Source organism: Stenella coeruleoalba (genome assembly GCF_951394435.1).
Source record: "Stenella coeruleoalba genome assembly, chromosome: 7".
Taxonomy (NCBI): domain Eukaryota; kingdom Metazoa; phylum Chordata; class Mammalia; order Artiodactyla; family Delphinidae; genus Stenella; species Stenella coeruleoalba.
In genome coordinates this window covers 88,798,337-89,031,595 of record NC_137153.1, presented here as the reverse complement: position 1 = coordinate 89,031,595, position 233,259 = coordinate 88,798,337, and the positions used below count along the sequence as shown (strand labels likewise).

At 43.1% G+C, this 233,259-nt stretch overlaps 4 protein-coding genes and 1 pseudogene across 14 annotated transcripts; 2 read left to right on the top strand and 3 right to left on the bottom strand.

Annotated features, from left to right (window-relative positions):
• Window positions 1-43,273: 43,273 nt before the first annotated feature.
• Window positions 43,274-77,846, top strand: XPA (XPA, DNA damage recognition and repair factor). Of its 2 annotated transcripts, XR_013828958.1 has the most exons (7): window positions 43,274-43,563; window positions 47,809-47,919; window positions 64,128-64,233; window positions 66,743-66,908; window positions 68,717-68,834; window positions 71,998-72,240; window positions 77,692-77,825. XR_013828958.1 is itself a non-coding variant. In XM_079925745.1 (6 exons), the coding sequence occupies exons 1-6, from the start codon at window positions 43,392-43,394 to the stop codon at window positions 77,838-77,840; spliced, it is 822 nt and encodes a 273-aa protein (XP_079781871.1). In that variant the 5' UTR covers window positions 43,275-43,391; the 3' UTR covers window positions 77,841-77,846. The 2 variants fall into 2 exon arrangements, 1 of the variants encoding a protein (XP_079781871.1); XM_079925745.1 differs by lacking the exon at window positions 71,998-72,240 and having other exon boundaries at window positions 43,275-43,563; window positions 77,692-77,846.
• A 3,578-nt stretch (window positions 77,847-81,424) lies between these two features.
• NCBP1 (nuclear cap binding protein subunit 1) lies at window positions 81,425-125,664 on the bottom strand. Of its 5 annotated transcripts, XM_079925734.1 has the most exons (24): window positions 125,322-125,664; window positions 118,169-118,257; window positions 117,147-117,247; window positions 115,141-115,297; window positions 107,330-107,437; window positions 106,850-106,971; window positions 105,826-105,895; window positions 105,163-105,378; window positions 99,987-100,084; window positions 99,266-99,437; window positions 98,975-99,040; window positions 97,428-97,538; window positions 96,637-96,701; window positions 95,199-95,261; window positions 94,881-94,955; window positions 92,636-92,739; window positions 90,311-90,433; window positions 89,240-89,342; window positions 88,004-88,097; window positions 87,180-87,283; window positions 85,146-85,260; window positions 83,632-83,760; window positions 82,934-83,047; window positions 81,425-81,560 (listed from the first exon to the last, which is right to left on the bottom strand). In XM_079925734.1, exons 1-24 carry the CDS (start codon window positions 125,353-125,355, stop codon window positions 81,447-81,449), a joined length of 2,547 nt encoding a protein of 848 aa, XP_079781860.1. In that variant the 5' UTR covers window positions 125,356-125,664; the 3' UTR covers window positions 81,425-81,446. The 5 variants fall into 5 exon arrangements, with proteins under 5 accessions (XP_079781860.1, XP_079781861.1, XP_079781862.1 ...); XM_079925735.1 differs by lacking the exon at window positions 99,266-99,437 and having other exon boundaries at window positions 98,975-99,038; window positions 125,322-125,661; XM_079925736.1 differs by lacking the exon at window positions 125,322-125,664 and having other exon boundaries at window positions 117,118-117,247; window positions 118,169-118,216.
• LOC307188414 (ras GTPase-activating protein-binding protein 1-like) lies at window positions 101,154-102,749 on the bottom strand (annotated as a pseudogene). Its single transcript has one exon. The product of its transcript is annotated as a ras GTPase-activating protein-binding protein 1-like (transcript).
• A 127-nt stretch (window positions 125,665-125,791) lies between the features above and the next one.
• TSTD2 (thiosulfate sulfurtransferase like domain containing 2) lies at window positions 125,792-151,704 on the top strand. 4 transcript variants are annotated; one of them, XM_079925742.1, is made up of 11 exons: window positions 125,792-125,851; window positions 129,083-129,295; window positions 133,507-133,820; window positions 136,171-136,291; window positions 141,321-141,446; window positions 142,286-142,391; window positions 145,417-145,535; window positions 146,027-146,185; window positions 146,764-146,902; window positions 148,618-148,884; window positions 150,219-151,704. In XM_079925742.1, the coding sequence occupies exons 2-11, from the start codon at window positions 129,131-129,133 to the stop codon at window positions 150,326-150,328; spliced, it is 1,626 nt and encodes a 541-aa protein (XP_079781868.1). In that variant the 5' UTR covers window positions 125,792-125,851; window positions 129,083-129,130; the 3' UTR covers window positions 150,329-151,704. The 4 variants fall into 4 exon arrangements, with proteins under 4 accessions (XP_079781868.1, XP_079781866.1, XP_079781867.1 ...); XM_079925740.1 differs by having other exon boundaries at window positions 148,618-151,704; XM_079925741.1 differs by having other exon boundaries at window positions 125,846-125,982; window positions 145,435-145,535; window positions 148,618-151,704.
• A 12-nt stretch (window positions 151,705-151,716) lies between these two features.
• Window positions 151,717-231,200, bottom strand: TMOD1 (tropomodulin 1). 2 transcript variants are annotated; one of them, XM_079925743.1, is made up of 10 exons: window positions 230,750-231,200; window positions 209,700-209,850; window positions 190,623-190,779; window positions 183,362-183,481; window positions 175,421-175,510; window positions 174,373-174,503; window positions 172,539-172,646; window positions 167,634-167,777; window positions 158,323-158,467; window positions 151,717-151,804 (listed from the first exon to the last, which is right to left on the bottom strand). In XM_079925743.1, the coding sequence occupies exons 2-10, from the start codon at window positions 209,841-209,843 to the stop codon at window positions 151,740-151,742; spliced, it is 1,104 nt and encodes a 367-aa protein (XP_079781869.1). In that variant the 5' UTR covers window positions 209,844-209,850; window positions 230,750-231,200; the 3' UTR covers window positions 151,717-151,739. The 2 variants fall into 2 exon arrangements, with proteins under 2 accessions (XP_079781869.1, XP_079781870.1); XM_079925744.1 differs by lacking the exons at window positions 190,623-190,779; window positions 209,700-209,850; window positions 230,750-231,200 and adding an exon at window positions 199,189-199,323.
• Between the last annotated feature and the right edge of the window lie 2,059 nt (window positions 231,201-233,259).

The window sequence follows — 233,259 nt, the reverse complement described above, 5'->3', positions numbered from 1 at the left end:
TAATTTCCTGGTTGGAATCCAAGCTGAAAAAGAATTCTCCTTTGAACAGAAACATTGGGAAGGTGATATCTTTTGTGCAGTGCTGGTGACCTTCCTGGCTGCCGAAGGTCAGCTGCTCTACCGTTTCTTGACTGATGTCATGTAGCCAACAATTGATAATTGAGGTGAACCCCAGGTATAATAGGTATAATAGTGGAACAAAGGAGGAGGTATTGTCACTCCTGCCTGGGACAGGAAAGGTGAGGTGTCAGGACTCTGGGTGCATGTGATAGATATTCTAATCAACTTAGGCAAATAGGGGGCATTAATTGGTTCCTGTGAGCAAACCCTGGGATGGTTAGGATATGGTTTCATGTAGGTTTGGCAGCTTCATGATTGCTGGTTGTTCTGGGCGTGTCTTCCCAGCTTCCTCAACGGAGAGGAGAGGGTTCTTTACTTCCAGCTCCAATTTAAAAATCCTAGGGAAGAATACTGAATGGCTTTTGTTGGGTCATGTGCCTGACCTTTGGGCCAATCACCATAGCCCAGGAGATGAGGTACTGTGGCTGGGGGAGGGCTTTTGATTGAAGTGAGGAGGGACTAGTTCTTCAAGAGAAAGGAGGGTGATGTTACCAGAATAAGGGGAAAACATGTACCAGGAAGACAAGGGTTTTTCACTGTAGAAAATTTCAGAAAATGCGGGATTTTATAAAAGAGCATAATTGCCTCCAATGCTAATATGCACTCCTTTTACAATATGACTTTGCTGCTCTTCCACTCTCTACCCCTTGAATCTGGCGACTTGCTTTGGCCAGTGAACATCTGCAAATGTGATGTAAACAGAGGTTTCATAAGCACTTGCACACTGGGGCTTGCCCTTTCTCTTGTTGCTGGGAACCTGAGTCCACAATGTAAACAAGTCCAAGCTAGCCTCCTGGAGGGTGAGATCATGTCCAGAGAGACTCTAGCCATCCTTGCTATCCCAGACATACCAGCTGAGGCTGCTGACATGTGAGTGAGGCCACTCCAGACCATCTGTCCCTAGCTGAGTCAGCCTAGACTAGAAGAACCATCCACCCAATCCACAGACTTATGAGAAATAATCAGTGTTTTTTGTTTTAAACCACTATGTTTTGGTTTGTTATGCAGCAGAAGCTAACTGATACAGAGAGGATGATGCAATTTAGTAAGATCCTAAATTGGCTAGACTTCTGAGGAAGAGGTGGCAGTCAGGGAAGGGGGAACATTCCTGGCAGAAGAGACAGAATCAGCAAAAGCACAGAGGCATGAAACAGCATGGCACACGTGGACACCTCAGTGTTCTGGTTTCACTGAAACACAGGGATAGAGTTGGGAAGTGACGGAAAACACAGCCAAAGGATTAGGTAGGGGCTAGATCAGAAAGAGCCTTCCATACTGGGTTACAGAGTTTCCATTTATCCTGAGGTCTATGGGGAAACCATGGAAAGCTTTTAAGCAGTAAAGAGACGTGATTAGATTTGTATTCTTAAAAAATATCATAGCTATCATTAGTGGAGTGTTTCCCGTGTTCCAGGTACTTTAATATGCATGGCCAAAAGAGTGCTCTGGCTGCAGGGTGGAGAGGGATCAGAGGCAGTCAGGAGGTACAGGCGGACCAGCCAGGAGCTACCAGGCATTCGAGTGAGAGTGGGTGAAAGCCTGAACCAAGGCAGTGGCCCTGGGGATGGGCGAGGTATTCAGGAGGCAGGACTGCCTAGCGACTGCATCGGGGGAGTCTGGAAGGACTCTTGAGGGTCTGGCTTAGGTGACTGTGGAGAATTTTGGAATCAGTGGCATTGAGGATTCTCAGTATCCTATAATCCCAGCTCCCCAAAGTTGAAGGGGGCTTAGAGACTATCCAATCTCATTCTCTCTATGTCACTTACCACTGATAATTCCCAAGCTGATTTTAGGTAGTCTAAGGACATACCATTTTTTTTTTATGTTTGGGAAATTATTTTTATTGTATTAGGAACTACTAGCATGTAAGACCCATGATTTCATAGATATGATAGCTTAGCAAAAGGCTAAAGAAGTTACTTCAATTTAAAAAGCAAGTTGATAAAAAGAAAAACATTATCAGTAATAGCGCGGGTGTACACGGATATGGCTGAAATTAGGCATGAGTGAAGTTCAGGGCACCCAGCATCACCTGGAGCGCAAATCACAGGATCCCAGATGGTGAATGCCCATGTTTTCAAGTGGCCAGGTGGGACCCACCTGCACAGAGCCTGGCTGTCCAGTCACATCTGGCCCATTGGCCCTTGGGAGCTGACAGGGACATGTCTGTGTTCGAGTCACCTTCAAAGCCAGGTCCAGGTTAAGGATTAGATGGTGGCTGTAAGAAGGTAGAGAAAATGAACATGCCTGTTCCCCAGAGGCCTTCAGGAGCCTCTGGCTCAGAGAGGTGAACTTGTCCTCACCCGCCTGCCTGTCTGCCTGCCCTCTGTGCAGGTCTCTGCATTGTGCTCAGAAAAGACTCCTGCGCGCAGGTTGAAACTTCGCGTGTGGATGCAGGGACTTTGTCTTGGGAGGCACTGTAATGGATGGCACCCATTGTACCCCTGGGAGCCCAGAACCACTCACTGTGCAGGTAAAGGGCAGCTCTGGGCACCGTGAGGGTGCAGCCTGTGGCTTGATGGAGGAGAGGATTAGCGCTGCAGCCCAGCAGCCCGCCCCAGCCATCGGGCGGTGCATACCCGCCTGGACACGGCCTTTCCTGATGGGCAGGGCCTCCCTTTGTGTGATTCCCCAGGACAATGTGTGTAATCCTGCCGACCTGCCCAGCAGAGACGGGCGGGCAAGAGCGCGCTTGGCTTCCTGTCTTGTTGAATGGCTTGAATGGGCGCTGGGCCCACTCTTAATCCCCCAGCGGCTGACTGTCCCGGCAGCAGGGCAGAGGAGGAAGGAGGGGAAGACAGCAGCTCTCCTGTCTTCTCTCCAGGCAGGAGGCTGGTTGCACCCTACCCAGCACAGTTCCACTTACGTTTGAAGGGCAGATTTGAGACCAGCCATGGGGTTGCTTGCCGGTGCCCTCTTGGAACCCTCTGCCCTTCTCCCAGCACCGTCCTTGGCCAGAGTTGGGTGAACTAGTATTACAAGCAGGGAGCTAATGGTAGAGGAGAAGAGCTTCAAGATCCCAGCACATCAGAACTGGAAGCAGCCTTAGGGATTCCACTTCCCCCTCTCTTTTTGCAGTTGGGGAAACTGAGGCCCATACAGGTCAGGAACATGTTTAAGGTCACATGAATAAGTGACAGTAACTGACTTCAGTCAGGTGGCCTTTCCATTGGACAGCAACTGTTTCCCAAACTGCTTCCTGGAGCATTCCCAACTACTGGGAGACATTTAATGCTCCTGACAAAGAGTTATACGGTCAGATGCGCTGGGAGATGCTGCATGTGAACAAAGCACATCTAGGAGCAGAGGCCATGACAGGTCCTGCAGCCTGTGAACCTGGTCGACGTTAATGCCACCCTTTCCAAATGTACTCGGCAGTGCAGTTCTTTTTTCACGTGGCACCTTTTCTCACACAGCAGTAGCACTTAACTCTAAAGGACACCATCCGGAAATTCTGCACTAGACTGTGCTATAGACTTTCTAGAAGTGATGATGAAGATGGTGAGGACACTTCTATATAAACTCTCTGTGGAGTTTAACCCACGTGAGAGCCTGTACCATGGGAGGAATCTCCTTTTAGACTCAGAGTCACCTGGTGTCTATTGAGCATCTCTTATTACCAGGTGGCTTCCACCTCGGTTATCTCTGCTGAGCCTCCCAATAGCACTGTTGGAAAGGTAATGGAACCTTGACTTTACAATCGTGGAAATTGAGGCACATGAAACTGAGTAACTCGCTTAAGGTCACACAGCCAACAGTCGGCGAAAGCAGGTTTTAAGCCGAGGTCCACCTGCCTTCAATCCAATGCTCCTGTTCTTCTGCCCTGCTCCCCTCTCCTCTTTCCCTACAGTCTGATGATGAGAAGCAAATGCATCAAACTGGAAATAAAAGGAAGAAAGCCTGGGTTCATATGCTGTTCCACTCCTGATGCATTGTGTGACCTTGGACAGACCTTGTGCCCCCAGGTCTCAGCTCCTCCCCCTGCCATGGGTGGGTTAGACGCGGAGCCCAGTCCCTGTGACTGTCTCCTGCTCCGGCATTCCATGACCCACTCCACGACTCTAGTTCTCAGGCCTGGGCATAGGTCATCCTAGGGAGAGGGTCAGTCCTGGAACGGGGTGAGATGAGGCTGGGTTCATGTGTGGCATCAGGACAGACCAGCCACCTGCCTGAGAAGGCAGAGCGTGTGCCGACTCACTCCTGACACCTTGTCAGAGCCATGGGAAACTGTCACCCAGGGCTCAGGGATGGAGTCAGCCCTGCATGGTACTGGTAGCATGACCTGTGATGCCCTCACACATAATGACCTCCTTAATGGGTGGTGGAGAAACTTGCAGGACTGGTGAGGGTGGAGCCGGGAAAGGGGCAGGCAGGCATTGTGGCATTCTAGACCTGACTTGAATTTACTTTTTATAGTCTGTATCTGTCATTATTTAGACAATCGGTCCACCCTCTTTTTTTCAAAGAAGATGATTTTCTTAGTTTGGGTGACTTAAAAGGAGGCTCTAAGACAAAGATTCAAGTGCAAGTAGTTTATTTGGGAGGGGTTCCCAGGAAATGCTGCCAGGGAGCCTGGAAGTAAAGCAGGGAAGGGGAAGAGCACGGTGAATGGCACATTATCAAGCAAGTGGCCCCTGTTAGTAACTGGAGCTTGATTATGCTGGGGGCTCTGGGAACCAGTGTGTACAGCCTTGGCATTGACCCACCTGAGGGGCCAGGCAGCTGGGGTATGTATCCCCCAACTCGTGTCAGCCACCAGTGGAAAACTGCGGCCAGGGAGGGGACTCTCAATTCCCTAGCATGTCTGGCCTGTGCTGGGAATGACCAGCAGGTAGAGCCCCCAGGCAGAGCGGCAGGGGCTGAGGGCATGTGGGTGAGCTACCAAAGTGTATGCTACAGAGGGCTGGTGAGCCAGAAGCTGAAACTCCAAAACCTGGGAAGGGGTCTAAGTGCCTCCACAATTTGCTGGAAGGGAAGGAAGGTTGAGTAAGTCACCTGCCCTCTTGGAGCTTCAGTCTTCTGATCCAGCCGATGGGAATGGAACCCCTGCCCTGCCTATCACACACAGGACCAAATCATAAATTGTAAAAAGATGATGAGTATATTCACCTTGCTCCCATCTGTTCCTCACCATCTGCCTGTCCCTAATACCACACACCACTTCTCAGTCACTTCAGCTAGGATTGTGAACATTTTGGTCATTCCTACCCTTCCTGGCCAAGGACCCATCCCCCTTAGAATGGGAAAGGACTTTAGATCTAGAAATTAAGATTTTTTAAGCTCAAGAGGAAGCAGAATGATATGGGCTTGGGAATCAGGAGGCCAGGAATATTCCTTTATTGAGGACCTACCATATCCACAGGCTGAGGGTGCTTGATGATGACACAGTTCCCCAAGGAGCTCTGTGTCCTTGGATAGGCAGGCCGCTTGTCCTCTTGTGCCTTCAGTCTCCGCACCTGTGAAATGGGCCAGTCTCCCCACCTGTGAAATGGGGTCCCTTCTAGTGCTATCATTTTTTACTTTAAGTACAGAACTCCCAGTCTCCTTGAGATCTGCAGCCCGGGATCAGTGGCAGAACCAGAGGCAAGGGTCCCACTGTCTGGAGATGAGTGAGTAGAGGCAGGGAAAGATTCACTCTGCCCTCCAGGGAGACTGCCATCATGCCTGGGCTCCATCTGCTGTGAGCACTGCATAAGCTCTGCAAACAGCAGCTGAAGATGGTGGATTTGGGTAGCATTAAGCTGTATTAAGTTGAGCTGTTTCTACAAAGAGTACATTTTAGGATAAACATGGCACCAGAGACACGCTAAGAGGATGTAGCACTTGTAAGAAGTGGCTTCATGCCATCCCCAGCAGCTGGTGCAGAGAACGGTTCGCCAACTCCACCCACACGTTGGTGTCTCTAAGGAGAAAATTGCACAGCACCCCCTTCCTCTGTTTATTCCAGGAAGAAACACCCCTTGAGGCCTTAGGCACATGACCCAAGCTGAGCCAATCAGAGGGCTCCAACCTCCTGGCTACTGTGATTGGTCCAAGGATGATCATGTGACCCAAACCAGGCCAATTGGAGTCCTTTCTTGGGGTTTCTTTTAGCTGGTGGGAAAGAATCCTCTCCTGATGTGATGGAGAGCTTGTGGAAGACAAATCCACACCCATGGAGAAGCCTGTCTGTGGCAGGATGAAATGAAGCCAACAGTTAGAGATGAGAAGCTGAGAAGAAAGTGTCTTGGTGTCCGAGTCCCTGGTACCAGACCTCCCTGAGGCCAGCTCCACCCTTGCCCTTCTTGGTTACTTAAAACAATAAAATGCCTTCTTTGCTTAAGCTTTCTTTGTTAAGAAATAAAACGACTTGAGTTTTATTTCTCTCACACCAAGGCAAGAGAATCTGAAATGAGACCAACATCTTCCATTTATTGAGCTTACTATGTGCTGGGAGCTTTCCACTGCCTCACCTTATGGAATCCTGCACACAGCCATGTGGGCCATGATTATCATGCCCATTTTACAGATGAGGAAGCTGAGATGCAGAGGGATGAGGGACTTATGTAAGGTCAATCAGCTGTTAGTAAGTGACCAAGCAGGGATTCAAACCCAGGTTTGGCTAACACCAAAAGCCACGTGCTTAGCCCTTTTACCACAGTGCTCACTCACAGCCTGAAGCCTCACCAGTTTTCACCCTCTGGGCAGCCGCCTTCAGAACAGACAGCTTCCATGACTTGATCTTTTGTGTCTTGGCTTCTTGTGTTGTGATTGAATTGCAAATAAAATTACCGTCATAAGTCATTTTTCAATAATGAGGTCTTAGGATGGCTCTTGGCAGCATAGCAGGTTAGAGTCAGTCTCCATGTTTGATTTCTCCTCACACTTTCACCAAGCTGAGCAAATGCTTTTTATCAACATCCCTGGGAGTGTGACATTTCTGATCCTATCAAATCCTAGCCTTAAGAACTGCAACCAATGTTCTCTCCAAAGGCTTAGAGAGATGAAGTGACTTGCCTAGGTCATCCAGCTTGTCAGGGCAGAGCAGAAATTGGAGCCCAACTCTTCATTTAGTTTATTCCTTTTCCAATAAATTTTTGAGTCCTTACAGCCCTCAGGGTTTCAAACCCTCTGCCACAAGACATTGGTGTCCAGGCACAGATGACGGTGATATTGATGCTATCACTGGTAGAGGGTGGAGTAGAAAGCCCCACCTTTTTGCCTTTAACCAGTGAGAGTTTGAGTTTCCCTCATTAAAACCTCCCATGGGACCTTAGACAAAGCTGTGGGCAGGGAGTTGGGGCAGAGTACCTGTCTTCCCTCCAAAAACAGAGGGTTCTCTCAAAGCCAGTGTAGAATGGAGGGAACACAGGAGAGCTCTGGGTTAGCCTTGGCACTGGCAATGAATCTCTGAGTGACCTTGAATATGTCCATCAAAAGTAGCCACTCTTATGGAACAGTTTTGAATGATAGCTAGATACTCATAGCTATCCAGTGAAATCCCACCTGACAGATGGGGAATCTGAGGCACAAGGCAGTTAATAACACGTCCGAGGCAACGTGACACAATTAGCAAGTGGCAGAACTGGGATTAGAAGCCAGGCAGTCTGATTCCAGAGTCCATTCTGTTAACCACCTCACTGTATCAGCTTCCTTTTGAATTGTGAGTCAGGGTATTCTCTGCAATCAAACCATTCCAGATTTGGCAGGAGAAGGGCACACTGGATAGTGTGATTCTGAGGTTGAAATCACCAGTTTTGTATTAAGATAAAACTAGAGTAAATTTATCTAGTCTTCTTTAAAGGCAGCTCACATGGCTTCTTTTATTATTTGAGAAAAAGGAAAAAAGTCCCATTCTCTGCCATTCACGTGGACGAGCGTTATCTCAGCAGGGTCTTTCCCAGTTCTTTACAGTTTGCGAAGTTAACTGCAATGTCTCTGAGCTCAAAGGATCCTCTGGCAAGGCAAAGAGAATTGTCTCCCATTTTACTGCTGAGAAAACTGGGACCAGAGTGGGGAAAAAAATTTGCCACCTGTGTGTGCACGCGTGCATGTTTGTGTGTGCACGTGTATGTGCGTGTATGCGTTTGTTTCTGCGCGCAGATCCGTGGATGCTCCCACAGACCTGTATCCCAGCTGTGAGAGGAACTCACAGTTGTGATGCTTGGAGGGGAGCGTTCCAGCTCACTGCCCGTGTATGGAGTCACTCAGACTTAGCTAAGTACACAGCAGTCAGGAGCCTGAGCTGCAGCAGCTGAAATCAGTGGGCAGCACAAAAATGTAGGTGTAGCTCCCTCTCCACTCCTTCCTTCTCCCCCACCTCCCACGGGGTGGAACTGCCTGGAACAGGCCTGGCCCAGCCTATGGGTCTGCACACGCAGCATCCAGGAACAACTGCAGGGCAGCTCTGGGGCACATGTGGAAACACGCACCCTGATATCCATGGATGTGTACACACATAGATTTCTAGAAGGAATACTCAGGAAAGGTCTGGGGCTCTGGGTTCTGGTCTGGCTCAGCCTCTGACTCTCTGGTGACCTCAGAGCCTTGACTCTCCATCTGTATAATGGGCATGATGATGTCTGCCTCCCAGGGTTGTTACAAGTATCCAGAAAAAGATGGCAGGGTCCCAGAACTCTGGATCTGCAGGAGCCCTGGGAGGCAATTAGCCTAATGCTCACATTTCACAGACAGAGCTGCTGAGGCCCAGAGAGGGACACAGAGCAAGTCAAGCACAGATTGGCTAGAACACAGGCCTCTGGACTCCCAGGACTCACACACCAAGAGTGGCCCTGAAAAGAGCAAAGTGCTGTTCAAGGCGAGTTCTTGCTCTTGCATCTGAACATCCATGTGGAGGTGATTTTGAGACCAAAGTGCTTTGTAAACAGTATTTATTAAAACAAATTCACGTGTACTGTGCCAAGGTAGGGGGGGAAGGGGTGCCCTCTTTCCTTCTGAAATATTAGCTCAGATAGGCATACAAAAGACTTTGTGAATCTGTTTGCTTAACATATTTGATTAGCTTTCTGCCTACAAGTTCATACTAAGCTCTTACATATCTGCTGGGCTCTTTATTGACAGTGTATCAATTCAGCTTTCCCTAAAAGATAAGCTCCAAGATAGAAGGAGAGGCAAGGCAGCCTGGTTTTAGGGCCACCAGGAGTGTTTGCCCAAGTCCCTGACCCTGCGCTTACCCATCTGTAGACTGCCAGGCTTGCATTCATCTTGGCCCCTGCCTGCCCTGGGCCCTGGGACCCGCCCCAAACTCCGCTTCCTCCCCTGGACTCTCACTTTGCCCTCTTACTGCAGCTCTCCATACACACGCCTGCCTGTCTGTCAGCTTGGGTGCTCCTCCGGGCAGGAACTGAAACTCCAGTGCCCCTCACAGGACCCAGCCCACAGTCGCTGCTCAGGAAATGGGACAGCTCCCAGGTGAACTTGGAGTTCAGGCATGCAGGTCACAAGAGGAAGGAAAAACCTAAAGACAGTAGGTGAAGCATTGGGAAAGCCAGCATTCCTTTCTCCCTCGACTCCTGCTACCCAAACTGTGTAACATTCCAGCCAGTGTGACAGGACTTCCTGGTTGATACAGAGTCTCCTGCTAATCATCACATCTGTTTATTCTGCACATACCATGTGCCAGGCACTTCATATATGTTACTTCTAATCCTAGTCAGCTCTAATCCCATTTTCAAGATTGGGACCCAAAGCTCAGAAACCTCCATTTATTTGCTTCAAGGAGAGGAGTTAGAATCTGACCTCAGGTCTGTCTGATTCCCAAGGCCATGCTTATTTTATGACCACATAGGCCCCTTCCTGAACTCTGATACTCCCAGGAGACTTGGGACTAAGGGATTTCCTTCTGCAGGGCTTTCTTCTTATTGTAGAGGTAGGGAGGACAGGCTCTTCCTGGACCCTGCCTCCTTCATCCTCTGACCTTAGTTTTCCTACGGGTACAGTGAGGAAAGGGACCAGATCACCCAAACTTATTGGTAGTTCTGACAGATCATCCACATTCTTTGCTTGGGCTTTTAGGAGCAAAGATGAGGGGACAGTGGGGCAAGGGGAGGACCCAGTTGTAACTGCTGTTCTCAGAAGGGGACAGGGAAGGACCCAGGCTGCCTGGGATGGTGATAATTCATCTCACTGGTCCATAGCCCATGGAAACATGGAATCCAGGAAGGTTTTCACATCTGATGAGGAGTAGAATCACCTGGGGATATTTGCTAATATGCAGATTCCTGGGTCCAGCTCCTGGAGGACCAGGGTGATAGGTTTGGGGCAGGGATAGGATTGTGCATTTTTTTTTTCTGATCATTTCTGTTTCTTTTTTTAAAAATTTTATTGAAGTATAGTTATTTACAATGTGGCATTAATTTTTGCTGTACAGCAAAGTGACTCAGTTATACATATATATATTCTTTTACATATTCCTTTCCATTTTGGTTTATCACAGAATATTGAATATAGCTCCCTGTGCTACACAGTAAGACCTTGTTTATCCATCCTATATATACTAGTTTGCATCTGCTGATCCCAAACTCCCAATCCTTCCCTCCCCCACCCCCTGCCCCCTTGGCAATCACAAGTCTGTTCTCTATGTCTGTGAGTCTGTTTCTGTTTCATAGATATGTTCCTTTGTGTCGTATTTTAGATTCCACATATGAGTGATATTATATGGCATTTGTCTTTCTCTTTCTGACTCACTTTGCTTAGTATGATCATCTCTAAGTGCATCCATATAGCTGCAAATGGCATTATTTCATTCTTTTTATGGCTGAGTAATATTCCATTGTGTATATATATATATATATATATATATATATATATATATATATATCACATCTTTATCCATTCCTTTGTCGATGGATATTTAGGTTGTTTCCGTGTCTTGGCTATTGTAAATAGTGCTGCTATGAACATAGGGATGCAGGTATCTTTTCCAATTACAGTTTTGTCCAGATATATGGCCAGGATTGAAATTGCTGGATCATATGGCAACTCTATTTTTAGTTTTTTGAGAAACTTCCATGCTGTTTTCGATAATGGCTGCACCAATTTACATTCCCACCAACAGTGGAGGAAGGTTCCCTTTTCGCCACACCCTCTCCAATATTTATTATTTGTAGACTTTTTAATGATGGCCATTCTGACTGGTGTGAGGTGGTACCTCATTATAGTTTTGATTTGCATTCATCTAATAATTAGCAATGTTGAGCATCTTTTCATGTACCTATTGGCCATCTGTATGTCTTCTTTGGAAAAATGTCTATTTAGGTCTTCTGCCCATCTTTCAATTGGGTTGTTTGTTTTTTTGTTATTGAGTTGTAAGAGCTGTTTGTATATTTTGGAAGTTAAGCCCTTGTCTGTTGCGTCATTTGCAAATACTTTCTCCCAGTTCGTAGGTTGTCTTTTTGTTTTGTTTATGGTTTCTTTTGCTCTTCAGAAGCTTGTAAGTTTGATTAGGTCCCATTTGTTTATTTTTGCTTTTCTTTCTATTGCCTTGGAGACTGACCTAAGAAAACATTCATATATAAAAAAAAAGAAAACATTGGTATGATTTATGTCAGAATGTTTTGCCTATGTTCTCTTCTAGGAGTTTTATGGTGTCACGTCTTATATTTAAGTCTTTAAGCCATTTTGAGTTTATTTTTGTGTATGGTGTGAGGGTATGTTCTAATAACTTCATTGATTTACATGTGGCTGTCCAACTTATCCAACACTACTTGCTGAAGAGACTGTCTTTTCCCCATTGTATATTGCCTCCTTTGTCGAAGATTAATTGTCCATTATTTTGGGGTTCTTTATTCTGTTCCATTGGTCCATATGTTTGTTTTGTGCCAATACCTTCTTGTTTTGATTACTATAGCTTTGTGGTATTGTCTGAAGTCTGGGAGGGTTATGCCTCCTGCTTTGTTCATTTTCCACAGGATTGCTTTGACAATTCTGGGTCTTTTATGGTTCCATATAACTTTTAGGATTATTTGTTCTAGTTTTGTGAAAATGTCATGGGTAATTTGATAGGAATTGCATTAAATCTGTAGATTGCCTTGGGTAGTATGGCCATTTTAACAATATTAATTCTTCCAATCCAAGAGCATGGGATACAGGATTGTGCATTTCTGACAAGCACTCCAGATGATATTCATAGCAGCACTATTTTTAATAGCCAGACATTGGCCAACCTAAGTGTCTTTCAATAGGAGAGTGGATAAATTGTAATGTATTTGTACAATGGACTACTATGCTTCAGTGAAAATGAAATAAACCATTGCTACACTCAAAAACATGATGACTCTTACAGACGTAATATAGAGTGAAAGAAACTAGACACAAAAGAATACATATTGTATGATTCAACTTATAAGGATTTTTTTTTTTTTTTTTTTTTTTTTTTTGCGTTACGCGGGCCTCTCACTGTTGTGGCCTCTCCCGTTTCGGAGCACAGGCTCCGGACGCGCAGGCTCAGTGGCCATGGCTCACGGGCCCAGCCGCTCCGCGGCATGTGGGATCTTCCCGGACCGGGGCACGAACCCGCGTCCCCTGCATCGGCAGGCGGACTGTCAACCACTGCGCCACCAGGGAAGCCCTATAAGGATTTTTAAAACTTAGAAACGAAAAAACTAATCAGGATAATATCTCTCAGGGGTATTGTGTGTGTGTGTGTGTGTGTGTGCGTGTGTGTATCTGGCTTTTTTAAAACTGAGGTATAGTTGATTTACAATATTAGTTTCAGGTGTACAACATAGTGATTCAAACTTTTTATAGACTATACTCCTTTTAAAATAATTATAAAATATTGGCTATATTCCCTGTGCTATACAATGTATCCTTGTAGCTTATTTATTTTATACATAGTAGTTTGTATCTCTTAATCCCCTCCCCCTATTTTACCCCTCCCCCTTCCCTCTCCCCATTGGTAAACGCTAGTTCTCTATGTCTGTGAGTCTGTTTCTGTTTTGTTACATTCATTCATTTGTTTTATTTTTTAGATCCTACATATAATTGATAACATACATTATTTTTCTTTCTTTGTCTGACTTATTTCACTAAACATAATACTCTCCAAGCCCATCAATGTTGTTGCAAATGGCAAAATTTCATTTTTTTTTATGGCTGAGTAGTAATCCATTATATATATATATATATATATATATATATAGGTATTTCAATAAGAGATTGATATATATGTGTGTGTGTGTGTATATACATACATATATATATATTTACACCAAGTATGATTAATTTTGTTTGTATCTAACCTAAAAACAAGATTCTGTGAGCTGATCCTTAAGCAGCCAGGTAAATCAGGAATTTTAGAACAGCTCTTTAAGAGAGGATAAAGCCAAATGAAAGAAAACACCTCAATCCTAGATATCTAAATACAAAAGAGAAAATATCAAGAAGCAAAAAGAATCGTATATATTTATATATATATTACATCTTCCTTATCCATTCATCTGTTGATGGGCACTTAGGTTGCTTCCATGTCGTGGCTGTTGTAAATCATGCTGCTGCTGCTGCTGCTGCTGTGAACAATGGGGTGCCTGTATCTTTTCAAATTAGTGTTTTCACTTTCTTTGGATATATACCCAGGAGTAGAATTGCTGGATCATATGGTAGTTCTGTTTTTAGTTTTTTGAGGAACTCTGAGGGGTATTGACTCGGAGGGGGCAAGAAGAAGTCTTCTGTGGTCTAGGTAATTTTCTTTATGTTAATCCACATGACATAGACATTATATATGTTTGTGAAAATTCATCTATGCACTTTACTGAGTGTCTATTTTACGTCAAAATTTTTTTCGTTAAACTTATTTATTTATTTACTTCTGGCTGCGTTGGATCTTCGTTGCTGCACGCGGGCTTTCTCTAGTTGCAGTGAGTGGGGGCTACTCTTCGTTGCAGTGCTCGGGCTTCTCATTGCAGTGGCTTCTCTTCTTGCGGATCACAGGCTCTAGGCACGCAGGCTTCAGTAGTTATGGCACGTGGGCTCAGTAGTTGTGGCTCGCAGGCTCTAGATCGCAGGCTCAGTAGTTGTGGTGCACGGGCTTAGTTGCTCCGTGGCATGTGGGATCTTCCTGGAACAGGGATCAAACCCGTGTCCCCTGCATTGGCAGGTGGATTCTTAACCACTGTGCCACCAGGGAAGTCCCTACAGCAATTTTTTTAATGTTAAGAAAAAATAGTAGGTAGTGGAAATCTCAATGAACTCCAAACTGCTGCCATCAAGGAACTATATTCCCTGACCAGAATGCAAAGCTAGAATTAAGTTATTGAAAGATAGCTCCCCCTTGCAATTCCATACACCTGGAAATAAAAAAACCCTTGTAAATAACTCTTGGGTTAAAGAGAAATCCAAACGGAAATTACACTATTTAGAACTGTATGATGGGAGCACCATTTCTTAGTTCTTAGTAGATAGTAGGTACTTAACAAATAGTTGTTGAATGATTGGATATCAGATCTGTGAGATGTTGCCAAAGCAATACTCAGAGGGAAAGGTATAACTTTAACTGTCCTCACTATCAAAAGAGAAAACTTTAATAATAAGGAGTGGGATCACTAAACTTTCAATCCAAAAGGCTAGAAAACAATAAAATAAACCCAGAGAAGTGTACGGAAGAAACAGGTATAGTTAAAATGAGAAATTATTGAAATAGAAACAACCGAATCAAGCAAAAAACCCAATACAAATGATCAACAAAACGAAAAGCCAGTTCTTTGAAAAGCTGATAAAATAGCCTGGTCTTAGGAATAATTAAGGGAAAAAAGAGACACAAGCAACATCAAGAACAAAAATAAGGGCAGGGGTTAAAAGAGGAATCTGACTACAGACACAGAGATTTAAAACTATAGAAGAGAAGTAAATAGTGAGGAAAGTAAGGACAGGCATACACAATGAAGGGCAGAGAGCTTCCTGGAGTTGCCTGTCTTACTAAGATTCAGAGTAATGGCAGAAGTGGGGTGGGAGGTTGGGTGAAATAGGTGAAGGGGATTAAGAGGAAAATTTCCATTTATAAAATAAATGAGTCATGGGAATGTAATGTACAACATAGGGAATTTAGTCAATAACATTGTAATTACTTTGTATGGTGCCAGATGATTACTAGACTTATTGTGGCAATCAATTTGTTTTGTATATAAACTTCCAGCCACTATGTTGTATGTCTGAAACTAATATAATTTTGTATGTCAACTATACTTCAGTTATAAAAAACAAAACACAAGCTTTGGTTTGCATTAGATGAAGTTTCGTTTATCTACCCCCAATACAAAAACAAAAACAGAACAAAGCAATGGTAGAATCAGGCCAAAACCAATGCCGTCAAGGGTTGCAGTGTGTGTCCTTGAAGGGCAGAAGCACAGGTCCCAGATTGGGTATGCAGAGTCCCCTGGAGACAGCTCAGCCAGTCTAGACCTCCCATCTCTGCCCCAACTTCCCCTACTTGCACTTGTTTCCTGTTTGACCTCAAGAGGACTGGCACTATGTGAGGAGATCTCTGGGCCCTCCCACTTCTGGCTGCTTCACCTCTAGGATGCTTTGTGCAGGGCCCCTCTCTCCAACCACCCCAAGGCATTTCCTCCTGGGGTGGTCGGGCTCAGCATACCTCCAGCCAGGCTTACTCACTGGGAAGTCGGGAGCCACCCCACGCAGAACTCCTCCTCCCTCCTGAAAGCTGTCTGGGTCAGGCACCCGGGCCAGGGGAATCTAGAGCAGTGAGAACGCTGGTCCCCTGTTGAGAGATAGCAGGCACATCATCTCCTACAGTGTCACTCTGCTACAGAACCCATTTTACAATCCCTACTGTATACCCTTCTCTACCCACACCCGCCCTGTCTTTTCCTGAGTTCTACCAGTGGTGTGTTGGTAAATGTTTAACAAAGACTCTCTTAAAAAAATATGTATGCATATATATCTGTACGTAAGTTTGCTATACATTTTCCTGATACAAAGAATGTGTGGCACACAATTTACAAATAATAATATGAAATACTCTTTATTGTAAATTCCATACACCTTTAACTTCAGTTCTGCTATTCCTTGTGAAATCCACTATTGGTTTTTATAATTCTATCAACAACAATAGCATTACAAAATCAAACTATGAACAAATGCTTGGTTATCATAGGGTTCAGCCAAGAAGTCACTCATGTCACTGAGTGAAGTTCTTTCATAAATGTTGGATGATATATTCATTTACACTAATGCGTTAAGACAAAAGTGAAATAATGAAGACATATAATGGAACTTCACTCAGTCATTAATGACAAAGACAACTTTTTTGCTGAATCAGATAATAGTTTTCAAGTATTAGAAGTATTTCCTCATATTTTGGTGCTATTCATAATATTAAAAAAAACTGTAGACATGACAGACTTTTAAATTTAATCTGCATTATTAACATTTTCTCCATCACTTTTTAAAGTCCAGAATCCAACCTCTAGACAAGCAACAAAGCATTAAACCAAGTCCTGATTTGTAGCATTTGCCCATTTCCATGGTGTAAATACTCGCACCACTGCCAGTTTCAAGCTATTGACATGATGTCACTATCAGCATGGGGTTGGGGAGAGATGCATGGGAGCAGACCATTACATATTATTCCCACCATACAGGTACAGTAGATGTGAAAAACCTCAACCTCATAGATCATAGTAAAATAATTAGGAAGTGATGAGTTTGGAGTGTTACCTTTGTTTCAAATATTATTTATGAAATTGTAAGTTCATATAATTTATTTATTTATTAAAACTGTGGACTTCTCCTATCCTCCCCTTTCCTTTTTTTTTCTTTAAATATTTATTTATTTATTTGGCCGCACCTGATTTTAGTTGAGACATGCAGGATCTTATTAGTTACGGGATGCGGGCTCTTTAGTGGTGACATGCGCGATCTAGTTCCCTGACCAGGGATTGACCCCAGGCCCCCTGCATTGGGAGTGTGGAGTCTTAACCACTGGACCACCAGGGAAGTCCCATATAATTTATTTTTATTAATGGCTATGTCTAAGCACTGACATGCGAGATTCCTGAAAATTTAGCAGTCAGCTCTCATGAGCTGGCACACACTGGCTCCAGCATGCCATGTGTTCTCCCTGATTAATCCAGGCAGAGGCCTCTCTCTCTCCCAGGTGCTTTATGAGGGCGGACACCAGGTCTGATCTGCCTCTGTCCCTGACGGCCGTGTCACTGAGGAAGCGTGTGCCAAAGCCACGCGTTGAAACAGCCTCTCCACCCCAGCCCCAGATGCCTTCCATGACCTGACCCTCCTGGTGCACGGTCACCACTCCTCCACTCTGCCCTTTCAGGTATCCCTGCGGGCCCCATGGAAGCTGTAGGAACAGGTTCTCAACAACAGGGCAGCCACTCGACCTCAGTCTCCCTATCTGTAAAGTGATAAGGAAGGAGGGGATGGAAAGAAGGAAAGCACAGTGATATTCCTTCCAGTCTTTTTTTTCTTAGGCCTGTAGTTGTGGGCTGTTCTATTCAGCTTGGACATGCTATCTAGTGTCTTGTGGTTTCTCATGTAATATCATAAGCAATTTTCTATATTCCTGTATAGTTTTCAAATTTTTCACTATTAGTGAATGCATAATGTCATATTTTGTTTAATTAAAATTCATTCGAACTTTCCTTTGAGACATTTATATAGTTTTTGGTTTTCTGGAACCAGTTTTACCTCATCATCACCAGCATTGAGTGTTTTCATTTCAGAAAATATATGCTAATGTAAACATCATAGACTTTATTATTGTTTAATGTACTTTTGTTTTAATTCCCAGTGCTATTGGACATTTTTCTGTCAACTTTTCTACTAGTTGTCCCTGCACTCTTTTTTTTGTGTCTTTGTCATTTTTTATACAATTTTTAAAGATTACAGTCCATTTATGGTTATTACAAAATCCTGCACTCTTAAATAGAGAGCACAGATCACAAAGCAACTTGATTCTTAGTGTTTTGAGTCATTACCAGCACCAGGAGCTCTGGAATGTGTAGACTTTCAATCCAGACTATGATTCTGAGTGAATACAGCTGTCATTTATACTCTTTTGGACAGTTCTCCTGTCAGGCTGTTAATTATTGCTTTTTGCTAGGGTCAGTAGGCCAACTTCTTGAGTCTTTGTTTGCTTCTACTCTAAAAAACCAGACACAATAACGAAGCTTGTTAGAACTGCCTGGAAGAGAACACACTGGGCATTGGAGCCCAGTTGCTTCATTGTGAAGAAGGTGGCTGTCACATGGTACAGCCACCCAGAGGCCTTACAGGCTTATATCCTAACTCTTGGCTGACTTCTTGATGTCTGAGGATGTTGGATCAGCGATCCCCAGAAAGGGGAGTGACTGCATTTGGTTTTGTAAAAATCATGCTGGTAGGACAAATGTGGGTAGCAATATCTATACATGTGCATTGAGCTTGACACTTCATGAAGTCCTCTAGATCTGTCATAGAGCCTCATGATACCCTTATGGGGTAGATGTGGCTTTAACCACTTTATGAACAAGGATGCTCAGACCTGACAAGATTCTACGTCTTACCCAAGATCCCTCAGCTAGTGTGTGGTGGGGCTGGTCGTGGACCTGGGGATCCGGACCATTGCTCCCCAGCTACATGCAAGGTCTCCGTGACTTGAGCTCCTGTATGTCTGCTCCTTCACATGTTCACTCATGTTCAGAACGCAGGATGTGGGGAAATTGCCCTTAAGTACAACAAGGGAGAACCAAGTGGGTGTGCTCACAAGGTCTTTTGTTTGGGATGGTACCTGTTTATCTGACTCTTCCCCGAATCACTAATAATGTCTTTGCAGCCAGGAGACGGGCCACCTGTATTTGAGACATGGGCGTCTCTTTTTGGAATTCATAAAGTCATGATTAAATCCATCCTGGTGCCTTGTGTTAGACAAATTCAAGAAGAGAGGGATGACTATGGGGAAAGAGCCACTAATGCCATCATGGTGACACCCATGGGGACTCTGGGATTTCTGAAGGCAGGGTAGTCTGTGAGATTCTGTGGAACATGAAGGATTCCCTATGGGTTGCCCTCCATAGAAAAGATATTAGTCCCAGTGTAGTGAGAACACAGCATGGAAGAAGGTGCCCGGGCTGTGGACAAACCACAGGGACTTCTCCCAGACAGCTCACGGCTGGAATCTTGCCTGCCACCTGTGTGACCCTGGGCAAGTCACTCAACTTCTCTGCTTTGCCTGCACCCAGGAGACCTGGAAGTGGTGGGAGATTGCCCACTCCTCCCCCTTTTCCTGTAACCATGGGTACAGAGGTGTAAATACTCCAGCTCCCTTGCCCCTAAACAGGATGGCTCTGAGGTGTGACTTTCACCAGAATTTCCTTGAGGGGTGAGCCAAAGGTATCTTCCGAATGACTTGTTTGATAATGTACCTTTGCTGGGCCCCCTTTCCTTTCTGATCCTACTTCCCTACTTCCTTACTAGTTTTCTTGGGAGCACTTGCTAGTAAATCACTTGCACATGACTCCTCCTACCAAGGTTGCTTCTGGGGAGCCTGATTTAAGAGGCAGCCGTAGAGATGCTGCTGCCTTGGCTCTAAGATGGAACTCAAGCAAGCTCACAGAAACTCCTAGAGGGCTTTTCTGCCACTCACTTAGAAAAGGAATCTGCTAGGGGATTGTGAGGGAGGAGGAACTGGATAAAGGCAGTCTGAAGGTACAAACTTTCAGTTATAGGATAAGTAAGTACTAGGGTTATAATGTACAACATGATTAATATAATTAGCACTGCTGTATATTATATATTTAAATTGTTAAGAGAGTAAATCCTAAGAGTTCTCATTACAAGGAAGAAAATTTTTTTTCTTTTTCTTTTATTTTGTATCTACATGAATGCTGCATATTCACTAAACTTATTGTGGTAATCATTTAATTACATATGTAAGTCAAATCATTATGCTGTATACCTTAAACTTATGTAGTGCTGTAGGTCAACTATATCTCAATAAAACTGGAAGAAAAAAATACCAAAAAAAAGGGAAACCACTAAAAATTTAACCTTTCGATAAAGCATTAAGCAGACTTTTTTTTAAGCTCTTAAAAAAAATAAACCATTTACCTTTGTAGCACTTTAAAGGAGTTTTCATACTTATGGTTTCATTTGAGCCTCATTACATTGCTGATATAGGAAGAAATTGGTATCTCCTTTTTTCAGATGAGGAAATTGAGGCCCAAATGGATGAAATGATTTTGCCTAAAGTTACCCAGACATATTATACATGGCAGAACCAGGTGTAGCAGCCCAAGTTTTCTATGTCCTAGTTCAGTACCAGTGTGTGCCACAGGGCTTTGTTTTGATAGTGTAGTTGATGAAGTGTTTTCAGTGATTTTTAATAGTGTTTGTTAACATACTTATAAATCCTTATGTAATGTCCTCAGAGCTGGCCCACTCCATTCTTCTTTTTTTTGTGTGTGGGGGGGTGCTGGGCCGCAGGGCATGTGAGAACTTAGTTCCCCAGCCCAGGGATCAGACCTGCCCCCGCTACATTGGAAGTGCAGAGTCTTAATCACTGGACTGCCAGGGAAGTCCCCTACTCCATTATTCTTAAGAAAAAAAACTTTTACATAAAATTTCCCGTTATAAATATAATTTATTCTCACCACATAAAATCTGGGATATACAGAAAAAAAGAGCAATATGAAAAAATTCTCATAATTCCAACACAGTTTCTTCTAGTTTTCTAGCATTTTCTTCTAGTCCTTTCTTTTTTCTATGCATAATTATTTCTTCGCGTGTTAAATACTTAGAATAATTATTCTTGGTTAATACCCATACTTTGATAATGCGCAGTCATCTTTATTGATATGTAAGTGCCGCTTTCTTTTTTTCTAATCTCCATGCTTTTCTTTCACAAGATGAGCTTGGTCTGTCTTGTGCTGGAAAGTAAGGTAGTGCTCAAAAAAAAAAAAAAAATGGTGGGGGCAAGTCAAAATGACACAAGAATCATCTTGAAGAGGAGCCCACCAGCCAAATCTGGGATAATTTGAACATCAAAATAATTAATAAAATAAGGAATAATAAACCATTGAAAAAATAGGAATCTATGAATCTGTACTGGTAATAAATGGGTGACTACGTAGGGAAGAGGCAAGGGCTCTTGCTTACAGTAAAATGCCAACCAATAAATGTGAAGGGAGTGCTAGGGTTGGAAGATTATCATTTTGCAACCATCATGGTAAAGCTTGGTTGTAATAAGAATCATCATGCTGATAGAGCTCTTCAAGCTGAAATGAAAGGATGCTACTTAGTAACATGAAAAACAAATGAAAGTTTAAGATACACTGGTAGTTCCCAGGAGACTACTCTGTGTTCATTCTAGACCATCTAATTTGTTATAAGTGAAAACTGATTGATTCTTTTAAATTCTACTGAGTTTGTTTGTTTATTTCTGGTGTCTCTAGATATGAGAGAAGGGAAACATAGTTTTGGATGTCTCTAATTGTTGTAGGGTAAGGTGACCAATCACCTTTCTGCCCATACCTGCTAATGCAAATAGCAGTTTCCCACACACACAATGTAAACAGCCTTGTCTCTCCAGATAGTATAGTCTGTTGTTTTATTTTTAATGATAAGTAAAAAGAAAGAAGACATTTCATGTTGGATGGTGGTAAACGTTTATTAGAAACCTCCCAACTTGTTTTCCAGTTTCATACAATTTGGAAAGAACGAAGTACAAGTCAGGGAGACAAATATTTGAGAGTTATGTGTGCGTTTAAAGAATGTTTACCCAGTCCAGGTAAGAATCATTTGCCACTAAAAGGTTCCCCGTGCCCTGTCCCCATCACCATGTCCCCCTGCAGAAGGTCAAGTGGCCTTATGCACAGGCTCATTCCCTGCATTCCTGATCAAGGGGCACACAGGGGTGGGGTCAGGAGCAGAGGCCCATAGTTGTAGGGGCAATTCAGATACCCCACACCCTTCCTTCAAAGGCTGAAAAGCAGAGGCTTGGGACTTGCATCCATTTTGGATAGAACTTTAGAAAAAGAAACAGGTAGACCAAGGTGTAGCCATCATTAAGACCAGTGACCTCAAATGACATTTATGTAGTATATGATGGTTCATCACATATGTCTCATCAGCCTGCTAAAGAGAAAAGGGGCGTTTCTTGAAGGCTGAGTTCCAGCCCCAGCTCAGCTACTGACTCCTTGGGTAATCTTGGGCTGGCAACTTGTCTTTTCTGGATCCCGATTTCCTCATTTGTAAAATAAGCGACGGAGTAGCTAATGTCTAAGCGGGTCCCTGGCTCCTCCTTTGTAACCCACATGACAACTCTGAGATAGGTAGATTAAAATGACTGAGGCTCACCGAGTGGAAGCGTGTTGGCCAAAGTTGCAGTGTAAGTGGGTTTGAATTCCCTAACTCCTGTGTTCTTTCTATTACATTGAAGACCCCAATGCAGGGCTGCCATTAGAATTTTTGTACTCCAAAAGGCATTGCAGGTGAAGGAACAGTGTGGGTGAAGGCCCAGAATCCTGTCTTTGTAACCCAGGCACATCTGCTTTCCTCTCATGCTCCTTACTTTCCCTGTATGGGTTTTAAGAATTGGCTTATTGATGTTATGTAACCTTTGTTTTCCATCAACACTGAAAGAAGAGCCCACAGACAGACAGAAATAACCCTGGAATGACAAGAATGCGGCCTTCTCTTTTAGGCTTGTCAGCAAAAGATGTGCTGGCTGATTGCAAGTGAAGTGTTGAGCTGAGAAGCGCCCCCAACAGGCCACATAAGCAGCAGCGACAGTAGTCCACAAGATGGGAACTTTCTATGCAGCCACATACCAGTCTCTGCTGAGAGCTTCACCCACGTCATCTCATTTAATCCTCACCATAGTCCTAGAGGTGGGAAACATCATCATCCCCCCTTTACAGAGGGGAACACCAAGGCCCTCTGAGGTTAGGGAGCTTGTCCAGAGAGTCTCCATATATGCGTTGGGTCTTCGTTGTTACGTGTGGGCTTTCTCTAGTCGCAGAGAGCGGGGACTCCTCTTCGTTGTGGTGCACGGGCTTCTCTTGTGGTGGCTGCTCTTGTTGCAGAGCACAGGCTCTAGGAGCGCAGGCTTCAGTAGTTGCAGCATGCAGTCTCAGTAGTTGTGGGGCATGGGCTTAGTTGCTCCACGGCATGTGGGATCTTCCCGGACCAGGGCTCGAACCCATGTCCGCTGCATTGGCAGGCGGATTCTTAACCACTGCACCACCAGGGAAGCCCAGATAAGGTCTGTTTTTGCTACCGCATGACCACTTGCTACCTTCCAGATTATTTTGGGAAAATGTGCAAATCTGTAGTTGCGCACATGCACACAGACACAGACACACACACACACACAAGATTTAATGGGAGGAAATGGTGGCTGGTGGGTGTGGAAAGGAGGAAGATTTCCTTTTCAGTATATATTCTTTACCCTTTCAAAATGTTGACCCATATGCATGCATTACCAGTTGAAATGAATTAATTAAATTTAACAAAAAGTGGCTTCATATGTTAGTTTCCTGTGGCTGCTGTAACACAGTACCACAAACTGGGTGACTTAAAACAGCAGACGTCTCTTCTCTCACAGTTCTGGAGGCCAGAAGTCTGTAATCAAGGTGTCGCAAGGCCACTCTCTTCTCCGAGGTTCTCAGGAGAATCCATGCCTTGCCTCTTCCAGCTTCTGGTGGCCTCAGGCTTTCCTTAACTTGTGGCCACATCACTGCAGTCTCTGGTCACATTGCTTCTTCCTCTTCTCTGTGTGTCTCTCTTATAAGGATGCATGTGATTGCATGTAAGGCTGTCTGAATAATCCAGAATAAGTTCCTCCTCTCAAGATCCTTAATTTAGTCACATCTCTTGCTCTACAAGGTAATATTCAGTCTTTTGCTATATGCAAGGTAATATTCACAGGTCCAGGGATTAGGATGTCTTTTAGGGGTCAGCTTTCAATACGTAGGAATTAGCAAGTAAATCTTCACCCCTTCCTGTCAGATGTTATTTTCCCCCAGTGTATCCCTCCGGATAGGACGCTGGTGTCTAAACAGTCTAAGCGGTTGTCAATTTGAAGCTCATCTAGAGTGTTTCTGTGGCCTTCTTGGAGAGTTATATGCCCAAGCTTGGGAGTTAGCCTGGGTGGGTTCTAATTTCACCTCCTCCATTTGCCACCGGGGAGGCCTTTAAGAAAACCAGTAGGCCCATTTTGCCAGATTAATATTTCTAAAGTACAATTCTGATGACATTACATCTCTTCCTTCAGGCCTTCAGTGGCTCCCCAGTACCCACCAAATGAACTGCCCACGCCTTGCCTTAGCATTCAAGGCCAGGTTCTCTACTTCTATCACTCTTTTTGCCCAGTGCATCTCGTGTACCATACACACACATACACACACACACACGCATATGTACACACACCAGGCTTGGCTTTGTATCACAAGCCTCTCCACTAGTCTCATCCCCCCCTAGTGAATAGTGGCTCTTTGTGGGCAGGAAACGAGCATCTTATGCACTGTCAGAGCCAGGAACAAGAAATGCCATAGGATAAGTGTTCAGTGGTGTTTGTTAAGTTGAATTTATATAAAAATAATAGAAACTATACTAGAGGGACCCTAAATGGTTGTGTGTTCAAAATCCTTCATTTTACAGACAGGGGAAGTAAGACCCAGACTGGGAAATTACATTTTCCGGCCCAGTCTTTCAGGAAAACTTGAAGGATTAGAATAAAAAATCGAAAGGTTCCACTTGGGGCCCTATATTTGGGAAACTGTATTTATTTGTAATGGTGTCAAATGGCAAGGAGCATACATTTCATGGTGAAGTTTATCTGTTTTAAAGAAACAAATACAGTTTTGTTCCTTTCTTACTATTCTCTGGCTGTCACCAGCAAATTCCAACCCTAGTCTCGCACATGGCCTGGTTAGAATGCTCTTTAAACTTCACTCTAATTTTTTTCTAACCCTTTCTTACTCAGTTTTGAGCCTGAACTGCCCTCCAGATTCAAAGTTTTGGAGATGTTTTTGAGTGTCCTCCTTTCCCAGGGAAAACACAGGCAGGCAAACGAAAGCTGCCCCACACAACAAATCCTCCTAGCTGTGTAAAACCTCAGAGAGGCAGGTCAGTCTTTGCCATCATCTTTGTCATCTGACCACACCTGTGGCCATTATGAGAACCAAAGCCACCTCCTAGCCCTGCGTGCTTTTTATTCGGAATGTGCAGTGTCTGTCAGCCATAGATGAATACCCAGCAACGGAGGGCCCAGAACTGTGGCTCAGACAAGCTGACTGAGGAATTAGAAGGATTTTGTAATAAGCCCATTCATTCTGTCGGATTGAAATACCTTCCAATTCCCCACAGCCAAGGACAGCTGTACTTTGGTTTGACATTTTATATGGCATTTTTATGCCTGCCTGAAAGCAGGGGTGCAGGTCTGCATAGTCTCTGCCAGAGACTGGGACTCCAGAGACCGGGGCTGGGATTCTGGAGCTATTACTTACCTGCTGAAAGGGGTCGTGGCCAAATCACTTAAGCCCCCTGAGTCTCAACTACCTCATCTGTAAAAGGCTCTCACCAGGACTACATTAGAATATGTAATATTAGAATATTTACAATTATCAGGATTTTAAACTATAAGGTATTGTGCAATTGTTCATATTACAGCCAATGTGGGAGAAAGGGAAAAGCAAAACTTGGTGGTTGAGGGAAGGTTGTTTATCTCGATTTTCTCTATAACGTAAAGTGTGAATTCACCTGTCTCTCCTGACCGTGGTCCTTTGACTTAAGTCTGAGTGAGGGAGGGGATGGTCCTAGGACCTGGGGTTGGAGGAACTTCCAGGGGGACCCAAGAGGACTTAGCTATAGGGAGGGGGCACTGCTGGGGGCCAAGATGCTACCTCACTGACACTCAGGGTCGTCTAAGCAGCCCTGCACTTCTCTGCATCCTGTGAGGAACCTCTTCATTACTCCTGGGCTCCACATAATTGAAAGCACCAATGTCTCTTGGAAGGCAGAATCTCATCTTAAATTGTTTTCTTTGTTTATACATTCATCAAATATAGAAATAAATGCTAATGCTCTTGGTATAATGTTAAGTCAATAAGTAAGAGACAACATTGCAAAGTGGGATCTCCACTATGTAAAAACTATATATGCATAGGTGAAAATGCTAATAGTGGTTGTATTTGAGAGAATAGATGACGGTCTTTTTTCTGCTTTTCTGTATTTTGTAAAAACTTAAAAGGGCTCATCAATTATTCCTGTAATAACAAAGATTCTATTCAGATATACTTTAATACCCCAAAGGGAAAATCCACTTAAATATTTTCATGAAAATTACATATACAGCTTCAATAAAAATTGACGATGATATAATATGGACAATTTTGAAAATAAGACATTTTATGAATACTAGATAGAGATATCAAGTTCAACCACTCAATAAGTACAATACAGATGAAAGTATATTATAATAAATTTCTTATACAATAAAAATATCTGCATGATCGAAAATGCATTCAGTTTCTGAAAATCGTATACTTATAAGAAGGAATATTTGATACATTTAGAAGCACAGCACAAATGTAAAAGAATTGGGGCAGCCTCTTGGGGTTTGTTGTAATAGAATTTAACCTATATTTAGCCTCAAAAAACACTGTCAGCTTGTTCAGAGTCATAGATTGAAATTAATGGAGGAATGTATTAATATTTACACAGATGTAGTAGAAACGTATGTTCTGTAGCAGCGCTATGCAAACTTAGGTTCTGTGGAACCGTTATTGGGCAAGAAGTCTTGGATGTCACCTGAGGAAAGAGCTCAGTGGTTAGAGATGCTAGGTAAACCCCAGGGTACGGAATTCAATATGCCTCATCATTGCTTGACTTCTTGGAGCCTCAAATATATTGATTTTCACTGTGAATCTCCAAGAGGGGTGTGCAATATGTGGCATTTGCTCAAAGCATTTGACCAGAAAATCTCCCCCCTCCCCCAAAGGACGCTTCACATTGGTATATGCAGTGTCACAGGCATGCAAAGACTTTATCTTTTCAACTTTTATTTTTGAACCCACGAAGCAGAGTTTGTCTCTCTGTATTGTCACAAAAGGGGTGTTTTATGAATTTGAAGCACAGGTACAGATCACAGTAAACCATGTAATGAGTCATGTCACATGGAACCGAAACCTAGTTTCCACTCATTCCGTCATTCTCTTGCAGAAGCTGGGCTCTGATGAGACACCAGAAGGCCAGAAGGGACTTGTGAACTTCATGACACGTTCCATGCTTTGATGTCCTTTATAAAATGGCTTAGGAATGACATGCAATTCTGAGACTTACCCCTCCCATCCCCCAACACACATATGCACACCCTTTGCTGGCATGCGAAGCGTGCTTAGAAAGGGGAAGAAAAACTCACACCACAAAACCCCACATTCCTTTTGAGGGCTGTATGTGTACACACCCTGGACCTTTGACCCTCTTTCCCTGCTGAACAGGGGTTTTTGAGGCTTTAAGTCAGGAGTCCTAGACTGTTAAGATGCCACTTTACCAGACCCCAGCCTTATGGTTTCAGCGTTTCCCTTCTTGGGGGCTCTGTTTCTTCATCTGTAAACTGGGGCTAATGAGCCCTGGTCCCGTCTAACCTCCTAGGATTGCAGTAAGGATAAAACACCTGGTGGCGAAGTGGTTGAGAGTCTGCCTGCCGATGCAGGGGATGTGGGTTTGTGCCCCAGTCCGGGAAGATCCCATATACTGCTGAGCGGCTAGGCCCGTGAGCCATGGGCACTGAGCCTGCGTGTCTGGAGCCTGTGCTCTGCAGCGGGAGAGGCCACAACAGTGAGAGGCCCATGTACCGCAAAAACAACAACAACAACAAAAAAAAACAATAAAAATGATATGAAAAGTTGGAAATGTGAGGCTTTGTTACACTATTACAAGTGGAAACAGTCAACTTTCTGTTTGTGAGGTGGTGGGTAGTGAGAAAAAACAGGACAGGCTGGAAAACCTAGTGAATGTTCCCCAAACTTCTCTCAGCCCCGCTAGTCCCTTCACTACTTATTCAGCCAATCTTTGTCTTCTTACCAAACACAGGGCTTCCATTCACTCTAAAGACAATGAAGCAGGGAAAGACAGGACACATGAAATAAAGTGTGTCTAGAACACCATCCATAGCCTTTTTTTTTTTTTAATTTGTTTTTGGCTGCATTGGGTCTTCGTTGCTGCGCACGGGCTTTCTCTAATTGCGGTGAGCGGGGGCTACTCTTTGTTGTGGTACGCAGGCTTCTCATTGCGGTGGCTTCTCTTGTTGCGGAGCATGGGCTGTAGGCGCGTGGGCTTCAGTAGTTGTGACTCTCGGGCTCTAGAGCACAGGCTCAGTAGTTGTGGCGCCTGGGCTCAGTAGTTGTGGCTCATGGGCTCTAGAGCGCAGGCTCAGAAGTTGTGGCGCATGGGCTTAGTTGTTCTGCGGCAAGTGAGATCTTCCCAGACCAGAGCTCGAACCCATGTCCCCTGCATTGACAGGTGGATTCTTAACCACTGCGCCACCAGGGAAGTCCCATAGCCTTTTTTTTCCCCCCAATTCTGATAAAATGTTTATACCACTGAAAAATACATTCAGCTGAGCATTTTATTTAAAAATCATATGCCAAAAAGAAAAAAGGCATATGGTTAGAAGTATCTGAAACAGCCATAAAAACTGAAGAAACAAGAAAAGAGTTCAATAGCAATTCACCACACCTCTGAATCTGGGGAAAATTGCCATTAATTATAAGGCAGACAAAAATGGATTCAGAAGTCCATCAAAATGGCAGAGAGAGTAGGAAGACCTGGCATTGCATAATGTAGATTCCAAGTGGTTGTTTAAAGTTTCTAATTACAAAAATGAAAAACATAGAAGTACATAGTGTGTGTGTGTGTGTGTATAAATATATATATATGGCTATTTCTATAATTTTGGAATGGTGAAAGCCTTTCTAAGAATGACTCAAAGACAGAAACCATAAAGAAAAACATTGATTTGATTTATTTTTCTATGTAAAGTTAAAAATTTTTATGTATTAAAAAACCATAAACTTCTCATACATGGCTAGTGGGATTTTTAAATGATGCAGCGACTTTGGAAAATAGTCTGGCAGTTCCTCAAAATGTTAAACATAGAGTTATATGACCCAGAAATTCCACTCCTAGGTATATACCCAAGATAAATGAAAATATATGTCTGCACAAAAACTTGTTACATACAAACTTGTACTTTATAATAGCTATAAAGTAGAAACAACCCACCTGGCTATCAACTGATAAATAAAAACTTGGTCTACCATACCATACAATGGAGTATTATTCCGCCATAAAAAGGAATGAAGTACTGACACCTACTACAACATGGATAAGCCCTGAAAACATGCTGATGTATACTAAAAGCCACCAAATTGTATACTTGAAAAGAGTGAGTTTTATGGTATGTGAGTTTTTTTTATCAGTAAAGCTGTTATTTAAAAAACAAACGTTGGGCTTCCCTGGGGGCGCAGTGGTTGAGAGTCCGCCTGCCAATGCAGGGGACACGGGTTCGTGCCCTGGTCCGGGAAGATCCCACATGCCGCAGAGCGGCTAGGCCCGTGAGCCATGGGCGCTGAGCCTGCGTGTCCGGAGCCTGTGCTCTGCAACGGGAGAGGCCACAACAGTGAGAGGCTCGCATACCACACACACAAAAAAAGAAATAAAAAAAACCAAAAAAAAACCCCAAATGTAATGGCAAAGCTAATGACAAATGAAAAAAATTGCAACATTTCACATAGGTGGGTAATATCTATAATACACAAGGGGTGCTTATATAAAAATTAGAAAATAAATAGGCCATTAAAAATTGGCAAAAGCTAAGATACGCATTTCACAGGAAAAGCAGCACAAAAGGGGAGTAAGCATTTTAATATTTATGCTCATTTTGAAATTTCGATGTTACTGTGATTTTAGACCTGCTGCTAGATGTTATCCTTTGGTATGTTCATAATAAAACTCACATTTTACTATGTCATATTCTGAGAAGGGGTCCTCAAGCTTTATCAGAACGCCGGTGTGTCTATGGCTCAAAAAGAGTTAGGAATCCCTGAATTACAGGAAACAGGTAAAATAAAGTATGGCATGTCTGTATAATGAAATGCTACATAGCCATTAAAGTTGATTTTGTAGGTGGGATGTAGAGCAACTCTCATACACTGCAGGAGAGAGTGTAAATTGGTGCAACCATTTTGGAGACTTTTTTTTTTTCTGCTAATGCTGAATATATGCATATCTATGACCTAGCAGTTGCACTCCTAAGCATATATGCAACAGAAATGTATACATATGTTCACCAAAAGACATCTACTGAATGCTCATAGCATCTATAACAGCTAAAACCTGAAAACAACCCCCATGTCCCTCAACAGCAGAATGGATAAATAAATTGTGATATATTTATACAAAGGGATACTATATGGCAGTTAAATGTGAATGAAATGTTGCTATATGCAATGACATGAATTAATCTCATTCATATACTGTTGAGTGAAAGCATACAGACATAAGAATAAATACTGTATAATTCTATTATCAGTACATAAATACTGTATAAAGTTCAAAAAGCAGGCAAAACTCCTTAGAAATTAGAAGTCAGGATAGTGGCTTCTTTTGCAGGAGAGGAGACAGTGACTAGGAGAAGGTCCAAAAGGTTTTCTGGAATGCTGGTAATGATCTATTGTTTTATATTTGTACTGGATATAAAAGTAGATTCAATTTATGAAAACACTTTGAACTTTACACTTATAATTTTTGCATATTTTGGTTTTTATGTTCTACTTGAATCAAAGGCTGCTTAAAAATGACACTGTAGAAAAATTTCAATAACATGGAAAGATATTCCTGTCATGTTATATTAAAATATATAGGTTAATACAGGTACAAATTGTGTATAGAGTATGCTACCATTTTTTCCCTTAAGGATCATCACACATATATGCTTGTAAACGCATAACATATCTCCAGGAGAATATACAAGTAAATGATACGAGTAATTGCTTCTAGGGAGGGGGGACTGGGAGAGAGATTTATTTTTCACTTTATGACCTTTCGTACCTTTTGAAGTTTTACTTATGTACCTATATTGCCAATTTAATGCATAAATAGATTAATGATAATGCAGATTATGATTTCATTTTTGTGAAAATAAAGGTCTGGCACTACCCATGTCAAAATGAGATAACCATGTTTACCTCTGGGTGATGGGATTATGGAAGATTTTTCTTTATTTTTCACCATATCTGTATCTTCTCAGTCTTCTAATGTGAACTTTTTTTTTTTTTTTTTTGGCTGTGCCACGTGGCTTGCAGGATCTCAGTTCCCTTACAGTGAAAGCCCGGAATCCTAACCACTAGGCTACCAGAGAACTCCCAACAAGTATTTCTTTTGAGAATGAGAAAGTCATTAAACTTGTTTTTTGGTTTGTTTGTTTTTTCGGCCGTGCCATGCGGTTTGTGGGATATTAGTTCCCCGACCAGGGGTTGAACCCAGGCCCACGGCAGTGAAAGCACTGAGTCTTAACCACTGGGCCACCAGGGAATTCCCTAAACTTGTTTTTACAGTTTAGTTTTTATCAGTGTTATTGAAACATAATTGCGTACAATAAAATGCAGTGATTTTATGTGTACAGTTCAGAGTTTCACAAAGGTGCACCCATCTCATCATCACTCAGTCAAGACAGAGTTTCTACCCCCTAGGAAGTTCCTCCCTGTCCCTTTGCAGTCAACCTTTCCCTCTCCTAAGGAAGCGGCCATTGATCTAATTTCTAGCACCTGAGCTTAGTTTTGTCTTCTACAGAAGGTCATAGAAATGGGATTATACAGTATGTAATCTCTTGTGTCTGACTTCTTTCACCCAACATAATGATTTGAGATTGATTTATGTTTTGTGTGTATCAATAATTCATTATAATTTTTTAAAATGAAGAGCGATGTCCTAAGCACTTACTGCTTTCTGATCTGTAGAGTGAGACCCCATCCACGCAGAAAATAATCCTCCACAGCCTCTCCAGGCACGTCTGCCGCTGAGTGCCTGCTGCTGGCTGAGAGATCTTACCGCCTCCACGTCCTGGGAGGAGAGGCAGCAGTCACTCCCCCTCCCCCGCAGCAGCGCCAGTCTCAGGTGAGAGCCACCCTGCTCGTCGCCATTGTTCTGCGAGTGACAGCCTCCGGGGCAAATGGAAAGCCTTCAACCTGAAGGCTGTCAACTGCAGACAAGAATTCCTTTCTTTATCAGGCTGGGTGGTCTCTGGGGCTTCGGCATCAACCTGCACAAAAGATGATAAGCATCGTGTGTGCTTGCAGAAAAACCTCGCCACCACCCAACGACTCTAACCGCACTCCTTTGTAAGGCCAGGATTAGCCCGTACGAGGCTCCCCGTGACTGTGTACAAACCATCAAATCCCAGCCGCAGGAGGGCATCCAGGGGTCGTTTAGTCCATTTCCCCCATCGCGACCCTGACCACCTGCATGCTTCATGAAATATATTTGTCCCAGAATCTTAGTCATAGACATCTAGAAGGTCCCTTAGAGATTACGGTTTGACCCTCTCGGCCTTCAAAAAGGGGTCCAGACTTTCCCAAGGTCACACAGCACAAGGACAAGAACCCACGTCCTGTAAGCCTTCCTCTCTGGGGTGCTCTTTCCATTACTCCAAGCTGCTTCTGTTATTAAATGAACCCCCTGCCCAATAGTACAATGTAAAATGTAATTTCTAACTTTCCAATGTACAAGGTGTGTGTGTGTGTGTGTGTGTGTGTGTGTGTGTGTGTGTGTGTGTGTATCTGTCTCCCGTAGCCTTCACATAGGTAAAGGCTTTCTGGCACCTGTGGTGAGTGCACCAGGCCGGGTTCATTTATGGAGTAGTTTGGTGCCCTCTACTGGTTACCAGTTATGGCAGCAACAACAGCTATCCCTTACTGTGCCTACTGTGCAGGACGTTCAACGTGTGCCATTACTGCTAATTTTGAATCCAAAGAACAGGCCTGTAGACTAGGCAGTTTTATCCGTATTTTATAGATGAGGAAGTAGGAGCTCTTAGACCTTAGATGTTCTGCCCAAAATGGCTGAGCCTGGATTCAAACCCAGCCTTGTGGGACCCCAAGTTCCTTCCACGCTTCCATGTCAATACCACTTGTCACAATCCTGATGCTGTGTGTAGGACTTTCCCCTTCAAATGACTTCTACCTACCTCAAAATCTGCCAGGAATTGGGTGTTAATGCCCCTGTTTACACAAGGGGGAGGCCTGGGCTGGGACATCAGTGACTTGCCCAGGGTCCAGATCCAGTAAACCCTGAGCTCCTGCTCAATGCCAGGCTACTGCCCAGGAGAGCCACACACAAGGTCCACAAGGGAACTTCTTCCTGGGGCGGCAGCCTTCATTCAGGAGAGGGATTGGGAGACCATGTTCCCACCCAGGGGACCTCCCTCTATTCTAGGCCCCAAGGGACTCAGAGATAAAGAAAACACGTATTCAACTTGTGGGGGACTCCCATCCACTGGATTCAACAGATGCTGTGAAGCTGGGCCCCTGGTGTATGTGTGTAAATGAGTGAATGAATGGATGGAGTGGCTGAGAGGTGAAGGTTAGGACTAATGGCAGAGGCTGTGCAGGTTGTGGGGTGGTTGGCGCAGTGTACTGTAAAGGGGTTGATTTCAGTTTAAGTTGAAGAGTCCATTCCTATCCATCACAGCAGTCCACAGGCAGAGGTGGCTGAATTCGTAGGCTTGGGCTCCAATCCCTGGATATGCAAGCAGAGTTAAGAAGACCACAGAAGAGGTGTTGTAGAGGGATTTCAAGCCTGTATGATATATTCTAAACAACAGCATCAAGATTTAGAAATTGGAAGATTTCACGTAAAAATCCCAATTTTTAGCTCTTCTTTAACAAAGTAGAAGGCCTGGCTTCACTGGGCCTGCTGCAGTCCTGTCACAGCTGTCCTCTCTGTTCCCTATTGTTGCCCCAGGAACAAGGATGACTGCACATGTGCTGTTGTTTTTCTTATTGCAAAACCAAAAATAAAAACATCTTTTAGTTCTTTCTGAAAAGAGGAAAAATTAAAAACCAAGTCATTTGTTTTAAGAAAAATAGTGTACGACATATTTATCTGTGGAAGTGAAGAAATTTCTATACATTTAAAAGGCAAGTGCTCAACTGGCTCCATTGGTTTTCATTGCTAGCTTGGACCTCATGACAACTTGAATTTGCTGCCCTATAGGGTCTTTCATGTCTTCTCATCCCTGCTGTGTGGACCTCAGGTCAGACTTTCACCGTCTTGCCACTTGAGTCTTCAGCTCCCGAGATGAGGGGCCACTGGAGCTGGCCATGAGTGTAGTACTGGGTCTTGTGGTCTGAGATAGGAAGAAATCCTGCCCAGTGAGGCTGCTATGAATTTCCAGTTAAGTGAGATGATAAAGGCCTGGCAGACCACATCGATGCCTCTGCCCAGGGAAGCCCTTTGGAGAGGTACTGCCTTGATCACAACTTTTCTGAATTGGCCTCCCTCCCAACACTTTCTTCCCAACCCTTCCCTCTCCATCCTGGCCACATGGACAGTGCTCTGATTCCTGGAGTATTGTCCAGAAGTGGGCACCAGCTTCAGATGTGGTCTGAACAGCTCAAATCAGCAGGACAAACGTCTCCCCCAGTTCAGACATCCTGCTCTTATTCTTGTCACCTCAGATCACATCATCTCTTTTCATCAGTCACATCACATGTTGGTCGCCACTGAGTTTGTGAGACACCGAGACCTTCAGATTATTTTTTCAGGAACCCTTCTCAAGAGAAGAGAGTTCTACCCCTGCCTTAACTGAAAATCATAGACAGTGAATGTTGAACATGGTCCTGGAGATCATCTAATGTCACCTCCCACATAGGCAGAAAGAGACCACTTCATCAGACACTCTGACAAAATTGTTGAACTGAAATGACGAAGTTCACACTAACACACTTAGTACTGTTTTACCCACAGCTCCACTCCTCCAGGAATGGATCTTGATTTTGTAAAACAAACAAACAAACAACCCCAAACACATTAATCACGCTTTCTAGCTTAATCTCCTTCATAAGTTTGATTAGTACAATTTCTATATGTTCGGGTAGGTTAGTATCACATATTAGATATTCTGCTTACCAGAGTAACTCATTACCATTGTAGAAGACTTAGAAAATACAAAAAGCATAAGGAAAACAATTAAAGACTCTGGAATATCTACAGTATATAAAGAACACTTACAATTCAACAATAAAAAGGCAAATAATCCAATTTTAAAACAGGCGAAGGGCTTGAATAGGCATTTCTCCAAAGAAGATAATACAAATGGCCCATATGCACATGAAAAGATACTCAACATAATTAATCTTTAAGGAAATGCAAATCAAAACCATGATGAGAAACCACTTCATATCCACTAGGATGTTATAGTAAAAAAGAAGATAATAAATATTGGCAAAGATGTGGAGAAATTGAAACCCTTATACATTGCTGGTAGGAATATGAAATAATGCAGTCACGTTGGAAAAGCAGTCTGGCAATTCCTCAGACTAGTAAACGTAGAATTACCGTAGGACTGAGCAGTTCCACTCCTAGGTGTCCGCTCAAGAGAAGTGGTAACACATAACCACACAAAAACTTGTAAACAGACATTCAGAGTATCATTATTCATAATAGCCGAAAAGTGGAAACAACTCAATGTCTATCAGCTGATGAATGGATTAAATAAAATGTGGTATATCCATAAAATGGAATGTTATTTGGCAATTAAAAAGTGAAATGTTGGTACATGCTGCAACATAGATGAACCTTGAAGACGTTATGCTAGGTGAAAGAAGCCAGACACAAAAGGTCACATGTTGTATGATTCCGTTCATGTGAAACGTCCAGAACAGTCAAATTTATGGAGACAGAAAACAAATTAGTGGTTGCTTAGGACTGAGAGGGTTTGAGAGGACATGGGGAGTGACTGCTAATGGGTATGGTGCTTGTTTCTGGGGTGATGAGAATGTTCTAAAATAGATGGTGGTGATAGTTGCATAACTGTGAATATACTGAAAATGATTTGATTGCACACTTTAAATGGGTAAATTGTATGGTATGTGACTTAAACCTTATAAAGCTGTACGACGCTGCCTTTTGTGAGTGCTTTGTGGAACCTCTCTGCGATGTGTTCTGCCTGACTCATGGTGGATACAGTGTCTCTCAGCAGCCCTGGCTGGATAGGTGTCCACCTTGGACTAGCTCCTCTGATGGTCCCTGGATGCAGAGGGATTCTGCCTTAAGAAGCTGAAGGCATCTTGTATCATCCAGGGGAGATAAGGCAGCTGCATGATTATAATACAGGATGCAAGGTTGGAAGATGGGGGTGCTTGGGAGATGGAGGTGGAGGGTAATGGAGTAGCCTCAGAGAAGGGAAGAGGTTACTTGTAGCTGAAACATTGGGAAAAGGCTTCAAGGAGAGGGGAATAGTATCCTTTCAGATAAGATTGTGACAGATGGTGATGGATGTGATCAGGAAGAATCCAGATTAGACTTGAAGCTCCTTGAGAGGAGGACCATTAATTCATTGCTGTATTCCTGGTCCTCAGCACAGGACCTGGCTTGGAACACGGTGTCATGGTGTCATAAAGTTGCTGACTGAGTGAATATACAAATGAAAGAATGAGTGAGTGAGTGTATGAACAAAAGAATTGCAGGGAGAGAAATAGTTCAGAAGCAAGAGGAATGCAGGACTGGCTTAGAAGATAGACCAGTTTGGCTAAAGCATAAAGTTCAATGAGGATTCACAGAAGGTAAGTCCCCGCAAAAGGCAGCTGAAACCAGATGATGGGGATTAGCTATAGACTTGGGTCAAATGACTTTTGAGCAAATGGTTAAACCTGTACTTTTTTTTTTGCCATGCTACACAGCTTGTGGGATCTTAGTTCCCTGATCAGAGATTGAACCCGGGCCTTCGGCAATGAAAGCGCACAGTGAAAGCGCACAGTCCAGTCCTAACCACTGGACTGCCAGGGAATTCCTTAAAGTTGTACTTTAGAAAGATGCTGTAAGGCCAAGTGGAAGATGGGTCAGAAGGGGTCAGCCTGGAGGCTGGGAGACCAGCTTAGAGGCTGGTCAGGCAAAAGATGATGGGGGCTAAACTAGGCCAGTAGTAGTGGGACCAGAGAAGGGATGGAAGCCAGAGACATTCAGCCAATTTCCAAGCATTATAAAAACTGTAAAAGCAAGTACATCTGGTGACAAACAGTTCACCTATTCAACAGAACTCCAACTATTAGAGGAAGTACTTGCCAAAAAAAAAGTTGGAATAAAAGTTTCAACCACACTTTTTATAAAGGTAATTGAAAGGAAAACAAAAACCCCAATTGGGGATAGTAAGAAAACAGGGAACCACAAAATTATGACCCCATTATGTAGATTGGAGTTCCATGTAATGAATGAGCCCTGGACCACATTCATCCTCCCTTGGCCCTATCTAAGACTGGCAATAATAACTCTCAGATCAGGTTTAAGACAAAGACAGTCCAGTCTGTTTCAAGCCACTTGGTTAGCATGTAGGGTATTAAAAGGACCTGGTTTCTGATCCCAGCTCTGCATTAACTCAGGCAGAACAAATACTAGTGGAGAAGTAAGAGGAAGACATTCTAATTTCGAGACTTAAGAGTTTAGTGGTTGAGAATATTGATACTGGGGCTGGGCTGTGCCTGGTTGAACTCAGCTCTGTCACCTTGACCTTGAACAAGTTATTTAACATCTCTGTGCCTTAGTTATCTCATCTATAAACTGGCACTAGTGAATATACTCATTGAGTAGTTATGAAAATTAGATTAATTAATAAATTTTAAATGCTTAAAAACACCTACTATATCATATACTAAGCACCATGTAAGTGTTTACTATTATTATTATTATTGCAAAAAACACTGACCAAAGCTAGACAACAATGGAGCAGGCTGTTCTGAAGTAGAGTGTTCCCTGTCACCACAGGTATATAAGCAGAGCTGAGGTGGTTGTCAGGTTCAGCTTTGGACACTGAGTTTTCGGTGCTTGTGAGACATCCGACTAGGTTTATTCAGTATTATTCATTCTGTTTATTTAATTCCACAAACATTTAATGAGCAGCTACTCTGTGCCACACATTGTGCTGGCGATACTGGGATGAACCAGACGGTCCCAGCTCTCGAGGACCTGATAATCTAGTTAAGGACGGCAGGTAGGTATCACCTCTGGTGTGGAAGAGCCACAACACCAGCACACACGAGGTTCATAGGAGCCTGAGGAAGGAGACAGGCAAGTTTCCCAGAAGAAGTAGTAAGAAGCAAGGTCCCTTGGGCCACATTCAGGGCCTGGGGAATGCAGAGTCGGGAAGATCTGCCCTTGCTGGTCAGTGGGTGACTGGATTTTGTCTTCCAGTGCTGATAATCATTTTTCCTAGGTCCTGTCCTTAGTTGAATGTTTGGACCCTCCTACTTCTTATTGCTTCTGGAAAGAAAATTTTTGTGAGTCTTTAAGATGTTTTCTAAATCCCTTTGCACACACATTTTATTGATCAAGGTTCCAATATGATGTTTTTGCCTCAATCCCTTTATCTTTTAGTTCAGGGAGGTTGAAATCTAAGTTTTTCCAGAAGGAGCGTCAATCACAGCCAAAAGAGACTGCATTTCCTGGTTACTAAATCAATACAGCTTAGGTCTACAGGATCGGGCTAATTTCTGTGTTGCTGCATCCTTGTCCCAGACAGTTTCCCCCCTTGGCATGCTCCTTACCACAGATGTTCGTTCTCCTATTGTGAATTTATGCCAACGATGTTCAAAGTAACCACATTAAGGGGGTAAAGCCCCAGGAATCAGGGGAAAAATGAAAGTAAAAAAGAAAGACACACACATGTACTATTTACTAGATAATAAAGACAAATATGTTCACATCCTGTCATCTCAGGCATGAATAACCCCAGAAATGCTCTCAGAGAGGAGGCCCTGTCAGGAAACACTGCCAAGTTTCTCATTCCCCTTCCTGGCTTCCTTTCTTACCTGCCTGCTCTTTTTCAGCCTCCATTAAGGGCTTTCAGTTCTTCCTGTGCTTTGTTACTTACCCCTCTTTCAGCCAGGATCACAGTTGGTCTGGGAGGTGAGAGGTACAAAGCAGGAAGATAGATGTAGTTGCAGGTTTCTCCCGACATTGTGAATGGGAAGAAGCAAGAACACATCCACTGGTCTATTCTCCTTGCCTGTTTTCCTTTTGTGCCCCCACCAAGATGACTCATGCCCCTGTGCTCCAGGCAAGCCCTGCAGCCTCTGTCACTGTGTGGGACGCACAGATCAGGGCATGTACTCCTCTTTTCTCTAAAGGAGGAGTCTCGGTTTACCTCGGTTGAGGCCTCAGCTAACAATTCAGACCCAATTACACGAAACTTGCTAACAAAGGTCAGGAAGCCCAAGGAGAGGGAGTTACCGGTAAAAGGAAATTCAACAGTTTGTCAAGAGTTAACAAAATACCAGGGCTGGTGCAGCATCTGAGCTATGGTCTATGTCCTTCAATATTCAAGCTTGGAATGCTTTTCTGGGGAGGAGTTTCTAGTGGCTAATTGTCAAAATTTACGTTGGGGGAGAACTGTTACCTTGTCCTACGGAAATATTGCACAGCCTTAGATGCTCCTAGAGCTGTGTAGAGTCTAGAGGGGTCATTTAAGGGTGCTGCCTCTCAAAGTTTGCTGCCCATTAGAATCATGGGGGTGGGGGAGAGGTTGCTTTATAAAATCCTAATGCCCAGATCCCACCTCTGACCAATGATATCAAACTCTGTGGTTTTTAAGCTCCCCAGGTGCTTTCAACGTGCAGCCAAGTTTGAGAACCTGTGGGCCAGACCCTTACTATTGGATCTGTGGTTCGTGGAGCTGCAGCCCCATCAGGGAGCTCATTAGAGATGCATATTCTCAAGTCCCACCATGGACCTACTGAATGAGAATGCTCATTTTAACAAGATCACCATGTGACTTGTATGTGCATTACAATTTGAGAAGTAGTTACTTTTCTTCAAACATTGGGCAGTTGGCAACAATGGGCCCACATTCTGTCTACCCACTGGAGCTGTGCAGTAGCTTTTCCCTTAGTGGGGCCCTCACACTCCAGTTTGCCAGAGCCCCACACATGGATGGATTCATTAACTTCCATTACCTGCCTGGGCCCAGTTAGAATTGGAATTTTTAAAAACCTTATTATAAAATAAAATTAAAAAAGTAACACATAGTACATTCACAATGTTGTGAAGCCGTTACAACAGAACATTTTCTTTACCCCAAAAGGAAGTCCCATACTTATTAAGCAGTCGCTTCTCATTTCCCTCTCCCCTCAGTCTCTGGCAACCACTAATTTGCTTTTTTGTTACTATGGGTTTGCTTATTTCAAATGTTTCATATAAAAGAAATTTATAAAAAACAAATATATTTATTTTGGGCTGTGTTGGGTCCTTGTTGCTGTGTGTGGGCTTTCCCTAATTGTGGCGAGCAGGGGCTACTCTTCGTTGCGGTGCGCGGGCTTCTCATTGTGGTGGCTTCTTTTGTTGAGGAGCACAGGCTGTAGGTGCGGGGGCTTCAGTAGTTGTGACACACGGGCTCTAATGCGCAGGCTCAGTAGTTGTGGTGCACGGGCTTAGTTGCTCTGCGGCATGTGGGATCTTCCAGGACCAGGGATCAAACCCGTATCCCCTGCATTTGCAGGTGGATTCTTAAGCACTGTGCCACCAGGGAAGTCCCTATAATGTTTTCAAGGTTCATCCACGTTGGAGCATGTGTCAGTACTTCCTTTTTATGGCTGAATTATATTCCTTGTTTGGATACGCCACATTTTGTTTATCCATTCATCATTTGATGGACATTTGGGTAGTTCCAGTCTTTTGGTTATTGTGAATAGTGCTGCTATGAACATTTGTATGCAAGTTTTTGTTTGAACACCTGTTTTCAACCTTTGAGGACTTGAGTTCTACCTAGGAGTGAAATTGCTGACTTATATGGTAATTCTATATGTTTAACTTTTTGGAGAATAGCCAAACTGTTTGCCATGGGCAGCATTGTTTTACATTCCCACTAGCAATGTATGAGGATTCCAATTTCTGCACGTCCTTGCCAACACTTGTTATTTTCTGTTTTTTTTTCCCTTTTAATTCTAGTCATAGTAATGGGTGTGAAATGGTATCGCACTTCACTTTTGATCTGATGCTTTTCATTTGCATTTCACTAATGATGAATTCTTTTCATGTACTTGTTTGGCCACTTGTATATCTCCTTTAGAAAAATATCTATTTAAGTCTTTAGCTCATTTAAAAACTGTTATTTGCCTTTTTGTTATTTAGTTGTAAGAGTTCCCTTTTCAGATACAGGTATCCCTCGCTTTTCAAGTTTGCTTTATCTCAATTTGCTTTTATGAAAGACCTTCATTGGTACCTGTTTTCGCTAACAGAAAGAAATGTGAAGAAGATTTCCGCTTTCAGGAAAAAAGGGGAAAAGCAAAAATAGTGTTCGAGTTTGTTTTGCATGAGGCAGTATAGAGGCAGCGCGCTTTGAGAGAATGACACCACCAAGCTCCTTCCCGGGGAACTACCTTCAGCATCTTAGCATCCAGCTGCCATAGCTTTGAACTGTGTCTGTGAGCATCTGTGCTTTATCTCGATTTATTTTGTGCATGTGCATTCGTTAGCAAGATGTGTCCTAAGGTAATTGCTTCTTTGCTTTATGCCATTTTGGCTTAGAAAAGGTTTCTTAGGAATGCTCTACTTTTGGATAGGGAACATGGAAACCTGTTTATGATTTCCAAATATTTTCTCCCATTCTGTGAGTTGTCTTTTCATTTTCTTGATAGTGTCCTTTGATGAACAAAAGTTTTCAATTTTGATGAAGTTAAATTTCTCTAATTTTTTCTTTTCTTGCTCGTGCTTTAGGTGTCATATAGAATTTGAGATTTTATCACCTGGACAAGATCAATGGATGGGGAGCAAGAAGAATCTGAGGAGAAAGGGAGTAGGGATGGCTTGAGGTCTCTGTCTCCAGTTCAACCAGAAGAGCTCAGCATTTCTCTGCTTTATATAAGGTCCTCCAGTTTAAATATACATATATTTGATAGATTAGAACCACTAGTTTGTGCTTCTCAAACTTTTATCATTGAATATTAGTGGGAAACCTCAGTGTGCCAGCTTGCTCTAAAAACTAGTCCCAAATGGTATATGTAGTAATTAGAACTTAATGTTTTCTGGCTTCAGTTAGGTTTTATTTGTAATAAAGAAAAAAACAGAAGAGTTGAAAAAAAAAGAAAAAACATACATTTTTAGAAAATTATGCAGTGTTTCTTTTGCTTCATTTGCCACATGTTTAGGAAGTCAGGATTTGGCCCAAATCCTAACCCACTGTCTACCTGGTAGCAGCTCATCCACACTGAAGAAATATTCCAAGGAAAAGAAGACAGCCGAGCTCAAGCATACCAGCCTTTGGAACCTGGTGCTGCATTTGCCTGATGTCACAGCAAGTGAGAGTTTAAACCCAGGCGCTCTCATTTCGAATCTAGGCCAGGTGTTGGAAGTAGTCAGACCAATCATCTATTGATCTCTCTTGATTGGCACTACTATTACTACTAGCTGCCATTTTATTTTATTATTTCATTTTACATTTTTTGGCTGTGCTGCTGGCATGCGGGATCTTAGTTCCCCAACCAGGTTTGGAACTCGCGCCCCCTGCATTGGAAGCACCGAGTCTTAACCTCTGGACTGCAAGGGAAGTCCTGCCATAATTTTTGAAAGCTTTTTATGTGCCAGGCATTGTGCTGAAAGGCTACATCCAATCTTCCCAACAACCATGGAAGTGGTTCCGTAATTATCCTCATTTTCCTACTGAAGAAACTGAACTCAGGTTAAATAACTTGCTGAAGTCACGCAAATGGCAAGTGTTAGAGATAGGATTTAACCCAAGTCTGACTCCAAAGTCCATATTCTGAACCACCAAGCGAAACTATTATTTTAAAGATGACCATCACCGATCTCTGCCAAGGCCCTCCCCCTGGGTTACAAGCCGGCCAATATTCCCCGCGGCGACGCGTGCGCAGACTCCGCCCGCCGCCCCTCCCTTTCCCACGTGCTTCTCAAATTGCGCAGGCGCTCTCCTTGTCGGAGGCTGAGCCGTGGAGCAGGCGCGGAGGCGGTGCCGGCGCCGGCGGGGCTTGGGCACGCTTCGGGTAGCCAATGCGCGTGCGCGGGGCTAGAGCTCCAGTCCTTGGGGGAGCACGGAGATGGCGGCCGCCGAGGGAGCTTCGTCTGAGCCGGCGGTTTCAGAACAGCCGGCGGAGCTGTCTGCCGCGGTGCGGGCGAGCATCGAGCGGAAGCGGCAGCGGGCGCTGATGCTGCGCCAGGCCCGGCTGGCGGCCCGGCCCTACCCGGCGACGGCGGCTGCGGCTACCGGAGGTTTGGGCCCGGGCGGCGTTTGCCCCTTCTCTTTCCTTGCGGACCGGGGGCAGCGTCTTGGGTGTGGCGTGCACTCCCTTAGCGTTTCCGCGCAGACCCTCCCGCAGTCCCAGGTGCGGGGGGTGGGGGTGGGATCCGCTCAGCGGGCCTTGTCACAGTGGGCTGTCCGAGACCACAGGGCGACTCCTGACTCCCAGCCCTGGCCTTTCCTCCCTGCTCCTGGGCGGTCCTTAGCTTGGGAATGCAGCCGCCCTCGCCGTCAGGAAATGCCAGCCAGTGCCTCAGCTCTCCCTTTCTGCTCTCTTCCTGCAGCTTCCACCGGTCCCAGGGGTGGTTTTTGTGTAAAGCTTTTAGACCTTGTAACACATTTAACTAGTGGTCCTGCACCAGCTTCCCTCAGTCATCCGTTTAACACAGGGTGATTGAGTGCATATTCCGTAACCGGCACAGTGCTTGCTCCGTGCTGGGAGCAAACAGACGTTAGCTGCTGCCTTCGTGGGGCTAACAGAATGGCACCTGTTGTGCTTCACGTTTTTCAAATTGGCTGATTTGATTCTCACAGCTAACCTGTGAGAAAATAATTAGGACAGGGTTTGGTATCCTTGTTTTACTGAGGTGGTAACAGGATCAGAAAAGGAAAGGGGGTTTGCTCAGGTGCATCCCAGTAAGTGCAAAGGCTAATCAGGACTAGAACTCGGGTCATCTGACCCTGGGTTCGGGGCCTTTCCTTGCTCTCCAGCTGCCTCTGCTATACTAGGCATCTCTCTCACCCATAGGAAGAAAGGCTGTTATTCTTGTTTGGATTTCATCTTTCCCTTTTCTTAGGGCAGCCCTTGGCGGCTTATTTGTCTCTTTGCCTATCATGTATGTGTGTATCATGTAATTCTCCAGTGGGGTCAACTAATAATTTTCCTCAGGGAAATACAGTTTGGTTGACACGTTGTGGTCACCAAACTGATACAGGTGGTCTTCAGGACCACCTCTATAATGTGAAGCACAGGTGTTCCTAAGCCTATATCCATACTGTGTGAGCAGTTGAGCACGGTCAGAGCTGTGTCATCCACTACCCTTTTTCATCAGCCAGAAGTAAGGATGAGTGAAAAGAGCGAGCTGCGTGTCTTGATATTCATACTGACACTGAATCTGCAAATTGCAACCAGTTTTAATGGTTCCGGTCTCATCCTTTCTGCTTTATAGTGGTTTTCTTTTATTCCTTTCCCAGCTTGAAGCATTCTAGGGTCAGGACAAAAAGTTGTCCATCTGCATTGATTAATTCATATTCATTATTCCATAAAGGTTTCTAGATCTGTACTAAAAGACCGTGGAACACGGGTGCGAAATAGAGCATAAAGTGGTATTAAACTAAATGTCTGATAATGGAAAGCAAGGTAGCATGAATATTTTGTTAGATTTCTTAGGTATTTGCCAAAGAACTGAACTGTGTTACAGCATTGTATACAACCTGCAGTGCTTCAAGAGTTGGGTAGGTGCTGAGATTTTTAATCTTTGTAGTACTTTTATTTCAGTGTACTGTACAGTTTTCATTTTCTGTGTGTGCTATGACATGCCATGAAAAAACTGAGAAGAACTTGCGTGGAATGTGTTGCTAAGAGTAGTGCTAAGGGCCTGGGGAACAAACAAGGCATAGCAGTAGAGAGAAATTGGGCTTTGTTTTTGGCATGATTTACCATTGTTCAGGATCCTGCTCAGATTATGGTCTTGATTACTCCAGCTTCCCTTCTTAATTCTTACTGCACTCATGAATGATCATTCTAATCATTTGCTACGCTATTCATGAAATCAAAATCATATTCTGATACATTCATTGATTTCTATCCAGTCAGTAAATATTCGTGGAATGCTTAACTATTTTTCAGAATTACGGAGATAAAAGCACTCAGTCTAATGAAGGGATGTAGAGAGATGGACAGACAATGTAGTAGAATATGAGAATTGCTGTTAACTGTATAAACAGGCTTATACTCTAATTCCTTTATTTAATAAATTGAGGCCAGAGAAGGGGAGTTTAGACTTAAGCAAGATAATACCTACTAAATTTGTCTTTAAAAATTAGTTATAACATTCATACATTAATGTAAAATGCACTTATCTGAATTTGACCTATGTGAATACTCATGTCAATACCGCAGCAATCAATATATTGTACAGACACTTCCAGAACCTTAGAAGTTTCCCTAATGGCAGTTCTTAGTCAACCATTCACCCTCAGAAGTAACTATCATTCCGACCATTTGATTAGTACTGTCTGTTTTTGAACATCATATAAATGGAATCATACGGTAACTGGCTTCTTTTGCTCAACATAATACCTGAGAGATTCATCCGTGTTGTTGCATGTGTTGGTAGTTTGTTCATTTATATGTTCTGTAGTACTCTTTTAGGTTGTTATACCGTAGTTTTTCCATTTTCCTTTGGATGGAAATTTGGGTTGTTTCCAGTTTGGGGCTGTTACGAGGAAAACATTTGTGAGCATTTTTGATATGTCTTATGGTAGACATATGCACTCATTTCTATTGTGTACATGCCTAGAGATGGAATTCTGGGTTATAGGGGAGATGTATATTTTAACTTTAGCAGGCATTGCCGAACAATGATTATATGAATTTAAAATCTTACCAGCCGTGAGTGATAGTCCCAGGTGCTCCACACCCTCATCACCTGGTATTATCAGTCTTCTTCATTTTGAGTATTCTGGTGGGAATGGTGATATTTCAGTATGGTTTTAATTTGTATTTTCCTAATTACTTATGATGATGAGACCTTTTTCATGTGGTTACTAGCTGTTTGCATATCTTCACTTGTGAAGTTTCTCTTCAGGTCTTTTCCCTTTTTTTAAGTTGGGCTATTTGTCTTTCACTGGTTTATAGGATTTCATTACGTATTCTGGATAAGTCTTTTGTCAGATATACATATTGCAAATAGCTTCTCCCGATTTGTATCTTGTCTTTTTACTCTCATAATGGTGTCTTTTGATGAATAGAGGTTCTTAGTTTTTTTTTTTTTTTTTGCGGTACGCGGGCCTCTCACTGTTGTGGCTCCGGACGCGCAGGCTCAGCGGCCATGGCTCACGGGCCCAGCCGCCCCGCGGCATGTGGGATCTTCCCGGACCGGGGCACGAACCCTTGTCCCCTGCATCGGCAGGCGGACTCTCAACCACTGCGCCACCAGGGAAGCCCAGGTTCTTAGTTTTAATCAAGTTCAATTTGCAGTTTTTCTCTTACGGTTAATACGTTTGTGTCATGTTGAAGAAGTTTCTGGATACCTCAAGTTCATTGAGTTATTCTCCAATGTTCTCTTCTAGAAGCTTTATTGTTTTACCTTTTACCCTTTACATTCAAGACTAGGATCCATTTAAAAATTGTTTTGTGTATATTGTATGAGGTAGAGTCAAAGTTCATTTATTGAAATAACCATCTTTTCCTCACTGTTTTGTAGTACCTTTGTCATAAATCCTAGCATCATTTATTGAAAATATTATCTTTTTCTCACTGAATTGTCTTGGAGCCTTTGCTGTAAGTTAAGTGACCAAATATGTGTAGGTCTATTTCAGGACTCTCTCTTTTACTATCAATAAATTGGCCCCTTTGATTTAGTACTATACTGTCATAATTACTGAAGCTTTGTAGTAAATCTTTAAACCTGGTAGTGTAAATCCTCCAGTTTTGTTCAGGATTATCTTGGCTATTGTGTGTTCTTTGTATTTACATATAAATGTTAGATCAGCTTGTCAGCGCCCATTGCTCCTCCCCCTCCTGACTGTGCCTGTGCGCGCGCGCGTGCGCGCACACACACACGTATGTGCGTCCCCCCCCCCCCGCCCCCCCCCCCGCCCCCCGCCACTGCTGGGGTTTTGAATGGAATCACATTGAATCTTTAGGTAAATCTGGGGAGAATTGACTTAGATTTCTCTTAGTGGTGTTTTCAGTGTAGAGGTTTTACACACCTGTTCCTAGGTATTATTTCTTAATTGTAGATTCTTTTGGATATTCTGTATACATAATCACATCATCTGTGAATACTGTTTTCTTTCCAGCCTTTATGCCTGTCTTGTTTTCTTGCCGTAGTACAGTGGCTGGGACCTTCATTATAATGTTGAATAGAAGTGGTATAGTGGACATCCTTGTCTTGTTTGATATATATTAAATTTTTAAAAGTTCCTGTTTATGCACAAGGGAACATAAGGGCTTACCTAGTTCATTTGTTGACCACTCTTACTTTTTGTAGGCATGGCTAATGTAAAAGCAGCCCCGAAGATAATTGACACAAGAGGAGGCTTCATTCTGGAAGAGGAGGAGGAAGAAGAACATACAACTGGAAAAGTTGTTCATCAACCAGGTAAAGTGTGTTTTCAGAAAATAGATACCTAGGTTGGTCATTTTGAGTAACATGCATAATTCTTTGCAAAGTGATGCTAGAAAGTGCCACATTTAGTCTAGTCACTGAGCAGGTTGGCTTTATAAGAGTGATAAAATTTGGCAGTTTTGCTAGTAGATTAAAAATGAAACAGATTTGGCAGTGATTCATTTAACATGTCGTTTGTGTACTTAGGGTTGATGCTCTCTGTTTTATAATAGGCAGGCTGATAGAATAAATACTTAGAAGTATCTTGATAGGCTGAAATGAGGGACTTGAATGCAAGAGATAAACTTTAGGTCTTTTCTTTATGTTTAGAGGAAAAAAAGTGGTCTGTAAAGTACAAGATAGGTCTGGCATAAAAAGAATAATAAAATATTATGTAAGGTTAAAGTTTTGGTAAATCACATATATCTATATCCATCCATCCTCTGGATGAGGGTACTTTCACACTCTTTGAAAAAGATAGTTTTACTTGATCATAAGTTTGAAGCCAGTAGTGGAATATAACAGCTTAAAAAAGCTATTCCAGTTTTGGTTGTAGCATTAGAAGTGTTGTGTATTCATCAAGGTAGGTAATAATCCTGTTCTCTTCTGTGTGTGTCTAAACTGTTGTTTTCAGAAGCTGACACCTGAAGGATTAAAATACTTATTTTCAGTTTGGGTGCCTTTTTTTTTTTTAATATCTTTATTGGAGTATAATTGTTTTACAATGGTGTGTTAGTTTCTGCTTTATAACAAAGTGAATCAGCTATATATATGCATATATCCCCATATCTCCTCCCTCTTGCATCTCCCTCCCACCCTCCCTATCCCACCCCTCTAGGTGGTCACAAAGCACTGAGCTGATCTCCCTGTGCTATGGGCTGCTTCCCACTAGCTATCTATTTTACATTTGGTAGTGTATACATGTCCATGCCACTCTCTCACTTCGTCCCAGCTTACCCATCTCCCTCCCCGTGTTCTCAAATCCATTCTCTACGTCTGCGTCTCTATTCCTGTCCAGTCCTTAGGTTCTTCAGAACCTTTTTTTTTTTTTTAGATTCCATATATACGTGTTAGCATATGGTATTTGTTTTTCTCCTTCTGACTTACTTCACTCTGTATCACAGACTCTAGATCCATATACCTCACTACAAATAACTCAGTTTCGTTTCTTTTTATGACTGAGTAATATTCCACTGTATATATTGGGTGCCATATTTTATGAGGGCTATTGACAAGTGTATATGTCCAAAACAGGGTGGTCAAAATGGAAATATTGAAATTGGCATGTGAGGAACAGTTGTCAAAACTGGATACGTTTAACTTAGAAACACTGCAGCTGCCTGCAAATGCAAGAAGTATTCCTCTGTGGACGACAGATTATACTTACTGCGATTTGCTCTGGAGGGGAGAATTGGAACAGTGGATAACAGTTAACAGTGAGGGAGATTCCAACCCAGTATAATGAACTTGTACTTTGCACTAAATAGGGTGTTGGCACATACATCATGTGAGCCGAACCACGTGGAGTGCTGCCTCTAAATAGCAAAGCATTGGAGGGGTTCAGAGATTGAGAGACCACTTGAGCAGGATATTGTAGAAAAACCCTGTATCAGGAGGGAATGCCTTGAATTCAGTGACCTGTAAAGTCCTTATGATTCTATGGATATGAAGATTCACTGTAACTGTTTTTCTGTAGATTCCTGAATCCACCACGGGCTTATAAAGCCCTGTTCATTCAACAGGTCATGCAACAAACATTAATTGAGAACCTACTGTAGTGCCTTTGTGCTTGACTGAGGTATGTATGTGGCATGTGTCATATACTGTTATTGACGGTAGGGCTGCTGCTTGCAGTTAGCACTCTGGTAACGAATTTGTGCAGGTTAGTAAAGGTGTCTCTTATTCGCAAGCTGGCCCCATACAGGGAAGGCAGCGAGAGGCTCAAGAAAGAGTCAGAGCACTCCAGATTGGTAGGTGGCAGTTTTAATAAGCAAGGGAACTTTCTTACAAGGCTTGTCTTGGGTGGCTGTGAGTTGAGTAGATCTCCGCACCCACTCGCCAAATCTTAAAGTATATGTAGAAGCTTTCACTGGGTTCAGTTCCATATTCAGTCCACATGGTCTCAACAACACCATACGCTCTCAACAACACCGTATGCTCTCAAGGCTGTGTCCTTGAAACAGCTCCCACTGTGGGAACATGGGGCAGAATGTACATCCCAAGGAGAGAAGAAGAGAGAGTGAGGAGCCTCTGATTGCCCAGGTCCAGCTCACAGGTTAACCGGTGGTCACATCCTTGATTACCTCTTCCACAGTGTCATCTTTGGGAGAGAAAATAGAAAAAGACCCTCTTTCTCTGGGCTGACTTAGCCTGGGCCAGGGCTCATGGCTTAAAAAGTGGTCATGGGCTGCATTTTGACACCTGTTTGCCCCCTTGGGCAGGTGCCTTTGCACAAGGAGCCTACTTTTAAGACTTTATGTGGTTGACCTCTATGGGTAGAAGAAAACAGGGAGAGTAATTAATATTTTCTATCACTTTTTTTTTTTTAGAGTCAGACACTAATTTCTGTACTTGGCAGAATTTCAGACAGTCACAATGATGAAAGGGCTTGAAAAGGAAAGGAAATGGGCTTCACTAGGTTTATAAAAGTTTGGATGTCTCCATACATACTGGAGAGGGGCCCCGTGGATTAGGACACTGCAAAGGGAGATCTCAGAAAGGGGGGTTGGGGTGGAGCTTCTGCAACTCTTGACTGAGGGAGCAATGGAACCTCTCCTTTGGTAAAAAGCTAGATGCCTATGGAGAAGAGGCTGGTTGCTTCTCTGTGCTTTTCTGCTTCCTAGGACTTTTTTTTTTTTTAATGTCTTAAGTTACTTACAATTGGTGCAGCTTAAGAGCTCTTTCTTTTCTTTCTTTTTTTTTTAGTTATTTCTGAGATATACATTTTAAAGTAATAACTAGAATTATGACTTATAACATTATACCAGAACATATAAGATTTTTAGAAATTTCATGTAATGTCTGAAACATTTATATTAACATACTTCCATACAAATAACCCAAAGAAAGTTTAGTATTAGTTGTTTTTTTTTTGGTTTGTTTTTTTATACTGCAGGTTCTTATTAGTCATCAATTTTATACACATCTGTGTATACATGTCAGTCCCAATCGCCCAGTTCATCACACCATTATCCCCACCCCACCGCGGTTTTCCCCCCTTAGTGTCCATACGTTTGTTCTCTACATCTGTATCTCAACTTCTGCCCTGCAGACCGGTTCATCTGTACCATTTTTCTAGGTTCCACATACATGCGTTAATATACGATATTTGTTTTTCTCTTTCTGACTTACTTCACTCTGTATGACAGTCTCTAGATCCATCCACGTCTCAACAAATGACTCAATTTTGTTCCTTTTTATGGCTGAGTAATATTCCATTGTATATATGTACCACAACTTCTTTATCCATTCGTCTGTCGATGAGCATTTAGGTTGCTTCCATGACCTGGCTATTGTAAATAGTGCTGCAGTGAACATTGGGATGCATGTGTCTCTTTGAATTATGGTTTTCTCAGAGTATATGCCCAGTAGTGGGATTGCTGGGTTGTATGGTAGTTCTATTTTTAGTTTTTTAAGGAACCTCCATGCTGTTCTCCATAGTGGCTCTATCAATTTACATTCCCACCAACAGTGCAAGAGGGTTCCCTTTTCTCCATGCCCTCTCCAGCATTTGTTGTTTGTAGATTTTCTGATGATGCCCATTCTAACTGGTGTGAGATGATACCTCATTGTAGTTTTGATTTGCATTTCTCTAATAATTAGTGATGTTGAGCAGCTTTTCATGTGCTTCTTGGCCATCTGTATGTCTTCTTTGGAGAAATGTCTATTTAGGTCTTCTGCCCATTTATGGATTGGGTTTGTTTATTTAATATTGAGCTGCATGAGCTGTTTATATATTTTGGAGATTAATCCTTTGTCCATTGATTCGTTTGCAAATATTTTCTGAGGGTTGTCTTTTGGTCTTGTTTATGGTTTCCTTTGCTGTGCAAAAGCTTTGAAGTTTCATTAGGCCCCATTTGTTTATTTTTGTTTTTATTTCCATTACTCTAGGAGGTGGATCAAAAAAGATCTTGCTGTGATTTATCTCAAAGAGTGTTCTTCCTATGTTTTCCTCTAAGAGTTTTATAGTGTCCGGTCTTACATATAGGTCTGGAATCCATTTTGAGTTTATTTTTGTGTATGGTGTTAGGGAATGTTCTAATTTCATTCTTTCACATGTAGCTGTCCAGTTTTCCCAGCACCACTTATTGAAGAGACTCTCTTTTCTCCATTATATATCTTTGCCTCCTTTGTTATAGATTAGTTGACCATAGGTGTGTGGGTTTATCTCTGGGCTTTCTATCTTGTTCCATTGATCTGTGTTTCTGTTTTTGTGCCAGTACCATATTGTCTTGATTACTGTAGCTTTGTAGTATAGTCTGAAGTTAGGGAGTCTGATTCCTTCAGCTCCGTTTTTTTCCCTCAAGTCTGCTTTGGCTATTCAGGGTTTTTTGTGTCTCCATACAAGTTTAAGATGATTTGTTCCAATTCCGTAAAAAATGCCATTGGTAATTTTTTTTTTTTTTTTTTTTGTGGTACGCGGGCCTCTCACTGTTGTGGCCTCTCCCATTGCAGAGCACAGGCTCCGGATGCGCAGGCTCAGTGGCCATGGCTCATGGGCCCAGCCGCTCCGCGGCACGTGGGATCCTCCGAGACTGGGGCATGAACCCCTGTCCCCTGCATCAGCAGGCGGACTCTCAACCACTACGCCACCAGGGAAGCCCGCCATTGGTAATTTGATAGGGATTGCATTGTATCTGTAGATTGCTTTGGGTAGTATAGTCATTTTCACAACATTGATTCTTCCAATCCAAGAACATGGTATGTCTCTCCATCTGTTGTTATCATCTTTAACTTCTTTCATCAGTGTCTTATAATTTTCTGCATACATGTCTTTTGTCTCCCTAGGTAGGTTTATTCCTAGGTATTTTATTCTTTTTGTTGCAGTGGTAAATGGGAGTGTTTCCTTAATTTCTCTTTCAGATTTTTCATCATTAGTGTATAGGAATGCAAAGATTTCTGTGCATTAATTTTGTATCCTGCATCTTTACCTAATTTTGTATCCTGCAACTTTACCAAATTCATTGATTAGCTCTAGTAGTTTTCTGGTGGCATTTTTAGGATTCTGTATGTATAGTATCATGTCATCTGCAAACAGTGACAGTTTTACTTCTTTTCCAATTTGTATTTCTTTTTCTTCTCTGATTTCCGTGGCTAGGACTTCCAAAACTGTGTTGAGTAATAGTGGTGAGAGTGGACATCCTTGTCTCGTTCCTGATCTTAGAGGAAATGCTTTCAGTTTTTCACCATTCAGAATGATGTTTGCTGTGGGTTTGTCGTATATGGCCTTTATTATGTTGAGTTAGTTTCCCTCTGTGCCCAGTTTCTGGAGAGTTTTTATCATAAATGGGTGTTGAATTTTGTCAAAAGCTTTTTCTGCATCTATTGAGATGATCATATGGTTTTTTTCTTCAATTTGTTAATATGGTGTATCACATTGATTGATTGCGTATTTTGAAGAGTCCTTGCATCCCTGGGATAAATCCCACTTGCTCGTGATGTATGATCCTTTTAATGTGTTGTTGGATTCTGTTTGCTAGTATTTTGTTGAGGATTTTTGCATGTATATTTAGCAGTGGTATTGGTCTGTAATTTTTTTTTTTTGTAGTATCTTTGTCTGGTTTTGGTATCAGGGTGATGGTGGCCTCACAGAATGAATTTGGGAGTGTTCCTTCCTCTGCAATTTTTTGGAAGAGTTTGAGAAGGATGGGTGTTAGGTTAGCTCTTCTCTAAATGTTTGATAGAATTCATCTATGAAGCCATCTAGTCCTGGATTTTTGTTTGTTGGAAGTTTTTTAATCACAGTTTCAATTTCATTACTTGTGATTGTTCTGTTCATATTTTATGTTTCTTCCTGGTTCAGTCTTGGAAGGTTATACCTTTCTAAGAATTTGTCCGTTTCTTCCAGGTTGTCCATTTTATTGGCATAGAGTTGTTTGTAGTAGTCTCTTAGGATGCTTTGTATTTATGCAGTGTCTGTTGTAACTTCTCCTTTTTTGTTTCTAATTTTATTGATTTGAGTCCTCTCCCTCTTGATGAGTCTGGCTAATGGTTTATCAATTTTGTTTATCTTCTCAAAGAACCAACTTTTAGTTTTGTTGATCTTTGCTATTGTTTTCTTTGTTTCTATTTCATTCATTTCTGCTCTGATCTTTATGATTTCTTTCCTTCTGCTAACTTTGGGTTTTGTTTGTTCTTCTTTCTCTAGTTCCTTTAGGTGTAAGGTTAGATTGTTTATTTGACATATTTCTTGTTTCTTGAGGTAGGCTTGTATAGCTATAAACTTCCCTCTTAGAACTGCCTGTGCTGCATCCCATAGGTTTTGGATCATCGTGTTTTCATTGTCATTTGTCTCTAGGTATTTTTTGATTTCCTCTTTGATTTCTTCAGTGATCTCTTGGTTATTTAGTAACGTATTGTTTAACCTCCATGTGTTTGTGTTTTTTATGTTATTTTCCCTGTAATTCATTTCTAATCTCAGTGTTGTGGTCAGAAAAGATGCTTGATGTGATTTCAGTTTTCTTAAATTTACTGAGGCTTGATTTGTGACCCAAGATGTGACCTATCCTGGAGAATGTTCCGTGCGCACTCGAGAAGAAAGTGTAATCTGTTTTTGGATGGAATGTCTTATAAATATCAATTAAATCTATCTGGTCTGTTGTGTCATTTAAAGCTTCTGTTTCCTTATTTATTTTCTGTTTGGATTATCTGTCCATTGGTGTAAGTGAGGTGTTCAAGTCCCCCACTATTATTGTGTTAATGTTGATTTCCTCTTTTATAGCTGTTAGCAGTTGTCTTATGTATTGAGGTGCTCCTATGTTGGGTGCATATATATTTATAATTGTTATATCTTCTTCTTGGATTGATCCCTTGATCATTATGTAGTGTCTTTTCTTGTCTCTTGTAACATTCTTTATTTTAAAGTATTTTATCTGAGATGAGTATTGCTACTCCAGCTTTCTTTTTTTTTTTTTTTGGCGGTACGTGGGCCTCTCACTGCTGTGGCCTCTCCCCCTGCGGAGCACAGGTTCCGGACGCGCAGGCCCAGCGGCCATGGCCCACGCGCCCAGCCGCTCCGCGGCATATGGGATCCTCCCAGACCGGGGCATGAACCTGTGTCCCCTGCATTGGCAGGCGGACTCCCAACCACTGCGCCACCAGGGAAGCCCTCCAGCTTTCTTTTGACTTCCCTTTGCATGGAATATCTTTTTCCATCCCCCCCCTTTAGTCTGTATGTGTGCCTAGGTCTGAAGTGGGTCTCTTGTAGATAGCGTATATATGGGTCTTGTTTTTGTATCCATTCAGCAAGCCTGTGTCTTTTGGCTGGAGCATTTAATCCATTCATGTTTAAGGTAATTATCGATATGTATGTTCCTATGACCATTTTCTTAATTGTTTTGGGTTTGTTTTTGTAGGTCCTTTTCTTCTCCTGTGTTTCCCACTTAGAGAAGTTCCTTTAGCATTTGTTGCAGAGCTGGTTTGGTGGTGCTGAATTCTTTTAGCTTTTGCTTGTCTGTAAAGCTTTTGATTTCTCCATCGAGTCTGAATGAGATCCTTGCCAGGTAGAGTAATCTTGGTTGTATGTTCTTCCCTTTCATCATTTTAAGTATATCATGCCACTCCCTTCTGGCTTGTAGAGTTTCTGCTGAGAAATCAGCTGTTAACCTTATGGGAGTTCCCTTGTATGTTATTTGTCGTTTTTCCCTTGCTGCCTTCAGTAATTTTTCTTTGTCTTTAATTTTTGCCAATTTGATTACTATTTGTCTCGGCGTGTTTCTCCTTGGGTTTATCCTGTATGGGACTTGCTGCGCTTCCTGGACTTGGGTGGCTATTTCCTTTCCCATGTTAGGGAATTTTTCGACTATAATCTCTTCAAATATTTTCTCTGGTCCTTTCTCTTCTCTTTCTGAGACCCCTATAATATGAATGTTGTTGTGTTTAATGTTGTCCCAGAGGTCTCTTAGGCTGTCTTCATTTCTTTTCATTCTTTTTTCTTTATTCTGTTCTGCAGCAGTGAATTCCAGCATTCTGTCTTCCAGGTCACTTATCCGTTCTTCTGCCTCAGTTATTCTGCTATTGATTCCTTCTAGTGTAGTTTTCATTTCAGTTATTGTATTGTTCATCTCTGTTTGTTTGTTCTTTAATTCTTCTAGGTCTTTGTTAAACTTCTTGCATCTTCTCTATCTTTGCCTCCATTCTTTTTCCGAGATCCTGGATCATCTTCACTATCATTAATTCTGAATTCTTTTTCTGGAAGGTTGCCTATCTCCACTCATTTAGTTGTTTTTCTGGGGTTTTATCTTGTTCCTTCATCTGGTACATAGCCCTCTGCCTTTTCATCTTGTCTATCTTTCTGTGAATGTGGTTTTTGATCCACAGGCTGCAGGATTGTAGTTCTTGCTTCTGCTGTCTGCCCTCTGGTGGATGAGGCTATCTAAGAGGCTTGTGCAAGCTTCCTGATGGGAGGGACTGGTGGTGGGTAGAGCTGACTGTTGCTCTGGTGGGCAGAGCTCAGTAAAACTTTAATCCACTTGACTGTTGATGGGTGGGGCTGGGTTCCCTCCCTGTTGGTTGTTTGTCCTGAGGCAACCCAACAGTGGAGCCTACCCAGGCTCTTTGGTGGGGCTAATGACAGACTCTGGGAGGGGTCACACCAAGGAGTACTTCCCAGAACTTCTGCTGCCCGTGTCTTTGTCCCCACGGTGAGCCACAGCCACCCCCGCCTCTGCACGAGACCCTCCAACCCTAGCAGGTAGGTCTGGTTCAGTCTCCTATGGGGTCACTGCTCCTTCCCCTGGGTCCTGATGTGCACACTACTTTGTGTGTGCCCTCCAAGAGTGGAGTCTCTGTTTCTCCCAGTCCTGTTGAAGTCATGCAGTCAATTCCCACTAGGCTTCAAAGTCTGATTCTCTAGGAGTTCCTCCTCCTGTTGCTGGACCCCCAGGTTGGGAAGCGTGACTTGGGGCTCAGAACCTTCACTCCAGTGGGTAGACTTCGGTGGTATAAGTGTTCTCCAGTCTGTGAGTCACCCACCCAGCAGTTATGGAATTTGATTTTACTGTGATTGCGCCCCTTCTACTGTCTCATTGTGGCTTCTTCTTTGTCTTTGGATGTGGGGTGTCTTTTTTGGTGAGTTCCAGTGTCTTCCTGTCGATGATTGTCCAGCAGTTAGTTGTGATTCTGGTGTTTTCGCCAGAGGGAGTGAGAGCACGTCCTTCTACTTCGCCATCTTGGTTCCTCCTCTGTTTTCTTCCTTCCTTCCTTCCTTCCTTCCTTCCTTCCTTCCTTCCTTCCTTCCTTCCTCCCCTCCCCTCCCCTCCCCTCCCCTCCCCTCCCCTTCTTTCTCTGTGTTGGGATTTAGTTGCGGCATGCGGGATCTTTTGTTGCGGTTCACAGGCTCTTCGTTGCAGCACTCAGGCTTCTCTCTGGTTGGGGCTTGGGGGTTTTCTCTCTCTAGTTGTGGTGTGCAGGCTCCAGGGTGCATGGGCTCTGTAGTTTGCAGCACGCCGGCTCTCTTGTTGAGGCTCGCAAGGTCAAGCTCAATAGTTGTGGCACGCAGGCTTAGTTGCCCCCACGGCATGTGGGATCTTGGTTCCTTGACCAGGGATCAAACCCGTGTCCCCTGCAATGGAAGGCGGATTCTTTACCAGACCACCAGGGAAGTCCCTCTGCTTCCCAGGATTCTTATGACTGGGTACTCTATCTTTGCTGAGGGCGGTGTCCCTTGAACCCTTTGCAGCACACGCCCACCAAGGATTTCTTTGTTAATTTTAAAGACAGTCTATTTTTGTAGCATAGCTGAGAAAAATCAAAGTAATTTATTTGGGTCATTAAGCTTTGCTGCCTATAAAACAGAGCCTATCAGATGCTTTTAGAATCTAGAACAGGGTTCTTCAGTATCACCAGCAAGGCTTTATTAAAACACAGGTTATGGGGCCCCATCCCTAGGGCTTCTTCTGATTTAGTAGGTCTTAGGTAGGGACTGTGAATTTGTTTCTAACAAGTTCCTGGGTGATGCTGATCCTGCTGGCCCAGGGGCCACACTTTGACAACCTCTAGTCTAGAATTAAACCCACTGTGTACTCTAAGACTGCAGGGAAATGCAACCATGTGGAGAGAATAGTGTGTAACAATGAGGTCAGTCACTGTTCATACTGTCTTTTTAAAAAATTATTTTTAAAAATTGTGATAAAATATACATAACATAAAATTTACAATTGTAACCTTTTCTTTTTTGGGGGTACGCGGGCCTCTCACTGTTGTGGCCTCTCTCGTTGTGGAGCACAGGCTCCAGACACGCAGCCTCAGCGGCCATGGCTCACTGGCCTAGCTGCTCCGCGGCATGTGAGATCTTCCCGGACTGGGGCACGAACCTGTGTCTCCTGCATCGGCAGGCGGACTCTCAACCACTGCGCCACCAGGGAAGCCCTACAGTTGTAACCTTTTAAAGCATATGTTTAGTATGTTTAGTGGCATTAAGTACTATACCTTTATGTTGTTTTGTAACAGTCACCACCATCCATCTCCAGAGTTTTTTCATCATCCCAAAATTGAAACGGTCCCATTAAACAGCAACTTCCTGTACAAACATTTTGATGTATTATCTTTGAGACTGTTTTTGATATGTGAATGAGAATGTAATATTTTTCTTTTATAAAAATGTCGTTAGGAGCATTTCCCCATTTCTTTTTTTAAAATTAATTAATTACTTAATTTTTGGCTGTGTTGGGTCTTCGTTTCTGTGCGAGGGCTTTCTCCAGTTGTGGCGAGCGGGGGCCACTCTTCATCGCGGTGCGCGGGCCTCTCACTCTCACGGCTTCTCGTTGCGGAGCACAGGCTCCAGACGCTCAGGCTCAGTAGTTGTGGCTCATGTGCCCAGTTGCTCCACGGCATGTGGGATCCTCCCAGACCAGGGCTCGAACCTGTGTCCCCTGCATTGGCAGGCAGACTTTCAACCACTGCGCCACCAGGGAAGCCCTCCCCATTTCTTAAATATTCTTTCAGAACTTTCTTTTTAATGGCTACATAATACTCCTTTTGATGGCTGCACCATGGTTCATTTAAATGCAGCTCTTTTGTTTATTCCTTTTCTCTATTCTAATAATTATTACTGCAGTGAATATATTTGGAGGTAAACTTTTGTCCAGCGCTCTGATTCATAGCAGTAGGGTAACTGACCCAAAAGTATGTATATTTCTGGTAAAGTTTACATACTTAAAAAAAGTTAAATTAACATTGCTAGAAGGAGTAAACAACCTAAAAGCAAATAAACAAATGGACATATTTTTCCAAATGAAATAACATGATCATGTTGAAGAGGGGGAGGACAGAAAGAACTAGTCCAAATGATTTATGAGGACAGTATTTGACAGTATATCCTTAATTTGAGGTGGGTGGTGTAAGGGGAAAACCACAAAATTCCTGAACTCATTTTATAGAGTGGTATGAGTGAAGAAATTTTGAAACTAGTTTAGATGTATTATTGGCTCATGCAGATGAATGTATTTCTTGATGTTGTTGGGAGCCAAGGTTCTCATTGTAGAAGAAAGGACATACAAATATGGAATGGGAGAAGGCAAGAAAGAACCTTGTGGGGATGGATTAGAATTGCCAGTATCAGTGTGAACTCATGATTTCTAAAACATGTATATGTGTATGCATGTAGAAGTGTATATGTAAACTAAAAAATGAATTCAGCAAAGTTGCAGGAAACAAAATCAATATATAGAAATCTGTTGCATTTTTGTACACCACTAGTGAACTATCAGAAAGAGAAATTAAGAAAACAGTCCTGTTTACAGTTGCCCATTTATCAGAAAGAATAAAATACCTAGGAATAAATTTAACCAAGGAGGTAAAATACTTGTACACTGAAAACTATAAGACATGAATGAAAGAAATAGAAGACACAAATAAATAGAAAAACATTCTGTGCTCCTGGGTTGGAAGAACTAATATTCTTAAAATGTCCATAGTACCTAAAGCAATCTATAGAATCAGTGCAGTCCCTATCAAAATTCCAATGGCAATTTCCCACAGAAATAGAACAAACAATCCTAAAATTCACATGGAACCATGAAAAACCCTGAATGGCCAGAGCAATCTTGAGAAAAAAGAACAGAGCTGGAGACCTCATGCTCCCTGATTTCAAATTATATTTCAAAGCCATTGTAATGAAAACAGTATGGTATTGGCATAAAAACAGACACATAGATCAATGGAACAGAAGAGAGAGCCCAGAAATATACCTACACACATATGGTCAATTAATTTATGACAGAGGAGCCAAGAATATACAAGGGGAAAGGACAGTTTTTTCAATAAAAGGTGTTGGGAGAACTGGACAGTCACCTGCAAAAGATTGAAACTGGGCCACTGTCTTACCTCATACTCACAGAATAATTCAAAATGGATTAAAGATTTAAGTGTAAGACAAACTGTAATACTCTTAGAAGAAAACAGATGGGGACTTCCCTGGTGGCGCAGTGGTTAAGACTCTGTGCTCCCAATGCATGGGGCCCAGGTTTGAACCCTGGTCTGGGAACTAGATCCCACATGCATGCCACAACTAAGAGTTTGCATGCTGCAACTAAGGAGCTTGGAGCCGTAACTAAGGAGCCTGTGAGCTGCAACTAAGACCCAATGCGACCAAATAAATAAAAAACAAACAAAAAAGAAAATAGATGAAAAGCTCCTTGACATTGGTCTTGGCAATGATATTTTTGGATATGATACCAAAAGCAGAGGCAACAAAAGCAAAACTGCTAAACAAGTGGGACTACATCAAACTAAAAAGCTTCTGCACAGCAAAGCAAACCTTTGAAAAGCCCACCAACTGAAAGGGGGAAAATATTTGCAAATCATACATCTGATGAGGGGTTAGTATCCAAAATACATAAAGGACTCCTACAACTCAATAGCAAAATACCAAACAATCCGATTAAAAAATGGGCAGATCTGAATAGACATTTTTCCAAAGAAGACGTACAGACGGCCAGTACGTACATGGAAGGATGCTCAACATCACTAATCATCAGGGAAATGCAAATCAAACAACGGTGAGCTATCACCTCACACCTGTTAGAATGGTGGTTATCAAAGAGACTAAAAATAAGTGTTGGTGAGCATGTGGATAAAAGGAACCCTTGTAAATGTAAATCAGTGCAACTACTATGGAAAACAGTAGGCAAGTGCCTCAAAAAATTAGAACTACCATATAATCCAGCAATCCCACTTCTGGGTATTTATCCAAAGAAAATGTAAACAGTAACTCGAAAATATACATGCACCCCCATGTTCATTGCAGCATTATTTACAATAACTAGATGTGGAAACAATCTAAGTGTCCATCGATGGATGAATGGATAAAGAAAGTGTGATATGTGTGTGTGTGTGTGTGTGTGTGTGTGTGTATATACATACAGTGGAATATTATTCAGCCATAAGAAAGAATGAAATCTTGCCATTTATGACAACATGGATGGGCCTTGAGGGCATTGTGCTAAGTGAAGTAAGTCAGAGAAAGTTAAATACCATATGATCTCACTTATATGTGGAATCTAAAAACAACCCCCACCCTGAACTCATAGATACAGAGAACAGATTGATGATTGCCAGAGGGGGGAGGAGGAGGGAGGTAGGTGAAATGTTTGAAGTGGGTCAAAAGGTACAAACTTCCAGTTAGTCATGGGAAAGTAATGTACAGCATGGTAACAGTAATACTGTATTACATATTTGAAAGTTGCTAAGAGACTAGATCTTAAAAATTCTTACGATAAGAAATGTAACCGTATGGTGACGAATGTTAACTAGACTTACTGTGGTGATCATTATGTAATGTATACAATTGTTGACTCATTATGTCGTACACCTGAAACTAATATAATGTTATGTCAGTTATATCTCAACAAAAAAAGTGTACAGTACATGTGTGAGTATTTGTGTCTATATATATGTATATTTCTCAGCCCTGTTCACAGAAATGGCCGTGAAGCAGAGGTAGCCCAGTAGCAATGAGCACAGCTGGTGTCCAGATCCTGGATGCTGATACTGTTCTCCACTAAAAGGAACCAGGGCCCTTCAGAGAAATAGCTGATTCCAGGGTTGGGGCAGGATGGCTACAAGATGAGCTTGGGACATTTTGTAATGCCAGAAAATATGTAAGTGTTCAGAAAGTGATAGAAACATGTTACAGAGGCATAAGTGTCAGCTTGAAGGGGCTTCCACTGGCCAAATTTCAGACAATTTGAATGCTAAAATAATGAAGGACACCATTGAAATAATAGGAATCCATGAGTCTATATGGATAATAAATGTGTTAGTGAATGAAGGACTGAATGGGGGAGGGGAAGGCTCTTGATTACAGTAGACTGGCAATTTCCAAATGGTAAATGTAAAGGGAGTGATGGAGTTGAAAAATCATCCTTATGTATATTTAAAAATTTCCATTATAAGGCATTTTTAAAATTAGGAAAATGTATGCACATTTTATGGCTTTTGATTAATAATACTGTGCAGTAGCCTCCTAATGGGTATTTCTGACTGTAATTTCTCTCTATCCAAACACAGTCCAGTAACCAGTTTTTTGAAGATACCACTTTGACTATATTTTCAGTTTTTCCTTTTGTCCATAGCTATGCCCCTGTAATATTTTAGAAAGAAGAGTGATTTTTTTGTTAGAGTTTGGAGATTAGTAATATTGAGGAGTGCTAGAATACTGACTGACCTTCTTGTGTTGGAAGTAGGTAAGGGAAGGCAGTGATAGGAATACGTTGAACAAATCATGAACAAATGGCAACTCCATTTTTCTTCCTGCTGGGACTTGTGGCAGTTCTCAGAGTTGGGGCTTGGCAGTAGCAATCATCCTAAAGACTTAGGAGTAAAACCTTCAGACTTGCTGGAAAAAAAATTCTGTAGGACAAAGATTCTTAGCTAGGTATTTGAAATCTTTAAAAAAAAAAAAAAGAATCCGGCCTTACTCTGCCTAGAGTAGTTTCTGTGCTGGGTATTGAGGATATATAGCTAAACTAAATACAATCTCTGCCTTCAAGAGATTTCCAGTCTAGTGGTTGAGACAGATGAAGAGGAAGCTGTTTACTCTGTTGTTGGGGGTGAGGGAGAGAAAAAGTTTCCCATTTGAAAGTGAATTCTGTGTTGCCTCTGTTTTCTGTGTTACATGTTGGTGCCCATCTCCCTTATCTGTAAGCAGCTCCCCCACCTCCCTCCGGCCTTGAGACTAATCTTTGTACTCTCAACAGTACTGTGGTAGGCCAAGTAATGGCCCCCAAAGATGTCCACATCCTAACCATCCCGGAACCTATGCATTTATTACCTTGCAGAGCCAAAGGGACTTTGCAGATATGATTAAGGTTAAAGACTTTGAGATGGGGAGATTATTCTGGGTTATCCAGCTGGGCCCAGTGTAATCACAGGGATCCTTCAGAGTAGAAGAGAGGCAGGAGAGAGTCAGGGGTAGGTGGGATTATGGAAGAAGCCATAGTGATGTAAGAAGCTGCAGTTGCTGGCTCCAGCTTACATCCCTGGAGAAAGGGAGTCATGAGTCCAGGAATGTAGGTGGCCTCTAGAAGCTGGAAATGGCTGGTAATAGGTTGTCCCTCAAAACCTCCAGAAAGGAGTGCAACCCTGCCATCACCTTGACTTTAGCCCACTGCGACCTGTGTCAGACATATAAACTACAGATCTGTGAGAAAATAAATTTGTGTTCTTTTAGCCACTAAATTTGTGGTAATTTGTTATACCAGCAATACAAAAGTAATACAAGTACCTTCCATGTTGTTTGAGTTCAAAAATACTGGGTGAGTCCATAATTTTTTCCTTTATGTTATTTCCTTTTTTTTTCTTTTTTCCTTAAAAAAATTTTTTTAGATAAATGTAAGATTACTTAATCAAGGTTTTATGTTGTCTTTTACGTAAATATGTTTGTATCAGGCATAAAATACATGCTGGTAAGCTAATAAGATAGAGGAGGCTCTATTCTAATCACAAAAAAAGGCAACTTAGAGAATTAATCTTCCTTTCTTTAGGACCTGTAATGGAATTTGATTATGTTATATGTGAAGAATGTGGTAAAGAATTTATGGATTCTTATCTAATGAACCACTTTGATTTGGCAACTTGTGATAACTGCAGGTACTTATTTTTATTTCAGAGCATGTTCTAAATTACTAAAATTTAATGTTTGCTTGTAGGTTTAGGGCAAAACAATAATTAGATCCATTTGGATTTAATATTTTCTTCATAAATATGTTTTTTGTTTTGGGAGTTTCCTAAAATTTCTGTATTTTCCATTTTGCTAAAGAATTACAGGAAGACTATGCTTATCAATGTTATGCCACATAAATAGGAAGGATGTCCCTGGTTCTGCCATAGATATGTCCTTTTCCTTTCTGCTGGGGGGTTGGGGGGGGCGTTAACTGTCTCTCAGTAGCAGGTTCCTAACCCTTCTCTCCCCCCCAGACCCTAAGGATCCCTCTGTTTCTTTCTTTCTTTGACTAGTGTATGTTGATACCTTGGTCAGAGGACTGGCACCTTCAATGAGAGGAGGGAAGTATAACGCCTCCAGCTACCCTTCTGGTACTCAGAACACCTCTTTCCATTCATTTTCTACTCTCCTGAATTGGCAGGGAAGAGATTAAATGAGGAAAAATCACATTCTTCTGTCATTCTTTTTCTTCTCCTAGCCTTTATCTCTTTTTGTATCACCACGGAATATTACTCACTCCACTTGGTTCTCCTGTCCCTACTGGTTATCTCAGCCAAGTCCTGTGTTGGTGTCTTTCACACCTAAAGATCCCACCTTGGATTCTTACTTAGCCCTCTTATCTGTTCCCTGTCCCCACTTCTTGTACGTACAGTCCCAGATCAAGTGCTCACACGCCTGGTGGACCTGCCTTTTCAGAGTCCCTGCTGCAGACATCTAGAGCCATCACCACTGACTTGTTGCTAAGTAGATCCCTAGAAGATAGAACGGGAGATGTTTCTGGTCTCATGATCAGATCTGTGATGGGAAATGTTCTGGTACCCACTGGAATTATTAACTCTACTCCCAGTGATGTAACAGTATCATTAATGCACACAGTGGTTAAGGCCCACAGTGTTATCACTCTCCTTAAAGTACAGATAGTGTTCAGGAACTAAATTACCACATATAACCTTACTTCCATGAGAAAATGGAAGTAACCTAATTATCAATTTAAAGAAAGTTATGTAAACATAATTAGGAATACAGCCCTCCATTCTATTTGTTTTTTCCAACATCTTTGATGATTATAGATTAGTACAATGTACTTTACCTGTCCCCTCCTTTGGTATATACTTCCAAATTATTTAGTCTTCTTAAAGTTATTCCCAATTATAACTCCTCTCCCCCTCCCCCCACCACCTGTTCTATACCTCCTCCTAAGTGTTCACCACTTCAGTAAAGGCCAACTTCATTCACTGGCTGTTTCTCTATCCCATGTTTAATTCCAAATCCATTTGGGTCTATATTTAAACCATGTCCTGAATCCATCCATTTCTCATCCTCTGTACTATTACTGCCTTAGACTGGGCCCTTATCAGCTCTTGCCTGGACCACTGCAGTAGTACTTTTGTAACTGGCCTCTTCCCCCACTTTTGCACGGTTAGTCTCTTCTCCATATAGCATTTTACTCAAAACTCTTTAATGGTTTCTAATCCATTTAGAATAAAATTGTCTTCACCATTTCTTACAAGACCCTTGCCTGTCTCTGACTTTATTTTCCATCACTCCTCACCGTCACTTACTTTAAGCATTCTGGTCATACTGGCTCGCTTGTTGTGAACTCCATTTGCAAAGCACACTCCTGTCCTAGAGTCTTTGCACTTTCTCTTCTTTCTGCTATGAATGTTCTTTCTCTAGCTATTCAGAATGTTTTCTGACTTCTAAAGGGCCCTGCTCAAATGTTTCCTCATCAGTGGCATTCTCTCGATTTCCCAATCTCTCTGAAAATTTCTGTTCCTTTACCATGCTTTGTATTCCTTTATAGCACTTTTATCAATCATCATGTTTGCTTATTGACTGTCTTCTCCTAACTAGAATGTAAGCTTCCTGAAAACAAGGCTTTGTTTTATTCTTTGCTGTATTCCTAGTACCTTGAACAATACCTAGCATGTAGATGGAGAACAAATGAATGAGAAGAGCTATGTAATTGACTATGTCTCCATTTTTACCTGGGCTTTGAAAAAGCTCAGAGCCAACTGGAAACTCAGCTGTGCTTGGTGCCTTTGGACCTTGCATGTTTATATTCCTTATATCCTGCCTCTCCTGACTTTAAGCCTTATATTTTCTTACTTATTGAGTCTTAGTTCTCATTTATATTTGCTGTGTTCATGTAAGTTATTTCAAATACTTTGTGGAAAAGAGGGACTTAGTAAAAAGAAATTCTTAACATGCTAAATAACATGGATCTGCTGCTAATATAAATAGCTTCTCAGAATTAGTAAAAGAAAGTATTTTTCTGTTGGAATTCTTATGCTGCTAATTTGACCATGAGAGTTTCAGGAAAAAGTATTTTATATGTTTCTTTTGGCATGTATGCCCCTAGGTTTGGGGACTGTTTGAAAAATCTTAATTTATTTAAAACAACTACTTTATATAATGGACTTAATCTGTTTTCAGAGATGCTGATGATAAACACAAGCTTATAACTAAAACAGAAGCAAAACAAGAATACCTTCTGAAAGATTGTGATTTAGAAAAAAGAGAACCAGCTCTTAAATTTATTGTGAAGAAGAATCCTCATCATGCACAATGGGGTGATATGAAACTCTACTTAAAATTACAGGTCTCTAATAAGTTATATTCAGTCATTTTAAACCCTGGGTCGGGTGAAGTTTTAACAGTGAACTAGTTATAATTAGTTTTTACTTACAGAAAGTTAAAAAGATCCTTTTCATTTTATTGTGTTACATGAGCCATAGTCGTACATAATGACATTTAATAACATGTTTACTTATTTTGCTTTTTGATGTGGCACTTTGAAGCAAATATATTACTACTGGGTGATGTTAGGAGTACAATTTGGAAACGAAAATGCTTGAAATGGGAGTCAGCCCTTGCCCACCTACCCCCCAAATAAAATCATAAAAAAAAATTTCAGAATTTCACAGATGCCCAGAATCTAACTCCAGCTTCCTGTATCTATCCAAGAATGGTACAAATACCATAATATTCTTTTTTTGTGCCATTACATAAAAAATATTGGGAGGCATTGCTTTAGAGCACAGTTTGATTGGAATATACTAGAAGATCCTAGTATCTTCTAATAAAGAAACCACATTGTAAAAGCAGACATATATTGAATTTTCACTAAACATAATACACTGTTGATTAAAAGATTCACCATAATTTTATGTACTATTAAAAATAAAAAAATGCTAATTAAACTGACCCAGTGCTGCCTTATCACTTGGTGCTTTTATTTTATTGAAATAGTGCCATTAGACTTACTATAGTTTTTTTTTGCTATAAATCATGCTTGTGTGTACATAACAAGGAAAATGCAAGTACCACAGATTTATTAAGGTATTCCTAAACTTCCTAACATTCAGAGTCCAATTCTTCTGAACCACTTCTTGACTCAGAGTTGTTAAAGTACCATTAAGTTACATTAGTGATGCAGCATTTTCAGGGATGTTAAATTGTGGAAAGTGTGATGTTTTAGAATTTATGAAATAACAGTATATTACTTTATGTTAAGAAATTTCAGTTTGGCTTTATTGATTGATATTTTGGTCCCTGTAACACATTGTGAGAGATATCCCGAGCATAACTCTCAGTGTGTATATTATTTCCCTACATGTAAATAAATATTATAAAGAGTACATATATATATATATATATATATTCTCCAAGGTTTTTAAACTAGAATAAAGACTTGTTAGGTCATTCAGCTACCAAAGGTTTTAAAGAAAATTCATATTTTTAAGATCAGAAATTAGTCAAGTGGATGGAAATTGTTATTGATTCAGGAGAAGAGTAGTAGTGATTGATTTCCTGTGATGGGAGATTTCTGGAGATGACCTCATATTTAGATCTGCTATGGCTAATTGGTCAGCAGATTTTTTTTGGTGATCCTGCCAAAACTCGATCAAACCCACTGAGTACATGTAGTTCTCTTGATTCACGTGAAAACAAAGCAGAGAAGTGATTGCAGTCAGAGGACAGCTTTTCTATTTACACAGGTACACCTAGTTTTATTGTGCTTTGCAAATACGTAATCTTATTCATCATACATTCACTGAGGGTTTCATAGGTTTATAGATAGAGATATTATTAGAGTTGTTTCTTTTTTTTTTTTTTTTTTTTGCGGTACGCGGGCCTCTCACCGTTGCAGAGCACAGGCTCCGGACGCGCAGGCTCAGCACGGGGCACGAACCCGTGTCCCCTGCATTGGCAGGCGGACTCTCAACCACTGTGCCACCAGGAAAGCCGTAGAGTTGTTTCTTATCAATGTTTAAAAACTTTTAAATTTCAAATAAATACTTATAAAATTGCACTTAAGTTAGATCACTCTTTGGCACCTTTGGATTTAATAATTATAACTATTTTACAACAATGAATCACAACTAATTTATGGAGTCTGTATTTCAGATTGTGAAGAGGTCTCTTGAAGTTTGGGGTAGTCAGGAAGCATTAGAAGAAGCGAAGGAAGTTCAACAGAAAAACCGAGAAAAAATGAAACAGAAGAAGTTTGATAAAAAAGTAAAAGGTAAGTGGCTACATTTATATCATGAAGGACTGTGCTCTACTGCTTTGCAAAGAGCCTTTAGCTAAGTTCTTCCACTTTAAAGATACAATGTCACTGTTGGATTGGAAATTTTTTTTTTCCATAAATTGAAGAACAAAAGACTTAAAGTTTGCCCTCAGTAAGTTGGTGTTTGAGACTCTCAGTCCAAACCTCACTGCAATTCTAAAAAAGCATGTAAGCCCTCGTCTTCAAGTGAGTCATGTTTTTGTATAGGAACGGCGGTAGGGTCAGGAATGTACCCCTGGTTAAGGGTTTGGCCTCAATGCAATCTTAAATGTGACCCACACGGTTATCAAAAGTGAAGTTTTCCACCAGCAAACCTCTCTAATTGCTTAAAATGAAAAAATAATGCCTAAGTCTCAGTGATCTAATTTAGCAGCTAGAAGGAACCTTCTAATGTCAGATAGTCTAATCACTTTTATATATGAATAAAACACCTGGAAAGGTAGAGTGACTTGTTACATAGGTGCTAGAGAGTTGGGACTGGAGCCAGGATTTCATGACCAAAAGTCTGCATTGGTACATTCATTCCTCTGTCCATACATCTGTCTATCCATGTGACTATCCATTCTTTTGTCCATCTATCTCTGTATTCATTTGTCCATGCATCCATCCATGTATGCATATGTGCAGAAGTCTGTCTGTCCGTCCATCTGTAATCAGTGTATCCAACAATTGCTAAGTGTCAGCTGTGTTCCAGGCTCTGTGTTAACACAAATGCTGGCGTTAACTTTTGTCAGAAGAGAAAGACTGATAAACTTAGTCATAATCGAGTGTGATAAGTACTGTGACAGTGATGAACATAGGGTGTTATAGGAGCACAAAGGGCACTTGTTGGCTGTATCACAGATTCCCTACAGAGAATCTTAAAAAGTAGGCATAAATGTTCTTCATACAGTAGAGTGCCAGTGTGGTGTCAAGTGTATATAGATAACATGTATTCTCTGTTTATACAGGGTTATACATATAATAAATTGATCCATTTAAAATGGGTATCGTAGCCATAATAAGTAATTTTGCTTATGTGTTTAGGATTTAGAAGAGGTTTTGGAGGGTGAATGAAGATAGTTCAGATATCTTAAAAACAAAAGAGCAAAAATAAAAAATTGAATGTAAGCCTACCTTTTTCCTTCTTATTGTGAGGGAATTCTTTCCCCCTTTTCAGTACAAGAGTAATTCATGTGCAGTGCAGAGAAGTTAGAAAACTATAAAGAACTTCTATCCCATAATTATACTACCCAGAGACAATCATCAGTAACAGTTTAATGTCTATTTTTCCAGTTCTTTTCTATGCATAGGCCCTTAAAACATTTTTATAAAAATGGAAGCACAGTTGGACATTTATGAAGTTTATCAAAACTTCTCTGTAAAAAAAAAAAAAAGAAAAAAAACTTCTCTGTATTTCAGTTTCTTCAACTATAAAAATGATGATAATACCACCCACCTTATAAAAGTTTAGTAAGGAATCAGTGAGACATTACACGTAAGTTGCTTAGATGAGAACTAGGGCAGAGTGACATCCCATAGATCGTAGTATTACTATGGCATATCATGTACCTATTATAAGAATATGGCAGTTCTGCATGTGTTGCTGTACAAGGATACTCTTTAGAGAAAAGTTTTCTTTTTTTCCCCTGTAGATATTATATAATGAAGGCAGGTAAAAGATCCACTTATATATCCTTGGACTTGGGTGTAAATGTTCAAATATTTGTCAATGATTGCTTTATTCTTTAATTACAGGAAGGGAATAATAGTTGAGCATATTTCAGATTTCTAATTCAGCTTTCTTAATTTTGATTACAAATGAAAATTTTGATATATAAAATTGATCAACTTAACAGTAAGGAATAAAAATCAAAGTTTAATAAAAAAATTTATCAAAGACAGACAACCCCATGATAAACATCCTTATATACATCTTTATATAAATTATAGTTACTTAACATATCATTTCCTGAATCAGAGGGTAATAAGCACACACACATATATATATATATATATATATATATATATATATATATATATATATGCCTTTGTAGAGAGGTTTCCTATAGCAAACTATGCCATGTAAGAGCCTTTCATTGAAGATTCATCCCCAGATTAGCCACTTCTGTACCACAGTCTTCCAGAATACCTGCAAGGGCCAGTTGAGAGGATTTGGAAAGACTTCTTTTGAATTTGGTCCTTTCTTTAATCTCTTCCATGTTTTACCCTGACCCTTCTTCTCTTCCAACTTCAAGGAAAGCCTTGAGGGATCAGGTAACAGAAGGCACCTTAAGGGGTGTGAAAGAGGAGGGCACATTGATAGACTAATCACATACCAGCCTAGAGTTTTTGTCAGCCCCAGCTCCCTGAATCACCTCAGCTCTTCCCTTTCTGCTGCCTCCTCAAACCACTTTCCTGATGGTATTTTGCTGTAGATAATAATATATGGATAAAGGAATTAGAAACTTATACCTTCAAAGTGATGAAATATTTTAAAAAGAGGGTCTATCTGTAGTTTTATTAGATACTATAATATTTCTGTAGTTTGGTCAAGATGTCATCTAAAGGGGACTAAATTCTATAATTTGACTAACAATAACAGATGATGGCATGTTTAATTTTTTCATGCTTTTTTCTGTAACAATTCTATTAAGATAGTCATATCTATTTAAATATTAGCATGAATAGAACATTTCTTTTAAGATTTACACAGTTCACATGGGTATTTTTTTTAAAGAAGTATAAACTCAAACATAATTGGCTGTTTTTCTCGCTATGTTAAATTGCTGCTATTATCCACCAGATAAACTACTGTGGATTTTCCTCATCCTTGAAGAGTTTGAATTTGCCCTAAATTTTTTCTTGGACCTCTTAAGACTGGTTTCTTTAATTCAGTTTATTTCTTGTTTGGGTGAAGCATGTTTTTTGAGGAAATTTTCCAAGTGGTTACAAGAATGGTTTATTTTCTAAGACCCTGTTACGAATCTAAGAATGTTTTTCTGTTTCTCTTGCATACGAAAACCTGAGTTCTCTCTCAGTTGTATAAACGTTACTCCATTGTCTTCTGGTCTTTAATGTGCAGAGGTCAGTGCCATGCCTTCTTTAATTATGGCTTCTTCTTGTTGATTTACTTTAGAGGTTGGTGGATATGTTCCTGTCCTCCTGACTAGGCCACAAAGGGCTGAGAGTGGAGTAGACACTGTAGAAATTAGAAACAAGGAGCTTACTATGCACTTTGCTCAGAAGGCTCAGAACAGAGAGGAATAAAAGCAAGTCTAAAAGTTTTTTTAGTTCAAAAGAAATTGGAACCTGGTTTCTCTTGGTCTTCTGATTTTGATCCACAAAGAAGCTGACACAAAGTTTACTTCTTTATGGAAAGGTAAGAGATTACATTTACCTGTTTTTAGAATATGATCTTCTACTTCATCAGTTTGAGAAAGAATTGATCTTACTAGAGAAGGAAATTATAGATAGTGTAAGGTGTATATATAAATTTAGACAAGGTGAAAGACAAAGAATTTCCTTGTCGGCAAGTTCAAATTGTTACAGATCTCTTAGATCCAAGAAGGCAGAAGTAGAAAGGATGGCATCACTGTGCTTAGTTTAACTAGATTTTAAAAAAGGCAGTGTGTGTTGGCCTGGATATTGGATGGGAACTTTGAATTGATGCAAATACACAGAACATTTTGGGTTTGTGTGGCTCCTTTCCACAGATAAGGTGGCTGTAAGGCTTTTCTTTAAAGTTATACTCAGCTTTCTCTTAATACTGGTAGAGGTTAGCCTTCTAAAAACAAAGAACAATTAATCTTAATTGTTTGTTAGTATGCACTTTTTTCCCCAAAAGAGGTGGGTGAGAAAATCCCATTTGGAGGCTCCTTCTAAGTTTGTGAACATTTTACATTCTGGGCCTGTGGTTATATTTATGACTATTTTTGGGCTTCTCTCAGGGAAGTTTGAAGGACACAGTTTCCTATCCTTAGTTTTGGAGGACAAAGTAAGATCAAAGCTTCATATGTTATTTCCTTGTGATTTTTTTTTCCCTCTCGTTACCAGTGGGCACCCTATGTCAAAACTTCCTGCCCTCCCATCAGGTATTTACAAGTATCTGGTCTCTCTCCACTAGTTCTTTTATAAGTTTACCTGGTAAACAGCATTGGGCTTCTTTGAATACAGGCTGCCTCTTTTGTAAAATTAAGATATTAAGCTGGATAAAATACAAGTTTTAGAGTGGTATAAAATACATTTTTCATTGAAACAAAGATTTAGGGGAAAACTTCTTTGGGTAAAAAATAGAAACAGTCCCTGAAGATAATCAGTAGCAAGACTGATGGTTATCACGAACAGTTCTATAACCTTCCCAGAGAAGTAGTCTACAGCTTTTTGTGTTGTGAAATCCTAGGCCAGTGGGGCCAGGAGGTTGGAACGCGGTAACTGCTGTCCTGTTCTCCAGCCTCGGTTAGGCTTTCAGGGCTGCTTGGTATGTCCCCGCTCCACTCCCAAGGTTTCCTTAGTTTTCCCAAGGCCTAGCAGACCTTTTCTCACTCTTCTAAAGTCTCTGATCTTTCCACCTTTTCTTCTCATTCTCAGCAGTAGGTAGTTGACCTCTACTTTCCAAAGTTTTAAGTTGCTTAAATGAAGTAATGTGAAAAACTTTCTAATCCTTATTTAAACAAATTTTTTATTTCACCAGATGTTGACATTTTGCCACATTTGCTTTTTTCTCCCTCATTCACACACACATATTTTGCTGAACCATTTAAGAGTTACTTGCAGACATTGTGATTCTTATTAATACTTAAGCATTTATCTACTATAAATAAGGATGTGTTTCTGCTAACCAAAAAATAGTCACACTCAATAAACAACATTAATATAATGCTTTTACCTAGTATATAATCTATATTATTTGTCTTTCCCCAGTTGTTCCAATGTCCCTTTATAGCTTTTTAGTTGTTGGATCCGGGGGCCAGTCAAGGATGATGCATATCCATAGTCGCTTTGGTTTATTAGCAGTTTTCTCACAATTAGATTCTGATCGGTTACCTCAGGAGACACATGGTATCGCTTAGGTAAGGTAGTGTCTGCCAGATTTCTCCATTGTAAAGGTACCCTTTCCCCTTTGTAGTTAATAAGAAATCTATGGGGTGACTGACACTATGTGAACATCTCATTCCTTAAGTTTCACTCAGTGGTTTTAGCACCCAGGTTGAATCTTGCCTGAGTCAGTTATTAGGGTGGATATAAATGGTGACTTTCTTTTTCTGTTATTTCTACAATTACTGTTTGGCTTCTTTTGGAAAGAAGAGCTTTTTTTTAGTACTAGTTGGATTCATGGATTCTTATTCTCAAGTACTTAACTGTTACAGTCCGTCCATTCCTGATTATTCATTTTGATGCCCAAATTTGGCCATTGGAAGGCCCTTCAATCTAGCTACTGTCTTTTAAAAATGTTTTTATTTGGAAATTATTTCAAACTTACATAAAATTGCAAGGATAAGAATGGTACAAGGGACACCCAGATTCTTCACCCAGATTTACCTATTAACAACTTTATGTCATTTGCATTCTCTCTACACATACGTTTATTTCTGAGCCATTTAAGAGTAGGTTGTGTACATTGCCACCCTTTTTTTACCCCTAAATACTACAGTGTGTATTTCCTAAGAATAGGAATATTCTCTTACAGAAGTATACTACTGATATTTTTATCTAATCTGTCATCCATATTCCGTTAGTTGACCCAGTCATGTCCTGTGTAGTTTTTTTATTCTAGTACAGAATCCAGTCTAGGATCAGGTATTGGCTTTAGGTACCAAGTCTTCCTAAACTACTTTATTCTGGAATATTTCCACAGCCTTTATCGTTTACGACACTGACATTTTTGAAGAAGTCTTTTCTCTTCCCCTGCCTACCTTTTTTGCAGTAATATGTTTTTCATTTGAGGTTTTTCTGATGTTTCCTGGTGGTTAGATTCGGGTTATTCATTTCAGGTTGGATAGAACATAAATGAAGTGACTTTTCTAGGGCATCACATCTGGAGGCATGTGATATCCATTGGCCCTCAATGGTGATGTTAATATTTATTTTTGATAAGCAAAAAAACCCCTGTAAGACCACGTAAATGTCCTGCTTCTCCTCAACACTTCACCCTAAATTTAACATTCATCCGTGGATGGTTCTTGCCTGAATCAGTATTTAGGATGATGGTTGCAAAAATTGTTTTCTACCTTCAGCGCTCACTCCACATTTAACCAGTTGGAAATCGACATTCTATAGCATCATTCCCCCATTTGTTTATTACTGGTATGGATTCATTAATTCCTATTCTTCTCAGTGGCTTTTGGTTCATTTCTGTCCTCAATTATTTTGGTGCTCAAATTGTTTCAGATTTGGGCCCACAGGAGTATCTTCAGGCTAGGTCTTGTGTCCTTTTGACATGTCTTCATCAATCTTTGACCACTTCTTTCTAGCTTAAAACACGTGTATATCTAATACATAATTAAATCCTTGAGTTTACACTATACCAAGTTCTAATCCAAAATTTTAGGGTTTATTCTGGTTTTCTTCCTTTCCTTATTTGTAATTTCCTTCTTTGACAGTGAGAAACCTGATTTCCATTATCTGTTATAATATATAGTTATTTGATTAGTGCCCCTGAATGTACCTAATTTCCCTTCACTGTTGCTGCCTCCTCTCTAGGAGACCCTCCTTATCTATCTTGGGCTCCCCCCCACCCCCATGCCCACTTGCTCCACCTCATGGCTTTTAAGACTAGATCGGTCGTGTGGGGAAAGAAGGGCAAGAAAATGACAGATATACCACTTTTGTTTTGTTTTGTTTTAGTGCCTCCTAGCACAAGTTCTTCCAGGAATGTCTAGTAAATACTAAAGATGTGGCTTTATTGTCATTATAGATCTTGATAGATTAGCTGAAGGATGGGAAGAAAAGCCATAAAGTCAGTATAAAACCTTATGTTCAGTTGTGACAGTTATGGCTAGTAAGCTGGATTTTTGTTAAGTATTCTTTTAGTGTTAAGAAAATTTTCTTATCTCTCTTCCTAAGTTCACATAATGCACAAACTGGGCAGTTAGCTTAGCGACTGGGATGCAGTCAGATTTTGAGAGATTTTCCTCGTGGGGTAGTAAAGGGAAAGTGGCCAGGATACCTTACATCAGAGCAAAGTTGAAAAGTAGGTATTGGAACTTGGACAGGAGACATCTTCCTGTCATTATCTGAAACCATGAGGCATCTGTGCAGTTCTGGTCAGCATATCATTTATTTTTTATTTTAAAAATATCCCAAGGTAGAAAAATAAAAGGATAAAGGGCATTCCAGATATGTTTAGAAAAACTAGGGTTCTTCAGAATATGAGAGGATATAGGAATAAAGGTTAGAGTTTGGATGAACATGATTTTCTCCCTAGTTTGGAAACTGTCTAGAGGTATATACATTGAAGCTTGAAAATGTCTCAGATAAAGTGCTTTTCATGTTGGAGGTGTATGAAAAGGCATCACAGCTTAGTGGTTAAGAACATGGCCTGAGCTAGACTGTGCCTCTGCCTGATCTTAGGCACAACTTATGTAACTTCTCTGAGCCTTAGTTTTCTCATCTGTAAAACTGGGTTGATAGTTGTACTTATTGCAAAGTGTTGTGAGGATTAAATGTTTATAAATAAAGTGCTTAGAACAGTGCCTGATACATAGCCCTATTTGCTTGCTTATCCTCATGGTACAAATAAAGGCTGAAAATACAAAGATTCAAGTATTATTTTGATAGTACTTATCATAGTAAAATGGATTAAACAAAATGTTGTGTGATTACTTGGTGTACTTTGATTTTTAAGGTTGAGATTATAGAAGATAATGATCATACCCTCCCTTAGGTAGTGCTGCTATCAAAAGTGCAGGGCTTGATGGACCACTGGTCAGAATAGAAAAATGAAAACAACTCATGTTGCTTTTTATTCATTAAACTAGAAGCTGAGATGTTATTAGCTTGTTAATTTCTGATTAACACAAAGCATTTGGTTTCTTCAGGTAACATGCAGTGTGAACTTTATAATGTCCTAGTCGCTTTTCAGAGCATCCAACGTAACTTTTCTTTGTGAAAATGACATCTTAACGTGTTTAGCGAGAAAAGTTCTAAACATTGGAATAAATGACCTGGGTTCCCATGCTATCTTTGCTCAATTTCCTTACCTGCAAAGTAAAATGAAGTAAAATAACTCCATGGTTCTTTCCGGGTCTTAATAGTCAGTGATTCTTTTATTTATGTTGTACTTTGCATGATTACTAGCAATTTATGTCCTAAACTATTGCTCTCATTTTATAGGATAAATAATAATAGACATAAGGTCCGTTGCATGAGCAGCTTTTCTAACATCAGCCATGAACTAGTGGCGGAGTTCTTGGCTTTCTAGTTTTCTTGCAAGCAAAGTTTGACTTGCCTCTTAGAGAAGTAGCTCCTGACTTACAAGGAATTTAAAATGCTCTTTATCCTCAGTCATCCCAGCTGATTGCCCTTTCCTGCTGTGGCATCTTGTTTTCTGTAGCCAGCTGCTCGAACAAACCCTGTTCTTTCGCTTGTCTTCTGAATCTAGTTTTTTGCGGTCCCTCTAGTCCATATACCTCAATTCTGAATCTCCTGTTTCACACTAACTCCAACAATCACATGAATGATTTCACAGGCCAAACCAGTGAGTGAGATAAGTAAGCTTGCCAAATCTGTATCAGCAGTTTTGATTTGTTATAAAATTAAGGTGTAAACCACATTTGGTTTAAACACACACAGCTGAAATAGCACCACTGAAAAACTGGCTTTTTTCTCTTAGAATTACGGCGAGCAGTAAGAAGCAGTCTATGGAAAAAGGAGACAGTTGCTCATCAACATGAGTATGGACCAGAAGAAAACCTAGAGGATGACGTGTACCGGAAGACTTGTACTGTGTGTGGCCATGAACTGACATACGAGAAAATGTGATTTTTAGTTAAGTGATATGTTTTATAGTGTGGAAATTTAGATTGGTCTTGTTCAAAATTCATCAAAACGTAAAGTCTTCATAGATGAATGAAACACTTGTATAAATAATGCTTAAATAATTATGTATGTTATGGCTTAAGAACAAGTTTCAGTTAAGGTCCAGCAGGTCTGGTTGTGGGCAAAATATTGGGTCTGTGACCATTTTTTCTACAATAGGGATGGGAGCTGAGTGATAGGTTCAAAAATGTTAGGTTAGAGCTAAAATTGAGAAGCAACCAGGACAAACCCTAGATTGGGGTAGGAGGAAGAGCTTTTAGTAGTAAAGGCAAAAACTGGCTGAACTGGATTCTTATCCCAAGAAACAGCAGGGATGGTGGTAGACCACTGCACCCCAGAGGCTGGGCCAGGTCTTCTAGACTACTACTGTCTGCAAGTCAGGGAGCAGGGAGCTATTGCTGGGACAAGTTTTCTGTACCCTTAGGGTTTACTACTATAGATCTTAATATTAGTTTCCAGATAGCCCTTTTCAAATCTGGATTAAAATGGAAAAACAGCTATATTGTTTGTTGATCAAAGGTAGTGATAAGTTTATCATAACTTGTTAACATTTACTGAGCATTTACCACCTGCCATGCAGACACTATGCTAAGTGCCTTACAGGTATTCTCATTTAATCCTGGGAGGGAAGACAGCTTGCTGTGCTTGTTTTAACACTTCTAAAGGAGGGGTAACCTACAACCTGACATCACCCCAGACATCTTGATCAAGTTTAGGTAGTCAAATATTCCTCTATCTTGTCAAAAGGATTACAAGGTAGTTATATCTAGTAAGAGCATTTGATCCCGAGTGCTTGATTACAGGGTCTATGCATTCTTTTCCTGATAAAAACAAATACAAGTTATGATAAACTAGATATTTTCAAGTTCTTTGACAGGACTTTTTATCCTACTGCTACAAATAAATAGGAAGTTTTTGTACATTTTCATTTCTCTCTCTAGATCAGCTCTTGGAGATTATGCTTGAAGAAGGGCAAAAGTCAAAACAAGTCAAATCCAAAGACTTGAGACTATAATTACTAATTGTTCTCTATATAAGTATTCAATACAGAAATGTTTAATATATTTATCGAGTGTTGATTTTTTTTAATGTGTTATGCTGAATATTACAGCTCACTAAAAAGCGATTCCAAATGGGCGGCAAGAACTTCTTGGGGAAAAAAAAAAAAACCTTCCCAGCAAGTAACTAGGGGTTCAGGCTGCTGACAACAGCATTACTACTGGGAGACAAGAAGCCCTAAAACCACCACATGGACATAGTTTCAGATTCCACTTACTACCTGTGGACCTTGGGTAAGTTACTCCGTGGGCCTGTTTTTATCTATCAGATGGGTATAATAATGTAAGAACTCTCATGACGATTAAATACGGTGAATCTATAGCATCTGGCACGTAACAGCCAGTTGTTAATGAGCACATCATATCATCAGGACCAGTGTAGTTAATAGACTTGTCCAGTTGAGGTGGGCTTCTAGTCACTCTTCACCTTCATCAATTTAGGACAATCCTGGTATCCAGTTAACATTGACAGCCAGATCTGCTTTTGGTTGCCAAGTTCTGTCCTCATCTTTCATTTTCAGGTATAATTGTAGATTAGTAAGTTAATACAAATCACTGCTAAATACTTTCCAGAAAAAGCAAACAAACTTCATATGAACTGCTTTCTGAATAATTCCTGGGAGATTGAGAGTTAAGGAAAAGTATATGTTCACTTTGACAAAAGCATGTTAAATGGCATCAGCACAGTTTAATAGAATATTGATTTATTGCAAGGTACGACGTACAGTTACAGTGACATGCCATTCTTTTGTCTGTGTGAGCTTCATTAGTGGGGAGAGCAACTGTTGAATGTTTGCTCTTGTACCTTTATTTCTTCAAAACTCAGTCTCTGTTTCAGTTTTTTCATATACCTAGCTGCCAGACTGGGTCAGAGCAGGGTTACATCAGTGAGCAACTGTTAAAAGCAACCATTACACATGAAGAGACGGTCCAAGAGAAAGGAGGTGAAAACCTAGAAATTCCTCTAGGATTTGGATCAAGTAAGTATAACTAGCCAAACTTTGCAATACATTATGAAACGATTACAAAGCAGTTTAGGATCAAAGTTAACCAAAGCCTTAAATGGTTATCCTTTAGCTTCTTGAGGATAGGAGCTTTTTCTAATTATGTAGTTTGTGGGAAGGAGGAACAGTGTAAACAAAAGAACATTTAGCAAAGAACCTGGGTTTTAGTTCCCTTTCTGCCAGTAACTTGCCATGCAACCTTAATCCTGTGACTATTTGTTAAATGGTACGGTATTTAAAAATCCTAGGAATTTCCATCTATTGAGTAGACTATATTCTGTAGCCACTAAATGTTATGATAAACCAAAGAGACCCCATATATTAATATGGAAAATACCTAATGCATCATAAACTTATGATGTACTAAGCTAAAAAAAAGATTGTACAAATGCACAAAGATACTTACAGTTGTGAGATTACTGGTAAATTTTTCTGAAGATTTAATGAAAAAAGTCTAAAAATGCTAGGATTTGGAATGTCAGATAATCCCTTGTGTGTTATTTAATTAACAGTGTACTTTTACCATCTTAATTAAGCCTCAACACCATATAGGAAACAGGCTCTGGAATTAGTAATTACTTGGCCCACCCAGACTCCATAGAAATAAAATCCAAACCTACATCTAATGCCAAGTATAGTTTTAGCCAATCTAGCTACTTCTAAATCCCACTTTAGCATGTAATTCACTGTATGACCTGACAGATGTCTCAGATTTGAGGAAATGACCAGATGTTCTAAGATGATGATAGTTCAAAACTTATCTGCACATTGGAATTACCCGGGAGCTTTAAGAACTACCAATGTCTGTGTTCCACCCCCAGAGAGTGTGGTTTAATTAAAAAAAAAAACTTTAGAAGAGCCCCAGGTGATTTATGTTCAGATGAATTTGGGAACTTCTACTCTAGTAACATCTTTTAATAACAGTAGTGTTTTAAAATGCTACAGTAATGAAAAATACTTTGAAGAGAAAATTTCAGATGGAGGTAAGAAACCTCACTTTTAGTAAGAAACCACTAATTTTAAAGTAGACTGAGATGATAAATCATGAAATACCAAGGTTTAAAAAACATATTTTCAGTTTTATTTTAGCCATGTTAGGTTACCCATGAGCTGTGAAAAGCTATGCTACTTGATAATAAACCCATCAGTTCTATATACTACTTTGTAAGCTTGACCTCTAGTGTTGCACATACCTCACATCAGTTATCTTTTGTGCCTTAAGGAGAAAAAATATCAGAGAAAAGTTGTATCTGTCACATATGTAATACATCCATCCTATGGCCATTGTCACATTATTGTCATTAGGGAATATCTGCTTTTTAGGGGGCAGTTAAACGTAATCAATACCATATTCTTCACTGTCCTGTCTTCCCCCTCTGCTTCAAGAAAGGATGCTACAAGAAAGCAAGCATTCAAACCATCAAAAATAAGACATTATTTTGAGATCTTAAAAAAATCTTGACAGGAGGGGAAAAAAAAAATGACCCTTAGGCCTGCAGGGCACAGAACTGCTGGAACACAGCCAGGATATGAGGGTCTAATTCAGCAGTGAAGAGCAGGTTCTCCAGGGTCACCATGTACTGCTGGATTATTTGGTGATGCTGTGGACACAGAAAAGGGGATAAGTGTTTAGGTCAGGAGAAAACGCACATAAGCAATCTTGCAGAACATTTTCCTCAGAGGCCCATCCACACTGGAATGATGGGAAAGAACAGGAAAAAAAAAAAGTGGTTTTGCTGGTAGGAATAATAGGCCCCTGAAAAGCCTCAACATTAAGAAAATGTAGGAGTAAACGAGTTCCAAGACAAAACAAAACGATGTTCAATAATTTAAAAAATCCAGTTCTGGCCTGCTTCTGTGTAAACGCAATTTACTTCAAGGCAGTGGCAGCAGCACTTGCTACTATTCTAGATGAGGTTCAGATGCGTCTCTTCCCTAATCAGGACAAAATACAGTATGACTTTTTAAAAGCTGTCAGGACAGGGACTGATCTAGGAAGATTTAAAAAAAAAAAAGGGGGGGTGTTGAGGGGGAGGTGGTATACATTACAAATAAGAATAGCACTGTTACTAAGTAACCATGGTTTTAACCATGGTCCCTGAAACATAAAAATTTGGAATCATTTCCTTTTTTTGGTTAGGGCTTTAACGTATCTCTTTGCAAAAGAAAAAAATATTAAGAGAATTAGCCAGTGATATTAGCCAGTGATCTGTGAAGTATTCCACAAAATAGGAAAACCTCATTTTTTTTAATTAATCTTTTAAAAATAAAGAGGTCATCTGTCTTACTGAAAATCAGTGACTTGTTGAGCCTAACTGGGAAAAAAAATGTCAGAAAATAGTTTCTTCTATGTGTACAAATATAAACTTTAATATACTCAGATTCCTATAGGACTAAGTAGGGGCTGTTAAAGCTTTTTAATTTGACAGTAACTAAAAAATCTAGAATAAATTTTTGTTTGGAGCCTTAAAGCACTCCCCCCCCCCTTTTATGCCTTCTGCTTTAATCACTCTTTTCTAGAACAAACAAATGAGGATTTGGGGTGTTAGTATCTGAAGATACAAAGGATTAGTTTCACTCTCTTACAGATCTTTAAATCTAGCAGAGAGTAGGTGTTGCATTTTGCTTTCTATAAGGACCTCAGAGAAATTAAATAGTGCCTCCAGAAACAAGGTTATCATCTGCACATTGAATTTACAGAGATTCTTAAAATCTGATTACTCTTCCCTTAGCATTTTTTTCTCTATATGTTGTATTACAGCTAGGCTCTCCAAAGAGAATGGCAATTAGGAGTCTGAATGATACAGAGCCAATTTAAGCCTAAATATTGTGATGAGCAGCAGTAGGAACAAATGGACACTAAGGGGCTTACAGGTACTACATAACCTCCTGACAGATTTGATGACTTTTTGAAATGGAAAATCCCTGTGGCTGGGAATAATGATGTTTATTATATAATCAGTTTTCCACAAACCTGTAGGAAGATCTGCTGGAGCCTCTCTATACAGTTCTTATACCACGGTGTTAATACACTGGTCCCGTCAGTTTCACATCGTACCAAGTGCTCAGTCAAGATCATGATAAAACGCTGGAAATGGGGTACAAAGTTCCAGAGGTGTCAGAAAAAATTCTTATACTTCGGAAACAATCAAATTTTTGACCAAGAGACCTCAAAGGTATTGCTTGTTTCACCCTTTGTGGTGTGTATTCATAACTTTCATAATTCAATAAATACTGTCAGTGTAGAAAAGCAGTGATAATGAGTTAGTACATCGTTTTCGGCAATACCCGAAGACCTTTAATGTCTAGATTAACTTATGCTAGTAATTTTTCTTAGAACCTGTTCTAAGGACATAATCAGAAATGTTAACAGGAGTGTATACACAAAAATCTTCAGGAAGGAAAACAATCAATAAATAGATCAACAATTGGGAATAATTAAATATGAAAGAGGTATTTAACAGTAGTATCCATTTTTTTTAAAGCAAGGAGAAATGCTCATGCAAGAATGCTCATTAAGTAAATAACAATTACTTTTATTTTTCCCTTAGAAACTTTTATATATTTAAGATCTTATAAATGAATATGTATTACTTCTGTGATAAAAACATTTTTTAAAACTAAAGAAATGTACTGTTTCTTTGAACATATCAGTGTCCCAAGCCAAGATACCTGAAATATGACAAGGAAGAGATTCTTTTGTTCACTCTGAGCAGATTCCACTTTCTCCTGCAGTCTTTCTATTTGTTCCTCAAGAGCCCCATCTTTCCTGTCACTGCTTCTGTCATCATCATCACTTCGCTACCGAATGCAAAGGAACAAAGGGAAAACACCATTTAGGATTGCAGTGTATTAAATCACATCAAGCAAATCTAAGGATTTTTATTATGTCTGGTCAAATGCTATTTGAAGACTTGTATTCTATAGTAAAAGTACTCCAGTGTCCCAAACATACAGGCAAAATGTCCCAAGTCCTATGAGTACCTCTTATCTAGGCCAGGGAAATTCAGTGGCACTTGGGCAATCGTGGTAGATTTGCTATAAAGCAGAAGTAAGTTATGCCTTTTATAAGACAACCCACTCAAGGAGGAAATATGTGTCACATTTTTCCTCCATTCAAAATGAAAACAGCTTTGAGCTCCAAGGAAAATATACAGCTGATTTTTGTTATTCACCATAGTCTGTTTTATGAAATTGCTGGGAACCCTGAGTTTGTGAACACTGAACTGCTGCTCCTAGGGGAAATACAGGGTTAGGGTCTTGGGAGCCTCTCATCACAACACTTTCATCACCGTAGATCTGCGCTGCCCTCACAATAGCCACCAGCCACGCGTGACACCTGAGCACTTGAAACGTGGTGTGACTGAAGAACTGACTTTTAAATTGTATTCAGATTTAATTAGCTTATAACTAGTTACATGTGGCTGGTGGTCACCATATTGGACACCACATATCTAGAGACCAGAGTGGTGTGAAGTCAAGTCTCTGGAGTTTGTACATGTATAAAATGGGGATGATACCATTTACCTTACAGTATTTTAGATCTGTGTGTTTACATACACTCAGGTATATATGAATGTCTAGATGGAGACTAGCACTCGAACCTGCTCTAGTTCATATAAATCATTAAACTTGCTTCTACCCTCTACTCTGATAAATGTGCATAACTGGAAAATTCTGTCATGAACAATACCAGCACTGTTTGCTAAATCACAGGATACAGCCAACTCACTGTTTCTGCCAAATAGCTAAAATACTTAACTTCTTATTAATATGAGAAGTATGAGAAGTATCTTATAGGCCTGGGAGTGACCCCCCCCCCCACTACCCCCAACCTTACCGGGGGAGTGGTGAACACAGACAATCTTCTCCCTCTTCCCCTCTTGCATCAGAAACTCTTATAGAAACACAAGCGTCCTCCTTCCTTCTCCTCCCTTTTTGGGAAGGCAAACATGAAACTGATCCAGAGATGGTGAACTATGGAGAAGTGAGGTTTGTGGCTTCCTAAACAGGTTCACCGTGCAGAACGAGAGAACAGCAGACCCCAGGTCCGTCCCTTCCTCCACTTCTACAAACAGCTCTGCATGATTTGGTCTCGAAAAAATAAGTTCCCATCAAGGTAATGAATATTCGCAAAAGTTTCTGGTATATTTTCTTTGACCATTTACAATCAACACAAGACTTACCCGTTTATGTTGCCTTGCGAGTTTTTCTTTAGCCTCTTCTAGCTCCTTTTGGATCTTAAGAACATGTTTGTTCATCTTACGAATTGTGGAGTGCAAGATTTCCCAAACAAACAATCTTAAAGTAATAAGGCATTTGATTACTATATGTTAAACTCTACTCAGAAAATAAGACCTCTCAACTTTTATAACCTACTCATTCTTGAGGTTTTATATAGCCTTCTGTTTTTTTTTTTGCGGTACGCGGGCCTCTTACTGTTGTGGCCTCTCCCTGTTGCGGAGCACAGGCTCAGCGGCCATGGCTCATGGGCCCAGCCGCTCCACGGCATGTGGGATCTTCCCGGACTGGGGCACGAACCCGTGTCCCCTGCATCGGCAGGCGGACTCTCAACCACTGCGCCACCAGGGAAGCCCTAGCCTTCTGTTCTTTAGGCAGACAGAATAAGGCATATCTCTCCAGCAACATTATGATTTTTCTTGTATTGTCAACTGTGCAAACATCTAGCTCCACCCATTACTCAGGTGAGCTTCCTGAAGGCAATATTGGGTCCTTGTCATTTTTCTTATTTCCATCCCCTACTAGACACACATAGAAGGTATGTGTATATATTCAATGAAATGGCAAACCAGAAAAAACAGGTTAGGAACAAAAATACATTTTCTCTCTTCTAAATGTAAACACTAAGTATTGCAGCTTGAAATGGAAACAATCTGAGGCTCATTTGCATGGTTTATACTGTTGATATTTAACTAGCACAAACTCAGCCAATTCTCTTGACACATTTAAGAATCTCATTAGTTGATAATAGCTATCACTGCTAGGCTTTTAAGAATGAGATATTTATGTCAACTACTTGCTCAAATACCAGGATCACCTATAAGTGCTTTAAATGTTTGTTGCATAAATATGCATGTGCTTTTTAAGTAGCTTCTTAACTGCTTGTATGTCTATACATTTGGTCTCCTAACCCCAGGATATACAGCACAGAAGAGTACTTCTTTCTACAGATTTTGATCTGGACAATGACAGTTGAAGTGGAAGATAATAAACCAATCATTTCATAAAACTCAAGGTCTAGAATGTTAGCAGATAGGATAAAAGAGCACAGTACTTTAACTCTGGAAGGGGTGGTCAGGGAAGGCTTTGCAGAGTTAGAGTTGCAGGTGTAAATCATTCAGGATAATGGCTAACACCTACTTGAGTTGTCAGTTTTCTGAGATTTTGCAAATCTGAGAATGGTCTGACGTTGCCTTCATTTGTGAGTACCTACTTGGCTGGTATGATAACCTCAGACCACATTCTTTCACCCTAAGGATTCAGTTTATCTCAGACTAGTGTTCTCTGCCAATAACATACAATGAACAGGATAAAGGTTGTGATGGATATTTATGTCTTTGCAAGTAATTTTCCTTTGTTTCCTGTTTTGTGTCAGCTCTTGCTGTCCCAGTCCTGATCAGTTATAAAGCCTATGGACTCAACATCACGTATAAGAACCAAACTTAATGAAAAGCCTCTTTCCTTTAGGAGGAATGAGTCTAGAATGAATCTTCTGTGTATTAAATCAAGGACTTTTATGACAGGTGAGACCTCCCTTCCCCAGAGGCATTCAGGTGCCCACCAGGCTTTCCTCAGTCCCTCCATGATGTGTAATCTATGACGGACTGTGATTTCTACCAGTTCCGGGGGTGCATTTCAGGTCCCCAGTGGAGCTGGAACTCCTGCCCATGTCCCATTGTCTAGTTGAGACCCTGCCATACAGCCTGATCTTCCCTCCCAATAGTCTGGATCATTTATAAGCATTTCTCCTGATTGGCTGAGTCCTAATTCAACTTACGTATATCCCTAAGAGACACTGCAGCCGGACTGGCTGTGTGGATTTCCATTGTGCAAGAATCTTTGCCAAGTCCAATCCTACCAGATTGGGCCATTATATTAATATCAACCTGGTTTGGACCAGAATTTGGAGCTCATGTATAAGGGACCACATATAAACTAATTCTTAGAGAACAGGAACTTTGTAAAATAATCCGTATTACCTAGTAAAGTCACGAGATAGTTCTGAAGAGAAGATCCAATTTGCTACTGCAGCACAGTCAACAATCTGTGTACGAATCATCTTATCTACTAGTACAGCAATCATCTACAATCAGAGAAAATAAATTATTAGGGTAAATCACACTTATATGTAGGCCACGATAATCCCCCTGCTGCAAAACTGAAGTTCATTTTCAGTGGCTATGGAACTGAACAATTTAACCATTAGGTCTTAAGATTTATTTTGCCTTCTGCTTGGCTCTGGTACTTATTGTAAGAATACAAGAACACAAAGATTGAGCAAAAAGAAAAACTCTGAATATTAACACTTAACAATGTTTCTTTAAATTTTAGATGATATATACAAAATATATAATTTCCATCGAATCTTAAAATTTAGAAATACAAGGTAGTTTTATCACAAAAGTCTTAATATAACTCTGAAATTTATTTTAATGCCTCTTTATAATACATGGTATGATAATAGTGTATCGAGATTTGACAAATCTGGAGCTTGTGTTTTAGAAACTGGCTAGACTAGATTATTCTTTCCTACCCAACTGGAGAACCTTCCAAGAAATAAGCATTCTTATTAAGTACTTAAAATGAGCTGAGATATTACAATACCAAACCAAATCATAACAATTGCTCTTTAAAGAATAACTCAAACATCATTACTTTTTCATAGCACTAAAATTACAGATTTAAAAACTGTTCTATAGGCAAGAGTCAAATTTCATGTTCTGCAAACTAAAACGATGGTATTAACTGCCTTATTTTTATACCTGTACAATCAGCACCTCAATATGTCTTAAATAGTTTTTACCTGTGGATGGTTCCGCCAGACCTCAAACATGACTCTTAGAACATGTAATTTTCCTTCATCACTTTCAGCTAGGGTTTTGAAGACTTCATGAAACCTTTTGACAGTGGGGGGAAAAACACCACATACAAACTTATTAAACATTTTAATATTTTCAAAGCCTTTACAGTGCTACTCAGTTTACAGCGCAATATATAAATGCAAAATAACCAAACGTTAACCATTAAGGATATAAAAGGTATGATTAGGATTTCAGTTTGTATGGAATTTGTCATAAAATCTTAGGAAAATTATACTATCATTAGCCTAGGACTATAGTTTACTGTGTATCTAAGAATAGATGAGGGCTAAGGAACTAACACAGGTGCAGTATTCTGACTGTGCCTTCTGTGAGAATCCTGCAAGTCATATACAGACTTGGAAGTTGAGATGGGGTGAGGAGTCTAGTTTCTCTGCTCAACTGAAGGAATATCTGTATGTTCTTTCTTCATTTGGAACTGTAGGACGAGTTAGAAAGTTCTGTCTTTAGATGCCAACCTTTGGGTGGCTCCTAAAAATGTAGCTGGCTCTCAATTCTGCTAACCTTTTTTTAGGAAGATGCTTAGACAAGGTGGCAACTTTTTTTTTTAAATAAATTTATTTATTTATTTATTTATTGATGTATGGATGGATGGATGGCTGTGTTGCTGTGTGTGTGCTTTCTCTAGTTGTAGCGAGTGGGCTTCTCATTGTGGTGGCTTCTCTTGTTGTGGAACATGGGCTCTAGGCATGTGGGCTCAGTAGCTGTGGCTTGCAGGCTCAGTAGTTGTGGCACATGGGCTTAGTTGCTCTGTGGCATGTGGGATCTTCCCAGACCAGGGATCGAACCTGCATCTCCTGCATTGGTAGGTGGATTCTTAACCACTGTGCCATCAGGGAAGTCCCAAGGTGGCAACTTCTTGACTGTATATATGACTGTCCTATGGACTCAGGTTTTTCACTTGTTTCTCTAAAGGTTTATATGAAAAAATGTACATTCTATTGAATATATATACATGCAAACTGTGCTAACAGACTGACAGGAGCCATAGGATGGGGATTTTAGCTACCACAAACCAAAACCCATTGTATCAAATTATATGATAATACTGTTATTAAGATCTTCACAGTCAATAATTTTAGGTAAAAATCAGGATGCCATTGGTGTTCACCAAACAAAGTCCTGAACCCTCAAGACAGCATGTGTGTTCTTGTACTTACTTTGCAAGAGCACTGAAGGAGTGGCTGAATGACTTGGCTGCTAAGTGTAGCAGAGTCTGTACAAAGACCTCTATTTTCAATGGGTTAAAGCTGAATCCTTCATCTGAAAAATAGCCCACAGTAAGAGAGTTAGGAAAATGTTTTAAGTATAGCAATTTTTTGGTCCCTTGCCTGAATCGCTAAACAGATGGCACACTCACATCCAAATACCAAGTGAGACATTCAAGCAAATGTCTTTGAGTACTAATAGATGATAAAAGACTATCACTGATTTCAAATACTCAAAATATAAAACTAAGCATAATCTTAATTCTTAATTTTTTGGGATTGTTTCCCTAATTCTTCTATATGATCCATTTCTTTTTACAAATACCACATAGATTTCCTTGTTCTTATCTCTCTACATGGTGGCAAGATAATAAATATAGTAAAAGAAAAAAATACAGTAAGCCCTTAACAGTTAGGTCTATGTCCTGTTTGAGAATGTCTAAATTTAACATTTTGAATTATACTTTCTAAATACATTTTCTCTAACATCATAATACAAGTTTCTTAAAAAAATCTAAACAAACAAAATCCCAATAATAAATAACCCAAACACCATTAATGTTTTGACTGTGTCATTTTTCTGTGCACGTCATTATGTAACACATCTAACAACAAAATCTGCCCCCCAACAAATGGTTAACCTAGTTGTCCCAGTAGACTTTTCATCTCTTTTACTGATTTTTTTGTTTTAGTTATTGTAATTTTCAAGATGTTTTAATACGACATAAAGCAAGTCCCTCTCATTCTTTTTGTCTTATCTGTTGATGATAAACTTATAGTTTAATTTGGAGAGAAAATCCAACTTTATAATATACCAAGTCTTTCTGGGCAGGAAACTCTCTAAAGTGAAAAGAGGGAATGTTTAAGGGAGAAGATAGCTGGGTTCTGGGAACAATGGTCAGGCTGGACAGGCCAAACAAATATATTGCTTTATGAGTATCCCATGAGATTTAAGAAAATTATGTTTATACTTTTAACATGGCCCATACAGAGTTCCATTCAAGAAATATTTAATTCCCTTACCATCATCGTCATCCTGGTTAGGATTTGGTACATCTTTCAGAATGCTGAAGATTTCATCATTGGTTGCTTTACTTTTAAAGGCAACAGCTAAACAGAGGGCAACCGAATGTCCAGGAAGAGAGTCTAAGCACAGAATGGGGAGGAGAGTAGACCAGGTTTTAAGACTATTGTTGCAATTAGTTAAATACCTGAGAAACCTTAAAAAAAAATTATTTTCTTTTAAAATAGAGCACTCTTTCTCCTAAGATCAATATTCTGTATAAAGATAACCACATGTGGAAGTTTCATTTGATAGGGCAATGGTTTTTTCACCTAAAATAAAGCATAAGAGGTAATTCTTGCCCCGATACTTCCTTAACACGGAGCTAACTGAAATTCAGAGTATGAGGGGTACTGATCTTCCTCAGGGATGAGGGTGAGGGGACACAGCTGCAGCTGTCCTTTGACAGTCCTCAAATCCCTAGGCCTCCGTAAGCTGAGAATCAATGTATTCTCTTTGATTTTGGTCAATGTACCCTTCCTCCTCCCTTTCCCTAAGACAGTGGAAACTAAATTTGGGTTTGAACAACGTGAAGGCTGCCAACTTAAGACAGATTTTTTGCTTTTCTCTTCTGCTGAGTCCACACACTTGAATATGTGTAAGCCAGATGCTCATGTGCTTTGACTCCACATGTTTACTGGTGGTTAATACCTGTTGAGTCCTTACTGTATTATATTGTACTAGTATATACTGATATACTGTATGGCGTCACCAGAACAACTACTTTTAATGTACGGTAGACAAAGAGGTAACAAAAAATTCTGACGTAGAATATGAGTTACTAAGCACTTGGAATGAATAAAGTCAATTACAACAGGTCACATGTGCTGTGTGCTCTTCTTGAAAGTGGGAGAGAAAATACGTGAAGAAAAACAGAATCCTCTGCCACTGTGATGTCTACATTCTAGGTGGAAAACCAAGATATTCACATAAGAAGTAGCCAGAGAGCAACACAAAACTGGCTTGCATTAAAAAATATTTAAAAGACTGGAGCTTGGGCTAGACCCTGGAAAGAGAACAGGAATCAGAAGAGAAAGGGCTTTCTAGAATGGGATAATGGCACAAAGGCAAACGCAAGAAAGCATAGAAGAAGTAAAAAAGGAAGTGGGCCTGGCTGGAGTGGAGGTTAGTTTGAGAAGAACTGACAAATCATAAAGTAGGAATGACAAGAGGGCCTTAAGTGTTAGGCTATTTCTATGGAAAAAAAGAAAGCTCAGTGTTCAACAAAAGTCTGAACTCTTTGATATCAAAGACTGTACCTTATGGTTCTCTGAGCCAGTACAAAGCAGAAATCAAAACTTGGCACTTACAAGTACCACATCAAGCTTTGCTTTTTCAGGAAAAGACAGTGGTCAAGAGCAGGGCTGCTCAGTATCTGACTCTGGGCTTTACCACTCAAAGCAATCTCACTCTGGCTCTTTGAAGCCATTTCCTCATTGTAAAATTTGTAAAATAAACATACCTATTTCTCAGAGTTGTTTTAAGGAATACGTGACATTGTAACATAGGAAATGTACTTAGCATTGGAACCGAGTTTATTTCAAGGAAAACAGGTGTAGTCTGAGGTGCAGGTGGAGAACCAGGGGTACAATATGAGAAGGCAAGGGAGAGGAGTGAGTTTCAAGATGCAAAGAACTGCTACACAACACGAACTGGAAGGCTCATGGAGGAGCTGTGTTCAGTGCCATGTGAAAAGACTAACTTGGAAACTCCACACCTAACTCTCTACCAGTGCTCACCAATGTACAACCTTACCTTCATTAAGTGTAAAGCACAAAATGGCATATCAAATTATATAGCCCCCCCCTCGATTTATAGTGCAACCTCAGAAATGATGTGACCAAAAAGTAAGAAAAGCATGTTCAAGAATTTACTTCTAGCGGCATACTGCTGGTCAAAATACAGTCTATGTGCACCTGAACTGTTACCAGATATTAATCAGTTCGAGTAATCTCCATTGCCATGACAAACGTATTTTCATTCTATTAAGTTCTGGCTATAAATTCATCTTGCTATACTTAGCAACATTTAAAATAATGTCATGGGTATAACATTATAAACAATATTAAAAGAAAAAAGTAACAAGCCAGTAATAACTAAGTAAATCATAATAAACCTTCAAAATGATAGCAAATAAAACAATAGAGGTTAGTGAGAAATCACCTTTCAAACAGAAAATATAAACCCAAGAAGAGAAAAAGTTCACTTTCTCCACCTTAGATAACCGACTTAAGAGAATACTTGCATTAGTACCTTTTAAAAACAGGATTTGTTTTATTACTTACTGCTACTTTCATCTCCATACTTGTAAATGCAGGTTGGGTTTGCAGGACATAGAGCTGAGAAGGTAGGAGGGACAATATCTAATATACGCTGATGGTAAGACAACCTACAATACAAATAAGAGCCTCAGAAAATATCATTCATCAGTTCCATTCTTCAGTAACATCCAACTTACCCAGAAGGTCACAATCTCCAACACCCCGGACTCAGCTGACAACCAAGAAATAAAAGAGGACAACAAGTCTTTTAAACTGTTGTCTAGGCCAGCACGAGAACTCAGGCCTTCTTCAAAACTTACTGGTTTGCACTAGGTGTGGGCCACTGGGTCCACAAGCCTGGAGGCCAGGTATGTGGGGTGGTGATGGTGGGGTGGGATGAGGTAGAGGAAACCGTTTGTATGGTTGGGAGACTTGGTTGGGTTATATTGCAGCAAATAAATACTTATTGAGGCTAATGGGAACCAGGTTTCTTAATGCCTGCAAAGGTATTTACAAATCATGGCAAAGGGGAAGGCTAGGAAAAAAATGAGATGTTTGGTTGGAATTGGAGGGATACACACATCTAAGTGGATATAAAAATAGTTACAGATGTGTGTGTGTGTGTAGAAATATATTCACTACCCTTGTCCATCCAGAGGGCCTAGAACCAATGACACCCCAATAATAACAAGCACATCAAGTGTCCAGACCTTGCTTCCTAAGTGCCATGCTCCACTAAAAGAAACTCGGACTCCTTGAATAAATAGATGATTCCAGGAAAGGGGCAAGGAAACACAAGATAAGCCTGGAATATCTTGTGCCAGAAATAAGGAAATGCTCAATGAATGGAGGGGGACATTAAAGAAGAAAAAAAAATGGACACAGGAGCCACAAGGGACTCCCAATGGACAAATCAGGGACAATCTGAGCATCATAATTAATAAAGACAGTAATGAATTAGAACCCACTGAATGAAATAGTCCCTACTGATATATAAACACAGGAATTAATAAATGGGTGAAAAAGGAAAGCTCTTTCTTACAGTAGAATGCCAACTAATAAATGTAGAAAAAATAATAGACAAAGAGAATCATCACTTGGCAATTACCACAGTGGTGACAGATAAAAGTACAAGTTGTCAGTGGAGGTCTGATAAAGAACAGGATGTAACCTCAGAGTATTTCCCACAAAATATTAATCAACTACAAAGGGAAAAAATGGTGAATTTAAGTTAGAGAAGCCTGACATGGCCATGTAATCAAGGTTAACATCTCTAGTGGTGGGACAATGCAAGACTTGAGTCATGAGGGCGCCATCAAGGCAACACAACAAAGTAAGGCCTACATTCTTTAAAACTGACAAGGACATGAAAGATAAAGAATAACAGCTGTTCAAGATTGACTGAAGAGGGCTTCCCTGGTGGCGCAGTGGTTGAGAGTCCGCCTGCCGATGCAGGGGACATGGGTTCGTGCCCTGGTCTGGGAAGATCCCATATGCCGCGGAGCGGCTGGGCCCGTGAGCCATGGCCACTGAGCCTGCGTGTCTGGAGCCTGTGCTCCGCAATGGGAGAGGCCACAACAGTGAGAGGCCCGCGTACTGCCAAAAAAAAAAAAAAAAAAAAAGATTGACTGAAGAAAATGACAACTAAATGCTACACACGTTCTATCCAAGAATTCTGAAAGGGAAAAGACATTGTTGGGATGGTTAGCAAAATTTCAGCAGCATCTGTGGATCATATAGTGGTATTACTGTATCAGAGCTCATTTCCTGATTTGGGGAGCTGTATGCTGGTCATGTAGGGAGTGTTTTTGTTTTGAGGAAATATACAACTGACCATTAAAGGATGCTTGGACATCATATCTGCAACTTGTTTTCAAAGGGTTCAGAAAAAGACCAATATAAAGGGTAGATTACATACACAGAGAGGGAAAAAGGACTAGGACATTAGAACAAATGTAGTAAAATGTTAACTAGGGAATCTAGATGAACACTATACAGAGCTCTATTTTGGCAATTTTCCTGAAATCTGAAATTATTTCAAAGTCTATTTGACAAAAAAACCTTATTGGCTTAATTCACATAGAATCCAGATGGCATGGTTGCCCAAGTTTTTCAGCCTAAATCTTGATTACAAACTGAAAGGGAAGAGAGGTAGGTACTTGGATTTTAAAAATAATATTCTAGACATACATCACAAATGCAGAGAAGGGAAAAATACCCCCACAGAAATTAGAAGACCTAAGCCAAGGAGAAAACACAAAGAACTTACCTCATACATTTTTCTAGAACTTCTCTTACAAACTTTGGTTTGGGACTTTCTGGATCTTGAGTAAGACAATCTGACCTAATGAGGAAATATAGTTTTGTAAGTTCTTACACATGATCTGCAGCTATACCTAACCTGTACTTAGCTACAAATAGTTCCCTTCTACCTAAATTATTACATTTATATACATACAAAAAAAACCCTAAATCTTTCAGACTGTGAAGAAGATTGCTTTTATATTATAGTTTTAAATATTAACTTTTTTAAAAAAATGGCAGACTGTAGAGAGAAGAAAGATATAATATACATAACACTGCTTACCAATCTTCCCAGCTCCAACGGAACTGGAAGTTACTTAGATGATGGGAAAACCAATTAATAAACCTATACAGAGAAGTGGGGTGGGGGGACAGAAAAGGATGAATGGTTGCAATTTATAACAGGAACTTACATAATCCTTCAGACAAAACCCGATTTCCCCCTACGTACAGCTGTATTTTCTCCTACCAGTTACCCTTTTCTGTGCAAATCCTGTAACTCACCTTCTACTTCAAAAAGTAACAGTCCCCCATTTCACTCCTAACAGTGCTATCCTTTTTAAGTGAATAATTGATATGATTCAAGTGCCTGTTTTATATCAAGTACCTTATATATGTTTATATAATTTAATTCTCACAATAACTTCTGAGGAATGTATTATTTTCCCCATTTAACTGACAACGAAACAGAGGTGTGAGGTGCAAAAATAAAAAAGATTAAAAACGTTTTATAAACGGACGAGCCAAAGTAGTCTCTCATCATCATACCACACCCTTTCACCACAAACAACAAAATATACCATCAAAGCCCCCTTTTCTCTTAAAAACACATCTGATCTCTCTGACTAGATAGGGATCACCTTAGTAGACTGTATAACACTGTGAAATTTTTAAGAGCCCAATGAACACTTGCTGAATGAATGGCATAATAGGGATGCCCAGCACAACTGATGGTTTATTAATTAGACTGGGAAAAAAAGCTCAGCAGACACCTTCTTAAAGCACATCCCTCATGTATCTATAATTTCAGTCATTACAATTACTCAAGATAATAGGTCAACAACACAGGATAGCCTTTACTGATAATTTTCAAATATCGCATTTGAACAGCAGACATGACAGATTATGGAAATGTTCAATATCTGTCCTGATCTACTTTGGAAAACTGACAGAAGAGAGAACACCAGCTAATAAAGGTAGTACATAATAGACCTCACCCAGAAGATGACAACAGGCATGAAATTACCACAGCTATAAAAATCCAATATGGCCTTTTGTATAAACTGAGTCTTGGAGCTGTAGTTACATAGTAGCTAATTATTTTAGAAGCAGATACTATTCATAAACAAAATTACATATTATATAAACATAAATATACAGTATTAGACTCTGCTTCTACATATGGGTTAGCATAAAACCTATTTTAAAAGCTTACCTACCCAATTACAGAGGGAAAAGTGTAACCATACCAAAGAACTAAACAATGCAATTAAAGAAAACCTCAGTATGGGCATCATTTCATGTTGAAAATTAAACTAGAAAGTGTAATGTTATAACAATTACAAGTTTTATTATATAAAGGATTATTTGTGGGAGGCAAGAAAGAAAAACCAACTTGGAAATTCTTAAAAAGGTGATTGTTTTCCTTATCAAATTCTTTTATAAAGTACAGGGAGAAGAAGCTGCTAACACTCAGTACAGAAATAAGGCAATTACTGTACCTGTCTACGCATGTAGTATTCATCGTGTCCAAACGCATGTATAACATTTCAGTTGCCTGTGCAAGCTGTGAATTTCAGGATAAGGAAAACTATACTCTCCTTGAAAATAAGCTGTGGTAGAAAAAATAAATAACATTTCTTAGAAGTCTATATAGTGACTAATAATGCTGAGCTTTGTTTCAAGTAATTGATCTTTGAGGTATCAGTGATGTACATTTGATCTGTATACACCCATGAAATCGAGATAATGAGCATTTACATCATCTCCAAAAGTTCCCCATGCTCTTTTGTAATCCATTCTCCCTTTTGCCCCTCATTTATGCCCCCAAGCAAATATTGGTCTGCTGTCACTATATTACTTTGCATTTTCTAGGATTTTGTGTAAATGGTATCATATAGTGTGAATTCATATTTGTTTGGCACCTTTTATTCAATATAATTATTTTGCAATTCATTCATGTTGCTGCCTGCATTGAAAATTTGTCCTTTTTTTTTTTATTACTGAGTAGTATTCCACTGTATAGCTGTAACAAAATTTGCTTATCCATTCTGTTGATGGATATTTGGATTGTTTCCAGTTTTGGGTTATTACAAATAAAGTTATGAACATTTATTCTCTTGGGTAAATACTCCAGAGCAAAATGGCTGGATTGTATAGTACACGTAATATTTAACTTTTAAAGAAACGCCAAACTGTTTTCATGAAGTGATTTAAACCCACAAGCAGAAATATTTAATAATCTCTTAAAGTCAGGCCAAAGAGAGTACATTAAAAACAAAGGAAAGGATACAACTTGGGGTAGAGAGCCAGGCTGAAGTTTACACAGTTCAATGAGAAGTGTTGTGTACATCACATCAATGTGAGGGGGTGCTGGAAGTTGAAACAGCTCTGCAAAGATCACCTACAAAGGAATTACAAGTCAGAACTCAATTCAACAGCTATCTACACACTTCTACTATTAGAAACACCTCAATGTTCTAAAGTCTAACTCTATGGTATTCATAATAAAAAAAAATTACTTTTTAACCTTTAAAATTATGCTCTTTAAAACACAAAGATCTACAATTGAATACTGTAATGAAGATTTCTTATCTCTATAACTCAATCAAATAAGAATATGCAAAAATTAATGCTTAGTTGATACTTCCAGAGAACTGTCCAATTTCAACTCTGGAAGTATCAGAGTTAATTCAGGGAGGTACAGTTTACTGGGGACTCACAGATCCACCAGAGTTTCATTCCTATAAGAAGTAAAAGTCCTTTGTAGACTCGGAGGATGGGAACAGAAGATAGTTATTAACTCATTCTACACTGTTACTATATTCTTGGTATTCCAAGACTTTTTTGCCATGCTCTCGTTCACAAACTTGTTTCCTTCCTCCTTATATAATGTGTGGACCATCTATCTCGACTTCTAGAGCCTGGTCTGCATTCCTTCTTCTCACTCCCATCTCCCATACTTTTGTATGAATTTCTACACATTTTGCACATTTAAAAATATGACTTATGTTTTGCATTTCAACTGACATGTCACTGAGTCAAGTTCATAGCCTAACCACACTCTCAAGTTCTATAAAGAGAACAGATGCAGCATTTCTAAGGAAGTACATAGGTATAGTATGAATAAAAAGTGAATCAAATGATACATAATTATGCTCACTTTGAGTATTTTAACATAAATGAATAATGCAATTGACAGTTTGGGTCAAGTGAAAACACTGTTTTTTGGGAAATAAATCTCTACAAGGTGTTCAACTACGCTACTAGTATCATCCTTCTGTATGACTTCATATGGAATCAAAAGCATTATCTATTTTTTTCCACTTCCAAAACAACTGGCTCTTTTGATTTCTAAGAATAAATAAGGATTCCTACTTATCCCTACCCTGTGATACAGGAAATAATACACTAGTCAGGGGTATGCTAGTAATAAGAGGCCAGATAAACACAGTTAAAGATGGGTTATCTGCCTAAAGAATACAGTATTTTAAAATATTTAAGCCTCTTATACATCTGTTAAGTGGACAATGTATTGATAGAGTTAGAGGTAACTTACATTATCCATGATAACTATTCATGAATGAAGATATACTATCAATATATAAATAAATTATAGGCAACTCAAAATTCCATTTGTACACTGGGCTTAACCTCCTCTTTTCTCTTTACTAACATGGCTAACAGAGCTCCAAAATTGAAAGCAATTTCCTCTCTTCTCTATTAATTTTCAGCACCTGCCAAGTAGCAAGAACAACAAAAAGGCCAAGGGTAGATTACACTTTACAGTCAACAGAAAGATTCTGAAACTTAAAAACAAGCTCCACTTGGAATGCATACCTCAACTATGTGGTAGTTCAAGGGGATCTTGTTCTTCCCAGGATAACTCACTAGCTGTGCAGCACTATATAAAAAGTGTAATTTAAGTTTAATGAGTATACACAGATATATGAAAAACTAAATAAGCAGTTTCAAAAACAGTGTATGTAGATATAAAGGAAATCTTTTTCTGAAATGTTCTAGATTTCAGTTACTTAACTACAGCACAGATTATTTTGTCTACCATAAGGAAACTCTTTAATGCATGCAAAACTCCTTAGAAGATCAAAAGGAGTGTAAGTGGGCTTCCCTGGTGGCGCAGTGGTTGAGAGTCCGCCTGCCGATGCAGGGGACACGGGTTCGTGCCCCCATCTGGGAAGATCCCACATGCTGAGGAGCGGCTGGGCCCGAGAGCCATGGCCGCTGAGCCTGCGCGTCTGGAGCCTGTGCTCCGCAACTGGAGAGGCCACAACAGTGAGAGGCCCTCGTACCGCAAAAAAAAAAAAAAAAAAAGGCATATAAGTAATAATAGTAAGGAAGTATATTCAGATCTACTAAAGTAAAATGTTTTATAAGGTAGACCATTCCCAAAATACTATATTCCTTTCCATTTTAAGATCTAAACCAAAACTTTCCAAGGTTTCAGAAAATATTAAAAATAAACTTTTCCAAAGCTTGATGTCTAACTGCTAGGAAACAGCAAAACCATTAGTATTCATTTATTCCCACAACATTCATACCAAAAACAGCTTGCCATTCAAGTTAAGTTGTCCAGAGCACATGGCAAATATCCATACAAAAGAGCAGGCATCATATGCATATTACTATAAAGCACTACAGTACTATACAGCATCCAGGAAAGTACTATTTGAGGGTGAAGTGCCTCCAGAAAGCTAGAGATCGGTCTTAGCAAGACAGGGCATCAGGAAGAGAGGAAGATTTTCTTACTCTTAACGTACATTTGCTCTTACTAAATCATCAAGATTGCTACTTTTTCTCCACTCTACTAAAAGTACCATGAAAAGCATCTTACCAAGTCTTCCTTTCCTTCCAGTGGGACTTAACGATGCAGTGAAGATTCTCTTCTATCACAAATCTTTCCACTGAATGACTCCCTGGCATTACAGGACCCTGGAAAGAAAACCAAATACATATACTCCAGACCTAGACAAAATATTATTTTTCATTTATTCAACAAATATATCAGAGCTTATTATGTTCCAGACACTGTATTAGATGCTGGGGATAAAAGTTCACAAGTGTGAAAGCTCTGTATTTCAGCAAATTTGTTCACTTATGTCTACAAGAGAATTAGAATGTCAGCTATAGTGTTTTTTCTACTGCATCTGACACTGTACTATCCTTGCCCACTTCAAGTCTTCAATGAAGCAAACTAAGTAATTTTTGTATATTATTAGTCCTATACAGTTTATTTTTATTTATTTTTTTAAATAGAACAAATCTAAGTTTATTTTTTTTATTATTATTTTTCTTTAAACAATTGCCAAGACTGGAATCAAAGATAAATAGAAGGCACAACAGTTTTGCTCCGGTTTTGTGTTATTCAGATTTTTGAAAATTTTTGGGGTCTTTTTGGTTTTTTTTTTTACAAATACAAATTAAACATGAAAAAACTCTACTTCAAAAAAAAAATCTAACAGTTCAAGAAAAGCTTATCAGTTGCATTCTAGACATTTAAAACCTATCTTACAGTTTAAATTTCAATGGTAAAAACAGGTTTTGGAACTGTTTTGCAACCACGTATCCAAAGAAAAACTCTACTAACACCTTTTATTCAGTTTTTAACCATACCAGAGAGAATCTAAATTGTCAATTTTTCCAACGGCAATTTTTCCACAGCAGAAGGTAGTCATGACTCTCAAAGAAGAGACAGTTTGGGTTCTTCCTGTCTTCAAAATGTTTATCAAATCCTGTAATTCTCACAGGCTTTTGAAAAATGTAGAAAATAAGTAAAAAATATTCCAATGAATGAAACATACCAAATGTCAGTAATAAGCAAGACAATCCTTTGGGGAAACTGTTAAAAAAAAAAATCCAGTCTGTATATGCAAATAAAGCAAGGAAATGCAGTCTTTTTTTTTTTTCTTCTTTAAAAATCCATTTTTCCTAAAATATCATTCCACAAAACTGGAAGTGAAGGACTAAAAGGTGGGGGGGGGGGTGAGAGGGGAAGGAGCACACACCAGTAACACAAAAAGTAGAACTGTACAAACTTAAGCAGTTTATCATAGACTAGGATCAGATTCCAAGATACCAAAGGTAGGCTGAAGAAATCACCATTCTGTGGGAGCTAGGGTTTGTACTGCTGCCTGAAGATCGGTGAAGAGCAATTCACTGCCTTGGAGCAATGCCCGTTCCCACTCCAAATCCTGGTTTCTGCACCATGCCTCCACGGGGTGGGCCTCTCACCCCACCACCCAGCCCACCTCGAGGGCCTCCAGGTCCCCGAAAGCGGTAATCTCGGCGATCCCCTTCCCGGGCAGCTTGAGTCTTCTTTTCTTCCACATTCAGACGGACCTCACCTCTGAACATGATGGGCCTGTTGTTAAGCACCTTCTGAACAGGTTCAGAATCATCAAACACAATGAACCCAAAATTAGGTAATTTCCCACCACTGTTAATACGCAGCTCCACCACATTCCCATAATTCTGAAAAAAATCTTTAAGCTCTGGTTTGTCCACCTTATGAGGCAGGTTGCCGATAAAGAGTTGGTGACTGTCAGGGTGTCTCACGATTCTTCGGGGTTCAACGTCACCTTGCTCACCAGCCTCACAGACTGGTCTAGGTCCCCTCTGGGGAGGAACATTTATTCGCTGTTCTCGCACCCTTTGATCCCTCTGAGGCCTCTGCGGTGGAATGTGAGATTCAGGCTTAGACTCTGGACGAGGCTGTGAAGCTGGTACTTTAACAACATGAGGTGGTATCCCAGTAACTGGAACAGCTCCACTGGGTGGAAGGTTCTTACTGGTCACAGATGCCCAAGAAAAGGTTCTCAAGTCCTCCTGCACTGTCTGGCTATGTCTGCAGGCGCTGGAGAACTCTTCTGAGCATCCTCAGGAACAGTTTCTTCCAATACTGGCTCAGACTTTTCCTCTTGGACTTCAGACACAGGTTCTTGCTCTGGCTCTGGTTCAGGATCAGGCTCTGGTTCAGCAACAAGTTCTTCTAAATGTTCTTCTAAGTCATTGCTAACAGTTTGATCATAGAAAGTTCCAGAATCATCAGGTACCACCTCAGGTGTCTGCTGTCTTTCTTCAGGTTCCTCTACTTCTTCTTCAGATTCTTCCTGAGGCTCAGTGACAAAGCCACCAAAGACCTCATCTTGGTTATCTGAAGATATCATTATGAACATAGAACTTATTTGCAACAGAGCCCTCAGGAGCAAGGACAAAGGTCTGCATGAATCTCCTCAAAGCCTGGTGGTTATTAGAGAACAAGCCCATCACCTGGACCACCACACATCATTCAGGGTGGCATGAGCATCGACATGACGGATCTTAGTGTGGCAATTGGTGAAATTTTGTGACATCACTTTCCTATGGATTTCTTTCTGTCCATAGACCGCATCTGCTGGCTTTCCATTTGAATCCAACCCCCATGGACATAAGAAGAGTTCTTTCCACAAAATCTGTGTAGCATGTCTGAGGCCTGGTTCAACAGTGTGTAATACTGTCTCACAAATTCCTGCCCGACCAGCAGGGGACTAGGCTTCTCCATAACCATTGCTTTGGTCAATTTAACCTCATTGGGGCATTTCGGGAGTAAAGAAGAGACACACAAGTTGCTCTGCACAGTGCCTGGCACACAGCGAGGGCTTGGAAAAAGGTTAGCTATTATCATCACTCAATATCCATGAACTCACTGCTCCCCCCTTACTCCCTGTAAAACCTAGGAGCAGCACTTCTGCTTCCCGAGTTGAGAAATTCTCAATGCACTTTCGTGTCCCCCACCCAAAGAAAAGCCTCCTCTGGTCTGGGTTAAGCTGGAGACCCCGTCAGGGGAGGAAGGACTCCGCGTGCAGGGGGGCAGGAGGGAAAAGCTACCGAGCCGGCCGCACGGGGCCCCAGGCCCCCGAGATCACCCTGGGGCCCGGGCGGCAGCCGCGGCTCGCTCTCGCCCGCCGTGGCCATTACAGTTTATTTTTTGAAACCATGGGACTGGATTACTTCCATAAAAAACATGGAGAGAGGGAAAATTTTGTCTTGAACACTATGTAGACATAAAAAAATCATGTATGCACTGAAAGATATCCACACTACGCTGTTTTAAAAAAGGTTGAAGAACATTATCTACATGATATTGTTTAATTAAAAAAATATGCATAGCAAACAGGTTCAATGAGTTTATTTACTTATTACTTACTACTTAATGGTGACTTTTACTTTAATCTACTTTATCATTTCTAATTAAAAACAAAACAAAACATTTTTTGAAAGCCCAGAACAAAAAAACCAAATCCTCTTCAAACAGATATTTTGCATATTTATGCTCTTCTGGCAAAGGATGATGGGCACATTACAGAGGCAACACCAATTAAGTACAAATAGTACAGGAAAAGCAAATTTTGAGGTGCCATTCTAATGTTCCCCTAAATACCTAATCACAAAGATTCTAACAGTCTTACTGTAAATTAGACTTCCAATTATATATACTCTAATTAGACCATTACATAAAGTTAACTAAAAGCATTATATATGCAATATTGCAAGTGGGTAGCAAGTTGATAATTTTGTATATATAACCAATTATCCAACAACTTGTTACCCTGAGATAGAGTATACATACACTAAAATTTCCCTGGTCATAAGCAACTTTCCATAGAAGAGAGAAGACAGGGAAAGAAAACTCAAGTTTGACCTAAGGTGGTAACATTGGTTCTTATGCCAGTGGTTCTCAACTGGGGGAAATTTTGCCCCTAAGGGGACATCTGCCAATCTCTGGAGACATTTTTGGTTGTCACAACTGACATGCTACTGGCACCTAGAAGGTAGAGGCCAGGGATGCTCCTAAGCATCCTACAATTCACAGGACAGCCCCACAACAAAGGATTATCCAGCCCAAAGCATCAATTGTGCTGAGGCTGAGAAACTCTGCTCTATGCTGACTGGAATGTACTAAGCAACAGGTATCGATAGTACTTTAGCCAGGCGAGTTTCTTTTCAGAACCAGCCCAGTGATCACTGTGCTTGCTGCCTGGGTATTAAAGTTAAGACAGTCATGGGCTTCCCTGGTGGTACAGTGGTTAAGAATCCGCCTGCCAATGCAGAGGACACGGGTTCAAGCCCTGGTCCAGGAAGATCCCACATGCCGTAGAGCAACTAAGCCCGTGAACCACAACTACTGAGCCCATGTGCCACAACTACTGAAGCCCGTGTGCCCAGAGCCTGTGCTCCACAACAAGAGAAGCCACTGCAATGAGAAGCCCACACACTGCAAGGAAGAGTAGACCCCGCTCACTGCAACTAGAGAAAGCCTGTGCGCAGCAACGAAGACCCAACGTTGCCAAAAATAAATTTTTAAAAAACCCAAAAAAAACAATCACTCAAATGCAAAGGTATAAAGTAACTAAAGCACAGTTAAAATGTAAATTTTTATATCAAATGTTAATATCAAAATTATACATTTTCTTAATTGCTAAAGTATAACAGCTATCAACAACCTGACCTCATAATAAAAAATACATATATTTAAGAACTATAAAGTCAGCTTATACTAATCATTGGGATTTTTAAATTAAAAACACTTTATTGAGCACTCATCACGTGTCACATACTGTTCTATGCACTTTATGCGTGTTAATAATTTAATCCTCATTACAACTTTATGAGATATATACTGTTATTATTCCATTAGGAAACTAAGGTAGGGAAGTAAATAACTCACTGAAGAGCACACAGCTGGGCTATGACTAAGCCAGGATTAAAATCCAAACCTACTTGGCCTCTCAAACCTACACTCTTCAATTGTACACCGTGCTGTCAATTTACACTGCCTAAATATGATTTCTTGAATAATGAGGTGATACCATTCACTGAATTAAACTGTTAACTTCGCTGCCAATGACCCTCTTAGATAATAAACAACTCAAAATTAAAATGTCCCATAGGCATAATTCAAACAAGATTAAACCACAATTACAACACAACACAGGCGCTTTGAAAGGCACTTTTGTTGGTCATGCATGTACCTCAGGATCATCCGTGTAATCAAACATTCTGAAGATGACCCTTGGCATCGGGTACACCGAATCTTCAGTGTGAGGAGGTGGTGTGAAAGGAGGCAGGTTGTGCTGCAGTGCTTCACACAGGATGCTGTCAAAGGCAAGATAAGGTCTTAGGATGTGCCGCTCCTGCCAGCGATCCTTTTTCAATTTCTGAATCTGGGCCCAGAGGCAATCTAAATACTAAAGACAGATTAATTTTTAACAATTAATAGATATTTGGAGGCTAGATGAAATAACATTTTGACTAGACAAAACCAAAAATCTACTGCCTTCTAAAATACAGGATACAAAAGCAAGCTAACTTACAATTAAATACAGTACTAAGGAATACTGCGAAGTTTCTGTTTTTGTTTTACTTATTTTATAAAGTCTGTCTGGGGCTGATACTTCTTATTTTTTCAAATTGGGCACTTAAATTAAAAATACATCAACTCTAGAATAGGGAATGTTTTGATGACATTCTAACATTTATTAAAAATCCACTATATGCCTAGGGCTATGAGGAGCTGAACCCCTGATATGAAATGTGAAAACCCAGCTGAGGTATACAAATGGGATGATTTGAATATGTCACAGAGATAAGAATCTACTCTGTGCTTGTATCACAAGAGACTGAAATCAATTTACCTCTTCTTGTGGATGCGGTTTCTCTGCAGTCCATACTTGTAACATGGGCACATGAGTCTTCTGGCGTCTTCTAAAGGTAAGAATGAAAATCTACATTTAGGTTCTTAAAACATGAAAAGATATTCAGTTGCTTTCATAATTAATAAAATGCAAATTAAGGGAGTGAAACATTTTAACCTATCAGATTGGCAGATATTAGAATCTTTGATAATGTATTGCATTGCCAAAATGTAGGCAAATACACGGTTTCAAAAACATCACTGGCAGAGGGCTAACTGATATAATCTCTTTAGACGACATATGGAAGAGTATAATCTCTTTGGAAGGCAATCTGACTAAATATCAAAATTAAAATTGTTAAAGACACTTCAACCCAGCAATGCCATTTCTAAGAATTCACATCATCCCAAAACATATTTGTACCTGCCACGCCAAAACATATTTGTACATGCACATAAAGACTTATGTACAAGGATATTCACTGAAACACTGTTTAAAATAGCCAAAGACTTGCAATAGCCTCAATGTCTACCAACAGGAGACTAGTTAAAGGAATTACAGTACATTAAAAGCCTGGAATACCATACAGCTGTTAAAAGGAATGAGGTAGAGCTAAATATCTTATGCAACGAATCCAAACTATATTAAGAGGGAAAAAAAAAGCAAGTGTGTATAGAAGAACAATGTGTATACTGGACTATCATTTGTATAAAAAGGGGAAATGACATTCAAATGTTAGCATATTCATACTCTTATTTTCATTCTTTTGCAAACATCTATATAGTATTAAAAAAACAGTACAACTTTTGAAAAATATAAAACATTTAAAAAATCATTTAAAGGTACCTTAGTGTAATGAGAAAGCAGATTTTTATCTTTAGACTTCCTTTAGCTTTATTGTAACTAAGTAGATATTAACAATATCCAAAGAATTACCTATTAATAGAAAATGAAACTTATAACAAAATTCTTCTGAAAAAACTTAAGGGGACACAAAATCATTACCAAGCTGCTGTGCCCTTACTTAAGATAGCTTTCAGTGTTGGCAAAGATTCGGTCCATCTCTGCATCTTTCTTTTCGTACAACTCCTTTCCAACCCAGGGCAAAGATGATAGAAATGCATACACGTACCAATCCCGGCGCACCTAAGGAATTTTTTTAAAAAGGTACATTTAAAATAGGTGCTAGTGAATTTTCATTCATATTATATTTATTCCTGAATGAAATCCTATGGACGCAATTCAGTATGACTTAACAAAGACATCTGGCTCATTTAGAGCATTTTTAGATATATTAGCTTTAATGTTACTAGACAGAATCATTTAACTAATGTACAGATGTCACAAAGAACCCACCATTATACCAGCTGACTTAACTTTTAGACATTAAGAATTTACAATGTGATAAATCTACTGTTAATCTTCTGTTTTTACTACTAAAGGGTTACCAGTGAAAAATTCCTGGTACTATATGGACGAGATTCAGCACAAGGGGTTTTCTTACCTGAGGCACATCTTCTTCCTGAGTTACACTTACAAAATTTTCAAACATAGCAACCATTGATGGGGCAGCAATGACGTGACAATTCACAAGATCAGATAAAAAACGGACCTGGTGGGGAGAACAATTTCTATGAAATCTAAATGTCCTTTGTAATAATTATAAAACAAGCAATTCTGTAATGTTTGAAACCACAGTTCTGAAAAACTACAGCCCAAGGACCAAATCTAGCCCACTGCCTGTTTTGTTTTTTGTTTGTTTGTTTGTTTTGCGGTATGCAGGCCTCTCACTGTTGTGGCCTCTCCTGTTGCGGAGCACAGGCTCCAGACGTGCAGGCTCAGCGGCCATGGCTCACGGGACCAGCCGCTCCGCGGCATGTGGGATCTATCCGGACTGGGGCACAAACCCGTGACCCCTATATCGGCAGGCGGACTCTCAACCACTGCGCCACCAGGGAAGCCCCCATTGCCTGTTTTTTAAGCAGCCTGCAAACTAAGAATGGTTTTTAAATATTTAAATGCTTGAAAAAAACCCAAAAGAATATTTTGATTCATACAAATTATATGAAATTACATTTCATTGTCCACAAATCGACTTTTACACAGCCATGCTTATTTGTTTACATATTGTCTGTGGCTGCTTTTCTGCTATAACAGCAGAGCTGAGTAGTTGTGACAGACACTGTAGGAAGGACAGGAATCTGCATTTATAGCTTTACATTTATACTAAACTAAGAACCTAAACTGTAATATTCTAGCTATTACAACCAATAATCTTCTTTTCTGTTTGGCTGTGAAAAAATTTTCGCTGGACCACAGAAATGGAAATTTATGAACAGATATTTATTGGGTGCCCTTTGTGTGCCACTGCTGAGCACTATTAAAGTCTCTGTCACATGGGAGCTCACAGACTAGTGGGACAAGCACAATCTCAACCCAGATGGATAAATCCTATACTAAAAGATAAATAAAGTGTTCTAGAAATAGGGACAAAGGGAGTAGGGGGAAACATCATATAGGAGGTAACAACTGGGCTAGATCATAAAGGATGAAAAAAGTAGTCCTCACGTGGAGAGCAAGGAGAGGGTTCTAGGCAGAAAGGTTCAAAAACAAGGTGTGTTCAGGGACCAGCAAGTAATTCAGATAGAGCTGGAGGGTATATGGGAGGCAAAGAGAAACAGACTGGGGCAACCATGAAGGATCAGACTTAATGGAATCTGAACTTAATAGCGTGATGAGTGTCCAAACTCTTTTGATCATGTACTCAGTAGAAAAGAATTTGATCACATACCTCAACACATAAATATCTACTTATATATAAATATAAGTTGGCCCACTGTCAATCTATGTGTTATGTATTAATAAGGCTTAATTCCATTTCCATTTAAGATAAGTAAGAGTTCTGATATTTACTTCCTGCATCATCTTGTGCACCAGGCTTTGAAGACTATCCACTGTAGAAAATGGGAAGGAACTGAGGTTTTTAACCTGTAACCAACATGAACAGAGCCTAGTTACAGAAGACCATTCTGGTGCCACTACAGAAGATAAAGTGAAAGGCAGAGAATCTGGATGCAAAAAGAGCTGTTAAGAGCTGTTAAGACATTACGAGGAAGGCATGAACTACACTAGAGGCCCTGGAGACAAGGAGAAGGGACAGACTGGAGAGAAATTTAGGAGGTAGGACAGACAGGGCTTGGAGACTGGTATGAGAGGGCAAAGGCAAGACAAAAATTAATGCTCAGGTTTCTGGACGGGCTATCCAGTAAATAGCAACCACTTGTGTGGGTTGGGCTGAGGGTACAGAAAAGGAGGTATAAAGAATGCATTAATTCAGGGACTTCCAGGCAAGATACCTTAGGGCTATCCAGGTAGTATTTGGACCAAAGGTCTGGAGCTCAGGAGAATGGCTGAAGCAGGAGATACAGATTAGAGTTGGTAGGGGGGAAGGTCATCAAAATAAAGGTAGTTTATGAAGCTATAAGAGAATGAGAATGCTTCAGCAGAGAATGTTTGGAAAAAAGTGAAGTGAGGACAGAATCCTGGGAAACACAAAAATTTAAAGGGCAAAGGAAGGTTACCCAGTAAAAGGAGACTGAGGAATAGAAGGTAGGTGGCAGCAGGAGGTCCTGAAAAGAGTGGTGCTGCAGAAACCAAGTAGTGTAAAGCATCCCATGTTACAGGGAGGTCAACTAGGATTGAGTTAACAGAAGCCACTGGACTCGGTAATGAGCTCTGTATCTTTAATAAGAATGGTTTCGGTACTTCCCTGCTGGCGCAGTGGTTAAAAATCCACCTGCCAATGCAGGAGACACGGGTTTGATCCCAGGTCCAGGAAGATCCCACAAGCCGCGAGCAACTAAGCCCGTGCACCGCAACTATTGAGCCTGCGCTCTAGAGCCTGTGAGCCACACTACTGAAGCCTGTGCACCTAGATCCCGTGGTCCGCAACAAGAGAAGCCACCGCAATAAGTCCATGCACTACAACAAAGAGTAGCCCCTGCTCACTGCAACTAGAGATAGCCCACGTGCAGCAACGAAGACCCAACGCAGCCAAAAATAAATAAATAAAATAAATAAATTTATTTTTTAAAAAAAAGAATGGTTTCAAAAGAGCAGCTGTTGTGGTGAGTGGGGAACTGTATTTCAAGAGAAAAGATAAATTATTTGGTTGTAGCTCACCTCTCCCCTTCATCCCAACACTAAGTCATAACATACCAAAAAACAAATACAAAAAATGTTTAACAAAGATCTAGAAGAACTAAAGAACAAACAAACAGAGATGAACAATACAATAACTGAAATGAAAAATACACTATAAGGAATCAATAACAGAATAACGGAGGCAGAAGAATGAATAAGTAAGCTGGAAGATAAAACAGTGGAAATAACTGCTGAGGAGCAGAAGAAAGAAAGAAGAATGAAAAGAATTGAAGACAATCTCAGAGACCTCTGGGACAACACTAAATGCACCAACATTCAAATTATAGGGGTCTCAGGAGAAGAGAAAAAGAAAGGGTCTGAGAAAATATCTGAAGAGATTACAGGGGAAGACTTCCCTAACATGGGAAAGGAAATAGTCACCCAAGTCCAGGAAGCACAGAGAGTCCCATACAGGATAAACCCTAGGAAAAACACACCAAGACACGTATTAATCACTAACAAAATTTAAATTCAAAGAAAAAGTATTAAGAGCAGCAAAGGAAAAACAAAAAATAACATACAAAGGAATCCCCATAAGGTTATCAGCTGATTTTTCAGTGGAAACTCTGCAGGCCAAAAGGGAGTAGCAGGATACACTAATGAAAGAGAAAAACCTACAACCAAAATTACTCTACCCAGCAAGGATCTCATTCACATTTGATGGAGAAGTCAAAAGCTTTTCAGACAAACAAAAGCTAAGAGAATTCAGCACCACCAAACCAGCCTTACAACAAATGCTAAAGAAACTTCTCTAAGCGGGAAACACAAGAGAAGAAAAAGACCCACAAAAACAAACCCCAAACCATTAAGAAAATGGTAATAGGAACATACATATCGACAATAAACTTGAATGCAAATGGATTAAACACCCCAACCAAAAGACACAGACTGGCTGAATGGATACAAAAACAAGACCCATATATATGCTGTCTACAAGAGACCCACTTCAGACCTAGGGACATATACAGACTGAAAGTGAAGGGATCGAAAAAGATATTCCATGCAAATGGAAATCAAAAGAAAGCTGGAATAGCAATACACATATCAGATAAGATAGACTTTAAAATAAAGACTGCTACAACAGATAAGGAGGGCCACTACATAATGGTCAAAGGATCAATCCAAGAAGATGATACAACAATTATAAATGTTTATGTACCCAACAGAGGAGCACCTCAATACATAAGGCAAATGCTAACCACCATGAAAGGAGAAATCGACAGTAACACAATAATAGTAGGGGACTTAAACACCCCACTTAGACCAATGGACAGATCATCCAAATAGAAAATAAGGAAACACAAGCTTTAAATGACACAATAGACCAGATAAATCTAATTGATATTTACAGAACATTCCACCCGAAAGTGGCAGAATACACTTTCTTCTCAAATGCACATGGAACATTCTCCAGGAAAGATCACATCTTGGTTCACAAATCAAGCCTCGGAAAACTTAAGAAAACTGAAATCCTACCAAGCATCTTTTCTGACCACAGCACTATGAGACTGGAAATCAATTACAGGAAAAAAACTGTAAAAAACACAAATACATGGAGGCTAAACAGTGGTCTACTAAATAACCAAGAGATCACTGAAGAAATCAAAGAAGAAATAAAAAAATACATAGAAACAAATGACAACGAAAACATGACAACCCAAAACCTATGGGATGCAGCAAAAGCAGTTCTAAGAGGGAAGTTTATAGCAATTCAATCTCACCTCAAGAAACAAGAAAAATATCAAATAAACATCTAACTGTACACTTAAAACAACTAGAGAAAGAAGAACAAAGAAAACCCAAAGTCAGCAGAAGGAAAGAAATCATAAAGATCAGAGCTGAAATAAATGAAATAGAAATGAAGAAAACAATACCAAAATCAATGTAACTAAAAGCTGGTTCTTTGAGAAGATAAACAAAGTTGATAAACCCTTAGCCAGACTAATCAAGAAAAAAAGGGAGAGGACGCAAATCAATAAAATTAGAAATGAAAAAGGAGAAATCACAACTGACACTGCAGACATACAAAGGATTATAAGAGACTACTACAAAAAACTATATGTCAATAAAATGGACAACCACGAAGAAATGGACAAACTCTTGGAAAGGTACAATTTTCCAAGACTGAACCAGGAAGAAGTAGAAAATATAAATAGATCTATCACAAGTAATGAAATTGAAACCATAATTAAAAATCTTCCAACAAACAAAAATCCAGAACCAGATGGCTTCACAGGCGAATTCTATCAAACATTTAGAGAAGAGCTAACACCAATCCTTCTCAAACTCTTCCAAAACATTGCAGAGGGAGAATCACTCCCAAATTCATTCTACGAAGCCACCATCACCGATACCAAAACCAGAAAAAGAGATCACAAAAAAAGAAAATTATAGACCAATTATCACTGATGAACATAGATACAAAAATCCTGAACAAAATACTAGCAAACAGAATCCAACAGCACATTAAAAGGATCACCATGATCAAGTGGGATTTATCCCAGGGATGCAAGGATTCTTCAATATACGCAAATCAATCAATGTGATACACCACATTAACAAATTAAGGAATAAAAACCATATGATCATCTCAGTAGATGCAGAAAAAGCTTTTGACAAAATTCTACACCCATTTATGATAAAAACTCTCCAGAAAATGGGCACAGAGGGAACCTACCTCAACATAAAAAAGGCCATATATGACAAACCCACAGCAAGCATCATACTCAATGGTGAAAAACTGAAAGCATTTCCACTAAGATCAGGAACAAGACAAGGATGTCCACTCTTGCCACTCTTATTCAACATAGTTTTGGAAGTCCTAGCCACAACAATCAGAGAAGAAAAAGAAATAAAAGGAATACAAATTTGAAAAGAAGAAGTAAAACTGCCACCGTTTGCTGATGACATGATACTATACATAGAAAATCCTAAAGATGCCACCAGAAAACTAATCAATGAATTTGGTAAGGTTGCAGGATACAAAATCAATGCACAGAAATCTTTGGCATTCCTATACACCAACAATGAAAAATCAAAAGATAAATTAGGGAAACACTCCCGTTTACCACTACAACAAAAAGAACAAAATACCTAGGAATAAACCTGCCTAAGGAGGCAAAATACTTGTACTCGCAAAACTATAAAACACTGACGAAAGAAATAAAAGATGACAGAAACAGATGGAGAAATATACCATGTTCTTGGTTTGGAAGAATCAATATTGTGAAAATGACTATACTACCCAAAGCAATCTACAGATTCAATGCAATCCCTATCAAACTACCAACAGTATTCTTCACAGAATTAGAACAAAAAATCTTACAATTCGTATGGAAACACAAAAGACCCAAATAGCCAAAGCAATCTTGAGAAAGAAAAATGGAGTTGCAGGAATCAGGCTCCCCGACTTCAAACCATACCACAAAGGTACAGTAATCAAGACAGTATGGTACTGGCTCAGAAACATACATATACATCAATGGTACAGGACAGAATGCCCAGAGATAAACCCACGCACATATGGGCACCTAATTTACGACAAAGGAGGCAAGAACATACAATGGAGAAAAGACAGCCTTTTCAATAAGTGGTGCTGGGAAAACTGGACAGCTACATGTAAAAGAATGAAATTAGAACACTACCTAACACCATACACAAAAATAAACTCCAAATGGATTAAAGAGTTAAATGTTAAGACCAGACACTATAAAACTTTTAGAGGAAAACATAGGAAAAACACTCGGACATAAACCACAGCAAGATCTTTTTTGACCCACCTCCTAGAGTAACAGAAATAAAAACAAAAATAAACAAATGGGATTTAATCAACTTAAAAGTTTTTGCACAGCAAAGGAAACCATAAACAAGACAAAAAGACAACCCTCAGAATGGGAGAAAATATTTGCAAATGAAACAAAGGATTAATCTCCAAAATATACAAACAGCTCATGGAGCTCAATCAAAAAAACAAACAATCCGGTTAAAAATTGGGCAGAAGACCTAAATAGACATTTCACCAAGGAAGACATACAGATAGCCAAGAGGCAAATGAAAAGATGCTTAACATCACTAATTATTAGAGAAATGCAAATCAAAACTACAATGAGGTATCACCTCACGCCAGTCAGAATGGCCATTATCAAAAAAGCTAGAAACAATAAATGCTGGAAAAGGTATGGTGAAAAGGGAACCCTTCTACACTGTTGGTGGGAATGTAAATTGATACAACCACTATGGAAAACAGTATGGAGGTTCCTTAAAAAACTAAAAATAGATCTACCATATGACCCAGCAATCCCATTGCTCAGCATATACCCTGAGAAAACCATAATTCAGAAAGAGACATGCACCACAATGTTTACTGCAGCACTATTTACAATAGCCAGGACATGGAACCAACCTAAGTGTCCATTGACAGATTAATGGATAAAGACGATGTGGCACATATATACAGTGGAATATTACTCAGCCATAAAAGGAAATGAAATTGAGTTATTTGTAGTGAGGTGGATGGACCCAGTCTGTCATACAGAGTGAAGTAAGTCAGAAAGAAAAACAAATACCGTATGCTAACGCATATATATGGAATCTAAAAAAAAAAAAAAAAGGTAGTGATGAACCTAGTTGCAGGGCAGGAATAAAGAGGTAGACACAGAGAATGGACTTGGTGACATGGGGTGGGTGGGCGAAGTGAGAGTAGCATCGACATATATACACTACCAAATGTAAAACAGTTGGCTGGTGGGAAGCAGCAACATAGCATAGGGAGATGGGTTCGGTGCTTTGCGATGACCTAGAGGGGTGGGATACGGAGGATGGGAGGGAGGCTCAAGAGGGAGGGGATATGGGGACATGTGTATGCATATGGCTGATTCGCTTTGTTGTGCAACAGAAACTAACACGGTATTGTGAAGCAATTATACTCCAATAAAGATTAAAAAAAAAAAAAAAAGAATGGTTTCAAAAGAGCAGCTGTTGTGGTGAGTGGGGAACTGTATTTCAAGAGAAAAGATAAATTATTTGGTTGTAGCTCACCTCTCCCCTTCATCCCAACACTAAGTCATAACATACCAAAAAGCTCCCCAAAAGCCAAAAAAACAAAAAACTTACCAAATATACAGCTTCATTATAATTGTTTGCTTTCAACGATTCTTTAAGTTGACGAATCATGGCTTCTACAAATTCTCCACCGAAGTTGTAATTCCTGGCATTTAGTAGTCCAACTAATGTTGTATAAATTGTCAACTTCTCAGGTAACAGACGTGCACTGATTTGAGAACCCAGCACAATAAGAAGATCCCAAAACAACAGCATTAAGTTGCTGAATTTTATACTATAAAAAATTTTAAATTGTTTTACTAACTTTAGAAAAGCATGACATTTAGCTATGTTTTTAAAACAATGTCAGAAAAGGCAAAAATATTGAGAAGAGTTGCAGACATGGCTCCCTCAATTTTTTCATTTTAATTCTAATTAGTTAATCCAAGAGTTAAGAAAGTAAAACACTCTAATTGTGAAATCAAACTAAAATAGATATAACTGACACTAGACCAGTTTTTCTTCCAATGTGCTTAGTGGAATTGAATAGCAGGTCTACAGAAAATGGTTTCCATGGTAAAATATCTGGCAATTGCTGAGTGAAACAAGGTTCTTTAATGCAGAATCATTAAGGGGGAGATGGAGCAATCAACATTTCTAAACTTAGCCAACCAAATGTCACGGGATCAGAATTTCACTTTGAGAAACACTATTCTAGTTGCTTAGAAAAAATTCAGAACTAAAACCAGTTCCTATCAGTTAAATTGTTGAATTTTTAACATGGTACTCTGATAGAGTAAGATATCTTTACATCCAGTTTGCTTACTCAAGTGTGTTAATTTTCATTAAAGTTATTTGAAAAGCAGAGAAGAGGATTATAGTAATAAATCTTTGAAAAAAGCAAATGTTGATCCCTAATTTAGGCAGCCTTTAGAAATCAGCTCAAAAAAGAAAAGCAAATGGGAACTCCTGATTGTTCAGATTCTCTTATACTTTTTGCATTTTCCCAAGGTTCCTAGCAAAGAGTGTTAGGGACAATTTAGGTTTAAAAAAAATAACTGCATTGATAGTAACCATTCCTCCTCAACCCTCCCCTGCTTCAAAGTCATGGCTTCCATCAGAGTTTAAGCATAAATCTACTCTATTCTAATAAATGCTTTCAGAACAGAAGGAATCTACGGATAACTATAGCCAAATAACTTTTCTTAGTATTAAGTTTCTTAGTCTAAGGACATGTCTTCCTGAATATTAACTAGATTCCTTAAAAAAATTGTATCTGAAATTATTTGTACTTTATGAGATGTTAAAGTAAAATCCACTGATAGTTTCAATTTGTGTGTACATTTTTAAATTTCAAAACTGAGCTGTAAGCAATTTAAAAAACCCATTATTTTAAAATAATTGAAATAACATTTTAAGGCACCTTTATAATGAAGACTCCTTTATCCAGAAGTCATAGATACTCCTTTGCAAAGCATACAGTTTAGAGTGACCAATGTCCACCTGAGTGATGAGGAAGTCTGGATTGCTAATTCCACTGTTGGGAGAGACTGTTTCATGATTTCATGTAAGACTTTTCCCATTCTAATGTCCTTACAAATTAAATGCTGATACTCGTTCTAGCTAACCTAATTCAGAGAAAGATTATGCCTATTATATGTCATAGCTTCAAAAGTATCTTCAGCCTTCTAAGAAGGGCTATTGTTACTCGAGTGACTGGTTCTCAAATATGTTTGATACTACTGATTAAAAGTATAAATTAAACCCTATTATATATATTTAATTGTACGTGCTTAAAAGAAAATCGCTGAATGTGAAGTTGTCTACTTTCTCACTTAAAAGTAGTCAACTCAAATGATTCTAAGGATACAAGAAACGAAACAAAGAAAATGCTCAATTTTCATCCTATTTATCGCTAAGAGTTCGCCAAAGGGCAAAAGGTCATTTCATTTGACAAATTCCCCACAGAATGAAAGCAGATGACATATGAAACATAAACACATCTTCTGAACATTCACAAGCATTTAAGAGTAGATAATACATTATCACCTGGATTCATAAATCTTTTGTATACATACACTGTACAAAGAAGCCTTAAGATCTTGCTCTTATAGTTAGGAAGATCAGCTTCCAAAACGCCAGCCAAGCCTTCTAGGTTGCTCTCCAAAGAGCAGGCACTCTGTAGAGGACAGCATATTAAATATCTGTCAAGTACTCAGCAATTAGTGCATTAAAATTTTCTAGGTGACGATAAAAAAGTTACACATAAGGCACTGACAGTTTAGTATAAATAAATTCAGGTTGTTACTATTCCTTAGAAAACCATGAAAAGAGAACAAATAAAATTAAAAAAGCAATCTAAGACAGCAAAACAAGTATTAGAAATGGGAGGACATTCTGGGCTCTATTCTACTTCTCTAACTAATTCACTTAACTGTATGACTGGGCAAATTACCTCACCTATCCAGAACTTCCTCGGTCTCCATTTTTTTTTAATACATTAAAAAAATTTTTTTTAAATTTATTTATTTATTTTATTTATTTTTGGCTGCATTGGGTCTTCATTGCTGTGCACAGGCTTCCTCTAGTTATGGCCAGCGGGGACTACTCCTCGCCGTGGTGTGCGGGCTTCTCATTATGGTGGCCTCTCCTGTTGCGGAGCATGGGCTCTAGGTGCGCGGGCTTCAGTAGTTGTGGCTCACGGGCTCCAGAGGGCAGGCTAAGTAGCTGTGGCACACGGGCCCAGCTGCTCCATGGCATGTGGGATCTTCCCAGACCAGGGCTCGAACCCATGTCCCCTGCATTGGCAGGCAGATTCCCAACCACTGTGCCACCAGGGAAGCCCCTGGTCTTCATTTTTAAATTGAGTGGACTATTCCCTAAGGTCCCTTCTAAGACTCATATTCTATGAAAATTACTAATAACATTTAACTCTCTGCATCCCAAGGCTTTTAATATGCATTTACTTTGGGATATAGATATATGGCAATACAAACTTTGCCCACAACTTAGATCATCGAGCTTGCAGATGCAGAAACTAATCAAGCACAGTTAACTACAACCCTAAGCCCATCACAGTCTCTGCCTATTTTGATCATACCTTTTCTCCTACTTTGCATATTAAAGATTCCAAATGATCTTCAGTTTCATTTGCATCAGAGGTCTTTCTTCTTTTGTGAGGCTGTCCCCCTGTTTCAACAATGTAAAAAAGTGAACATTACATGATGAATCTGTTATCAAAAACGTTAACTTTTTTAATGCTATAATCACTTTTGTACCAGAAGCCCTACTATTTACACACAGAAGTGCTTAACTGACCCTCCACTTCTCAGACAAGGCTAGATCAACCAACTGTCTCCATACCCAGTGGCACCATAATAACTCCAGGAAGCATTATTTATGTTAAATTTTGTGATTATAGTGCCCCCATGGAGCAACGCAATGCAGCAGCCCTGTCCATTTCTATGGATAGGCAGCAAAGGTGCCCATAACATGCTAACCACTAGCAGTTAGAAGACTCCCTGTAACACTCATGTATGGCTACTCCCATTCTTTGAACTTGAGTTGTTTATTCATCCTTAGTCACTTGTTCCTGAAACCTGTCAGTGCCAGTAGTACTCATTATTTTAATAATGAAAATTATGTAAACTGATGAAATATGGGTGTAAAAACCAAGTTGAGTGCTGTGGAAAGACTTGATTAGGGGGGAAAAAAGTTTTTAAAAAAGAAAGGTATGAAGAGGAAAACTTCAAAAGATGGGAAAGGGAGCATAAAACATTAGGATTCCTCACTAGTTTTTACAAATGTCTGAGCTCTTAACTCTTCAACTAACGGTTTTGCTTCTACAGACCTTGCAGCACTAGGGTCTAGTTCATCCCAAACAATGAGAATTACAATCAGCAGACATACTCAAAGAAAAGTCCTGAGTACTATATCAAACAATCGGTGGGGAAAAGGTGTATGTTTTATGGTTTCCTGCTTTAACCAGCTCTTGGTTCCGTACTTTAGTGATCCTATTATGTTCAAAAACGGTGTCATTCAGAGTTGTGCAAACAAATAAAAACTACCATTCTGAAATCATTAGCAGTCTTCTCTCTGTCATTTTGGTCGCTAAAGAATTCAATTTGAATGAAGCTGTGCTACAAATCATCCTTAAGCACTGGACTGTGTATTTTCAGTCTTGCTGTTAGTGATCTCTTACTACCAATATTTTGTTTAAAACCTCAACATACCCACCTTATATCCTTTTGTGGACTAACATAAAGCTGAAAAAATTTCAAATAAGGTGTTAAATATTGAACATGATGCTGTTGCTGCACACAATGTTGGCTAGTCTCCCAGTATAATTCAATTTTTAACTTCCACCAATTAGATTATTAGGATGGCATGTGAACAAGGAAGCAATAATTTGTAACTGTGTTGGAGATCTGTCTTAATAATGAAAATCTGCAGATATAGGATTACTCAGTAGCAAGTTATATTTTTAATCTTCTCCAGACTTGTACAGCCAAAGGAATTGAACCATTTTTACAGAGTTCATAATTACTTACTTGCCACTGGAACATTTGGCTTGAAAAATACAATGATTTTCATAAAACACAGCACTTGGCTATTCTAAGCTTGAGGTGTTAAAAATTTTTCCAATGTCTGAAATGATCTTCAGGTACTTACCACCTGAACTCAAGGTGAATAAAACCGATCTATTACTTTCTAGATAGGGCCAAATAAAGTATTATAAAAGGCCACAGGGTAAAGCACTGTGTGCTTTGACCCCCCCCCCCCACCCAGCCCCTTAGTTATCATTAGGAACTGGTTTAAATAACCACTGAATTTTGAAGGGATAGTTTTGAAGGGATAATGCCATAAAAAATATAATACACATGCAGCATGACAGCTGTGATGTATTCCTGGAGATATGTATCCGTGTAAAGTTGTGGACATGTGTGGTATTGTGGGATCAGTGACCTTGATTCTCAAATATACATTAAACTGAAGTCACAGGATCTCTATAAAGGTTCCACCACCCCAAGAGCCAAGTTCGACACAAAGGACTTCTATTTCCAGGATTCATTCATTGAAAAAAAATGACATATTTGATGCGATGTTTATATAAGCTATCAGCCAGGACATTAAAATAGCCTTCTCCAAAAGCAGTGGTTCTCAACTGGGTTGGATTTTTGTCCCCCAGGAGCCACTTGGCAATCTCTGGAGACATTTTTAGTTGTCACAACTCTGTCATCCAGTGGGCAGGGGCCAGAGATTCTACTAAACATACCACATTGCACAGGACAACTCCCAACAACAAAGAATAATCCAGCCCAAAATGGCAACAGTGCTGATGTTGAGAAACTCTGTTCTAGAAAGCAGAATATACTAAATGTTCTTCAGAACCAGATTCTGGTAAGGCTGGGAGAATGCAGATGCTAAAAAACTAGCTGAATGAGAGCAGGTTTTTTTTTTTTAAACTTTAACCATTGTTCCTTTCTTTCTGGCCCATCTACTATGCCAAAACCCTTTATCCCACATCCCACCTCCACACCCTCTCTAAATTAACCATCCAGCTGGCTTGTTCTCAAATCAGTTTAGAATTATACCCCAGTCTTTAAAGCAATCCTCCTAGGCCCTCTTGTAAGACTGAAAAGAAGAAAATACTGCTGTGGGGAGAGAAGGTAGGATTTCTGAAGAAAAACTAGAAAATACAGTATACAGTCCTATCTCTGAAGTGTAACTCTTTTCTTCTTCTCATTTTTACTATGCTTGGAGAATGAGAAGAGGCAGAAAGTATTAAGAAGTAAGAGATGCCCCACACTCACCTGATATTGGAGAGAATATAAAGAGGGATGGGAGGGGGAGGTACAGACACAATGTGAACTCATGCACAGTAACAGGAAACTGAACTCAAGAGAATGTGGGCAAGAGCATGGGGAAGTAGAATAAAGCACTTTAAAGAAGAATAAAATTTTGGGAATGAGCTGAATGTTTTCACCTACCCTCAAGAAAGCATATCTAAGGTAGCTCCCAAAACAACAACAGATTTTATATTAACATGTTAACTAAGTAGAAGTTTTACAATGTAAATTAAAGCTACACATTAGCACTTCGTTCTGACACCCTTGGCTAGAAGAGAGAAGCAAGTCTCTATTAAAACCCATCAGAAAGGGACTTCCCTGGTGGCACAGTGGTTAAGAATCCACCTGCCAATGTAGGGGACACGGGTTCGATCCCTGATCTGGGAAGATTGCAACTAAGCCCGTGTGCCACAATTACTGAGCCTGCACTCTAGACCCCGCGAGCCACAACTACTGAGCCCTTGTGCCACAACTACTGAAGCCTGTGCGCCTAGAGCCTGTGCTCTGCAACGAGAGAAGCCCGCGCACCGCAGCTAGAAAAAGCCCATGCTCAGCAACTAAGATCCAATGCAGCCAAATAAAAACGCAACAAAAAAGCCATCAGAAAGAATCTTAATACACCAAATAATTTTTCGCCTGTAAGGTGATCCTTATTCTATATGGATACACTGTACTACACATCTTATATCCTTATTTAGAATTATATGTACTATAAAAAATTTTAGAACCACAAAGTGGAAACAAAAACCAACTCTGGGGCTTCCCTGGTGGCGCAGTGGTTGAGAGTCTGCCTGCCGATGCAGGGGACACGGGTTCGTGCCCCGTCCGGGAAGATCCCACATGCTGCGGAGTGGCTGGGCCTGTAAGCCATAGGCCTGTGCTCCGCAACGGGAGAGGCCACAAGAGTGAGAGGCCCGCGTACCGCAAAAGAAAATAAATAAATAAATAAATAATAATAAAGACTAAAGTGATTAAAAAAAAAAAAAACAACTCTGTTAAAGAGAAAGTAACAAAAACAACAAGGGAAAGGGGAAAAGTAAAGCACTTCGATCCTGCAGATTTAAAGAAGTAACCATCACTTCTGAAACAAACTATACTTTTTGTCAGAATTACAAATCCCTTCACTTCTATTCGTTTTTTGTTTTGTTTTGTTTTGTTTGTTTGTTTTTTTGTGGTACGAGGGCCTCCCACTGTTGTGGCCTCTCCCGTTGCGGAGCACAGGCTCCGGACGCACGCGCAGGCTCAGCGGCCATGGCTCACAGGCCCAGCCGCTCCGCGGCATGTGGGATCTTCCCGTACGGAGGCATGAACCTGCGTCCCCTGCATTGGTAGGCGGATTCCCAACCACTGCGCCACCAGGGAAGCCCCTTCTATTCGTTTTATTTTCTATAGTTAGGTAAAAGAACAGTCACCACCTAAAAGGTAAGGACCTAATTCTAAGTAGCTTAAAAGGGACTAATATGGGGTTTTGGCCAAGATTATGGACAATCTAAAAACTTTCTTAAAAGAACAAAGCAATATATTGAACATCTATTGTATGCATATCCAAAATAACTGAAAAGCTTCAGAGACATTCTTAAAAAGAGTCTAAGAAATGAATTAGATTTAGCACTGGACCAGTATCCATACACATTAATTTCCATTTAGGACTTTCCTTTCCTTGTCTATAAATCCATCTCTAGGTGAACTTCATTGGTATAGCTTCCGGAACTTATCTCCTTGGATCAAGGACACTCTAGTCTCAGCACAGAGATACAATTTTAAAATTGCCCTCTGTGAGCTGATCCTCTGCTACCCTTCCGATCTTATCTCCTACAACTCTCCCCCTCACTCACTCTGCTACAGCAACACTGGCCTCCTTGTTGTTTCAGGATGATAGGAATACTCTAGCCTTAAAGCCTTTGCACTTCAGGCTCCATTTGCTTAGACTACTGCATTTCCCCCACACTGCCATCTGGTTTGCCCCCTCACCTCCTGCAGGTCTTTGATCAGATGCGATTCTCAGTGAGGCCTTCCCTGACCAACCAATACAAAATGGCAACTCCTCCCCGACAGCAGCCTCTACTTTCTTTATCCAGTTTTCTTTTTCTCCATAGCACTTAACACCATATGATACACTATATTTACTTGATTGTTGTCTGCCTGTAAAAGGGAATCTTTATATTGTCCACTGCTGTACTGTCAGTAGTTAGAACTGTGCCTGGCACTGTTAAATATTTGTTGAATAAATTATTATATCTAGTCAAGCCATATGACAAGCCATGGCAGTCAGTGACTGATAAGAGCTGACAATAATCCAGAAATGCTCAGATGCATCTATTTAATACAACAATAATAATTCAGCCTATTTTAAAATAGCTTTCTGCAGTATTTAAGCTTCCAATATTTCTGATTTTTAAAAAAATTAGATGCTTAACCAAAAGAAAAGTATCTAAAATATTTGATTCAGATCACCGTTTAGGATAAACCCTAGCTGTTCATTACCCAAACTTCTGCAATTTACAAAAGTTCCAGACTTGGTGTAGTATCTAAGAGGGACTATAAACTGCCCCTCGACTACTATATTATTCATAGTAAACTCTGGTTAATTAACTCCTTATTTTGTTTTGTCTTTACATATTTATTCTGAGGTTCCTGCAGCAAGACCCGAATGGACAGTGATTTAGCTGCCAGAAGCTAACTCCTAAGAAAGTTATGCCAGCATCCCAATAACCAAAGCCAAAGTTGTTTTTCTACATATTCACATCCAATTCTCCAGGCTGCCCCTTGGAAACATTTTCTCTCCCTTTAGGGATGCCCTAGAAGAGAGAAGAAGAAGAGTAGAGAGAGCATGAGAAGAGCAAAGAAAATGGGAAGAACTTTAAAAGTCTCAACTTCTTCAAACCCCAAGTGATGACTTCTAGGTGATTAAGTTTTTAATTAATCAAAGGCAAAGCACCTGAAAACTATTTTCTGTGCCCTGTATGTACATTACACAAAGAAGCCTCCTGTGTTTAAAAAAAAGAAAAAATCAAAGCATGCAGCATAGTAATACCTGTGTAGTGACAAGAACCTTGGACTTGCTTTCACTGGTGCCTGGGCACTGCTAATCGTGTCTCCATGTTAATTACACTAAAATTTTAGACCCTTAAGTGTCAGATGAGAAGGCTGAACTAGAATATCCTCTCAAGCCATGCCCTAGCAGAAATCTGATATTTCACTATTAAAACTAAATTAGTGGGATTCTGCTCCTGACCCAAAGTGCCCCAACATTCAAGGAGAGAAAAATGTTAGTGGAGAAAATTAATTCAAATGTTCTCTTCTGTACTTTTTCTTACATTGTCGACATCTGCTAATGTTTATCACCTCTTAAGCATTAACAGGTGATAAAATACACACCATCATGAGCAATTAGTCACATGTGTTACCTCATTTAATCCTCACAAAACCGAGAGGTATGTATCATTACTTCTATATTACAGACTAAGGTTTAAAGAGGTGATATAACCTGGGCAAGATCACAAAGTAAATGGCAGGGTCCAGCTTTGAACTTAAGCCCTCTGATTCCAAAGTCTGGCCTCTTAACCACTACACTACACTCTTTTCAAAGAACAATACCCTACAATATTAATAACAGAATTACTGTTAGTTTTTCTTTTTTTGGATGTGTGTGCTTGACTGATTTTTGTAATGTAAGCACCTTTTCTATTTTTAACTAGCAAAATTATTCTTGGTTTTTATGATGGCAACTCCATGATCCCCATGAGTGCAACCATGCAAATGGAGATGAGAATTTAGATCTAAATCTCTACGAGCTCTCCAGTCTTCCGGCACTTTTTCTTACACGAGAGAAATATGCTTACGGCCAGTTCAAAATCTAACACAACAACCTACGTACATCTTTTTTTTTAGAGACCTCTTGGGTGTGGATAAGAAACCGATTTCTTTCCTTGCCGCTTGAAAAAAGGCAAAACGACGGATGACCGATACAGGAGAGAGCTCAGATTGCGATTCATCAGGTCTCTCGTCTTCTGAGAGCCCTTTTTAGGTGCAGTTTGAGGGTCAAAACGAGACACGGGGATGAGTGGGTCCCTGTCACTATCCCTAAGAGGCGGCGGCAAAGACACAGGTGTACTTCCCTGCTCGGCGGTGCTAAGGGCCAAATCTTGAAGAGTCCTTAGAGACCAGGGGTCCACCAGGCCGCTCCTCGGCCAACGACTGAAGGAGGCGGGGTGGGGAGAAGCAGGGGCTTTTCAGAAGTCGCCCGGCCACACTCTCGCTGTACCACCCTCTTCTCTCCGCGGCTCCCCGAACGCTCCCGGAGGGAAGGGCTTTCCATCCCTTCGCTCGAGACCCGAAGACCAAAGAAGCCAAAGCTCGACCCCTCCTGGGCGCGGCCTCGGCGGCCGAGCCCAGGGCACTCACCATCGTTCTCGTCGCTGTGCCGTCGCCGTGACATGCCGCACGCCGGTGCGCCGCCGAGCCGAAACGCCGGGCGGGAAGCTCGGCAGGAACCTTCGGGCAGCCGGCCGGCGCGAGGACAGCGGTGAGGCGCGCGGAGTGGCCGTCGCGCAGGCGCACTCGCTCGCGACGGCTCCCGGAAGCACAAGAGGGAGAGGTGGCCTGGTGGCTCTGCGGGCTTGGATCCGGGAGGGCCGGCGTCTGGAAGCTCACCAGGCCGCGGGCGTCTGCTCCGCACGCAACCGCCCTCTCGGGCTACCTCCGCCTCTCGCCTGCTTCCTTCGCCCGCCTTCCCTCGAAGTCCTTCCGGGGCCACGCGGAGAGCACCGCCTTTTCAGCGAGCCCGAGCCCGTCGGCCGCGAGCCACGCCAGGCGGCCAATGGTCTAGGAAGGACGCTCTAGTCCCCGCCTCCACTTCAGACCCTCCCACGCCTGGGCCTCTCGGAGGTTTTCCCGGCGGCCCTTTCGCTAACGGCCTAGACTTCCGGAGTTAGGTGAGGTCCCCGGCGTTCCTTCCTACTTAAACACAGGCTGGGGCTGGAGATGCGAGGGCAGTGAGCGGTGACAGTTGCTAGGCGGAGACCTTTCCGTGAAGAAAGATTTAAGAAAGGATCAGGACAGGCGGGTACGTGCTCATCCTTCTCCCACTTCCGGGCCTTTGCAGGCTTGGGAAAGCTGGGCGGAGAGATTGGGCCTGGCCCGGCGCGCGGGGTGGGGCCCGGGTGGGAGGCAGCGCCGCTCTGGCCGCCCCGGGGACAGAAAGACCCTCCCTAGTGTGAGCTTGCTACTCCGGGGCTACCCTCTGGCCGTCATCTGACCTCTCGCGTCTCCGAGTTGTTTAGGAAGGAACGGGTGATTGCTTTAGTAATATCTTCAGTAGTTATTGGATATCTCCATACGTGTACGTGAATATCTCCCGCCCTGACATCTCTGATGAGCACCACAGCTGCTTATCCAACTGCCTTGTCCATGGCCATCTGAAATTTCACACGTCTGAAATGGAACTTATGTCTCACTCTCCTGGCCTAACTTATTCCTCCTTCCGTCTTACCCATTTCAGTAAATGGCACCATCCATTCTATTGCTTAATCCAAAAATGTAGGTAGGATTGTTCCTACGGAACAATCTATCGGTAGACCCTGCCGACTCTACTTTCCGAACTGATCCAGAAGCAGATCACGTTATTCCTTTGTTTACAGCTTTCCGTGGCAAAAAAACTCCATAACCTCTCCTACAGGGTTCTACTCCCTCATCACTGTATTCCAACCCCTCTGACTTTCTTTCTGTACCTCCAGTAAGTCACTTGAGGAATTTATACTTATTATTTCCTTTGTCTTAATATCTCTGCTCCTAAGTCTGCATGGATGGCTCCTTGTCATTTCGGTCTCAGCTCAAACATCAGGCCCTTGGTGAAGGCTTCCCTGGCCACCCAATCACTCTTTATTTAATTTGACAAATATGTTATATTTATTGTGTGCCAGGCAGTGTTCTAGACGCTGAGGATGCAGAGGTGAACAAAGGAAAACCCCTGCTTTCTCAGTGCTGATGACCCATTCAGGAACCAGCAAACAGTGCAATCAGAGGTAGTGAGCAAAAGTGGGAGAAGATAATATTAGGGAGGTGGTGGAGGGGCTTTGTAAGGACTTTGGACTTTTATCTGAGTACAATTTAGAAGCCTTTGGAGGGCGATCTGACTTATTTTTTAATAGTTATCTCTGTGGCTTCTACAGGAGCAGGGCAGTTAGGCAACTGCAGTAATTCAGTCAAGAAATGATGGCTTGAATGAGGTTGGTAGTGAAGGTGGTGCAGTGTGGTCTGATGTCATTGTATTTCAAAAGCAGAATTGATAGGCTTTGCAATAGTCTGAAAGAGTAAGGAGATGAGAATCCCAAAGTTTTTTTGCCTCAGTAACAGGAAGAATGGAATTGTTTACTGAGGTAAGGAAGACTGAGGAAGAGAAAGTTAAGAGTTTGGTTTTAACAGTTGCATTTGAACAGCCTCCTAGCCTTCCAGCTGAAGCCATCCAGTAGACATTGGTTATATGAATTTGGAGTTCAGGGGAGAGGCCTGGCCTGGAGATATAAATTTGGAGTCATCTAGCGTATAGTGTTTTAAACATAAAATTTCCTTTACGATTGTTTCCATTTTTAATTTTTTCATGGAAGCTTCAAACATTTACAGAAGTAGAGGAATTTATATAATGAACCCCCATGGACTTTATCAACCAGCTTCAGCAATTACCAACTAATGTCCCATCTACTTTTACCTATATTATCTCCCCTTGCCCAATTATTCTGAAGTAAATATAGTTTATAAGTCCCTGGGACTAGATGAAGATCACCTCAAAGGTGAGTGTAATTAGAGTGAGTGAACATTTAGAGGTTGAGATGATAAGGAGGATCCGCAACAAAGAAAACTGAGAAGCAGTAGCTCTTATCACTGATATTTTCATGTTTTTTTGTTTACGTAGTGTCTCTTCTCTTACTATAACATAAGCTCCAAGTTAACAAGGACCTTAACAGTTTCATTAAGACCTGCATCTGCATCACTATTTTATCTGTCAGGCACATAGCAAAGTCCCCACAAATAATAATTAAGAATATATAAATAAGTTAAAGTGAGAACTGAAAGAGGGTTTAGAGTGAGGGGAGGTCATTTTGGGGTGGTGTGAAAGGCATGTGTGGAGACCCTGAGGCAAGAGAGAGCAGGGCTCGTTTGCAGAACTAGGCGAAGTCCAGCATGGCCAGAATAGGATACATGAGGGAGAGTGTTGTCTTAGATGAGCCTAGAGTGGTAGGGGAACTACATATGTGTCAAAGGCTACATAGTCCTTTCCAGTCCTCACTATAGTCCTGCAAGGTAGATACTGTCATCTCTATTTCACACATTTGGGAATTAGAACTCAGAAAAGTTAAATATCCTGCCCAGGTTCACACACTTGCACCCAGCTGCAACACAATCCAAAGCCCATGCTTTCCCCAGTCTTCATGTTCTTCACATTTGTCACTTGTAACATTTGCTTTACCAAAAAACACCATGTTGGTTGTACTGTGTCCATTTTGACAAGATTTGGCCACAGTAGCAGTTTGTATATTTCTTCTGGCTCATTAAAATGAGGCTCTTTTGGTAGTTATTTCTTCTAAGTAAGGGAATTTGCCCAGCTCAAAAATTAGGGGACAAAAAAGAACAAAACATTTATAATTGAAGGTACTAACAGGAAGCTTGGTTGATTTTGGTTGCACCTTGTGCTTTTTTGGTATCTTTTCCCCTAAATGTTTGCATGGCTTGCCCTCTAATTCAGGTTTCTGCTGAAATGCTACTGCCTCAGAAAGACTTTACCTACCCTCTGAGTTTTAAAGAACCCGTTGGTGACTCTGTCTCCTTACTTTGCTTAGTTGTCATCATAGCCCTTTTTACCATCTGACTATTTTTTAAAAACAATTTATTCATTTGTTTACCTTCTCTCTCTCCCCACTGGAAAGTGAGGTCTAAGAAGGCAGAGACTTTTTCTGCTTCATTCACTGCTATATCTCCAGGGCCTCGAACAGTGCTGGGCATAGAATTAGTGCTAAATAAATATTTCTTGGATGAACGAGTAAATGAATGGATGGATAGCTTGAGCTACTTGGACCCATGCTCATTTGCATGATTGATTAGCTTCAAGTTTACTTCAAGTAGTAATCAAAGACTTGGACGTTGTTGTTTTTCCCTTGCTTACTTCCTAGGAGATAGTTAACTGAAAGGAGTCTGCCTCACTGCTGGAACCAAACCAGATGCCTTCTTCCACTTCACCAGACCAAGGAGATGACCTGGAGGCCTGTGTTTTAAGGTTTTCAGACCTGGATTTGAAAGACACAAGTCTTATCAATCCCAGTAGCAGTATCAAAGCAGAGTTAGATGTCAGTACAAAGAAGAAATACTCATTTGCAAAGAAAAAGGTAAAATTGCTGTTGATGTTTCAGGATCATGTAGGTATAGTTAATGTAGATATACCTAGAAGTAGCTCATCAAGGTTTTCCTCCAGGGAGTGGAGGGCTAGTGAGACACTAGACTGATGCCATGTTCAAGGTAAGGTCTAGTCAGAGCCATTAGCCAGTAATCTTAGTTCAGTGTCAAGCAAAGGAGAATCATAGGCAAGGTGTGGCTCTGGAACACTTATTTATGGTGGAGTACTTGAGGACAGATCCTAGACAGACGGGCTGGATTCCTTTTCCTACCTAGGGTATGGGAAGAATCCCAGGAACCCAGGAAACCTAGTCATAAGGAGAACAGACAGGCATTAGGGCAACTGCTGTCTAAGACTCCTGATCCAGTCCAGCTGGCAGGGCTCCGTTGGTTGGGAGAAGGAACAGAGCAGCCCAGAATGCTGCAGGCTCACTGAGGATTGGGTTACAGGGGTGGTATGGATGCTATTCTTCTATGCCATTTATTCTTTTTTTAGGGATCATTGACTAAACCTGCTGAAGCTCAAAGGAAAATGACTTGACTGAGGAAGTGCAATTGAGACTTAGTTTTCTTACCTCCAATCTGTTGTCCCTCTTTTGCAAAATCATCTTATATTGGCTCCATGTCAATGAAGAATAGATGTCTCTGCTTATAACTTCCTATCTAGCATCCTTCTACCCTCATCTCACACAGATTTCCTTGAAAATGAAACCCAAAGGGTACAGAAAGGTTTTTTTTTTAAGTTACTTTGCAATAATTTCAAACTTATAGAAAGGTTGCCAGAATTGTACAGAGGGCCCCCAACTCCCCTCTGCCCAGCAGCTCCATTCATGTTTAATCAGTTGCCTCAAATGGCTTTTACATATCCACTCTAAGGTCACATGTTACCTTTAGTTGTTATGTCTCATAAGTGTTCAATCTGGACCACTTTCTCATTTTTTTCCCTGAAATCATGACTGTGACATTTTTGAAGATTACAGATGAGTTATGGTGTAGAACGTCTCATGATTTTCACTCATGTTTCCTTGTGATTAGATTCAAGTTATGGCTTTGTTAATAAGACTGCCCCACAAAAGACGCTGTGTTCATCTGGCTGCGTTCTGTCATGCAGTCACAGTGCCAATTTGTCCCATTACTGGCAATGTTAATTTTGGGTACTTGATTAAGGAAGTGCCTGTCAGATTTCTTTGCTATAAAATTATTTTTTCCCTTTTAGTTATTCAGTATTTGGGGGGAAATACTTTGAGACTATGTAAATAGCCTGTTCCTCAACCAACTTTCATCTACTAGTTTTAGATCCATTGATGTTTCTTTGCTGAATTATTACTGTGATGGTTTCTAAATGGTGATTTTCTAATTGCTTCATTCCTTCTAGATTTCTTACTTGGCATTCTTCTGTAAGGAAGAGCTTTCTTTCCTCCCAATTTATTTGTATCAGTGTGTATTCAAGAATTCTGTTTTATTCAGTGGGCTATAATCCATTAGTATAATTATTTATTTTGATGCTCAGATTATCTCAGATTTGGCTGGGAGCCCCTTCAAGCTAGTATTATGTCTTTTTGACTTGCCCTCATCATTCTTTGAGCATTTCCTTACTTTCTAATTCAACAAGATGTTTCAGGGTCATTTGTATTTTCCCTGTCTTATCCCTGGAGTCAGACATTTCTTCAAGGAGCCCTGGTTCTTTCTAGTGGAGAATTGTCAAAAACCAAAACCTGGGGGCTAGGTGAGCTCACTGCTTCTCCCAGGACCTCTGGTGGACGGAGCTAGGAATATAGAGAGATGAATATACATACATCCATATGTATCATACACATACTTTTATATTTACTTTTATATCACTGTAAATCAAATGAGTTCATACCATACTTTCAGTTCCGTTCCAACATCACAAGGTTTATTCTCTCTCCAGTTTTTTTTTTGGCTGCACTGTGCAGCTTGCGGGATCTTAGTTCCCTAACCAGGAACTGAACCCATGCCTGCGGCAGTGAAAGCGTGGAGTCCTAACCACTGGACCGCCAGGGAACTCGCTCTCTCTCCTTTTCATATGGGTGGAGAACCTAGCTCCATTTAGTCCCAATATATTGACTTACTTGCTTATTCCCTGTATGCAGTCTTCCCACTCTGCCAAGCTGCCTCCTCCACCAGGGCCTGCCTTCCCCACACAGGCCTCACCCACCTCTGAGCTGCCTTCCTAGCTCTGGCCTGCATCTCTCTCTTTCTTTTTTTTTTAGAGAAGTAATTTGTCTCTCTCTCTGTTTTAAAAAATTTATTTATTTTATTTTTGGCTGCGTTGGGTCTTCGCTGCCGTGCACACGCTTTCTCTAGTTTCAGCGAGCAAGGGCTACTCTTCGTTGCGGTGCGTGGGCTTCTCATTGCGGTGGCTTCTCTTGTTGCGGAGCACGGGCTCTAGGCACGTGGGCTTCAGTAGTTGTGGCTTGTGGGCTCTAGAGCGCAGGCTCAGTATTTGTGGCACACGGGCTTAGTTGCTCTGTGGCATGTGGGGTCTTCCCGGACCAGGGCTTGAACCCGTGTTCCCTGCATTGGCAGGCGGATTCTTAACCGCTGCGCCACCAGGGAAGCCCTGGCCTGCATCTCTCTTGAACAGACCTCACACGGGCCCTAGCTGCTGCTGGATCCCAGGTGCTTTGTTCCCGAGGCCCTAAAAGACCAGCAGCAGGCCACGTTTACACTGGGCCTCCCATCTTGCTCAGGCCTGCCTGATGGCTTTTTGACAAAGGAAGGAGGAAAGAAGGAAAAAATTCAGATTTTATATAGTATTTCTTTAAGGACCATGACTTTTTGAGGCCTCGATGATAATGAGGTCTTGGATGCATACACCTTAGTTCTAAGTATAATACAAAGAAAAACTTAAGTTGACATACACACCATCTCTCTCTCTCCCTTTTTTGCCTATACAGAAGGATTAACTGCAGGAGAGGCTAAAAAATGCCCTCCAGTGTAATTTCAGACGACCCCATCCTGATTCAGTCTGGGACAGTCCAGATAAGGTTGTGTACAGACTGAGGAAGGTCCAAAAGTGATGCTCCATATTTATAATTGTTATTCTTCAGAGTGCCCAATTTTGGGTGCTGTACTACAGTCTTCAGATGCATTAAGAAAATTGTTTAAAATATATATAGATACATATATATATGTAAAAATACCTTTCCATTTTTTTCAGCCTTGAAAAAAGGCTGATAATCATAGATACCATTTAACTTCCATTTATACATCAAAAAACACCATAAACAAAGTTGAAAATGAATGACAAGCTGGGAAACAAATTTGGATAACTATGATGAACAAAAGGTCACTAAAACCACTTACAAATCAGTAAGAAGATAAGATAAATACCACAGTAGAAAAATAGGCAACAGGTATTAACAGGTAAGCTAGAAAAGAACATCAAATCAATATGAAAAAATATTCAACCTTAAATCAAAGATACACAAATAAAAACAGGATATTTCTTTTGCCTTTTATTTGGGTCAATATTAAAAATACTGACAAAAATTAAATACTGATAAAAATGCTGTGGATAAAATGGAACCCTCATGCATTGCTGGTGAGTGTATAAATTGGTATGATTTTCCAGGTAGTCACTATTTCTCACAGTTTAAAATTTTATGCTTCTTCACCTCCAAAACTTTCTTCTAAATAGTTATTCTAAGTAGATGGTTAAAGACGTATGGAAAGATATGTGCATGGCATGTTCGTTCACCATTGTTTATAACTGCAAATATTGGAAACAAAAAAAGCTCGCTCATTTAGAATTGGTTAAAGGAGTTATGGTGCATCCATAATTTTCTCTTCTGTTTAAATTTTTTTTAACAATTAGCCTAAATCCTCTTTATACAAATCAAAACATTTTGGTAGTCTTTCCAGTCTTTTAAAATGTACTTTTTAATGTAGTTGAGATTACATTGTATAAGCAAATTTTATCCAGTTTTTTTCATTTAATATTATATTTTCCCATGTAATTTAAAACTGGCTGCTTAATATTCCATAGTAAGTATACTCCATAATTTCCTTGACCATTTCCTTTTTGGAGGAAGTTCAGTCTCTCGGGAAGTTCTTCTATAGAACAGTAGGACGTAAAACTAGAAATCCCTGAGGAAAGATAAGGGATTTCACTGAGACTTTCATTCTAGCCTGAAACCTAAGGTTATTTAACAGTGACATATTTGAAATTTAATTGTAGGCATTTGCCCTTTTTGTCAAAACTAAAGAACTTCCAGCACCTCCTTCTGAGTATAAAGAAAAATGGTGGAAATGCTGTCAGCAACTATTCACAGACCAGACCAGCATCCACAGACATGTGGCAACACAACATGCTGATGAGATTTACCATGAGACTGCTTCTGTTTTAAAGCAGCTGACTGTGACATCAAGCACCTCAAAGACTCTTAAGTCTGCAGACAAAAGAAACCCTTTCAAAGAAGACCTTACGCATAACCATGAAGTGTCTGCTTGGCTCCCTGATATAAGCTGCTTTAGCCCTGATGAGCTGTTAAGGTAAGAATTTCATTCTATACCTTTCGTTTAATTTAAAAAATGTTTTTCCAGTCACAGTGAGATACCACCCATCCACTAAAATGGCAAATCCTTAAGGCACAGAATTTCTCTACCGCCTAAACTAGGCCGATAAACATGTTCTATGTATAACAGAAGACCATAGCCTATGCGGTAGCATATACCCGCACAGCTTACAGTGTTCTCCGGGTTTCTCAGAAGCCATCCTACATCTTATCTTCTCTAGGCAGAGGTAAGGAACAGAAAATTGTATTTTTTTTCAAAGAGAAATCAGAAGGCCCAGAAATGTTGATGATTCCTGTACCCTGAATAATGTCAGAACTTAAAAAGGGGGTTTTGTTGCCAAATGTGGTTTTCTGAGCTGAATATGTTTTATAAAGTATGTTAAGTTTTATTTTATTTTATTATTTTTTTAAAAAAATTTATCTTTGGCTGTGTTGGGTCTTTGTTGCTGTGCACGGGCTTTCTCTCTAGTTGCGGCGAGCGGGGGCTACTCTTCATTGCGGTGCATGGGCTTCTCACTGCGCTGGCTTCTCTTGTTGCGGAGCATGGGCTCTAGGTATATGGGCTTCAGTAGTTGCAGCATGCAGGCTCAGTAGTTGCGGTGCGCAGGCTCTAGGGCACAGGCTCAGTAGTTGTGGTGCATGGGATTAGTTGTTCCGCGGCATGTGGGATCTTCCCGGACCAGGGCTTGAGCCCGTGTCCCCTGCATTGGCAGGTGGATTCTGAACCACTGTGCCACCAGGGAAGTCCCTATGTTAAGTTTTAGAACTGAAGCATAGGATTAGAAGTTTAAATCTGCCTTTGAAAACCTCACCAAATCATAATATTACATAATTCTAGAGGACAGATTTCTGATTTTAAGCAATTCCTAAACTATTTGGTGAATAGAAAATGCCCAAATTTGATACATTTTTGTCACCCGTGTTATGCCAGTTCCCTTTGTTTATCAGAAAGAGGAAGAGAAAGTTAGAAAGAGAATTGAACTTGGAGTCAGACTTGAGCTAGTCACTAAAATTCTTTGTACCTTTAAGTTCTCGCCTCTAAACTGGAATAATAATGCCTGCTCTGCCTACCTCACAGAATTGCTATATGAATTGTATAAAATGATGATGGTAAGAGCACTTGTGAACTATAAAGTGCTATACAAATGTGGTCTCTTCATTTCTGCATGGCCCTGCTTTTTAGTTAGAAAGACAAAGAAAAGGATACATGAAACATTTAGCAGATGGTACGAGACAGGCTATATAATTATCACTTACAGTTGTATGGCTCAGACAGTAATTCATTACAGGAATTTAGAGAACAGGAAATAGATAGGCTCTGAAATAGATAAGCAGGTTTCGGAGACTCGGCCCTGAAATATGAAGAGGGCACTGAGGAGACAGTCACAGATTCCAGAGCTGGATGGGACCTTAATTATCATCTGTTATATCATTCTCTAAAATATGTCTGTACAACACTAGCTCTGGAGGATGCTATCAGGTGTTGAAAAGAGATGCTAAAGACAATTAAGTTTGGGAAGCATTAGGTTAAAATGTTCTTTTTTGCAGGACTGCCCAGAGCCTTCAATAAATGAGGGGCTTTCACTGTGACTCTCAAAGGGAAGATATTATCTGCAGGATTTCTCAGACATGTGATTTCATAGAACAGCTTCAGAGCACACTTTGAGAAATGCAGTTTATTTCAGTCCTCCAGTTTTACAGTTGAGGAAATCAAGGCTCAGGGATGATAAGACACCTGCCCAGGTCCCATAACTAGTTAGTTTAAGTCAGCACAGTGCAGTAGAAAGAGTGTGGGTTCTAGTGTCAGAAGACTGGTGTTCCAGTCCTGACTGTCACTTTGTAGCTGTCTCACCTGGGATGAGTTGGGCTCAGTTTATTCAGCTATAAAATGGGGATGATAATAACCTGTCTCATGGGTAACAGGATTACTTGAAAAAATGGAAATGAAACCTTTTTGTACAGAGAGAGATTCAAAACAGATAATGCCTTGTGTTAGAATATAAGCCAGAATGGATTAAAATTTCCAGCTGTCTTATGAAAAGGGGTTATTAATACCTATCTCATGGATATGATGATTAAACAAGGAAATCAAAGTAAGCTCACTTGTTTATAAAGGAAGGAGTTCAGTGCAGGTATTGTCTTCTTTAGAGCAAATACAGACAGGAATTGCTTCTCATTTCAGGGGGAGAATGATAGTTAGGAGCAAAGGCAGGCATGAGTTGCTCCATTAGGCCTTTCTTCTGAGTCTGCCTGGGTATACTTATGAATTGTGTTTTCCTTATGCCAGTGACTCAAATGCTTTTTCCCCTGTGGTTTTCTTTTTATAGTGGCCACAGCAATGGTGAAGGGGAGGTGCTACTTTATTACTGCTACTGTGACCTGGAGGATCCTGATTGGATCTGTGCCTGGCAGACAGCTCTGTGTCAGCACCTGCACCTCACGGGCAAGGTAACACCTTCTCCCACACCCTATCCTTCACTGGACTCATCTTGCCTCCAACTTAGTTTGCAGAGGCTGTGCTTGAAGGCCTCACCAGTTGGGTTCTTAGAAATTAGCAAATTCCTGCTAGGCATTTAAGTGGAATACTAAATAGCTATTAACATGATGTTTTCTGTTGGTGGGAGTGTAAGTTGGTACAGCCACTATGGAAAACAGTATGGAGGTTCCTCAGAAAATTAAAAATAGACCTACCATAGGATCCTGCAGTCCTACTCCTGGGCATATATCCAGACAAAACCCGAATCCAAAAAGATACACCCCGATGTTCATAGCAGCACTGTTCACAATAGCCAAGACATGGAAACAACCTAAATGTCCGTCAACAGATGAATGGATAAAGAAAATGTGGTACATATATACAAAGGAATACTACTCAGTCATAAAAAAGAACAAAATAATGCCACTTGCAGCAATGTGGATGCAACTAGAGATTATCATACTAAGTGAAGTAAGTCAGAAAGACAAATACCGTATTTCATTTATATGTGGAATCTAAATATGACACAGCTGAACCTATCTACAAAACAGAAACAGACTCACAGACATAGAGAACAGACGTGGTTGCCAACGGGGAGGGGATTGGGGGAGGCATGGAGTGGGAGTTTGGGGTTAGCAGATGTAAGCTATTATATATGGAATGGATAAACAATAACGTTCTGTATAGCACAGAGAACTATAATCAGTATCCTATGATAAACCATAATGGAAAAAATATTTAAAAAATGAATGTATATGTATGTATAACTAAATCACTTTGCTGTACAGCAGAAATTAACACAACATTGTAAATCAACTATACTTCAATTAAAAAAAAATGGTGTTTTATAAGACTACATAAAGGCATAGACCAGGGATCAGCAAACTTTTTCTTAAACAGCCATATGGTAAATATTTTAGGATTTGCACAAAAGCTGCTCAAACTTGGTGTCGTAATATGAAAACAACCATAGACAATATGTAAAGGAACAGATATGGCCATATTCCAGTAAAACCTATGTAAAAGCAGGCATAATTTGCTGACCCCTTGCATGGGGAAATGTTCTTGATATATTAACTGGAAAAACATTTTATAGAACTGTACATATAGGTGTGATATCAAATTGCTTCCTAATTTTCTTAGAACATGTCAGTCTTTTGCCATTTTGTGGTTTTGACATTTGCTGTTTCCTTTCCCTCTTGAATGTTTTTTCCCCCAGATCTTCACATGGCTTGTTCCTCACTTCAGATCTCCCCTCAAATGTTCTCTCCTGAGAATTCTCATCTGTCTCTCTCCAAACTTTTCTATTCCCTTCTGCTGAAAGAATTTCAAAAAGTTTACTACTATTGGAGAGTATAATCTCCAAACCTCATCATTCCTCTCTCCAAACCTCATCACTTTCTATTCCCTTCTGCTCAAAGAATTTCAAAAAATGTACTACTATTGGAGAGTATAATCTTTGTTTAATTTGTTATAATCTATCTCCCTTTGTAGAATATAAGCTTCATGAGTACAGAACTTTGTTAATCAATTGATACATTGTCAGTGCTAGAACGGGGCTTAGCACATAGCAGACAGTAAATATTTGGAGAATGTTGAGTAAAAGGATGAATGTATGTTTGTAACAAAACCACAAGTGTGTGTGTAAAAAGATGGAGAGTGGTAAATATCAAAATGTTAGTTGTGATTATCTCTACGTGATAGGACTATGGATTTTTTTTCAAATCCTCGATGATTACATATATATATGTGTGTATATATATATACACACACACACACACACACACACACACACATATGTGTATATATGTATTTTAAATCAAAAGGAGGTGAACTAGATTCCCTCTGAGATCACCTCTGGTTATGACGCTGTACTGTCTTAGGCCTAATGTTTCCCACACATGTCCTAGGTTTTAATTCCCTAAGGCAATTATTTGATCAGTCAGTGATATTTTTCATACCCATGTTGTTTTATAGATAGTGGCTGAAAGCTTCTTTTACCTCATTCAGTTCATCACCAAGTCCTGCCATTTCTGCCTCTAAAATATCCTTTGATTCCATTCACTCTGTCTTCTGCTTCCACCACCTTAAACCAAGCCCCACTCTCTCTTACCTAGTTCATTTCAGCAGCTTCCAGACTACTCTCCATTCTTCCATCCTTGCCTGCACTTAATCATTTTCCACACAGCAGCCAGAATGATCTTAAAAGGTAAATGAAATCATCTCCCTCCCTCCCTCCTCACAATCTTTCAGTAGCTATCCAGTGCATTTAGAGTAAAACCCAAATCCTTAACGTGCCCTTAGTTTCCTGGATTATTTGGCCCCTTACGCCTTTTACACTTAATCTGATACCATTCTTTACTCATTACACTCCAGCAAAATAGCCTTTTAGTTTCTTGGAGCCCTCAGTTTTTTTGGTGCCTTTGGGCCTTTTTGTAAGAAAATTCTCTTCAAGGAACTCTCCCACACCCACTCGGGTTCTCCTATCATAATTTTTAATCAATCTTTAGTTCTCAATTTTAATGACACTTCCTGAAAGACATCCTTCCTGACCTTTAATCTAAATTCAGTTTTCCAAATACACTTTTTCATTGCCTCTTGCAGTGATTTTTCATAGCACTTGTCAGTGTGTGACTTTTGTCTGAATATCTGTGATCTTCCTTAAGTCTGTAAGCTCCCAAAGGGCAAAAACTATTTATTTTTTAACCACTATGACCCAATTCCTAGCACAATTGCTGGCGCATTGTAAAAAAAAAAAAAATTCAGTAAACACTTGTGGCGTATATACGTTTATCACCATCTCTATTTAGAGAACACCTTGAAGGATGGATATTCTCTCACAGTAAACCTGAGCCTACAAAATAGGAAATCAATTTGTTTCCTTGGTCTGGGGCCGATTTTTATTCTTGGCCCAGCCCAAGGTGACCTAGCAGTGAGGGCCTCTGCCCACAAGGTGGCAGCACCTACCTGGATCTTAGTTCTAAATTTTAAGGCTTCAGCCAAGTTTTCAAGTTTTGTGTTGGTAGGAGATTTGGCAGAATGTTGGCATTTGTAGGGAAAGAGGAGAACTTGAAAATTCTAGAATTATGGAAAGAAGCTTTTGATCCCTTTGCTATACATTTCTTACTGCCTCAAGAAATTTGAGGGGATGCATTACAGGCTTTAGAAAGGAAAAATTGCAAGATTTGGACCCAATAAGATATGGTTTTGAATCCCAGATCTACCACCTACCAACTCTGTGCCCTTGGGCAAGTTACTTGATTTCTTTAAGCTTCTGTTTCCTTTTCTGTCAAATGGGAATTTTGATATCTACTTTCCAGGAGTATAATGTAAAGTTCCTGTCTCATACTAGGTACTCAATAAATGCTAACTGTTGCTCTTCATCTCTGAGGTATAAGGCCTTCCTCACCTAGCAGCTACTTTGAAGGTTTCAGTTGAAGAATACTTCAACAGAAGTTGAAAGTCTAGTGCATGAGTTTAGAGGTTGCTCTGCCTCAGGTATTTAGGGAGTGCCTGTGCTTGTCTTTTATTTGGGTTCTGAGATTAAAATAGCATAGGAAAGGGTCTTCTGACCTACTTAGAAGACAGGTACACAGACGTATGTACCTCTTCATCATATTTGCCCCCGTCAGAGACAGTTTTAGAGTAGATTTCCTGACCCTTATGCTGGTTCAGCTCTATTTTTCTATGTTGTCCCTTAAAAAAATACGAGTCGGTAATAGGTGCAGTAGTCTGTACAGCAGAGATGGCATATGCTTCCTACTTTCCTCTCCCAGCCCAGAACAGGCTTCAATAGACTGCACTCCTCTTTCTCAAGGAGCCTGGATGTGACTCAGAATGCTCATCATGGAACTCTGGAGAGCCACTACTAGTGAGTTGGCCCTGGCTTGTGAAATGAATCCCATTTATATCCATGCCCTAAAGAATTGAATCAAGTGAGGCAACAAACGAAGTATCTTCTCTAGGCCCTAATAAAAGGGGAGCTTTTAAAATTTTTCAAATTCTAATGCATTGGTAGGTATCATTGCTATATAAATAACAATATATAACGAAGTGGTAACAATATAAGACCCTGACTTAAATTACATCTCTTTCCAGAGAATACCATGATATACAGTGTTGCACTTTCTTACTTTTCCCTAGAAAGCTAGCTCTGTCTAGAGATGATCCATCTTTAAACTTATCCAGAGGATTTTGTGGTACCAGAACAAGTCCCTCCAGAGGATTGCCTCTTAAGGCAGGGGCCTTAACCCAGGCTTTAATGTCCCCTAACCAGTGAAGCATTTCAAAGAGAATAGAGGGCTTGAGAAGCCAAAAAGCCTCAGATTTGGATACACATTCATTTGCTCAGCAAATACATATTAAAATTCTACTGTGTGGCAAGTACTACTCTAGGCACCGACTATGCAACAAAGAACAAAAGAGACACAAGCTCCTCCTTGTGGAATTTGTATTCCAACGGGTGGGTTTGCAGTGGTGGGCTTTACCTCCAACACTGTGCAGAGATGTGCTCATGTGCATTCCCAGCCCTCAGATGTGTTCTGTGCTTTAGGACTTGAGGACAGCAGTTTTTCATTGTTGATTCTTTGTCATGTTTTATCAAGATGAAGAAATTGAGGTTCAGAGAGAATTAATTTTCTCAGGGTCACTTAGCAAGTAAATGGCAAAGTTGAATCCTGATCCTACATCTGTTGACCTGAATTTAAGTTTTGGCCACTGGACAGCTGGAGCTCCATAGCAAATGGGACTTTCCAGTTGTTCTATCCATTTCATTCTCTTGTTTGGCACACGTTAACTGAGTACCTCGTCTGAACTATGGGCAGTGTGCCATTTTAGAAAACTACAAGCATCCTGTGTGTGGTAACATTTTTGTGTCCACAGCAATGTTTCTGCTTTTCCTGTTAAACTCACTGACACACACGAACCTGTTCTGCCCTGCAGAGATTTGAACCGAGCTAAGAACAGCCTGCATTCCCTTTCTCTCACTGTCTTGTGTCTCAGGTTCGAATTGCTACAGAAGGAATCAATGGGACAGTGGGTGGAAGCAAATTGGCCACCAGACTCTATGTAGAAGTCATGCTTTCCTGCCCATTGTTTAAGGATTATCTGTGTAAGGACGATTTTAAGGTAAGAGAAATTGAACATAAAATGGATCGAGAGCCATTTGCTTCTGCTTCAGTGCCTCTTCCCACTCCAGGCTATGAAGAGGATCACTATAAAGAAGTAAGCAGTGCTGGACAGAACACCCTTTCCTTGCTAGGTCCCGAGGCAGTGCAGGAGAAGGAGCATGCTTGTTCCAGTTCGTCCACCACGTCACCACGTGATCATGGGCCTTGGTCTCCTTTTTTATAGAATAAGGACGTTACAGCTTATATATTCTATAAACTCTCAAACTTAGCCGTGTTTGTTCATTTGAGAGACCACCTGGCTGTATCAGGATCACTACGTGTTTAGTGAACCTGGTGGGATCAGATCTGCACTTCACACCACACAGGGAATAAAGCTATTGCTCTCCCAAGAGAGCTGCTTTGTTGGAGTGACTTCATGCTTTAGCATCATGGGTGATAGAGGTGGTGGGGAATACCTTGCTAGTGTTAGTGCTGGTGATGATGATAAGGAAAGAAAAGGTTGTAGCTTTAAAAGCTGGGATGTAATCTTACATGTTGAAATTGCTCAGTGGTATTTCAGTTTTATAGTTAAATGCTTATTGCTATAGAAACACCTTTTCAATTTGACATTTTTGCACATGGTAGATACACAATAAATAAGTGCCAAATATAAGAATTATATCTGTTGTGTAATAATAGGGTAGCTGAAGTATTAAGAAACCTCAAATTAGGAACAACTGTTTCAGTGGGAAAAGGGAGTTAGAGCATAGAATGTTCCAGATAATTTAACTGAATAAATATCTTATACCTGGAGATGGGAGAGAAAGACTGTATTCTGTTTTGTTTCTCATTGGCTAGACCAGCAAAGGAGGAGCTTGCTGTTTTCCAGAATTGCGTGTTGGTGTGTTTGCAGAGATTGTGCCCATGGGGATCAGTCCCAGTAGGATCTCCTATAAGAAGCCTGGTATGCTTGCTTTAAGAAGAAGCATTTTCCTTTTCTTCATAGGGACAAATCTTAATATAGAGACAAATGTGAAAGCTAGACATTCTGATCAGCAAGAGTTGTGATGAGTTCTCGCTTCAGAGTATCTGTGGGGTGGCTAACACTTGGGTCATTCAGTGCTTAAACTGGTTCTTCTCTTTGGTGCTCCGGTGATTGGAGACTCACTACTTAGAATGACGTGGCTTAGTTATTCTTTTTGGTGATGGTTTGGCAAGAAGTTGTTTTCTTTCCAAAGATAACAATTTGGAAAGAGTGTAATTATTACTTGTAAATAGTTCATCAACTGAATAAAACACAGGCTTTTTGCTACAGGAAGCAAGTGGCTTTCAACACCAAAGCAGTTTGTTTGCAAGTGCTCTAGAATGTTCTCTTTGCCCCTCCCTCATGGGTACCGTAGATGGTTGAAAGACATTTGTTTGGCTGGGTTTTTTGGTTTTGTTTTACTTTTTACTATGAAAAATTTCAAACATTAAAAAAAATAGAGAAAACAGTACAGTGAACTCCCTTGTACCTCTCCCGCAGCTTCAACAGTTATAAACTCATGGCCAGCTTTGATCTATCCCCACCCCCTTCTCCCATCCTGGATCATTTAGAAGAGAATCCTGATGTCATGTCATTTCTTTCATAACTATTTTAGTAGATATCTCTAAAAGATAAAGGTTTTTAAAAAAATAAATAATTGTAAAACCATCATCACATCTAAAACATTTTAACAGCAATTTCTTAATGTTATCAAATATCCAGCCAGTGGTTAAAATTCCCAGTTATCTCACACTTTTTTAAGTTTGTTTCTATCAGGATTCAAGTAAGGTCCACTCATTGTGATTGATCACTATGTTTCCTAAAGTCCCTTTTAAGCTAGAGATTCACTTCCATCTTTTATTTTCCCCTGCAGTTTATTTTTTGAAGGAATTAGATCATTTTGCTTATAGCATTTCCCACAATCAGTATAATGCTGATTGCATCTCCATGGGATGTTCCTCTGTCCTCTGTATTTCCTATGAACTGTAGTTAGATTTATAATAGTGCTGTCTAATAGGAATATAATGTGAGCTACAATGGAATTTTACATTTTCTAGTAGCCACATTTTAAAAAATAAAAGGAAACAAGTGAAATTAATTTCAAAAATATGCTTTATTTAATGGAATATAGCCAAAATATTATTTCAACTTGTATCCAGTGTAAAAAATTATTAATGAGATATTTTACTCTTTTTTTTTGTATACTAAGTCCTTGAAATCCTGCATCTCTGTCACCCTTATTACAGCACACTTCAAGCCACATTTCAAGTGCCTGTTAGCCACATGTGGCTAGTGGCTGCCATATTAGATAGCTCATGTCTAGAGACTTGATCAGGTTCAGGTTTGATTTCCTTTTTTCTTTCTTTCCTTTTTTTTCCCCAAGTCTACTTCATAGGTAGTATTGTCCCCTTTCATCAGGAAATAGAAAGGTCTGGCTGGCTCTATGTTCATTTTTTTAACTTGTAAATATTTAAAAAGGCTAAGAGTTAAACCAGAGGGAAATGAGAGTAAGATACAAGCATCTGGGAAAAGAGACTCATGTATGAGGAGAAAAGGGCCAAAAAGGGCCGTGTCTGCTTAGTGTCCCTACCTTGGCAGGAGGCAGGATGACCACAAACAGCTCTTCGTTGGCGCTACAGGACCTTGCTCCGGAGCTTAGGGGAGAGTGGGCTCCAGGCAGTGCTTTGCTGCTTTCATTTGAGCCAAGTTGTTTGGAGGCACTTCTTTAAGCACTTCATGTGAGTCACTCTCTGGTCAGGCCTCCACAGGGCCAGGAGAATAGCCACAGTAATAGCAGCAGCAGGAACAGGCTGGGTTCCCTGCAGCTCCCTGTAAGGAGAAGTCTTAGCAGATTTCCATGCTTCTCATCACAGTTTTGAACCTCCCTTTCCACCCCACTGTTTTGCTGACTGTGTAAATTATGTGACAGTAACTTATATAAAATCTGGCCTTGTTACATTCTCCCTGCAGTCCTAGGTTAAGCAGGTAGGAGTCCAGATTCCTTGGCCGTGCTCTGGGTCTCCAGCCCGATCTGGGTACCCAGCAGTTTCAGGGGGTTGTTGGGATTCACCCCTGAGCGGAGCTGTCAGGCTGTATCATGAGTGGTACCATGACTCAAGGACCAGAGCGCCCCCACCACCACCACATGATGTATGGTGGCCAAGTTCACCAGAAGTTCCTCACAAACTACTGAGATGTCTGGACCCTAAAGACACAGGAGTATTTCTATCCTAGAGAGTAGAGGAGGCAGAGGGCCTCACTGGACAGGTTCTTTCCTTTTAGTCTCCTTGTATGTTACTTATCTTCTTTATCTCCTTTCTCTCCTCCTTCTTCTAGCGTTTCATCCTTTTCTCTCTCTTGCCTTCTTTCTCATATTTCATTCCTGCTGTCAGCCCCTCCCACCATTTTCTTTTTTACTCATGCACACAAACTTAGACACATTCTTCTTACTCTTTTGTATTTTTAAAAAACTTATTCCAACTTTGTTCCATAACCATATGCTCACACCTGCCTGTGCCAGGGTTCTTAGCCTCGGACTTGATGTTGGTATAGAACAGTTTATAAAGCCTGTAGTCAAGCATGTACATGCCCAGGCTCCTCCACATACAGTGACAGTAGAACACTGGCCATAACATGGACTGGAAAACCCACATGGCAGTTTATATCCCTTCTGTCTGGCTTTTATTATTGGGTTAGGCCAAGTATGAGGATGCAAAATTCTCTGTTTCTAAACTGCCAGGTCTCCACAGTGCTCATCTTAGGAGGAGGGAGAGTGAGGATACATGGAATTACTAAATTCTTCCATTATGATCATCAGATAGTGTCATTTTCAGACGTAATTGTAATTATGAGAGGAACGGTTTAGGTGGGGAGAAACAAAGCAAATGGAAGTCATTGGGCTGGGCCAGTTGTAACTGGGTTTTGTTTTTGTTTTGTTTTAACTGATTTTTTTGTTTGGTTTAAGGAATCCATTTATCCCCAGGTGAATTTCATAAAGAAGTAGAAAAGTTTCTGTCTCAGGCAAATCAAGAAGAAAGTGATACTATCCTACTGGACTGCAGAAACTTCTATGAAAGCAAAATAGTAAGTAAGAACCAGAACTGAGTTCCCACAGCATAGCATGTTTCTGAAGGGGATGCTGTGCGCCCACCTGTGGCTGAGTCAGTGGCTCTCCTCCCACTACTAGCAGCATCAGAGAAAACCCAAGACTTCAAACTCAGAATCTGGTGAGAAAGTCTAAGAAAATATGGATTAAAGACATCTTGGCACATAATGGACTTTCTGGCTCCCATATGCCTACCCCTGACATGTGTCAAGGATCTTGTCAAGTTTGCTTTGGGCAGCCTCTCCAGTTCCCCTGAGGTCTCTGGTTGGGTGACCCACAGCCCACCAGCCTTGTTTCTAAGTTCCAGATTTTGAAGTTTGAAAGGCTAGCGTGTGGGATGAAAACAACAGGGAGCAAGTGCTTCCTTGCCAAGGCAGGGGTGGGGAGTGGTGTTTGACACAGAAAGAAGCTTTGTTCTTACCAGGTATGTTTTTCTGATCATTTTCTTTCTGCTGCTCCTATATTGTAGGGACGGTTCCAGGGCTGCTTAGCCCCAGACATCAGGAAATTCAGTTACTTCCCTAGCTATGTTGATGAAAATCTAGAACTTTTCAAAGAGAAGAGGGTGCTGATGTATTGCACTGGGGGCATCCGTTGTGAGCGGGGTTCAGCCTACCTCAAAGCCAAGGTGAGTCACCACCCTTAGGACACTGCAGGCATGGAAGTGAAGAAGGCTCCACCCACAGCGTGTGTGGAACTTTCCAATCCCCACCTTCACTCCCTCTCCCACACCCAGCCAGCCAGGGATTTATTCTCCCCAGCATAGAGTTTCTAAGTATAAAATCTGAAGTTCTTAAATCTCAAGATGTGAAAAGCACTCAACAGTCTTAGAGACTCATCAAGTACAAAAGGGAAAGATTAGTTGATATCTCCCTTTTCCTAATCCTTTTACTTGATCCTGAGAAGAGCAAATTCAGTAACATTACATGTCCTAACAGGTGTCTTCCTATATTTAGGGAGCAGCAAAAATAGTTGGGCTTCCCAGGATCTAGAGAGTGAAGGCCCTGACTGCTGTCCTCTCCCATCACCCTAGTAGGCAAGATCTGCCAGTTGGTTCCTTGCCCCCTTGGTCAGCAGTTCTTCACTGTCCCGCAGCGGGAGCCAGGAGCCCCATTTCGGCATTCCTACCGCATGCTGCTCCTCTGTGGAGCTTCCTACTGGTCTCTGCTAGTCTCCTCAAATTTCCTCTTGTGTTTCCACACATAGGGAGTGTGCAAGGAAGTGTTCCAGCTCAAGGGTGGCATCCACAAGTACCTGGAGGAGTTTCCTGATGGTTTTTACAAAGGGAAGTTGTTCGTTTTTGATGAGCGTTATGCCTTATCCTTCAACAGTGACATAGTGTCAGGTAGGTCAGCACAGACTCAGAACCTACATTCATGATCAGGCACACCCTCTGTATTAACCTTCTGGAAGACAGACCAGTACTGATTACTTGAAGAATAAAGCAAGGGAAAAGGAGTACGTAGGACCACCATTTCCTAACAGAGTTGGAGATGCAGCAGTGGAGCAGACAGGATTTGGAATGGAAAATAATTTTATCTTTAGTTTCATAACCCCTCACTAAATATAGTACTTCCTTCAATTATGAATGTAAGCAGCAAATCAGTAGTATTAGATGTACCTGTGACTTTGTTATCACTAGAAATCACAGTATTTTCATATATTACAGCTGCTGTGAATATTTCAAAATAGCATTTATGTTCATCATTGCTTCAAAATAGAAATAGTTATTAGGCGCATCACTAAGTCTTGTTATAGAATGTGTTAACAAGTATTTTACTGTATCCCAGACTTTAAAGAATATTTCGTTATTTTGTATTTCTATATAATTGGTTTCCTTTGTGATCCTATGTATTTTATTTTATGCATTGTAAAAACATTTTTCTAAGACAGAATAGTCTTCACCAGACTGTCAAGTAAATTCACGGCACAAGTAAAAGAACCCCTAATTAGACGGTCTGTGGACACGTGTGGTGTGCACTTTCGAGTGGTGGGTGGGGCATTCCAAGGGGGAGCTGAGCCTAGGGCCAAGGCAGGAGGCAGGGCTGGCTACAGAAAGCCTGTGCTGTGACTGTAGTTTGGAGTCCACACTAACATATGGTACCAGATGAGGGCAGTCAGTAAAAGAAGGATGGAAATAATCCTTAAGAAAAATGGATCCTCCCCCTGGATGCCACCATTTTGAACGGGAAAGATCACAGGCAGACAACCCTAGTGGCTGTCAGAATTTTCTAGAACTCCTGTGATCAGGGGCTGAGATTGAATTAACACTCAGATAATGAATAAAGTGGGAGTCTGATTTCCTCTCCCCTTTCTTCTTGATCTTTTTATTCATTTTAATGGTCTTATATTTGTGTCTTATTGGAAGCAACTTCAGATCTCTTACAGAGCTAGATGGAGCAGAAAGGGGAGAGAGAGGGCCCAAAGGTAGCTTAGATAAGCTAGGTAAAGAGACTTGAAGAATGATGTTATCAATGGTGATAGGAGGTCAGCAGGGAAAAGGGGCCGAGAAAGTAGATAAGTTTTAGGAGTTGTGTGGCCAAGTGTCCTCTGGCAAAAGCAGGAGAACCTCAGGCCTGGGGAAGAGGAGTGTGGACTGCAGAAGCCAAATGTCAATGTGGGATTATCTGTATTCAGGCGTGTTGTCTCCCAGTGCAAAAGGGAATGATCTAAAGGAAAAAGACCATTCAACAAAGGGTGCTTGGCCAGCTTTGGACTAGTGAATGAAAGAGAGAAACGTTACTACCTGTTTTCTAAATGAGAAAAAGAAAAATGGGTCAGTGAATGCTGGAATCAGAAGACAATTCCCAGAAGCAACCTCCCCCCAAAAAGGTGGGGGTGGGGGAACCTCGTCTGTTAGAAGACAGGAGACTTACACTATTTAGAAACCTTCCTCAGACCCAAAAGGTACATTAGATGCTGATGAGCTAAGGGTTATATTTAGGAACTGGAGAATTGCGTCTGCGTGTGCATGTGGTACGTATGTGTGTGTACACGTCTGGTGTGTGTACACGTGTGTGCTCATGTGTCTTTATAACAAGGCTTTTCTTTCTTCCCCAGAATGTTCATACTGTGGGGCCCCATGGGACCAGTATAAACTGTGCTCCACTCCCCAGTGCCGCCAGCTCGTCTTGACCTGCCCTGCCTGCCAAGGACAAGGATTCACAGCCTGTTGTGTCACGTGTCAAGACAAAGGGAGCAGGCAGGCTGCAAGCCCAGCCCAGAGCAGTTTTAAAGAGGAATGCGAGTGTACAGCCCGACGGCTACGCGCACCCAGGGAGCTCTTACAGCAGGGGCGACTCCCTGCGAGCCCGGGGCCCAGGACAGGTGATGATGAGGATGGGCCATGCTTACATGAGCAGCCCCATCTGCCTTTCCCCAATCCTTCACAGAGCTAGGTTTGGGGCGACCATGTATTGGAGAATATTAGGGCTGTTCCAGCAGAGAAACAGGGAACTCTAGTGCTGCCAGAGCCACCATGGCCAGCTGGTCACCATGTTGGCCACAAGAGGAGGGAAGAGGGAGTTGGGTGCTGACCTCTTACTGGAGACATTCTGACTCAGAAGATGCTAGAGCACACAAAAAGGTGAGCTGTGTAGGATCCCAAAGCTGCTGAGGGAGAGAGCCTTGAGCCTGGTGACCAGGTCATGCCCTTTCTGTGCCATGCAGCAGGGCTGGGAGTAGTCATTTTTCTTATCAGCAAACCTGTCTGTCCTGATGGCAGAATGTGAAAGCTGTGGCCCTGGAAGTGGACTCCCCGGAACCAGGCCCCTTAGGTCAATCTGCCATCCACCCCTACCCTTCTGTCTTCTCTGCTAGCCTCAGAGCACTAGACCAGGATCTGAAAACTATGGCATTTGGCCCACCTCCTTCTGTAAATAAAATTTTATTGGAATAGCCACACCCATTCATTTACATATGACCTATGGCAGAATTAAGTATTTACAAGAGAGACATTATGGCCTGCAAAAGCTGCAGTATTTCCAGGCGTACCTTGGAGATGTTGTGGATTCAATTCCAAACCACCGCAATGAAGTAGTCACGTGAATTTTTTGGTTTCTTAGTGCATATAAAACCTATGCTTACATTATACTGTAGTCTATTAAGTGTGCAATAGCATTATGTCTAAAAAAACAATGTGCATAACCTAATTTAAAAAATTTATTGCTAAAAATGCTAACTATCATCTGACAATGCAGGGTTGCCACAAACCTTCACTTTGTAAAAACTGAAATATCTGCGAAGCACAACAAAAAAAGGTGTGCCTGTACTATCTGGCCCTTTACAGAAAAAAACTTGCCACCCCTAGTCTAGACCAACAGCTCCTCTGATGGAGGAGATGGTCTTAAAGATGTGGTCTACCTTCATGTTTCATTGGTTTGGTTTCTGTGAGAGATTTCATGTGCTTTCCCCAACACCCACACTCTTAGCTCTGAAGTATTCTCTTTGAGAGATTCACATTAGCTCGATGACATTAACACTTGGGCAGTTTTTAGGTGAACACCTCAGAATACAAGACATTCTGTATGAGGTTATTCAGCACTGCTGTGGTGGTTTCCCAGCCTCTAGCCACCATGTCAGGCGCATGTCCCTGGCCCACAAGTCCCAAGAAACACATGCACGGCCATTCTTAGACCAACAGATTTAATATTATATTGCAGTTTCCATTGATGCAGAATACAGCTGCAATTGTGTTTCAAGGAGAAGCCGAGTGGGGCTGGCCGTTCCTGCAGCACGGAGCCACTCCTGGGTCCATCTGCAGCCTCAGTAGACACTCCTCCATAGTGGTGAGGCCCTGACTCCACCTCTGGTTACCCTGTACTGTCCCATCATTACAGTTCCGTGTGCAAGACTTTTCCTTTTTCGCCAAAAGCCTCTCTGCTCAGTGCTCTGCAGCTTAGTCTGTGCTCGTCAGCTCTTTGGCTTGTCCTTTATCATAAGATTTGCTGAATCACTCACGAAAATAACTCCCCAAGCAACAGAAATACTAGTTTAACTGGCACCGTGGTATATTAAAAGGCACAAGGGCAGTGTGGCTTAACATTTTTGCTGGATCCTAAGAGATGCACGTGATGTTAAGGGATCCAGCAGAAATGCCAAAATTACATTTTCAGAATAATCATCTTGGGTGGTTTGGCCAGGTTTCCTAGTTCTTAAATATCTAGATTTTCTTCACCACTGACCTTTGGAGGCTTAATTTACAGGCATGAGATCAGCAGTGACTTGTCTAAGAAGTGATGCGATAGGTAGTTGAAGTCTGTAAGCATAAGCCATGATGGACTAGAAATTTGTGTCTCTAGTGATGTGCCTCACATAAGGCATTGGCCCACTGTGCAACAGAGAAAGGTGTTTTCAAGTATTTGGCCATAGGTTTTCACATCCATCGTAAGGTTGGCATTCGATATGGAAAAATTTCTTTCTGACTCCAGTATTAAATTGTAAATAAATCCCAGATGTTCATAAAGAACACCCAGGGAAATGTTTGTCGCCTGGAATTGGTTTAAAAAAAAAAGGATGGTTTTTAAAATTTGAGACTTCACCATTGGCTTTTTCTATCATTTCCTCATAACCAGCTTAAGGAATCTCATGTTCTTTGATTCCTGGCAGAGCTCTGTGGCTTCAGTCTTTCTGTCTTTCTTGAGGGGAAAAAAATTGTGTTCTTGATCCAGAAATCAATTTAGCAACTTTAATCTTGAGGTTCTTAAAATTTAAAGGAGAATTAATAGAGAATGATGATATGTTCTGTTTGCTAAAGAGCTAAGATCAAGTTTGTAATAAAATATTTTATAATGCTTTTAAACCACATGGAAGAGGGTGCTGTTTGTTCATGTTACACATTTTAAATATACCTGAAACACCACACAGCAAGGTCACCGAAACTGGGCTCCTGCGGTTAAGTCACTGCTGCTCTAACATTGTCTTCAGTAAGGTCTGCCAGTTCGGGGGCTTTTTAGTTTTTAAATAATAACCGGACTGAACTTCTGTGACTAAAGAAAAACTTCACATTCACCATAGTTTATAAAATTTTCAACTACAACCACTAGCGAACCTAACACCTTAGTGCGTAAAGAACTGAACCACAACAGGGTTTGTGCTGGCATTTGCCTTCCGGTTTCCACTGCAGAGCACAGCCTATCAGTAGAACACGTCCAGTTCAAAGGCGTGGTCGGCACCCGCACACACTAGACGCCACTCCGGCACTTGGGAATGATGGGCCCGGTCAAGTCTGCCAGCCTCCTCTTCCTCACTGGAAAGGAATGGAGATGAGACGTGAGCCAGCTGTCCCTGTGCACCCGAACCACCACCGTGGCTCTGAGAGCGCCAGGAAGCTTCTTGACAACTTTGCTCAGCAAACTCTGACGTCTGGTGTTTATAAAGGACAGCTTGTGAGCCTTCACTGAGAGGAGGGTCTGTAGTGGCGTAGATTCGTTCATAAAGTACTTCTAAATCGCTGGCCATACAGGTATAAAACCCACTTTATCCAACTCCGCTGTTGTCCTTTGTGTACAGAGGCCCCGAGGCTGAAGATCCTCACTCCGGTCAGATAAGATTTAAGTTCAGTCGATCTTAATGAGATCTTAACCTTCTGGAAACATTTCCCCCAACTCTTCCTCAAAGCTCTTGGCCTGCCTGTGTAAACAACAGTGTCTGCCCTGAAGATTACCCTGTATTATCTGTGTCCCCTTATGGTCAACCTTGACATTTTCCCGGGGGCAAGGCAAAGTTAAATGTAAAGCAGGAGCCAGGGGGTTGCAGGCTGGGGTCATTAGCTGACAGGATGGCGGGGATGGTTGGAGGGGCAGGTAGGGCTCCCTTTGTTATAGCAAAGGGAGAGGGTTCGAAACAAATTATAGTGTCTGCAGATGAAAACCAAGCAGCAAGCTAGATCGGCCACAAGAGAAAGGTTGGTCAACGACTGTGGAGCCGGTAGGTGGCAGTCAAGGGGGCTGCCGGTGTGGCAGAGACAGGAAGCTATTGCGAGAGGAAAAAAGTCTGTCTATACTTAGGTGTCTTCCAGTTCCTGAGCTGAGCAGGCGGACCTCAGATAGACGCTTACGGGCTGCAACAAGAACCGAACTGAGGCTAGGCGCTGGTGTGGAGGGGCGCAGGGGCACACAGGCTGCCCAGTCTGGGGCCTAGAGTTTAGCCTTTGCCTGAGCTCCTCCCCTCCCCTCCACCCGCCTTGAAAGAACAATGAATGCAAATCAGTGGGCAGTCTCCTGGAGAGAAGACAGTGTGTCTGGCCAGATTTCTGGAGACCATCAGAATGTCCAACAGCTTGGGGGAAGATGGGGGGGAACAAAAACCAAAGCCCAAAGAGCAGAAGTTTGCCCAGAGTGACCAGAGGGTTTACATGAGCCAGGCTTGACACGTTAGCTGAACAAGCATTATACCCCTTTTGCACTCAACCCCTCATTGGAGCCCCTCCAACAATTCTGGAGTGTCAGTGTTGTCACCATTGCCATGTTATGGATGAGGAAAGTATGGCAGGGAACAAAATAATAAAGCTGGTACCAGACGGAACCAAGGCTTGTGACTCATCTGGAGCCTCGGTCCAGCGCCTCCCTCAGTACAATCCGGCCCTGTCCATGTAGGCTTTACGTACCCACATCTCATCTGGTTCTCACAAGTAGGACTAGCTCCCTTCCCCTGGAGAAGAGAAGGGAGCCAGGGTCCCTGAGAGCAAGCGGCAGAGCCAGGAACCGGAGTCCCCAGCTCGTGGCTCAAGGTACAGAAAAGGATCCCGCGCTGTCTCCCCCTACCTGCCCTCAGTATGCACACTGGGCTGCACCTGTGCAGGGTTCCCCTGCCACTGGCTTCTGCAGGGACTGGATGGGGAGAAGGGAAAGGCACCCACTTATTCAGGTTTTCTTTTTTTCTTTCCATTTAAATAATGAAGGAAATTGAGGCCAAGAGGGAAGTAACTTGCCTCAAGTCACAGTGAATAAGAGATGCAACTGGGAGCAGAAGCCAGGTCTCCCAATATCCTTCTTCAAATCAACCTGCTTTTTACATTCATTAAAGCGAACTCCTCCACGTTGCTTATCATTGCAACTGCCAGAGACTCGTTTATTGTCAGAGCCGGAAGGAATCTCGAGTCATCTGGACCAACCCCCATTCGAGGCTTGAGCTCCCACCAAGCTTTACACCTCCATCATGTCTTTGGGGAGCATTTTATATTCAACAGCATTGACTGAGTGCTATGATGTGCCAAGCACAGGTACCAGAAATAAAGATTAACAGGGGACCAAGATATACCTACAAGAAATCTGATAAAACATCACAAGTACCCTGGTAGATCTCTATCAAGTATGAGAGGCACAATGAACGAAGTGGTCAGATTTTCCAAGGACGGCGGTTAAGTTGTACACTGAATCTTAAACGATAAAGGGATAGACGGTGGGAAAGTACGGGAAGCATTAGGAGTAACAGTCCTCTAAAGGGAGGCTTTTGCCTGGGTCACTGGGAGGCACTCCAGCTACCTGGACCGGTTGGTACCAGTAGGGCAAGAAGATGGCTTGTTGGGGTGTCAAGAGATGAGTCTGGCAGGGCCTCACCCAGAGAAGAGGTGGAGAGCACAGGTTCTGGGGCCAGACTGCCGGGACAAGTCCCACTTCCGCCCATGGACAGTGGGTAACCTTACCTACTTCTCTAGGCCTCTGTCTCCTTACTGTAGGATGGGGATGACGACAGCACCTGCCTCAACTGGTTGTTGGGAACGTTACAGGAGTTAGTAAGATTGAAGTGTTCAGAGCAGGCCTGGCACGCAGTGAGCGCCATGTAAGTATCAGCTACGGTTACTAAGGGACTTAGAAGCCACGTCAAGGAGTTTAACCTGAGAGCAGTGGGAACACAGAAAGCGTTCTAAGCAGAGTGGTGGGACAAGCTTTGGGATGAGCGCTGCGTGAGATGCCCGCCCTGGAGGAGCTAGAGGAGCTGCAGGGCCCGAGGACGTTTCAGGATGCCCGGTAAATGTGATGAGGGCTTGACAAAGGGCAGGGCAAGGTGGCTGGTGAGGAGGTGGCTGGCTGGGCTGGGGGTAGTGCATAGAGAGAGGTAGAGATTTCTGGCTTGAATGGCTGCAAGGAAAGTAGTGCCCTTTCCCAAGATGGTTTTGGGGGAAGATGATGAAATTGATTTGGGGTGTATGTGCTGTGTCTGGGGTGCCTGTTAGAAAGGTCTTCCTTGAGAGTATAGTAAAAAAGTGACTTTCCCAGGAAGGGATGTTTTCTGCTTTTAAACATGTTACTCTACCACACAACTGTCTTAACCTGGAGGCTGCAATTCAGATTTCATTAAGTGAAGAGAGCTTCAGTGGCAGATTTACAGGACCTGAGTGCCAGCCTGGCTCTCAGCTATAAATAGTGTGGAGATAGGAGTCGTCTGAGGTGTCACCATGGGAAAAGAGAGATGGGGGTCCTCGGCTCCTTCCTGACACCCCCTCACCCTGGCACCCCACTCTCTCCCATAGAGCACTCTGTTAAGAGCCCAGGGCAATGGCTGGGAAGGACCAAAGACATGCCATTCAGGATGGGTCCTGGGCAGGGCTGACCCATGGCCTTAGGGATTAAATGTCTCCCAAGGAAGAGCCCACCTGCCTTGCAGGTAAGCAAAGCCCAGGTCCCGCAGACCCGGCAATGGGCCAGGAGCCAGCACAGAGGTTGGCTGGAGTGAGAAGGAAATAGGAGAGGCCCGCTCTCGTCCGCACGGAGCTTGCCTGCTGCTGCCAAGCTGCAGCAGCAGACACAGTAACAACCACGGTGGCTGGACCGGGGCCGGCTTTTATGACAAACATATTCAGCTGAGAAACATGGAAGCCTGTCTGCTTCATTAGAGCATCAAGAGCAGGATGAAAATACTGTGTTGGAAAGAAAGTCAGGATTTCTCTTTTGCAGGAGGACACCGGTGCACCATCAGAATCAGAAGCGTTTCTTTCACAAAAACTAGCGGATGGGTGCAAATTTGCTTTTACAGCTAGATGTCCTACTTCACCGACTAGTACTCTGTTGCGTGCAGCCACCTAGATGATTCTGCTCTAATTCCTTCTGTGGGGAACCTCAAGGGAATAGCTGCACAGTTCCATGGGGTAACTCAGAGGCCCATTTTAATCACCTATCATTCCTGCCCAGAAAACTGCCACGGTCCCACTTCCCACCTGCTTTCCTCACCAAACTCCTGAGCTTGGCGTGAAAGGCCTTTGGCTCACAGCCTCCCACACCTACCCAGCCCCCTTCCCGTGAACACCTCATATACCTGTTCATCGTCCTGCCTTGGCCCATGTTGTTCCCTCTGCTTGGAATGTCCTTCCCTCCCTCCTCTGGGAGCCCCTGTTTTTCCGTCCAGGTGTAACTCCCAGTAATAGTTCCTCAGTCCTTTCGGAACTTTCTGTCTCTCCTATCCTGCATACTGGCTCCTACCACCTTGCCTCTGCCTACACCAGCACCCCTGCCAGGAAGGCCTCCTGACCTCCCACACAACCTGCCTCTTCCTTGAAAGGCTGACTCATGCCCACACCCACCAGGATGCTTGGATTAACCAGCCTCTGTCCTCACAAATCATTGGCTCACTTTGTTCGGATACAGTTTGTAGGCCTTCTTGAATTGGGGGCATGACTTTCTCCCATAAAAGGTTGTAAAGGTTCTTTACGGGGCACTAGCTTTCTGCTACCCCTTATGTCACCTCGCACAGTCCTGGGCACACAAAAGATGCTCCCAAAGTGCTTGCTGTAACTAACAACGGGCGTGACTTGACTGAGCCACTGTCTAGAAGGGCAGTCCCTCCCGGGCCTCAGTTTCTCCAGAGGAGAACTGGAGGGAGGAGCCTGAAGTCCCGTCCAGCTCTGGCATGCCGGGCTCCTGCCATAACCTCAGCAAGTCCCTGGTGATAGGAATTGGGCCTGGATTTTGGAATCATAGACTCTCAGGACAGAGAGTCCTCAAGGGCCATTTCTTCTAGCCTCCAGCTGACCCTGGGGTCCCCCCTACAGCACCCCTGACTCTAGTCATCCGGAAACTTCTGTCCCTAGAAAGAAGTCCTCCAAGCCATCTTGCCACTGGAAGACCAAAGCTGGATTAGCCTTGAGATAGGCACCGAGGGACACATAAGAAGCTTAATCTAAGCTGAGAGAGAAAAAAAAAAGTGAGATTACTGAATATCAGAATAGAACTCAAGGCTTTTAAGTGCTGGTTCTGCAGCCAGATCACAGCTGGGCCAACAGAGTCCAGGTCGCAGGCCTTCCTCAACAATTCAATGTAGCTATCACCTCTGTCACACCATGATAATTCTAATTCTTCGTTGTTTGTGTCTGCTCTCTTTTATTTCAAATAAGGACACTTCAGATAAACCAGGACACCTGACCTGGTGTGGGGTTTTTTTGTTTGTTTGATGGACTTTTCTAGATCTGCAGCTCTAGAAAAAGTAGCAGCTGGAGAAAGCAATGAATAAATAGCCTCTTAAGAACAGGAACCTATACCTTCAACAGCCAGTGCCCTATAGGACTTCGACAAATGTTTGTTGAATTGAGTAGCTCTGTGGTTAATCTATGCACAGGTTCTGTGAGTACCTGCCTCATGCATACACACTTACATACTCATCCCCATTCTTCTAGGCCTTCCATGTATTAACCTAGCTTCAGATTCATCACAGGAAGGGACATACCTGAACTCTCAGATGTGCTGTATTATTAAGCTCCTTGCATTTTACTGAGTGTTAGAAACAAAAAAAAAGCAACATATTTAGAGCAGGTTTGAATTTGATGAAAAACTCACTGAAGGCATCGTCCTTTAGAAATACAGTTATTTCACAATTCAATCCCAGAATGAAGCTGCTTCTTTTCAAAAAACTCATTACGCTTCCTTCTCTGACAAGAATCATGTAACTTGGTTTGTCTTCCTCCTGCCTTGATTCTAGGAAACTCACAGCTGAATATAATGATCAATTAAGTTAACAGACCTACTCCTTGTTTTTTTTCTCTTATTTTCCTATAGGCTTATCAGACATACTCCTCTTTGGACACTCTATCAAGTTCTTTAAGCAGCCAGCAGGAATACACATGAGAAATAACTAGGCATAGAGCTTGAGAACACTTAGCATCTGGAAGTAAGTCGGTGATTGGTCTCCCTTTTGTTCAACTGACTAGTGTTTCTTTTTGGTGTTTGCTCCTAAGAAAGACTGTGACATTTTCTTTCTTTTTTTTTTTAAGAAAAAAAATGCAAACTATGTCTTTAACTGAGATTAAATGTAACCTGTTTTACTTTACTATAAAGTCAGCATTTTCAACCTTTACGTTAAAAGCAACGTGAAGTCCCCTGGGTTTGCAGTGTGGGTAGTAAGGCTGTTTGCTGGCCTTGGGATCTGGGGCTTGGGCCACACTGTATGATCTGGAGAGGACTCTGGGCTCCAAAAAGGGTATTCAGAAGAGGAGGAGACTCCGTGCTGGCTTTGTGCCTCCCACGTTTCATTTCACCCGGCTAACACACTGAGGGTGCACTCTGGGTCCAGCCCTGTGCTCAGCTGAGCTACCTGCAGGGAGGAGGGCCTGGCCTCAGCGCCTGCAGGCAGGGCACTCCTGTCTAGGCAAGGGTCTAGGGGGGAGGCAAGGCGCAAACACCTAAAACAAGGGAACGGGATCAGCATGAAAACTGGGAGTCAGGCCCAAAAAGAGGACTCCCTTGGGGAAGGCGGCAGTGGAGTTTTCCCTGCCATACCCCCCATGACAGGTGGAAAGAATGACAGGCGGCGGGTAGGGTGCATATGTCCACTCACCAAGGTCGTTGTTGTTCATCATCGCGTTGGACGCCCGCAGCCGGGGCCCCTGCTGAGTGAAGTGGTAGCCGAATTTGAGAAGTGTTGCATTTTTTTCCAACATGCTCACGATCTCCATTTCCACTTTGTTGCCCAGGGGCTGGCTCTTTGATCAAGAAAAGAACACAGTCACCTCTCACTCATTTGTGCAGGACCTAAACCTTCTCTACCTGCAGAAACCCCGAGTGGTGGGCGGGGATTTTAATACCTCCCTGTCCCCGCCCACTCCAAGAGCGGGGGTGGGGGTGGGGGTGGGGGTGGGCAATGGAAGTTTGGAGAGGTTGAAAGGTCACACAGCCATATTAAAAAGTAAATATAATCTTAAAGAGGTTTGAAAAGACAGGAGCTAGCCAGGAGCAAATGAGCTGAGATTCAAACCCAGGGCTGCTGGACACCAAGAACAGATCTTTCTACTGCTTCACAGCAGCCTTCCTAGAATATTTCAGCAGGAAGGACCTTCACATCATCTAGTCTCAGGGAGATTTAAAAATCCTACAGCCCAGGCTATCCCGCATACTAATTAAATCAGAATCACTGGCTGCAATGATACTCAGGTGTCTGTGGTTTTTAAAACTCCCCAGGTGATTTCAATACACAGCCAGGTTTGCTAGCCAGTCCTTTAGCCATTTACAAATAAAGAAACAGGCCCAGAGAGGGAAGAGGATTTGCCTAAGGTCCCATAGTAAGTTGGGACTGCCAGAGTTAGCCTCCTAAAGCCTCACTCTGATCATGCTAGTTCCCTACCCCCAAATCTATAGTGATCATCTGACAAAGATGAAAAGGACAGGAAAGGAAAACACGATAATACACAGTGTTGGGAAGGATATGATGAGGATATTCATCAGTCTCATTTATAAAAGTGGGGATAAAAGGGAAACAAACATTCATCAAGAGGGGGTTGCTCAAATAAATGACGGTTCAGCTTTATAATAGAACATGGGCAGCTGTACAATGATGGTGCGAATTGTCAGTTCCAGGCTGGAAAATATGCCATGACACAATATTGAGTAGACAAAGCCTAGTGACAAAACGGGTCATATTTATGTAAAGTTATCTCTATTTCCCATATACATACACTGAAAAGCCTGGGAGCATATTGGTGGTGGTGGAATTTGGGGAAGTTTTTGTTTCCTTTTTTGTATCTTCCTGTTTTGTGTTCTGTTGTATCTTACTGTATTGTTTGAGTTTTATGTACAATAAGATATTAAAAAGTAAATATAATCTTAAAGAGGTTTGAAAAGACAGAGAAGGCAAGCTAACATCATATTTAATAATTAAAGATATTCCCCCTCAGAGCAGAAACGAGACAAGGAAATCGTCTTGGATGTCAATTATGTAAGAAAAAGAAAGAAAAGTCACCATATTGGAAAGGAAGAAGCAAAACTATTCCTATTTGCAGATGACACAATACTGTATCTAGAAAATCCTAAGGAATCCACAAAAAACTATTAGCGCTAATAAACGAGTTCAGCAAGCTTGTAGGGTGTAAGATCGATATACAAAACCCAGCTGTGTTTCTATACACTAGCCATGAACAATCCAAAAATAAAATTAAGACAAGAATTCCATTTACAATAACATAAAAATATTTAGGAATAAATTTAATAAAGTAAAGACTTGCACGCTGAAAACTATACCACAGCATTGTACATTAAGGAAGACCTGAATAAACATAAAAACATCCCATATTCACGGATCAGAAGACTTAATATTGCTAAGATGGCAAGACTGCCAAATTGATCTAAAGAAGCAGCAAACAGAAACACATAACCACCTCCAATCACTTCCCACTGCCAATAACTGCTGCCATTTATTGAGAGCTTACTATGTTCCCAATGCCTTGTGCACAACTTGCAGGGTCTCAATTCATTCAATAACCCAACAGGATAAGCCCCGCCTCCTCCTCAGCCTGGCACTCCAAGTGCTACAGTTTAGTCCTTGCCTTTATTTCCTCTCTCAGTCTTTACTCAGCCTGGTTACCCCAGGGATGGGGAGTCTGGTACCTCGTGCAGGCAGAGGTCTATTTCTAAATGTTCATGTGCCCTCCTGCCTCCATGTGGAATGCCCCTACCCTCCCATACCCACCTGTTGGTGTATCCTTAGTGCTTTAATACCCATCACAAATGCCCCCTTCCCCACGAGACCTTTCCTGCTCCTTACCCCTGGAAACCATCCTTCTCCACTGGACACTCAAGTGGCCCAGTGTATGTCCCTCTCTACTCCCGGCCCAGTCCATCTGCATTACTGGGTCACCTGCCTCCACACTGTCTCTCCAGCTAGACCTGTGTTGTTCAGTACAGCAGTCACCAGGGGAATGTGGCTCTTTAAATCTTTTTTAACTGACATAACATTATATTAGTTTCAGGTATACAATATAATGATTCAATATTTGTATACATCGTGAAATGATCACCACAGTAAGTCTAGTTAACATCTATCCCCATACACAGTTATCAATACAAAAAAGTGGGTTTTTTCTTACAATGAGGACTTTTAAGATTTACTGTCTTGGTAGCTTTCAAATATGCAATACAGCACTATTAACTATAGTCAGCATGCTGTACCTTACACCCCCATGCCTTATGTATTACTGGAAGTTTGTACCTTTTGACCTCCCTCACCCATTTCACCCACTCCTTACCCCCCACCTCTGGCAACCACCAATCTGTTCTCTGTATCTGTGAGCTTGGTTGGTTTTGCCTTTTGTTTTTTCTTAGATTCCACATATAACTGAGATCATATGGTATCTGTTTTTCTCTGTCTGACTTATTTTACATCACATAATACCCTCTAGGTCCATCCATGTTGTCACAAATGGCAAGATTTCATTTTTTATGGCTAAATAATATTCCATTGTATATACCACATTTGCTTTATCCATTCATCCATCAATGGACACTTAGGTTGTTTCTATGTCTTGGCTATTATAAATAATGCTGCAATGAAATGGGGATACATATATCTTTTTGAATTAGTGTTTTCATTTCCTTCCAATAAATACCCAGAAATGAAATTGCTGGATCATATGGTAGTTCTATTTTTAATTTTTTCAGGAATAGCCATACTGTTTTCCATAGTGACTGCACCAATTTACATTCCCACCAATGGTGCACAAGGCTTTCTTTTCTCCACATCCTTGCCAACACTTGTTAATTCTTACCTTTTGATAATAGCCATTCTAACTGTGTGAGGTGGTAGCTCATTGTGGTTTGATTTGCATTTCCCTGATGATTAGTGATGTTGAGCAACTTTTTATGTACCTGTTGGTCATCTGTATGTCTTCTTATTCAGATCCTCTGCCCATTTTTTAATCAGATTGTTTGGGTTTTTTTAAACTTTAAGTAATTAAAATTAAATAAAATTTATGTGGAATCTAAAAAATAATACAAATGAATATATATAGCAAAACAGAAACAGATGCACAGATATAGAAAACAAACTAGTGGTTATCAGAGGGGAGAGGGAAGTGGGGAGGGGCAAGATAGGAATAGGCGATTAAGAGGTAAAAACTACTATGTATAAAACAGATAAGCAACAAGGATATATTGTATAGCACAGGGAATTATAGCCATTCTCTTGTAATAACTTATAATGGAGTATAATCTATAAAAATACTGAATCATATTATACTGGAGTGTAGTTGATTAAAAATGTTGTGTTGGTTTCAGGTGTGCATCGGGGTGGTTCACTTATACATGTGAGTGTATCTATTCTTTTTCAAATTCTTTTCCCATTTAGGTTATTACAGAGTGTTGAGTGGAGTTCCCTGTGCTATACAGTAGGTCCTTGTTCCTTATCTATTTTAAATATAGCAGTGCACAGGCAGTGTACTTTAAGGTACCACACGTAGGATGTTTGCAAGAGACAAAAACAGAGTTTGCCCTTGGGCTACTCTCTTTCAAGGCAAACAGGGAACAATAGGTTATACATATTTATCTTTGTTATAAACACACACACACACACACACACACACACACACGTGCACGCGCGCACACACAAACCCATCTGTTTGGATATACAGATGTTCTCCTAGGCCAAAATTTTAAGAAGAACTGATTGTTAAAGTTATTGAGTGTGAAAGTGGGCAAGATTTTCAACTGTATTATTATAGAATATATAGAAATAAAATCCAATCTAGAAAAAAAATACTGAATCACTATGTTGTACACCTGAAACTAATATAATGTTGCAAAGCAACTATACTTCATTTAAAAATTAAATAAAATTTAAAATTCAGGTCCTCAGTTTCATTAGGCACATTTCAAGTGTGCAAGAGCCACTGGCTAGTGGCTACCATATTGGTCAGTGCAGATACAGAACATTTCTATTAACACAGGAAGTTCTGTTGGATGATGCTACCCTAGACTGTGAGCCCTTGGAGAGCACACGGTACCCTGTATCTCTAGGGCAAGGGCAAGGAATTGAATTGATTGGAAAAAATAGGAACAGGATCAATGCACAGCAACCTGGGAAGGCTGAGAAGACACATCAGCCCAACACCCAAATGGACAAGCATGGAACCGCAGCTGAGACTCTTGACAGAGAACTCCTCCCAGGTATTACGAGTTCACTGGAGCTTGTGTGGGTTCAGATGGGGCTTGGACCGCTGACTAGGGCAGGCCGAGGGAGGATGGCAAGATTCCACCAGCCTATCTGGCAAGGCTCCTGAAAGGGCTGGGAAGAGCTCGGGCCTGTCCTTGAAGAAGCCAGCACAGCCCTGGGCTCTGGCCGGCTTGGCCTGGCAGATGATATAGAGACTGTCTGAGACCCCAATCCACTTCCTTTAGCGCCTTTTCAAAATATGAAGCACATTCTCACTGTCAAATATTGGAATGAAAAGTGAGAAATCCAGCGAACGGCCCCCACACGTTGTCCGTGTCTTCACTGGGGCTGGGGTCCTGTTTTCAGGCCTCATCTGTGCTGAGGGGCAGGGAGAGTGCCCTACGCCCTGCGGGTCCTGGGAAGGGCCTGCTGGAGGGAGCTGGGGGGTGGGGGGGGAGGAGGGTGAATCAAGACGAGCGGAGAGCCGCCCCACCGTAGCCATAGGGCTGGCCAGGGATGTACGGGGCCTGCAGGCACCCCATGTGTGCTGCCTGCTTCCTGGGCGCCGGGAGGGCCTCTCCTGTCCATCCATAAATGCAGCCTGTCTGGAAGCTGGGCTCCTCAGTTCCAGCCCAGCTCTGACACTAACTTGATCCATGACCTTGGCCCAGCCTGTCCCTTCTCTGACCCTCGGTTTCCCCACCGAGGGGGTAAAAGGAGGGCTGGACTAGGTGTGTCTCAGCACCCTGGGCTGTGGTCAGCCGCCACCTCCCACCCCAGCCTCACTGCCATCCCAGGGCAACTCCAGGCGGCAAGAGAACATGGCCTGGAGGTAAAGAGAGCCTGGCTGAGTAAATAAACTGCCCCAGAATCCTATTCCTGCATTTGTGTCCCGAGGCAGCCTACGAGGCTCCATGTCACGCCGGGCAGAATGCCCCAAGTCCCTTTCTTTGGCCGTATAAGGAGAAAGGAGGACAGAGACTCTGACATAGGTTGCAGGTGCAGGGGCTGAGGAGAAAGCTGCGGCCTCGGGAGACCCTGGTGACTAACCAAGAACGAGGAATAAATCCAACGCTACTCACCACCTCCTCTTTGCCACGCCGCCCAGAGCCCAGGCCTCCCGGCACACTGTGAGAGATGCAGGTGGCGTCCCCTAGCCCGGGCCAGCAGAGCCCCCTCCCCAGACTTCCCTCAGCCCACCCCTCCCCCACCAGGCCCCAGTCCAGTCTCTAGACTCCAGGCTCCCAGGAGCACCTCCCCACAGGCCCCCTGCATCTGGGCAGTCAGAGTCCCCTCTGGTCTCCTGGGCCCGGATGGCCTCGCCCCGCCCCCAATCCTCTCCTATCCAGCCAAGAACCATCTTCGCAGAGCATGACTCTGACTGGTGCTGATAACAGCCCACAGACCACTTCCCCTCGAACCACCCATTCAGAGCCCTTTGGGCTCCTAAGTCCTTTTTTCGCTTTCCTCTCGCTTTCCCATTAATCTAGTTTAGTTTGGATGGGCTCCACGGCTTCCCCCTCTCCTTCTCTTTGTTTGTGTGGTTCCCTGCACCTGAGGCCGTGGCCACCCTCTCAGATACTGTCCACCCTATGGGTTTATCTCAAATTCCACCTCTTCCAAGAAGCCCTCCCTGATACCTGCTCCTGACTGAGATTTCTCCCCCCAGTGGCCCACTGTCTGTGGCTTACTGGGGCACCCGGTTGGATGGTCAGCCGTACACTTGTCCATCTTCTTATCCAGTGTGGAATCCCTAGAGGGCAGAGCCAGAGCCTCATTCACACACAGAGCCCAGCATAGCCCTGGGGTACAGCAGGCACTTATCAAACAATGAGATGAACTGAAGAAAGATGCTCCTGGGATGGGGTGGGGGCAGGTGGTGACCAGTGCTCTGGCCTGGCACCAAGGGAAAGGGATAGCTGAGAAAATCCAAGACCCACACACAACTACAGTAGGATTCAAGAGCCCACACAGGCACAGTTCATGGACTTTAGAGTCACAAAGACGTGGGTTCGAATCTTGCCTCTGTTACTTACTGTGTGACCTCGGGCAGGGTACAGAGCCTGCCTGGGCCTCAGTTTCCTCATCTACAATACGGGGGTGGGTTGTGACACCTACTCACAAAGAGTCTTTGCAAGCATTACATGAGATAATGGATATATGGTACCTGCTCAGTACCTCAACTCTTAGAATAACGTGTAAACTCCCTAAGTCACCTTCCGAGTAATTATAAAAGTGAACAACTTCATAGTTTGCATCTCTTATCTCCTTAGAAGTAGAGATTCTTACTATCCCCATTTTACAAACGAGGAAACAGGCTCAGGGAAGTGAACGTCCTCGCACAGGGTGTTTAGCCAGGGTGAGGGTGATGGTCAGCACTGGCTCTGGGGAGACAGCACTGAGAGTAGTAGTGGGCAGCTCACTCCCTGTAAGCTGCCGCTGCAATGACCTGAGGCCAGTGCGCTGGGTCACCTTTGGCCAACGTTCTGCCCCAGGGCTCAGGTTTCAGCTGACACTGGGTAGATAGTGACTCCCTGCCTGGGTAGGCCTGGAGTCACATGAGTGGCCAATCCCAGGGCCTGGCTCAGGGCTGCTGCCAAGCCTGCTACATGCCTTTGTTCCATCTGATCTGCCTGCGATAAAGCAGGGTCAGCAATGGAAGAAAGGGTGGAAGTGATGGGGGCTGGGAATGGGTGATGCAACCGCAGGCCACTGGCATATGCGAAATGGAAGGTGTTGGATGCAGCAAACTCTCATGACAGGGCTGCTGCAGGCCTGATGTGGCCTCTTCACATGAATTAGAGAAAAGTGCCTTCTCTGGGTGAATAAAGCCCCAGACCGAGTTTTGGAGAGTAGAGTATGGGTTGGATTTTGCCCCCTGCCTCCTCATTGGGCAGTGAACAACATATACAAATATCCAGGGCAGCCCTGCTTATGAAGTGCCACTGCAGGGCCAAGCTCTGAGCCGGGTAATAGGATATGGACATGACTCAGACACTGCAGTGTCTTCTGAGAACCTCACAGGGAAGCTGAGGTGCTAGGAGAACACAGGGAAGGAGCACCTAACTGTCTTGTGGGGAGGCTTAGAGGCCCTGTGGCAGGCTGAAGGGAGAAGGCGGTGATATGCTGGCTCTTGGGAAAAAACAAACAGACAGACAAACAAACAAACAAAAAGGTTGGATTTGTAGTGTTTGCCAATTTCCATAGTGTAAATACTCTCACTAGGAGTGACTTCAAGGTACCAGCGTGCCATCACTCAAGTGGAATTGAGAAGGGATGTGTACAGTCAGCTCCAGCGTGCTGCTCCAAGCTGGCTCTAGAACCACTAGGAGAAAGAGAGGCTTCAACTGAATCCAGAAGGAAGAGGAGGATTTCTCTAGGCAGAGAAGGGGTAGGGGCAGGGGATGACATTCCAGGGGGAGAGAAAAGCAAGAGCAAAGACATGGAGGCGTGAAAGTAAGTAGGGAGCAAACTGTGAAGAGTTTTGAAGGTTTATGATTGGGAGGGACCGTCAAAGTCTTCTGGAGGCTGGTGATGCTTTAGTTCTTGGCTTGTTCTTGGCCTATTATGGCTCATTAAGCTGTGCATTTAACTTCTATGCACTTTTCTCTCTGTTTGTAGTATTTTTCAATAGGGATAAGAAAGTAGAGATAATCTCATTCAGGGACAACCAGTGTCTACAATTTTGTTATACTTCCACCCAATCTTTTTCCTATATACATATGTATATGACCATTCAGCAAACGTTTTCATGTAGGGGAAAAAACGCTCAAGTTCCCTATCCATAAACCATAAAGAAGAAAGCATTTTAGCACTGGAAGCAACACGGTGTACTGGAGGGAGTGTGGGCTTTAAAGTCAGAGACCTGCATTCAAATCCTGCTTCCGAAAGTGCTCACTTGGCGGCCCTGAGGAAGCTGCTTGCCTTCAGATTCTCTGAGCTGTTTTCTCTTCTGCAAACTGAGACTGATAACACCCATATCCTGCAGAGTTGTCGGGAAGATCAGAGATGATGTGTATAAGGTGCACAGCACAGAGCCTGCCCCCCAGGACACCCTCAACACATGCAAAATACAAGATACTCTTATTAGCATTGTCTTAGAAAGTTGGAACTGAAGGAGTCGCCCTGAAAATAAATGACTGAACCACAGAAGGTACAGAGGAATGATAACCCTGTAAGGATAAAGGCAAACTAGAATTTGCCCAGTGAGTAACCTTCATGGTAAGAAGACCCAAAAGCCCATTGAGTGTGTGTGTGTTGCGGGGGCGGGGGGGGGGGGTGACTCATGAAAATGGGGACGTTTAGCCTAGTGAGGAAGATTCCAATGGTTTATAAAACCTGTGCACCAGATGTGTCCTGTGTGCGGCAGAGAACAGAGTTAAACTCAACAAACAGCACTTATAGGGAGCTGATTTCTATTGGATATAAGGAAGGATATTCTCACTGAGAATGAAAGGGGTGATCTCGGTAAGGAGTGAGCTCCCCATCGCTAGGGGTTTCCAAGCAGAAGGTGGAGGAGCACTTGGTGGGAATGATGAAGAAGGAAGGTGAGCATGGTGGAGGGTGTGGACTGGACAACCTTGGAGGTCCCTTAAAGCTGGGCTCCGGTGTTTTTATAAGCAGCAGCATCTGCTCTGTCCAGCAGCGTCTAGTCCATATGGCAGGAAGCGGAAAAGTACAGAATGGCGAGCATCAAGTGAAGGACACAAGGAGACCTTTGCCCATCTTACCTGGTTATCGATCTTCAGTTCCACCAGAGAAGTGTTGTATGGAAGAGCTTCCACCAGGCGCAGGATCCCAGCTCCGGAAATGAAGTTGGACTCCACGTTCAGTGTCTTCAACACCTTGTTCACCTTGAGCATCTCAGCAAGGGCCTTGAACCAAAGGAGAAAATGCAGGGTACCCATGAGTTAGCCTGATCAAGGCTGGAGCCCCTGTGGGTAGAAGCTAAAATACTGAGGGAGCCTTGCTGGGAGTGAGAGTCCCTTGCACATCGTCAGGGGCCAGGCAAGACGATCTCCACAACTTCCTTCACCAAGCACTACTCTGTGTCTCTCCTCCCCTCCAACTTGCCATGGCCCCGAACCCCTAGCTGGAGATTTACGGCCCCTTAGCCTGCATACAAAGCCTCTATTACCTGGTTCCCCCACTCTGATCAGCTGCAACTCTGGCTGCCAGTCTTGGTGGGGCTACTCTCAGTTCCCCGGGCACACAGTATTTTCCCTCTGCTCTGCCTTTGCTCATCCTGTCCCTGCCACCTGGAATGCTCTTTCCTTTCTGCTTCACTCGTTCAAACCCTGTCCCTCCTTTAAGGCCATTCTCAGTGCCCGTTTCTCCAAGAGCCTTTGCTGATGCCCCCCAGCTAGCTGTGCCTGCCCTCTTGAACCTCACAGACTTTATCCATAACCTCCCTCAAGGAACTTGTATTCCTGCCTTTAGAGTTGTTTTTATTCTGGCGTTGGCTCCGCCATTAGCCTATGTACTCTTGGTGGGCTGATGGTCACCTTATTCATCCCATGGTGCCCTCCAACCCACACAGTGCCCAGCACATAGTAGGTCCTCGGTCACTGTTCACTGACTGACTAGTGGAGTCCCAACCTCCCTATATGCTCTCCACTTGTCTCTTCTATGTCCCTGTTGTAATTCCATGGAGTCGTCATTCTCTTTGAGCAGCAGAGAGGGGAGCCTGGGAAGCCATCCCGCTGGGCAAGTGACCAGGGCAAACCGGAAGAGAGGAGCTCGGGTGGCCCCAGCACGTTTTGGAGGACTTCAGCCAGGGGTGCAGATGATAATCAGAGCCTCTAAAGGAAATGAGGTAATTAGCAGGTAGTAGAAACGACGTGTCATGGAGGAAAGGAGACACCAGCAGCTGATGGCCAGGATGTATGATCAGTGGGCCCTGGTTGTCTGAAATGATGATCTGATCCAGGAATGCCCTTCCCACTGGCCCTGCTTGCTGAAACCTTTGCGAGGCTCAGCTCCCAGGATGCCTTCTGAGACAAAATCCTCAGCTCCCCCTGCTTCCGTGTACCCCAGGATGACATGTCAGCTTCCTCTGTGACCCTGAGTAGGTTGGACCCTCCTGAGGGGAGGGACTGAGTCTGTGCCCGCTCCACAGCACCCTTCTTACTCCCCAGGAAAGGCCTGGCCTGATAATCAAAAAATTTAACAACCAGTATGTCAGTGCACCAGGCCAATCCAGGTAGACATACTAGTGGCTGAGCTGGTCCTGGAGGCACTGTCATGCCAGGTGTCAACTCTTTGTTTGCTGGAGCAGAGTGGAGGAACGGGCAGGAGAAGAGCTGGGGCAGGCAGCGGGGGCACTAGCAGAGCTCTGGAAGCCTATTTACCAATTGTTCCGGAAGTATTTTCATATTCAGCAATGGGTATCCTGGTGTGAAGGGGCTGACATCAGCTGTTCGCCTGGCACGGGGTCAATTCCCCACAAACATTCGTGGAGCTGAGCTGAGTGCCAGCATGCACAGGTGTAGTTTCTGATCCATGACATAGCAGTGGACAGGGCATGTGGCTTTGCCAGCTGTTTCTCTGTGGGCAAACTCAGGATCTACCAAGATGTCCTGAGGTCAGAGGACATCTATCTAGAGGTTCTCCACTGGCAGCAGTGAGAGACTATGAGCCACTTCCATCACTTCAAAGACATCAAAGGAAATGTCCTATGTATTTTAAAGATCAGAAAATAATTGATGGCTATGAATGGACTTCAAAGCAAGGAAAGTTATTAGGGATAAAGAAGGGTAGTACCCTGAGAAAACCATAATTCAAAAAGAGTCATGTACCAAAATGTTCACTGCAGCTCTATTTACAATAGCCTGGAGATGGAAACAACCTAAGTGTCCATCATCGGATGAATGGATAAAGAAGATGTGGCACATATATACAATGGAATATTACTCAGCCATAAAAAGAAATGAAATTGAGCTATTTGTAATGAGGTGGATAGACCTAGAGTCTGTCATACAGAGTGAAGTAAGTCAGAAAGAGAAAGACAAATACCATATGCTAACACATATATATGGAATTTAAGAAAAAAAATGTCATGAAGAACCTAGGGGTATGACAGGAATAAAGACACAGACCTACTAGAGAATGGACTTGAGGATATGGGGAGGGGGAAGGGTAAGCTGTGACAAAGCGAGAAAGAGGCATGGACATATATACACTACCAAACGTAAGGTAGATAGCTAGTGGGAAGCAGCCGCATAGCACAGGGAGATCAGCTCTGTGCTTTGTGACCGCCTGGAGGGGTGGGATAGGGACGGTGGGAGGGAGGGAGATGCAAGAGGGAAGAGATATGGGAACATATGTATATGTATAACTGATTCACTTTGTTATAAAGCAGAAACTAACACACCATTGTAAAGCAATTATACTCCAATAAAGATGTAAAAAAAAAAGAAGGGTAGAATATAACGATAAAGGGGTCAATTATCCAAGAAGACGTAACAACCTTAATGAGTGCCTGCCTTATGACAGAGCATCAAACTATATGAGGTAAAAACTAATAGAATTGCAAAGAGAGATAGATGAATCCACTATCATAGTAGGAGACTTCAATACCCCTCTATGGATATGGACAGATCCAGCAGGCCAAAGATCAGGAAAGACATAACTGAACTCAACGACACTGTCAATCGACTAGATATAATTGATATTTATAGACTACCATCCAACAAGAGCAGAAAACACATTCTTCTTGCGTGCACATGGAACATTCACCAAGGCAGACCACATTCTGGGCCGTAAAACACATCCTAACAAATTTAAAAGAATAGAAATCATACAATGTCTGCTCTCAGACCACAATGGAATCAAACTAGAAGTGAATAACGGAAAGGTAACTAGAAAATTCCCAAATACATGGAGATGAAACAACACACTTCTAAACAACACATGGGTCAAAGAAGAAATCTCAAGATAAATTCAAAAGTATGTTGAACTATGACCAAGTGGGATTTATCCCAGGTATACAAGGCTGGTTCAACACTGGAAAATCAATTCATATAATTCATCACATCAACAAGCTAAAAAAGTAAAATAGTCATTTCGATAGATGATAAAAAAAGCATTTGACAACATCCAACATCCATGCATGATAAAAACTCTCAGTAAACTAGGAATAGAGGGCAATTTCCGTAAGTTGATAAAGAATATCTACAAAAAAATCTACAGTTAGGGACTTCCCTGGTGGCACCGTGGTTAAGAATCCACCTGCCACTGCAGGGGACATGGGTTCGAGCCCTGGTCTTGGAAGATCCCACATGCCATGGAGTAACTAAGCCCATGCACCACAACTACCTAGCCTGCGCTCTAGAGCCCGTGAGCCACAGCTACTGAGCCCACGTGCCACAGCTACTGAAGCCCGTGCGCCTAGAGCCCGTGCTCGGCAACAAGAGAAGCCACCGCAATGAGAAGCCCATGCACCATAATGAAGAGCAGCCCCCGCCCACTGCAACTAGAGGAAGCCCTCACGCAGCAACGAAGACCCAATGCAGCCAACCATAAATAATAATTAAAAAAAAAAACATAATACCATTTATATTAGCACCCCAAACAATGAAATACTTAGGTATAAAGCTAACAAAATATGTACAAGATCTATATGAGCACAACTAAAAAACTCTGATGTATGAAATTTAAAAAGAACTAAATAAATGGAGGTATATTCCATGTTCATGTACAAGAAAACTCAGTATTGTCAAGATATCAGTTCTTCCCATTTTGATATAGATTCAATGCAATCTCAATCGAAATCCCAGCAAGTTATTTGGTGGATATCAACAAAGTGATTGCTACTAAATGGTTAATTACCATGCCTGGTAAGCTAATCCCTGTACCTTTTTACCCGCTATTAGTATTGTAGTAGTCACGCTGTACTGTTATCCTTTAGCTGTCTGCATGGCTGGATGGGCCATTATATTCATGAAAGTGGGAGCTATGACTGTCTTGGTCACAGTTGTATTCTCAGAGCCTAATTCACTGCTGGGCACAGACAGACTCCATAAATATGTGTTGAATGTTTTTCTTTTTTCTAAAAACGAATTGATGGCTACTTTATAATAAGTACAATTTAATCTAATCAGCAATATCTTTAAGACATAGGTAAAAAACAAATAAAATTGGTCATTGGGAACCATTGATGAAGACAATAATTTTTAGATATGGAGAAACTGAGGACCAGGGAGGGGTGGACCCTTGTCTACTCATGACATGCTGAGTGGTGAGAGAGTTGGCTTTAGGGAACATTTGACTCGTTTTTAAATCTCAGCTCCACCTCTCACTTGCTGTGCAACTTTGGACAAAGCAAGTTGCCTGAGCTCCCTTTACCTCAGGTTCTTCATCTGTAAAGTGGGGAGCCCTGCACCTCTGGGATCGGGGTGGTTATGGAGATTAAGCACCATGGAGGATAATGTACAGATGGTGCCCGGGTAATGGCTGTTCTGTCCATGTCCTCTCCTGGCTCCTAGCCCAGTGCCTTTCACCACATCACACCACACCACACCACACCACACAGGGTTCTTCATCAGTGGCACATGGCCAGTCCTGAGGCTACAAACGTCAACCTTCCTGTTTCTATGCCTCCCACTCTCAATGCAGCAGATCAGAAAGGTACATACAAATGCCACGGGGTCATTGCTCCGTGTCCCCACGATGCTGAACTTCTTCACATACGAGTTCTCTTTCAGGGCTTCTGCATACGCCTTGAGAGTGGGTATGGGGATATTCTGCAGAGAGAAAGGCAAGCAGTGACCAGCAGCCCCTGTCAGGGGCGGGTAGGGCAGAGAGATGGGGGCAGCAGTTCTCTCACACGTGCAACCTGATTCCCTGCAAGTCTCTGACCAAAAAGCTGAATGGGCAAAGGGTTCCTGCTTTGCCCCAAATGGCTGAGATTGGAGGAGAACTTTTGGGTGAACAGATTGAGAAAATCCTCCCTGAAAATTTCAAATAGGACCTGTAATTGTCTCTTTGTACACGTGGAGACCGGAGGAGGAGGAATACATCAAGCAAAGGATGCAGAAGAGTGCTGTGGTGAGAGCTCAGGTCTGGGGGTGTGGGAGAGGCCTCCGCCCCAGCACTGGCAATGTTTCTGACTCACTGTGTGACGCTGGGGAAGTCTCTGCTCCTCTCTGGGTTTGTTTCTGGAAAACTAAGGTGTGGCATGGCCCTAGATGATCTTTAAGAGACATCTGTCCCAGGGGATCTCAGCCCTGCCACACATCAGAGGTGCCTGGGGAACTTTCACAAAGTGCTGATGCACAGGCCTGCCCCGGACCAATAAGATCAGACTCTGCGGGGAGAGGGACCGGGCATTGGCATGTATTTATTTTTTAATCTCCTCAAGTGAAAACCACTGACCTAGTCCAACTGCCTCACGTGCAGAGGGGAAACTGAGGCCTGCAGAGGGCCGAGCCCTTGCCTGAGGCCTCACGGTGAAGACACAGGGCCGTGGCCAGGTTCCACACCCCCATGCCTCCTGGTACACACTGCCAGGGTGCACGGCTCTGAATTGTGCCAGCGTCTCCCACTGTGCACACGGCAGACAGCGGAGGCGCCCGAGAGAGAGAGCCTGGCTGTGTTTGAACGGATCTCTTATTTCAGAGTGTCACTTTAGCCCCCGTGGGAGCAGAGCAGGGGAAGGCCAGGTGCAGGAGAACACTGCGGGCGCAGGTTTCCGATCTGATCGTGCCGTGGGGCTGGCAGCCACTTAAAAGAAAGTGGAGAAGAAAGGAAAGGGGAGCCGGGGAGTGAGGGGCCCACTTCTTATTTTACATCCACACCCCCCGAGAACTAATCCCTCTGGTCCCTGGGCTGAGCAGGTGGGCAGGCAGCTGGGCCTGCTTCTGAATTCCTCCTGCAGCCTGTCCAGGGTAGGACTGCCTGTCCATCCGTCCCCGCTCTGCCCTTAGTGGTCACACAGGAAAGGTCTGGAGAGGTGTGGGCCGACGGCTTGGAATATGTCTTTGGACATTTGGGCTGACAGCTCCCTTCTAAGGTTGCAGAATGAGGCTGAATGTGTGCAGCTACACTGGTTCAGGGCTAGGTCCCTCCCCGGGCTTGGTTACCCCATGAACCTGGTGGGCCCTGGGCTTTTCCAGCCTCGGGATCCCATGCGGCCGTATGTGTCTGACTCACGATTTTATCTCAGAGAAGCTCTCAGTGTTTTGAATAGGGTGGCGGGTTTCCAGAGCCGAAGCTGGGTTGGCCTGTGGTGAACATCTGGGTCTGATGTCAGTCCCCAGAAGAAACCAGGACCATGGGCTGTGCTAGTTTACACTATCCTCCCTCCGAAAGCTTCTGTCTCTATTCCTGATCCAGAAGCGTCCAGAGTCCAAGCAGGACCCTGCTGTCTCCGCACAGCCAGGCCCGGGCCATCTGGGTCTGGGTGGCACTAGACATGGCTTCCCTGCCTCCCCCCAGCAGGGCAAGTGGAGTGAAAGGGGTTAACCTCACCCGGATGTTGTTGAGGTTGACCTCTTCAAGTTTGGGGTCGTTGCTCTTTATCCGCTCCAGCGTTTCATCCAAGTCTGTTGCGTTTGGTTCTTCATCAGGCACAGGCTTGTATTGTGTAGGTTTGATCACACCTAGAGTGACCGACAACAGGCGGGTGGCTCACAGAGACGGGGCGTCACTCTCCCTCGACATAAGGACACCGGAAGGAAGCGGCAGCAGAGCTCAGGGACACGGAAGGCTGGGCATCTCAGGGGCTATGGGGGATGGGGGCGGGCAATGGGCGGGGCCAGGAGTCTGGGCCCTACTTGGACTCTGCCTCTGCCGTCCTGCAACAACTGGGTGAATTCGCTAAACCGTCTGAACCTCGGTGTCCTCATCTGTAGAATGTCAACGAGTCGTTCTACCCAGTGGGCTCTTGTGAGGGTAAAATGAAGCCTGGATGGGAAGGAAATGTGTAGGCCTTCCAGAGGGAGGGATAATTGCGCGTTGGGTGCCCTCGTTTCTCTTTGGGGCCAAAATGCCAGCTTGGAACAATGCAGCGGAGCAATTCAGACAATGCAATATTGGCACAGGAAAGGACAAGGAGACTCGTGGGGCAGGAGAGGCATCCGGAGACAGACCCAAGTGGACACATGGACATTTATGATCAAGGTGGAGTTCCAAACCAGAGGTGAAAGGATGAACTTTACACAGAGTGGTGTTGGGACAGCAGGATATTGATTTAAAAAAATGAAAGTTCAATCTCATCTCACACCACACACAAACAGGAACTCTAGGAGGATTAAGAAGTTGAATATAAGAAGTAAACCTCTAAGACTTACAGAAGAAAATACAGGAGGACGTTTTGTTAATACTGGGATGGGGAGGGTCTTCGTAAATACGTCACAAAATCCCAGGAGAGTAAAAGGAAAAAGTGGATAGATTTGGCTTTATAGAATTCGAAATCTTCTGCAGTGAGCCAGAGAGCGGGCAGAGGCAGCAAGACGTGGGAGGACCCCTCACTTCCAAGGTGCCCTCGCTGGGGGCAGGGAGGGGTGCCCGTACTCACTGTTGAGTCCCTCCTTGTTCACGATGGAGCTGCTGCCCAAGGCCTGGTAGTACTGCTGGTTGCTCATGAGCGTGTGCATGCCCAGGATAGCTGCGGGGACACGAAGGGCCCATGACGCGCCTCTCAGACAGAGAGGCTTCTGGGCACGGACATTCCATGCCCCAGGAAGTTTTGCTCACAGAAATGGCAAGAAACACTTGCACGTAAATTTTTAAATTTTATTTGGTTTTTACTCTTGCCTCTATTGACATGACTCTCGAATCTCCATCCCCAGCCTAGGTTTCTCTGTCCCTGGCCTCAGATTCCTAGATGCCCCTCTGATGTCCCACTGGCACGTCCAACCCAACTCGGCCAAAACGGAACTCCTCTTTCCCGACAACAGCCTCTTCCTTTGGCTCACGTTCCATCTGGTCATCCTACCTGTCCCTCGGGGTAGACCCTCAGTCACATGGCAGCCCTTCCCCTAAATCCTCACCCTCCTATACAGAGCCTCTCATCTGTCCCACCTCGCACTCCATCACCTCTGTCCGTGTTAAGGCCCTATCAGTTCTCGCCTGTATTATCACAGCTGTGGAATCACTGGTACTCTGGCCTCAGTCTCCTCCTATCTTCCCCCACCAGCATTCAGCACAGAGCAGCCAGAAAGATCTCTCTGGAAAGGCAAACCTAACCACATCCCCCCGTGATCAGTCATTCTTTGATCCATTCATTTGTTCGACATTTACCGAGTGCCAGCATCATGTGTCCAGCTCCAGGGGGGTGGGGACGGTGAGGAACAAGAAAGACAGGGGCTCTGCCACGTAGGTTACAGTCTGCTGGGAATGAGAAACTAAGCAGGTACCCACACAATTAAAAACGTAAGTGCAGAGTATGCTAAGTGTTGTAAAGAAAAAGTTCAGTGTGTTCTGGGAGAAGAGAACAGAGAAACTTGGGATGAGAGAGATGAATATAGATGTTGGCCAAGTTAAGAGAAAGGAGGTAGAACATTCTGGGCAGAGGGATGGTGGGTGGGAAGCCCTAGGCTTGGGGAGTGGAAGGCCAGGGAGGGAGGGGGAAGCTGAAGATGGATAGAGATGAAGTTGGACATGTGGCAGAGGGCAACACGTCCTCACCAAATGCTTATGTCGGGCTAGAGAGTACACTGTACATCAGTGACACTCAGTCGGGTTGTGCATCAGAATCACTGGGACTCTTTTGAAACTCCTGATGCCCAGGACTCCCCCAGACCAATTAAACCACATTCCCTGGGCTGGGGCCAGGCATCTGCCTTTTTTAAAGCTCCCCAGGTGGTTTCACCGGGCAGCCGAGGTTGAGAACACTGCCTAATGCCATCCCCCTTAATCTTCACAACAACCCTTTGGAGTAGATTTTATTCAAATAGGCAAGGCCACATCCTACAGGGTCTTCTAGGTCCAGGTAAGGAGCTCAGATGTCTTTTTCTAGGCGTGGCCTGAGCAGGGAGTGAGATGGTCTGACTCAAGTTCTGTGACTGTTATCAGGCTGAATGTGGAGCACTGACTAGAGGGGAAGGATGGGTGTGCAGGACCATGAGGACGGTGCCTTGTGACTCCAGAGTCTGGCTTCACTGGCCCTCCCCGGGGCTGGCCCTGCTTCAATAGCCTTGGCCTTTGCCCACGCCCTTTCTGCTCCGGCGACACAAACGGTCACTGCTCAGTAGATGCTCCTGCTTCTGCCAATGCTGCCTGTCTGCTGGCAATCCTCTCTCCATCTGCACTGCCCACTGCTGAAATGCCCCCCAGGAGAGTTTTGAGATTTAGCAAATAAAAATACAGGATACCCAGTTAAACTGTAATTTCAGATAAACAATGAAAAATGTTCTAGTGTAAGTACATCCCATTCAGTATTTGAGACCTTCTTATATTAGAAACTTATTCATCATTTATCTGAAATTCAGATCCAACTGAGCATACTATATTTGATCTAACAACTCTACCTCCCCATCCTTTAAGTTTGGAATAATGCTTCCTCCCCCAGGGAGACCTCCTGGATTCCACCTTCTCTCTCTGTAGCTCTCTCACAGCACCTGGTGTCCTTATCACAGTACTTAGTCAACACAGTGTTAGAGCTCTCTGGGTACGTGCATGCTTCCCCTACTGGACTGTGGGCTTCCGGAGGTCAGGGAAGAATATTATCTCTCTTCTACCTCTTCCAGAAGATGGTATTTGGTAAACATTTTCTCATTAAAAAAAATTCCCCTGGCCATTTCATTAGACACGATTTCTAGTTAGAGAGACAACAGCGAGCCTTTAGTGAAGACTCAAGAGAACCAAGTTCCAGCCCTGACTCTGCCCCTGATGCTGTGTGACCTTGGGTAAGTCCCCTCCCTTCTCTGGGCTTCAGCCTCCTCTGTACAATGAGGGGTGAGACCAGACCATTGGTTCTCAATCATGGCTGCATATACAAATTACCCGCGAGCTTTACGACAATACCAGTGCTCCTCCTGAACAAACTGATTCGAATCTCTGGAGATGTATTTTTAATCTCCTTGGATGATTTTTGATGCTTAGTGGGAGCTACAAACCACAAGACAAGATGATCTCAAAGTACCTTCTGTTTCTCACATTCTAAGAGTCTTCTCTGCTAAAATTAGACTTGCCTGCTCATCGCTAAAGAGAACTGGTAAGGAGAGAGGCATCTGCACTGTTTTGAGCTCTCTGGGCTTTAATTTAGGCTGCGTTTCTGTGGGCGGAGGGAGCTGAAGCCTGCGTCAGCAGCAGGTGAATCAGATCACCTGGAGTCACCTTCTCTTCCAGCTCCCATACAGAGAGCGGCTTTGGTGGTGGTTCTGGGATGCTGCTGGGATTCGAGGTTTGCAAAAACAGTTTGGAAAGGTTGCTGGAATCGTAGGAAAGATGTAACCTCATATGGCTGGCTGGTCTTGCTTAGAGTGTATAGAGAGGTGGAAAATGGAAAATGCATTTTGTGCTTGGACAATAGCTTCTTGTAATGGTCCAGAAAGAGAGGGCAGAGGCAGGAAGGTTACAAGGAAGTGCTGGGGGACGGAGGAAGGAGACCTGGGCTCCAGTCTGGGCCTTGGTACTAATTTGCTGGGTAACCCTGTCCAGGTCACTCCTACTTTGGGTCCTCGGTGTTCTCACCTGTAAAATGGACTATATTTGAAGGATGATCTCTTACCTTCACATGGGACTTAATAGCCACATGGCAATTTCTCATCTTCTTACGCTGTTTGATTTTTACAGCAAGCATCCAGGGTAGTTACTGTCGGTCCCCACTTTTCCAGCAGGCTCAGGAGGGAAATGGTTGGTCAAAGACCGTTCGGTGAGGACCCTCCTGGCTTCTAAGTTAGTGTCCCCACCCACACCTCTACACACTAGGTCACCAACAGGTCTAAAGTTCTAAAACTTGTCCTCAACTTCAGAATTCTAAGGACAGATAACAGTATATTCTAGAAGGTAATGTATATCAATAGGGGCCCTAAGAAGAAATAAGACGACTTTGCAGTTCAGAGATTAGAGTTCTAAGAAGGAAGGAGGGAAGGAGGGAGGGAAAAGGGGAGGGAAGGAGGAAGGGGAGAGGCCACGCTAAATCTCCACTGCTGAGCAGAATGCTTGGTGGCTCTGAAGCCAGTATTTCCTCTCCCGCCCTAAGCACCAAATCATGACTTTATCCTTGCTTGGTTCTGCACACTCCATGTCACCAGGAGTGAGTGATAGAGAAAAAGAGCACATCAACATTGCTTGCTGCTTCATTCTTTTTTAAAAAAATAAATTTATTTATTTTTATTTATTTATTTTTGGCTGCATTGGGTCTTCGTTGCTGTGTGTGGGCTTTCTCTAGTTGTGGCGAGCGGGGGCTACTCTTCGTTGTGGTGCGTGGGTTTCTCATTGCAGTGGCTTCTCTTGTGGAGCACAGGCTCTAGGCACGCGGGCTTCAGTAGTTGTGGCACATGGGCTCAGTAGTTGTGGCGCACGGGCTTAGTTGCTCCGCGGCACGTGGGATCTTCCCGGACCAGGGCTTGAACCCTCTTCCACTGGGACGCGTCTCCCCGCCTAGTTCACCTCTACTCTTCCTCCTTTCGTCTCAGCTTCAGTCCCCACTCTCATCTTGCAGCCCCACCACCTCACTCGGCCCTTTCTCCCTCTGACACTCACTCCCACTTGTCCTTCCACGTTGGCCTCAGTGTTTGTTTAACCTCAGCTCCTCCAGGGCAGGAACCGGGCCGCTTTCTTACGATTGGTCCAGAGCAATCGGAGGCTTAGTTAATGGAAATGCTCTGCCTGGGAGTTGAGTTGTGGGGAGCAGAGATGACCTGAAGACCCTGTGCCCAGCGCACCCTCCTCTTCTTTCCCTAATGAGTCATCCACTCGGGGCTCCAGCTACTCCCCCCAACACACCCAGCACTCTGACAAGATGTCCTGCCTCCAGCGCCTCCGTCTCTCAAACTGACTGATTCCTTGCATCCTTGCAGGCACCCAGCTCTGTTTTCTGATGCCTCAGGCCAGAAAGCCTGCCGTCGTCTAGTCATCTCAGCCTCTTGGCCTCTGACCCAGCTCTAGGAACAGCTGGTCTCTCGGAGCCACGTTCCAGACGCAGTCCACCTCAGCCCTTGGCCTTACCTGGGGCCTGCCTCCTACATCCCCTCGTCCTCCGAACACCGCCGCCTCTCTGCCCAAGCCCCTGCTTTCATCCGGCCTCTTCCAACACTCCCCCAGGCACGGGTGTCAATGTTTTTGCACGACATCCAGAGACTTTCCTAATTCGGCCCCATCCTCCCCAGGCCGACTCTGTGAGACTCTGCCATGCACCCCCTCTCACCACTCTGTTTCCATTCCCCTACCCTGCAGGGCTTTATCCAGGTTGTGCTGGGTGCTGATGCTGTGAGTGGGACCAAGCTGCCTGGGTTCAAACCCCGTGGGCAAGGATAACCTCACTGTGCCGACTTCCCCTCTCTATAAAATGGGGACATCAATAAAACTCACTTCATAGGATTGCTGTGGTCAAGAAATGCAGCAAGGTATGGAAAACAGCTCCCACAGCAGCTGGGACATAGGTGGCCAACAAATGTTCCGTGCCTCCTTCCACTGCCACCTTGCAAACGGCTGACATACAGTGACACGTGTCCAAGGTTAGCCAGTGAACACTGGTGTCGCCTCGCAGCACCCCTCCCCTTTCCGGACAGCGGAAGCGTATGGTATCATGCACAGATACTAATAATTAGTCACGCCAACACAAATAAAGAGGAATAGTTTCAAGATATCAACCCAGAAATTCAGCACAACATTGCAGCCCTGTTTTGGCACTGACAGCAGAGTCATTTGATAATCCCTCTGGGCTGCCTAACAAGGGGAGTGACGTCATGGAGGGTGATCGAGAAGGACCAGGATAAAAACAGCCCTTGGGGTGAGTCAGTGTGGAGATGCTGGACAACCATGTCACTCACCCACCGCCCAGCTGCACAGATTAACCGGAACTCAAGGGGACCCCGCATCAGGGAGACGGTTCCGTCAAAACACCCGAGCCTAATGTGGACCTAATGCACGTTGTGTGGTTTCTGACGAGCAAACCAGCTGAGTATCCTGAGCTAAGTGCTCCATGTCCACCCAGGTGACCTCCTCACTGCTGTGTACTTCATAGTGAAAATGAACGCCTTTCTCTCTCAGCCCTGACACCCTTTAAGCCACTGCCCTTTGTCCTTTCCCAAATGTTCTGCCTCCTTAGGAAAGGGTTGTCTGGACCGAGGGTCTGCACATTGGCTCTCCTTTTTCACTCCTTAGGCCCCGCAACCTGGCTTTGGTGCCCCTTCTTCCTCTTTCCTAAGCATGTCATCAGGACTGGTGCACAACACCCACGAGAAGCAGGAGGACGTGAGAAGCAGAAGACACTGCGGCCGGCTGAGTTTCCTGGCACTGGCGGGCTCACCTGGCCTCTGGCTTCACCCCTGAGTCTCCCGGCCAGCCCTGAACCCTCATTCTGTCTCCCTAGCTCTTGCGTTAGGCTCTGCCCATCTTGATTTGGCCGTTGGTTCCCAGCCCATGTGTGGCTACCTAGCCTCCACTGTGGCTATGTTCACCCCATTTCCACTCCTCTCCCAAAGGCTTCTACCTCGGCCAGGGCCCTTGCCTCCGGAGCCCCGGGTCCCCACTACTGCCAGGCCAGGACCTCTGCCTGGAACTTGATGATGCTAATGACACCCACCTCTCTATCTCCAGCATGGACCCCTTGCAGAACTCAAGACTTTCGTGTAGGGACTTCCCTGGTGGCGCAGTGGTTAAGAATCCACCTGCCAATGCAGGGGACATGAGTTCAATCCCTGGTTCGGGAAGATCCCACATGCTGTGGAGTAACTAAGCCCGTGCGCCACAGCTACTGAGCCTGCACTCTAGAGCCCGCGAGCCACAACTACCGAAGCCCGCGTGCCTAGAGCCTGTGCTCTGCAACAAGTGAAGCTACCGCAGTGAGAAGCCCACGCACCGCAACGAAGAGTAGCCCCCGCTTGCTGCAACTAGAGAAAGCCCGCGCACAGCAACGAAGACTCAACGCAGCAAAAAATAAATAAATAAATGAATAATTTTAAAAATAAAGCCTTTCATGTACAACTGCCCTTGATTGGGTGGCCCACAGGCACCCTGAACTCTAAAGGTCCCAAACTGAACTCCGTATTTCCCCTACACCTTCTCCTCCCCACTGTTATGGTTGAACTGTGTCCCTCCAAAATTGTTGATTTTGTCCTGATTTGTCCCTCCAATATGTTGAATAAAGTAATTTCTAGTACCTTAGAATCTGTAACTATATTTGGAGATAAGGTCTTTAAAGAAGTGATTAAGTGTCAGTGAGCCTATTAGGGTGGGTCCTAATCCAATCTGTCTGGTGTACTTACAAGAAGGAGATTAGGACACACAAAGGGACACAAGGGGACACATGCACAGAGGGACACCATGAGATACGGTCATCTGGAATCAAGGAGAGAGGGCTCAGAGGAAACCAAGACTATGGACACCTTGATCTTGGACATCCAACCTCCAGAACTATTGAGAAAATACATTTCTGTTATTTAAGGCACCAGCCTGTGGTATTTCGTTAGGGCAGCCTGAGCAGACTAACGCACCGTCATTAATGGCACCAACGTCCACTTAGTCTCTGGAGCCAGGTCTGGGCTCCTCCCTTGACCTCACAGTTGACCCTGTCTTTCCTCTCCCCTTCCCACTTGCCTTGAGTCTCTCCCTACCCCATCCACACTCCTGTCATCATCTGGGTGAGGGTTAGTAGCCCCCAAGGCTGCAAAAGAAAAAGACCAGCTACCTCACTGGGCCAGGGAGCACAGCATGGTGGTGGGCACACTGTGGCCAGAGCCTGACCCCCCGTGGGGAAGGGACATGGGCGAGTGGGACGGGGACCAGACAGTAAAAAGGGGAAAAGAGCAGGTGGCAGAAAGCTCTGGATATCAGGCCACCTTCTGGAGTTTTAGGGGCTGTTTGTGAAGATCACATGGAAACACACATGAAGATGGAGGGTGTCGTACAAATATGAGATATGGGGTGATCGCCTCCAAGCCCGGCTCTCCGAGCTGTGCAAAATGGGAAAATCAGATGACTTGCTCCAGCCCTCTGTGAGCCTCCTGGACCTGAGATGCCGGCAGCCCTCTGTCTTCCCCCCTCTATCCTCTCTTCCCAGGCGGCCTGAGCAGGATTTGATGCCGTGGCTGGTGAAGGGCCCCGGCTGCCTTGCACAACCCTCTGGGATGGGGTCTCATGGCAGCAACAGCTGGCTCCGTGGTGGGAAGGGTTTTGGTTTTATCTCCATTTTACTCATTTCGGTTTTTAATAATAGAGTTCTATCTGCTCTAGTCCTTGTTAGAAACAGAGAGGGTGTTTATGTTGAAATAAACCATCCAAGGCTCGCCTGCAGACGTGGGTCAAATGCTTTTGGAGGACGTGGGGAAGCATCAGGAACGCCTCTTACCTGCGATGTCACAGAGTTCCGCATCCGAGGCATTTGCCAGGGCCTCCTCCAGCTCTGGCTCCAGTGTCACACTTTCCAGCACGGGGTCCATCGGCTTCTGCTTGGGAACCCAGACTTTTCCTGAAAACACACGGGGTGCCCATTACAGGGAGTGCAACTGCACTGGGGCCCTGGGTGGATCGTCCCAAAGCCCTGTGGATCCCTCGATGCCGAGATTCCATTAGAACTTCTCCCTCTGGGGACCCGGTGCCAAACTTGTCCAAAGAAAGGGAGTCAGAGATCTCCAACAAAGCACCCTGCATGTTTGAAAAGAAGAACTTTATAACTTGGTCAAGGGAGACTGCTCACTACTGAAAACAGTGGTTATTAATTTTAACAATCTGTAAGTAGGAAAAGATACAAAAGAAATATATAATAAAATGCCAGGGTCTGGAATACTCTAAACAAGCGTTCTGGTATGAGAGAAAAATTTAGAAACATTTCTAAACCAAATAAATAAAATATACTCAGATTATTAAAAGAGACATAGGGAGAAAATATAATGTCTCTTGGGACACTATATTTTTACAGTGTCAGACTCATAATTGAACGAGAGAGCAAAGAGGTCGGTCAGTCGCTGCAGTGTGCACCAAGAGGGATTGTTAAAGAAATTATGGGGCATCCCCACGATGGTGTTCTAGCAGTTATTATGATAAAGGATGGTGGAGATCTCTACTTACTATGAAAGGAAAATGCCCAAGACAAAATCTTGTGTGAAAAAGCAAGTGTACAAAATAGCATGAATTATTTAATTCCATTTATGAAAATTGCACATATATCAATATATATTTATCCATGCAACACATATTTACTGAATACTTCCTATGTGCCCAGCACCTTTCTTGGCGCTAGGGGGACAGCAGTGAACAGTGTACAGTTTAGTGAAAGAAGACAGATAATAAACAAACGTAAAGATACCAGAGAGTACTAAGAATCACAAAGGAAAATAAAGCCAAGCAAAAGACTAGGAAGTTCCAGGGTCGGGTGTGGGTGAGGTGGGCTCTGCTATCTTGGGTAGCGTGGTCAGGGAAGATGACCTGTGAGCTGGGCCCTGACAGAGTGAGGAAATGAGCTCCTCAGACCAGCGACAAGACAAGGATGCCTGCTTTCATTGCTCCTACCCAATTGTGTATTGAAAGTTCTAGTCAGAGCAAATGGACAAGAAAAAGAAATACATGGCATCCAGACTGGAAAGGAAGAAGTAAAATGATCTCTGTTCGCAGATGACATGATGTTATATGCAGAAAATGTTCCACACACAAAAAAAAATACAGGGTACAAGGTTAACATATACAAATAAGTGGGGTACACCAGCAAATAACAATCTGAGAGGGAAATTAGGAAAATAATTTCATCTACAATACAATCCAAAAGAATAAAATATGTAGGAATAAATTTAACCAAGGAGGTGAAAGACTTGTGCATGGAACACTATAAAACATTGTTGAAAGAAATGAAAGAAGACCTAAATAAACAGAAAGATATCCCAAGTTCATGGATTGGAAGACAATATTAAAATGGCAATATTGCCCAAAGCAATCTACAGATTCAACGCCATCCTTATCAAAATTCCAGTGGTCCTCCTCCTTTATTTTGGAAATGGAAAAGCCAGTCCTCAAATTCATATGGAATTGTAAGGGGCTCCAAATAACCAAAACAATGTTGATAAAGAACAAAGTTGGAGGACTCAGACTTCCTGATTTCAAAACTTACTACAAAGTTAAACAGTGTGACACTGACATAAGGATAGACATATAAAAAAATGGAATAGAATTGAGAGTCCAGAAATAAACCTATACATCTATGGCAAATTGATTTTTGACAAGGGTGCCAAGTCCATTGAATGGGGAAAGAATAGTTTCTTCAAGAAGTGGTGTGGGACAACTGGATATCCACATGCAGAAAGATAAAGCTGGACCCCTATCTCATACCATACACAAAAACCAACGGGAAATGGACCAATGATTTAAATATAATACCTAAAATTATAAAATTCTTAGAAGAAAACATAAGTGTAAATCTTTATGACCTTAGATTTGGCAAAGTACTTCTAGATATGACAACAAAAGAATAAGCAACTAAAGAAAAACAGATCAATTGAACTTAACCAAAATAAAACTTCTGTGTATCAAAGGACATTATCAAGAAAGTGGAAAGATAACATACAGAAGAGGAGAAAATATTTACAAATCATATACCTGATAGGGTCTAGTATTCAGAATATATAAAGAACTTTTACAACTCAACAACAAAAAGAAAAACAACCCAATTTAAAAATGGGCAAAGGACTTAAAGACATTTCTCCAAAGAGGATATACAATTGCCTCTAGGTATCTGAGGGGGATTGGATGCTCAAGTCCCTTATATAAAATGGTATAGTATTTGCATATAACCTACACACATCCTCCTGTATACTTTAGATCATCTCTCGGTTACGTATAATACCTAATATGATGTGAATTCTATGTAAATAGTTGCCAGTGCGCGGCAAATTCAAGTTTTGCCTTTTTAAACTGTGTGGAATTTTTCTGAATATTTTTGATCCCCAGTTGAGTGAATCCGCGGATATGGAACCTGCAGATATGGAGAGTCAACCATATAGATGGCCAAGCACATGACAAGATGCTCAACGTCATTGGTCATTAGACAAATGCAAATCAAAACCACAATGAGATACCACTTCACGACCATGATAATGGCTATAACATAAACCAAAAACCAAAATGGAAAATAACAAATGTTGGCAAGGATGTGGAGAAATTGGAACCCTCATATATTGCTGATGGGAATGTAAAAGGGTGCAGTTGCTTGGGAAAACTGTTCGGCAGTTCTTCAAAAAATTAAACACAGAATTACCATATGATCCAGCAATTCTACTCCTAGGTATATACGTAAAAGTTACCCAGACAAATACTTGTATAGGAATATTCACAGCACCACTAACCACAACAGCCAAAAAGTGGAAACAACCAAAATGTTTGTCAATAGACAAATTGTGGAATATTATTCAGTAATGAAAGGGAATGAATGAGTCTCGAAAATAATATTCTAAGTGAAAGAAGCCAGACACGCAAAGTCACATATTGTATGATTTAATTTATAGGAGATATCCGGAATAGGTAAATCCATAGAAACAGACTGGTGGTTGCCAGGGGTTGGGAGCGAGGGGCGTGGGGAGTAACTGCTTATTGGGTACAGGGTTTTATTTTGCAGTGATGAAAATGTTTTGGATCTAGATAGAGATGGTAGTTGCACAACACTGTGTGTGTACTAAATGCCACTGAATTGTTCACTTGAAAATACTTAATGTTATGTTATGTGAATTTTACTTCAATTTTTAAAAACCTGCTCATTTTGGCTACTGATTGAGAATAACCTGCATTGGGGCCAGGATGGAAGCCAGGAGATGGTTAGGAGGCTCCTTCAAAAGTCCACATGAGAGATGACAGTGACTTGGACCAGAGGTGGGGAGGGGTGGGAAGAGCAATGTTCAGAAGGATATTCACTAAAATGGGATCAGTGCCTACCTCTCTGCAGAGAGTATTACTTTGTTTAGTTATTTAGATTGTTTACAGGGGCTTCCCTGGTGGTGCAGTGGTTAAGAATCCGCCTGCCAGTGCAGGGGACACGGGTTCAGGCCCCGGTCCAGGAAGATCCCACATGCCACAGAGCAACTAAGCCTGTGCACCACAACTACTGAGCCTGCGCTCTAGAGCCTGCAAGCCACACGACTGAGCCTGTGTGCCACAACTTCTGAAGGCTGCATGCCTAGAGCCCGTGCTCCACAACAAGAGAAGCCACCGCAAGGAGAAGCCCGTGCACCACAACGAAGAGCAGCCCCTGCTCGCCACAACTAGAGAAAGCCCGCATGAAGCAATGAAGACCCAACGCAGCCAAAAAATAAACAAATAAATTTATAAAATAAATAAATAAATAGTTTACAGCAAAGATCAATTACTATACAAGCAGAACAGTCAGCAAAATGATCTGGGAGAAAATGTATCATAACCTTCACCAGAGGTGCATCTGGAAAACAGCAAATCAAAATGGCTAAAAGGAAAATGAACTCTGAAAATGACTGATGCAGTGACTAGGATGAACATTCAGTAAATATTTAAAACCTATGGTTTATTATGCCCCTGCAGCAGGTGCCTCCATGAGGGTGGTGGCTCTAAGACACTGTAAGAGGGACTCAGACGTTTTCCCTTCCTTCATCTTACTAGTTGGGATGTGGGTGTGATGACTGGAGCCTCAGCAGCTAGATGGACCATGAGGACAAGAATATATTACAAGGATGGCAGAATGAAAAACTGGAAAGGGTCTTGATTCCTAATGCCAAGGAAGATGTCTTACAAGCCCTGGAATGCCTAACCCTGCAGCTCTACTAAGTGAAAGAAAACTAAACTTCCATTTTAAGTCTCTCTTATTTTGTTTCTTCAGCACATGCAGCCAAATCTGTATAATGAAAATACCCTGCATGGAACTTTATTCTGATTCCCCCACTTGAGTGAGAGTGAGGGAAAATCCAAATTCCTCAGGACTTTGTACCAGTTTATGGGTCTTACCACAACCTGCTGGGTTTTGTAGTGCCTGAAATGCTATTTCCCCTCAGCCTAGGCTTGCTCTAGGCCCTGCGTGGGGCAAGTGCTCAGTAGAGCTGGACTGAACGGCCCTGCGTCTGCCTGTTAGAGCTGGAAGGTCTCCTTCCCCAACTCTCTGTTGAGACTGTACTTATTCAATATACATGGACTCCAACAATCATCATGTAAATATTTTATGATGATGATGCTGGTGGTGGTGATGATGATGATAAACCTTTTAGGCTTGTCATAATATGAAAATAGAATAAATTCTAGCTACCCTCCTTGGGTCAGCCTGGTTTTTCATGAGGGCACTCAGGCTTTGGGAGTCTGGAGAGCTGTTCCCGGCTTGGGGCCAGGTCAGCGCTCTGCGAAGGGGAAGCAGGACTGGTTTATATATCACCCAGATTCCCTTCCCCATCCCCCATCTCATCTCCAGCTCCTCCCCTGGGAGGGGGATGGGCACACAAGGGAGCAGATGTCAGTAATGACTCACCAACTGTCCACTCAGGTCTGCTGCTGACTCTCTCACAGCCTTGGTTTCCCCATTTTTCACATGTGTAGCGGGGATAGTGGGAGTTTTAAGGCCCCATGAAATCCAGAGATTTTATTATCTTCACCTGCTGCACAGAAATCACTCCTCATGGTACAAGTACCTTGCTTAAAACCATCTTGTGCCTACGCTCTCAGCCAGGCACCCCCAGCCCTTAGGGTCAAGGGCCCCTTCCCCTGCCGCCAGCGCCAGGGTGCCTCAGACCACACAATTCTTCCAAAGCTCTGTAATCCAGATGTCTCCTGGGCTTCCCTGACCTTCCAAGTTTTCAGTAAAATCTGGCCTGAGCTTCAATTCCAGGCGCTGGGATGGCTAGAAGCCCTCCCTGAAAGGCCCACACCTGCTTGCTCTTCCATTTTGTTATTTATCAGGCAGCTGCTCTGTGCAGCATTGTGCTACAACAGGGACACAGAAATCAATGCCACAGACCTTGGCTCATCATGTCGACATTCTCGGGGGTGAGGAGAATGGAAGAGGTGGAGCACAGACAATTAATTACCCCATTAATTAATTAGAATTAATGCTTTCAGTCAACAAATACTTTACTAGGTGCCTACTGCATGCTAGGGTTTTTGAGGTATAGGGATATAACGATGAACTAGATAGATGTGGTACTTGTACCCATGGAGTTTATATTTGAAGGAAAAAGCCTATAAGATCCATTATGCATATATTTAATTTGAACTCATTCATTCATTCAACACCTCTCTCCTGAGCCCTACTGTACACTAGGCCCTGTGCTGGGTGCTGGGGAACTGTGTAAGCAAAAGCAGCTGAGTCCCTGCCTCATGGAGCTTACAGGCCAGTGTAAATAAACACATAATGATAAAATAAGAATTGCTCTGAAGAACACACACAGGCTCCCGAGATGGAGAATAACCAAGGGGGAGGTGAAGGGATGGAATGTCCTAAACAGTGTAGACCGGAAAGGCTTTCCTGAAAGAGGAGACAGTACGGTTGAGACCGAAAGGGTAATAATAGCTAATATTGACATAGCATTCAGGATGCACCGGGTGCTGTTTTAAGTGCTTTATATAGATCTTAACTCAATCTTCGTAACTCCCTCAGAAGGCTGGTAATATTCGTCAACCCCATTTTACAGACGAGGAAGTGGAGGCACAGCAGGTTTAAAAATGTACTCGAGGGAATTCCCTTGCAGTCCAGTGGTTAAGACTCTGCACTTCCACTGCAGGGGGCACAGGTTAGATCCCTGGTCGGGGACTAAGATCCTGTAAGCCATGTGGCATGGCCAAACAAACAAATGTACTTGAGTTCACACAGCCTAGTAAGGGGTAATGCCAAGACTGTAGCCAAAGTAGACCCAACTCCAGGCTATGCTTCTAACCATTACGCCTCTTACAGAGGAGAGAAGCCAGCCCTGAAGCCAGCTTGGAGGCAGACAGAGGACCAGCATTCCATGCAGAGGGCATACGTGCAAAGGTCCTGAGGTAGGAAAGAGCTTGGAGTGTTTGGGGAAGAGAAAGAGGCCTGTGGGGCAGCAGGGCAGTGAGCAAGGGTGAGCATGGTACCAGAGGACAGAAGGATGATTTGGAGTGAAGGGGAAGTTCTGGAAGAGTTGGATAGTCGGAGTGCCTCTCTGCTCACCGGAGCCTTCTAGATGGCTTGCCTTAGTCTGGGGCAGGGAGTCTTAGAGGGGCAGATGAAGGAAAGGAAGCTGCAGCTGCCAGAGAGAGGAACTTTGGGGGAAAAGAAGGGATAATTAGGGTAGAGACAGGATATCTCTTGTTCCTGGTTTGGAGGGGACAGGCCTTGTTTGGGCTTCATGTCCTGATACCATTTTAATAGTTCCTTCTTTCCCTTTTGACAGTATCAGGTTTGTATGAAAAATAATCAGGACACCCTAGTTAAAGGGGACTTACGGGAGTGTTACGGGTCTGGTTTACCCCAAAACTTCACTAAATCTACCCCATGCGCTGATGCTTTTGGAGTTGGGTTTGTGACTTTGGGCCAGGCAGGGATGAGGGCAAGGAGGTCCAGTCACATCTGGCCCAACACAGGGCCTGGCATACAGCTGCCACTCAATGATCATGGGGAATGACGTACTCAAAAGTGCAACATTGTTCAGTACCTCGCTTCTCCCCTGTGTAGGGGACCAGATCTTCTCGGTCCTTAAACTCCTTTGCTTGCTTTTCCAAGTGATCCAAGAGCTCCTCCCTTTTAAAGGGGCCCGTGGGCGCCTTGGTGGTCTGATCCTTCTGCCTCAGGCCCGCAGGCAGCAGTGCATTCTACAGTGGCAGTTGCGGGGCAGGTGCACAGAGAGAGAGAAAGAGAGAGAGCAGTCAGCTGCTGAAGACTTGCATTCCTCCAGAAACTCATCACTGAAAAACGGGGAGCTCAATCTAAGTCGCTCATTTACCTGTAAGGAAACTAACAACATGGGAGGGGCAGAGGCTTGCCCAAGGTCACTGGCAGACAGGGGCAGAGCTAGGCTAGGACTCGGGTCTCTTAACCATACCTGTTTCCCAGCCTCTAACATTGTTTTAAAGGCAAGGGGGTGAGGGGTCAGCTGACCAGGGGCTGAGCACAGCGGAGGGCTCCAAGAGCATCTACCGAGGGAGAAATAGGATTAAGTTGGCGTTTGGCTGCGTGAGGATATTTACAGCCGTTGTGCAGAAAGTGGTTGGGGAGAGAAGCAGCCCAGGGGGTTTGAGTTAGGGCCCTGGATGCAGAATCAGGCAGGAAGAGGCAGACCCAAAAAACAAGCAGAGAAAGCTGGGCAGGACTGCAGGAAGGGCCAGGCATGCTCTCAGGCTGCAGCCCTGGTTGGCCCTACCAGCTGCTTTCTACCCTCCTGACTGTCGTGCTCATGCATGCTGGCTGTTAAATATTTTGAACGTTGCCCGTGGAGATGGGTCTCTCAAGAAAGATAGCATCAACCAATCACTGTGTTCTCTTCTTCAAACATGGACAGGCTTCTAGGTGTGGGCTCACTACTAAAGCAGATTCCTAATCAGGGTGGATTTGAAGCACATGGACTTCACTTTAACTCAGTATTGTAGAGACTCAAAGAAGTTTACGGTTGCCAGGATGCTTAGAGATCATCCAGTGTACACATGCTCCCTTCAAGAGGAAACTGAGGCCAAGAGCAAAGAAAGACTTGCCCCAATCTAGAACCAAAACCAGGGTCCTTCTTCAGATTTGGGGGAAGAGGGCAATCTTCTAGTTAGATCATTGCTCTCTCCCCACTCCCTTTCATTCGGGGAGGTCAGGAGGATATGGGGAAGGCTGATGTGAGCAGAATCTCACCTCACTTCTTGCTGCACCCCCAAAATGGCTAAATTGGAGAGTCGTTCCGTCTCCAATCTTTGTACCAGCAAAATGCATATCTTCACTCACTCACTCACACTTCAAATCCTTTCCTAAAAGCCCCCTCTGAGAGGGGAATACTATTAGCTATATGAAGAGAGCTCTGTGCCTGGGACATAGAAGGACAAAGCTTCGGAGGGAAATGCTACTGTTTGACTGCAGTATGATTTTTTTTTTGTTTTTTGTTCTTTTTACAAGATAGTTTACCACTGTGCTGTTCCACTAAGAGTGGTGGGTGCAAGATCAGGAGACTGGAGTGTGAGCCCAACTCCGGGAGAGCTGAGGTGAGCAGGGCCTCGCACACTGATCGATACACACAGGGGCTCGCAGAGGGGGTCTGGTGTATGTGCAAATGCATTTAGGCCACAAGTCAGGAGGGACATTTGGGAGTTGGAGCACATTATGAGAGGACGGCCAATAGGTAGAAAATCAAGCCGTGACGGATTTGTGGATGAGTGTCAAGGACATACGTGGTGCCACAGATACCCTAGTTTTCCTTAAGCAGCAGTCCTCAGACACTGTCCACCGTGATATGAAGGATGGCTGATGGTCCACAGATGAGCCACATTTCCACAGGTATGTCCCAGGTGAGACAGGATTTCCTGTGGCTACTAGTGTGTGTCCATTCAGTGAAAGTACATCTACCGTAGCCCAGTTGAGTGAGGGCACAGCCTAAATGTCGGCAAATGTCCATCTGTGATTACCCATCATAAGTAATCAAATTCTTTGTGACACGCCAGCATGTCACAGTTACCCCACACCAGGCTTAAGCCCTGACTTGGAGTAATGATGTCTCCAGCAACATGATCTTGGGCAAGCCTCACCATTTCTCCGTTTCTCTGGCTATAAAATGTGAATAATAACAGTCACTCTCTCAGAATTGTTGAGAAAAGTAAATTAGATAGTGCAGAAGGGTGCTTAGCACAGTGTCTGATACAGTGAGCACATAAATTATTATTGACTATTGCTGCTGTTCTAAAATCAGATAAAATACCTTATACCAGGAGGTTGGTTACCCAAATATGTATGTTGGACAGGGGATGTGTTATCCCAATATATCTTAAAATTCAAAAAAGGAACACATACAAATATAAAATGAATTAAGCATGGAAAGCAAGTGCTTTCCCAATGATCCCCACAGGGAAGACCTGAGAGATTTTTGTCACCATAAAGGATTTTGATGGCAGTGAGGTGCTGGGGCACATTCTGCCTTCCGAAAGGCTCGGTATTGTGATGGGAGAAACCCATGATGCTGTAACTGAGGGGAAAAGGGTTTGCAAACTCACATCTCGTTTTGAATAGATCTGATAGAGGCCACTGATTCAAAGTAGGGTTTTTCACATTTTTTTCTTTTTTTGTATATACATGAGATAATCGATGGTCACTAAACTGGTAATCATTTCATGATGTATGTAAGTCAAGTCTTTATGCTGTACACCTTAAACGTCTACCGTGCTGTATGCCAATTATATCTCAATAAAACTGGGGGTGGGGAAAGTAGGGTTTTCAATATCAGCACGAGAGGTATTTGGGGCTGGATGATCCCTTGTCATGTGGCTTGTTCTGTGCATTCGTGTCTGGCTAGCAGCATCTCTGTCCTCTGTCTAATGGATGCTGGTAGCACCACCCCCCTCCTAAGCTGTGACAGCCAAAATGTCTCCAAATATCGCCAGAGATCCCTGGTAGGGGTGCAAAATCGCCCGATTGAGAACCATTTCAGTGTTAAAACTGAAGCCCATATCATTCTAATAGGGGAGTGAAGATGTTTTTAATGTATTTTAAAAATATTACTTAGATGTCATGTTAAAATATAGTTTCATTTATCTTTATTGAAAGCAGTTGACTTTTAAAAAACAAAAACGTGTAAGGCCTTTTCTAACAATTCTTAGCTTATTGGATTTTTAAAGTAAATACTGAGAGTACCAGCCTCATTAGGAGTTTCTTTTCATTCTATCAAATGGTGCGTCTAGTGAACTAGAACGTGATTTTCAATTAAAACCAGACAGTTGTATATTTTTTAAACTCATGATTATTTATCATTTTAACTTGTTTTCAAAAACAGCATATGAACTCACATGATATACAAGAATTAACTCAAAATAAATCAAAGACCTAAATGTAAGAGCTAAAACTATAAAACTTTTGGAAGAAAACATAGGCATAAATCTCTGTGACCTGGATTAAGCAATGGTTTCTTAGATATGATACTAAAACAATAAGCAACAAAAGAAAAAAATAAATAAATTGGACTTCATCAAACTTGAAAATGTTTGTGCTTCAAAGGAAACTGTGAAGTAAAAAGACAACCCACAGTTTGGGAGAAAGTTTTTGCAAATCATATATCTGAGAAGGATCGAGTATGCAGAATACTTAAAGATCTCCTAAACTCAAAATATATAAGACAAACAACAGAATATAAAAATGGGCAATGGATCTGAATAGACATTTCTCCAAAGAAGATATAAAAATGGCCAGTAAGCACATGAAAAGCTGCTCAACATCATTAACCATCAAGGAAACACAAATTAAACCCAGGGTGAGATACTACTTCACACCCATTAGGATGGCTATAATAAAAAAGACGAGTAAAAACAAGTGTTGGTGAGAATGTGGAGACATTGAAACACTCATATGCTGCTGATGGGAATGTAAAATGGTACAGCCCCTTTGGAAAACAGTCTGGCAGTTTCTCAAAAGATTAAGAGTTATCATATGAGACAGCAATTCCACTCCTAGGTATATACCCAAGAGAAATAAAAGAATATGTTGACACAAAAACTTATACATGAACGTTCATAGTCATAATAGCCCAAACGTGGAAACAACTCAAATGTCTATCAAGTGACAAATGGATAAATAAAGTGTGGTATATCCATACAACAGAATACTATTTGGCAACAGAAAGAAATGAAGTACTGGTGCGTGCTACGTCACAGATGAAACCTTGAAAACATCATGCTAAGTGAAAGAAGCCAGTCACAAAGGACTACATAGTGTCTGATTCCATTTATATGATATGTCCAGAGAACAGTCACATCTGTAGAGACAGAAAGTAGATTAATGGTTGCCTAGAGCTGAGGAGGAAGGTGAGAAATGCAGAGTGACAGCTAATGGGAACAGGTTTCTTTTTGAGGTGATGAAAATGTTCTAAAATTGACTATGGTGATTGTCGCATAACTCTGTGAATATACTAAGGAACACTGAATTATATACTTTAAATGGGTGAATTTTATGAATTTTACATCTCAAAAAAGGCGTTATTAAAAATGGACTATGGGGCTTCCCTGCTGGCGCAGTGGTTGGGAGTCTGCCTGCCAATGCAGGGGACACAGGTTCAAGCCCTGGTCCAGGAGGATCCCACATGCCACGGAGCAACTGAGCCCATGTGCCACAACTACCGAGCCTGCGAGCCACAACTACTGAGCCCACATGCTGCAACTGCTGAGGCCCGTGCACCTAGAGCCCGTGCTCTTCAACAAGAGAGGCCACCGCAATGAGAAGCCCGCGCACCACAATGAAGAGCGGCCCCTGCTCGCCGCAACTAGAGAATGCCCGCGAACGGCAAAGAAGACCCAACGCAGCCAAAAATAAATAAATTAAAAATAAATAAATTTTTAAAAAATGGACTATGTTAGTGAGGGGAAAATTACAAAAATGGGCAATGCAATAAATTAAATGCCCATGGAATGCTGAGAACACAGGCTTTTCGTGTGTCAGTGGCCAAAAATGATGCTGAGATTGGGCAGGCTAGAGCTGGCCAGATTTAATATGGTGTCTTGTTTTACAGAGCAAGGTGCCATATTATGTAAATTCATCATGAAGCAGTTAAATGTATAAGAAAATGCTGCCTTGGATGACTATTAGAACCTGAAACTGACTCTCAGACCCAGCCTACCCAGTTGGTGAGGAAAGAGTTCCCACAACCATTTTGGTGTCACCTTCGACCAGGACAGTATTTGTTGAACATGTATGTGTAGAAATGTATCTTTCATTCCTTCATTTCTTATTCGTGCAACAAACATCCATGGAGTGACTATTATGTGTCCAGGCAGTGTGCTAAGACCAGGACCCCACCAAGGGCTCTCTAATTTGGAATAACTGAGGAGACAGAAGGTAAATGGGGGAAGCAGAGTAAAATGAGAGAAAAGTCTCAATTATAGCACGTGTGGAAAACAATGTATTGTTTTAGTTTTTAAGGTTAATCAAGATCCTAAAGTGGGGTCCACTTTACTGAATAGCAAAGAATAGTCGATAACTAGCCTCTACATTCCTGTAAAGGTCGTATACGTCCATGATGCCCGCTGGTAATTGGAACGATCTAAACTTTAAGGCACTTAAGTCTCATTCTCCTAATCTTAATGTCTGCACAGGGTAAATTTGCTGGGCACGTGCTTTCTTTATATTTAGTTCAAAGCATCAGTCTGCTCCTCCAAGGCAGATATCACTTCTGCGTGAGGGGAATCTGTATTTACACACACACATCACATGGACATCTTCACTCCAAAGACCGGTGGGTTACGGGTGAGATTTGCTTTAGGAGACAGCTTTGGTACAATATATATGACTTGGTCCTTACTTACAATTGGAAATTTACTTGTGTGAGGAGGGCAGTGACTAATGCCTGGGCGATCTCCTTATTATAGCCTGACAGGAAAGTTAGTGTTAGTTTTAAGGAGGAAGAATTTCTAGACACTCTCTGATCTTAGCCTAAATATAAAATTATAGCTGTTATGCGCTTGGGAGTGGGGAGGACTGTGGCACATTGGAGCTAATTACTGCCGTGTAAGAATGTGGGTGGTGTTCTTAGATCTGCTCAACTTTATGTGAAAGCTCTTGATTTTTAAACATTGACACATGATCCAAATATTTTAAGAACAATGTTCAGACCAAATAAAACACAGATGCAGGCCAGTTTCAGCCCATGGGCTGCCACTTTGCCATCTCTGATTGGAGGTTCCTATCAGACTAAAATTCCAGGTAGAGAAAGTCAAGATACTCATTCATTTATTCCACACATGATCACTGAATGTCTTGCTCCTTTCAGGCTCTGGGCCAGAGGAAGAAAGAGGTTGTATACATGGGTTTTTAATTTAGAGGTTTAAAAAAAAAATTAAAAACGAATCAAAAGTTTAATATGTTCTTGGAAATAATCACAGAGGGAAAAACTGGGCAATCTCTTCCTGTAGTTCCCTACTTGTGGTTTTTTAAATGGTGACTTCCTTTTAATGTTGTAAAATTAAAACTTGGAGGTGCAGCGTGACAGGTTAACATCTTAGTCTAATTTTCTCACCCAAGCTCTGGAGTCCAGCTGCCCACAGGACAATGAAAACTGACAAATCCTCAACTGCGTTGTTAGGAGCTCTAACACCCTGCAAACAGGTGAAGTAAAGGCCAAATATTAAGCATCTGCACAATTATCACTATAATTATCTAATTATAGATAGCTGGCTCTATGAGAGACTCCATCCTGGCTAGAACTACTGCGGGCTGGGCTAGAAGTACACACACAAGCAACACATACACACACATACACATACACATACAATGTATTAAAAGGATCATAGACTCCTGGCAGCTCAGAGCTGCAAAGCCCTGAGACAGCCTCTGGGCCAATTCTTTCATTTTCTGTTGGGGAAACTGAGGCAAGGGAAACTGAAGTCACTGCCCAAAGTCACACAGCTTGTTAGCCACACAGCCAGGAAGCCTGAGCTGATATATAGGTGACACTGCACATAACTAGCTTCTCAAGGATCAGTATGACTGTCTTCAGACTAGTGGCTTAGCATATATACAACGTCCTTTAACCTGGTTCTTCACAGTGACAAAAAACAAGGAATTTTATCACTTTTCCCCCATAAATCAACTACGTCTAAGAACAAGGGAATGTACAATGTGTCCCCCTCCTTGGGCTGGGCTCCAGGAGTCCTGGGTTTCTGTTCTGTGACTGAACCATACACAGCCCCCTGGAAGAGGGTGGACCGCGCTCTTTATCGGGTATTGGCAGCGAGGGCCGGGGAGGGCAAGGGCCTTGCCTGAGGTCACACGTGGACCGAGAGCCCGGGCTCCTGAGTTCCAAGCCCCAGAAAGCTTTCCATCCCACCCGGCTGCCTTCCTCTAAGAACGGATCCTGGAAACCAGATGTGGCCCTGTGTGAGAACCAGGCTCCCTCTCCAGAGTGCACCTCTTTATCACACTGGTCTCCGTTTACAGGTGGAGAAACTGAGGCACGGAGGCATGGAGTTACTGTCCTGGGTAAGAGTGAAGCCCAGGAGGTAGATTTCTCAGAATTCCCACTGAGAATTCTTTCTCCCTCCTGCTTCAAACGACCTCAGCCTGCCCCAGATGCCCACCCTTTCCCCCGTCCACCACAGCAGCAGTCCGAACATTGAACAGGCCAGTCAGCCATCCAGTTACCTTTTACAAGGTATTTGACCCAAATGCTTTTTTTCAAGTGGCCTTGAGGACCTTTATTTTCCAATTATCTTTCAGGTCTGATTCCCCTTGTGTAAAGCGTGGCCCTCCAGTGCCTCGGGGCTCGTCAGGAGACAGAGCGCCCGGCCCCTGCCCCGTTCACCAGCAGCTTCCAGATCCCACTAGAGGTCACTCCGTGGGGCTTCAGCAGAGCTTTCTTGTCACATATGGCAGAACCTAGCCTGAGAGCACAGCACTCGTGCTTCGGTCACAGACGGGACAAGCGGGTCCAGACCTCTAATAAGCCCCCTTTCTCCATACATTCCCCACCCATCCACCCGCCCAAAGCACTCTGGACCTCCTCCTCTCTTCCTGTTCTCTCCAGAAAGAGCCAGGCCTTTGCCTCAGCCACCATGACCCCGCTGCAGGACTGGTGAAGCCCAGGAGCCAGCACACCCCCCGGACAGCTTTACAGGGCATTCGTGCTGACATCCAAAGGCTCCCTCGTAGCCCAAGCCCAGTAGTTGTTTGTGGTGGAACCTATCGCTCACAACAGCACACTCTGTGTCTCTCTGCTGTTCATGGCACAAGGTGAGGCCAAACCTTCCCTTCCCGGCGTTCTCCTAATCCTCCTTTTCTGCCTCATGTACAAGGAAAATGTTCCACGTTCCCTGCTGTGCGGGGCACCCTGAGACAATGAATGAGTGATTGCGCTCCACAGGGGCCCAAGAGAGGGAGACACGCCCAAGTGTGAGCAGCTTACTCTACCCGGGCTTCCTGGAGGCGGTGGCTCCTGAGCTGAGTGAGTCCCAGGGCACTAGGCAGGACAGCCGGGTAAGAGAAGAGAGGAGAGGGATGTTACCGGGGGATAGCACCGCGGAGACAGAGGCTTGGCAGGATGAGGGGGCGTGGCTCACCAGGGGAAGGAGTCTGAGGCTGCAGGGTTTGGAAACGTCTCCATCCGAGGGGAACCGGCCTAGTTCAAGCTGTGCTGTCTCTTGCTGGGACCATCAGAGTAGCCTCAGGCTGGCCTCCCTGCCACTGGCCTCTCCATCTGCACTCCCTTCCCCTTCTATCAGCCAGACGGACCGCACCAACCGGCGCATCTGACAGGGTCACTCCCCAACACACTCACAAATGCTCAGCACCTCTACTAACCCACAGAATCATGACTAAATTCATCAGCCAGACATGGAGAGCTTTTCGTGATTTGACCTCAACCTACTCCAGCCTCCCGATCTTCTCATCTTTAAGTATTCCATGTTCCAGCCACTCCAGGCTGCTCCGCATTCCGCAGCCGTGCCCCACACCCTCACCCTGCCAGGGCATTGCTCAGGCTGTGCTCTCTGCCTGGAATTCCATCCCTCCTCCCCTCCCTGCATACACCCTTCAAAGCCCTTCCCTTGGGCACCCTGTCCAGCCTTTGCAGTGCTCCCGGCACTGATCTGGTGATTCTCTTTCCAAACACCCTGAGGCATCTTGCCAATTCTTATATAATGTTCCTTCTAATTTGTCTTGGAGCACATTTATGCGGTATCCCTCTCCCCAGGGAGACTGAATGCCCCTCAAAGGCCAGCTGGGACGTATCCTAGTCATCTCTGAATCCCCAGCACCAAGCAGTGAGCGCTAATGTGTTCTGAATTGTCCAGAATCACACAGCACTGATGCTCCAGCAGGGAAAAGATGGTATTTCTTGGACACCCTTCAAGTCAGCATCACACCTGCTGCCCTGAGCTGTCTGCTGGGCACCCAGCTGCTGCCCCAAGCAGGTCTGGGGAAGGGGATGCATTATGAAGGGTGCTAGAGTGTGGGTGCCCACCATGGGACCAGAGTTTACTGATGGAGATTTTGGAAAATGCCAAGCTAGAGAGTAAGACCTTTGTAATGTTTCCTTTGGGGATCTGGATTTAAATTCCTAGCAACTCCTCTCACTCCTCCTCAGAACTTTTGGCAGAGCAGAACATCAGGCCATCAGACTGGCAAACCCATAGTTACAGACTTCAAATTGTCACCAATATCATATCTCCCCTTCTCCAGTAATAAGAGCACTCCACCCTTAGCTGAGCACATGGCCACTTAGATTAAGGACTACTTTTCCCAGGCTCCCTTGCAGCTAGGTTGGGTCATGGTATGAGAACTGTCCAGTGGCAACTTCCAGTAACTTTCCTTAAAAGGTACTTGAAAAATGGCTTTTCTCCTTTTCTCCACCCCCACCCCTTTCCTTCTATTCTAATGCCTGGAATGCAGCTATCCTGGCCACCACCTTGGATCATGAGGATGAGGGCTACACCTTAGTGATGGCAAGGACATGAGCTGAATGGAACCTGGGACTCTGGGATGTTTGGGGAGCTAAGCTCCCTACCTGCCCTAGATTGCCCACCTCTGGACTTTTATGAGATGAATAAACCACTGCTTACATCATGTTATTTTGAATCTCTATTACTTACAGCTAAACTGCATTCTAACTGACAGCCTGGGTTCTCATCCCAGGGCTTTGAGGCCACAACAGGGCACTGGTGCTCTCTGACTTTGAATTCCCTTTCTGTAAAATGGTCAAGATCTCCTTTAGCTTGAAACCTCAGAATAAAGCCTTGAACTCTATATTAGAAACAGATTATGACAATCAGTTTTATCACCATAGGGCATAATTGTTCACTTTCATTCAACTGAACAGACACTGAATTATGGGGAGACTCTGTCAGGGCAGCTGCATCTGGTTGTGCAAGTTGTGCAATGGCACAACTCCAAGGGCATTATATGTTCTCTGGTTTATGTGAACAGTGGTTGCTGGAGTTGTGCAGTGCAAAACTTGCACAACTGTACCTGGCTGCCCTATACCTGTGGTGCTACAATGTGGCTCTAAGTTGCAAGAACCCTAGATTCTAGTGGGCAAATCATATATTCAGGTTCAACAAACATTTATTAAACACCTATTATGTGCCAGGCACTGGGCTAGGTACTTTTCATCTATCTATCTATCTATCTAAAAATCTGTCATGTGAACAGAGTCAGAATTGGAAACTGGGAGACCTATAGTCCAATCAAATGCCAAAACTTGGTTTTGTCTGTATATTTGAATGAGCTGCCAACATTTTCAAATAGGAAACTTGCACATAAAAATTCAGATTTCCAGGCTTTCTCTTTTTTTAAATTTTTTAAAATAAATTATTTTATTTATTTATTTTTGGCTGCATTGGGTCTTCGTTGCTGTGCACAGGCTTCCTCTAGTTGCGGTGAGCGGGGGCTACTCTTTGCTGCAGTGTGCGGGCTTCTCATTGCGGTGGCTTCTCTTGTTGCAGAATACAGGCTCTAGGCGCATGGGCTTCAGTAGTTGTGGCTCGCGGGCTCTAGAGCGCAGGCTCAATAGTTGTGGCACACGGGCTTAGTTGCTCTGCGGCACGTGGGATCTTCCTGGGCCAGGGTTCAAACCCAAGACCCCTGAGTTGGCAGGTGGATTCTCAACCACTGTGCCACCAGGGAAGCCCTCCAGCCTCTCTTGAAAAATTAGATGACATGGCAATATTGGGCAACAATTGGTGGAGTGGAACAGCAAGTGCCCTTTAGTCAAACACAAACTCTCCCATTTGCCTCAGTCCCCACCACTCCCTCCTGTCTCTGACACAGAGGCCAAGAAACAGTTAACAGTTATCACTGGCTCTGTTGTTGCTTTTCTTCTTGGAAGGTAAAGTGGTAAGTGAAAAATTTGTTTCTTATGTCCACATCTCTTTCAAGAGTGGAAAAGTAAAAGATGACCCAAGATGGCCACGTGCCTCACGAAAATTGGTCCATCTTCCTCCCTTCGTTATATTACCTACCTGATGTTGTGGGTGCTGGTTTGCTGCCTCTCAGGTAGAAGGTGTGGCAGTGGGAGAGATGGGGAAGAAACTGGGGGACGGGTGGGAAGAGAGGGTTAAAACTTTATCTATGGTAATTTCTTTTTTCTTTTTAAGGGTGATCTGAATCAAGTAAGGCAACATTTTTACATTTGTTAAGTTTGGATAGTGGAAACATAGGTGTATTCTGTACTCTATTATATGTTTAACATATTTCCTATTAAAAATGTCAAAGTCAAAAAGCTGCTGTGCTGGGGGCTTGGAGGGGGAGGGTCAGGAAGGCTTCCCAAGGGAGGGGTGGGGAGGTTGGGCCTTGAGAAATGGGAGGATTCTGACTTGAGAATGAAGGGCTCCAGATCCAAGAGGTCCCCCAGCAGCAGAGGCAGGGAGGAGACGATGGCAGGGCAGGGAGGAGGGCATTCTGGGGAGGCTGGAGGCCGGTCTTGGGGAAGGCAGTGGGGTGGAGAGGTGGTCACGGGGCCAGAAGACAGATGGTGGGATGGGGACTCACTGACACCTGGCCTCACTCGCCCTCACTCCACCAGGCCCATCCTTGGCTCTGTGTACCGCTGGCAGTGTTTCTAAGGATGTGTGCCTATTTTTAGAGCAGAGATTTATTTCTTTCCATTTCAACTGTTTACTTCTGTCCTGGGCTTGTGAATCCGCTGGTTTGTGCTACAAGGGAGAACCACAGCCCTGTGGACCAAACGTGGCTGCTTCCTGCACAGCCAAGAGCATCCTCTGGTTTATAGGATAACATTTGGGCCATGAATATGGAGGATTTTATGATTTTGTAGAGTCGGGTGGGAAGCCATGCAGTGTGACAGGAAGACCCAGGATTTTGTCCTGGTGCTGTGGCTTACTTGCTGTGTGACCTTGAACAAGTCCCTTCCCTTCTCTGGGTTTCAGGGGTTTTTTTGTTGTTGTTGTATTGATTTTTCATCACTAAAGTGGGGATAGTACTGCTTACCTCAAAGGGTTGGTATGAGGATTTGATGAAATACATAAAGCACTGGGTGAATGACATGTGTGGAGGAGGGACTCTGTAAATCAGGGATTCTTTATCTGTGCCGTGTTCGTATATACAGGGATAGGGGTGGGGCTCAGGTCATGTCTAAGTGTTCCTCTAACTCTGAGGTTCTACAGTCCTAGGTTTTCTCCTCCATCATTTCTCCCTGCAGTTCATGGTCCCTTGGTCTCAGAACTTTTGACACATTTTGGGCTGAGGGAGACAGGTCTACCTGAATGCAGCCTATCACCTACCAGCTATGTGATTCTGGGCGTCCATTTCCTTTTCTTAAAATGATTTCAACCCCAACCTATGAGGATCAGTCTCATAGGATCCTCGTGGAGGTTTTTTGAGATGATGCCCATAAAACAGCCTAGCACCTGGCATGTAAGACGACCTCAACAGAGAAATAACTGCAGTTTTTAAATTATTATTATTTCAGGCCTTGCAGGGGCCTGTTGTTTTCCATTGTTGTTTCTATAGTTGTAATGTGTCACAGACTCCCAATAGCAGACTTCAAAATCAACTTGTAAAATCCAATTTCTTTGTAAGTTTGGGGTTATCTCTACCATCTTCTCTTGTGTAAATATTTTGACCCTTTTACTGAGACACTAAAAAATATTACTCCTTTTCCTCAAAGCCTCATTAACAAGTAACATTTATAGTGAAATTCTTTATGCTGGTGGTTTCTTTCTTTTTTTAAGATTTATATTTATGGTGAAAATAACATAACAACTCCAAGAGAAACTGAATTAGAAAAAAGTAATTTGCTGGTAATTCCCCAGCTTTGTTCTCCAAGTTGCCTTCCAGGTCCTCCCACACACACTCACAGGAGGTGGTAGTTAACAGCACAGGCTACTGGGTCTGACTCTCTGGGCTGGAATCCCAGCTCCTGGGCAGGCTACTTCATCCCTCTAAGCCTCAGTTTCCCCATCTTTAAAATGGAGCTGATAACCAAACCTCTCAGAGGACTAAAGAAGATAATCCATGCAGGGCTTTGTCCCAGTAAACGTCAACTATCTATGGATGCTCTAAGAGCTCACACACTGTACCCTGCCCAAGTCACAGAGTGACTTGTCATTCTCAAACATCGCTGTACGTTGACCGTTTTCCCTGTTGCCTGGTACAAAGGCAATCTGAACCGAGGAGCTGGCTCAGCTTCAGAGCAGCATGCACTTAACTCCAGAGAGACGAGAAAGGGCAGATCCCCTTGGGGAATCAGTCAACAGCAGATACTTTTAGCACATGGAGCATTCCTCTCCCGTGGGAGTCCAAGTGCAACAATCTCATGATAAGCTTGAGTTTTTCCAGGACGCAGACTAAGAGAGAGAAAGTTTGGGGGACTTTTTTTTTTTTTTTACTGTGCCCAAGTTTGGAATCCTCTGCTGCAAACAAAGCAGCTTTCCAACTCTGTGTACTCTACTGTGTCACATGACACTGGGGCTTAACAACTGCATCACTGAAAACATAGCCTCCTGAAACATTACCTGTTAGCTGAATTCAGGTCATAAGGTTGCCAGGAACTGCTCATAAAATCAGAGACAGTTAGAGCTGGAGGGGGTGTCAGAGGGCATCTAGGCCCACTGTGTCCATTTTGCAGATAGGGAAACTGAGATCCAAAGAGGGAAAAGCACTTGCCAAAGTTGGGGGCAGAGCCAAGATTGAATAAGGACCTCTGCATCTCAGACTGTTTCTAGGAAGAAAAGGGGATAATTTTTCATACACTACCTTCCCCAACTACAAAACCAGAGCACATCCGTGGCTCAAACTATCTTCCTGAAGACTCCAGTGAAGCCTTATAGCGGTGTGACTAAGACGTGAACTTTTAGAGCCGTGTCATGGCTCTGCCACTGCCTCATTTCAGTTTCCTGGACAAGTTACTTCACCTCTCAGTTTTCTCATCCGTAAAATGGGCAGGATAACAGTGCCTGCACCATAGGATTAGGATGACGGTTGAATGAATTAATATTTTCAAAGTGCCTAGAACAGCGTCTGCACATAAAAAGTGCCGTATAAGCACTTGTTAAACCAAAATGAAAACAGGAGGAGTACAGGGTATAAGAGAGAGGGCAGCGGGCCCGGGCTGGTTCTGCTCGGGCCTGTGACCACAGCAAGTTCCTTCCCCTCTCTGGGCTCAGTTTCTGCTCTGTAAGTTGGATGGCTGGACACCTGCCGGTCTCTGCATCCCCTCCCCGCCAGGGGCTCGGAGGCCCCTCCTGGTCTGCATACCTTTGACCTCTCCCTGTGCTGTGATTTCAGAACATGGGCTGAGGGCAGGTGAAACTCGAGCTGGAATGTTTGTGCTCTCAGAAAGAATGGAGCCCCACTAGATCTTTTCAAAACTCCCATCCTGACTTGCAAATCAGGTAACAGAGACATCTCAGTGAAGGGCTAATTGTTAGATGGGGACAAAAACCCCGCTGGTCTCCGTTATCTCCTATCCTTGCTCTGATTTCTCTTCTCTTTTTCTTGAACTTAGAGAGAAAGGGGGCTTTGAAAATGTCCATTTGAAGCCACAATGCTACGAGGATCACAGGTCTCGGATTGCCCAACCCTACTCTGAAATTCAAGTGCACTTGTACCTTCCTCCTGCCAGAGGGGGAGGTGCCACACTTTGGAGCCTGTGTGAAATCTGAGTCTCCATGCCCTGGTCCTGTGACGCTGAGCAAGTCAGTCAGCTCTCCGCACCTCACCGGCTTCTCCAGCCCTCCAGTGTTCACCCGCATACCTTCCTGTTAATCACCGGTGAGAAGGGCTCAGGGCAGCTGGCTGTGTGACGTGTGCTCAGGGCAGCTGGTACAGAGGCCCTGGGAATCTGCTGCTAGGGCCAGACACCCTGATATTAGGGGTGAGGCCATTTGCCAGTTTAGAAGTGAAATGGAGCTCCTAGCTGGGGCTCCAGCAGTCCTTAGGGACTCTACTCCCGGCTCTGAGAGGGCTCCTCATCTGCCCCCTTCCCACTCCCAGGTCTGTTGCCTGGCTCTGACCCTTGTCATCACCTACCCAATTTGTAGCCACAGCCTAATCTAAACTCACCCCCATCCAGGGGCTCAGGGCAACTCCAACAGCCCCAAGGCCAGAGGCAGCAGGCTCTGGGGGCTCCTGGGAGTCTGTGCTTCACCCTGAAAACAGCAAAGATTCTGCAAGATGGCAGAAGGGTTGTGGAGAGGGGCAGGGGCCCTTCCTTACCTTCAGGAAAGATCTCTGTCACTACCATGGGAGCCCTTCCACCTCTCACCCATCTCCCCAGCCTCTCCTCCAGTCCATCTGTCCTTAGTCAGCAAGTCCACTGACTCTCTGCCTTCGGGACTCCCTGGGCCTGCTGAGAAAAGTCCAAACTCTTTCGTCTTCCTTGCACCCCTCTGCCCCCATATCTAGCCCAACCCCCCTTCCAGGCTCAGCGAGCCCTCCACAGAAACCATGCCTAAACTCCCCATCCCCAATTACTTGCTGTACATGAACCTTTGCTTGTGACCTTCACTCAGCATAGAATTCTTTGTTTTTATTCTTGACTTTGAAAAATCCAGGACCCAGTCCCAGTATCACCTATTCTGTGAAGCCTCCCACCAAAAAGAATTAATCCTCTCCCTGAGTGCTCCCACTTAGGACACGGTTTATTATGCCCGCTCCCCACTGGATGGAGGGCCTGAAGGGCAGAATCCCCGCTAGGCTCCCCTGCTGGTGGCCGCACAGGGGTCGGCGCATGGCAGGTAACTGAGTCATGTTTACTGAATTGACTAGAAGTAGCTTCATCCTCCTTCAGTTCTCACTTTTTAAAACTATCTGCTCTTGCAATTCTAGACAACGGTGATCTAGGATAGAATCAGAACAGAATAACTTTATAGCACTAAAGCTGGAAGCTTGATTGTTTCTTCCCTACGTCACTCGCTTTCATGGAAACCCAGGCTAATGGAAAGCGATGGTGCAGGGGAAGGAGGAACCCAAGACTCTCCCACCAACGCTGTCTTCTAATCAACCCCAGCAGCCTCACCTCAGGGACCGTCTCCTCCTGGCGGGGTCGGGGGTGGGGGCAGCAGGGGTTGTGAATAGCAAGATGAGAGCACATTGCTGGAGGGGCTTGTCACTCTGTGTGGCCTAGGGCCCAGCACCCCTAAACAAGGATTCTGGGTTATCTAGAAAGAAGACATTTAATCAAACCTGGAGATAAGACCAGGTTATAAGCTCATGGAAGCTTAGCTTTGAATGGGACCAAGCAACTCCATTATTTCATGGATGGGGACACTGAAGCTTAGGGACGGACAGCAACTGGCGCAAGGTCACATGAATGTAAGAGACAGGGCCAGGGTTGCACCTGGGACACGTAACCTCTAGTCCTGCGTATTCCCTGCTAACCTACATTCCCTCTACACTAGCTGCAACTACTTGAGGGTTAGTGAAATGGTAGCGTTTTCTTGTGTGGATCACTGTTAAACTAGGGTTGAGCAGTGACAGGTTTTTTTAAAAAGGCATGAAATATCCCATTTTTAATTTAAAAATATATCAAATGGGAAATTCACTTAATTCAGTAACATTCATTCTCTCCCTTCTCTGAGCTGGGCATTAGCCGGGGTACCTGAAATAGCCACCTCCCTCAGCTCTGCTGACTGCTCCATGGTGACCGGCCAAACCACAGACATGACCAGGGAGCCTCCTGCCTTGTGATGCCGTAACCTCACTGCAGAGGCAAATTCTGAGTATTAACCACACTTATATGTGCTACCTGACACGTATTCCCCACCATCCTGTGGCAGCTGGCTTGACAGAACGGTGGACTTGGCTTTTGCAGACTCAGTTGCAGTACAGATAGGTGGTAATACCCTGCAGGACTGGGGCAAGGGTCTCTAGGAGGCTGTACATACTCTGAATCAGAGTCCAATATATGGAGCTTCTCCTCCCACGGCCAGGATTCACGGGCCTAGAAAATGGGAGTAGCACCCCTCACTATTACCAGTGGTACCCCTAGTGACCCACTGGCAAAAGTTGTGCATCCTGTTCTTGTGACCTGATGCTCTGCTGGCCTCAAGGTCTTAATTAGTTCCAAAGGGAGGAATGCTTCCACTAGGAGACATAGCAGTGATTCCATTGGATTGGAGGTTAAGACTGCCACTTTGGGCTCCTTATGCCTCTGAATGAATAGGCAGAGAGGGAGTTTCTGTACCGGCTGGGGTGATTGGTCCTGGTTACCAAGGGTAAATCAGACTGCTGCTCCACAAGGAAGGTAACGAAGAGTATGTCTGTAATACAGGAGATTCCTTAGGGCTTTCTTAGTATTGCCAGGACCTGTGATTAGAGTCAATGGAAAACTGTAACAACTCAATCCAGGCAGGACTACTAATGGTCCAGGCCCTTCAGAACTAGGTTCACTCCGCCGGCAAAGAACCACACCCAGCTGAGGCTATGGTTGCTGAAGGTGAGGGAAGTACAGAATGGACACCAGCTATGACCACGTGACCAGTTAGAGAAACGAGGACAGTGTGGTCAGGAGTACTTCCTCTGTATTTTTTTATGAACATGTTTGTGTATGTGTGGGTCTATGTATGTGTATTAAGTAAATATCTTTGTTTTCTTCCCTCTCTTATTCTCTTAACATGAAACACAAGATGTATTGGTTTTATATGGTGGTATCTAAGTATTGTTAATTTTACATCATAGTATTAAATTATGGGCGATCAAGGAGAAAGGTAAACATTACTCAAGGACTTTACCTCTTCTTCTGGCAGGTTATACACAGGACAGTTGTATCATGTTAGGCAGAATTATGACCTTGTTATTGTCTTTATTTGGAGATAAGTATGGTTTAAGGAGATGTATATGGGTGCCGAGTTGACTAGGAGTGGACTTGTGATGGTTAATTTTATGTCTCAACTTGACAGGGCCATGGGGTGCCCAGATGTTTAGACAATTATTCTGGGTATGTCTGTAAGGGGGTTTCTAGATGAGATTAACATTTGAATTGGTAGACTGAGTAAAGCAGATTGTCCTCCCTAATGTGGGTGGGCCCCACCCAATCAGTTGAAGGTCTGAATACATGTAGAACAAAAAAGCTGATCCTCCTACCAGCAAAGGGGGAATTTCCTTCTGCCTGATTACTTTGAGCTGGGTAATTGCTTTTGTGTTTTGTTTTTTCTCTTGCCTTTGGACTTGAACTGAAAGCACTGGCTCTTCCTGGGTCTTGAGCCTGCCAGTTATTCGACTGAAACTATACCATCAGCTTTCCTGGTTCCCAGGCCTTTGAACTCAGGCTAGAACTACACTCCCAGCTGTCCTGGGTCTCCAGCTTGCCAACTGCAGATCTTGGAACTTGTCAACCTCAATAATCATGTGAGCCAATTACTTATAATAAATTTCTTTATACATATATATATATATAATCTCCTACCTCCTAATGGTTCTGTTTCTCTAGAGAACCCTGACTAATATAACACACACTCACACACGCACCTGCAAAGGCAATGTTACTCCAATGTTATTGTCATAGTGGGAAAGGGGAAGTGGTACTTCAGGAAGTCGGCCTACCCCTCCCCTAGGTGGTAATGGCTGCTGTCCTTGCAACTGTGACAACGTGTCCCCTTTAGTGTCTACTCACGTCAGGGTCCAGCTCATCCAGCTCATTTTCCAGGGTCCTCAGCTCTTCTTCTGTAAGGGCTCCAAGGATTTCATCTTCATCCAGGTCACGGTATTTCTCTAGTTCTCGTCTGTACGACATCGTAGAAGAACTTTCTGTTCCCATCTATGACCTACCAGAAAGAGAAAAATCTTAGAAAGACCCTTCTTGGATTTGCTCTCAGAGCAAATAGATGCTTATCACTCACATGGAGCCCTGGGCATGTTTTATGAATTGTCAGGATAATAATTACTATACTGGAATCCTGTATTAAGTTGGACTAATTATCTCATAAACCTTGCAAGGGAAAAGTCCTGAGGGCTTGCAATTTAACGACTTGTAATTGTTGTAATTGGCATGGCCATTAGTTACAAGTAATAGGTGATTATAAATGGCTTACCAGTGCCTGAAAACTATTTTATTCTTCAAATAGTTCTAAAATTTTCTGTACAACCCTCCACCCTTCACCCCACACCCTGATGGAAAACATGAACGCTGGAAATTCTGCCAAGGCTGATCTTAAAAGCAGGGGAAGTGTCAGTGGCTAATTAAGCACCTGCTGCATGCAGGCCCTTCCCCTGCAACATCTCATTCAATCCTCACAAGAAGCAGCTGACAGTAATAGCTAACTTTTACTACCATAGGCCAAGCTGTGCCTTAAGTAATTCCCAAGGACATTCTAATTTAACCTCTGAGGTAGGCATTTGTCCCCGTCTTGCAGATGAGGACGCTGAGCTTAGAGAGGCTGAGTGACTCACACGAATCACACTACCAGTAGCGGACAGGACCACCATTTGAACCCCAGTCTGCTGGCTTTCCAAGCCCACGTGGCTCTAGCCATTGTATCAGGCACCTTTTCATAGAGTCACCTAACTTCATGGCCAGAAGGAGATCGCCTGGTCCAGACCTCTCACTTCACCCCCCAGGGAGCTGGCTCAGAGGGAGGAAGTGATTGATCGAGGGGGTGGGAGTCCAGGTCTGCCACTTCCCAGCTGCTCTCCTTGCGAGAGGAGGCTACTGCGTATTCTCTGTGGCACAGATGACACCTAACACCTGTGTTTGTATCCTGTCTCTGCTACTTCCATAACCATGACACTTTCACACCCGAGAACTCATTCAATCCTGATGCCACACCCTGTAAATTGAATTTTTTAACTAACACCTTTTTATCAACAAAGAAACTGAGGGATGACCTAGGGCTTGACTCAGAACCCCTGTCACCGGACCCCAGTGCTCCCCACTACACCACACTGCCTGTCACCTAACCCGGGAGACACAATGGGGCCCTAAGCCCTTCTGTCCCCCAGCTTGGCTGGAACTGTCTGATAAGATGACAAGCCCAGCTCACACATCACCTCCTCTGTGAAGCCTCAGTGTCCCCTCTCTGAGCAAAGTTCATCACGGCCACAGCACTGCACCCACACCTCTGCACGCAGCTCGCACGTCTGCCTCCTGCGGCTTCCTCATGGGCAGGGCCTGGGTTTGCTCCACCCCACTCTCCCGAGGGCCCGACTCAGGGCTGTGCACACAGCAGGAAGTCTTTCACTGAAATGAACCCAATTCCAGTTCTCACCTGCCATTGGTGGTCCAATCAGACCACCTTGAGGACATTCTGGGCTCTTCTCTTGGAAAATGGACAGTGTCAGCTTGCTGCAGAGCTGCTAGCATCTCTGTGTCTAAGCCAGTTCCCACCTGTCCTGCAGCCTATGTGAGCCGAGCGCTCAGCTTTTGTTTCTGAGGCTGACAGGCTAAAGGGTGAGGCAGCAGCTCAGAGCATTTGCAAATGCTGCAGAATGAAATGTGTTATTATGTATAGAGTTGATGTTATGGGTGGAACTGTGTCCCCTCCAAATTCATATAAGTTCTAACCCCCTGTACCTCAGTAACCTAGAACCACATTCCAAGTAAGAATGTGACAGTTACTTGGAAAGAGGGTTGTTGCAGATGTAATTAGTTAAGTTTAGATGTGGTCATGCCAGAGGAGGGGTCCCTAATCCAATAGGACTGATGTCCTTATAAAGAAGGGAAATTTACACAGGCACACAGGAAGAACACCATGTGAAGATGAAGGTAGAGATGGGGGTGATGCTTCTGCAAGCCAAGGAATACCAAAGATTACCAGCAAACCACCGGGAGCTGGAGTAGAGGCCTGGAACAGACCCTCACAGCCCTTGGAAGGAACCAACCCTAACGATACCTGGATCTTGGACATCTAGCCTCCAGAACTTTGAGACAAAAATCTCTGCGGTTTGGGGCTTCCCTGGTGGCGCAGTGGTTGAGAGTCCGCCTGCTGATGCAGGGGATGTGGGTTCGTGCCCCGGTCTGGGAAGATCCCACATGCCGCGGAGTGGCTGGGCCCGTGGGCCATGGCCGCTGAGCCTGCGCATCCAGAGCCTGTGCTCTGCAACGGGAGAGGCCACAACAGTGAGAGGCCCGCGTACCGCAAAAAAAAAAAAAAAAAAATCTCTGCTGTTTAAGCCACTCAGTGTGTGGTACTTTGTCACGGCAGCTGTACCAAACTAATACAATCAGTATCACCTTCCTCACAGCGTTTTGTGGTTTTAGACCCCAATGGAAACAAACACAAACAAAACCCGTGGCTCATCTGTGAAATGACTGATGGAATTTTCCAGAGTAGAGAGAAACAAAACCTAGGAAAAGATAACCAACTTATCAATCAAAAAGCTGGGATTAATTGTTAATTTGAAACAAAGTAATTAAAAATAAACACAAGCCAAAGTGGACTAGGCTACAAGAAAAAGCCTCCATTTCAGAAAGAGAGCAGAGATACACGTTATTAATATAAGTGTGTGCATGTGTGGGCCTCTGTGTAGGAGAAATCCGAGTGTGTGACAGCTGGCTTGATAAGAAAGGACTTGCTTCCCAAATACAGAAAAGGCCAGTGCCATCCTTTTCTCTAAGAATGGCTCAGCTTGGTCTGACGTCTTCCTTTGACCAGACCCCAAGAATGCAATGTTCAGACCATAAATGGCCCCCCCACCCCGGCTTGATTCATTTCTATTTACTTCCAAAGAAAGCACAAGCAGCTGACGATGCTCTGGTATAGATGGAAAAAAAAACCTTCCTGATGGCTCTCAGAGAATAACCTAATTTGGATTTTCCTGAGTGGAGCCGGGAGAGGCCCTGTGGTCTCCATCCCAGGGCCAAGAGGACCCTAGTAAGGGCTCGGAGGCTTCCAGAATCAACTCACAGACACACCTCCGAATTAGCATCTCTCAGATGGGCTGCAAAACACGCTCCTGGTGCTCAAACAGGTCTTGGGTTGTACCAAGTTGCACAGCGCTCTCTACTCTGCCTGACTTCTCAAAACCCTTGGTCTGCTTTCCCACAACGGATGTCAGTCGCCAAGACAGGGAGGGTACAAGCAGAACTTCCCTGTCCTTTGGACCATGAACCCATGTCTCTGAGAAACTGCTCCTGGAACTGGAATCTCATGGAACGTTTGGAAAACACAGCCTTAGATTCACCTCTGGGTCATATGGAGAGCCACTCAGACTCACACAAGAAGGGGCTGGGGGACAGAACTAGCTGGGACGGGTTTGGAACCCTAGGAGCTTCCCATGCTTGTTACCTTGGCCGGTTGACTCATTTTTCCTAGATGGTTTGCACTAAAACCCTTAGAGAGAGTCATGGACAGACCCTGGAGAAGGGACGAGCCAGTACAAGGGTGTTAACAGGGGAGAGAGGAATCCATGTCAAAGCCACCCGGGGAAAAAGGGAGCTGGGAATGAGCAAGAAGAGAGGGGTAGGTGGCAGCTATGGGGCCTGCTGGAGGGGGGATGGAGCTGGGTAGCAGGCTACCTCCAGAGATGCCACCCTGAGGGATGCGATCATTACATTTCCTGAAGAAGTCTCCATCTTTGCGCACACAGGAAAGTTAATGTTCCGCTTACACGCTCCACGGTGCCGATGAATTTAAAACTCCTATTTCAAAGGATTTAAAAGGCCCTTTCTAATGTCAAGTGTCCTGTGAATATTACAGAGTGATGAGGCATCACATTAAATAAGCTGAGAGGAACGGAGAACTCCTAAGGTAAACTATGAAGCTGTCAGCTTCAAGCCACACTCATCTACTCGGCTCCCAGGGACAGTTTCTCTAAGGTGAGATTCTTCTCCTATGGTCAGTGATGTGGAAGAACTGGAGGTGGGGGACAGACAGGGCAGGAGGGAGGTGAAAACACCACGTTAATAGAGCCCACTGCAAGCTCGGCTTTAAAAGATGGCTTGGGGGAACTCCCTGGCGGTCCAGTGGTTAGGACTCCATGCTCTCTCTGCCAAGGGCCTGGGTTCAATCCCTGGTCGGAGAACTAAGATCCCAGAAGCTGCACGGCGTGGCCAAAAGAAGAGAAAAAAAAAAAAAAAAGATGGCTTGGAAGAGATGGTATTTTATAGCTGTTAGTAAAAGGCCCCTGTTTCCTAGTAAAAGAGGTGTCACAGATGGACACAGACCTGAGATTCAGAGGACTTTGGCTGGTGTGCCAGTTGTGGTGGTAACTCCCTGGGTGACCCTCACTGAATCCCTCCCCTCCTCTGGGCCTCTGTTTGCTCATCTGTAAAATAAGCATAAATGGACCCGGAAATTCTGCTTGTAACCTATCCCCCTGGGTGGTCTTTAAACTGTGCTCAGCGGAGAGCTCAGGCTCTGAGAAAGCTCTTCCAGAGCCCCTGCAGGGGGTTAAATAGGAGAGGCTAAGCAAGAGGGCTCACCCCTCGTACTGTCTGATTTATGGAGGGTTCCACATAAGGTTTCTCTTGAAGAAAGGATTCAGCTGCTAAAATAAAAAGTTGAAAATCACGTCCAGCCTGGGGCTGGGGCGTGGTCAACGCCGGCTCCACAAATATTAGCCACATTATTATGAGGCTGCGGCAGCCACCGCTACTGCTGGGGCCGCTGCCTCTCCGCCGCCCTCCCCTGCTCCCCCATCATCTGTCTGTAATGTTTGCCAGGTAAGGACATGTGTCTTGTCCTCATGGCCCCAGTGCCTAGTCCTGTGCTTGGTAAAGGTGTTAGGAGGGCATGAGCACATTTGGGCTTTGCTCTAGTGTCCTTGGAACTTGGGGCAAGTCCCTTCTCTTCTCAGGTCCTCTGTTTCCCCTTCTTTAATGTGGAAAAAACTGGGAGGGCTGGGAACCCAAGAGGGGAGGGATGGGCAGGAAGGGGTGATGAGGCTGCCCAAGGCAGAACCGCGCCGCTGCTGCCTGCTTTACAGATTGGGTCCTGAGTAAGAGTTGGTGAGGAAAAGAAAAGGACAGCTCAATAAATTAAAGACGCGTTTAAAAACTGAAGTCTTCCAAATCCTGTGCATTTTACACTATTGGCACATCTGGCCTCCCTGCTTCTCAGTGGCAGAAACCTTAAGCTTCTGCTAAATATGAAAATAATAGAATTTACAAGCTGTGCCAGGAAGTAGAACCAGGCAGGTTGGATGGTAAAAATGAGTGGGTCAAGGGCTGAGGCCATCCATCAGGAAGCTTCAGGAATGAAAGCTCTGAGACAGGGCAGCTCCTGGAGCACCGAATGCACTTTTAGATCTTTCACGGGAGGTAGGTGCAGTCACTTGTGCTAATGGCTCTTCCAGCATCTGTCCCGGGGGACACTGCGGCAGGAGGCTCTGGAGAGGTATCTTGATTTATGGACTGCATTTCCCTGAGGTCAGGAAGAGCTGAGTCACAAGTTCAAATGAATATTTTCCAGTTATACCATCTTGTTATTTCAGCCACAGTGAAGGGAGGTGGATTTACAAACAAAGTTGATTCTTCGTAACCCTTCTCCTCCGTCTTTGTCTTCTCTTCTCTTTGGGAAGACACTTTGGCTGAAGGGATTTTAGGCCATGATCCCTCATCACTGAAGCCTGAGCCTCTCTCTTCCATTGGCTCCAGGGACACAAAAGTGAGTGCCTGAGATGTCCTCTGTTCCTCCCGAGAGAGCTGTCTCCCCACTGCCCTCCTCCAAGGGGCACCTCTGGGGGCAGCCATGCTGTATAGCATGTGATCCCTACCTCAGCTGACTGGGCAGAGTGGGTGTCTGGCTCAAAGGCAGCCAACTGAGTGGCTAGTCAGTGATCTATGTGGCTTGGATTTAAAAGAAGAGTGAGCTGGCTGAATGAGCCCCTTCATTCCTTGGCATTTGTATTGGTTCCTGAGACTGCCCTAGCAAAGTACCACAAACGGAGGGGCCTAAACAGCAGAAATTCATTGCCTCTCAGTTCTGGAGGCTAGAAGTCCAAAATCTAGGTGTGGCAGGGCTGGTCCTTCTTGTGGGGAGATCTGGGGGGTGAACTCGTGGGGCTGAGGGATGGGGAATACGGCATCCCAGAAGAGCCCAGTCCCTGCTCCCTCAGGCTTGGGCTGCTACGGCTCCTGCTGGAGTCCCAGGAGACTCCCGCCCCACCACAGTCCTTACAAGACCCACCCTCTCCTCGCACACCCTCGCTGCACTCAGTTACCTCGAATGCATCCCTGCCCCTTGCGGCCAGACAAGTACGAAGCTGTCCCGGTTTGCCTCCTTCCTTTCTCCCCACCCCTTCTCATTCTCCCTGATGACGGATTCTTCTTGGCCCACCTGTGCCCCTGGGCGCTGCCCTCTTACATCTCACGCTCCCCCTGGGGGCTGTCTCCAAGCGGGGTCAGCTCTCAGTGATAAGCTGATGACCCTCGCAGGGTCTCGTGCTCTGTTGAGCGCATCTCCTGGAGTCCCTCAGGCTTCACGTGCCCAACCCGGAGGGCAGTCACCTCTCCGCCACCACCAGCCCCTCACCCTGCTGCCGTCAGCCACCCAGGCCAGACACCTGGGGGTCAGTCCGAACCCTCCCCTCGACCTCCCCAGTTCTGGTGGGTCCCCACGCCTGTCAACCCTCTCTCTCTCTCTCTCTCTCTCATTTATTCTTTGGAATGCTATAGGGGTTTTTGTTGTTGTTGTTGTTGTTAGATTGTGGTAAAATACACAGCACAAAATGAACCATTTTAAGTGTACAGTTCTATCGGATAAAGTACATTCACGTTGTTGTACAGCCATCACCAGCATCCAGGTCCAGAACTTTTTCATCTTTCCCAGCGGAGACCCTGTCCCCCTTTAAGTGCTAACTCCCCGTCCCGCTCCCCCCAGACTCTGCAGCCACCATTCTGCTTTCTGTCTCTATGAATCGGACTACTCGAAGTGCGTCATCCGAGTGGAATCATACACTGTTGTCCTTTTGTGACTAGACTCCCATCTCTTTACCATCCCTTGTATCTGTCCCTCCTCTCCCTTGTCACGGCGACTGCCTTTTTTGGATCTGTGTTGTCACAACAGCCTCCCCACCCAGTTCCCTGCCTCCGTTCTGCTACCTTCCTGTCCACACGCAACTCAGCCTTCAAGTGATCTTTGTGAAAGTCACTTCTTTTTTTTTTTTTTTTTTTTTTTTTGCGGTACGCGGGCCTCTCACTGCTGTGGCCTCTCCCGTTGCGGAGCACAGGCTCCGGACGCGCAGGCTCAGCGGCCATGGCTCACGGGCCCAGCCGCTCCGCGGCATGTGGGATCTTCCCAGACCGGGGCACGAACCCGCGTCCCCTGCATCGGCAGGCGGATTCTCAACCAATGCGCCACCAGGGAAGCCCGAAAGTCACTTCTGATGCTGCTGTTGAGCTGAAGCCACCTTCAATAGCCCCCATTGTGACAGATGGAGCGCAAACTCCCCAGCCTGGGGTTTGAGGCCATCGGAGACCTGGTGGCCTCTGTGCCACCCCAGCTTCTAATCCCCGCACAGGCTTTCCCCTTCCAGCTGGACCCTCCACTCGCCCCCAGCACCTGAGCACCCCTGACATTCTGGGCCAAGCACATGCAGTCCTCTCAGCCTGGAGCACCCTCTCCCCACCTCCTCACTGGAGGTGAGGCCTCCCTGCCGTGCTTCCCTGCCCAGTGGAGGTGACCGCGGCTCCCACCTCCCAGCCCCCAGGCTGAACTGGGTTGGGGACAGCATCACATCTGACCAGCATCACACGCACAACTCAGGCTAAAGGCTCCGTTACTGCAGGTCAGTCAGGAATGCAGACCCCCCGGAGCTGGGTGGACACCAGAATTCTATCCCAGGCTAGTGACCCCAAAGGGAAGAAAGTCAACTGTCCCTCGACTGGATGGGGCAGGGTAGGGTGTGGAAGAGGTAGACAAGTAGGGATTGGAAGTTTGGGGGGCTTACCTTCCTCAGTGTTTAAGCTTTGGAAGAGGGTCATAAAATGTGACACAATAATTACACCCAAAACCAGTCCAAAGTGCAGAGACCTTTGCAACTTAAAACAAACAAACAAACAAACACTTTCATGCCCGCAGTTTCATGTCCCCTGCAGGGCAAGAAGTGAGAGTGCCTTGGCATGTTGTCATCTATGATTGGATCCAGACAGACAGGGGGAGGGAGACAGTTGGACCAAGAGGGCCCAGCTCTCCCAGGCACCATCTCGTGTCCCCAGGCAGCCCCTGTGTGATGGCCTGAGTGCTCACTTAGCCCTGATGAAAGACTCTCCCAGGCAGGACTGGCTACAGAATTTGCCGGGTCCAGTGCAAAATAAGACTGTGGGGTCCTGAGTTCAAAAACGGGAAAAAAGTGCCACTAAAGGTACCAAGACATAAAGTTTTTCCTTTCTCTCATGGTCTCTGTCTTGATCTGTCGTGGTGTCTTTAAAATGTATGACTGAATATCATGATCTACACAGGTGCCCGAGTGCTGTGACTCAGAGAGGGCACACCAAGTCCTCTGGCTGCCAGCTTCCCTCCCCTGCCAGATACAGGACGGACATGCTCTGCCCGGGTAGGGAGCGGGCAGTTGAGCCAGGCTTCTCCCCTTCCAATGGGGCCACTGCCCTAACACACGGAGATGGGTGATCCCAAGGGTATCCCAACCTCTGCACCAGGACAATAGATGCCTGGATCACGAGACGACAAGAGGCTTGCCCTGCAAGGTTGCCAGCCGAATGCAGCCAGGGCGAGAGCCCCAGTAGTAGCTGGGCAGTAGTGGGGAGGGGGAGGCTGGTAGGACCTGGGGGCGCCAGGAGGCGAAGCAGCTGGAGTCTGAGAACTCGTCCTCAGGAAGCAGAGAGGCAGCAGGAGATGGGACTTCGTGCGGGACCTCAAAGCCCTGGTGCACACTTCACTGCCCATGGGGCTTCACTTTAAAATATAAATCCAAAGATAAAATTAAGAATTTCAAGACATCGACTGCCGAGCATTCAACCAAGCACAGAGTGCTTCTGAGAGCAGGGCTCTGTACAACCTACAACCTGTTCCCAGCCCTCTTCCCAGGACACATACCCTGAAGGCTCCAGGGCTAGACTCAGCCTTGGCTCACCTGGGACGGTCCTTTTTTTCTCTAGTATCCTCCAACCCACTGGGATCTCCACTCCCTGGGGTCTATAGGAAGCTGGAGCCCTTGTGCAGTGGCAGAGGGACACTGGGATAGGAGTCAGGGGATTCGATTACAAGTCCTGACTTTGGTTGAGGATTTGCTGTGTGGCCTCGAGCAAGTTGCTGTACCTCTCTGGATCTCAGTTTCCACAACTTAATTCGTTGAGTGAGTGTTTACTGAGTACCCACGTTGTCCAGGGCATAGTGGGCCTTTGTGGGAGAGACAGAAATTAATAGGAGAGTTCCGGCCCTCAGGAAGCTTGCAATTAAGTCGGGAGGATAAGACTCACACAGAAATCCCTGGGGTGGTGTCATACACATCCTCTCTTCACCCACCACCCTCAGAGGGAGGTTGAGCTGAGCCATTAGCCCCACTTTACGGATGATGTCTCCTCTTGGGTCAGCCTGGTGGCAGGTGAAAGCATGGACTAGGGGGTCACGCAGGCTTGGGCTGAAATCCCTGCCCTGGCTCTAACTGGTGGGGCAATCTTGGGCATGTCACTTAGTGCCTCTGAGCTTCATGGATTCATTTGTAAGGTGAGGGCACAACCTGTACCTCTGAAGGGCTGCTGTGAAGAAGCAGTGACACAAAGGATGGGGCAGTTCAGATGGCTGGTTTCCTTCCCTCTTCCTCAGTTTCATGAAGCTCCAGCCCAGTAAGCTCCAGCCCAACCCTACAAGCATTAGATGGGTGGACATGGCTGGGTAGCCACGAGAAAGGTGTGGGGGCTCTCAAGTGACTGTCTACCCAACATAAATCAACAGTGTGAGGCGCTGGCCCTCAAAGCCACGGTGTGATCTCAGCTGCATTAACAAAGGTACAGTGGACAAAGTAAGGGCGATGATGGCCTTGCTAGGCTTCAGGCTGGAGCTCAGCTCTGGGCCCCCACTCTTGCACTGGGGGTGTGTGATTATTTTTTCTTTTTTTAATAAGGCATTGGTTGGGCTTCCCTGGTGGCGCAGTGGTTGAGAGTCCACCTGCCGATGCAGGGGACACGGGTTCGTGCTCCGGTCCGGGAAGATCCCACATGCCGCGGAGCGGCTGGGCCCGTGAGCCATGGCCGCTAAGCCTGCGCGTCCGGGGCCTGTGCTCCGCAACAGGAGAGGCCACAGCAGTGAGAGGCCCGCGTACCGCAAAAAAAAAAATAATAATAATAAGGCATTGGTTATATACAGTCAAGTGGGCAAGTCTTAAGAGCACGGCTCACTGAATCTTCCCATATGCATACACCTATGTAAACACCACTCAGATGAAGATATAGGCCATTTCCAGCCCACCAGAAGGCTTTCTCATCCCCCTCCCAGTCCATCTCCCTCAAAGGTAACAACTATTCGGACTTTTAAAGCCTTCTAATAAATTAGCTTTGACTGTTTTTGAACATCATATAAATGGACACATATAGAGGGTATGTTCTTGCATCTGGCTCCTTTCAGCTGCAACTTTATATCTGTGAGATTCATCCTCGTTGTGTGTTAGAGTGGCAGGTGATTCTTTTTTGTTGATGTGTAGTATTCCATTACATGAACTATACCATAATTTGTTTGTTTACTCTACTGTTAATGGACATTTAAGTTATTTCCAGTATTTGGTAATTATAAGTAGCCCTATGATGGCTTTTGGTGGGAATAATCACTTATTTCTCTTGGGTATGTACCTGGAGCAGAATTTCTGGATCACAGAGTTGGCATACACTTAGTTTCAGTAGGTACTGTCAAAAAGTTTCCCAAAGTAATTGTACAATTTTACATCCCCTCCAGCAGGGTTTGAGAGTTCCAGTTGTTCCACATCTTTGCTAACTCTTGGTATTGTCAGTACTTTCCTTTTTAGCCGTTATGGCGGGTGGGTAGTGGTATCTCATTGTGCATTTCCCTGATGACTAAGGCTGCTGAGCACGTTTCATATGCCTACTGGCCATATGGGTGACCTCTCCTGTGAATTGGGCCTTTTCTCTTGAGTGGTGCTGGCCGAGTTCAGAGAAGGGGGGCAGGGTGTCAGATGAAGAGCAGTTGAAGGGCCGGGGGAACATGGTCACACTCTGCAAACTTCTAATGGGCTGACCTGGGGAAGAAGGAACAAAAATGGTCTGTGGATGCCAGCGCTCAGAAGACATAGATTTACTGAGGTGACCAGGACATGGATTTCCGATCAGCGCAATGAATTGTCTAAAAATAAACAATGTCCAAGGAGGCACTGGGCTGATTCAGGAGGTGGTGAGCACTTGTTATGCCAGGCATGTGAGCAGAGATGCTAGAGCCCTAGATGAGGTTTTCCAGAGACGGCTGACGTCTCGACTGATGGTGGGTTTTAGGAGTTGACAAGATGAGATTTCAGGCCTATGAAGGCCTGGTTCTGTTATGTAAGACATGTTTGGAGCCACTGAGTGGAGAGCATGGGGACTCAGAGATGATCAGCTCTCTTTAAAAAAGACTTGTTTCCTGGCCTGTTTGCATTATTCTCCCTGGCTGATCTCATTCTCTTAGTCATACAGGAAAGTACCTTCTGAAAAAAGCAGGGAAACAAGACACAGCATTTGACTCCGTCACTCTCTGCAGTGAATCTGAGCCCCATCCCAGTTCACACGGAGCCTCAAAGGTCCACACGTCAAAGCTGTCAAAGGGTTTAAATTAGAAAAGCACGTGTGTGTGCTTGCACCATTGTGTGTTTTCATTTTGCACCTCTTGAGGTCATCACGGTGTCTGAGTCACTGAACGAATCATTGTAAGCAAGAGGGCTCCAGGAAAAGACGCTGAACCCATCGCCCTGTCCCAGCTGGCCTGCCCACCGGCCCTGCAAACCCTGCCGTACTCCACTCTGTGGTTCCTTCTCCCCACCTCTCTGCAACTGCCCTGGCTCAGGCCACCACGCGCTCTCACCAGCCTCTGCCTCTTCCATGGCCTCTTTTTCCACACCAGCTGAAAAGGGTACTAGCAAGCCAAATACTAATACCAAGGGGAGGGGCCGTCAGAGTTCTGTCATTGAAGCATCATCTTATTGCACTCCACCCCCACCCCCCAAGACTGAAAGCTACTTGAAGGCAAGCATCCTTGTCTCCCATGGTCCCTGCTTCTCTCAGGTGCTGAAGTCAGTTTTGTTGAATAAGTGAATGAATGAATGCTTGGCATTACTACTGACTTTGACAGCCTTAAGACAAAAGCCTCGGTGGAATAAAAGCTGGCTTGTAGAAAAGCTTGTGAACTAACTCCTATTCTCACTCTCCATTTCATACACATGAACTTTGTCACCTTGCCTCACAGCAGGGGTTAACATAGGCACAGGTTTATGAAGCACGTTTTTGTATCTTCTAAAAAGTCAATATGAAAAGTATCATGGGCAATACCAAAAGGCAAAAGGCAAGTTGGGGGGAAAATATTTGCCGCACGTTGAACAAAGGGCTAATTTTTTTTTAACAGAGTTCCTAAATTAAAAAAAAAAAAAAAAAGAAGAGTCCAGTGAAAATGTGGGAAGAGGAAAAGAACAGGCAATTCACATAAAAAGAAACATCAACGGCTAATAAGCCTATGAACAGAGAATGAAACCCACCCATAATAAAAGTAAATTGAGAAAGGAGACATCAGTTCTCCTCTATCAGATTAACAAAGATGAAAAAGTCTGAGAATCTCTGGTGTTGACAAGACGTGGAGGAGACCAACATTCTCACACAGAATAGAAGGACACACTGGTACACCCTCTCTTGAGGCAAGTTAAGTCATATCTATCCAAATGCACACACGCTTTGACATAGCAACTCCACTTCTAGGAATTTATCCTGCCAGTTTACTCACTGAATTGTACAAAGATATATGTACAAATCATCTGGTTATTATCTATCTTAGCAAAAAACTGGAAACCACATAAAAGTTCATCAATAGGGCACTGGGTAAATGAATTATAATGTAGACATACAATAGAATGCTATTAACACCATTCTTGAGGCTACCATTGCCTGTTATGTCAATGTACCTTCTAACAGCATGCATTATTCTGTACGTACCGCATACTAGCCACAGTGCTTAACTCTTTACGTGGATAATTTCATGCAATCCTAATAACTCTGTGAAGTAGATACTTCTTACTTCCCATTTTAGCTGAAGAAACTGAAATGCAGTAATCTGACTGTATCAGTTTTCTAGGGCTGCCATAACAAATTACCACAAAGTGGATGGCTTAAAACAGCAGAAATGTATCCTGTTGCAGTCGGAAGGCCAGAAATTGGAAATTAAGATGTGGGCAGGGTTGGTTCCCTTTGCAGGCTCTGAGGGAGACTCTGTACCTTGCTTCTCTGGCTTCTGGTGACTGCTGGCAATCCTTGGCATTCCCTGGCTTGTACCTACATCACTCCAATCTCTGCCTCTATTGTCACGTGGTCTTCTTTCCTGTGTATGTCCACTCCACTTCTCATAAGGACACCAGTCATTGGGTTTAGGGCCCACCCTAGCCCAGTATGACCTCAGCTTAACTAATTACTTCTGCAAAGGCCCTATTTCCAAAGAAGGTCACTTTCTGAGGTTGTCCGGGTGGACATGACTTTTCAGAGGATACTATTTAACCTACTACAGTGACCAAGGTAACAAAGCTAGTAAGTAGTAGAGCCGGGATTTGAATCCAGGGGGGCAATGTGTACTCATTACCACTGCTCCATGCTGCCTTCCCATAACAGCTCACACTTTTATAACACTAACAATGTCCCAGGCACTGACTTAAGCATTTTACATATAATAACTAATTTACTCCCCACAACAAGCCCACTTCATACATGTGCAAATAGAGATTCCCCACAATAACCCCATATTACAGATGGGGAAACTGAGGCACGGGGAGTTAAAAGTTACCTGAGTCTATGCAGCCCATAACTGACAGACCTTAGATTTGAACCCAGGGAGGTATGTTCTTAACCACTATGCAAAACTGCCTCCCAACACTCTGAGAATTAGGGCTAAGAAAACATTTCTTTCTCCTGAAGGACTGGTCTTTTTTAATCAGACATGATGTGGTCTCCAATTCATTGCTTCTCCCTTTCCCCTTCAGTTGTCATGATTCATCAGCTGATTTGAGTGTCCAAATAGAGTTGCCATCATTCAGCTAGGACACTGGCATATTTTCTCTCCTTAATCTGTGCTGGGCATTTTGAAAGGCCTTCAGAGAGACCCATGCACCCACGCAAATGACATGCAAACTGTTGTGTGCATGGATATATTCATTTTTCTGGAGCAGGAGTCCATGGTTCCCATCAGATTCTCAGAGCTTCATGATCCTAATTTTCAAGTTTTCTGCCCTCCCTCCCTCCTTCCTTTCTTTCTTCCTTTTTTCTGTTCTCACCAGTTATGTTGCCTATGCCGGTTTATTAAGCAATCTCATACCCTTTTAATGGTGTAAGTGGAATGTAGTATAAAACCCATAAACAAATGCGTGCAATGTTTCCATTCAGTCTGACTTTTTAAATCTTCCTGGGTTTGCGTGGAGGAAGGCCGCCTTCCTGACTCTCCTCTCTGTTGTCTTTTGAGTGCTTCTGAGGCGGGATCCGGTTCCTACCCCGGCACGGGCCAGGTGCTCACCCTGCGCTCATAGATAGCAAACTTGTAAGCAGTGTGCGCTGAAAAAGCCAATCGGACACAGAAGCCTGGAGCTCTGGCGCTCAGGGGGGTTTCCAGGCTGACCAGGAACTGGGCAGTGTGACCTTAAAGCCTTGTCTGGGCCTAAATTTCTCCAGAAAGCAAGGGAGAAGCCAGGAAGGCAGAAGTAGGTGGAAAGAACCCGCAGCTGCAAGCCTGACCCTTCCCGCTGCCTGCCATCCCTGGAACTTCCTCCTTGCCAACATGCTGCAGCCACGTGCCCCCAAGCCCCGCCCCCAATCACCTGCCCCCTCACCAATCCCCGCCCCCTATGCATCCCATCACCTGGGCCTTCCCACGTGCCCACCACGCACCACACGTCCCGCCCCCATGACCCACACGCTCCACCGCGTTCTTCTAGCCCCTGCAGGGGCCCCATCATGCTCCTCACGCCCCGTACATTGCTCATAAAGACAAAAACGAAACAACCAAACAACAACAACAAAATCCCAGAAAGAGCCCTTGATTTTTGACTTTGAGTCAAGGCTTAAATGAATTCATTTGTAGATTTTAATAGAAATACTATCTTTTTTTTTTTTTTTTTTTTTTGCGGTATGCGGGCCACTCACTGCTGTGGCCTCTCCCGTTGCGGAGCACAGGCTCGGACACGCAGGCTCAGCGACCATGGCTCACGGGCCCAGCCGCTCCGCGGCATGTGGGATCTTCCCGGACCGGGGCACGAACCCGTGTCCCCTGCATCGGCAGGCGGACTCTCAACCACTGCGCCACCAGGGAAGCCCTAGAAATACTATCTTAATGCAAAGGCCAAGGGAAAACTTTGAGATAATCAGCACTCACCTTGATGGTCAAAGTCTGGTGGTCAGTGTATGCAGGAGAAGCCTCACATTATGATGTGTATCAGCGCTTATTAGGAATTATTAAGCCTATTATTTAATAAGCTTATTAGAAACAAGGAGCTTGTTAGAAATTCAGAGTCTCAGGTCCCCTCCTAGGCCTACTGAGCCGGCATCTGCATTAACAAGATCCTGAGTATCTCCAATGCTAGAGAAGCACTAGTGTAGAACACAAGGACTCTGATTTCTCAAGTTTACCAAACCCTGGAGAGCACTTGGGTTTTTCTGGAATACACATCCCAATTGGATGACCTGGAATAATTCCTACTGGGGTTCACTATGCTATCTATAAAAAGGGGTCATTATACCGGCCCTTCCTCCCTTACAGGATTACTGTGAGTTTCAGGTGAGATCATGGGTTCATTCTATGTATTGTGAGGGGGCTGAGGGGCTGCAGGGTTGGTGGGGAGCAGAACAGGTGTGGTTTCTGCCCTCACGGAGCTGACGGGGTGGTGGGATGGGAAAACATGTAGATAATGTTGTGTGATTGTCACGGTTACCTCAGGGCTTTCATTTGCTTAGTCTTCTACATATTCTTTCATTCAGTGATCAGTCACTAATTAAAACATAAAATCCTTGCACTCTGCCAAGCTGCTGAGCTCTGAGCTCGACACTGGGGAAGCAGAAATATCAGTAAATGAGCCATGAACTCTGTCCTCAAGGATCTATCAGTCTAGTCAGAGATAAGGATGTAAGCAGCTGATGACACTTAGAACAGACTATGGCTGGTTCTCTGAGGCCCATTCAGGGGGCTGTGGGAGCACAGGTGGGGCAATGAGGCGCTTTGATTTAAAGGACGATTACAAGTTTGCCAGGTTGAGAAGGAAGAGGACAGCATTCCAGGCAGAAGGAACAGCAGGGGCAAAGGCAGCAAGGCATGCAGTCACATATGCTTGCACCATGACCAGGTGTAGAGAACTGGGGGGCGTGTCAGGAGATGGTTTGGAGAAGTAGCTTGGGGCCACATCTTAGATGGTCCTCGTGTCGGATGCCAAGGAATCTGGTAGGAAATGGGGAATCCCTGAATGAAGAGGAATAACACTATCCGAGCTACGTTTCACAAAACTCTTTTAACAGCAGCATGAGAAGAAAAGACGGGGGTTAAAAAAAGAGAGAGAGAGAAAAGACGGGCGCAGAAAGACTCTTAAGAGGCTCTGCTAATAGCTCAGGGGGAGAGATGACAAAGTACTCGACTGGGGATAAACATGAATAGAAGAGATGTTAAGGAAGGTAGAATTGATAGGACTTTTGACCAAATGAATGCGGTGGTGAAAGGTATGGAGGTTTTTGGCTCAGAGCCTGGGTGGATGGTGTTACTGTTAACCAAGAAGGGGGGACCCTGGAGGGAGACTGGGTGGTGAGCCTGAGTTGGGCCTGTTGGGTGTGAAGTACCTTAGGGACACCCTCTTGGCTTTGTCCCCTAGGCTGGAGTCACGGATGCCTAGAGCTGAGGAGTGTGGTCCAGGCTGGACACAGGAGTTTGGGAGTTCTGAGTGTATAGGGAGTGGTGGGAGCCCTGGGAGTGGATGGGACTATAGGAGGGTGCGAGGTGAAAAGGAATATGGTTGAGAGTGGCACTAATATTTAAGGGCTGGGAAGAGATGAGTCCATGAAGGAGGTTGAGTGAGGCCAAGAGGATTTCTGCCTTATCACCCACCAGCATCATCTCCCAGGAACAGTCCTGGAGACACCTCCCTAGAAGCCCCGGAGTGAGCGGTGGCTGGGGCTGGGGATCTGAGAAGGAAGAACTGAAACAGAGACAGCACTTTCACAAATCTCTTTTTCTCCAAGAGAAAGGATGTAAGAAAAGGAGAAACAAAAGAAATGCTTGAGTTTGTTTCGTTTTTCAGATCAAAAACAGATCCAGCACCTCCTAACATCGAAGAAAACCTCCTAGACTGTCCTAGGTTGACTCCAGTGAGCTCATTCTTTCGTTATCGTTAAGAGCAAAGAAAGTCTGGTTTTATCATGATTAACCAAAGGAGGATTTTACAAAACAAAACAAGAGACAGGAAATGGTCCCCAAATTATGCCATCTGCTTCATGTTTTTCCATACAAACAAGCCTGTCGCTTTAAACTAATAATGGCTCCTAGCAGCCAAATAATTGATCTACTTGGTGTTTTGGCTTTAAGTGAAGAGTGAACTGGCCTCTTTAGAAATGTTGGCAGCCTGGCTGGTCCATTAGTAAGACAGCAAAATCAAAACACTGACTGGAAAAGGTCATTATGACTGGGCTCAGCAGGAGTCATCGATACATGACGTCATTTCAGAAACAAGCAAGCCAAGGTCGTGAGCCCCCTGGACAGAGTCAAACTACCCTTTGCGGCCCATCACCACCCTCCTTCACAGATACTGAAGTCTCCCAAGAGGACACCAGGGTCTGAGCCAGGACTGGCTTCATTTTACCCTTTCTTTGCTCAGCCTGAATCTAGAGGAATGTGATTTTAGAGCCTGTGGCATTCAGCAGGTCATTAAGGAAGGCCCTCAGTCCTCCCATGTGCATGTCCCTTAGATGCTCTTTTCACCTCTTCCCCTCTCCCAGGTCTGTCTCTGTCTCTTTTCACACTCCTCAGCCCAGAAACACCCACCTCCCCTTTCGGCCCTGTCTCCAGCTCCTACTACCTTCTCTCTTCCTTTCTCCTCCAAGCTTTTAGAAGAGCTGTGGGCTCTGTCTCCAAATCTTCGGCTCCCATTAGCTGCTTCTTCCTCTCGCTAGCATTAACATCATTGCAGGTACCAAGCACAGGACCAAGGGCTTTCCCTGCATCATCCCCCTTAATCCCAACAGCAACCCATCTGAAATGGATGCTATTATTATCCCCTTGTACAGAGGAGGAAACGGGCTCAGACAGGCTGGGTCACTGGCTTCAGTAAAGCAGTGGCAGATCCCATTTTTGAACCCTCTGCAATGCCCTGGCCAAAGTCACCCAATCATGGTGGCCCTTTCCCAGTCCTCTTCCCCTCTGTCTCTCTGCACCAGCTGGCACTGCCAATCTCTATCCTCCCTTGGCTCTTGGGAACCAGTTTCTCCCGTTCTTTCCTTCCTCTTCATAGGGTGGGTTCCCCTGGATTTCATCCCTGGCGCTTCACTTTTCTCATGATAGAAAGTCTTCCAAGGGAAGCTCTGAGTCCTCTTAATTCCAGGTCCACTGGAAAGCATCTTGCCCACCCCCTCATTGCTCATGGTCACTCTAAGTGGGTGGCAGAGCTGGGGCTGGAGCCAGGTGTCCTAATCTCCAGGTCAGCCCATTACTCAGAGCTGCCACTACCTACTCTTAGTTTTTGTGGTTTTTTTGCTGAGCAGCAGGAAGCAGCCCAACCCTGGAGGAGGGAGAAACTGTGAGACCCTGATAAGGTGGGGAGGAGGTTATTTTTAGAGGACACTGGCTTTCTACTTAGGCTGGGAGGAACTTAAGCGCCAGGATCTTCTAAAACGTGGGTTTGCAAGACTGGCTCATTAAATAGAATTAACACATCTAAGTGACAGCACTCCTTGCTTTCACCTTCTGCCTGTTTGTTGTGTGGCTCGAATTGATGAGAACCTTACTATTTGTCTCCATTTCCTCTTAATTCAGTGAGGCTTTAAGATGGCTTTGGAAAAAATATATGATAGAAAGTAAGGTAGAAACAAAAATGAAACTTCAAGATGAGGGCGCTATTGTCTGAGCAAGGGGAAGTCCTGGACAGCAGCAGACCAAAGAACAGGGGGTGTTGAACAGATCCCCAAGACCTGCCTGAGCAGCAGGAAGTGTCAGGAAAGACATGAGAAAGGCTGGTGGAGACTGCCTGGCATGTCCAGCAGCGTGTGACCTTGAGCAGGGGGCTCTGCAGACCCTCGCCAGGAACAAAATGTTTGTCACCACTGGGTGAAAATGGGAATTTTTAGGTTCCCCCACTGAGGGCCCAGAACCTGGATTAGGATCTGGTTTTGTGATTCTACAGGGAAAAGTTTAGGCCAGGTAATATGCAAGAGTTTGAGAGGGCCAAGGTCAAGGCTAGAAAAGATGGGGAGGGGGTGTGCCTGCAGAGCTCCGAGGCAGCATCACAGACACCAAATAGACGGGGAAACAGAAGCCAGAGAGCGACTGGACTGGAGCCTCTAGCCCTGCTCAGTTCATTGGGTCTAAAGCTGTTTGACTCACAAGCTTCTTTGCGAAGGTGATGGCTGCCACCCAGCACAGATGCCCATAATCACCGTGGAGCGCGCTTCCTGGGTGTGTACTGCCCAGGCTTTCCGAGGGTCCTACTGGGTCTTAGTATAAGATCCGAGTCAGAGGGACCGCCAAAGTCTCTGGTCTCCGCAGCCCTTCCGGATATGCGCGGCTGTGCCTCCAGCGTCTCAGGCCCAGAGCCGGTGAACAGGTGGGGGGAGCGCCGGCGGTCAAGAGCGCGCCCTACTGCTCTCACGGCCCTGGCCACGAGCTCTATCGCGGGAACCAAACCCCGCTCCTACAAATGGGGAAACCGAGACCCAGGGAAGGGAGGAGGCTTGTCAAGTTCACCCAGTGAGTTGGCGAGAGCCAGAGAACTCCTGCCTCCAGGCTCTTCCCCTCTTCTTTCCACCTCCGCGCGAAAGGCGCGTAACGGTGGTGCTTTAAACCTTGTCATCCCACGCAGTTTGGGAAAGTTTTCTTGCCGCAAACAGGCGAAGCGCGAACCCGGGCATCACGTTCACTTGTGCCAATGCGTCCCCACTCCCACCTCCACTCTCTCTGCAGCCGGCGGGGAGGCCGCGCCTGAGTGCAGCGCTCGGCGGCACCTGTACCCAACAGAGCGCCCGGGGCGCCTAGCCACTGCACGCTGGAGTCAAGCGCGCAGCGGGAACGCCGGCCCCGCCATGACCCCCGCTCTCAGCGCTGCTCCTCGAGAGCCCCCAGGTCCTTCTCCCTTTTACAGACGCGGCGTCGGGGTCCAGAGGGAAGGGCGCCCTGGCCGGGGCCACGCGCGCCGAGTGGCGCGGATGCGAGCGCCCGGTTCCGGACCCCGAGACCCAGGCTCCCCAGCCCCGGAGGCAACCCGAGGCGGCGGCTATTTATAGAGGGAGCCACGCTCAGTCCCTCTTGGCGGCGGCGGCGACAGCTGAATATTTTGCCCAGATATGGCTGGGGCCCCGGTGAGGGGGCAGGGAGCCCCGCGAGCGCGAGGGGGACCCCTGGCCGGTGGGACACTTACCGGTCAGTGGAGCCGCGGGGGCTGGCGCGGGCGCAGGCGGCGGCGGGACGAGCGCGGGCGGCCGGCGGGAGAGCGCGGGCGGCAGGCGGGTGAGGGGAGCGCGGGGCTGGAAGAGCTCCCGGGCGGCCGCGAGCGGGCGGGCGCTGTGGGCTCCGGGGGTGGGAGCCAGGGGCGGGCCCGGCTCTGCGCTGTCACCGCGCCTCGCCCCGCCCGCCCAGCTCGCCTTCCTTACCTCTCCCTCCACTCGGGGGCGCCGGGGCGCAGCGCGCAGTCTCCTGCCGGGGAGAGACGCCCACAAGGGGAAGCGCGGGGCAGGGACCCTGGCCGCCGCAAGCTTGGGTCCGCGGCCAAGTGGGTGCGCGTCGCCTCCTGTCTGCGTCTAGGTTTCCCCACTTGTACCAGGTAGAGTTATCTGGAAAAAGGTGGGAGGAGTTTTATTCCTGTGTGGTCTAAGATGTAAGAATCGGTAGGTCCTTGTGGAGCAAAGCCAGCCAAGCGGTTGCTGCACCTTTACCTCCTTTGATTGAAGCAACGACCCATCCGGTCTTATCAGCAGCCCAACTAGGTCCGGTTTGAGCCGAAGCTTTAGTCACGATCATTTTGTGAACATGCAGTTCCAACAGAGGCAAATGCATTCCCTCTATACTGGAAGAATAGAGTATCCAAAATACGACTTAAAATAACCAAAACAACCCCAAAAGCCCCACCTTTTTTTTCTTCCAGTTTTATTGAGATATGATTGACATACAGCACTGTATAAGTTTAAGGTGTACAGCATAATGATTTGATTTACATACATCATGAAGTGATTATCACAATAAGTTTAATGAGCATCCATCATCTCACATAGATACAAAATTAAAGAAAAAAAATTTTTCTTGTGATGAGAACTCAGCATTTACTCTCTTAAAAGACTTTCATATATAACATACAGCAGTGTTAATTATCTTTATCATGTACGTTTTATCCCTAGCACTTATTTATCTTACAACTGGAAGTTTGTACTTTTTGACTGCCTTCATCCAATCCTCCCCCCAAACAAAAATGTGATCTTCTTTTCTATGAGCTTGTTTGTTTTTGAAGTATAATTGACCTACAACATGTTAATTCCTTTTGCACAACATAGTGGTTAGATATTTCTATACATTGCAAACTGATCACCATAAGTCTAGTTACAATATGTTACCATACAAAAATATTACATAGTTATTGACTAAATTCTCCACACTGTACATTTCATACCCTTGACTTAGTTTGCAACTGGAAGTTCGTACTCTTAATCTCCCTCATCTATTTCTTTCCTCGCTCCAACCCCTTCCTCTCTGGCAACTACCTGTTTGTTCTATGTCTATAACTCCATTCCTGTTTTATGTTTGTTCATTTGTTTTGCTTTTTTAGATTCCACATATAAGTGAAATCATACAGTATTTGTCTTTCTCTATCTGACTTATTTCGCTTAGCATAATACCCTCTAAATCCATCCATGTTGTCGCAAATGGCAAGATTTCATTCTTCTTTGTGGCCGAGTATATTCCATTGTGTTTATGTACATCTTCTTTATCCATTGTCTGTTGATGGGCACTTAGGTTGCTTCCATATCTTGGCTATTATAAATAATGCTGCAATGAACATAAGGGTGCATATATCTTTTCAAATTAGTGTTTTTGTTTTCTTTGGCTAAATACCCAGGAGTGGAATTGCTGGATAGTATGTTAGTTCTATTTTTAATTTTTTTGAGGAATCTCCATAGTGTTTTCCATAGTGGCTGCACCAACTTACATTGTTACTAACGCTGTACTAGGGTTCCCTTTTCTCCACTTCCTCACCAACACTTATTTCTTGTCTTTTTGATGATGGCCATTCTGACAGGGGTAAGGTGATATCTCATTGCGGTTTTGATTTGCATTTCCCTGATTAGTGATGTTGAGCATCTTTTCATATGCCTATTGGCCATCTGTATGTCTTCCTTATACAGATGGGGAAATATATCTATTCAGATCTTCTGCCCTTTTTTTAATCATTTTTTTAACATGTTGAGTTGTATGAGTTCTTTGTATATTTTGGATATTAATGCCTAACTGGATATATCATTTGCAAATATCTTCTCCCATTCTGTAGGTGGCCTTTTTGTTTTGTTGATAAGTTTCCTTCACTGTGCAAATCTTTTTAGTTTGATGTAGTACCATTTGTTTATTTTTGCTTTTGTTTCCAAAAGCCCCACTTTCTTAAAAGGCTAATATGTTTTCCAGAACAAACCACTTAAACCCAAACAGAAACTTTTAAGTGTTTTAATTTTAAAAATGGCTCATAAAAAGGAATTTGTGTGGACAGAAAATAAGGTGTCTTTGGATTATTATAGGATAGTTTCTGGTGGGATAGACCCTATTAATATAAACTTTTTAATATTGGTGTACAGATTACTAATGAGAAACACCTTTTTAAAATCTTGTTTCCGTGCAAATGTACTCCTACATTACAAAACCCTCATGGGTATATGAGAATATTCCTCT

Coding starts and splice junctions, on each gene's coding strand:
- XPA (XM_079925745.1), top strand. CDS start 43,392: ATGGCGGCCGCCGAGGGAGCTTCGTCTGAGCCGGCGGTTTCAGAACAG. Junction 43,564..47,808: donor GGCGGCTGCGGCTACCGGAG/GTTTGGGCCCGG, acceptor TACTTTTTGTAG/GCATGGCTAATGTAAAAGCA. Junction 64,234..66,742: donor GCAACTTGTGATAACTGCAG/GTACTTATTTTT, acceptor ATCTGTTTTCAG/AGATGCTGATGATAAACACA.
- NCBP1 (XM_079925734.1), bottom strand. CDS start 125,355: ATGTCACGGCGACGGCACAGCGACGAGAACGATG. Junction 106,972..107,329: donor AGGAAGAAGATGTGCCTCAG/GTAAGAAAACCC, acceptor AAAATTCCTTAG/GTGCGCCGGGATTGGTACGT. Junction 95,262..96,636: donor AATACTACATGCGTAGACAG/GTACAGTAATTG, acceptor TTCTCTGTATAG/GTTTATTAATTGGTTTTCCC.
- TSTD2 (XM_079925742.1), top strand. CDS start 129,131: ATGCCTTCTTCCACTTCACCAGACCAAGGAGATGACCTGGAGGCCTGT. Junction 129,296..133,506: donor ACTCATTTGCAAAGAAAAAG/GTAAAATTGCTG, acceptor ATTTAATTGTAG/GCATTTGCCCTTTTTGTCAA. Junction 136,292..141,320: donor ACCTGCACCTCACGGGCAAG/GTAACACCTTCT, acceptor CTTGTGTCTCAG/GTTCGAATTGCTACAGAAGG.
- TMOD1 (XM_079925743.1), bottom strand. CDS start 209,843: ATGGGAACAGAAAGTTCTTCTACGATGTCGTACAGACGAGAACTAGAG. Junction 167,778..172,538: donor GCAATGACCCCGTGGCATTT/GTATGTACCTTT, acceptor CTTTGGTTCAAG/GCCCTTGCTGAGATGCTCAA. Junction 151,805..158,322: donor GATGAACAACAACGACCTTG/GTGAGTGGACAT, acceptor ATTCCTTTCCAG/TGAGGAAGAGGAGGCTGGCA.